Source organism: Eucalyptus grandis, chromosome 6, assembly GCF_016545825.1.
Source record: "Eucalyptus grandis isolate ANBG69807.140 chromosome 6, ASM1654582v1, whole genome shotgun sequence".
Taxonomy (NCBI): Eukaryota; Viridiplantae; Streptophyta; class Magnoliopsida; order Myrtales; family Myrtaceae; genus Eucalyptus; species Eucalyptus grandis.
Genome location: NC_052617.1, coordinates 43,305,142 through 43,528,115, shown reverse-complemented (window position 1 = coordinate 43,528,115; position 222,974 = coordinate 43,305,142). Strand labels below are relative to the sequence as shown.

General features: G+C 40.7%; 29 protein-coding genes and 1 long non-coding RNA gene across 63 annotated transcripts in view; 21 read left to right on the top strand and 9 right to left on the bottom strand.

Annotated features, from left to right (window-relative positions):
• Positions 1–1,591: 1,591 nt before the first annotated feature.
• Positions 1,592–2,400, bottom strand: LOC104450073 (pathogenesis-related protein PRB1-3). Its single transcript, XM_010064489.3, has one exon. The coding sequence runs from the start codon at positions 2,356–2,358 to the stop codon at positions 1,819–1,821; it is 540 nt and encodes a 179-aa protein (XP_010062791.1). The 5' UTR covers positions 2,359–2,400; the 3' UTR covers positions 1,592–1,818.
• A 2,433-nt stretch (positions 2,401–4,833) lies between these two features.
• On the top strand, positions 4,834–7,538 carry LOC104450072 (hypothetical protein). The gene is made up of 5 exons (XM_010064488.3): positions 4,834–5,519; positions 5,886–6,003; positions 6,113–6,360; positions 6,734–6,948; positions 7,238–7,538. The coding sequence occupies exons 1-3, from the start codon at positions 4,879–4,881 to the stop codon at positions 6,335–6,337; spliced, it is 984 nt and encodes a 327-aa protein (XP_010062790.2). The 5' UTR covers positions 4,834–4,878; the 3' UTR covers positions 6,338–6,360; positions 6,734–6,948; positions 7,238–7,538.
• A 400-nt stretch (positions 7,539–7,938) lies between these two features.
• On the top strand, positions 7,939–10,747 carry LOC104450071 (BES1/BZR1 homolog protein 4). Its single transcript, XM_010064487.3, has 3 exons — positions 7,939–8,827; positions 9,617–10,359; positions 10,438–10,747. Exons 1-3 carry the CDS (start codon positions 8,612–8,614, stop codon positions 10,439–10,441), a joined length of 963 nt encoding a protein of 320 aa, XP_010062789.2. The 5' UTR covers positions 7,939–8,611; the 3' UTR covers positions 10,442–10,747.
• A 1,810-nt stretch (positions 10,748–12,557) lies between these two features.
• Positions 12,558–14,872, top strand: LOC104450070 (enoyl-CoA delta isomerase 3-like). 3 transcript variants are annotated; one of them, XM_039315854.1, is made up of 8 exons: positions 12,561–12,914; positions 12,998–13,043; positions 13,332–13,433; positions 13,543–13,608; positions 13,706–13,779; positions 13,922–14,508; positions 14,588–14,640; positions 14,712–14,872. In XM_039315854.1, exons 1-6 carry the CDS (start codon positions 12,784–12,786, stop codon positions 14,055–14,057), a joined length of 555 nt encoding a protein of 184 aa, XP_039171788.1. In that variant the 5' UTR covers positions 12,561–12,783; the 3' UTR covers positions 14,058–14,508; positions 14,588–14,640; positions 14,712–14,872. The 3 variants fall into 3 exon arrangements, 1 of the variants encoding a protein (XP_039171788.1); XR_005552261.1 differs by having other exon boundaries at positions 12,558–12,914; positions 12,998–13,433; positions 13,687–13,779; XR_005552260.1 differs by having other exon boundaries at positions 12,558–12,914; positions 12,998–13,608; positions 13,687–13,779.
• Positions 14,873–16,560: 1,688 nt separating this feature from the next.
• LOC104450069 (protein trichome birefringence-like 41) lies at positions 16,561–19,453 on the top strand. The gene is made up of 6 exons (XM_010064485.3): positions 16,561–16,982; positions 17,491–17,662; positions 17,948–18,123; positions 18,305–18,463; positions 18,579–18,877; positions 19,140–19,453. The coding sequence occupies exons 1-6, from the start codon at positions 16,705–16,707 to the stop codon at positions 19,280–19,282; spliced, it is 1,227 nt and encodes a 408-aa protein (XP_010062787.2). The 5' UTR covers positions 16,561–16,704; the 3' UTR covers positions 19,283–19,453.
• A 555-nt stretch (positions 19,454–20,008) lies between these two features.
• Positions 20,009–23,614, top strand: LOC104450068 (E3 ubiquitin-protein ligase CCNB1IP1 homolog). Of its 5 annotated transcripts, none has more exons than XM_039314759.1 (10): positions 20,009–20,238; positions 20,994–21,080; positions 21,162–21,266; positions 21,395–21,467; positions 21,753–21,798; positions 21,945–21,975; positions 22,108–22,363; positions 22,482–22,645; positions 22,847–23,114; positions 23,210–23,614. In XM_039314759.1, exons 3-10 carry the CDS (start codon positions 21,197–21,199, stop codon positions 23,214–23,216), a joined length of 915 nt encoding a protein of 304 aa, XP_039170693.1. In that variant the 5' UTR covers positions 20,009–20,238; positions 20,994–21,080; positions 21,162–21,196; the 3' UTR covers positions 23,217–23,614. The 5 variants fall into 5 exon arrangements, with proteins under 5 accessions (XP_039170693.1, XP_010062782.2, XP_039170696.1 ...); XM_039314761.1 differs by having other exon boundaries at positions 20,010–20,238; positions 22,877–23,114; XM_010064480.3 differs by lacking the exon at positions 20,994–21,080 and having other exon boundaries at positions 21,138–21,266.
• Positions 23,615–23,772: 158 nt separating this feature from the next.
• Positions 23,773–26,219, bottom strand: LOC104450067 (NADH kinase). Of its 2 annotated transcripts, none has more exons than XM_039314757.1 (5): positions 25,951–26,219; positions 25,473–25,717; positions 25,287–25,367; positions 24,651–24,802; positions 23,773–24,554 (listed from the first exon to the last, which is right to left on the bottom strand). In XM_039314757.1, the coding sequence occupies exons 1-5, from the start codon at positions 26,177–26,179 to the stop codon at positions 24,191–24,193; spliced, it is 1,071 nt and encodes a 356-aa protein (XP_039170691.1). In that variant the 5' UTR covers positions 26,180–26,219; the 3' UTR covers positions 23,773–24,190. The 2 variants fall into 2 exon arrangements, with proteins under 2 accessions (XP_039170691.1, XP_010062778.2); XM_010064476.3 differs by having other exon boundaries at positions 25,473–25,727; positions 25,951–26,137.
• Positions 26,220–44,167: 17,948 nt separating this feature from the next.
• LOC104450066 (alpha,alpha-trehalose-phosphate synthase [UDP-forming] 1) lies at positions 44,168–66,534 on the top strand. 7 transcript variants are annotated; one of them, XR_005552219.1, is made up of 19 exons: positions 53,636–53,985; positions 54,170–54,245; positions 58,311–58,733; positions 58,920–59,017; positions 59,166–59,554; positions 59,988–60,102; positions 60,249–60,350; positions 60,535–60,685; positions 61,110–61,198; positions 61,885–61,933; positions 62,332–62,432; positions 63,045–63,232; positions 63,403–63,520; positions 64,690–64,866; positions 64,944–65,066; positions 65,167–65,232; positions 65,332–65,462; positions 65,555–65,653; positions 65,859–66,534. XR_005552219.1 is itself a non-coding variant. In XM_010064472.3 (19 exons), exons 3-19 carry the CDS (start codon positions 58,367–58,369, stop codon positions 66,249–66,251), a joined length of 2,778 nt encoding a protein of 925 aa, XP_010062774.2. In that variant the 5' UTR covers positions 53,636–53,985; positions 54,170–54,245; positions 58,311–58,366; the 3' UTR covers positions 66,252–66,534. The 7 variants fall into 7 exon arrangements, 6 of the variants coding, with proteins under 6 accessions (XP_010062776.2, XP_010062774.2, XP_039171613.1 ...); XM_010064472.3 differs by having other exon boundaries at positions 65,145–65,232; XM_039315679.1 differs by lacking the exons at positions 53,636–53,985; positions 54,170–54,245 and adding exons at positions 55,320–55,502; positions 55,610–55,676 and having other exon boundaries at positions 65,145–65,232.
• Positions 66,535–67,068: 534 nt separating this feature from the next.
• On the bottom strand, positions 67,069–70,409 carry LOC104450065 (trifunctional UDP-glucose 4,6-dehydratase/UDP-4-keto-6-deoxy-D-glucose 3,5-epimerase/UDP-4-keto-L-rhamnose-reductase RHM1). Of its 3 annotated transcripts, none has more exons than XM_010064469.3 (3): positions 70,229–70,409; positions 67,945–69,529; positions 67,334–67,850 (listed from the first exon to the last, which is right to left on the bottom strand). In XM_010064469.3, the coding sequence occupies exons 2-3, from the start codon at positions 69,514–69,516 to the stop codon at positions 67,407–67,409; spliced, it is 2,016 nt and encodes a 671-aa protein (XP_010062771.1). In that variant the 5' UTR covers positions 69,517–69,529; positions 70,229–70,409; the 3' UTR covers positions 67,334–67,406. The 3 variants fall into 3 exon arrangements, with proteins under 3 accessions (XP_039171614.1, XP_010062771.1, XP_010062770.1); XM_010064468.3 differs by having other exon boundaries at positions 70,233–70,409; XM_039315680.1 differs by lacking the exon at positions 70,229–70,409 and having other exon boundaries at positions 67,069–67,850; positions 67,945–69,516.
• A 13,191-nt stretch (positions 70,410–83,600) lies between these two features.
• Positions 83,601–86,319, top strand: LOC104450064 (bidirectional sugar transporter SWEET2). The gene is made up of 6 exons (XM_010064467.3): positions 83,601–83,846; positions 84,957–84,993; positions 85,074–85,290; positions 85,409–85,567; positions 85,663–85,782; positions 85,878–86,319. The coding sequence occupies exons 1-6, from the start codon at positions 83,780–83,782 to the stop codon at positions 85,998–86,000; spliced, it is 723 nt and encodes a 240-aa protein (XP_010062769.2). The 5' UTR covers positions 83,601–83,779; the 3' UTR covers positions 86,001–86,319.
• Positions 86,320–89,917: 3,598 nt separating this feature from the next.
• On the top strand, positions 89,918–99,024 carry LOC104450063 (protein FLX-like 1). 6 transcript variants are annotated; one of them, XR_005552146.1, is made up of 7 exons: positions 90,558–91,162; positions 91,255–91,418; positions 94,076–94,152; positions 94,288–94,390; positions 94,570–96,058; positions 97,171–97,239; positions 98,493–99,024. XR_005552146.1 is itself a non-coding variant. In XM_039315474.1 (5 exons), the coding sequence occupies exons 2-5, from the start codon at positions 90,558–90,560 to the stop codon at positions 94,369–94,371; spliced, it is 930 nt and encodes a 309-aa protein (XP_039171408.1). In that variant the 5' UTR covers positions 89,918–90,048; positions 90,530–90,557; the 3' UTR covers positions 94,372–94,568. The 6 variants fall into 6 exon arrangements, 4 of the variants coding, with proteins under 4 accessions (XP_039171408.1, XP_010062766.2, XP_010062767.2 ...); XR_001988572.2 differs by lacking the exon at positions 94,570–96,058; XM_039315474.1 differs by lacking the exons at positions 94,570–96,058; positions 97,171–97,239; positions 98,493–99,024 and adding an exon at positions 89,918–90,048 and having other exon boundaries at positions 90,530–91,162; positions 94,288–94,568.
• A 214-nt stretch (positions 99,025–99,238) lies between these two features.
• LOC104450062 (probable sodium/metabolite cotransporter BASS1, chloroplastic) lies at positions 99,239–102,296 on the top strand. The gene is made up of 7 exons (XM_010064463.3): positions 99,239–100,103; positions 100,568–100,661; positions 100,752–100,785; positions 100,879–100,933; positions 101,191–101,274; positions 101,351–101,638; positions 101,874–102,296. Exons 1-7 carry the CDS (start codon positions 99,540–99,542, stop codon positions 102,024–102,026), a joined length of 1,272 nt encoding a protein of 423 aa, XP_010062765.1. The 5' UTR covers positions 99,239–99,539; the 3' UTR covers positions 102,027–102,296.
• Positions 102,297–105,005: 2,709 nt separating this feature from the next.
• LOC104450058 (protein Jade-1) lies at positions 105,006–106,457 on the top strand (the record flags this gene model as incomplete). Its single annotated transcript, XM_010064462.3, has 2 exons — positions 105,006–105,902; positions 106,031–106,457. Coding segments are annotated over 2 exons (948 nt in total), but the record flags the coding sequence as incomplete, so codon positions are not given.
• Positions 106,458–108,825: 2,368 nt separating this feature from the next.
• LOC104450056 (ribokinase) lies at positions 108,826–111,880 on the bottom strand. Its single transcript, XM_010064461.3, has 4 exons — positions 111,062–111,880; positions 109,862–110,047; positions 109,345–109,540; positions 108,826–109,258 (listed from the first exon to the last, which is right to left on the bottom strand). Exons 1-4 carry the CDS (start codon positions 111,737–111,739, stop codon positions 109,167–109,169), a joined length of 1,152 nt encoding a protein of 383 aa, XP_010062763.1. The 5' UTR covers positions 111,740–111,880; the 3' UTR covers positions 108,826–109,166.
• An 803-nt stretch (positions 111,881–112,683) lies between these two features.
• On the bottom strand, positions 112,684–114,116 carry LOC104450055. The gene is made up of 2 exons (XR_005552056.1): positions 113,184–114,116; positions 112,684–113,013 (listed from the first exon to the last, which is right to left on the bottom strand). It is a non-coding gene; the product is annotated as a hypothetical protein (long non-coding RNA).
• Positions 114,117–117,458: 3,342 nt separating this feature from the next.
• LOC120294486 (cytochrome P450 CYP72A219-like) lies at positions 117,459–120,003 on the top strand. Its single transcript, XM_039314588.1, has 4 exons — positions 117,459–117,655; positions 118,422–118,692; positions 119,470–119,558; positions 119,661–120,003. Exons 1-4 carry the CDS (start codon positions 117,459–117,461, stop codon positions 120,001–120,003), a joined length of 900 nt encoding a protein of 299 aa, XP_039170522.1.
• A 1,451-nt stretch (positions 120,004–121,454) lies between these two features.
• LOC104450054 (SH2 domain-containing protein A) lies at positions 121,455–130,583 on the top strand. 3 transcript variants are annotated; one of them, XM_039315719.1, is made up of 13 exons: positions 121,455–121,816; positions 122,427–122,618; positions 123,237–123,437; positions 123,514–123,603; positions 124,212–124,289; positions 124,445–124,609; positions 125,443–125,613; positions 126,661–126,944; positions 128,498–128,660; positions 129,483–129,832; positions 129,993–130,052; positions 130,155–130,238; positions 130,330–130,583. In XM_039315719.1, the coding sequence occupies exons 1-12, from the start codon at positions 121,622–121,624 to the stop codon at positions 130,180–130,182; spliced, it is 1,977 nt and encodes a 658-aa protein (XP_039171653.1). In that variant the 5' UTR covers positions 121,455–121,621; the 3' UTR covers positions 130,183–130,238; positions 130,330–130,583. The 3 variants fall into 3 exon arrangements, with proteins under 3 accessions (XP_039171653.1, XP_039171652.1, XP_039171651.1); XM_039315718.1 differs by having other exon boundaries at positions 125,443–125,781; positions 129,999–130,052; XM_039315717.1 differs by having other exon boundaries at positions 121,458–121,816; positions 125,443–125,781.
• A 229-nt stretch (positions 130,584–130,812) lies between these two features.
• Positions 130,813–132,577, top strand: LOC104450053 (glucan endo-1,3-beta-glucosidase). The gene is made up of 4 exons (XM_010064452.3): positions 130,813–131,435; positions 131,914–131,942; positions 132,049–132,283; positions 132,364–132,577. Exons 1-4 carry the CDS (start codon positions 131,381–131,383, stop codon positions 132,387–132,389), a joined length of 345 nt encoding a protein of 114 aa, XP_010062754.1. The 5' UTR covers positions 130,813–131,380; the 3' UTR covers positions 132,390–132,577.
• A 521-nt stretch (positions 132,578–133,098) lies between these two features.
• LOC104450052 (solanesyl diphosphate synthase 1, chloroplastic) lies at positions 133,099–136,772 on the top strand. Its single transcript, XM_010064451.3, has 6 exons — positions 133,099–133,759; positions 133,944–134,074; positions 134,891–135,018; positions 135,104–135,207; positions 135,621–135,748; positions 135,916–136,772. Exons 1-6 carry the CDS (start codon positions 133,543–133,545, stop codon positions 136,462–136,464), a joined length of 1,257 nt encoding a protein of 418 aa, XP_010062753.1. The 5' UTR covers positions 133,099–133,542; the 3' UTR covers positions 136,465–136,772.
• Positions 136,773–137,107: 335 nt separating this feature from the next.
• On the top strand, positions 137,108–138,679 carry LOC104431590 (mitochondrial inner membrane protease subunit 1). 2 transcript variants are annotated; one of them, XM_010044197.3, is made up of 4 exons: positions 137,108–137,379; positions 137,468–137,692; positions 138,181–138,291; positions 138,463–138,679. In XM_010044197.3, exons 1-4 carry the CDS (start codon positions 137,251–137,253, stop codon positions 138,499–138,501), a joined length of 504 nt encoding a protein of 167 aa, XP_010042499.1. In that variant the 5' UTR covers positions 137,108–137,250; the 3' UTR covers positions 138,502–138,679. The 2 variants fall into 2 exon arrangements, with proteins under 2 accessions (XP_010042499.1, XP_010042500.1); XM_010044198.2 differs by having other exon boundaries at positions 137,243–137,383.
• A 95-nt stretch (positions 138,680–138,774) lies between these two features.
• Positions 138,775–140,604, bottom strand: LOC104450049 (60S ribosomal protein L18a-like protein). The gene is made up of 4 exons (XM_010064448.3): positions 140,176–140,604; positions 139,834–139,909; positions 139,443–139,563; positions 138,775–139,204 (listed from the first exon to the last, which is right to left on the bottom strand). The coding sequence occupies exons 1-4, from the start codon at positions 140,390–140,392 to the stop codon at positions 139,145–139,147; spliced, it is 474 nt and encodes a 157-aa protein (XP_010062750.2). The 5' UTR covers positions 140,393–140,604; the 3' UTR covers positions 138,775–139,144.
• Positions 140,605–150,745: 10,141 nt separating this feature from the next.
• LOC104450048 (C2 domain-containing protein At1g53590) lies at positions 150,746–156,952 on the top strand. Of its 5 annotated transcripts, none has more exons than XM_039315272.1 (13): positions 150,746–150,878; positions 151,611–151,891; positions 152,084–152,158; positions 152,253–152,396; positions 152,882–152,977; positions 153,054–153,182; positions 153,860–154,012; positions 154,115–154,156; positions 154,323–154,374; positions 154,509–154,601; positions 154,701–154,884; positions 155,160–155,283; positions 155,623–156,952. In XM_039315272.1, the coding sequence occupies exons 2-13, from the start codon at positions 151,763–151,765 to the stop codon at positions 156,733–156,735; spliced, it is 2,334 nt and encodes a 777-aa protein (XP_039171206.1). In that variant the 5' UTR covers positions 150,746–150,878; positions 151,611–151,762; the 3' UTR covers positions 156,736–156,952. The 5 variants fall into 5 exon arrangements, with proteins under 5 accessions (XP_039171206.1, XP_039171204.1, XP_039171207.1 ...); XM_039315270.1 differs by lacking the exon at positions 150,746–150,878 and adding an exon at positions 150,953–151,098; XM_039315273.1 differs by lacking the exon at positions 150,746–150,878 and adding an exon at positions 150,956–151,098 and having other exon boundaries at positions 151,615–151,891.
• A 129-nt stretch (positions 156,953–157,081) lies between these two features.
• Positions 157,082–159,294, bottom strand: LOC104452049 (pentatricopeptide repeat-containing protein At3g14580, mitochondrial). The gene has a single exon (XM_010066582.3). The coding sequence runs from the start codon at positions 159,163–159,165 to the stop codon at positions 157,972–157,974; it is 1,194 nt and encodes a 397-aa protein (XP_010064884.1). The 5' UTR covers positions 159,166–159,294; the 3' UTR covers positions 157,082–157,971.
• Positions 159,295–163,911: 4,617 nt separating this feature from the next.
• On the bottom strand, positions 163,912–169,357 carry LOC104450047 (pentatricopeptide repeat-containing protein At2g33680-like). Of its 3 annotated transcripts, XM_039315864.1 has the most exons (4): positions 166,384–169,357; positions 166,048–166,207; positions 165,836–165,897; positions 163,912–164,487 (listed from the first exon to the last, which is right to left on the bottom strand). In XM_039315864.1, the coding sequence occupies exon 1, from the start codon at positions 169,288–169,290 to the stop codon at positions 166,582–166,584; it is 2,709 nt and encodes a 902-aa protein (XP_039171798.1). In that variant the 5' UTR covers positions 169,291–169,357; the 3' UTR covers positions 163,912–164,487; positions 165,836–165,897; positions 166,048–166,207; positions 166,384–166,581. The 3 variants fall into 3 exon arrangements, with proteins under 3 accessions (XP_039171798.1, XP_039171797.1, XP_039171799.1); XM_039315863.1 differs by having other exon boundaries at positions 163,912–165,897; XM_039315865.1 differs by lacking the exon at positions 165,836–165,897.
• A 996-nt stretch (positions 169,358–170,353) lies between these two features.
• Positions 170,354–178,340, bottom strand: LOC104450046 (ubiquitin carboxyl-terminal hydrolase 15). 5 transcript variants are annotated; one of them, XM_010064446.3, is made up of 14 exons: positions 177,858–178,340; positions 176,485–176,901; positions 175,479–175,773; positions 174,880–175,312; positions 174,650–174,789; positions 174,464–174,552; positions 174,099–174,184; positions 173,822–173,984; positions 173,515–173,638; positions 173,254–173,411; positions 173,085–173,169; positions 172,322–172,534; positions 171,453–171,514; positions 170,354–171,234 (listed from the first exon to the last, which is right to left on the bottom strand). In XM_010064446.3, exons 2-14 carry the CDS (start codon positions 176,769–176,771, stop codon positions 170,526–170,528), a joined length of 2,844 nt encoding a protein of 947 aa, XP_010062748.2. In that variant the 5' UTR covers positions 176,772–176,901; positions 177,858–178,340; the 3' UTR covers positions 170,354–170,525. The 5 variants fall into 5 exon arrangements, with proteins under 5 accessions (XP_010062748.2, XP_010062743.2, XP_010062745.2 ...); XM_010064441.3 differs by having other exon boundaries at positions 175,404–175,773; positions 177,858–178,336; XM_010064443.3 differs by having other exon boundaries at positions 174,650–174,783; positions 175,404–175,773; positions 177,858–178,335.
• Positions 178,341–185,702: 7,362 nt separating this feature from the next.
• LOC104450045 (cationic amino acid transporter 8, vacuolar) lies at positions 185,703–190,049 on the top strand. Its single transcript, XM_018875298.2, has 2 exons — positions 185,703–188,628; positions 188,797–190,049. Exon 1 carries the CDS (start codon positions 186,232–186,234, stop codon positions 187,984–187,986), a length of 1,755 nt encoding a protein of 584 aa, XP_018730843.1. The 5' UTR covers positions 185,703–186,231; the 3' UTR covers positions 187,987–188,628; positions 188,797–190,049.
• Positions 190,050–192,833: 2,784 nt separating this feature from the next.
• LOC104450042 (cationic amino acid transporter 8, vacuolar) lies at positions 192,834–195,509 on the top strand. Its single transcript, XM_010064437.3, has one exon. It carries the CDS (start codon positions 193,102–193,104, stop codon positions 194,863–194,865), a length of 1,764 nt encoding a protein of 587 aa, XP_010062739.2. The 5' UTR covers positions 192,834–193,101; the 3' UTR covers positions 194,866–195,509.
• Positions 195,510–208,159: 12,650 nt separating this feature from the next.
• On the top strand, positions 208,160–210,166 carry LOC104450041 (gibberellin 2-beta-dioxygenase 1). The gene is made up of 3 exons (XM_010064436.3): positions 208,160–208,692; positions 208,806–209,154; positions 209,648–210,166. Exons 1-3 carry the CDS (start codon positions 208,295–208,297, stop codon positions 209,894–209,896), a joined length of 996 nt encoding a protein of 331 aa, XP_010062738.1. The 5' UTR covers positions 208,160–208,294; the 3' UTR covers positions 209,897–210,166.
• Positions 210,167–216,213: 6,047 nt separating this feature from the next.
• On the top strand, positions 216,214–217,353 carry LOC104452047. Its single transcript, XM_039315016.1, has 2 exons — positions 216,214–216,658; positions 217,019–217,353. Exons 1-2 carry the CDS (start codon positions 216,544–216,546, stop codon positions 217,234–217,236), a joined length of 333 nt encoding a protein of 110 aa, XP_039170950.1. The 5' UTR covers positions 216,214–216,543; the 3' UTR covers positions 217,237–217,353.
• Positions 217,354–220,549: 3,196 nt separating this feature from the next.
• The window catches only part of LOC104450040 (splicing factor YJU2), a 3,535-nt gene continuing 1,110 nt past the window's right edge, over positions 220,550–222,974 (top strand). Inside the window, exons 1-6 of the mRNA XM_010064435.3 lie at positions 220,550–220,905; positions 221,050–221,199; positions 221,299–221,433; positions 221,608–221,673; positions 221,964–222,017; positions 222,146–222,253. Coding sequence (XP_010062737.2) covers positions 220,708–220,905; positions 221,050–221,199; positions 221,299–221,433; positions 221,608–221,673; positions 221,964–222,017; positions 222,146–222,253 — 711 coding nt within the window. The 5' untranslated portion in view covers positions 220,550–220,707. The remainder of the gene's footprint in view (positions 220,906–221,049; positions 221,200–221,298; positions 221,434–221,607; positions 221,674–221,963; positions 222,018–222,145; positions 222,254–222,974) is intronic.

Sequence of the window (222,974 nt, the reverse complement as noted above, 5' to 3'; positions counted from 1 at the left end):
TGGTTTGATAAATTCAGCAAGTTTTTAATCGAAAATGGTTTCTTACGCAGCACAAACATCCATCGTTATTTGTTCTACATACAAATTCACATACGGTTCTCTTGCTCCTATATGTTGATGATATCATCTTGACCGGGAGTTCACCACATCTCTTAACCGATCTTATTCGAAACTTAGTCTTCGTTTCATATGAAAGATCTTGGGTATCTTCACTATTTTTTGGGTATTGAGGCCAAACGAACTTCACGAGACTCTCTTTACCGTGTCAAACTAAATATGCTATTGACTTGTTGAAACGAGCTTATATGGCCGACGCAAACCCGGTCTCAACACCTCTGCCTCTTCGATCAATCTCCATGGCCGACACTTTGCAAATCTACTTACGGATCCTATGGAATACGAAGCTTGGTTGGTGCTCTTCAATACTTAACCATTACTCGACCAGATCGGCATTTGCTACTAATCTTCTCTGTCAAAAGATGCAACAGCCTACGTTGGAGATTTCCATCGATTAAAAAGAGTACTTAGATATGTCAAAGGTACTATACATCTTGGAATCTATCTCCATTCTCAAAGTTCAGTACATCTCTATGGTTTCTCTGATGCGGATTGGGCTGGTTGTCCAACAACACGACGTTCCACAACAGGTTTTTGCACGTTTCTTGGATCCAATCTACTATCCTGGTCGGCCAAGAAGCAACCTACTGTTCTAGATCTTCAACGAAGCGAGTATCGTGCACTTGCTTCGACCACGGCTGAACTCACTGGATCACATTTGTGCTACGAGATATAGGGATTTCTCTTCAGCCACCTACTACTATATATTGTGACAACAAATCAGCAATTTCTCTCACCGCCAATCCAATATTACATGCTCGAACCAAGCACATTGAAGTTGACTTTCACTTTGTCCGTGAGAAAGTCTCTTAAAAAGGATCTATTCGTATTCGGTATATTTCTACTCATCTACAATTAGCTGATATATTTACCAAGTCTCTATCCCGCTTATCTCATCTTACTCTCCGAACCAAATTGGGAATCGAATCTTTTACTCTTCCCAATTTGAGGGGGAATGTTAGAGAATCAAGATCGAAGCCAAGTCGCAATATTGAGAAGTCAATCACGGGAGGTGAAGTCCTCGACAATTATAGATGTGGATCACCGAAAGGCGGTCAAGAAGCAAAAAGAGCTGAAGAAATTGATAACTCATGGATAATGAGTTTCATCAACGGTGGAGATCATACGAGATGTCAAAGACACGGATTACCAAAGTCTCAAGATTGCTGCGGATTACCAAAGTCTCAAGATTGCTATTCTGTTTTGCTTAGCTGTAAAGTTTGTTAGCGAAAGTTAGTTAGTTCGTTTTCTAGTTGTTAGTCCTCTGTTTTCCGCATATATACAGAGAGGTATTGTAATCGGTTGACGACTATGGAGAACATCTTCTTTTGTTCAGAAAGTTTTGGCTGTATTCTTCAATCTTCTTTTGTTCAATTGAATGGAAATACAGAATCGAAAACTTCTTCACAGATCATCTACTGTCATTCTTCATCTTCATCTTCTGTATTCTTGATTCTATAAGTTCTCAGGAATAAGAATTTAGTTCGGAGATGTTACTCTTCTCAAATCTAAAGTCATCCCCCTCTCTGTACTTGTCAAATATTCCTCTCCTCCTCCCCCCCGAAAAAAAGAAAAAAAGAAGACGAGCAGATAGAGTGCTAATTCTAGTAGAAAAACATTTAGCGATTCACCCAATGCATCTGCCTCGCATGAGATCCATTTATTACGAAAGTTAAAGGTGAAACACGCATAGTCTTTTCCTTAGTAGGGCCTCTCTCCGATCACATTGCCGTGAGGCGAATACTCGCAAGTAATGAAAGTGTCGCCAGAATTGCACACGATCTGAGCGCACCCGACCTTCTGCGTCGTCCTCCACACGAGCTGCGTGTAGTGCGTGCAATCTTTGCCCGCCATGCACGTGTTGGAGTTGTAATCGAAGTAAGCTTCTTCAGCAGCCCACGCGGCAACAGCGTCCTTCGGCATCCAATGCTTGCCCTGTCCCCAGAATATGTTCTCGCCGTAGTTGCTGGTCGAGTGGATGAGCGCGCAGTCCCCTCTCCGCTGGCTCGCATACCACCTTGCGTAGTTCGTTAGGGACGTGCTCCAACTGAGAGGAGGGAGGTTGTGCTTTGCCCTAACTGCATTGTGAGAGCTCATATACTGGGCGATTGCGAGAGCCGAGCTCACTCGCATGGCGCGTCTTGGGGCTGTTTTCAAGGTCGTGTTGGCTCCATTAATGGCCAGAACGGAGGAGAAGGTGAGGAAGAATATGAGGCTCGAGAGGAGGCGGATGCTCGCCATTGATGACCGCAACGATGGGTGATGGTCAAGAAAAGATGAAGACGCCGTTGGTTTCTTATGCTTTTCTGCTTATGCTTGAATGGTGTTTATATAGCATCAGCTGGAATGCAAGTTGGTCCGTTATGATTACAGCTACCACTATTATGTTAGATATAACTATATTATCTTAGAAACACTAGGCAAATGATATAACATGATATGACAAAATCAACGGAACAAATCATTAGGGTTTGGTAAACGTTGACTGCTCTCCACTAATACAACATTTATATGGTGATATGTTCTCATGTTGATCAGATGTAGAAAAATCAAACGGCAAACAGCAACAGAAAGCATACCTGACCGAGCCTTTGCCCATCCTATACTATGATCCCGATATAAGTTAAATTAAATCAAGTATTCGGTGGATTAAAAGTCCCTATTGTTGCCGGATATGGGTATAACACGCAAACGTACTTGACACAATCTCGTATCAAAGTTTGTCTGGATTGATTTTTATATTTTACTTTCTGCTGAGCCTAAACTTTTGCAGTACACACACTTCAATTTTTCTTGACCCAAAACATTGAAAAATTTCACAATATATGCGCATCAACACATAGATCCACATATAATTTGGAAGTTATAACACATATATTTCAATATACCTTTTTCTAGTGTGATTGATCATATCCAACACATTATGTCTTAAATTAATCTGTGAAATCTCTTCCGTGGCTTATATCGATTGGAACACACGGGAGAAAGTCCGTGACTAATTGCGATAAGGCAGCCTAGGGTAGTCCAGAATCGAACAACCCCATGATTCACGGAGAGAATATTGGGTGGTGCAACGTTTACAACGGTCGTCTTGTACGTGCAGCCCCCTGGATCAATGCACTCCGCAACATGCTCTCCGTAACGTGCCAATGATTTCGCTGATAATTCCTTCTTGGGCTTTGATTGATGCCTTTTGTCCTGAGCTCTCTCCATGGAATTATGATATTGAGGTCGTGAGGAGTGATGGAGGAATGTTCTCACGAACCGAAGTTGCAAATATCGTTTCTCGTGCTTCGAAACGATGGAACTTGTTGACCCTGAAAACTAATCGAGGAGGAGAAGAAGAAGAAGAGGCGAGAACGATCCTGCCATGTGCTCCTCCAGCTCATGCCAACTATCGCGGAACTTCTCCTGCTGCTTCGTCAACCTCAGATTGGTGGAAAAATCAGTCATCGTTGGTCACTCGCTTGAACGTCTTGTAATTGAATATTGCATTGATACTAAGATGACGGGAAGTTCGCTGTCTAAGATTAAACGGCAAGCACAAAAAAAACCTAGGTAATCATGCGTACGCGACCCCGCTTTCCTCGAGAACGATAGAATCATAGCAAATGTATCTCGAGTGGTAACTAGAACCATGGGTGCACGCGGCTCGTGTTTGCGGTCTAAATGATATGGAGCTTAGGGTATTCCAAAAACGCGAGATCACAAGGTCGAAATCGCTTGCTAGGAGGAGTAGTGTGCATATCCGACTTTTTACATATGAGTTTAAGGCCTCTAAGACTTTAGTGAGGATAGGCTCAACAATCTTGGATTTTTAGGCCACGAGTACTACTAAATAGCCATGCCTCAAAGCAAACCATATTGATGTGTTTGATTCAGCTTTCTCAAAGGGTTTAATCTCTTGAGACAAAAATAAGATGCTTGGTTCAACATTTGGCCAAATGCTAGCCTTGACAATGCCGAAAACCAAGGTAGATCCCCACTTGCTTTGACTTTTAACATATGCGGAAGGCCATTCTAAGGTTAAATGATTTTTTATCTTACAAAACTATCCTCACTAATTTTTTTTGTTTATTATTTTTCATTTTTGCCCTCAGTGTGACTATTTATCTTCTCTACACAAGGGTGGACAGTATGTGTCAGATGAGACACTAGCAAGGGGCCGGCAATGGTGCACGATATAAGCGACGATTGCGTAGGTCCCCACTACTTAGGTGGCGGTTGCCTAGGTCTCATGAAGACTATCCTTGTCAGGGTCGTGCAACTTCCGAAGCCACCAAAGGTCAAGCAACCTCAAACAACGGCCACTGATACTAGATCTAGCTCACCAGCTCCAATGAAGTGTTTGAGTTCTTTTAATAAAAAATAAAATATATATAAATGTAGCAAAATTTCTTTGCTAAATTGTTTTTGCCATCAAACACTACTTAATCCAAAGTTGATTTGCCAAAAAAAAATTATCAAACGCAATTTCCGTTTACTCAAAGAGCCTTAGACTTTCGTCATTTGCATACTCCCAAAGTCAATCATCCAAGCCGAACCAATTTTGGGCTAATCAGGCCCATTTAACTTTCCGACATGGCGGTTCTGATACAACTTTCCGACAGCCTTTTTGGGCTTCGGGTCCTTGAGGAATTTTGGGCTGATCAGGCCCAGAGACGAGCCTTCTTCTCCGAGTCCCTCTCTATCTCCAAGTTCAGCAATCATCGCCGCGAGCGACCAGTCGCTTCTCCAGTTCCGGGTGCAGGGGAGACGATCATGCGTCTTCTCAAAACCCTGTCCTTCCTCAGGCGCCAAAACCCTAGACCTCATCTCCTCCATTCGACCCTCGGGAAGCCTCTCTCAGCTCGCCCTCAATGCGGCTTCGCCACCACCCCGCCGGCCTCTAAGAGCCCGACTCGATCCCACGCCGGGAGAAACCTCAGCGACGGGAAGAAGCCGCTGGACGTGTTCTTCAAAGAGGCCGTGGGGCTGTCCCCGGAAACAGACGAGCGCGGCGTCGAAAGCGAATCCGAGGGCGCGAGGAGCGAGTTGAGCGCGAGGCTGAAGCGGTTGGAGGAGGAGGTGCGGGTCCTCGAGAGCAGGGGCGACGGAGCGAAGAGCGATGTGGCCGTTCCCGAGCGAGAGCAACGTGTGCCCGCGAGCTTGTACGATCTCTACGTGGATGGAAAGCGGGAGAAGGCGAAGAGGCCTCCCGCGGATGCTCTTGTTATAAAGGAGCTGTCTCCGGATGCGGAGGCTTTCTTGGCTCATTTGCTCGAGGAAGGCTACTTTAGAGAGGCTAATTTCTTGAATAAGGACGGGAAATGGGACGCCAGCCGTTTCGAAGACAGTTACAGCAGAGACTTCGTGAAATACGCGGCCGAGAAGTTCGGCAAGGACCACCAAGAGATTGCCAAGTAAGCCATTTTGCCAAGTCTATCGGATTGTTCGTTTTCGATGATATGAAGTGTCATATGCAATGGGGATGAGGTTATATTGGCTAAGAAAAATGAAGATTTTTTTAAACACGGCTTGTCGTGTTTGTTGTGAGGAGGGTATGAGTTTGGACTGATAGATTTTCAGAATATTAGATGTTATGACATCACATATGACACCCAGGAAGCAGTGTTTGATCTAATTATTCGAGTAAATTGAGGGGAAATTGTTATTTTTTTATCCTTTTGTTGAGTTGTATTTTCATTTGTTTGTTACTCATGCATCATCATTGATGTTGGTTTTCTTCCGTCCACCTAGTATGCTGAACTTGTGTGTTTTGTGTCCAGATGGTTGTCAGGTAGTGACTTGAAAAAGATAGCTCTGTTTGGCTGCCCTTCCACTGCGAAAAAGAGTGTCTTTGCTGCTAAAAGATTGCGGAGTTTCTTCAGTATTCAAGAGGACAATGTGAGCCAGTTTGAGTGGTTTCCTCTCTGTTCAATGAATTTGAAGGTCCCCATAACGTGAAAAATGATGATCTATTTCCTGTTATTTTTCCTTTTGATTTTTCTTTTAGGTGTGCAGAGAATGCGTCTTGAGAGAATCGTGCAAGTTTGTTAACCAGAATGTATGGAACAGCGAAACAAATAACTTGAGGTTGGATACTGTGATGAAGGTCATCACACTATATGCACTGGAATTGGTGCCTTCCCAGTTGAAGATTACGGAAGAGCTGAAGGTCTCTGTGAGTAGAGTGTTGAGAGACATTCTAAAATTGAGCCAAACCACTTCGCAGATCTAGAGAAGGATTTAAACTACTCTCAGGTACTTCTGGATTTGGACAACACCTCTTTACATCATATCTACTTCTGTAGTCTGTTAATAGGGAAACTTCATTTTTTGACTCAGCACTAGTTTTGGCTAGCGTATAGTTCATTCATCATGATAGACATGTGAAATTAAGGAGATGAAATCTTGAGGTGGCTAATATCTGCCACCTGTTCTACCAAAGTTGCCATCCACACTTGGTTATTCCTGTTGTTTTTTCACATTATAAGAAGTACAGGATCTTCAGGTGCATCTTATGCTTTTATTTGCGATGAAGATGATTTATGGGTGGATCAGTGATTTTTAATCTGTTCCCATTATAAGATAGGCTGTACATTGTACATGCTTCTGACTGCTCTTCCATATGCAGAAGCAAAACCACTATCCTGGATCAGTAAATCTTGTTGATATAACTTTCACTTGCTGGAATATGGGGTGTTCACGGACCCAATGTTCTCTCCCCGAGGAAGGATTTGAATTTAGAAAGACACAAGGAGATGAATAAGTAGAACATGCTGTGTGATTTTGCCTGGATGACTTTACACGATTAAAGATGACCTCGCTGAGCATCACCAGACTGAAGGCGTAAGTGTTTGATGTTTTTGACTCCTGATGGTTTGTCCCGTTGTTTTTTCGAGAAAAGACCAGTGAAATGAAGTTTTCAATTAGATAAAACTACTTATTGCAAGTCATGCTTCCTTCTGGGAACATGGCTCGAGAAGGATGACTATATTTGAAATTTTGACCTTATATTGTTTGCTTCCTTTTCCGGTCAAGTTAATTTCTTTCACCAAAAAACTGAAGTATGTGACAGAGCTGCAAATTTCCCAAGTAAATTCCTACATAGCTGATGTAATTGCCTCTCCATTTGCAGATCTAGGAGGACCCCACAAAGCATCAAGGACGAAAATTTACAGCTATCGCAACCATTCATCGCTAGAGTTCGGTTTTTCCTGAGGAGATAAAATTTGCGATCATCTTTTGTAACTCGCGCACATTATGTGGCAGCTCCTTGTAATTTCGAGATCGGAATTAGCGTTCTCTCTCCTTATGTGAATAACCAAGCCCAAACCAACAAGCAGACCGTCTGTGGTTCTGGATTTGAGGGGCAAAACATAAGCAGTTTTATTTTGACTATAATTATGCTTTTGGAAATGCACGGTTGCAGAAGGACATCAATCCACTTCGTATTGGAGAGGGAAAGAAAGGAATAGACTGTAGTCCTATGCGCGAAATTTGATCTGACATGATTTCAATGTAAAAGCATAGTTTGTGAGACCAAAATTTATCCAGAAAACGGGAACGACAGGCCGTCGAACGCCCGCGGACGTGCAGATCATATTTCCAAGAAGATGATACGTTTGGCAGAATCGTGGTTAAAGTCGAACCAAGTCCTTGCTTGGCGATGCAATTTCGTGGCCTCAGATGCTGGCCAAACGAGAGGACTGGGCCCTAGTTCTGGTCCATACGTCGCTGGGCTTCGGCCCGGTTTCATCCGCAAGTCCGCAGCCCACGGGGGAGGGGGTGATGATTAAAGCGTCGGCGTCCAGCTTCACTGTCACTGTCAGTAGTCGAGAATCGCTTTGACCCGGTTCCTGTTCCGCTCCGTCTCGCCGATTCTCTCATTCCTCGTTCACACCGCGCCTCGCTCGCTGCTTCCCGGGCTCGAGCGAAATCCCCGCGCCTCGCTCGTGCGCGCACGCACGCACGCTCCTGGTCTTTTCCTTCAAAGTCCGAGTGAGGTTCTAGATCCGATCTCCATCGCCTCCGCGAATAGTAGTCAAAGCTCATCTTCTCCGACCGCGTCAAGCGCCGTCGCTGTCAGCCGAAATCTCGAACCTCGCCATCGCGAGGAGGTAACATCGCTACATTTTCCCCTCCTCCTCCTCGTCCTCCTCGTCGATCGAAGTCGTCTCCCTCGATTTTACCGAAGAATCCGCGTCGTTTGACGCTCTAGTCTTGGTCAGCTCGGGAGCTCGCTGCGTAGTCGAATTGGTCGCGGGAGCCCTCTCTTGTCCGCTTCTTCTCCCGCTTATATAATCGGTTTCGTTTGACCTAGCTTTGGAGATTCATCGGTCTGGAATGATCTGATTTTGCGCGTCCGAAGGAGAGTTCTGGTCCGAGTCTCTGTCGATTCGGTTTTTGTGGAGATGCTTTGGATTTGATTCGGGCGGAAAGGTCGGGAGATCTCGAAATCGTTTTAGAGACAGCAAGAGAGAGAGAGAGAGAGTCTGTGAGCTCGGTGAACATGACGTCGGGCTCGCGGATGCCGACATGGAGGGAGAGAGAGAACAATAAGAGGAGGGAGAGGAGGAGGAGAGCCGTAGCTGCGAAAATATTCTCAGGGCTTCGGATGTACGGGAACTACAAGCTCCCGAAGCACTGCGACAACAATGAAGTCCTCAAGGCTCTCTGTGACGAGGCTGGTTGGATTGTGGAAGCCGACGGCACCACATATCGGAAGGTAAAGTGTCTCCAAAATTTTAGGCTGAATAAATGGTTGATAGTAAAGAGTTGCTGATTTCGCCTTCGCCTAGGAGCTACTTTTAGGTTTTAAGTCACTAGAATAGGTGTGAATGTCGTGGTTTAGGGTTAGCATTCTGAAGGATCGGTAACCCTGCTTGGTGTCAAGTACTACAATTCTGTGAACCGATTTTATTGCTGTGTGAATAAATCGTGACCTGTTCTAGGCTGGTTAGCTACACATAGATTCACATGCGACGCATCCAAGACCACAAGCCTAGTTTGTATTTTGCGGATGTTCCTCATCAACCGGCTGTTGTCCATACCTTCTCCTCATCATGGATTTTCCTTGCCAACGTTTGGGCAGACTTGCATATATGTTGCCATGACCAGAAGTTGAATAGTATAGCTCATATCTTTTGCTAGATAGACGGTCAGTATCAGTAGAGAAGTACAAACCTACAAATGGCTGTGTCTTGAGAGAAGAGTTCTGCATGTTCAAATGAGTGAGAGAACTGGCTTTTATCAGGTAGGACTGCCCGTTCAAATAGTAAGCTCTGATGTATTGAAATTGTTGGGGGTAGGAACTTGTGTTGGATCAAAGAATTGCATTATGTATATGACTCAGTTTCAGTTAACTAATCACTCCTTTCATGGTTGATTACATCGGCTAACTTCAGCTCTCTTTATGCCTATCTCCAAAAGTGCCAACACACTCAAAACATAATTGCCTAAGCGCCTTTTGTTATATTCTCTAAACTTTGCTACTTTATTGTTGCAATTTAATCAGGGTTGCAAACCTGTAGAGCATGTGGATATGGTGGCTAGATCTGAAACAGTGAGTCCGTCTTCTTCTTACTACCCAACCCACAACCCAAGCCCAGGCTCATCATCTTTTCCAAGTCCTGCCTCGTCCTTCTACGCAGCCAATGCTAATGCAGATGGTAGTTTCCTAATTCCATGGCTCAAGAACTTTTCCTCTGCTTCATCATCAGCCTCCTCTTCGAAGCTCCCTCATCTCTATATCCCTGGAAGCTCAATCAGTGCTCCTGTCACACCTCATTTGAGCTCTCCAACCGCTAGAAGCCCCAGAATTAAGACTGGCTTGGATGACCAATCCACCCGCTTTGGCTGGGGTGAGCGCTACTCCTTCATGCCATCTTCCACCCCACCGAGCCCTGGCCATCAGATCCTTCCTGACCCAGAATGGATTTCTAGAATCCAAATTCCCCAAGGAGGCCCAGTGTCTCCCACTTTTACGCTCGTCTCATCCAATCCTTTTGGCTCAAAGCAAGAGGTGTTGGCTGGGGGTGGATCTCGTACATGGACACCTGGGCAAAGTGGAACATGCTCTCCTGCCATTGCTGCTGCCGCTGATCACACTGGAGACATCCCTATGTCGGAAGTGATGTCAAATGAGTTTGCATTCGGTGTCAGTGGGAAGGGCCTTGTGAAGCCTTGGGAAGGAGAGAGAATTCATGATGAGCCTGGATCAGATGATTTAGAGCTCACGCTCGGTGGCTCAAAGTGCAGGTGCGTTGACACTAATATGCAGGTCGAGTCTTTCTTCTGGATTTTTATGTTCTCTAATTTGAGGCGTATGCGTTGCAGGTAAGAAGTTGTACAACCCGGAGATGCTCTTCAGGCTGGTGTGACGAAGGGTCGAGGAAAGCATCAATTATGCTTTCTATTTTTTATTCTCATTTTCATTTTTTCTTTGTATTTCAAATATTTCATTGTATGTTTTTTTAAGCTGTAGGATTAGTTTCGAAGTTATTTTGCTGCTGTACTGTTTATTGTTTATGTTACCAGATATGAATGATGATATTGCATGTGTACACATTGGCTGCCTTCATTTTTGTGGCACGCCACTGGAAGGAATTTTCTGAATTCAGTTGTATGCCCCTGATTCTTTCAAGAACTTCTTATGGGCCGAAAGTTTTCCTCTCCATCCCTTGAATATCATATTATCTTGTCTAGATCTAAGCTTGTCCTATTTCCGCATCATGACTTGGGAAAAATTTTCATGGATGGTGATTACCTTCTTTAGTAGCAAATTTTATGCAACAATCTCTAAGGAGATTTAAGTCATGTGGCTGCCCAGACCAATCAGGTCATACTTGCTGAACAAAGATATCAGCTTGTTAATAAGGGTTCGCTTAAGGGAATTGGTGGGATGGGGATGTTTAGTTTCAGGTATGAGGATTGACTCCCATGCTCTGCAAAAGATTTGAGTAGAAGTCTGGGAGAAAAGGGAGAGTTAAAGTGGATCAGGGAAAAAAAAAATAGGGGTTTACTTCTCTGATTGCCTGGGATTAACATCTTTTAAGATTTGGCTTGTGTCTGATAATTGGTACGATGTCCTCGATCAAAGACTAAATGCAGAAACTGAGGACTTTAACAAGGTGCATGTGACTCGTGCGAACGGTGGCCTGCAAGTGTAGCTTAATCTGATCAAACGGTTATGGTTGTCCGGTTCCCTCTAGCTCGTCTCTGTGTTTGTACTCAACCCTTTTTTGTATTCCCATGGGATCAATTGCGACGTCTGGCCAGTCACTGCTTAAATTAGATGCCAATTTGTTTTATGTCCATGCAAAGGGAATGGCTATTGTCTTGGCCTCGCACCAGACTTTCCATGACTATCAGCCGAGGCACGTAGTCCAAACAAACTCATTGCAGACAAACGGAAGTGCTTCTTTTTTAGAGAGAAACTTCGAAACTACGATACTACCATGATAAGCGGAGACCGAGCATTCACCGCATCATTGTTTAGGTGAACTCAGGAGTATCTCACCATTCCTAGAGCTCATCATCACATTATTGAATGTCTCGATGAAAGTGGCTTTCAGTTTCAGATGATTCCTGACTACTTGGTTAGATGAGAATTGCTTAGTTTCTTGCCGCCTGGCCAATGAACGTCTTGTGATCCCCTTCATTCTGCAGTTTTAATATCCACATTTTGGGTGAACTGTGGAATACAGATGCCAGAATCGCAGAGGCAGATCGCACCTAGCCGTCGCCAAAAGGCTAAGATTTAATGGTCATATGTCTTATGATGTTTCTACGCAATCTGATAAGAACTCATTTGGATTAGTAATTAAAGGAGCCTTCCATTTTTGTAAAAACGGGGAAGCCATTAGGAGTTTGTCACCAACGCAATACACAAGAAGGGATAATCTTTAAAGCATTCTTTCTCTAATGCCTGGTTACTTTGTGGAAGCCATCTTCTTGTTACGTTTGTTGCTATTCTTGTTTTAAACCTCTAAAGGTAGATTTAGAGTTCTCGAACTGAAAAGCAGTCCAACAAGAATTAGCAAGATGATATTATCCAATCTTTGAGAAGTGCAACAACGAGATCAATCTCCACATATTTAGCTCCCTCTCATTCCTTCTCAGAAAGCTTGTGAGTTTGCAATCTTTATGAGAACTTATGACAAGAACTGGGTATCTTGTTTTTCAGCTGTCTCGTCAGCCTCAGTCACTCTTTTAGGGACATAAGATATCAAAATTACGCTGGCATGAGCAGGCGACTTATGTTAGAATCCAATTGTTGATTAAATTAAGAGTCATTTGATTCTGTAGATCTAGGCATTATGGCCATAGTACTAGTTTTACCAAATCACATTTTGCAACCGATATGACAAAGACTTGTTCAACATCATGACATACAACAAAATTGCCCCCTTGTTTGTTTTTTTCAATATAGGGTCACATTGCTTTATTGTTCTGAGTCGAATTTTTCAATAACGTTACCAGGCCAGCTTCTGTCGTAAGATTCAAGAGAGAGCTTGCTTGACTGATTCAAGTCATGACTTAAGGACTGTAGGCAACAGAATCTAACATTATAGTGCAGAGTTTGTTCGAGTTTGTTGACACGGACAACACACGACAAATTCTGAACTCTGAACATTTCTTTGAGGACTTGCTATCTCCAACCTACAGCTTTGGTATTATCCGATGGAACTACAAGATCGTACCTGGAATCCATTGGCATCCACAGAGATAAACAAAGAAGACCGGTTCTGTGAGTTAGGCATGGGTGGAGGCGGTGTCTTTGTCCTGAGTTTTGTTGGAGAATCCCATCACAGGTATAGTGTAGTTTACTCTTCACCCCTTATTACTTTGCCGCTCAAAATGATCACTTGTTTATAAACAGTAACAATTTCCACAGGTTCTCTCCAGCAGCAATATGTTTGATCAATGAGCTCCTTGACTCGGTATGTCTTCTACTTAAATATGTGGTACGAGTCCATCACAAAAGAAATATGAAGTAGAGATGCGATATCAATCTGTTTCTTTTTCTCCCTTTCTAGCAGCATCTTTGCCAAAGTATGCTGAAAGTGACTGCTGAAGTTGTAATTACACAATATGCCCACTCTGAAGTAATTGCAGAGATGAACTAGGACTATCTCAATTGTCATGATATCTCAGACAGAATCATAGTGCATATATTCCATAAATTTCTCCCTCACGACCCCCCTCCTCCTGTGTCTATCATGGAATAGTTATCAGGGTGCAATATGCCCGATCAAACAACTCACCGTAACTCCTGTTTGACTCCAGTCTCAAGGGACGAAAAGGCACGTTTGTTGATCACTACAAATCAGGTAATGCACTCTGGTGCACATAGCGGTTATTAGCATATATTCATGGAAGATAATTATCAGAGAGAACACAAAAGTTACTTGCGTCATCCTTGATTTTGTGCGAATGAAGGGTAAGTTCTTCTCAGATGGGATGGATGTAAACTACTTAGGATGCACAGACAGAGAAAGGCCCGTTGTAAGTATGCTTCCAAATATTTAAGATGCCAAACACACAAGTTATGTTTTGTAGTTTGCTCATGGAAGTTAAAACCAGGAGCCTGTTTTTTGAGCAGGAGTATCTGATGTCATTTCAGAAGCTTGTGAGCAAGTTGTTGACATTCCATCTTCCAACTATTGCTGTTATAAGGTGAAGTTCCTTGCCAAATACACTGAAAGGGCTCAAATAGTCAAAATCAATTTGTTCAGAAAACGGGTTGCTAATTATTTTAGTGGCCCAACTATCTTTTTTCTTTTCTGTTGATTTTAACAAATCGCTCCGTATATGGCAGAGGTCATGCAGTTGGAGTGGGCTGTATCTTTGCACTGGCTCATGATTACAGGCTTATGAGCTCTGATCATGGTTACGTATTCATGAATGAGGTAAATCTGGTCCCTGTAGGAGAGTCTTGGATTTTCAACTGTTAATGAAGTGCACTGGAGAAGATCTTCAGAAATGCCAGTCTTGAACTTTCTACTAGTGAGCTTTCCATTTTTAGTTTAGTGCATAGGCTATTATGTCGAATCAAAACTAAAAAAGTTCTGTCACACAACTTATGTGTTCAATACTTCATAACAGATTAATTTAGGAATGTCATTGACACCCGGAATTATGTCCGTTCTTCGCACAAAGTTGCCCATATCAACTTTCCAGGAAGTAGTACTTACAGTACCTGTAACTTCCATTCATGCTTTAGTGTGATTCTTTCGACAAAACTCATGGTGAAGGCCAATTTGTGGAAGATGGATTAAATGGTATAGCTACAAATCCAATCTTTTCACAGGAAACGCTATGACGGGAAAGGCGCCGCAGCAGCTGTTATAGTTCAAGCAACATGTCCTAGAGGAACAACTCTTTGGCAAGAAGTCATAAATAAAGGTGATTTGTCATGAATTTCTTCACGTGATTGGCTCTATCCCTGGATACTAACCTTTTCTATGTTTGATGCATATAATAGCCTCGGAGTACAGAGCTAGAAGATGGAACAGAGAGATCTATCACGCGCTGAAGGTGTGCAGTTTTTCTCACTCCAGTAGCTTGAGAGGGAAGATTATCTTCTGATAGGCGTTGAAACTTTGCAGATGGAGATGTTCAAGATCACTACGCAACAGCTTGAAAATGGAGGGATTGGATACGCAAAATGTGAATCACTCCTCTCTGTCACTTTTTGGGAAAGGGGTGAAAGAAATCGCGAGGTCTATTTTGTATCCATCATTGAGTAATGACTACACCTTTTCATCTATCGATCGCTCTTTGTGGTCCGGCATGTTTAGATGGTAATCATGGGGATAAGTATTCCAAAAATGGATTTAGAAAGCTTCATTTTTGGCCTACGTTGGTTGAATTTATTTTGAAGGACTTCCATTAGTCGATTTTTATTTTCTACTTTCGATTGAGACAAATTTTGGAGGGCGAGTATAAAAGAATCCACTCTTCGTTTGATGTTTATTTTTCCTTCGACATACTTTCAAGAATTTCTAGATGAAAATTACATTGCTACATAAGGCAATCCACATTTGTCCAAGGCTTAATTATTTTTTAAGATAGCTGTCCAAAAGGTTCTAAACCTATTGTATGGCACCTAATAGTTTGAAAACCTTTTACATTTTGCCAATATGGTCCTTTCGATCAATTTTGACTAGAAATTGTTAACGTAGACGCTAGTGGCTGACGAACAATTAGTCACATAGGACAGCTGGTATTAATATAGACAATTTTTAAGGAGACATTGGAAATAATTAGAGATTTCTTTATGATAATATCCTTTACTAGAGATAATTTGATTATTTTGTTGATAAAATGTATCTCCCATAATTACGTGTATATATCTCTTTAATTGTATATATGTTGATCAATATATGTTATCTTAAATAGTTATATGATAAAGTTCCTCAAATATATATCCCACATTATTTTATTACTATTAACTACTAGACAAAGGAAATCATGGTTTCACAAGAAAATTAGGCCACATTTCACGGTCAAAATAAAATTTAAATATGATAAACTTTATTCTATCTTATATTTGGTATCTGCTTAAAATATGATAAAATTATATATAAGAGGAATACAACCAAAATAAAATTATTTTAGGGAGAGGTGAGATAAAAGTGGATAAAATTTCTAATATCCATTATACAAAAATTATTTTTATTGAATAGCAAACTTCTTAAATTAATAAAATTAAAATAGTATTTGAATTCTAATATATAAAATTCAAAATAAAAAATAAAAAAAAAAAATCCATTTTTACATATGCAAATTTTTGTTTATATATTTGAAGTTATTTCTATCGTCTAATATAAATTCAATTTATGCAGATATATTTATTTTTATATTTATTACATATTTTAGGTATATTAGTATAATTTACTATTTAATGATATTTTATTAGAGAATAATGGAAGGGGAAACAAGAAAAAAAAATATCTAAAAAAGAAAGGAAAAAATAATAAAAAATAAGCAAATAAAAATGAAATTGGCAAGAGTATCATTAGAAATCTTACTGCCTCCTTTTTAAGTTATCATATCAAAAAATTAATATGATAGGATGTAAATATATCCACATTTATTGTCGTAATTCACCAAATAATATATAACAAAACTTTTAGATTTTATATCATATTCTATCCGTTATTCTGGTTAAAAATCAAATCGATCAAATGTAGCCTTACTGTTCACAAAAGCATCGGTCGGTCCCATCACAGGGTATGGTGCAGATAATGGAGCAAGGCTTTCCTTTGAAGCATCAGGTAGTAATTGTTTAGCCGGGCAAATAAAGCAGCTAAGCTCAACCCAGATGATGATGACGAACTGTCCTTTTACGTCAAAACTGTACAAAGGGGTCCATGCAAAACTAACAGACGCAACCCCCCACTAGGTAAAGAAGAAGAGATGGTGGGAGAATCTGTTGCTTAACCTGCCTTTGTCTTGAAGCCAATCCAACCGCACACAACACCCGCACACACATGCAGCAACGGCCTTTTAGAACCATCTCAATCACCCCCAAGTCATCATCAATCTTCATCTTCATCTCTCTCTCTCTCTCTCTCTCTCTCTCTCTCTGAAAAGACAATGGGGCTTGGCTCTTGTAGCTTTGTATCATCATTGCCTCTTGCTCTTGTCCTCGTTTCCTGCCTTAACGGAGCGATCGATGCCAAAGCCGCACCACCAGAAGTGAGCGGCTGCAACGTCTTCCAAGGAAGTTGGGTTTACAACGATAGCTATCGCCCTCCCTACGACAGCGCAACGTGTCCGTTCCTCGAGACAGAGTTCGACTGCCAGAAGAACGGACGTCCAGATCATCTCTACCTTGGATACACATGGAAGCCAAGTGCCTGCGAATTGCTGAGGTAGAACAGACGTGCATGGATTGAACTTCTCATCTAGCAATAGTTGTGCTCTCACACTGCACATCATTTTGATCTCAGCCACCCTTGGTTTTCCTCCTTTCAGTAACATTTTAGAGCACATAGTTATTGTCGGCAGAAATTTTGAAGAAAGACGAAGAAAGAATCAAGACAAAACAAGGGCAGGGTTAAAACCCATTATTTCACTTGTCGTTATACATGTACTTGCGCTTAGAGCAGTTTCTCCAGGACATGGGGTAGCTTTTCACAGAAATAAAAAATCCCTTCTGTGTGAAGTGTCTCAGAGGCATTGATAAGTCAGAAAAGTTTTCAAATATCGCCCAAAAACTATTTTTCACAATTCACATTAGAATACTAACTGGGTAAGAGGCGATTGGCTAGTCAGTTGAGGAAAAAAGTGGGATCGTCGACATTAAGATACTCGCTTTCGCACCACTTAGCCATAACGAGGTGAAACGCTCGGTGTTCATTGAATGAAATGGTGGTGCAGATTCGATGGAGAAGATTTCGCGAGAAGAATGAAAGGAAAGAAGATACTATTCGTGGGTGACTCTCTAAGCCTCAATCAGTGGCAATCCCTCACTTGCATGCTGCATGTTTCGTTTCCCAGCTCCAACTACACTCTCAATCGAGCAGGAGATGTGTCCACCTTTGACATACATGTACGTCCTTGTTCCTATATGTTCATAATAACTCGTAGCAATATTTACAGAGGGAAAATGTTTCGTTAGGTTTTATATGTCTATTGAATCTTATGCAATGTTCTGTGTTATGAGGGACGAATCCTCATGATGTCGATGGAGGATTGGACAATCAATCAAATATTTGTTAACATGCTCTAAAGATATCTAATGATCAGCCAGTATAAGGCATTACATCGAGAGATTAAACATACTTGAAAGTCTATCGGCTGTCCTTGTCTACTTCAAGTTTCAAGTGTTTTGCAGGACTATGGTATTTCTGTGGTGCTATCTCGAAATGCGTTTCTGGTCGACGTAGTAAAAGAGAAGATAGGAAGAGTTTTAAAGCTTGATTCGATCGTCAATGGCAATGCGTGGAAAGGATACGACATGCTCATCTTCAACACTTGGCACTGGTGGCTGCACACGGGCAGAAAACAACCGTATGTACTTATATTACAGACCCTAACGCGTGATTATAATCCACCAAACAAATTTTATTCCTCTGTATTAGAATTCCAACTAGTCGACAAGATTGGAAAAAATGAGGGAAAATGATATATGAGGTACGGTATACAGATTTGTAGCATAACAGTAACAATGGCATGTTAGATTTGATTGCAGGTGGGACTACATTCAGCAAGGAGAGACAATACGCAAAGACATGGACCGTTTGGTTGCTTTCAAGGAGGGACTCACTACATGGTCGAAGTGGGTGGATTCTAACATCGATCCTGCCACGACCACAGTGATCTTCCAAGGCATATCTCCCACTCATTACAAGTAAGTCATTTTTCACTCGGCTAAGCCTCTTGTTCATGAGACCATTCACAAATGATCAGCCACCAAACTCGTCCTCCCTGCTAACTATTTGAAATCGTCCTTGGGAATAATCAAGCGGCAAGGAGTGGAACGAGTCCAGCACGACTACCTGCGACGGGCAAACCCAGCCCATTTCAGGGTCCGAGTACCCGGCGGGTCCCCCGCCACCGGTAACAGTCGTGAATGAGGTGCTCGGCAAGATGGCGACGGAGGTGACTCTTCTCGACATAACGAAGCTATCACAGCTCAGGAAAGATGGACACCCATCAGCCTTCGGGTCCGAAGGCCATCAAGGGAACGACTGCAGCCACTGGTGCCTCGCCGGTGTGCCCGATACTTGGAATCAATTGCTCTACACCATCCTCGTCAATAGAGGTAGAAGATAATAAACATGACACGGTGAAGCTTGTGTCTCACTTGGTATCTCAAACTGTTAAAAACGAATGACTGTATGTTATCTTCGGGATGTTACGACGTCGTTCTGGATTTTATCTAATAATTATTTTCTTTCATTATTTATCGTAAGTTTTCCTGTTCATTTTCTCATGCCTTAGTATTTGCACGAGTAGACAAGAGCACAAAATCCTATCCCGGTCGTACCTCCTTGCTTACACGTGCGAGTTTGGCTTCATGACAGTCGATCCAACTTCGTCGGGAGCGACCAAACGGTACCCAACGGCCAGAAGCCAAATGCTTTTCGTCTTTCCATTGTGCGTCTTCGCAACTTTTGAGAACTTCTCAATCTATCTTCGTCCACAAAAGCCGAAAGAACATTTGTAGATTCATTGAGCATAAAGTGACCGGACAAGGGAAATATGTTTTACTTCACTTGCCATACTGTTCGTAATATTAGGAATTAAAATTCCTGTAGAGAATACCCGCATCCTTTTCTAGAGAGAATGTACGAGTTATTTTCGGATCCAATATTGATCGAGTCTACTTCAATGGGTATCTCATTATCACCTCCACTCTTATAAATTGATAAATTGAAAATTTTCATAAACTCTTAACAATGAATAATGTGAAATTACCTAAATTGTTGTATTTTATCTATGAAAATTAAGGGCGAAACTTCCTTTATCTCTAGTGCAATCCTCCTAGAACTGCTTCATCTATCTTATCCTTGTGATATTGTAATCAAATGTCTCAATTTTCTCTTTTTAAATTTTACTCCGATTGAAATTATTCGTTTCAAAAAGGATTTAGTTATGGTATACATTTTGTGTAACTTATTTGTTATTCAGTCCGCATTCATTATATATCCATAGGCAGTGCATTTGCAATTAATTAAAGAAAAAATACCACCATTTTTTCTAACGGAACAAATTGAGTGAAAAGGAGCTCGTCTTGTCCAAAAAAGGAAAAAGAAAGAAAAGGAACTTGTACAGATACGACGAAGAAGGGGCAATTTTCTTAGTTGTGTAAAAAAGCAGGGGCCGAATTGCAAAATGTGACTCTCTCTCTCTCTCTCTCTCTCTCTCTGTTGGGGAATCCGATTTTTGCCGCCATATTTCGCAAGATAGGCACAACGCAGCATTCGCAGAGAAGACATACAGGCAGCAGCGCTTCTCCTCGAACTCGGATTCCTTCGCGACTCCCGATCGTCATTCCCCCGCTCTTGAATCATCCGCCCTGGTTCGCTCTCGCATCCGCCGACCAGCTCGATCGGCGCGGCGTCTCCAGTTGAGGCCGTTCGTAACTGGTTCAGTTCGCCTCGCCGGAGCTTCCGAGCTTCGGTTCTGTCTCTCTCTCTCTCTCTCTCTCTCTCTCTCTCTCTCTCTCTCTAGCCATCCGTTGTTTTGGAATTTGCAGCGGTAGATTTGATTATGGTTCCGGAGTGCCATTGTAGGGATCGCTAGTTTCTGAGTGAAATGGCGAAGATCGACTATCGAGGAAACGTAGGGTTTTGGCCTGAATTTTCCGGGTAGATTTCGACCTTTTTTGTGAGGCCTGAGCATGACATAAGTAGGAATTGATGTTGTTCTGGATCTACTGTTTTGCTTTTGATGATTCGGTGAAATCAGGCGTCGGTTGTCTTCCCTTTTGCTTTCACTCTTTGACTTGTTCTGAGATCTTGATTTTGGTGCTTTCTGGAGTTAGAATGTCGTTGAAGCTCAGCTCGAATCTGAGCTTTAATCCATGTCTGAAAATGAGTGCAGATTGTGGACTTCGAAAATAAACTGATCCAATTTGTTAAATGAACAGATTCACCCCTCTCCCAATAGCCGGAACTCTTTTTACCTATGCTTGCTTTTCGTCAGAGGATGCCCTATGACCTTCATAGGAAAGAGGATGTGTGGTTGTGCATCTTTTCGAAGTTCTGAAATTTGAATTACCTTGACGTAGTAAATATGTGGTAACTTTTACTGTATCGCGATTATGTTTAGCTTCTCTGATTAACTAATTGTTCTTGTCTCCTTCAATACATGTTCACTGCATCAGTCAAAGAATTCAAAGCTGAATTCATAGACATGCCTCGTTGTCCTTGCAGAGTTGAAATCCTGAATCTGAAATAAACTGTTTCCCGTGCATACGTATGATTACCGCAGCCATGGCCACTACGATGTATAATGTCGAGGTTTGTGCAGAGGAATTCTCAGTTCAGGATATTAACTTGCATAAATCCTTTTCTCAGTGTTTGGTTACAAATCCCACACAGAAACATGTAGCTGAAGGTATCTTCTGATTGCTGAAATGAGATGCAACGCGTGCTGGCGAGAATTGGAAGGACGAGCTGTTTCCACCACCTGTGGTCACCTATTGTGTATCCTGATTGTACGATTGCTGTTTTGCCATTGGAGACTACTTGTTGCAAGTAGCATTTTGCTCTCTTGTTGTATAACTTTCTGTGAATTACTGCATCAGAATAAAGTTTCCTTAATCTTGTCAAAGGCAATGAAGACGCTGCCAAGATTCTAAATAGTGATGCAGCATGTCCCATTTGCGACCAGGTGCTCTCTAAGAGGTAAACTCGCTCCTGAAAGAAACCTTTGAACCTTTTCTGGCTCTTTAAAATGAAGGCAACTGTATTCTCCTTTTGTATCAGCTATGAAGAGGCATCCAATCATACATTTTAATAGCTTTTATGTTTTTCTCAGTGGAAATACAATGCCATGTTGCTCGACTATGTGTGTGTCATCATCTTTTTAGGATAGTACATTCACAGTAGATGGGTGCTCCAGATGATAAATCAATGCTTTTAGTTCATGCTATCATTCTTTAAAGCTTTCTTCTGTTTTCTTGTTTTCAGTCACATGAAACCTGTGGATATAAATCCGAATGATGAATGGATCAATGTGAGTAAACACCTCCAAGTGTTAGTGAGAGTATCTCTATTTGTAACTATTTACACAACATAGTTTTTGGCTGCTCCTCATGTTACTTTGTAATGATCGTAATGTTGAGATTGGTGCCACGTAATAATGAACTCTCACTGTTGCAGATGGCTATGGCTGGAATATCTCCACAGATACGTATCCTTTCTGTTCTTTCTTCAACTGCTGCTCTTTTTAGAATTGAATAAATATAGGGAGTGAACCGTTTTACCATATATTTTACCTCTTTATTTATTTATATTTACATGAAACTTCCTTAAAAATAGGTAGTCATGAAGAGCGCATACCGTAGTGTGATGTTCTTTGTCGGACAAAAGGAACTGGAGATGCAGTTTAAAATGAACAGAATAGTGGCTCAGTGCCGGCAGAAATGTGAAGTCATGCAAGAGAAATTCACAGAGAAACTGGAGCAAGTACATGCTGCATATCAAAAAATGGCCAAGCGGTGTCAGATGATGGAACAAGAGATTGAGAGCCTCTCCAAAGATAAGCAAGAGCTTCAAGAGAAGTTCTCTGAGAAATCAAGGTTATGACATTCCTGGGGCCAAATGTTTCGATAATCTTTGATGGACCTAGTTTATTCAAATGGGAAGCTGAATTTGTGACAAGGTTTCCATACTAACAGAATTCGCTTTTCATGATAGGCAAAAGAGAAAGCTAGATGAGATGTATGATCAACTAAGGAGTGACTATGAGTCGATGAAACGATCTGCAATCCAACCAGCGAGTGATTTTTATCCAAGAAGCGAACATGACTTGTTTTCAGCCCCAGTTAACATGATGAATAATCCTGACAACATGCGTAAAGGTAATTCCTTGTACTTTAGTATGATACAAGACATCACATTGCTTCATAATTACAAACATGGAAAAGGATGTGAGATCAAATGCAGGATTATAGTTCTTTAGACTGAAATGACCTCAAGAATTGTGGCCATTTGCTGTTTTAATGCTCAACTCATTCTTACTGCTTAAATACTTCCAAAACCAGTTGACTTATATGTTGCAGATTGGTCCATCTTTCCTCCTCCAACTCCAGGGCAAAGAGAGGATGTGTGGCCAGCAAGGCAGAATAGTTCAATCTCTGGTCCTTTTGATATCTCTGGGGGCTCACCAGCAAAACACCCAACCATTCCAGTTGACGCCAACAGCAGAAGGGTCAGTGGCGACCCAGTTTTTGGAGCCGGTACTGCCAACCCCTCAATGACATTAAGGAACCTCATACTCTCCCCCATAAAGAGGCCTCAGCTCTCCCGGAATCGGACTCAAATGTTTACGTAAGCCACAAACTCTTAAAGATGGAAAAAGATAGGATCTAGAAAGAGAGAGAATCACTACCTCTCCCTTATGCATTTAATTCATATTTATGCAGGTTATAGTCTATCAAAGCAAGCACTTCATCTATTAGCATTTTTGGAGTAGCTGGGCAGCGCTGTGAAGTTGGGATTTTGACTGTTCATTGGCAGTTGTGCCCAGTGAAATGCTAAAAACAGAAGGGTGTCGGAAACAGTGGCTTGCGTGTATCTGGAATAGCTGAAAAGAATTTTTGATTGTTTGGGGTATCTGAAGTTTAGTCCCATTTCTATTAGCCGTGGCGGCGTGTGAAGCTTAGGTTTATCTGTGGTTTAAGGTGTCCAATCAGTTTCTTCAACCAGAGCAACATAGAATGGAGTAACTTTTTGTACTTATAGGTTTTGTAAGGACGAATTGATAGTCTTGTAAGGTTCCATGGTGCTTTTTCATTAAATATTCATTGTGTGCCGCTTTGATAGTCAAACCAGAGGGTCAACATGTCCCGTAGCTGTCCCTTGAGCAAGTTATAGTTGTTTGCATCCCAGTTACCATCTAGAGTGACACTTGACAGTAATTCTCTGGACAAAATTATCGACATTCCTAGAGGACATTGAATGTTGGCCGCAGACTTCATACCCCAAGTATATGACCAAATGTTTTGCCCTTTTCATATAATAACTTGCTACAGATGTTAATACCGGAATGGCACCGGGTCCTAGAGTCTGTATCAACAAAGGCAATACAGAGTATAGCTAGTTTTCTTTTTTGGTCGGTGAAGTATGGCTAGTTCACCCCGTAAAAAATTGTCCTGTACGAACTTTTAGAATAGAATGGCATACAATACCCATATACACACTTCTAGCAGCTAAATCAGAACATTTCTTGATCTCACTTATGCTTAAAGCCTGAAAGGCTTTCTCCGATGATGTCACAAGACCGGCCCAAGCTCTTGGTTTCCCCTGGCCCTTCATACATAGCTTTACCAGATCCAACAGCAATAGTTCCTAGCAGGCAACCTCGCAACCTCTCTAGAGAAATTTCCCAAGACCAGAGAGTTTCTCTATGACAATACATGAGAAGACAGATACACTCTCAGAGCCGGAGCCTTGGAAGATATCACAATGTTATCTCCATGTTCAATGGAATAGCGCACGTGAGAACCGTCGATATATATCATCCCCTCTTTGCAAAACCATGCCGCATCCATAACCTGATCAGACTTCACCACCCCATGCATTAGGCTTGAGGCTGCACCAGGTGATATGGGCTCCCTTACCATGTATTGGAGATCCTGAGATGAGATGGGCATTCGGAATCCTCCTGCTGAGAGCATAGCAGCCGTTGATCCAGCAGCTGTTGAAACCCGGAGGCCACTCGATCGGCAATTTACTAACGGGGAGCAGGGCTGGTCATCTTTCTTAATTCTGCCAACAGAAAGAACTATTCAGGAGTTGAGAGCAACAGACAAGAAAAAAGGCAACTGAAAACTAGCGTTTACCTGTTACCCCTAAGCCTCTCACCTGAATGAGAAACGAGAAACTGCTGCTGGACATGGATGCGAAACCAAAATATCATTAAGAGCATATTTTGGCATCAAGCGTGAGTTCACACAGATTGCTATCCTCATCAATTTTGAAGGAACTGATCTATCCTCCAGAATGTCATCAAGCATCTGAAAGAAACTTGAGATAATCATGCCCATATATTTCTAGGCTAAATTTTCAGCAACATGCTAGAGAGGGAGTGCTGTGGAGCGCTATGCAAAGTAACAAATACTACAGACCTATGCCATACCGAGAAGGAATCTACATGATAGGAAAGATAAGCATTGAGCTAAGCAATGTTTGGAATAACTTTTCTGATGCTAATGCTACGAGAGCTTATGAAGCATGTAAAATCATTCAGTATCAAGCAATTTGATGCCATGAGTAGTTGCACTGGTTAAATAACCATGTTTATGCCAACCAATTCTACATCAACAAATCAGGCTTCATGAATGGTTGCATTGCTCATACCACGGCAATTATGCCGACCAATATGATCCAATATGAAAGTATTCACCTTTATGCACAGCATGCACTAATCATAAACATGGAATGCACCAGAAAAGCTTGTGATTCCAGCAACATAAACTAACTAATTGCGCGCATGCTCACTTGTTCAAAATTATTGACATTAGCTGCACAAAGATAGCCTGTGCTCCGTGTGGCATCAAATGCATCATTGAGGTCTTCCACCTACACAGTGAAAACAATGCACCGCTGAAAACACAAAGTTTCCAGAGACTGGGCCGAGACAAATCATCAAATTGCCAAGCATCAACAAAACAACTGAAAACTGACTTCCTTGGCCTGTGTAGGGTCGGAATTCACCCCAAGAACGGGAATTGAGTCGTCCATAAAATGACTGGCCTGCAAGAGAGTGCCATCGCCACCGATCGTCACAACAAGATCCACATTCTGTATCGGCCGCGACAGATCATGTCGTAACACGGGTTCCCAATCTATAGGCTTTCGCTGCAGTATACTCTGACAGAACCTTATGGCATCCTTGTGCACTTTCCGCCGGCTATCCAGATAATCTAGAACTTCCGATGTCTCCAAGGGAACAACAAACGTCAGTAAGAAACCATCAAAGCAGCAACAGCATTCGGTACAGCTACATGCTACTACAAAGCCATCCAAGAAACGCTAGCGAAATAACTCACTACGACATTGTATCAAACACCATGAACGCAAGGATCAAAGCAACCACCTTCACCCCACCCCTCAACAAACACAGAGAGAGAGAGAAGAGAGACAGGAGGGTCTTGTATTATACCTGAGGATTGATGGTCCGAGAAGGGTCGGAGCGACGGACCGGGAAAACATCGAAAGGTTTCAACAGCAACAGAAGCTTCCGCCTTGCCATCCACGTCGCTCTCGGAGCACGTAACAGCCGTTCGTCCTCCTTCAGCTTCTTCCCTGTGCAGTTCAATGGGCAAAGCCCGTGAACCTACTGAATTGACGATGGCCCTCCATTGAATTAGCACAGTTACCAGGCCCAGCATTCAATTCCACTGGGCCCAATGCTCGCCATTGCAATGCTTCTTGCTTGACAATCGATTTAGCTACCCGTCTAGCACGTTCTTGCCCCTCTTTTGCGATCCATGTACTAGTTTAGTTTGAATAATTCTCGTATATCATGATTCAAACTGAATCTTTCATTAATTGGTGGGAAATTGATACAAATGGTATCTGAATTTTGAGCCAATGTGCAGTATGATCCAATGTGGTCCATAAATTTTATATATATTCAATTTAATCGTTGTATTATATGAAATTTTTAATGTAGTCTTTGAACTTTATGAAAATGTTTAGTGTAGTCACTAAATTTGAATTAATGAATAACAACAATGATATTTTTATATAATTTAGAGACTAAATTGAACATATATAAAAAATTTAAAAATTACATTGCGCATTGAGTTAAAGTTTAGGAATCACACTGAACAAATTAAAAATTTAAAATCACACTCCATATTATGATCAAATTCATGAACTATTTGTATTATTATCCTAAATTGTTTTGAACCCTCGTTACTTTAGGCTCGAGAGGGATAGATGGCTACTTATTTTGCAATTCGTGAGAATAAGCAAGGCCAATAAATGGGCCGAAAAGTTGGACTGGTCCATTCACCATCGCCAGGCCTATTTCATAAAAGTTCTCTCGTTTTCATTCGAGTCCCACGAAAGAGAAGACTAAGGAGAAAGCAAAGGCGCAACAAAATCCACCAGAAAACCAAAAGTTCATGAATTCATATAGGAAGGATGGAGATTCTTTAAGAGTGGTGTTTAGCCAATTATAATTATACAATACCAATTTTATTTTGTCTCCTCATACGTGACGATAATACCAGAGTAGAATCGAATGGGCTTTATCCCCTCCAAGATAAGGTTCTTCGATCCTGATATTTCGTCACTCTTCATTGTCCTCGATGGTGGCTGAAGTGACAGGCCATTCGATATCGTGACACGTAATTTGGGAGCAAGACCCGACAATTCTCTTGGAAACCCATTGGCGCGGAAAGGTTCTCTCTCTCTAGGGCATATTCTTTCATGAAATACTTGGTACTTTTCTTTTTTTTTCTTTTCTGAATTTCACGATCATCCCCGCTTCTCTTTTTAGTGGCTTACTGTTTGTGATCGTCCACTAAGGAATCTGATTCCTAATGCTATCACGGTATATAAACAAATAAAAAGAAAAAAGAGACAGATTATTTTTGGATTTGGCAATTTTGGGTGTTTTCTAATTACACAGCCCGACATGATCTACAATAAAAAAAGAGGAAAAAAAAAAACTCGTAGATAGACACAGCACCATTTTGATAAGTCACGTTTATAATGCATTTGGTAACATTTCTATTTTGAAAAATAATTTTTTTTCAGAAATATTTCTTTTTTATATATTTACTCCCTAAATCAATTTCTGAGTAACACAACGTATTTGATAATTATACGAAAGTTTCATTCCCAAAGTATAGAAAAATAATAAAAATGCGTTTAATACGACCTACAAATTTTTAAATTTTTTTAGATTTTTCTTTTTTTCTTTCTTTTTTTTCTCTTTCTTTCTCCTCCTCTCGCTAGCGACGGTGGTGGCAATGACCGAAGTGGGCGATGGGCAGCAACTAGTGGCAAGGACTAGCGACGGGCGGCAACAACGAGGGCAAGTCTTCAACAATCAATTAGAAAAGGAAGGAAAAAAAAAAAGAAAATGATTTATTTCTAGAAATTGTTCCCAAAGACAAGAAATTACTTTTTTTCAACTTCTTATTTTTATTCGAATCTATTCCTGCATACATTTTATTTTTTAACATTAAAAAATTAATTAACATTATCAAACGGATTTATGTTTTTTTTTTTATTTTAGGGAAAAAACAAAGAAAAAGAAACATTACCATGTAAGCTTTTAATTTCCATCCCTAATGGAAGGAGATCAATTACATGCAAAACTCGACAGGCATACATAACATGGAAAGCTTTGAAAAAGGGCTCGACCCATTTTTTTCAATTTTATAACGAAGTCAATAATGAAGCGAAAAAGCATATCTCGACTCTTCGCGCAAATTCCCGAGTACTTAAATTTTTTTTTCCCTTTGGTTAGGAAGAGGGAGGAAGAGAAAATGGGAAAAGTGGGGGTTGGCGTGAGCGAGGAACAAAAGGATAAAAGGATCTTGAAATGTCAAAGGGGGCCATGCATGAGTGACTCAAAAATCTCCACTGCGACAGAAGGAATCAAGAAATAAAGCCGTGGCAGCCGCTTGGTGCACGAAAGAAAATGCGATTCACTCGAATTGGAAACACTCGCCACTGTCTCCTCTTCTCTTGGGGGGCCACCACGCTTCCCATTCTCCTCCCCCTTCATCCCCCATCAACATCATCGCCATCATCACCTCCTTCCTCGCTTCTCAATTCCTTTCGGATATATGTCCATTCATCTGATCAATTCGATAACCTCTGACAGACCACCGACGCAGAGATATGACTTGATCAGAATGGCGAGACGAAGAACATTCGCAAAACCGAGGAGCGTGGAAGAAAATTTCGCGATAAAAGAAGATGCTTTTAGGAAAACCATTTTTTGGGATTATGTTTTTCTCTTTTCGATTTAGGAAATTCATTTTCATGAAATCTTTTCCGTTGATTAATGCATGAAATTCGCGGGAAAGCTTTTTAGGCAAGTAAACACCCCCTAAGTCAAAGGATTAGATGTGGAATGACCGAGTTGTGATGATATGTAATTTTTAAGGATTAGATCGAGCACCGAGCGGTTAGAATTGTGGGGGAGGCGGCGACCTTTGCCAGCTCCTCGAGAACATCATTGCAACACATCATATGCATATCTATATTATTTTTTTCTCCTTTTTTACTGGTATAAAGTGAAAACGTGATACCGCTTTTTAGCCAAAATTGACAAAAATAATGTTAGTTTATTCTAAAGTGAGGAAAAAGATAGATAACGTTTGATCATTTGGATTTGGATTTGATGGGATAAGATAAGTTATGATTGGGAATTCTCGGACTTTTTGGTTATGTTTAACTACCACTCCCCATATGGCCTCAAGTCCGCCATCTCATCCATGGCCCTCTTGATTGGCCTCCTCGTGGTCGCCAATGTCTATGCAATCCTTGCACAAGGGTCGCAACTCCTTGTCACTACGTCACAAAAACAAAGAGGTAGAGATTGCCTTTTAATTAGAAACCTAGTCTTCAACTTGGGTCGTTGTTGAATTGCTCACTCAAAGACTTGCAAAACAGCATCTTTCACGCCTGATGCGGAATTGACGCCAAAATAGAAGTGTGGAAAAAAATACAAAAAACAAGCAAAACTGTGTATCTTTTTGTTTGTGTGAAATAATTGCAGATATAAAAATTGATTTATCCTCGCAAGCCCATCTCAAAACTATAAGCACAATTACAAGAGAAATCAATTTTATAACAAAACCACGAAGGAATTGACTCGACGGTATCATGGAGAGTGCTCGGACAATTAAGGTTTAATCCTCAACAACTGAGGAGCGAAAGGCACCGGAAACTCTAACCCACATATTAATATGTCATCATAGCATTGAGATACTACATTGAGAGAAGCGACATAGAGGGAAATTCGTTGAGTTATTTCTTAACTTTTTTGTCAATGCAATCCAGATTTCAACACCAATATCCTAGATTTTTAATTTGACATTTTATTTAGATAATACCTGGATTCACCTGATCCAAGAAGCCTCTCCAAATTTATCAGATATGATTATTTGTTATTTAATCCGGACTATCCAACGCGGCCATAAGGCATTCTATTAACCAAGGAGAATCGTCAACCGATGAAAATCTTCTCGTTTGAAAGACAATTATTTCGCGTTCAAAGGCAACACATGGGTTTATGTACGGTTGAGTACTGGGGAGTGGCTGCATGGACAAAACAGGGACAAAGATAGCGACCACAATGCAGCGATTAGCCAATCGCAAAAGCAGAGAGAGAGAGGACCCTTTTGCTAGGATTGGCTAAATCGCATAGGCAGCCTGCTGGCCTCCATTACCTAAAAGGCGGAAAATCAAAGGCCAAGTGCACGGTCGAACAGCATCGGTATTGAATCTTTTCCTTCCCTTCTGGCTCACATGAGAAAGGAATCTTCAAAGTTGGTAAAGTTGTCACCGCACAGTAGTGGCCGCCGAAGCGACATGCATTGACATGCCTCCTCCTTTTTCGTTACCCAAAAGCCGTCGAATGAAAGAAAAAAAATAGATACGGACCGGTCTCTCCGCGCACTCCTTTAAAAGCCCAACCACAAAAAAAGGTTTAAATTTGTGCGTGAATATAAGTATCACTTTACCACCCCTCTCTCTTCATGTGTAGACCACACTAAAGACACAAATAATAATCATTCTAACCAAAAATTGATTTATGAATAAAAATTAATTTCTAAAATAGAAATAAATTATTCTATTTATATTCCTGGATAAATTTTGAGCAAAAATACACATTTGATAATAATACAAAATTTTTGTTTTGGAATAGAAGTCAAGATTACAAAGGATTATGATTGATAAATTATATCAATTGTAATCTTTTGTAATCATAATTTATCAATCATAATCCTTTTTTCCTCCCGAGTGTCGATGGACGACGGCAGCAGGCGGTGGCGGGAGGAGGCGGGTGGACAGTGGGTGAATGGTAGGCAGGCAACAAGTGAGTAGGCAGCAAGCAAGCGAATAGCAAGCGGGCGAATGATGGGCAAATAGTGGGCATGTTGGAGATATGCAAGGATCGGACCGAAAATTGTGATTAATCAATCCAAGATTACAAAGGATTATGATTGATAAATTATATCAAATGTAGATTTGATGTATATTCCTTATTATTTTCCTTAGTTAAACACTTATTATGTTGTAAATAGAAGCTTATACAATGAAAAGAATCATATCGAATATACAAAACTACGAATCCTTCTCTCAATCGTGGCCTAGTCTTCAAACTTCTAAAGGGTCAGGCGGGCATGCGGCATGCGCATGGCAATGGGTGGTGGGCGAGCATCGAGTGGCATGCGGGTGAAACCTTACAATCCTAGATCTTAAGTTATAGATAGAGGGAGATTACGTGATTACAAGTACCATTGAAACCCCCACAAGGTGATAGAATAGATATCTAAACATTCTCCAAAGTAGGTTAAATAAAAGCCAATGATTTGCATACAATTAATTTTTCTCACTGGCATACTGAAGTTGATTTAGAAAATTCATTTAAAGGAAAATGATATGTATGGTTCATGTACTTTGGTCTAATGAGTAATGTACTTCCAAGGCTTTTAATTTATATAATATGATCTATGAACTTTTGGTATAATTTTAATTTAGTCCCTAAATTATATGATGGTTTAGGGATTGCCAGAACCAAGTCTACTGATGGACTGAATTCTCCAAGGGAGAAACGATCTTCATTGAAGCTTCAAACCAGTAAAAGCGAACCAAAAGCGTTTGCGGTGAAGACACAACGACCTCTACCAAACCTTGAGAAAAGAACAACCATGCCAGTGGCAGTGGGAGGATGTCATCTCCGGATAAAATATCTTGGAACGTGCTCGATCTCAAGGGGGAAAACTATTTCTCATGCGCTGTCGGGCGGACGTGTACAAATGCTCGCCACTTGCTTTCATCCTCTGTCGACATAGTCTTCTTTCTTAAGGAACTGGCAAATGCATCATTTTCTGGCCCTCCACAGGAATAAGACGACAGAACCAGCTGATTTCTAGGAAAATTTGTTGGCACTGCAAGCTGAGGTTCTGCCTTCCCATTACGAATATGAGTCCCTCTATATTTGTAATTCTCCCTGTACCTCTCTTGTTCGTGGGCTGTCTCATACCTAGGTTGAGTGCCAGATCCTCGATATGATTGTGTGAGTCGGCAATTTTCGACTACAAGGTCATGAACTAGGAATTTTCTGTGACCTGCAATTGAGAAAATCAATCCATCAAAAATGGTAACAAATACGGCCTTTCACTCTTTGGAAAATGCAAATGCTACTAGATTGAGTGTCTAGGCAATTGTTAACAATTAAATCCTAAATTTATCGACTGGGCCACTACCAACTCACTGAGGTGCTCATCCCCAGGTGGAAGGCCCTTGCTCTTGTGGACGCTAGACTCATATCAAATATACAAAACTACAAATCATTCTCTCATTCTTGGCCTATTCTTCAAACTCCTGATAGAGCAAGCAGGCGAGCGGAGGGCGACAGACAAGGGGGAAGCGAGCGGTCATGCAGGCAAAACCTTATTGTCCTAAATGTTAAATTATAGATGAAGAGAGATTACATGGATATAAGTACCATTGAAACCCCGCAAACAGGTAATAAAATAGTTATAAGAACATTCTCCAAAGTAGATTAGATGAAAACCGATGGTTTGCATACAAATGATTTTTCGCATGGGCATACTGAAATTGATTTACAAAATTTTTTTAAAGGAAAATGACATGTATGATTCATGATCTTTGGTTCAATGAGTAATATACTCTCATGACTTTTAATTTGTTTAATATGATTCATAAATTTTTTGTGCATGTTTAATTTAGTCCATAAACTATATGATAGTTTGGGATTGCCGAAATCAAGGCTATTGATGGACTGAAGTCTCCTGGGGAGAACGATATTCAGTGAAGCTTCAAGCTAGTAAAAGCAAGTCAAAAAGCGTCCGCGGTGAAGACACGATGACCTTTACCAAACCCTGAGAAAAGAACTGACAACCATGCCAGTGGTGGTGGGTGGAGGTCATATCCGGATACAATATCTTGGAACGTGCTCGATCTCAAGGGGGAAAACTGTTTCTCATGCGCCGTCGGACGGACTTGCACAAATGCTCGCCACCTGCTTACCTCCTCTGACGACGCAGTCTCGTTTCTCAAGGAACTGGCAAATGCATCATTTTTTGGCCCTCCATAAGAGTGAGACGTCAAAACCAGCTGATGTCTAGGGGGAAATGTTGACACTGCAAGCTGAGGCTCTGCCTTCCCATTATGAATATCAATCTCTCTACATTTCTAATTTCTCCACCTACCTCCCTTGTTCGTGGGCTGTCTCACACCTAAGATGAGTGCCAAATCCTTGATATGGCTTTGGGCCGGCAGTTTTCGACCACAAGGTCATAAATTATGAATTTTCTTTGATCTACAATTGAGAAAATCAGTCCGTAAAAAATGATGATAAATACGGCCTTTCACTCCTCGGAAAATGCAAGTACTGCTAGATTGAGTGCCTAGGCAACTGTTAACATCTATCATTTAGTTCTGTTAAATCCTAAATTTATTAAGTGGGCCACTACCAACTCACTGAGGTGCTCATCCCCAAGTGGGAAGCACTGGTAAAGTTCATATGTCTTGTTCACGTGGACACTGAATGAGACTCATATCGAATATACAAAACTACAAATCGTTCTTTAATTCTTGGCCTATTCTTCAAACTTCTGACAGGGCAGGTGGGTGGGCAACGTGTGCACAACAAGCAGGAGATGGGTGGGCGGCATGCGGGCGAAACCTTATGGTCCTAAATCTTAAGTTATAGATGGTGGATATTGCGTGAATATAAGTACCATTGAAACCCTGCAAACAAGTTATAGAACAAATATCTAAACATTCCCCAAAGTAGATTAAATGAAAACCAATGGTTTGCATACAATTGACTTTTCGCATGGGCATATTGAAGTTGATTTCCAAAATTGATTTAAAGTAAAATGACATGTATGGTTCATGAACTTTGGTCCAATGAATAATATGCTCTCGGAACTTTTAATTTATTCAATGTGCTCTCTAAATTTTTAGCATGTTAATTTATTTATTTTTGGTAAAAAGTACATGTTAAATTTAGTCCCCAAACTATACAAAAATATTATATGTTATCTTTCTATTAATTCCAGTTCAATGACATTATATAGTGTAGATACTAAATTGAACAATTTACCGAATACATTAAAACAATTTAAAAATTCGATGACAACATTGCATATTAAGCTAAAATTTAGAGACCATATTGAACAAATTAAATATTCATGAACTACATTACATATTTGAGCTAAGTTCATTGACCAGCTATGTCATTTTTTCTTAGATGTAATAAGCGATGTGTTGGATTTTGAATGATAGGTGGGTAACCAACAACATTGTCTAAGCATATCTCGAAAAGACACTACTAATGAGCCGTGCCGCCCATGGTGACCCGGCATGCATGGACGAGAGAGATCATGGACGGTAGAAAGTCACGTTGTCATCAATCACTTCCCCGGGGGCGGGGGGGTCGGTCGGGGGAGTGAAGAGTTGTAAACAAAAATGATTAAATCGAGCTCTCTTTAGTTCATGTACCGGCACGCAAAGACATGCCACTACGACATCATGATCCCCACGAATCAATCTGCTTTGCATGGTCGGGGAGACATTTTATAACATGAGGGGAACTTTGCCGGGTGATGATGATGATTCTCGTCCCACTAATTTACCATTATTCTATCTGCTTTGCGCTCGGCTTTCCCATGCGTCGGATTCTGAAAGCGTGCGGTGGCAAGAGAATGGCCGCCAGACAAAGCGCCTCCTTTCCGCAAAATAAAATACGGCGTGTAAAGATTTCTTCGCTGCCAAGATGCAAAAAGGCTTCAGATGAAGACTGAGGCGCATCGTGTCTTAACTTTAAGACCTTCGAATGCCATGCTTTCAGAGCGATGGAAAGACTTCAATCCAATTGGTGGATCCGTTCGCGAGTGGAGTTACGTCGATATGATCAGTATCGGATAGCTTGTCGCGTCGATGTCGAGTAAAGGGCATTAGAGACTCAACTATAAGAGATGCAAAAGTGAAGGGTGGCGCCTTTGCCCCGATCGGCTTCCCTCGCTCTAAATGGGTTCATGGCTCCATGTTCATGATGTTAGTGTCGGTTGTCCTACGTAGTATTACTAGTGTCTATGTCAGTGTCAACCATCCTACGTAACATTACCAGCATTCATGTCGGCGATTCTTCGGTTAAATTAACTAGATAGACTCAATTGACAAAACATAATTGAAAGATTTATAACTAAATTGGTTAAAGTTCAATAAATTAAGACTTTTTGGACAATTTTCTTGTATTTTATGCGACTACTACGATGTATAATCGACCAATTGAAAGGGAGATATGTACACCTAACAACCAAGTAACATGTCATTCATAACACATAAGAAGCGGCAATTGATCAATTGCATCACATCATTACCGCCAAGGGGAAAATTATCTAAAATATCCTAAACCTATTACATTTTTATCAATTCAATACGAAAACTTTCAATTTTGTCAATTAAAGCCTAAACTTTTTCATATTTTGTCAATTGAATCAATCGGGTCAATTTTGGTTAGTAATCACTGATATAGACACCGGCCATCCTCCATAACAAACCAATGCTAACATAAACAATTTTAATAATATTTTAATATTTTTCAAACTATTATATAATATTATATTGTTTATTTTATTTTATTTCCTTTTTCTTTTTTATTTTCCTAAACCTAGTCTAGCAAGGGCTAGCGACCCTTGCTTGGCCTAGGATAGGGCCTTCACACTCTCGCTAGCCACAAGTGAGGGTCCTCACCTACGGCCGATGAGGGTCAGTCGGCGACCTTGCCAGCCTAGGGTTAAAAAAAAAAGGAAAAGGAAAAAGAAAGAGTAAATAAAAATTAATAAAAATTTTGAAAAAAATATTAAAAATATTTTAAAATTTTAAAAATTACCCACGTCAAAGTCGATTGTGCCACGTAAGACGACTCGAGCCCACGTCAATGATTTCTTGCTGAAATTAATTGAATAGACTCAATTGACATAACGTAAAAATGTTAGAACTCATTTGGCACTTTTGAAAGGTTTAAGACCGAATTGATAAAAATACAATAAATTTATGATTTTTTGGATAACTTTTCCCACTACCTTGTGATGCATCTGTCCAATAAAACACTTTTATCCACCATTATCATCCCTACCACGAGTTATAGCTTCACACCGTTCATCTTTCTATATACATGGCACAAGTCATTATATGGAAATTATTAAGCACGTGTCAGTAAAACGCGCGGATACAAATGATCCTCTATACAGTATTGGATGAAAAGAACAAAAAATCATGAAATTACATCTACATACCTGCGCACATATGTGCACATTTGCATTATAGATGTAGATTATTTTTGAAACTTAGCCCTCCAAAGTCGGGGCAATTGATCATAAGGTTTGGGGATTTTTTATATAAGAACTTAAGATCACGCTTTCAAATCTCACTAATTACATGAAAACCGTCACTAAAAATCGAGATTTAGTGAACTTTACGAGCTTTTTCATAGCTGGATCTCCAAATAAAAGGGTGATGGTTTTATGTGATGGGCCTAAGTTGGCCCGTTCGCCCATGATGGGCCTAAAAGCCCGGCCCACAGGATTAGGGCCCATGGATGGAGGGATACGATGAAGGGGTACGTTTCTATATTTTAGGGAACGTATATAAGGGAGGAAAGAAAAAGACGAAGACACCTTTTGGCATTTTTAACGTACGCTCGTCTTTCCCCTCTCCCTCCAAAAAGAAAACCAAAAGCTTAAGGCGACGCCGTCTTCCCTTCAAGGCCAATCGACGTCATCGGATCAAACGAGATCAGTTTCTCTTCCTCTTATCGGCGTTGGTGTTTAATCTGTGGCTAACAAGGTACACTCGATTCCGTGGTGTGCTTTAGGATCGGTGATACATGTGAATTTCTCGGGCTTGTCTTCTGCATTCATTTTAGGGGTTCAATTTAATGTCGAATCCGGTTTGGGAATCCGAAATTCTCAACATTGGTATCAGAGCCCTAGTTCATGTTTTCCCGACCCCTTTCATGTTTTTTGATTGAATTTTCGCGAAAATAATCGGCCGACTCCGATCAGGGCGAAAAATTCCGACACCCGAGCACTGTTCATCCACTTTTTCGAGTTTATGTAAGTCAAAATCGATTTCTGAAAATCAAGGGTGAAAGAGCTCGTCAAGATGAGTCCGTTGATATGTTGTGCGCCGCCGGGCGACGCCGGACGTGCCCACACGCGCGGCCAGAAGCCGCTGCGCGTGGGCGCCACGCACCGGTGGCGAATCGGCACGTGCGCGTCGCCGATCGGCGAACCGACGCGTGCTGACGTCACTGTGACGTCACCCAACGATCAGTAACTGCTAGGATGACGTCATCGCCAACGACCGTTGGCCGGCCGGTGACCCGACCCGACCCAACATGCATGGAAGCCTAGCGCGTGCCGCGCACGCGCCGGTTGACGTCTGCGTGACGTCAGCCCGAGCACGCACACAGCAAGTGCCGGTCGGTTCATTCGACCCGCCGCACGTCGACTCGTTGACCACCGTTGACCGTTGACCAACGACCGTTAACCGTTGACCAAAAAAAAAAAAATTTGTTTCTTTTTCAATTATGTATGTGTGGGTTAGAGGTAATCCATTTTTTATTCTGCATTTGTTGCATGAATCATGGAAAACTATGTATTTTCCATTATGTTTATTATGGATTATAAGTGATCCATTTTTAGTTCTGCATTTGTTGCAGGAACTATAATGCGTTATGCACGGATACCTGCATTCTCGAGAACGGACGAAGGAAGAGCAAGACTTAAAAGGCTGATGACAGAGTTAGCTGATTATCGGTGGCATGACGGTGATTTAGTATCACACGTGGTCAGGGTCAATCAGATGATACAGGAAATCATCTGGAATGATTATCTTATGCCCGATTTTGAGAATGTGCCGGCTTTGATGAACACTCTTTCACCTTAATGGCAAGCAGTGTTAGATCGGCTATAGGAGATCAACGTGGTCCTGGGTTATAGGAGGCTAGTGATAGCTTTTGTAAGAAAGTACTATATGATTGAGTTAACCAAAACTTCAACCCTTAGATTGAGCGCCACATAGCGCAGAGTCAATGCGCCTTGGAGGTGACATGAAAGCTCTCCAAAAGTTTTTCCATGGTTAGCAAATGTGCCTTCAAATTTCTCAAATATTTTGACTAATAGATTAGAAGGGACATTCCCTATTTATTTCTTAAATTAGTTTGAGATGTTTTTTTGTGTAAATATCTCTTTCTATGTTAATATTTTCCTCTGTGTATATTACTTAGTGTAATGGATAATTGTATTATGTGAAAGCATTATTATTCTATTGGATGTCAAATATTATTTGATTTAGTTATTATTGACTGATGTGGGTAGTTCATAAAAGTTTTTGTAACTTCATAGAATTTTAAGACAATTATATTAATAATAATTTTAAGTTAGGATTTTGGAGGATGATTGGAAACATAGTGACCTTTTAATTCTGAAACCTTACTTGAAATTGTTCATTGATATGATAGGTCTGTGCAAAGTGGATGCATAAATTATAGGCATTAATTATTCGTGTATATATGTCTGATGTGTTCAGATTGATGGTTTCAGCAACTAAGAACGTAATTGCTGATATAAACGGCAACAATTGTGAAATATTGAATATGAAGATTCAATATATGCTGGAAAAGCAAGAAGCACTAGAAGCTCTTGACCATATTATGGAAGATCTTGAGGATGCCATGCGCCGCCTTGAGCTAGTAGAGGACCGCATAACGGCATTTGAGCTGAAAATAGATATTTGCAATGCTGGTTCTAGCTCAAAAAGGGCTTTGAGCTCTAAGTGCAAGCGTATTGATTCGTTCAATATGTGGGAATACAAAGGATCAAGTCATTATTACAAGAAATCAAGAGTTAACCAACACAAGAGAGGAAAACGTCCTCAAGTGAAGAAAATGTCAAAGGTGAGGTGTTACAATTGTGACAAGAAATGTCACTATGCTCGTAACTGTTGTGAGCCGAAAAAGGTAAACACCTCTTGTACATTTGAGAACTTTGCTTATATGTCAAGTTCTGCATTATTGGCTGAATCTAATCATTTGTGGACTGTAGATTCAAGAGCGACAGACTATGTAGCGAAGGATAGAGAATCCTTCGTGGAATTCTAACGAGTACCAACTGGAACTAAGTGGATTTATGTGGGATATAACTCCAGAGATGAAGTTAAAGGGATTGGCATCTGCCAATTGAACATGCGTGGTGGACGCACCTTGTTCCTACATGATGTTCTATATGCTCCGGAGATTCGTCGAAATTTAGTGTCTGTTTTGGTGTTAGTTAAGCTTGATTTTAATATGAACTTCCATAATAGAGGTGTAGATTTGTATTCGGATACAAACTACTATGGTTGTGGTCATTTTCTGGATGGTTTCATTGTATTAGATATTGACTATGTTGATGTCAATGTTTGTTATTCCCTTTTTATGTCTTCTACTTCATATGATAATGATGTAAATGTGTGGGATGCTAGAGTTGGTCATATTGGCCAACAACATATGAATAGACTAGCCAAAGAGGGCTTGTTGGGCAACATTGAAAAAATCGATTTGCCCAGATGTGAGCATTGCCTAGTAGGGAAAACGACAAGAAAACCATTTGGAAAAGGTAAAAGAGCTGAATTTTCTCTACATTTACTCCATTTTGACGTCTGTAGTGCAATGAATGTGAAAGGAAGGCATAGGGCTGTTTATTTCATCACTTTTATAGATGATTATACTCGATACGGATATGTTTATTTGATTTCTCATAAATCTGAAACATTAAGTTGTTTCAAAAGGTTTATGAACCTTGGTAGAAAATCAATTAGACAAGAAAATAAAAGCATTGAGATTCAATCGAGGTTGAGAATATTTATCTGATGAGTTCAGAAAATTATGTGGTGAAAAAGGAATAGAAAGACAGTTGTCTATTCCATATACTCCTCAACAAAATGATGTTGCAGAAAGAAGAAACAGAACCCTACTGGAAATGGTTAAGTCCATGATGGCGCATGCTAACTTACATATCACTTTTTGGAGTGATGCGTTGTTAACTAATGCCTATATACTTAACCGGGTGCCTTCCAAATCAGTTAGTTCCACTCCATATGAGTTATGGACAGGTAGAAAACTAAACTTAAGTTTTCTTAAGCCATGGGGTTATGCTACCTATACTCATGAGTCCTCTCACAAGTTTGGGAAATTGGGTCCCAGAGTAAATAAGAGTATTTTAATGAGATACTCCGAACACTCGAAAGGGTATATGTTCATAGGTGAGCAGGAAAGTGGGAGTATAACTGAATTTGAATCATAGGATGTCACATTCTTAGAGGATGGATTTCCTAAGAATGGCGAAATAGGTGAGGATTACTACCTATTTGAAACCTTGGATTAAGATAATGATATTAGTGTAGTTCGTCCAAGTGGGAGTAATATGAGAAATGATGAATTGAATTCCACTCATTCTCAATTGCAACCACATGATGAGACAACATTATCATTATCTAATCCTAGTAGGAGCATAATGGGGAATGATGTGCAAAGTGTACAATCTCCCATACGACGAACAAGTCGCCGAAGTATTCCCCGTCAACGTTTTGACATTGAAAGGGAAACTTTTATGATTGCTCCACAAGATGAGGATGAGCCAAGAAATATTAATGAGGCTCTAAATTGCCCTAGTAAGTAAAAATGGATTTATGCAATAAAAGAGGAGATGAAGTCAATGAAGTCAAACCAAGTTTGGAATTGGTTGATCTTCCAAAAGGACGCAAAGCTATTGGGAACAAGTGGGTTCTCAAAATAAAGCGAAAATCTAATGGCTCGATAGAAAGGCATAAGGCTCGCCTTATGAGATTTACCTCGATTCGCATAATTCTAACAATAGTGGCTAGTATGGATCTTGAGTTATATCAAATGGATGTAAAGACTGCTTTCCTCAATGGAGAATTAGAGAAAGAAATATATATGGAACAACAAGCTGGTTTCATAGTGAAAGGCCAAAAAGAAAAGGTATGTCGACTTTTGAAATCGATATATGGCCTTAAGCAATCATCGAGACAATGATATATACATTTTCATAATGCCATAATGGCATAAGATTTTACAATGATAGATGAGGATCATTGTGTATATATCAAAAGATCCAAAGATCAATTTGTGATCATATCATTATATGTTGATGGTATAGTAATTGCCGGGAGCAATATGGAGTTTGCTAATACTGTCAAGAGTTGGTTGTCTTCCAACTTTGAGATGAATGATATGGGTAAGGCTGCATACATTCTTGGAGTTAAGATTTTAAGAGATCGTTCGAAAAGATCGTTATCTATTTCGCAAGAAACATATACAATAAGGTTCTTGAACGATTTCGTATGTAAGACTGTAAACCCATAGACACTCCTATTACAAAAGGTGAAGGATTGAGCCATAGACTGTGTCCAAGGACTCCACAAGAGAAGGAACAAATGAAACATGTTCCTTATGCTAGTGCTGTTGGGAGCTTAATGTACGCTATGATGTGTACAAGACCTGACATATGTTTTGCAGTTGGAATGGTGAGTAGATACCAATCCAATCCAGGTCCAGCACGTTGGAAAGCCGTTAAGAGAATACTAAGGTATCTAAAGGGGACTGCTGATTATACGCTGAATTATTAAGGAAAAGATCTGCAACTCAAAGGCTATTATGATGCTGATTGGAGAGGAGATTTAGATGAAAGAAAATCTATCTCTGGATTTGTTTTCTTATCGAATAATAGCACCATATGTTGGAGCAGTAAGAAACAAAAGTGTATAACCTTGTCCACGATGGAAACTAAGTTCGTGGCATTATCAGCAACAATATAAGAAGATGTTTGGCTTAAGAGATTATTAAATCATTTAGGTGTTATTGGAAGTGCTGCACATTCATTATTGGTTAACTGTGATAGCCAAGCAGCAAAAGCTTACACCAAAGATCCAAAATATCATGGCAAGACCAAACATATAGATACCAAGTATAACTTTGTCAAAGATATGATTGCACGAAAAGATGTGAACTTACAGTACATATTACGCATAGAATGGTAGCAGATCCTATGACAAAGCCAATACCTAGAGATGTGTTTTGTGGCCATATGAAATCTCTAGGATTGCGTAGAGTCTAATGTACTGGATTGTAATTTCCCTAAGTGTTCACATTTGATGAATTTGTGTTTTTCATCATTAATGCCTATGAATCTTTGTTTCATCTTTATGCATCTTAATGCTTAGTGCATTACTTTAAGTTGAGAAAGTATGTCGGACAGATATAAGATTAGCCCACTCACACGGGTAATCACCTCTATTGTGTGATAAATAGAGATGAGACTGTTTTTAAGCTTATTATGTAGGTGATAATCGAGAGCTCATGCTTAAAATACGTATGTCGCCTTAACTGAGTGTTAAGATGAGGACATAATACTTACAATGTCCGAAAGTAAAATAACCCACATATTTTACTTTGTCTGTCTATGATGCTAGATGTGAGTTCTGATGAATTTTGTGAATGAGTAGATATGTGAACTCAAGTTAGACATTGGGTATGTCCGAACTATCATCCGTACGGTATTGAAAGGTGTAGACATACGCTCCATGGGAAATGAGTTAATACCGTAATACGTATTTCATACTACGTATGCATGAGACGACCAATAAGAGTGGCAAAAGTTTGATCTCAACTTTTGTGTCGTGTGAGACTCTTGAGGAAAAGAGTTTCTCAATTTTTAGTCCCCTCATGACTCTTACTTATTCTCAAGATTTCTATTTAGTGTTTGTTATCTTAGGATGTTGCTAATGGTCATGAGTTGATTCGATCTAATGGGACATTTCTAGAAAAGCAAGCTAAACTGAAATTGAGAGTTTGAAAGAAAGAGGAAGATCGAATTTGGAGAATTACATTGTAGTTTTGTATTCACTAGTTAACCAATTATGACTGTCTTTGGGATAATCATAATTGTGAATACAATATATATATATATCATTGTTTAAAAGAGATCAAGAGAGATATAAGTGTGATCGATCGATCTAGGGTACTGCATACTAAATCTACTCAGAGTGTGATGTCCATTATGAGCTACTATATATTCCTAACAGATGTATGGCAACGAGCTCTCAAAGTATGCTGGTCGCACGGATTATTCACCGGTATGAATGTTGAAGAGAGGTAAAGAGAATCTTGTTCGGCCCACCATGTGCGAGTGGGAGATGATGGTTTTATGTGATGGGCCTAAGTTGGCCCGTCCGCCCATGATGGGCCTAAAAGCCCGGCCCACAAGATTAGGGCCCATGGATGGAGGGATACGATGAAGGGATACGTTTCTATTTTTGAGGGAACGTATATAAGGGAGGAAAGAAAAAGACGAAGACACCTTTTGGCATTTTTAACGTACGCTCGTCTTTCCTCTCTCCCTCCAAAAAGAAAACCAAAAGCTTAAGGCGACGCCGTCTTCCCTTCAAGGCCAATCGACGTCATCGGATCGAACGGGATCGGTTTCTCTTCCTCTTATCGGCGTTGGTGTTTAATCTGTGGCTAACAAGGTACACTCGATTCCGTGGTGTGCTTTAGGATCGGTGATACATGTGAATTTCCCGGGTTTGTCTTCCGCATTCGTTTTAGGGGTTCGATTTAGTGTCGAATCCGGTTTTTGGGAATCCGAAATTCCCAACAAAAGGATTCGAAATTTCAAAAAGGAGGGGAGGAACAAATTCCTCTCTCTCGTGACTGCAGACCTCTCACCGTCCCTCTCTCGCCCCCGCTGACTGCCGGAGAAGCAGCATTCCGACACCTTGCCTAATCACGAGCCCTGTCCGTCGAGATTCAAGTCCCTCCGAGCTAGCGTGGTCGATGATGTTATCAAGTGAGCTCTTCTATCTCCGCTTCGGCGATTCCTAGTGGATCGGTCGTTCCTCGCAATTCCAATTTAGTGAAAAGAGCTGCGGGCTAGCGAGTCCTAATGGAATAGCAAATTCGCCGACGCTCCTCCTCTCCTGGCATTGTATTCGGAAACGCGGCCTCAGTTTTTCTCTGTTGTCCTCTTGCAGTGCAAGCGGGGAGCTACTCCGAAAGGTTAAGGTACAGCTGAATCCACGAGCCTGCGACTCGACTCGAACTTCGGAGGTGTTCTACCTTTTCCCGTTCTTCTGTGCGATCGTGTTTTTGTTGCGATCGGGGAGCTCCTCCTGACCTCGATGGCTTGATTACTCTAATCGTTCTCACTAGCTTGTAGATTCAGTAAAGTTCGATGTACTGGTTTAGTTTGAATAGAAAATATTTAGCATAATCCCTACACTTGAATTAAATGAAGGACGACAATTTGAATATGTACCAAAAGTTCATGAATCATATCAAACAAATTAAAAATCCATGTATTACATTGCACATTTAGCTAAAATTCATGGATTATATTGAACAAATTAAAAATTTAGAAACCATATTACATATTGAGATAAAAGTTCGGGGATTATTGGTGTCATTATCCTTTTAACTGTTATGAGACTCTTAATTGCTCAAGGTTCAAGAGGGATAGATGGCTGCTTGTTTTGTAATTCGTGAGAAGAAGCAAGGCCAATAAATGGGCCAAAAAGTTGGATCTGTCCGTTCGTCATCGCCAGGCCTATTTGATAAAAGTTCTCTCTCTTTCATTTAAGTTCCACGAAAAAGCAAAAGAAGAAGAAGAAAGCAAAGGCCCAAACAAATCCACCAGAAAACCAGAAATTCACGAATTCGTATGTTAAGGATGGAGATTCCTTAAGAGTGGTATTTAGCAAATTATAATTGTCCAATTCCAATTTTCTTTTGTCCCGTTATACGTGAAGATAATACGAGAGTAGAATCGAACGGGCTTTATCCCCTCCAAGATAACGGTTTTGGATCTTCGATGTTTAGTCTCTCTTTATTGTCCTCAATGGTGGGTGAAGTGACAAGCCATTCGATTTCGCGACATGCAATCTGGGAGCGGAGGCTGATGTCGTGTCGGGACCCGGCAATTCTCTTGGAAAACCGATGGGCTCAGAAAGGTTTCTCTCTCTCTAGGGCATATTCTTTCATGCCATACTTGGTACTTTTCTTTTTTCCTTTTCTCAATTTCACGATCATTCCCACTTTCTCTTTTTAGAGGTTTCCCGTTAGTGATCGTCCACCGAGGAATCTGATACCTAATGCTACTGCAGTATATCTTTAAAAAAGAAAAGAGACATTGTTTTTGGATTCGGCAATTTTGGGTATTTTGTAATTACAAAGCCTGACACGATCTACGGAAAAAAAGAAGAGAAAAAAAAATCCTAGCTATGTAAAGATGACATAGCGTGGCTTTAATAAATCTTGTTTTTTTTTTCCATCCCCTAATTGAAGGAAATTAGCTACATGAAAACTTGAAAGGCACTCCCAAAAAAATGGCGTAACCCAATTTTTTTCAATTAAGTTGATAGTGATGTGAAAAATGCATGTCTCGACTCCTCGTGGAAATTCGTGAATTTTAGATTTGCTCGTTTTTTTCTCCCTTTGGGTAGGAAGGGGGGAGGAACAAGAAAATGGGAAAAGTGGGGTTGGCGTGAGCGAGGAGCAAAAGGATAAAAGGATTTTGAAATGTCAAAGGGGGCGTGCATGAGTGACTCAAAAATCTCCAATACGACAGAAGGAATCGAAAATAAAGCCGTGGCGATCGCTTGGTGCACGAAAGAAATGCGATTCACTCGAATCGGAAACACTCGCCACTGTCTCCTCGCTTGGGGGCCACCTCAGTTCCCATTTTCCCTCCCTCTTCAACCCCCCATCAACATCATCGCCATCATCACCACCTTCACCTCCCTCTCTCTCTCTCTCTCTCTCTCCCTCAAATTCCTTTTGGATATATCCATTCGTACTAATCAACTAATCAATTCAACGACCTTCAGAACGGCAACGCAAGGAACAGTTACAATACCTAAGCACGCGATTGTTAAAAGAAATTTTTGCAATAAAAAAATATTGTTAGGAAAATTAACTTTCGAGAATGTGTTTTCCTCTTTCCAAACTAGGGAATTTGTTTTCATAATTTTTAGCGTGCATTTTCTTTGACCGCATATGATTTTTGTTAATTGGCCATGAGTCGAAGGATTAGATGTGGAAGTTTTATACAATAACCAACTGAGTTGTAATTATACATACTTTTTAAGGATTACACTGAGCACCAAGCAGTTAGAATACCGAGGAAGGTGGCAACTTTTGCTAGCTCCCTGAGAACATTGCAACAAATCATTTGCATATCTAAATTATTATTTCTTCTTTGTTATTGGTATATAATGAAAACATGATACTGCTTTTTAGCCATAACTGACCAAAAAAAAAAATGTCACTTCATTATGGAGGGAGAAGAAGATAAGCAGCATTTGGTCATCTGGATTTTGACTGAATGAGATAGGAAAAGTTATGATTGAGAGTTCTCCAGTTTTTTCATTGTGTCTAACTACTTCAGCCTCCATCTGCCACTTTTGACACTCTCCCATAGTGCCTCGAGTCTGTAGTCTCATCCGTGGCCCTCTTGATTGGCATCCTCATGGTCGTCTGATGTTTATGCAATCCTTGCGCAAGGGTCATGAATCCTTGTCCCAACGTCACATAGACAAAGAGGTAGAGCTTGAAGGGGATCCAGGTTGCCTTTTGGTTGAAAACCTGGTCTTCCACATGGGTCGTCGTTAAACTGCTCACTTGAGGACTTGCAAAAGAGCATCTTTGACTCGCCCGATGCAGAATTGATGCCAAAACAAAAGTGCATAAAGAAATACAAAAAGTAAGCGAAAATATGTACCTTCTTTGTTTGTGCAAATTAGGGATAGGAATAAATATGGATTTATCATCACAAGCCCATCTCGAAACCAGAAGCAAAATCACAAGAGAAATTGATTTTATGACAAAACCATAAAGAAATTGATTTAATATTATCTTGGAAAGTGCTTGGACAAATCCTCAACAACTGAGAAGAGAAAGGCATCGGAAACTGTCGCCCACACAACACTCATAGGAAGAAGAAGAAGAAGAAGAAGAAGGGGATTGAGATACAAAACACCAAATGACGACACCAAGAGAAGTGATAGAGGGAAATTTGTCAAGTTATTTAAAAAAAAAAAAAAAAATTCACCCTATCCAGATTCATCCACTGCTGTCCTAGATTTCTCATAAAACATTTTATTTAGATATATCTCAATTCATTCTTAGATTACCGGATAATTATATAATGGGGACTGCCGAAAGCAGTCATAAGGTATTCTATTATTTAACGAGGATAGTCAACTAACGAAAATCTCCTCGTTTAAAAGACAATCATTTCATGTTCAAAGGTAACACATGGGTTCATGTACGATCGTGTTTTGGAGTGGCTGCATGCACAAAACGGGAACAAAGATAGCGACCCCAATGCAGCGATTGGCCAATAGCAAAAGCTGAGAGAGAGAGAGAGAGAGAAAGAGAGAGAAGACCCTTTTCGCGACGACTGTATAAATGCATAGGCAAGGCCGCTGGCTTCCATTACCGAAAAGGTGGAAAATCAAAGGCAAAGTGCACGGTCGATCCGCATCGGCATTGAATCTTTTTCTTGCCTTCTGGCTCACATGAGAAAGGAATCTCCAAAGTTGGTAAAGTTGTCACCGCACAGTAGTGGGTGCCGAAGCGACATGGATTGACGTGCCTCCTCCTCCTTTTTCGTTGCCCAAAAGCTGTCGAATCGCCAAAAAAAAATAGATACGGATCGATCTCTCCGTGCACTCCTTTAAAAGCCCAACCAAAAAATTAAAAAAAAAAACATGCATTTTTTACCTGAATACAGGTATAACTTTACCATCCTCTCTCATCGCGTGTAGACCACACTGAGAATGGCACTTAGAAAAGATGGACGGAAATGTCTCGCGCACAAAAGAAATCTCAGACGAAACCTTATATAGGGTGATACCTTGTTAAAAGTCCAACGAATCTTAAGTTATAGATCAAGGGAGGTTATGTTAATATGAGAAAGAGTAGATGACGATGATGTTCGATTCCAAAACTCAAATAGTGAGTTTGCCATCTCAAATTATTTGAAGGAAACCCGTTAACTTATTTAACTGGTTTCCTTCAAAAAATTAAAATTGGAAAATCTTTTTTTATGAAATTTCCTCAAATCCCATGAGATTCCTTCATTTGAGAATTTTTTTTTAAAAATACAAGAAAAAAGCTAATTTTAGAATAAACCAAATACCAAAATATAGATAATCGTAAGTAAAATAATATAATCACCACCAAAAGTAAATAGTTAATGTCTTAAGAAAGATAAATTCAAGTTGAAGCATGAATTTGAGACTAATAGTGAAATCATTATGCTTTTGAATGGCTCCTCGTACTTTTTGCTTATATCAAGTTGCTCCAGGAGGATTTTCTAGTATCTAGAATTAAGATTATTAATATCAGTAACACGTGATCAAGTGACACCTAACCATGGTTTTTTGTGGATTATAAGTTAATTTTGTAGTAAAGTAATTATCTTCAAAACAAAACAGTAATAAGTACAATAATGATTTCTTCCCCAATTACAAATTATATTTTGAGAATACCTATGCCGACCCATCTAATCTAATTTCCAAGTGAGTGAAAATAATTGAAATTTTCGTGACTGCATTCGGCAATCAAGTGGTTAGAGGTTGCTTTCTTCCACATTTGTTCTATTTTATATTTTTCAAAAAGGTGATGTAAGACTTCACGTCAGCACCACATCACCATTTAACGGTGTCTAGTCAACCACCTTAATATTTTTCAAAAAAAAAATATTAGGGTTTTATAGTCCTTTTCTTTCTTCAACATCCACTGTAAAAGTTACAAAAGGCGTGTATTTTATAAAATTTATATTTAAATTTCCTGATAGGTCCAATCGGTTTCCATATATGAGGACCATTATCATGATGGTTGTCCTTGATAGGCATCCATCGCGATGACCACCACCAATGGGGGTCATTGATAACCAAAAGCCATTGTGACGGTGATCATTAATGTAGGTCGAGATCAAGATTGAGATCTCGTTATTGATATGGTTTTCCATGTATATGTTATAGTTGTTGATGTAATTTCACATCAATGAAATGCGCGGTTATAATGTCTCGTATTTACATGTAGTTTCTCGTTGCTAAGCGTAAGCTTTTGTGCTAAATATAATGACATAATATCAAAGCATAGGGGAATAGTTTAGATTTTAGCACTTTAATTGCCTCACAACAAATAAGAATCGTGTGTGTTTCACAATAGTCAAACCAAGTGAACATGTGTAGGAGGGGCTTAAACGCAAGAGAATATTAGTACAATCTCATATCACTTGAAGACATTATAATAATGTACCTTATATACGTGTGTATTGTGTATATAAACGATGTGAGATCTTACTAACAGTTCGATTTAAAGTGATCATCTCAATAAATGCAATTACGACCACCACAATGGTTGTCACGAACAAGCTATTACGACCATCAAGCCAACCACCACAGTGGCAGTAGCTCGTTATGGTTGGCCCCCACAATTCCTCTCTCAATTTTTATTTTTTAGTTTACTTTTATGCTATTAAGCAATATTTTGATTTTTTTTGTTATTTTGTATAACTATGTTTGATAATAATATCCAATGGTTGCCCAAAAAAATATCATAACAATTCCTCACATTTTTGCTAACTAATTTTATCATGTCTTAAATCATAATTTTGGGATTAGATATAGTGAAAAATCTTGTTGGTTCACCTTTTTTCCTAAATAGTTCTTTTTTTTTTGGGGGGGATTCGTTGTTCTCTTAAATAGAATATTTGCTAAATCTACTTCTCAATGGTCAACTCTACACCTTCATGAGCTTGCTGGTTGCAACTTACTCATCAAAGAGAGTTTATGGTCTAGAATCTACCATTATCTCTAAGAATGACGGTATCGTTACTTTAGCCGGGCCCATAAGTACCATTGAAACCTCGTGAAAATGCAACAAGATAGATGCCTAAACATTCTCCAAAGTATAAAAAGAAAAAAAAAACTACGGTTTGCATATAATTGATTTTCATACTAAAGTTGATTTACAAAATTGATTTAAGGAAAACAACATATATTATCAGTAAATTTTGGTCCAATGTGTTGCTTGAATATTTTAACTTGTTCAATGCGGTCCATCGACTTTTGGTATATGTTCAATTTAGTCTCTGAACTATATAAAAATGTTTTATGTTATCTTTCAAGTGATTCAAGTTTATAAACAATATTGAAAATTTTTCATATAATCCAAAGATTAAATGGAAAATGTACCAAAAATTCATGAAGTTCAAAAATAATATTGCATATTTAAAAGATTACGTTGAACAAAGTAAAGGTTTAAGAATTTTATTACACATTAGGGTAAAGTTCATAAACCATTTATATTGTTTTCCTTTGATGTAACAAGCGATGTGTCAAGTTTCAAAAGATGGATGGGTAATGAATGACAGCTCTAAGCACATCTCGAAAAGACGCTACTCATGAGCCGTGCCGCCCATGACGACCCGGCATGCATGGACGAGAGAGATCGTGAACGGTAGAAAGTCACGTTGTCATCATTTGCGGGAAAAGACAAGGAGAGTAAAGGAGCTGTAATCGAATTGATTAAATCGAGCTCTCTTAACTTTATGGACCAGAACGCAAAGACATGCCACTAACTGCATAATGGTTCGCACGAATCAATCTGCTTTGCATGGTCGGGGAGACATTTAATAACATGAGGGGGAACTTTTTCCGGGTGACAGCGATTCTCGTCCCACTGATTTACCATTATTCTATCTGCTTTACGCTCGGCTTTTCCATGCGTCGGATTCTGAAAGTTTGTGGTGGCTAAAGAACGTCCACGACAAAAAGCGCCTCCTTTCCATAATAATAAATTACCAACGCATAAAGATTTCTTCGCCGCTAAGACGTAAAAAGATTCGGATAAAGACCGAGAGGCATCGTGTTTTAAACTTTAAGACCCTCGAATGGTATGCTTTCAGAGCGATGAAAAGACTTCAATCTGATGGGTGGGTTCGTTCGCGAGTGGGGATTACATCGATAGGAATGATATCGCATGGCTTGTCGCGTCGATGATGAATGAGGGGCGTAAGAGACTTAACTGTAAGAGATGCGGAAGCGAAGGGTGGCGCCTTTGCCCCCGCCGGCAATAGGCGCGGGATGAGAATGGGGTTTGCATCCCCGTTCACGCATTTATCTTTTTGGTCTTTTAATGTTTTTCGAATTTTCGCCGTTATGCTCGACCTCAATCGATATTTTGTTTCGTCAATGTCTCGTGAGATGAAAATTAGTCTTTGAGGGTATTATTGGATGGGAAAACATTTTAAAGCTTAGAAAGGCGTAATGATATCGAATGATTTATCATCTTTTCAGCATTAGTTTCTTCATGTGGCGAGACAAGTGGAGCACAAGCAAATGACTGAGGAAATTTCTCTGAGCTCGTACGAGATGGGGGAAGGAGTTTTAAATGCGAAACTAGGATTGCTTATGCCATCCCTTTCCAATGTGAGAATGTATTTTATGTGACTACCGTGATGCATAATCGAGAAAGGGAGATACATACGCATCTAACACCCAAGTAAGATGTCATTCATAGAACATAGGAAGCAATGATTGATCAAGTGCATCACATCATCGTTGTTGTGAGGAAAATTGTTCAAAAGATTTTGAGTTTATTGTACTTTTGTTAATTCAGCATCAAATGTTTTAATTTTATCAATTTAGTTAATTTGGCCAATTTGACCAAAAATTGCCCATATAAATACTAGTTATTCTAAGCGTAAATGCCAGTGCTAACATTGACAATTTTTAATAATATTATTATATTTATGCAAAATATTGTTTAATTTCATTTTTCTTTTCTTTTTCTTTTTTTCCTAACCCTAGGTCGGCGACTTTGCAAACCTAGGGTTATAAAAAAAAAAGGGGGAAAAGGAAAAGGAAATGAAAAAAAAAAAAAAAGGGAAAATATTAAAATGTTATAAAAAATTGTTTACTTCAACACTAAGAGTGAGCATTAGTCCAAGGTTAACTTGGATTGACCCTAAATCACCTTAACCTTGCTGAATCCGGTCTAGTTCTTAGGTGGATTGGGTCAATCCTTGGTCTTGGAATCCTTGGACCAACACTGTGTGAGTTGATCATCAGTCTTAGAAATTTAGGGTCGGTCCAATCCGGACTAACCCTAATTGTATATATTATATAAAATATATCTAAAATATATTATATTTAATATGTTAATTATATATATTTATATCCTAAAGAAAAAAACCCTAAGTCAAACGGGGCGTAAATATCATTAAACATCTCTTCACAGCGTCCTCTTTTAGTACTTGTTTTCTTCTGTCTTCTTTGTCCTCTTAGTATTCAATCTGCCAAAATCGAAAGAAACAACTTCCCCGCTCACCGCTCAACTTCCCATCTCGTGCCATATTTTTATAAGCAATCTTAATCGTTTTTATGGTTTCTTACTTTTAGCAAGTGTGAAATTTTTATTGTCATCTTATCTTAAATCTGTTGAATATACTAATATTTATAGTTTGATTACACAACATCGTATTATCGATGGATATGTAATTTGAAACGGTAGGTTTATTTTTTCAAGGAGTATAAATTTTTTTATCAATTAGTCCTGGATTGACCCTAGAATCGAACCAAAACCATTTGGTGAGTTTAGTTCTCGTCCTAGACTCAACAGGGTCGGTCCTCGATCTCAAAAATTGAGGATCAACACTGTACGAATTTGTCCTAGAGTTAGGGGGTGGATCGGCCCAATTCGGACCATGCTTACTCCTAGTCAACATTAGTTGTGTCACATTAAACCATTGGCATCAATGTCGGTGATTTCCGATCGAAATTAACAAGATTGACTTAAATTGACAAAATATGAAAAGTGTTTAGAATTAATTTGGTAAATTTTAAAAATGTATGATTGAATTGGTAAAAATGCAATAAGTTAAAAAAATTTTGATAAATTTCTGCATTGCCACATGATGCATCTATCAAATAAAACACTTTTATCCACCATTGTCATCCCTAGCACGAGTTGAAGTTTCACACCACGCATCGGTCTATACACATGCCACAAGTCATCGAATAGTTGTACACGTCAATAAAAGGGGCCTGTGCAAATGATACTTTGTGCAGTATTGGATGAAAAGAAAAAGAAAATCACGAAATTATATCTATATACTCACAATCGATCGTAGATTGATTTTGAAATTTAACCCTTTAAAGTCGGCTCAATTGATCGTGGGATTCGGAGATTTTTTCGACACGGGAATCTAAGAAGATCACGCTTTCAAATCATGCTAATTACATACAGACTGTCGCTAAAAAAATTACAGATTTAGCGAACTTCACGAGCTTTTGCATAGTCGGGCCGTAAGAGGATTCGGGAATTTTAAAAAAGGAGGAACAAATTCCCTCCAAATGATAAGAGGAGGGGGAGGAGGTGGGGGAAGGCACCAGCGAAGCACGAGGCGGCGGCAGCAGCAGCAGCAGCGAACCACCACTCACTCACTCCCTCCCTCCCTCCCTCTTTCTTTCTCTCTCTTTCCCCGCCAAAGCAAAGAAAAGCGGAAAAAGGCCCTGGACCGAACGACACCGCGTCTCCCCCTGCTCCCCCTGCTCCCCCTTCACCATATCTGTCCCCGTCTCTCTCTATCTCTCGTTAGCTCCAGAGCTTTCGCCGTCCCCCTCTCGCTCCCGCCGCCCGCCGGAGAAGCAGCATTCCGCCGCCTCCCGCTCCCGTCGGCGGCGATTCTCCTCTCTCTCTCTCTCTCTCTCTCTCTCTCTCCTCCCCTCCCAATGCGGACCCTGCCCCGCGCCGGCGCCTGATCACGAGCCCCCGGCCGGTCGGTCGAGATTCGAGTCCCTCCCGAGCGAACGCGGTCGACGACGCTACCAGGTGAGCTCTTCCGTCTCCCCTCGGCGATCGCCGGTGGATCGGCCGTCCCTCGCGATTCCGATACAGTGAGAAGAGCCCCGGGCCGGCGGTTCCTAACGGAATAGCGAATTCGCCGACGCTCCTCCTCTCCCGGCGTCGTATTCGGAAACGCGGCCTCAGTTTTTTCTCTGTTGTTCTCTTGCAGCGCGAGCGGGGAGCTGTTCCGAAAGGTTAGGATACAGCCGAATCCGCAAGCCCGCGACTCGACTCGAACTTCGGAGGTACTCTGCCTTTTCCCGTTCTTCTGTGCTGTTGTGCTTTCGGTTTGCAATCGGGGAGCTCTTCCTGAGCTCGATGGCTTGATTACTCTAGTCATTCTCATTAGCTTGTAGATTCAGTTAAGTTTCATGAATACGCTAGTCTCGCGTAAAGCGCGCTCTCTCCCTCTCTAACTACTGGAAACCTCAATACGAGTACACGCGAGGTGCTTCTGCAGTCTGGCGGTCTGGCCTTTAGGATTATTGTAATCGAAACCCGGATTAAATCGCCTCCTGCTATAAGCCGAGGACGTGGAGCGAGTGACGGGTAGTGCTAGATGGCGGACATTCCACTCACGCCACCGAACGTGACACCTCAAATCAAGCGCGAGAAATGGGGAACTGACCATTGCTCTGTTTGCGCACATGGGCATCGATGGGACTTTCTCCCGTTCCTCATGGGATACTCGGGAAGCCATTTCCGACCGCGTATCCCGAGCACGGAGAAGATCACGTGATAAGGAAAGAACTCTCTCGTCCGTCGTTGGGTCACTGCAAATCCTCTTTCGCAGGATTGCGTCTCGAACACTGCCCAGATGCTAAAAGATTTCACAGCCTACCCCTCTGAGGCGCGGTAGGTCCGTGACACTATTCGCTACCCTCTGGGGTCGGATGTCAAAATTGTCAATGATGATCAATATCGGAGGGGATGGATATGTTAGGGTCGGTGGTGAGGATGCCTTCCCGTGCGTTTTGGCATCTAACGAGGTCCTCCGACTTTTCTGGGCATAGGCCAGCCTTCAGTGACTGTACCAGTCCAATCCAACTACGGAGTCGCGTATTTATGGACGAAGCAATGATGCTTTTTACCTCCAACTTGCCTTGTTCCAGCAGGGGAAATAGACGGGCTGCAAGCCAGTCGCTTCTGTCGATTTCTTCTGGGTATGGTCGCGTCTCTTTTGGCTTTGTCCGTCCCCCATTTGGTCACATGTGTCAGTGGTCTTCTTTTGAGCTCTACCTATTTCGTTTCGCTAATCATGACCACATAGGCCCCGCATCTCTCTCTCTCTCTCTCTCTCTTTCTCTCTCACTCAAACAAGATATTTAAAGATATTTCGAGCGACTCTAAGTCGGCGAGGGAATGACTTGGATGAGAGAACCCTTTCCAGAAAGTAAAGAAGACCCGAGCCCAAAGGGAAGCTGAAAGAAGAGAGTGAAAGATCGCGCTTAAATTTTAGTTTGGTTTTTGTATATTCTTGTGCCTAAAGCCATTGAATGATGGTATCCATTCTCACGACTCATCTTGCTTCTTTTTCTTCCTTTCTTTCTTTCTTTCTGGAGCACTTTATATCAGTCAAACATTCTTGAACAGAAATTTGTTTACTCAGCAAAGCAAAGGCATCTGAATTCTTGTCAACGACGGGTTGGAGCCGGACATAGGGAAACATTTCACAAGTAAGATGTGGGCAACATTTTATTTGCCATTAGGATTGGCGTAGTTCACTGCAAGAGCATATTAAAGGGGTAGAGTCAATGGTTGGTTTTCACTTCTTCACCTTGAAGAGTGTATTAATTTTGTTAGCATACTAATTGCGTCCACTGACAAAAAGTGCACTAGTGGCTTTCATAAACCATCTGTCTAATTTATATCTGTAGATCTGTCACTGCATTGCACTGGAAAAATAAGGCACGTATATTACTTCAGCATTTCACCTGAAGTTGGGGAAGGTCATGAATAGTCTTGGTTTTCTCTAAAGGAATTTTGGGGCCCTGATATGATCTTCCCGAGTTTAAATGGTTGCGTTAGCTCACTTCCTAAAAGACAAAAAATATGTTGGTTCTTTGTTCTCATCTGCGACCGATGTTTTCCTCTTTTGAGGGTGTACTGCAGGAAGTAACCATCAGTCTAAATTCCTGCAGTGACTATAGATAGACAGGACACTCAAACTGAGGAATTTCGGATTTCATATTGATTGTTTACTCTTTATGTAGAGCTCTTATCGTTTGCAATTACATTGGCCACTAAGATGGATGCTAAAAGTGGCCTGTCTAATTTCTGTCATTTTCCGTATGATGTTAGCAGAAGCATTCGATATCACTGTCTATTTTGTTAAAGTGCTGATTTAACAGAAGAAAATAATTGCGTGGTACTGTCGGTCCATTCAAAAGTGCCACTAATATTACTGTAACACTGTTCACTTACATGATGAAAAGTACATCTTAGATTAAAGGAAGACCTTGCGGGGTATCCATGGATAATTGTCCTTGGGTATAGGACGCCAGGACCGCGTCTAAGCACAGAGATGAAGTTTGAAGATTGACAGGGCTTCATCAGTTTGTGCACTCTGAAAACTTCGGAGAAAAGATCCGAGGAATGAGGTCATCGTACAATTGACCGACCAAAGTCTTTGTTTGCTCATTTTTTCAATTTTATAATCTCGACCCCATTTAAATTCCAGAATTGACCCTTTTTGCTAAGTTTGGAGGTCTTTATAACAATCATGTGGATCAGTCAGATCATTACTGTGAATGATTTCGACATCGGACCTAAGTACATATGGACAACCATTTGATGCCTTCGGAATATATTATGCAACAATCGAGGTCGATCTGCCCGTTTGGCACTGCTTGTAAGTTTTCCGAATTGGTTTCAGATTCTTTACCTCGTATGCCTGGCCACGTAAGTAAGTAGATCCGTAAGCATTTAATTCTGGGTCGGATTGAGCCGGCTTTCCAGAACCTGACCACTGTGACGGGAGACTAACTTGATGCGAAATAGGAGTACAGCTGTCACGACAACAAGTTAGGGAGAAAAATTGCAGTCTTCCATGTACTGCTGAGTAGCCGCAGAAGATGAAGCTCATGGAAAGATATATAAGCGACCAGTCTTGCCAGTTGGTTGCGACTTGCGAGCTAACCAGACGATGACGCCTGCGGTGTACGCCTAGGATGATGATTTGCTTAAAAATCTTATGAAAATTTGTCACTTCAACATGTGAAAATTAGTTGCTAATGGCACGGGGAGTTCATACGTGTTGCCGATATATGGCCAGCAGCTTTCGTCTGCAGACTAAATTTTCGTTGCCCTCCATTTCTTTTTCTTCGTTTTTTTTTTTCTTTATGATTATTTTTTTCATTCCCCTGGGGGTTGAGCGAAAATAATTACCACTTTACTTAACATGAAAAGCCATAATCCCATCGGCGGTACCTGCATGGCGGAAAGCTTGGTGCACCCTATAAAAGCTTTACATCGAGGATTGATGTTGCTCTTCTCTCCTGTTGCTCTCATCATGACAATCCTCTCGCCATCCGAAATTTCCTCTCTCGCCCCCTCTCTCCCTAACCCATTGGCTTTCGTTCTTCTAGTCGAAAGCCATCGCACAAGGCATCGGATGGCATAGAGCTCAACCAAAATATTATTAAAAAAAAAGGGGGGGAAAAAAGGATCTTTTTCTTCAGGAGGTGTGGTGGTGTTGGCCGATTTTGGAGGTGGGTTTTGATGCTCATCTTTTTCTGATGATTGACGGTACCGACTGAGTTTCTGGGTATCAATGAACTTTCGCCGAGGTTGATGATTGTTCGGGCTTACGGTTCGGCCAACTCGCGCCGGGGGCGTCTTCGTTCATGCAATGTGTTTGTATTTCCATTTTTCCAGTAACGTGCCTGTTAGTTTTTGAGAAGGAAGAGCAGAGTTTCTTGTGCATCTCATTTCATGTGCGCTCTCTTGATGGACTTGCCCGGGAGCTGATGTTCCTTCTGTCTTCTGGACGTGAATGCTACTTTTCGTGCTTAATTAACAGGAATCTGGTAGACCCCATATTGTGCCTAAATGCAATTCTGTGGATCCCATTCTCTCTATTATCTCTTTTCCTTGCCCACTTTCTTTTTCGCATATTCATTATACATATGTATTTATAATTTTATTTTGTTTTCTAGAAGTGCTTATCGTTTTCAACTGTTGGAGTAGATACGTTATGCTTGACATACTACTGGCTATAATTCGACTCCCTGTGGTTCCTACATAGGAAAAGTACCTGAAATTCTTGTGTGCTTCCAGGCTATTATTGATCCTTCTTTGTAAAAATGTAGGATACTCAAGTTTTCTGAGCAAAGCTGTTAACGAAGGTTGAATAAATTGTGAGCGTATGCCTGGAAACAAGTACAACGGTAACACTGTCCATTTTCCTGGTCGTGTAGAACGGCTCCTAAGAGAAAGAGAGCTCAGAAAAAGCAGCAGGGCTACCCATTCAAATGAGACAACTGAGGCTGAGCTAGAACATGGGCTGCGCTTTAGAGATGGAGAAAACTCGGGGATATCTTATGTTGAACAGTTTTTGGAAGGGGCTGCCGCCGCCAGGGCATTTACTGAGGGCTTTGAAAGGCCAGATGGGAGGTCTTCCAGACAAAGACTCTTGGTGGTGGCTAATAGACTGCCTGTCTCTGCAGTCAGAAGAGGGGAAGACTCATGGTCTCTCGAGATGAGTTCTGGGGGGCTAGTTACTGCTCTTCTGGGTAAGTATCATCTGGTCACTCCTTTCCCTGAAAATCCCATTTTTCTGTTGCAGCCATTACATGATTAGTAGGGCTCACTCCCTTGGTTCTCTAGTTTATTATATTTCTATTCGCTGCTTTTTTTCCCAAAAATTCTGAAAACCTCTTCTAAGGAGGTGGATCTTGATGCATTTGACTTTGTTGAAGGTGTGAAGGGGTTCGAGGCAAGATGGATAGGATGGGCTGGCGTAAATGTGCCCGATGAGATTGGACAGAGGGCTCTTACTGATGCTTTGGCTCAAAAAGTAACGTTATCGCATCAGATTCACCATTTTTTCTGTGCTATATCATGCTTTGCATTCTTTTAATGTATTTAACCAAGATCAATTGGCCGGTGTTTCTATTTGTGATATAGATGCCAGCTTTACAATCTGCTCCTTTTCTTGTTCACAGAAGTGTATCCCAGTGTTCCTTGATGAGGAGATTGTTCATCAATACTACAATGGCTATTGCAACAATATATTATGGCCTCTTTTTCATTATCTTGGACTTCCACAAGAAGATCGCCTAGCAACTACAAGAAGTTTTCAGTCTCAGTTTTTTGCATATCAGAAAGCAAATCAAATGTTTGCTGATGTTGTAAATAAGCACTATGAAGAAGGTGATGTAGTCTGGTGCCATGATTACCATCTTATGTTTCTGCCGAAATGCCTGAAGGAATATAACAGCCAAATGAAAGTTGGATGGTTCCTCCATACACCATTTCCTTCCTCTGAAATTCACAGGACTCTGCCATCACGGTCCGAGCTTCTGCGTGCTGTTCTTGCTGCTGATTTAGTTGGGTAAGACTACCCTTTATTTGGATGCTGCATTAGGTTTGTCTTTCCAGCTTTGCAACTGCAGATGCATTCTCTTGCATGTACTTGCATTGATAATTTTGTTTAACTTTTCGATAGTTTGGAACTGCGAATATGAAAAAACGTGTATTCTATTGTCTCATAAATATATTGGAATTGGAGGTCAATCTGAATCAAAAATAGTATGGAGAGTATGCGTTTGTTTCCTGTCCATGATCCAACATGTCTCCTGGATTAGAAAACCTTATGTGGGGTACTTATTCATGTTCGTCTGTGAGCTCGACGCCTTGGACATATAAAACCTCAGAAGCTTTTTTGCCTTTAAGTTTTCCTTCCTACATGCTACTCATTGTTATTACATTTCTTGTATTTTTGCAACATTGGACCATCATGACATCAGCTTTTCATGATATTCCAGTTTCCATACCTATGACTATGCAAGGCACTTTGTGAGTGCTTGTACTCGTATTCTTGGGCTTGAGGGTACACCGGAAGGAGTTGAAGATCAAGGGAGGCTGACGAGGGTAGCTGCGGTATGTATAAGTTTAGTCTGTTGATCACAACTGCTTCATTTTCATTGCTTTGATTTGAAATTTTGATTGATTATATCATTACTCTTAGCCCACAATACATGGAATGTTAACTTACATTTTGCTCTTATTGTGCTCGATGTCTTCAGTTTCCTATTGGGATAGATGCTGATCGTTTCATCCGAGCACTTGACACCCAACCAGTTCAGGACCACATAAAAGAACTCAAAGAGAGATTTGCTGGTCGTAAGGTATATTCTTTTCATAGTCAATGGGGAGAACGTTTTTATCACGCATCTTTTATTGTCTGTCATTCCTTGACTATTCGGAAGACAAATTGTATGCCTGTCTTTTCTCAAAATTATATGAAGAGGCTTCTGAATGGTCAAACTGCATCTTTGGATCTGACTTATTGTTTATGATTTAATTTTACAGGTGATGTTAGGTGTCGATCGATTGGATATGATCAAGGGGATTCCCCAAAAGATACTGGCATTTGAGAAATTTCTTGAAGAAAACTCAAATTGGCATGACAAAGTTGTTTTGCTGCAAATTGCTGTACCAACAAGAACAGATGTTCCTGAATGTAGGTTTCTTTCAGTCTGTATGAGTTCTAACTGATTATGTTCTCTTGCCTGTCATAAATCTTGCTTGCTTTTACGTTTGAAAATCTGTCATTGGTAATTTGGAGGGTTGATCTCCGACATACGGTTCTCAGTTTGGGTTCCAATGTTCTCTGCTTAAAAGCTATTTTCCCTTGCAGTTTTTATTTATATCTCTAGGATAGAATACAAGCTGTTCTTTAAGTTGCTACTGCACTCGAACTGAGGTGTGCTTATACTTAACTGAAGCAATACTGAATTCCATTCTATAGATAAGTTGGATATCACCGAATTCTGAGAGTTTCTGAAAACAGTTTCTGTCTCATTCTTTCAGCAAATTTGTCAATACCATGCAGTTCATTGCTGATGATTCTGACCACTACTTTTTTGTCCTGTTTGTTGGGGCAGATCAAAAACTTACAAGCCAAGTCCATGAAATTGTTGGACGCATCAATGGAAGATTTGGGACATTGACGGCTGTTCCTATACATCACCTGGTCTGTTTTGTCTTCTAACTTACAATGGCTCTATGATAATTAACTTTGGTTGTAGGATGATTTATTTTTGACTTGACTTAGTTGCAAGGCTGCTACTAAAAGTGGATTGTCTGTTGGCTGGATCACATTATATTCTTAGTGAAATAGTAGTTTTATTCATCAATCCAATGCACAAAGCACTTGATAGTACTTTCTTTTGACGCATAAGACTGTCATTCTTTACACTGCTGGCAAAAACATTTATGAAATATCTTATAAGTTTTTCTGATTGATATGCATAGTTGGATAATACTACCTGTGGAATTTGATATTTCAAAGTAGTTGCTCCTTATAAGAATCTTCCTGTTCCTATTCTATTGCATTTAAGATGGTTGGAATGCGAGAACAAATTATTCTTATGGTTTGTGCTTCACATTTGGAGAATTTTCTTTCCATGAAAGAAGATAATGATAAAGTTGTAACGATTAATTACCAGTTCAATAGCAAAACTCAATTCAACGGAAAAACACATTCTTCTCATTTGTATCGACTCTTTAACCCTACTATAATAAAGAATATGGGTCAGAATCAAATTCCAGTTAATTTTGGTTTTCATTATCCATTATGTTAATGTTCACAATGCTTAATGCTTGTGTTCATGTAGGCATATGCAACTTTCCTGTGACGTTCTCTTCTGTCTGTCGCAGGATCGTTCTCTTGACTTCCATAAGCTATGTGCCCTTTACGCAGTTACTGGTAATAATTCCATCTTATGAATTCCCTACACTCTTCTAGTCCTGGATGTCTGGCTTCTTCATAACTTTACCATACCTGGCCTTATGTTCCAAAGGGTTCTCTCTCTCACATTGGTTCCTTCATGGGTTTGCTGCTGTAGTCCGTTAGAGTAGCATGGTCATGCTATGCTGATGCAGTGAAAAGGCTTCTTAGTAGCAGGTTCATGGGTATTCTGTTTGCTAGGATGTTTTGAATTAGTGATTGGATCTCAGTGGAAGAACAAAACTTTGATGGTGAAATAATAAAGTATTGTTTCTGCATAATTATAAAAGTCATAGATATCTGAAAGCTATCTTTTAATAACTAAGTGATTGCTTTATTAGAGGATTGTTGGACTGAACCTGATTTTGCCTTTTCAGATGTTGCACTTGTCACTTCATTGAGGGATGGCATGAATCTTGTTAGTTATGAGTTTGTTGCATGTCAAGATTCAAAGAAAGGGGTTCTAATTCTCAGTGAGGTAAATTCCTATTTCCCTGAAACTTCTTAGTGCAGAGAATGTGCTATTGTGTAGATTGGAACATGGATAATGAGACCCCTTGTATTACTGAATTTATGCTGATAACGCCTATCTAAGAGATCTATCTTTACTCCCTAAAATTCTGGAAGTTATGCGCTAATTATATTTCTTGGCTATTTATTAAACCAAATAATTTCACACCTGATAGATAACAATAAAGATATAGTTAAGAAGTCATTCTAACAGAGTTAATTATGGTTTAAATGCAAGAAACACATTGCAATTTTGCCTCAGAAGAATTTAATCTGCCCTGTTTACTTCATTTTGAGTAGCCATGGAGTATGAACTTCAAGTGAAAGCTTTTTGAACAAGAAGAGAACTTCAAGTGAAGCTTTTTAAGCTAATAATTTGTTTCAGCTTCCAGATATGGAACTAAATTAGCTAATAAGTTTGCAAAGCTCTTGTAAAGATTAGTGCTCTCTGCTTGATTTGTGGATTTTTCTGACAGGGTACCCCATGTCTCATTTCGGACATCTCACAACCTGAATAACTATCCTCTTTCTGCATTGATACTTAGATTATACTTTACCTATTTCTTTGTTTATTTTATAGTTTGCTGGTGCGGCTCAGTCTCTAGGCGCTGGTGCAATTCTAGTGAACCCTTGGAACATAACAGAGGTTGCTGTTTCTATAGCCCAAGCTTTAAATATGCCTGCCGAAGAGAGGGAAAAGCGTCATCGACATAATTATGCACATGTGACAACCCATACTGCACAAGAATGGGCCGAAATGTTCGTAAGGTGTGCAACTCTCGCCTCTATGTTTGACTGACCAATAAATTTGAGGCTTTGTATGCAAATTGTTTTCACATTTAGAGCTGTTAATGGAATTCTTTAAATATGTTCATTGTGCATCCTTGCATAGCTGCATTTAATAAATTGCAAGTGGGTACTGTGTATATACTTTGCAGTGAACTAAATGATACTGTTGTTGAGGCCCAGCTAAGGACAAGACAAGTACCTCCTCTTCTTCCAGTACAAGATGCCATTGGACGATATCTATTATCCAACAATCGCTTACTCATTCTGGTATGCTCCTGAATTCGAGATGAATGTTATAACTAGATTCTTTTACAATGGTACATCAAATATTTTCTTTCACTCCCTTCATGGGTACTCTACTTTCATGTTTGGATTGATCCATACTCTGAAGAGCATTAGTGTCATCTGCTGCTGATGTTGGCTGAGGGTTGGCATATATTACCACCTCCCTTCTTACATATTGACTTTCAAGTCAAACTGGTTCTTGGTACCCAGCCTTTTGCCCTTCACTTTAGCTGTGAGAACTTCTTACTTCATATTTAGGCATTACTATGCTCGTGCTCCCCATTGTGGGAAAGGCTGTTTAGATGAATTGGTGATCTTGAGGTAGTACTAATACAGCAACCTTTTTATAGCAACGAGAATTTATTCTACTACAACCATTTTTAACATCAAAAGTCTATTTGCTTGAGTAAATGAACTTTTTGTGAATTAGTTTTCTGAATTTTCATGTGTTTGGTTTGCTAAAAATGACCAGTCAATGGAAAATCATTTACGGTCAAACATAATATGTATGCTTAAAGTTAGGAAAATGAATTCCCTAACTGGAAAATGAGAAAACATTTTCGGTGAATTTTTTTTTCCAGGAAAGCATTTTCCTTTATCATGAAATTTTCCCTAAAACAAACACTATTAAGTTCTCTAGTGTTCCTATAGTTCCCTTTGAGGGAGGGACAGAGAGAGCTGATTACCAGGAGAAAGTGATGCTTGATAGGAAGTTAAGGAACTCATGTGAATCTTGTCATGCAAATTTGATGGATACCTTTTACCCTGCAATTTGAAGGCTGTGGCTTTATATCCTCATCCAAAATAATTATGAGCACCTTGTTTTAAAACTTTAGCTTCTCTTACAGAATGAGTTGTTCCATGTATATATTTGCAGTGATCTGGATCTTGATTTTGGTATGACTGATTCACATACCCCATAGCACAGGCGAAGCATTGTGGCCAATGACTATTGCATCTATACAGTTAGATATGTACATAGCTCGTTTACTTGGATTGCGATAGCTTAGCTTTAAAATTTGGAATTTCTTGATAAGAACTTGCTCTAGTTGCATTGATTGTTCATGAACTTCAGAGTTTTCATTTTCGGCCGTATGTTCTTGCTATTGATGCACTTATTCCCCTTCATTTTTCTGTGGTTGAAAATTTAGGGGTTCAACGCAACATTGACTGAGCCAGTGGACACTCCAGGGAGAAGGGGTGACCAGATTAAAGAAATGGATCTCAAATTGCACCCCGAATTGAAAGAGCCCTTGACAGCACTTTGCAGTGACTCGAGGACGACAGTGGTTGTCCTCAGTGGGAGTGACAGAATTGTCTTAGATGATGTACTAAAGTTTAGATTCATGACAGTCCATTTTGACAACATGTTTAGCAATTTTTAACCAGCTGAATACTTTCACAGAACTTTGCAGAGTACAACATGTGGTTGGCAGCTGAGAACGGGATGTTTTTACGTCTTACAAAGGGAGATTGGATGACAACGATGCCAGAGCATTTAAACATGGAATGGGTTGACAGTGTAAAGGTGCCTACTTTTGAGCCAATTTGCTTTCCATTTCTATATTCTAGACTCTAAATTTAAGATCCTGATGGCATCTTTCAGCATGTCTTTGAGTATTTCACAGAAAGGACTCCTCGTTCACATTTTGAACACCGAGAAACCTCGCTTGTATGGAACTACAAATATGCAGGTGGTCAAATGGTCACTGAGCTCTTTACAACTATTAGCTGACTTTCCAGATCTCCTTTTCGACATCTGACATATCTTCATTCCCTTCCTATGCTGGTAGATGTTGAATTTGGAAGACTCCAAGCACGAGATATGTTGCAACATCTTTGGACAGGTCCTATATCTAATGCATCTGTTGATGTTGTCCAAGGTAGCCGTTCAGTTGAGGTGCGAGCAGTTGGTGTAACAAAAGTGAGTGCACACCCATTATTCTATGCAAGTAACTCCTGTTGCTAATGGTAGTGACTGACGCTTCCCTCATGAAAACTCGGTGTCTTTTTCAGGGAGCAGCAATTGACCGTATATTGGGTGAGATTGTTCACAGTAAATCCATGACAACACCGATTGACTATGTTCTCTGTATAGGTCATTTCCTAGGAAAGGTAATGCCAATATTTGTCTTGAAATCATTTGTACCTTGTATATCCCCTGTTTTACTTGCCTCTCTTCTATAGTGAATCTCTAACTGATGTCTTGTTCATGATGCAAAAGCTAAAGGAAAATATCATAAGAGGAATTTATGTAAGCAGATGAAGTGCAGTTGTAAGTAAACTTTAGGACACTAAATAAGATTAGTTTCTTCTGTAGGATGAAGATGTCTACACATTTTTCGAGCCAGAACTTCCTTCTGATGCTCTAGGGATTCCCAGAACCAAGGCTACTGATGGACTGAAGTCTCCAGGGGAGAAACGATCTTCATTGAAGCTTCAAGCTAGTAAAAGCGGGTCAAAAGCGTCTGCGGTGAAGACACAACGACCTTTACCAAACCCTGAGAAAAGAACTAACAACCATGCCAGTGGTAGTGGGAGGAGGTCATCTCCGGATAAAATATCTTGGAATGTGCTCGATCTCAAGGGGGAAAACTATTTCTCATGCGCTGTTGGGCGGACCCGTACAAATGCTCGCTACATGCTTACATCCTCTGACGACGTAGTCTCGTTTCTCAAGGAACTGGCAAGTGCCTCACTTTTTGAGGAGTAAGACAACAAAAGCTGATTTCTGGAGGATATGTTGGCACTGCAAGCCGAGGTTCTGCCTTCCCATTACGAATATCAATCTCTCTATATTTCTAATTTCTCCGTGTACCTCCCGTGTTTGTGGGCTGTCTCATACCTAAGTCGAGTGCCCCATCCTCGATATGGCTTTGAGCTGGCAGTTTTCGACTACAACAAGGTCATGAACTGGGAATTTACTTTGATCTACAATTGAGAAAATCAATCTGTCGAAAATAGTAATAAATACAGCCTTTTGCTCTCTGGAAAAATGCAACTACTGCTAGACTGAGTGCCTAGGCAGTTGTTAACGTCTATCATTCAGTTCAGTTAAATCCTAAATTTATCAACCGGGCAACTACCACCTTGCTAAGGTGCTCATCCCCAAGTGGAAGGCACTGACAAAGTTCATATGCCTCGCTCTTGTGGATGCTGAATGAGACTCATCGTCTTTGTTGGATAGAAATTTATCTGGTAAGGGCTTTAAACAATGGGGACCCTTTCGCTTGAAGAATAAGGTTTGCCTAGAAATGCTAAATCTTGCCGGAAGATATAGCTGAGCGCTCCCGAGGAGCTAAGCAGTGCCCGTACGGAATAATTCAATTTTTGAGGTATTGATATTTTAGCGAGAGCTATGAAATTTTCTTAACTAATTGCCTGCTGAGTACCTTCAGGACACTCGTTGACAGGTTCATTAACATGATTGCTAATTAACTCGGCACATTAAAAAGATCCATTGTTTTAAATCTCAAACTCGTGATGCCAAAGAAAGATTCAGAATTAATTTGCCGCAAACCGAGCAGGTATACGGACAGAGGCTATCTTATAAAATTATAACATGTCAAAAATAATTATTAGTTCTCATAGAGTAGAAAAATAAATATCATGTCATCCAAGAATAAGATGACATAGGGACTAAAAGAATCAAATAGCCAGCCCAAAAGAAAGGACTGGAGAAAACGTACTAGCCAGCTTGTAAAAATTACAAATTGAATCACTAGCAGAACTATCCTCGTTCCTCGGGGACAACCGTAGAAACAATCGGATGAATATGGAAGGAATGGCGTTTGTAATCCAACTACAAAACCTCAAGCAATGGGCACATACTGAACGAGACGACCACTGCCGAAAACCAGTCATCTGCTTAGTTCTTCCTGTTCGGTTCAAACACGTACTTGATCAGTGACTCCTTGATTGGTAGCAAATCTGGAAACTCTTTCTTCAACTTAGTAGCATCCATCTCGTTATTGCTTCGGGGGGCAACAATCACTTTCGCTTGCTCTTCCAATGTAAAGTTCATCCACTTGAATTGGGGATCAATATACTGCTTGTACATCTCCAAAATCTCATTATGGCTCACGACTCCAGGATTTGTGAAGTTCCATATTCCCCTCAAGTTCCGCTTTGCCATCTCAATTGAGATGGGAAGCAGCTCATCCAAAATGGTCATACTATTCGGAATGTTAACCACCTTGCTATAGCGCGAAATCTTGGTAATGAAATTGCGGGGGTTGTTGAGGTCAGAGGATATTGGCATACGGACTCTGAGTGTGCAAACGTTGTCGTATTCCTTCAAAAGCTCTTCAACCTGTTTTCACAATCAGATACGATCAGTGCATCCATAAAGAGAACAATTCATGGAGGCAATATGGGCAAATTATAGAAATCGCAAGTCAACTTACCATGGCCTTTGTCTTGGAATAGAAGGAGCCAGTAAAATTGGGTTTGTCTTCCTCCTTATAGCCAATGCCCGAGCCCTCTGGGTGTGCAGCATCATACTCAAATATACAGCCTGTGGCATAATTCATCATCAAAAGCCCATGCTCCCTACAGACATCTGCCAGAGTCAAGGTTCCAGCAACATTGGTGCGGATGGTTTCGGTCTTATGGGATTCGCACCAATCAACATTCGGCCTACCAGTTACACCAGCAGCATTGAAAACATGGGTGGGTTTAACATTCTGTATGTCTGCCACAAGCTGTGACCGCTCCTCAAGGCGCCCTTTTCCATACTCAAATGGGATTCCTTCATTCTCGCATAGCCTCCCAAGTAGACCTCCAATCCAACCGGTCTTACCATATATCAGGAACTTCAAGGAAGGTTTCTTGGCTGAAGTCGCATTTTTTGAAGGTGGAACAACCATCTTGGACTGATTAGAAGCTGTGGGGACGTTTGATGGAGATTCGCCTCCTTCGGAATCATCAAAATGCCTTTCAATACCACCCGGCATCATCAGCATCCTTGGATGAGGGAGAAGCGCTCCAGAAACATCACCCCACCAATCAGGATTATTAATGTACCAGTCCATAGTCTTCTTCAGCCCCTCTTCCCACGTAGTCCGCTCTGACCAGCCTATGTTCTTCAGCTTCTGATCATCCAAAAAGTACCTCTGATCATTAAATGGCCTATTCTCTACGAACTTAATGCTGGTTTCTGAGTCCATGGAGAAAAGTTTGCATACGTCCCTAGCCACATCAATTACTCTTCTTTCCTTCTTCGTGCCGATGTTGTAGACATGACCAACCTCACCCTTGTGAAGAACTACCTCAAAAGCCTCAGCAACATCCTCACAGTAGAGGTAACTACGGACGTTGGATCCATCTCCATGAATGGGAAGAGGCTTCCCTCTCATAGCCAAAAGGATAAACTTTGGGATCAACTTTTCAGGAAATTGATTTGGCCCATAAACATTGTTCCCACGGGTCGTTATGACAGGTAACCCATATGACCTGCCATATGCCATGACAAGCATCTCCGCTCCAGCCTTTGTTGCTGAGTAAGGATTTGTGGGGAGGAGTTGAGATGCCTCATGATTTCCTACCGCCGCATCCTCATCCGTTTCTCCATAAACTTCATCAGTGCTCACGTGGATGAATCTCCTGATCTGCCCTGTCACCTTACAGGCTTCTAAGAGGACATGAGTACCATAAATATTATTCTTGGTAAACTCAAAGCTGTTGCCAAAGGAATTGTCGACGTGGGTCTGAGCAGCAAAATGCATTATGGTGTCAATAGACTCCGTGATGAGAAGGTAGTTCACAAGGTCAGCACTTCCGATGTCTCCCTTCACAAACTTGAAGTTGGGGGATGATTGTGAAGGACTCAGGTTTTTCAGGTTGGAGCAATAGTCGAGTTTGTCGAGCACAACTATCTTGTATTCAGGGTAATTACGAATGAGGCGGTTAGCGACATGGGATGCAATGAACCCAGCCGCCCCAGTAATGAGGATATTCTTCGGGGTATAATTAGCCATCACCTAGCAACCTCTGCAAATCAACCATGGTAAGAGTAATTCAGATCCTCAGGTCAACTGAAAATAAAATGCAATCACATATTCCAAGACGCAATCTATACATCCTCCATCCTCGATCCTCCATCAATGTGCAGAGGATTAAAAAGACCCAGATCAGAAGGAAAGATCACATGCCTCTCAATCAAAACGAGGACAAGAAAATGACTGCACCAGATGCGACTAAATCCACGATCTCATAGACGAAAGCCCCCAAAAATTTGCTCTTGCGAGCGTAACTCGACCGACTGGACTCAATGAAAACAAGGCAAAATGACATGGCCACATCAAGTTTTCACTTTCCACTCTCCGGCAAATCAAGCAGATCAAATCACAACCAGATCGCCTCGGAAACCAAAACCTTCACTCTCTCCACCGCTTCCTCCCCAGCCACAAACCGTATCCGCCAAAAAGCAACACGAACGACGAATTCAACAAGCAGATACACCCGACCATTCATCAAACACGGGATATCGAGGAAATGAAAGCAGCAGAAGCCCAAAAACAAAGGAGAAGAACCCGTACTACACGAGATCCACACCAAAAAAAAAAAAAAAAAAGCAGCCAACCATTGCATCGGACGACAAACAAGCTCCTCCGAGCGCATCAACAAAGGAAGACAAATACATTATCCAGAAAACAGATCGCATTGCAATCAAACGTCGACGATGCGTACTCACAGTCGCAGATCGGAGTCGAGATCCAGGTCCGATCGGCCTCGGCTTCGGGCGCTCGCGAATCCGACCGGATCGTATCGGATCGTATCGGAATTCGGACAGACAACGAACGGAGGACGCGAAGACGGAGCGAGTTTCGGTTTCGGAGACGACGACGACGAAGCGAGCAGAGATCTCTGGCTGCTACTTATAGTCGGACGACGTCGCTTCGGGAGATCGCCGAAGCGTGGTCGCTGGGTCAAAGCGAAATCACGATTTCGCCCTCCTCGTCGAGCGATTTGCGGGGGCGATCGACGACGCCGAGCGGCCACTTTTTATTGACGCGTTTTCTGGCTGTCGATTGACGGGGGCATATTCGGCAACCACAGAATGTGTCGGTGCAAGCGTGTAGGTGGAAATATAAAAGGTAAGGGAAGAAAATTCAAACGTTTTTTGGGAAACAGAATATTAGAATTTTCGGTCATCGTTACGTTCAATAATAACGTGCCACGTGGCTAGCGAGCAATGATTGACCACGGAAAAGAACTCCCCAAATTGTCGGTTGACATCTGTCTTGGATTTGGGGTTGATTTAATTGGTAAAAAAATGATACCATCCTCCCCCAGTCCTCCTCCTACTCGACCACACTCGAAACGATGTCATCCGAAAGTGGAAGCGGCCCCACTGTACACCCATTGACTTGGGCATACAAAACGATGAACCCCACAAGTACAGGGCCCGTAGGGAGATCGGCATCCACTGTCAGGATAACCGTAATCTGGATAACTAGAAGGGTGTAACACGGTATACTCCGAATTGAACCCTGGAGTCTTGGAGTCCTCGTGATGCCAGATGAGATGCGAGATGCCTGAAGGTGTAACGAGACATGCTCCGGATGCCCGAGAACTGAAATATGAAACTACAAAGCTCCTGTAGCAAAGAAACAAAAAATGGTCAATCCCTATGAAAAGAAAATGACACAAGAGCATGTGTTGGATGAAACTCTACTGTTGGATACCCTGGTCCAGTCCTAGGAAGGGGTAAGCACAAGGGCTTTGGTGGCTGGCCCCAAAAAGCCACCTCAGCAAAGATGAAACTTCTTAGCTGGAATGTCAAGGGCTGAGCAACCCTTTGACAGTCCAGCACTTTAGAGCCCTTGTGGCTCAAGAACGGCCCAACCTGGTGTTCATCATGGAAAAAAAAAATCAGAATCATGTCGTGGAGCGAGTAAGGAAAAATACTCTTTTAAAGCATTCCTATATTATTGAACCAGTTGGCATAGCTGGAGGTTTAGCACTGATGTGGGACGAAGAGATCCAAGTGGAAGTGGAAGGGAGTTACAAGGATCTCATTAATACTAAATGTAAAGATGTTCAAAGTGGCAGCCTAATGCGTATTTCCTTTTTGCATGCACCCACAAATTTTCAAGAGTGACTTAGATTTTGGCGCCTAGTGAAAGACAGCAACTCCTCCAACTCGTTACCATGGCTATGTATTGGGGATTTTAATGAAATACTTTACCATTGGGAAAATGTTGGATGCAGGGAGGTGGACCGATATCGCACTGCGGCTTTCCGGGACTTCTTAGATGACTGCTCTCTGATGGATGTTGAAAGCAAGGGTTATGCCTTCACCTGGTCAAATAAAAGAGAAGGGACTACATTAGTTAAAAAGAGGTTAGATAGGGTACTATGTACTATGGACCAGAGAGTGCAACATCCCAATGCACAGGCCTTTACTCTACCAGCCATCGACTCGGATCATAGCCCGATTATCCTATCCCGCTATCAAGCAGGCAGGAAATTCCAGCAATAGTTTAGGTTTCAGCCATTTTGGCTTGAAGACCTTGATTTTGAGCAAGTCATGCAACGGGTATGGAATGTACATAACCCTACTACTACCAGTTTTCTTTAAAAACTACAACGGCTGAAAGTAGATTTACACAAATGGAGCAGGGGAAAATTCCAGAATGCCCAAAAACAAATTAACTCCCTCAAATTTCGTCTTATGGAACTAACAAACAGCACCACTGGAGAACACTACAGAGAAGAAACCAGCAGCATAACTCGGAAGATTGAAGTACTATGAAGGCAAGAAGAGATATATTGGTGTATGAAATCAAGAATTGAGTGGCTAAAATGGGGCGATCAAAATACTAAGTATTTTCATGCAACACCATTCAACGACGACATTGAAACAAAATCTCTATGCTTCGGCTAGATGATCATACCTAGTGCAGGGATCTTGAAACCATCACTCATCACATTACCAGCTTTTATCAATCTTTATTCACTTCTGTTGGCGACCGGAATTATCAACCTGTATTGAATCAGTGTCAAGTTGTGATAACTGAGGAGATAAATGAAGATTTAATCAAGCCAGCTACTCAAGAAGAAATTAGAGCTGCAGTTTTTCAGCTAGGGGTCTCTAAGGCACCGGGCTCGGATGGTTTAACTGGCTTATTCTATCAAAGTCAGTGACCCATCATCAATGGCGATCTCTTCAACATGGTAAACTCTTTCCTCAGCCTAGGTATATTTGAACCAGCAATAAACAGAAACCTATATTACTCTCGTCCCTAAAGTCTCTAACCCAGAAAACATCACCCAATTCAGACCCATAGCCTCTGCAATTTCAATTACAAAATCATTGCCAAAGTGCTAGCTAACTAGGCTTAAACCATGGCTGCCAATGCTCATTTCAGAAGAACAAATAGCTTTTATGAGCAACAAGCTGATCCAAAACAATATCTTTATTGTTCAAGAGGTGATCCATCAATTAAGGGTGAGAAAAAGGACCCACAAACATCAAGCTATTCTCAATATAGATATGCAAAAAGTATATGACAAGTGGAATGGGATTTTTTTTTGTGATTACATGCTGAAGTTGGGCTTTCATACGAGATGGGTTCAACGGATTAAAATATGCATCTCTTTAGTATCTTTTAATATCTTGATTAATGGTGAGCCATCAGCTGAGTTTAAACCTACTAGAGGTATCAAACAAGGGGATCCCCTCTCACCCTATCTCTTTATTATCATGACAAATATCCTCTCTACCCTAATGCGCAAAGCTGTTCAAGATGAAACTATTAAGGGTATTCGGTTAAATCCTACTTGTCTAACTCTATCTCATCTCCTATTTGCAGATGATGCCATTTTATTCCTAGATGACATAATCTGAGAAGCTCAGAATGTTTCTAATGTACTGAATTAGTATTGTTACGTGACAGGCCAAGCGATAAACCTCAACAAATCTGGGCTTTTTGTTGAGAAGAGCTGCCCTCCTCATCTCAAACAGAATCTAGCTTCAGACTTGAGAGTTACTATCACTGAACATTTACGAAAGTATCTCGGTATTCCAGCTGATTGGGGGAAAACAAAAAAAGCAAATGTTTGCTTGGATGTTGACAATGGTAGAAAGGAAATTGGAAGGGTGGAAAGAGAAACTAATTTCAAAAGCTGGCAATGAAATCCTTATTAAAACAATCATTCAGGCCATTCCTCAGTATGTGATGTCTATATTTAAAATTCCAACTTCTATATGTCAAACCATAGAGAAAAGAATAGCTTCCTTTTGGTGGAAACAACATGCTGAAAAAAGAGGTGCCCATTGGAAAAAGTGGGAAGAATTGAAAATTAGGAAGGATAATGGTGGTTTGGGTTTCAAAGATTTGCAGAATTTTAACTTAGCCATGCTAGGAAAATAGGCATGGAGGATTATCAATCAACCAAATGCCTTATGGTGCAAAGTGCTGAAAAGCATCTACTTTCCTAGAAGTGATTTTTGAGCAGCAAAAAAAGGCAATTGACCATCGTGGGGTTGGCAGAGTATTTTACAGGGGAGAGAAGTAATTGAACCAGCTACCAAGTGGGAGATTGGGGATGGGAAAACGATTAAAATACGTGAAGATTTATGGTTGCCTACTAAAAGACTCATTGGTCCAGCTAATAAGGAAGAACCACGATTAATGGCTGATCTAATAGAAAGCGGTAGCAAAAAGTGGAATGTGAACAGAGTTACAGCCCTATTTCAGGAAGATATAGCTGACGAGATACTAGCTCAACCCCTCTGCCTTCATTCTAGACCAGACAAACTTGTATGGACTGCAAACAAGTCAGGCATCTACACTGTCAAAAGCGGATACAATCGCATACACAGCTCAGCCACGCATCTAAACAACCAACAACCCTCCCATTATACCAAACACCAAAGTCGCTCTAGCCTACAATATGGAAACTTCCTACATCCCCAAAATCCGATTCCTAATTTGGAATATATGCAACAATTCACTCCTAACCAAAGAAAATCTTCATCGAAGAAAAATGATACCTGATCTGTTGTGCCAGATTTGCGGCCAAGCCCCAGAAACCATGGAGCACCTCTTCATCCTCTGTGGTTGGACAAAAACCATATGGTTAGACCCTCAAAATCAAGCCAACACAAACCCAGAACACATAACCAGAATAGATAAGTGGATTTTTGAGAATCTTACCACCAAAATTGATGACAGATCAAAAGCCCTCTTTGCAGCTCTTCTGTGGAACATCTGGCTGACCCACAATGCTGCAATCTTCAGGGGAATCAAGCCGGCTCCCTCTCGCACCCAAGAAAACGCCTGGATTACAGCAGATCTGCACCTGAAATGGGGAAAACAGGGGAAGAAACCATCAAATAGCACAGCACCACACAAACCAGCTGCGAAACCTGGAAACCCCTTGACCTATTTTCGTTGAAGCTCAACATTGATGCTGCTTGGAGTAGCTCGAACCAGACAGGATCGGTGGCAGGGGTATGCCAAACTACTGTTGGTCGCCTCATCGAGGGCTTCGCCGAGCCGATTTCTGCTCCATCAGCCATGATTGCAGAAACCCTAGCTATGCGCAGGGCTTTACAGTGGGTAAAAGATATGAGAAGCAACCAAACCGCATGAACTGAAGCCCCTCAAGTCTTCAACACTCTTGATCTGCCACTCCACGTATCAACCAACAACTTATCACTTGTTGATAGCATCATGGGCCGCGAAGACCCCCCTGGCAAGCCCAACATTTCATTATGGATTGCAAGCTTCTTGCAGCCTAAATCGGTGATATCTCTATTCAATACGAGCCTAGGAAGACCAATATGGCAGCGGATTGGGTCGCACGTGCACATCGATCAAACACCCTTCTTACTAATTGGGTTAAGTATCCTTCTATGCCTTTGCTTTCAATATTATGTCTAGATGTACCAGCTTATGGTGCCCATTTTACGGGCTAGTGATGAATATCAACCATCTTCTGACAAAAAAAAAAAAAATTGGCAGACCGGCTCATCACCATTCCACATCCAAATGAGGTGCATTGTCAGCCCTCATTCGCTTTCCTCTTAATAATTTCAAGCACTCTTTGACTTTATTTTCAAAGTCTATTTCATCTTTTTTCTCACGGTACTTGCTTGCTATGGTTCTCTCATGTTTAGCTTTGTACAAAATTTAGTGCTTGATTAGGGCTACATTCTCAAACAACCCAACTTAGGACCTCATAGTGCGACAAGGTCCGTATACGACAGGACTCCCACTCTTTTCAGTACCCCATTGTACAAATAATATTTTTAAGAAAATATTTTTCGAATTATTTATTTTTCACGAAACGAATACATTCTTAATTATAAAAGTGTAAGGTATGTGATTGCAAATTTAAAAAAAAGGATGAGAAAGGAGGCATGCGATATGCGCGACAGGGTTCCGAGTGAGTTGGAGCTAAAATGCTTAGGTTAATAGACACGTTAGTGTTTTCAGTATTAAGTGAGATTTGGTGCAGATCTTCCGCGAATATTCCTCTCGTTCTTTCTTATTGGTTATACAATTCAACGACTGGCATTTCCGTGGTCCCGATCATGAACACGATCGCCCTATAAGGCCCTCTCGTCGAATAAAAAATTGCATCGAGTGCACGACCTGAATCGATCGCATTTAATTCCACAACCAACTCTCTGAGGTACCAAAGAGATTGATGACCGGATAAGGGTTCGCCTTTCGATTCGTGGAACGGAAGGTGCAAAGATGATTTTAAAGGTAGGTGTACCCTTCCTACAAGAAGTTGACTCCTCGAGCGCGTCGAAACCACTCGACACGATTGGATTGAAAGGTGTCTGCCGCGATGGGAAAAGGAGGAGAAATTTTGGCATAGCCCATCCGAAAAGAAACGAGAGGAAGGGAGAAAGCAGTAGGTTTGCCTCGATTTCATGCATATGTTCACCTTTTGAATTGGAGCCACTAGCCTTACGCAATCAACCGTGAATTAGACCGGAGCGGAGGATTTGCCGTGTCCGTCTTCCAATTCAAGAAACGCGAAATCGAAAGGACGATGGCGTGCAGTTGTCTAATGCCTGCTGTGACGGATGAAGGATTCACGTCCATCGCATGACGTCCGACTTAGCAATTTTCTAGCCTCAAACATCGACCCCGAGCATCGGCTATCGAGAGGGTTGATTTCATGCCCGGTTGAAGCTAAAGTCTTGATTTAGGTTTCGATTTCCCTTCCATGCCGAGATTGATCCAATTAAAATGACCATTTCATGCTTTTGACTCGAGAAACAATATTTATGAATTCTGTCATGTCTTGAGAACTCGGATGTTGTTGTGCTAGTTCCTCTTTAGATAGCTAGCTAATTGTGGTAGTGTCTTTTGGTTATATTAAAAAAAACATAATTAGAAGGAATCCCCCAGATGATGATGGGCACGGACCAAACAAAGCATTCCAAATTTTGTTGACATTCTCCAACAAAGGCAACCCAGTATCCTCTTATAATATTAGATCTCAGGAAGATCTCAACTTTCCTCTCTTAACCGGGGAACATTCCCTTTATGGGGCTGCTAGCTCATTCATTGCCACAAGCTCACAATAAAAGAATAAAGAATAAAGTGTACCAAAATTTTTAAAATTTATTATAAAAGTGTAATTGAGTTTTTAAATTTTCAAATGAGGCAATCAAATATTAAAACCAATCAAATTAATGCAAAATAATTATCCATTAACTTCATCCATTCTAAGCAAAGAAAGACACGGATGTAATGATTGGCTTTTTTTTTTTTTCATTTTTACTAAGGGAGGCACTAGTGTGATTGTCATGTAGCCATTTTGAAAAGAAAAGTGGAAAATCTTTTTTAAAAGGAAGAAAAGCTAAAAGATATAGAAACTAAAAAGAAGAAAGATAAACGAAACCTCCATTCAAGCACCAAACAAGTGTGCTTGGGTTATTTTGCATGACAAGGTCGGCGGCTCTCGCTCGAGCCCTTCATGCACGCAATTAAGGGATCTCATGATTTTTTACTAGCTCTATTGATCTTGCGAGTCTCCAGAGAATCAACTTTTTAGGATTGTCGAATGGCGCAAATTTAGATAGATAGAGTCAATTCAAGAGTGAACCTACATGAATTCACGAGGTTAGATAGTGCAAATCAATTTCGAATGCACTCGCGATGAATTTAGGAGAAAACGTTGGAGGGCGGTTGGAGAAAATGACCAAAATTGTTGGCATTCACAGGAATCCTCACATAAAGGAAGGTTTTGCAAAATGAATGGATTGAAATTTTTGTTAGATGGATGAGCATTAGCAAGAACCCTCACATGAAGCAAGATTTTACTCGGAGGGTCCATGAGCTCGGGATCTCGGATCGCCTGCTAGGTCCAATCAATCCAAGGAGTCTTGCCGATTTGGAGGCGAGGGGTGCTGCCGCCGCCGTGCGAGGTGGAGAGGGCCAACGGCCCTCTTGGTTGCCAAACAATGTTCGGCCACTATCCCTCGCCAACCCTCCCGGAGGCCGACAGCTCTCGTTAGCAAAACGGTCCTCTTGGTTTTTTTTTTTTTTAACAAAAAAAAAGCCTATTTTTCTTTTCCTATCCTTTTTTCTTTTTCTTCAAGCTTTTTTTTTTTACCTTGATTGGAGCCACATAAAAGCCATCCATCTTGATCTTGTCTAAAACGATTGATGTTGTGCTTCTATTAGTGCCTCTCTCTTTTGAAAACAATAAAAAGAATGTCACATTGGCATTTTTAATTACTCAAATTGGAGGGAGTTAATAGAGGTACACGATACATAAACTTGATTAATTTTAGAATTTGAATGTATTTTTTTTTTTTAAATATTAGAATTCAATTTTTATTTGACGATAAAGCTAATGGCCAGTACTTACTCAAAAAATAAATTGAAAAAGCTCACAAATCTCCATCGCCACACCACTTACAAATATTGTTAACCTAGAAAATCTCAGTTGGCAGGCCTTTCTTTGATAGGGAATGCCAATAATCAGACCAAAACACAAAACATCATCATCCTCAGCGTATGAAGGTCTCATGAATTAATATAAAGGAAGGAAGAAAAATTCACGTTTGGTCTGTTTGAATTTCCCAAAATTAATGGCGATTACTAGATTGTATGGACATAAAGGTAAATATCAATGGCAAGAACCAAGAAGAATATTTTATCCGATAATTAGTTAGCACCCGACAACTCTCATTGGCAAAGGTCGGGGTGGCGATGTTGCCATCTTCAACACTCAGACCCTGCTTTCTCTTTCCCGGATTTTGTTTTCTTATTTTCGATCTTTGGGTATTTTCTTTTAAATTTTCACTTTCAGTTTTCTCTTTTAGAAAAAAAAATTGGCTATTTTCCTTTTCCTATTCTTTTTTAGCCTTTCTTTTAAAAAAGAAATTAACTTTTTTTCTGTCGGAGTCACATACAAGCCATCCGACTTAATCTTAGATAAAACGATTGACGATGCATTTTTATTAGCACCTCTCTCTTCAAAAAACAACAAAAAAAAGTCACATTAGCATTTTCTATTATTCAAATTGAAGGGAATTAACCAAGGTATTCAATGCATAAACTTGATTAGTTTTAGAATTTGATTATACTATTTTTAAAATTTTAGAACTTGATTATAATTTCAAAATAAATTTGATGGTCTGTATTTATCCAAAAAATAAAGTGACAAATCCCACGTCTCCATTGCTACACCACTTACAAAGATCGTTAACCTAGAGAACCTCAGGTGGCGGGCCTTTGTTTGATAGGGAACGCCAATAATCAGACCAAAGTACAAAACATCATCCATCCTTCCGTTTGTTTGGGTTTGAAATGAGCTGGGGCTCGTGCATGGAGACTCAATTATGTGGCCATTAACGAAGCATTCTATAAGTCTCATGAATTGATATTAAGGAAGGGGGAAAATGCACGTTTGGTCTGTTTAAGTTTCCCAAAATTAATGTCGATTACTGGATTATATGCAAAAAAAATTCTTTTTTTATCCAATAAGTCAATGTCCATCATACCAACGAGTTACCACCCGCGCCTATCAAATTGTTTTCTTTTGTTGAATATCTCGGGTGTAGGGTACCCTTCTCGCTTATGGTATGCCCGTACCACGTCCATTTTGCAACACGATCCGACAGCCACGCGACTCCCCCCACAAGGGCTCCTCCACTATTCACCTTGTCCACCTCGCCAACTCTTGCCACCTCTAATGGCATTATCGCCAACCACAACACAAAGACACTGCTTGACAACCCTTACCACCGCCCGCTCGTTTGGGCAATGAATAATGTGTAAGTCGCAAAAACGGTGCCCAAAATCCTCATAATTATAATTTAGAACACATTAATGGAGAAAAGAGATTCTTATACTTATGATGATTCAAAACTTCTTCACTATTACCCTCTATATATTGGCTTAATGAAACTGCCATTCACTCATTCAATAAACACTTTTTGTATTAGGATATCTATGTATGATGGTTAAGTAAGAGATTTAATCACTATTTATAGAAGTTTAAGCCACAGATCCTCTCATTAGAGATCGAGCTTTGTTGGATTCACACGAGCCTATATTAGACTAATCAAGAATCTTTATACTTCACCTTATTAAAAAAAAATACCGTAAAACGGTAAATTATAATATCAATTAACGAAACTCATACTAAAAAAGTTCTTACACGCTGTCACTACTCGTCCTCCTCTCCCTTTGCTTGTTCACATGCGTCGGTGAGCCCAGACCCAAGGACGAGGCACAAAACGAACACGAATCGGACCTCCACCTCCAAGCGACGGAGATGAAGACGAAGAGAGAGACCAATTAGGAAGGCATGCGTAGCGAGCAGCGCAGGTGGTGATTTCGTTTCACGAATGCCAATTTCTCAAAAGGGATTAATGGCCCAGACGTCCATAATTTTGATCATCGCGTCGCAACAGGAGGGGCCGGTCCATCAATGAGTCCAGCTGGAAAGAAACAATTTCCCTTCCCAGGATGCACGGAGCGGGGCCTCTTTCTGGAAGCAGCAGCACTACCTCGTCAACGAACGACCAGCCCCTCCCTCTTCAATGGATCTGCAGAGTCCCGAGAGGGTCCCCCCGCCACCTACATTATCGCCGCTCGGCCTAGACCGTCACATCACCACCTGCCTTTCTCCCTTCCCGGTAGGCTCTTTTGTTTCCGAATTTTTACTGGATTTTATTACGAAAGGGACGCAAGTGCTGTGGACATGGATTTGCTTTTTCACGTTATTCTTGAATCATAATTTTGCATGAGACGACATTATAAATAATTGCAAAATTTAAATGTCAATAGTCAAAAGGGGAGCTTTTTGATGGTTTGGCTTTTGTATCATGAGCAGTGTTTTAGGTGCCCTGAGGTGTTTTTACGAGAAAAGATCGTGGAAAATCCTCAACCTGAGTATGAAACATGATCTAATCATAAAATTTTTCATTCCTTGCTATGGAGGGTTAAATTTTTTAAAAGGGTGCAATGAATGGCTATTAACTTTGTAAATTACCTAAATGACTGTCTAAAAGATTTGAAATGTTACAAATGTACGAGAGAAAAAGAAGAAAAAGAAGGAAAAGACTTGATTGCAGCATTACAGAAAAACTTCAATAGTTGGGTGCATCATTTGGAAGGGAAATTTACTCGGTACCTTACCATCTGTAACATTTTGGGACTTGTAGTATACTTTTTCTCTTTATTCTTTTCTTAAGAAATTTGAATGTAAAATTTTTATAATGTTAATTTTTATGTCATTTGGTCTCTTCATATTCAAGTTTGTAGTTTCGAAGATTTAGAATGATCAAAATCTATAGTAGAGATCAGATTTGTAACGCACGTGAAAACTTATGGGTTTGTAAGATCTAAAAAAGAAAAATTGAAAATTGTGGTCATTTGACCTCGCTTAAAATCCTGGAGGTAGGCTCCGTCCCCTATCAGATGGACGATGCTTCGAACTGACTTTCGCGCGTTCAAATTCTACTCGCTCGTGACTTTGTGAACGAGGAAGTCGTTCGAGGCCTTTGTCAGCCATTCCAACCATGCCTCGTCAACGCCACTCTTGGATTGTCTGCCTTATCCACCATTCAATCTAAAGAATCTCGAATTTGGGATAAATCATTTTATCGGTTATTGAATTTATTGTGTCGATATCAATTCAGTTATAAACTTTTCAATTTTGTCGATTCACTAATCTTTTGATCGAAATTTCAATATTATCATTCCGGTCAATTTTCCAGTGGAAATAAGAGATGATTGGTTCTTGGTCCGATCCGATCCCATCTAAGAATTGGAAACCGAACTGGATGGGACTGGATCAAATCTGGAGAACCGGTTCCTAATTTTTGGGATCGGGGACTAGACTAGACAGTCCTAAAATTGGGAATCGAACCGGACCAATTGGTCGGAGGCGATCTCAAAATTAAAAAAAAAACTAAATTGTCACTATTTTAGAGTTTATTGCTATTATTAAGAAGTTAAAAATTATATTTTTAAAAAGAGTCGATTCGGTATGGTCTAATTCCTCCCGAAAATAGGAATTGGATCGAAAATCACTTGGATTGGGAATGGTACCAAATTGGCTAGTCCAATCCAATTCGGGTGGTTTTCTATTTGAGTGGTTCGGCTCATACATAGTGGAACTTATTGTTGGCGATCGTCACGTTAGTAATTTTTAGTGAATTTCAGCTAGAAGGATTGTAGTGGAATTTCGAGTAGAAGTTTAAGAAAAATTAAAAAAATTATGAAATTAGCACTGAACTCACATCCATACGATGAATTCGAGATTAATTGGATGAATTGAGGGTCGCAAAGTTGCATTGGTTTTGCTCGCGTACCGGAGATTCAGCGCACACGCAATGTCGCCTTCACGCCAGCCCTTTTTCCCGGGTCTTGAGCTGTCATTTGCTCTCGTGGACTACGTGCGAGCGACCGTCCGGTCAAAAGCCTGCAGTTTTTTGTACCTTCCGCCTCAAACTTTGGCGTGCAAAAGTGATTCTTTGCGCGACAGTTTATTGGCTTAGAAACTTCGAACATTTGACCGTCATTAATTTCCTCTAATGGCACGTGAATTGCAGACCAATCCACTTAATTCACTCCCGAGCAACCATAAATTTAGCTTCTTTTCAAAGGAACAAGAGTTGACTACACTCTTTGCTTTGCAACGGGTCGCGAATTCACGACCATTCTAAATTATAGGAACGCTCGAGCGAAACCCCATCAAGACTTCTTCCGTTAGGAATTAAGTCTAAGCAAATGTCGCTGGCTCAACAATGCAAGAGAAAATACAAGCAATGATCAGATGACAAGCATTATAGAGAAGAAAATATATGTCATATACTTAATCGATTTGATATACATATGACCCTACTAAATTATAAAGAAAATTTTTCGAATTCAATGATGTTACGCTTTGTCTTATCACTTTTTTGAATCAACATTCTCGATAAGATGGAAGTTCGAGTACGACATAGTTTCTTCCTCGGAACATCCACAAACCCATCGTGAGTACATCTTCACCCTTAATTAGATTCGCCGCGACCTAAAGCACGTACCCCACTCTCCCTCGTTGGTTCTTGTTTTCTTCTCCGAGCATATATGGCACGGGAAGGACAAGCCTCTTCTCTTTGTCCCCCCTCATTTGGGATTAAGACAGCCCTTGTACTCCCACCCATGGCTTTGTACGTACGTTGCCATCTCAATCACTGGAGAGACACTCCGAGATGGCACCCACCCCCCCGGTTCGAGTGCCGAGTCCGACCAGGTGAATCGAAGGGCGGGCGAGATTGGAAAAAACGAGGGACCATGGAACGTGATATCTGTCGAGAAAGACTCGTGGCCAGGAAAGGAAAAGATCTCGGCCGGCTCTGGCCGGCGCCCACCCCTTGTCCTACCCCTTGTCTTGACGACCCTTAATTTACAGGGAGATATTTTTAGCATCTCTTATGGTGGTCGCGATATGCGGTTGGTGCCTAACGGTCCAACAGTGCTGTTCAGGGTGAGACGGTGTACCTAAATTATATTAATGCACCGGTTATGCCTGCCTTGTCGATTTAAAGCGTCTTGGAAATGCCAAGTGGCCACTGAATATCCTTTCTGCCGACGCATTTATGTTGCCTTCTCACGCTTTTAAAACGTGGAAAACAATCCTGACAGCTACAGGAGGATTTAAGTGAGAGAGGAAGAGGGGGGCATGCGCGAGCTGAGGAAGAAAACAGGAGGAGACTGGCCTGCTTTGGTGGTGAACGAGAGCGAGAGTTGAATTGAGGGCTTGATGATTGGTTTGTATTCTCTTTCAGTTTCAGTCATCACCATTTGCAAAGATGCAGCCGGAGCAGCAGGTTCTCTCTCTCTCTCTCTCTCTCTCTCTCTCACAAATATCGTCTTCTCGATGCTTTACAAGTAAACCACCCAGAAAATCTCGTTGCCTTGGGTTCTTGTTTTCTATTTCTGGGCAATGACCTCATAAGCTCAATTGATAGATTTCCACTGAACAAGTCCTGTTTTCTTCCCACCCCATGATTTCTGAGAGCGATTGTATCTTCTTGGTGTGTGAACTTTGCCGTACAAAGAACGTTTCGAGTTCATCAGAAGAAGGGTCTTACAGTGCTGGTTTTCGGCCTTGGAAATTGGTCTTTAGATCAAGCACGATGTTGAACTAAGGGTTTGGGTCTTCTAGTACAGGGACACTCCGGAATTATACTTCCAGTTTGATCGCATTTCATTTGCAAACTGTGTAATGCCACTCAGAAGAAGATACTCATTGCTTTCCCTGTAAAAGGATGGGAAAGGATTCCCCTGAGGTATGTGGAATCTGTAAAGTGCTGCTCTGTGAATTGGGCCAGAGCTGAATGTGTGCTGGTTCACTGAAGACACTTGAGTTTTAGCTTATCCGAAAAAGAAAGGAAAGAGAAAATTGCAGTTGAATTCAAAAGAACGAGAATGTCAACCAAACCCAGAAGTTGCTTCGTTCGAATCCAGAAGCAAACATTAATTTCACTGTAGAGAAATTCGTCAAGAGACGATGTTAGTTACTTGCCACACGTGAATATGAAACGTGAGATCATGCCGTAGTAATATCTTTTGATGTCATGTGCCGTGTTAAGGCTCAGAGTCTTGCGAGTCTCTGGGACTGAGAGATACAGAGGACCTAAATTCAAGGCAAAATTCATCGTAAGTTTGTGAAGTTTAGTACTATCACGCTAGCAGAGTTTTGGGAATTATTGCAGTAGCTCTGTGGAAATGTATCAAGACCTGGTTTGATGGCCTATTTGCAATCTAGACCTTGTGAGATATAGGGAAGTGCAGAATCAGGCTTGCCATTGCTGTCAGTGTAGTCAAATTTGCAAAGGTCTTTGTCCTTCGTCATTGGGATCTCTTTTGTAAAAATGAACTGTGTCGGGGCTGAAAGACTTGATTTTGACGATTGACCCTCATATCGTCTGTTGCAGGTAACATCTTCGCTATTGGCCTATTTGTATCACCTATGTAAGTTGCAAATTCCGCATTCTCCATTTCAATCTTACATTATATCAAGATTTTTTGACTAAATTTCATGAAATTACCAGACCAACATTTAGAAGAATCATCAGAAACCAGTCGACGGAGCAGTTCTCTGGGCTGCCTTATATATATGCTCTCTTGAACTGCTTGCTTTGCACATGGTATGGCACGCCGCTAATATCGAGTAACAACATGCTGGTCATGACGGTGAACTTCACGGGTGCACTTTTTCAGTTGGCATACATAGTTCTCTATGTGGCATATGCAGATAAACAGAAAAAGGTTGCTGCCCCCTTCACATCTGATTTTTTCTGATGCAGATACTTTGGCAGCAGATTTAACAGTCATAACTTTTGATTTATTTTGCCATTCGTGTTATGTTTGAATGCTTTTTAAGCAGATGATGATGTTGGGATTGCTCTCAGCTGTTCTTGCCATTTTTGCAATTATAGTAGTTACGAGCTTACATATACCAGATGCTGACCTGCGGAGGGACATTGTCGGGATTATAAGTGGTGTCTCCCTTATTTCAATGCTTGCTTCCCCATTGCTTATAATTGTAAGAAACGGTGACAAGTTCACCTTCCTCCTTATCATCAAAAACCTGAGGCAGGAAGTGTTGAGATGACGGGTATCTAAATTTTCTATATTCAGAATTTGGTGATCCGGACGAAGAGCGTTGAATTCATGCCGTTTTATCTCTCTCTTTCCATGTTCCTCATGAGCGCATCGTTTACCCTATATGGGAGTTTCAACGATGACATCTTCATTTATGTAAGTCTTTTTCTTGCACTCTTGAAACTAAACTGCTATTTATTCTGCACTTGTTTAATGCATCTGGCATCTTATCTTTTTCTCCCTCATTTCAGGTCCCAAATGGTATCGGAACGATTTTGGGAATCACCCAGTTGGTGTTGTATTGTCACTATAAACGCACTGGTAGTGAAAGCTCAAAAGAACCATTGATAGAATCATATGAAGAGACAACATAGTGGCAAGTGAACGTGAATAATAAATTGGAATTCTTTCTAATGTTCATTTATGTCAATGACCTTTGGCAAGTAAGAACTGTTTTTGATTGGATTCAACATTGTCTACTGTGTAGCCAGATTCTGTGTTTATCAAATTCTTCTGTAAATCACAGCAGTTTAGAGGAACAACCAGCATTTGCAGTTTTTGGTGAGTGAGAGCCCATATCCCCCCAAAAGCAAACTTTTACTAGTTTATTCTCGGGCGCGATGCCTTGAGCCCGATAGAACTCTTGTTGAAAATGGGAACTCTACGAAAGAAAGTCATTACGAAATTCTTCAAGTGCTGACAGAGTGCCAACCATTCTCTTTGGTTGTATCTTCTGTGTAGTTCTTTCTAATCTTGTCTGACGCAGGTGAGAAATAAATCTTGAGTTGATCAGCTGCATATGTTGTTACAGAAGCTCTCTATGAGGAGAACCATCTCTAGCATGTTGCTGAGTTTAATCTGATCTGGAAGGCAGGGGACTAATCTATGTGACCCTTGTTTAGGAGTTCTCTTATAGTTGCGATGCTTCGCTTCTATTATCTAAATTTAGCCGACCACGCTTAGGACTTAGTGGGATAAGGGTTCTTGTTGGCTTCGTTGTTATTGTTTATCTTTCGAAGAAGCCACTAGACTCGATAAACATACGAAGTAAAGGGGAAATGGGTTTCATTTGCTGACAGTGAGTAACATGCTTGTTGGCTGGAGATAATTCACACTTCAGAGCAGTATCTCTGACCTGCTCGTAATGATGCTTCATTTGACAGGTTCAAAAGGTAGGTCTAGGCTAAGATTAGAGTCTGCCATTTCCAAGAAATTACATTCCCTATCGGTAATGTACAAGGCGCGGAAACCAGATCCCTGTCTTTTGCATCCGCACGGTTCACCAGTCTGTTCCAGCAACTCCTGTACTCCTAGCAGCATCAGCAGCAACCCAAGTGAAAATGTCTGAACCGGATGGACACTGAACTGTACTTCCCTGCAGATGTCTCTCTTGCGTATGGACCGGCAATACGATTTGCTTATTCAGATTCGGAAGAAGGAACGCAAGAAGCATGTGAAAATGATAACTCCTTTCTGGGATTCGTGACAACGATGGCCTTGAAGCAATACTGCAAGAGCAATCGAACCATATTGGCTGCACGTCCTCTTCTCTTTTTCTTCCCAGCAAATAGCAATGTGTTTTGCATCCGATACGGTGCCAAAAAGAGAGAACAAGGAGAACTTATCAAGCGATGGGCCCCCTGCTCGGATTATTATGATGGCCTTATCCTCAGACTAGGCCGACCCGAAATGGCAGGCCTAGTCTAAAAAATATAAATTTTATACTTGTTTATTCAATCTCAACGACACTACTATTGAAATCACTCGTCGTTAATCCGTTCAAAACAAATTCTTCACCATAAGCAAAAATTATTTCCATTAAACATATCCGTAGGGATCAACTTTCACGTATGGGTGACATTTTTTCACGGTGCATGGACGATGCTAAAATTATTTATCATATATCTGTTAGTTGGTACAATCTATTTGTTTCAAAACTTGTATACTTAATATATTTTCATTGAACTAAGCTTATTTATAATCGAATTTTGCATAATTTGTAACAACATAAATTTAAGAGACTGTTTACAATCCAATTAAGTGCTGAAAATTCAAAAGTTGAGCACTGTATAAGATTAGGCTTGTTAAATAATTACAATAAACATTGGCTGAGAAGATCTAATTAAATTTTAAAAAAATCACTTAATGAAGATAAGGAATTGTTTACTTAATTCAACAAGTTGAAAAGTAATTGGTGACATTTAAAAAATTGGACAATCATCTTGCTAAAACTACCAATAATGACTAGAATCTAACGTAGGGGATTGAATGTATTTAGCAGTCAATATTCGGTTATTATCAAATGAATTTTATTTTTATTATCAATGCCAAAATTGTTAACATTCGCTTTATTTTTCTGCACTTTTTTTCACAATTTTATCAAAAAGAGCCTCGGTATACAACTTGATTTCGGTTAATGAGATTTAACCAAATTTAAGTAATTAAATAAAATAGATGCAAAACATGCCAAAAACGATAAAATCATTAAGTGCATGAGATGGGGTACGTTGAAAGAAAGTTCTTTTTCTTTTACAAAAAAAAAAAAAGAGTGGAAAGGGGGGCGATCGGTGTCAACAATCCATCCCAATCTCGAGTGTTTTCGCAAGACTCGTGCACACGTGATGGAATACTAACGAAGTTAAAAGCAAAAGAAAGAAATTAAAAAATAAAAAATAAAAAAGAAATGTTCTGGCGGTAATTTTTTTTTTTTTTTTAAAACTCAATTAGCGCTGTTTGATAACCATCCAAACATAGCCAAATTTTGATTCTTTGTTCTCGGAATCATTTTGGGAACAATCGCATTTGGTAAAATTTTTGTTCCTGAATAGATTGAAAGTATAATAATAATAAAAAATATGATTCTTGTTCAAGAATCGGAAAAAAAAAATCAAATTTAACTATTCTTTTCTTTTCTTTTTCTTCTTCAATCGCACGCCACCATTCGCCCACATCCACCACCATCCCTCCACCGCCGTCGTTGCCGTTGTCTGCCGCCGCCGCCGCCGGCAACTAGTCCGGCGAGCTCTCCGGTGGCCGGGTGGGCCTTGCCCGGCCTCACGACGAGGCTCGCATGGTCACTAGTGAGGCTCGCATGGCCATCGGCGAGGCCGGCCTCGCCGGGCTAGGCTTGCCTCCCGATGCCCAGCCCCACTGGTGGCCAAGTGGGCCTCGCCCAGCCCCGATGAGGCTCGCCTAGCCCTAGCGAGGCCGGCCTGGCCACCGGCGAGGCTTGGCAAGGCTGGGCGAGCCTCGCCTAGGCCGGCAAGGCTCGGCCGATAAGGGCCGCCTCGCCAGGGCCCCGGCGACGCTCCGGTGGTCGGCGGCCCTCATCCCAACCGATCGCCGGACCGGCGACCGGGGCAAGAAGAAGAATAATAGAAGAAAAAAAAAAAAAAAAATTATAAAAATTATTTAAAAATTAAAAGAAATTAATTTTGAATGAATCAATGAGTACGATATTAAAAGCAATTCTATTCCGAGTAAAAAAATTTGGACAGTTACCAAGGGTGCATGACAAACCGAAATTTATATTCTATAAACAATTTTTCTATTCTAGACTGTTTCTAGAATAGAAATGCATTTGATAAACTTATTCCGTTTATTTATTTATTTCTGGAATAGATTTCTATTCTAGAAATATGTTTGAAATAGAAATTAGAAGCTAAAATTTTCTACTTCTTTATTTCCGGAACAGAAATGAGAAATAAATTTTTTTCTCATCGTTTGTCAACCGATTTTTCATCCGTTACCGCCAACCACCGTCCATCGGTCGCTCGCCACCCGCCGACCCTCACCGTTGCCGTTGTTGGCCGCCGTCGCTTGTCGCCGCCGGCGCGCGCCGCCGCCACCGTCGTCCGAAAGGAAGAAATTTTGTGTCGTTATCAAACGAATTTATATTTTTAGAGTAAAAATTTTATGTCATTATCAAATGGTTATTTTTGCTTAGAAACTCTTTTAGAAATAGAAATAAAAAATCTATTTCTATTCCAGAAATTATTTTTGGAACAGAATGGTTGTCATGCGCTCCCAAACGAACTTAAAATACATAGAATCAGTTCTCGGGAACATAATAAAAAAAAAATATTTCTGATCAGAATTTACTATCGAGAACATAATCGTTACCAAATGTGTCCTTAGAAATAAAAAAAAAAAGATTTTTTTGGTCGGCAAACAAAAAAGTTTACTTACTAGCGGGAAAAAGTTTTTATTTTATTTTTATTTTGCGGGATTTTTTTCCCGTGAGGAGAAAAAGGTAAAGACTTTAAAAGAAAAACACCCGACAAATGCTGGGTTTTACAAAACTCCCTTCACAAGCGAAGCTGCAGTTCCTCTCTCTCTGTCTCTCGCTCACAAAGAATCAATTCAAAGCAGACGGCCAGTCGCTCATCCGGACTCTCCCGATCGCTGCCGCAGCTCTCGAAAAAGGTGCTTTGATCTCCGCTCGCTTATGATCTCTACAGTCTCTTTAGGTATAATCATCGCTGCATTCAATCGCGGTCGGTCCTCGTTGAATCGAATTTCCGGTCGCGTTTCGGTCCGGTCGGTGAAAAGCAGTAGATAATTGCGCCTGCTTTTGATCCCCAAGTTAACCGCCCTCCGTCAGTACTCAATCTTTCCCGTGCCTGCCTTTCGTCGCGATTTTTTTTTTTCTTTTTTGCCAGTGGAGTACACGTTTGTCGCTTAGGCGAGTTTCGTTGATGAACCGGATTACACCCATTATCTCAAGTTTTGATCTTGATGTTCGGGATGAGTGGGTGGCAATGGTTTCTTGCATGCTCGATGTTGATATTGACGTCCGCTCTCGCTTTCTCTGTTCTCCGATTGAAGTTGCTGGCGAATTTGGGTTGGTCCGATTAGAAGGGCCGTGTTCATCTCTTCTTGGGTGTTGTTGCTTTTGTTGTGCAGTCAGAAAGCTTTGAGAGAGACGGAGAATGTCGGGAAGAAATCGTGGTCCGCCTCTTCCGCTGAAAGGTGTGCCCCCTCATGCAGGGCGTCCTCCTTCCATCCGTGAGCCTCCGTTTGGTAGAGGCCTGGGAGCAATGCCACATCCAGCTTTGCTGGAGGAATTGCGCGAATCCCAACTGGGCATGGGCCCGGGGAGGCGCCCTCCTCACCCTGCCATTATCGAGGAGCGTCTCGCTGCTCAACATGAAGACATTCAAGGGCTTTTGGTTGATAATCAGAGGTTAGCCGCAACACATGTTGCTCTTAAGCAGGAACTGGAAGCTGCCCAGTACGAGTTGCAAAAGATGCTGCAGATCTCGGATTCCTTACGAGCGGAGAAGGATGTTCGGATGAGGGAATTGTATGACAAATCAGTGAGGCTGGAAGTGGATCTGCGTGCGGTGGATGCTATGAGGGGTGAGCTTGGTCAGGTCAATGCAGATATTAAGGAGCTTACGGGTGTAAGACAAGAGCTTACTGGGCAGGTGCAGGCAATGACTCAAGATTTGGGTAGGATGACGGCTGACCTACAGCAGGTGCCAGCATTGCGGGCAGAGATTGAGACCATGAAGCAGGAAGTACAGCGCGCTAGGTATGGATATATGGTCATGCATCTATTACCCTCTTGAAGGGCTGCATTCCAGTGTGGAAGTTTGATTTTGCTCATGTTCTTTTGGTGTCCAGAGCTGCTATCGAGTATGAAAAGAAAGGAAGTGCCGATAATTATGAGCATGGTCAGGTGATGGAGCAGAACTTGATTTCCATGGCCCGTGAGTTGGAGAAGCTTCGAGCAGAGATTGCTAATGCAGAGAAGAGAGCTCGTGCTGCTGCTGCTGTTGGCAATCCAGGTACTTTTCTTTGTTATTTTTTTCATATTCTGTATTGGTTCTAGTCAGTTTCAGATTTCAATAATTAGCATGTTATGTCGAATTGAACTTGGTTGACTGGCTTCAAGTAGGCATTCCAGTGTTGAAATCATGGATGTGAAGAAATAAGCTTTCATCCTCTTCAACTGATTAAGTTACTGCCAAGATTTGTTATTGAATGGATGAACCAGTAAACAAATAGGTTCTTTTTTGTGCCAGTATATTTGAATATCTTGTGAACCCATGGATGCTGGAGAAGTAATTGAATTTATAGCATCTTTCGTTCATTTTCTTTTCCCAAAAGAATAACTGATTGGATTTTTTATGAGACAAAAATGTTCGTGTTGAAGGGCTTGCCTAGTGTGCTTCCCCTTAGTTGCATGGAATTATTTTGCATTAATTTTTCTGAGTATATATATATTTGAAAAAGCGGAGTTTCAATTTTCATCTATTAGTATAGGAAAGATTTTGGAAGGGAGGAATAAGTACTTTTGCTGAAATCTACCTTTCTGCTTCTTATCAAGATCCATCTTGCACATCTATATACAAATTACTTAAGTATAAGTATTTTTTTATTTATTAGTTTTGAGTCTTAAATAAATTCCTAAATGTTACCCTAATTAGAGATTATGATAACTTTGAACCTTAAAGCAATGTCGCTGATCAAGCAGTCAATAATTGCATAAGAGGAGAGGAATTTTATAGTAGCTGAGTAATTTCTTAGAAAATAAAGCTGCTAGAGGAAGAGATCTCCATGTTGCCTAATTATGGGCATGAGAATTATCATACGATCAAATGAGTGCAACTTTGGTGACATATAGGGTATGTCGTTCCCACACAAAAATTTGATATAGATGTGCCTCTTGCAAATGTATTTTCCTGCCTACTTTAATTTTTTAGTTGACAAAAGGAAATTTTAGTAATGTAATGGTGCCACATGATCTATACGATGGGAAAAGTGAAAAAAACTGTCAACTCCGTTGCACTTGGAAAAAACAAAGGAACGGTTTTGTTAAGAATATTCCATATGACCCCACATTCATGTCAAGTTTTAATCTGATGACCAAACAATAAAAGGAAAAAGAAGTTAAATCCATTTATTAGACAAAGGAGGAAACTGAGAGTAATGGGAAGTGGCTGCGATGACTCTTTGAATTCGTTTTTAGTTAATGATCAAAATCTACAGTTTATAGTAATGCCTATGAAGCATTGTTGACAGCTGGATTTAAATAAAAAGAAAGGAAAAAGGTTACGGGCAAAGATGTTTCAAGAAGGCTTCTTGTCAAGGAATTTATATCGGTTATTGATTGAAGGGCATATATGCAAGGCATATGCCAGGTCAACAATGAGATTTATTGAAACAGAGAAGAATTAGTGCTTATTGAAACTTTATTGGGTTGGACTTATGCAAACATATCAAATGGAGGGCAAGGGCAAACCCATCCAAGAATTTTCTCCTTATGTTCCAAACCCGTCGCAAGCCTTATAGGACTTTGGAAATAAAGTCCCCAACCCTTTCCACTTAAATCATCGGGTGTCAATCAGATTCCCAAAGGGTTCTTGATACCCCTATGTGTTTTGGTGGTAAAAATTATCTAACACTAGCAAATAATACACCATCTTGATTAAACATCCAGAATCATGAAGATATAGATTATACAATCAACCCATTGAAGATGTTTTATAAATTTTTAACAATTATGAAAAGTGAAAAAAATTGTGGATATTGTAGAAAAATGTAGATGCATATGAATTAATACTATTTTTGGGTATATAAAATAACATAAGTGACCCTATGTTTTTCAGAATAGTGAAAATATTCTAGTGAAATGGCTCTTGGGGATGGATTTGGAAGTACCCCCGCAAGGCAAATCACAAACCTGTCCCAAACCCTATAGGGTTATGCAAGTGTAATTCCAATCTTTTCCCACAACTCTAAACCGCAACTTGATTAAGCCCTTTTAGGGTTTGGGAGGGCCAGGTACTCTACTTTATCTGCCCATCGCCATCCCTACATATCAAGTACTACAGAATCCATAAATTGCGGAGTGTATATTCTTAATTGTTTGCCAAACCTGAAGTCAACTCCCCTTTAATGACCATTCATGCTCATTTGCCTTACAGAAGCATCTTTCCTATATTCATATTGATATTTCTTCTAAATAGTTTATGAGAAGAAAATGCAAGAAATGCTTTTTTATTAAACCATCTATTACAGGTTCTTGTTTCTTTTCTTGCGATCTGCAAGGATGATCATTTTCTTGATAGTAATACGAATCAGGATTATGCTTTTGGACTCCACATAGCTTGCTTTTGGCCAGCTAATGCTAGATATAAACAATAAATCCTCTTTATTGTATTACTAGTGCTATATTCAAATACAAGTTGCTTTTGGCCAGCTCAATTGATACTCACATAAATTAGATGAAGAAACTATGGATATATATTGCCTAATCTGATCAGGTTACCTAGTTCTACGAACATTATTGTCTACTAAGTTAATGTCAAGTGTTATTATGCGGCATCTTCATTACGTGAAAATGAAGCTATTACTGGCTTTTACATTTAATTGTTCCGCCAGAAATGGTCCCTATTTATATGTCGTTCAACCTTTTGATTTTTTGTCTCTGTATGTGCAGGCTACAATACAGCTTACAGCAATCCTGAAGTTAGTTATGCTGGGAATCCTTATCCAGCTGGATATGGCATGAATCCCGTATGTGTGTTAGTTAGAAATATTCCTATTGTCTTATGGTTAACATTTGTTTTGGTCATGTCTGCATCTGATAAGGTATGTTGATATTTGGGTTAAGTATTTTCACGTGTAAAATGCTTTATCTTCGAATTGCAGGTTCCTGCTGGTCTGGAAGGCTACCCCCAATATGGACACATGCCTGCTGCTTGGGGTGCATATGCTCCTCCTGGACACAGATAGACTAGATTTGCATACCGATGTAAGCTGAGTTATAACCGTTACCTTGGGCTGCAACTCACTAGATAGATTATTAGGTCCGGCTTTCCAGTTGTCATTGTACTTTTAAGGGTTTGTCTCCATTATATGCTGCCTGAAGTTGTACTGGACGTTTTGCCATTTAATGATGGTCTTCTATATAATTTTGTTGCTTTGATGCAGAGGTCTGGCTCTTCTCTTAAATTCTTTAATGATCTTGGTTGAAAGTTCATCTCCAACAATTGCTTAACTGATAACTGTGTTGTTGGAGCTTCCATTCATTAATATGACTTGCTACCCTTTGGCCAAGTTCCTTAGATTGGTACATCACAACCCTGGTGGTAAGTTTTTAGAGGAAGATGTCATGGATAAGTCCAACTTCAATAATTCTAACATCATAAGGACTCTATGAAGTGAGTACTCCTTGAGAATGTCACTGTCTATGTGTGATCTGATACATCATTTTGAGTGCAGCCTTTGGATCAGCATATTATATTAGACTTTCAAGGTTTGTAGTATTACTTAGATTAATTGGAATAGATGAGAGATCTTAGTCATCAACCTTGCCAAAAACACATCTTAGTCATCGACCCTGCAAAAACCACTATGTAAGACAGGTGGTAGAATATAGATTGAGAATGACATGCGAAGCCTGTCTAAGAAGTGTCTGGATTCCAGATTCCGGATTCCATCTTCAGCTTTTCCATGACATTTAAATGGTGTAAAGTGGTTTAGCTCACTATGTAGTCCAACATGAATTTTGTGACCCATTCCCATGATTTTTGTGGGAACTTATATCACAGTTAACTCTTCTTTGTAATCCAACCAAAAAAAAGGAAACTCCTCTTTGTGCTTGGAGTCTCGGTTGATTTCCCTTATCCATTCCCATAACTTTTGTGGGATCTTTTCATCATAGTCAGCTCTTATCCATGCTTGGAGTAGTCTGATTTCTTCATGTTTCTTTCTCATCTCTGGTGAGGTCTTTAGTGATGCTATTTCATGTGGTTTGCTTTTGTTTGTGGCCTATTTTGGGCTGTAGAATATTCATCTGTTGCGAGGCTCCAGAAGCTGGCCACTACTAATTTTGGCTTTCAGCCGAGGGAGATTACTTCCTCCAATTTGGGTTTTTGGTCTTGGCAAGGCTGACTTATGGCAGAAATTTTATCTGTGGGAAATGCTTTGGATTATATGGACAACCTCCTTTAGTATGATACCAGACTTGTGACATCTAGAGATAGCAGCTATCTTTCTCTGCCTCTCACAAAAGATAAGAAAAGTTTCTCATGCTTCTAGTATGGAGTTGTTGCATTTAGGAGTATGACTGTCCCCATCAATTTGGGCAGTTGAATAGATTTAATGAACAGTTTTAGCTGGTGAAGTTTGTGCCCTTGGTTTCTCCTTTCAAGGAAATTTTTTGATTTAAGATCTTTATTCATCTCATTCCGTTGCCGAAAAGCAGCAGCCAGGTATTCATTGCTTGTGCCTTCTAACTGAAAGATATTCAACTATGATGCTGCAGGATCATTTCATGGTCGAGTAAGTGCTGTGTGTCTTAAGATATTGTCCTCTATTGTGTTCTTTCTGCATTTGTTTTCCTTGGTTGTGGTTACTCTCACACAGGGATACTTGGAGGATATAATTGAAGCTGTTGTTAACCCAAACAAGAATACTGGTAGAGTTTTTTTTTTTTTTTTTGGTAAAGAGAATACTGGTAGAGTTTGTTGTTGTTTTTAGGTGAAAAGTTGTAGCATTGTTTCATTTCCAGATTACTTGGTTCTCGGTTTTAGTTGGAGAAAAAGGGCTAGCTTCTAGTCGGGGAAAAAGGGCTAGCTGCTAGCAAACTAACTTTTGCTCGCCCCGTCAAGTTGCCCATACGTTGGACCCAAAGATTTCCTTTTTTTTCTTTACACTGTATCAGAAGCCATTTTGCTTCTTGATCGTTTTACACAGCAATTTTGAGGGACTAAATGTCTGGTTGATATGATTGATGACAACTCTGGGAAGATAAATGTGATATTTGGATCAGAGAGGAACCAGCGGGACTTCAAGTCTATTGCTTTGGTTGTTTTGGTAGGAGGAGATAAACAGGAGCACAAATCACATTTGGCAAGAAGTCTTATGCAAACTGAGGAGAAAAATGGGGTGATGTGTCTTGAGGAAGATTCTTCTAATATTTTAGTTTAAAAGTGGAAGTGTGTGTGGACTTTGATGGGAGATTTTGTACGGTAGTAATGTTTTCATTGGGAAAGAGGACATATTAGTGGTGGTGGAAACCTCCCTCATCCTCGTGGTGTTAGTTTTGTCATTCTTAAATGAAATAAATTACAATTGGAAGTAGTTTGAATAGGTATTTGTATTGTTTGAGAGGCTGTTGCTCTGAATTTTAATTCTGTTGTTAAAAAATGTATATGCACTCCATTAACATTTTAATTGAATAACCAGGTGGACATGGTGTTGTCCATGCTAAACTACCTTCATTATGGAAGGAATGTCGATTTCTGTCAGTATATTGTTGCACTGCCTTTGTCTTTTGTTGGTTATATATTAGTAAGACTTTGCTTTGCGTGTCTCATGGCTGAAGTGGTGATTCGTATTTTCTGATTTTGTTATCCTGTGACTTGTGAACGCCTGTGTTGTAGCTTATTTGTTATTCTTTTGTTGAGGATGATATATTCTTGCGTAAAATAATACTCACCTTTTCCATATTTTTCAGAGTTCTTCACTGTTTGTTTATGTTCTGTCCTTCACTGTTCTGAATTATGTACTCAAATGTTCTGATTCCAGGTTACTGCTTCTGTGCTCCAGCGCCCTGTATATGGGCTATGTTTCAGTTACTGATCATTATCGAATGAGGTGTGTTCACTTTGTTAGCAGCCCTGTTTTACCCAAATTTCTTATTTCATGATACTGCTCTTGTTGCTTGTTAGGAAGTAAACTCGCTTGATCCTTTTTTCTTTCTGTGCTTGTTATTTCCTACCAGTCAGTCGAGCTAATTTCTGTCAAGTTTTTAATAGAACATGGGAACTGTAAAGGTGCGTTTGGTAACCATTTTGTTCTCGAGAATAATTTCCACTCACAAATGATTATTTTTTTATTTTGTTCTAGGAACAATTTTTTAGCATTTGACGGCGTTTAGTAATTGCCCAAATTTTTTATTTCTGAAATAGAAATGTGTTTGGTAGAACTCTTAAAATTTTTTTGTTCCTTTTATTTTTTTAGTACTTTTATATATTTTTTTTTAATATTCTATTTTTTCTTTTTCTTTTCTCTTCTTCTTTCTTGGTTGTTGGCCACAGCAGTGGTCGGCGACTGTCTGCGCAAGGTCCTGTGAGCTCAGTGGGCCTCGCCTAGCGGCGCAAGGTTAGCCTCGCGCTAGCTTGGTGATGCCCAACCTTGCGCTAGATTTAGTGAGGCAAGCCTCACCTGGCCATCGGTGAGGCTCGGCCTTGTCAACCAATGTGAGGTCGGGCCTTGCCAAGCTAGGGCGAGATCAATCTCGTGTCGCTGGGCAAGGTCGAGCCTTGGCGTGGCTAGGCAAAGCTCAACGTCGCCTAGATCTGCGAGGCCAAGGCTTGCAGTGGCCAAGGGAACCTCTAGCGAGCTTGCTGGACCTCATCCAACTAGTCTTTGGTGAATGCTGGCAGCGGCGGCTGGTGACTGGCTGGGAGAAAGAAGAGAGAAGGAGAAAAAAAGAAAAGAAAAGAGAAATAAAAAAATAGGTCGGGCGTGATTATGAAATTATTCCTGGGAACAAAGAATCAACTTTTTCTTTACTTTTTGGTTATGTTCCAAATCTATTTCTAGAAAAAAAAAAAATCAAATGGAATTATGTTCTTTTTTTTTTCCCGGAAACAAAATAATAAAATCAGTTACCATTGGGCAAAGTTAACAAATAGACTCTTAAGTCTCTATATTACCGATGGCATTGATACTCTTGGTTCACAGTTATATTTGCAGTTGTCAATGTGATGCATGTGCAGATTATGGTGTGTGAACTGTGTAAAGAAATATGAGGCCCTAGGGGGGACGCACAGTTGATCATCTATTTGCTGTGGGCATGCTTTCTTCTATTTACTTACCTTCTGTTGGATATGTTTGTGTAACAGAACGACGATGGACATGTCAATGCCGTGCAGTGGGAGAGAGTGCTGCATAGTTTATAGTATGGGAAGCAATGGAGTTGCCGGGGATTGTGAGTGTGATTGAAAGGACAGGACCCTCACCTGACGACTGTCAGAAGAGCATGCTGAGTGCACCTTCTGCCGCTGATGCAAATTACAGGTTGAGGAACTTGGGGACCGCACTCTTGTCATGAAAAATCGTTGCTGAGCTGTGAAACATATGACCTTTGTTATCTTGGTCCGTTCAAGTTTCGGACAGAATTCAATGCCTTTCCCATCTTTTTGGTTAGCTTTGGCAAGATACGGCAAGGTCGCCATGGCTCCACTTTGCCAATTATTATCGTGAATAGTAATACCGTGAGTAGCCTTTTACAGACAAATATGGAGCGTCAAAGAGCAAAATCGAGCATCATTGAACTTGTTTGCACCCTGTATTTGTTTTTGTGAGTGTTGCTTCTGACTTGGCTCTGTAGAGATGTTCACAAAGGATAAATTTCCATCTACCCATTTGCGAGTATGGCCAGTCTTGACTCTTAACGGCTTAGCGCCCCAGATTATCGTATTATTAATATAGGAACGATATCAGTAACAGGCTGTCAAGGTTTTGTTAATGCAGAAATTTTTTAACCTGGACTGAGTGATCTCTGTGCAACTTACACTAGTAAAAAGGCGTTTTTTTCAGGAAGATGATCTTGCAGACGTCCCTTTGTCTGTTTTCTCTCCTCCATTGCTCACATCTCCTCGTAAGAAAATCGATTTACAATATCGCGCATTACAGAATTATGAATTCACTTGTGGCCAACTCGCGTTTTGAAAAAGAAGTATTTTAAGTTTTGGAAATGGCTCGCATTATTAAAAACGTATCCTCGCTCCACGTTCGTGTATTCCTGTCGTGTTGCTTTTCTCCTCGTTGGTCGGGCGGTGCTCCGTTCGGACGATCCCCACGCGCGTGAACAGCGCTCGGTGCTTTGCTCGGACGACTCGCCGCACTGAATCGCAGCAACTTCGCCATCTTCACCGGGGGAATCCAAGATGCAGTCCACCGCGGTGCGCTCATCCTGTAATGGGAGCAGCGTCTTCAATCGCCACCCCCAGTCCACCCTCGGAACTCGCGATCTTTCACGAGCTAATCTGACGCCCAATCCCGGCTTCAAATTTCGCACCTTCCCGTCATCGAAATCGCCCTCGCCGTCGACTTCTCGTCATTCAATCGCAATATCTCGATGCCTACTGCCCTCGGAAGCACCGGAACGCCCTCCTTTTGTTAAATCTACTTCGAAAGTGGGTGCTAAGTTCTGGCCGCTTCACTGCGGAATTTCGACGAACACCTTCGATCCGAGCGAGGGTAGAAGCTTCCGAGACTGGATTGAGCTGGTGGGTGAAGTGATATCGACGGCATTTCCCATATGGGTGGCGCTGGGGTGCTTGTTGGGGCTCGTGAAGCCGAGTTGCTACGACTGGGTCAAGCCCAAGTGGAGCGTTCTTGGGATCGCGGTGACCATGCTCGGCATGGGCATGACCCTCAGTTTCGATGATCTTCGTGGCGCTTTGGCCATGCCCAAGGAGCTGATCTCCGGGTTTTTGCTCCAGTACTCGGTTTGTTCCGCTCTTTATTCCTAGTTGCTCAGAACTTTGATTTGATTGGTTATATCGGTCTACCTGACGATTCGAATGAATGTGCATAATGAGACTCGAAATACAGCAAGGAAAACTGCAACATGGTGAATTCGTGCTATTATTCTAGCTCTTGACTTTGAAGACTGACCAGTCACCTTGTGTTCTTACTCTGAAGTGATAGGCACGTGGTTTGATCATGATGCGACGTTGTACCTGTGCTTACAGGAGCACGATAGGATGACATGTTTATACCTTGTTTTTGACGAACCCTCGCTGTATTTGTACTTCAGTTACCTACCTAGATTACCCGAGTTGTCTTTCCCCCTACTGAACTCTTCTTGTCTGTAGCAGCCGATTAGAGACTCCTCAGTGGGATCATGTGCTCATTTTCTATCTGTTTACTCAGACATGTTTGGCCCAGAATGATGCGTTACTTGTGGCAGGTGATGCCGATCTCTGCATTTCTTGTCAGCAAGCTGCTGAATCTGCCATCGCATTATGCGGCCGGATTAATATTGGTTGGCTGTTGCCCTGGCGGTATGTGCATTTTATCTTATTCTCACATCGCTTTACTACTCAATCCTCGTCTCTCTCTATCTCAGCTCAATCTGAATTTATTAATTGCAGGGACGGCTAGTAACATAGTCACTTATCTTGCACGGTGAGTGAATTCCTGAAGACTGTATCTTGAGAAGTAATTGAGCTACTGTTTTGTTTGATTCTATCAAAGTATGATGGGTGTTTTGTGATCTAGGGGAAATGTCGCTCTTTCAGTGTTGATGACAGCTGCAAGCACTATATCAGCTGTGGTTAGTAAACAGAAATCGATTTCTCCTCCTTGACTGTAGGATCATTCAACTCATTATTTATAAAATACATTTAGTTTAACATAAAATATCATAGATTGGAATCTCTTTATCAAGGAATCTCATACGCGACAAATTAATTCAACGTTATGACGGGAATGAAGTGCATGTCCTGTTATCTCCACCAGAGGCACTCTGGCTCCATGTGCTTCGAGTAGAGTGTAATTACCCATCATTATCCTTTTCCTCTGATGTTGCAGATAATGACTCCATTTCTGACCGCAAAACTTGCTGGACAGTATGTCGCGGTTGATGCAGCTGGACTCCTGCTTTCGACCCTTCAGGTTACTTCTCTTGCCTTTGTATTTGCATGGTTATTGATACCGCTGTCTAGCACTCACATAAAAATGGGAAATCTAGGTAGTCCTTCTTCCCGTCCTGGCCGGTGCATTTCTTAACCAGTATTTCCAGAGTTTGGTTAAGTTAGTTTCCCCCTTGATGCCACCGATTGCTGTGGCAACTGTGGCTGTATTATGTGGAAATGCAATTGCACAGAGCTCTTCAGCAATACTCTCGTCGGGTCGACAAGTTCTGCTTGCCGCGTCTCTTCTTCACGCATCTGGATTTTTCTTTGGCTATATACTCTCTAGAATACTTAAGCTGGATGAGGCATCAGCAAGGACTGTCTCAATCGAGGTGGGCATGCAGGTATACCATCTCCTTCTTAAAGCTTAATAAAAGCAAGAGCACTCCACTTGCATTGCCTTCCATTCTAGTATGCCCGAGTCATGCCTGTATCTTAGTCCTTCCAGTATTTGATTTTTTGTATGCCTCTGGCTTTCCGATTCTAAAGGATCAGTTTCTCCTACAGTTCTTGCTTGAATATGACTACAAATATTTAATCGAACTGTTTTGTTTTGTTTTTCTCCTTTTCTTTTTTCAGAACTCGGTGCTGGGAGTAGTTCTGGCCACTCAACATTTTGGGAACCCGCTGACGGCAGTGCCATGTGCAGTCTCGAGTGTTTGTCATTCGATTTTTGGTAGCGTCTTGGCAGGATTCTGGAGACGCTCTTTGCCCTCTGAAAAGCTCAAGTAGCAGTCTTTTGCTTTAGCTTCTGAAGATGTTTATTCTAGACTTTCAGCTTCTCTTCTCCAGTGCTGGCATTGAGATCGAATGTTTGGGAATTGGGATGCGATCAGATTTAGCCCTTGTGGCATAACGGTCAAAAAATTCTGCATTGAAGCATGCTCGTTAGTCAACTAGAACGCAGAAAGAAAATGTATGGCAAGTGCAAATGTCACAAGTTGTTACCCTTTCTGAAGATTTGCATTGCATCAAGTCAAACACATCACAAATTGCCAACTACATTTTGCAATGTTTAAGTGATAGAGGAAGATAATGACACGTTCGCAAACTTCAAAGGCTACATTTGATAGTGCGGATTTCTACTCAGATGGGATCTAATAAGATAGGATATGAAATCTAAAAATTTTGTTATATCCTATCTACTGTTCGGTGATTGCAGTAATGAAATCGGATATATTTACATCATATAAAAAACATACTAATATAAATGAATGAAAATTTTTATAAATAAAAATGGTAAAATCTTTTTGTGACACTCTTGTTTGTTTTATTTTTATTTTATTTTCCTATCTTTTTTAATTTATTTATTTTTTTTCTCCTTCCATCATTCTTTAATACTAATATACCTAATATACCTAGAATATGTAATAATAAATTTGATTAATATCCTAAAAAATCTCAAATTGATACATATGTGACAAATATACTCCAAATTAATTTTTTGATCACCAAAAATCTTAAAATGGTACACCTTTGATAAATTTACTATAAACTAGTGTAATTGTAATAAAGTTATCATTTATTAGTTTCCGTTAAATTTTATTGTTAAATTACTAAATTGGATGACACGCGATACACTTGTAATAAAATTATCATTTGTTAGTTTCCGTTAAATTTTATTGTTAAATTACTAAATTTGATGATATGTAACAGTTGATTGGTGTATCAGTTTGAAATTTTATTTTTTGTTTGTCATAACTATATAATTTTTGTAATTTTTTTGCGATATTAATTCAATTTAACGGAGGATATGTTTGTTACAAATGTACTAATTTGAGATTTTTGACGGTCGATCAATTAATTTGAGATAAATTTATTGCGAGTGTATCGGTTTGGAGTTTTTTTGTTATTTGGGATAAATTTGATACAAGTATACTTTTGGTTTGAGGTTTTTCATGATAAAAATATTAGTTTTGAGTAAATTTGTCACACATGTACTAGTTTGAGATTTTTAGGATTTAACTATAATAAATTTATATTTATATATTGAAATTATATTATAAAATAAATATTAAACTAAAATAACTAAATTGTTATTTTTGAATTTTGAATTGCTTGTATTAGAATTCAAATATTACTTATTTTGAAACATAATCTTAATTTCGTTAATTTAAGAATTTGTTATTCGATAAAAATATCTTTTTTTATTATAGATATTAGAAATTCTATTTATTTTTATCTCACCTCTTCCATAATAAAATTTTATCTTAGCCAGTATCCCTTTTATATTTGATTATATCCCGTCTTGAGTGAATATTAAAGGTAAAATAAGATAAATTTTTATCTTACTTTAAATTTTATTCTAACTATTAAACGTGACTTAAAGGACAAAGTAGATACAAGGAGCAAAATTGAAGACGCTTTTAAGTGATTTAATCAATGAGGGGAATAGTCTTTTTTGACTTGATTGATCTCGATGTTTCTTTCTTTACATTGAAAGCAGCCAACGACACGCTTGTCGTTGCTTTTCGTGCGAAGATGCCCGATTTCAATTCCAGGTCGCTTTCAGTTTCTGCACGGGATCGGATTCGGATGATGCCTGGCCATGGGGTAGCTAATCTTCTAATGCGGCTTAGCTGGAACTGACTTTCAATCAAGCTGTGGATTCAATAGCAACGAAAGCATGAAGTCTTGCCTCCCTCTTTATCAAACAACCAATGATAAGTTAAAAATTGAATGCATAGATGGAGAAATTGGAGCTAAACTTTATTGAAAAATCCAAATATTCGTGAAGAAAATTGAAGATTGCAATAGTTTTCTTTTCTCCCAATTTTACTCCAAGTTATCGTACAATTCCAACCATAGCTTAGAGGTTCGTGAAGCAGAGTCTTCGAGTTTTGCAGGGGGATGAACAATTAACAAGCAACGAACGATTAATTACTAGGAATCATGCTCGATCATCTTACAAGTTTTGATTTTTCTTTTTAAAAGATAATTATACTTCCCTTGCTGTCAAAGTACAAAATAATGCTAGAGGTTAATTAAATTTGTATAAAAAAAACTGACACTATAAAAACGTGGCTATTATTTATCATCTATATATTACACGAATCAAAATCGTCCAGATTATTAATTATTGAGTATTCACGAGATCAACGATTTACATGAACTCAATTAGCAAGATAATTCTATTAACCCAACTCAATAATGGACGAGTAAATGACCCGCGCAATATACCAAAGTGCGTTTGGCTAATTTGGGATTTGGCAAATCAGCTTTCGAAATTCCACCGCCCGCGCGTTGGCTGGCCTGGCCGCAACGCGAAAATTTTCCGCACATTTTCAGCTCCTCCCGCCAAATTCAAAACCGAAATACAAAAACTGAAAAAACGAAAGAGAAGGAGGAGGGAAGCTTTGGTCGTTCTCTCTCTTTTCCCTCTCCCTCTCTGTTCTTCCCGCCGCCTCCATTTTCGCTCCCCCTCCAAAACTCAAAATAACCCCACAAAGCTCAAGTCCCTTTCCAACCCCTCTCTCTTTCTCTCTCTAGCTCTCTCTCTCTCTGTGTCTGTGTCTGTCTGTCAGGGAGGAGGAAGGAACGGCTGAAGCTGCTGCTTCCGTTCGCGAGCGAGAGCCATGAACTACCAGCGCTTGCCCCCTCTGAAGCGATTCACGCTCTTGCGGCAGAGGCAGGATCAAGAGAATGCGGGCCCGGCGTCGAGCTCCCTCCCGCTCCCCGCGAAGAAGCGCCAGGAGTCGCGCCGCTTGACCCCGCTCCCTCCGGATCCCGCGCCCCGCCCCGCCGCCGCCGCCGCCTACTGCTTGCCCACGAAGAAGAGGGTGTGGGCGCCGGACCCGGATCTCACGCCCCTTTTGCCTCTCGACCTCAACGCCGAGTACAAGCCTCGTGTTCTCGAAGTTGGGTTCGAGGCAGAGGAGGAGAGGGCTTCCCACACCAAGAAAAATTAAAGAAGAAGGTGAGGGAAAGGAGGAGCCTTTGGTTTTGGAGCCTAGCGCTCAAGCAGGGGTGACGATCAGCAGTCGAGAAGATCGAGTGGAAACGAAGGCGGAGGAAGAGGAAGGAAGAGGAGAAGAGAGAAATGGTGATGGGAACGAGGAGGAGGAGGACGGGATCGTCTGTGCTATCTGTCAAAGTACGGATGGAGATCCGGATGACCCGATCGTGTTCTGCGACGGTTGCGATCTGATGGCGCACACCACTTGCTATGGGAATCCTCTCGCGAAGGGTGTTCCGGAAGGCGACTGGTTCTGCAATCAGTGCCTGATTTCTAACGCTTCCGAAAGCAAAGTCGAGTCCTTTTCCTGTTGTTTGTGTCCGAACAACGGAGGCGCTTTGAAGTCCACCATCGAGGGCTCGTGGGCTCATGTCGTTTGCGCGCTGCTTGTCCCCGAGGTCTTCTTCGAGGACCCAGCAGGGAGAGATGCGATCAATTGTTCCAAGGTTCCGAAGAAGAGGTGGGGGAAGAAGTGCTATGTTTGCCGAGACACAAACGGGTGCGCCATCGATTGCTCCGAGCCGAAGTGCCCTTTGGCTTTTCACGTCACTTGTGGGTTGCGTCAGGATCTCTGCATTGAGTACCGCGAAGGGAAGAGGAATGCTGCCGTCGTTGCTGCTTTTTGCAAGAACCACACCGAATTGTGGAAAAAGGTACGATTTCTCTTTTTGTTTCCCCTAAAGTTTCGAGGAGCCTGCCTAATCCCTCGAATTGTTTGTATTGGATGTTTAATTTATTGTGGATGAGTTCCCAAGTCATCTTGCTTTATGGTTTTCTGCAGCAAGAACGGACAGGAAAGTTCAAGATTGTAGCTAGGGAAGAGCAGCAGTAGCCGGACCAGGAGCGAAAAAGTTATATGTTGTGGCATTATTGAAAGTCTTGCTTTGCGAAATGGCTAAATGAGATTTTCAGTCCTGGGAAAGTTATTAGTTTGTAGTTTTGTAGGTTCTTTCATGCTTTTGACTGTAATGCTTTTTTTTTTTTTTTTTGGGGTCTAAAGTAGTCTAATGCTTGAATGACTGGTAAGAGTCGTAATCCTTTGCTCAGCATTTCTTGTTGTCAAGCTAATTTCAATGAAATTTCTTTCTTCAGCAAATCAGCTTCCACTTTAGATGCAATTGGCTGGTGTCCCGTGTCCTACTAAAGTAAAGGTCTATTTCAGCTGTCAACCATATATCCCAGGACAATACATCTATTCTTTTTCTGTATCTGCCCTTTTCCTTTATCAGCAACCCATGGTTTTAATTACAAGGTAGTCATTCTATATGTTGACAGCGAGTCTGAACTCATTTTATATGCCGACATGGTGACACCTAACTGGAAAACTGAATCATGTTGCATTCTTGGACGAGTGCTATCATCTAAGAGAAATCTTGAGTCAAGTTGTTCTACTAGAATAAGCAGGATATAAAACCCAACCAGTTATTGATTAGAAGCAGGGAATAAGCCCCTCTGGTGACAAATGTGGTCTCCGATGAATGAGGATTCTTTTATCGATGCACCATTTATGAGCTGCTCACAATGCGATTTCCTTTTATGATCAAGTTCAGTGTTCCACATGACATCATTTGATAAGAAGGAAATTAACAGCTACTGTTTGTGCTTGGGGCTTTGGCACGGATGCTCAGCATGAAGAGTTTCCAGAATAAGAGGATCCCCTATTTACTAGAATCAAATTGAAATTACTTGATAATCTTTTGAATCTTCAGTAGGGCTTATTGACATTTTGTTCTTGGCTGTAAATTGAAGACTGTACCATCGAGTTGATTCAATCATATGAAAAGAAAGGAAAGAAAAAAACGCTAGAGGGTATGACAATTTGCAGAAGCCAAAAGCCAACTAAAGCTACTAGTCTTCTGTCTCTCCCTCATTGGCCTTATGTCAATGTCAATCTCATCACTCGGGTCACTTTAAAGCTTTCTGTAAAGTAGGCAAAACAGTTGACACCTTGAATGATTTGCAGTCCTTTTTCACAAGGATTGTGCAATGATGCTATCCGTAGGTTTTCTTTTTCTCTTGCTTCGCTACTTTTGAAAGATCAGACCAAGAAAATCCTCGACCGTTTGTGTTTGTGAACACGCCCCCTTATTCAGATATGGTCATATCTTCGCGTAAATGTCGAAGATGCTCAGTACGGAAAAAAAAGTTAAAGTCATGTTTTCACTTTCTGTCTTGTCCATCACTTACGAGTCATTATGCCATAATTGGTCAACAAAAATAGTGCATTCTGTCTTCTCTTTTTGAATGCTTTCGGTTGAACTCACCACACAGCACCCTAAGACCTGCTCGCTGTTCAATCAGTGTCCAGCGTTTCACTCGAAGAGGTTCATGAGATAAACGTAAAGCTTAGACCACAGTGTAAGTTCATTTGTGTAGTAATGAGTTGGGCAGAATTCAACATCACGGAATGGTAAAGCCATAGTTTAGAATGATGAAGAATACGAAAGGAACATAGAGCCAGAAAAGAGATTTGCTCTGCCAGTAAGAGATTCCCGCCAATTCAGATTTGGTTGAATTTGCTAGCAGACGTTTCTCAGGGAAACTATGAGCATTCTTTTATTTACGTTGTCCTTGTATTGAATGAGGAAAGCAAGACGTTTACAGACTTCATCGTGGCCGAGGCCTTTTCATCTTCTGTCTCGGGAAGGAATTGCCGATAGGATTTGGCCCTGAATGCACTTCATGCAACACTTTCCTCTGAACTCGATGATCATCAGCATCATTGTTGCTCTTGGTGTCATCTCCTACCGATGTCTGCATTGATTGACGAATCAACTTGCGATGATAGAAACCATCTTGGAATTGATTTGATAGAGGTCTACTTGCTTCAACCCGATACTCCATCAATAAGCCTTCAGCAGTCTCTGCATCTGATCGGTAGAAATGCTCATCTCACAGATAACTACTGTCTCCAATGGGCATGCACACGCACACGACTGCACACAAATACATGCAGAGAGAGAGAGAGAGAGAGAGAGAGTATACCTCTAAAGGTTGCTTCAGCAAGGCCGGAGTGGAGGATGAAAGGGGAGATACAAAATATTATAAGAAGAGAAGAAAGTTTCATGACTCGAGTCTCACAAGGAAGAGAAAGTGCAAGTTCTGATAGAGATTATGTTTAAGGAAGGGTGAGCTTTGTGCGAAAAGAGAGTGATTATTGGAGGATACAAGTGACGCGTGATATTGTTTTGCGAGGGATGGCAACAAAAATTGAGTTGTCTTCTTGTGGTGGTAGAGTTGGAAAAGGTGGGCTAATGAGACTTTTCAAATTTTCTTTTTTTTGGTCAGAAAGACTTTTCAAATTACAAGTCCTCGACTTTACATACTTTTCTTCCTCGCACCCGTCATCCACGGACCCTTCACCCCTGCCGGGCCGCTTGGTAAGTTGTGCGTGGGGGAGAGAGAGAGGGAGAGACAGAGAGAGAGGGAGAAGTGACTGGATTTTCAATTCAAACGGGTTCTATGGTATTTAGTCTTTAGAAACGATGATGACACTCAAAGTGACTGAATTTTCAATTCAAACGGGTCCTATGGCATTTTAGCCTTTAGAAACGTTGATGACACTCATCACTGAAATAAACGCTCAGAATACACGCACCGACACATTAGAATTCAGCAACATATAGCTTTCAGATGCAAAGTCAACAATATAAATATCCTTCATTTTAGCAAGCGGTGAACCATTTGAATTTGTGTACAGTAACAGTGCTTAGATTCCCCTGTACTTCCAGGCTTCCGGCACAGTCAAAGGTGGGCATGCGATCTTTCTTTTATCTCCAGAAAATCTTGAGAAATAAAACCGTGCCATTATTCAGGGAAAAAATAGTGTTGGCTTGCTCCTCGTCAGCTCCTTCGAAAATAGAAAAAGAAAACACTGACACTGTTCATTATATTACATCGTGTAGCCTTCGAAATCTTCAGAGAGACTGCAGAAGATCCGAAACTGATTCTCTAACCGGCATGCTTGGAATGGCGCCCTTCACTTGGACACAGAGAGAAGCTGCCGCAGCTGCAACAATTGGAGGAACTATTATGTCGACTTAAATGTTTCTATGAGAAGGATCTCAACTAAACCAAAAGCATTGCGCTGCGTACCGGCAAATCTGAGGCACTCTGCTTTGGATCTGCCCTCGACATGAGCCACGGAAAAAGCAGCGGTAAATGTGTCACCAGCTCCAGTCGTGTCGAGGACCTTCTTTGCTTTTATGATGGGTTGCTTGATTGGTTCTTCCCCTTCTATGAACAAAGCAGAGCCTTTGTCCCCAAGTTTTAGTAATACTTGCTTAATTCCCTGAAAGTAGATGAGCACAATTTGTCGTGCGTGAGGCCTTTGCCGAAATGTGCTGTAATTTTATTACGATAAGAGATATGATCACAGGCCAATATAGGGTGCAGCTGCAGTAGCAAGCATGTATAAACTCTACATCATCCAGTCACACAAGGAGAACGTAGAGAATACTATTTTGAGCTTAAACCCTACAGTCAATTAACATTCCGCATGATCACCTTGGGCAATGAAACTCCACATTTCCTTCAGTGAATTGGGAGTGCATGCAATGACAGCCCCGAGTTCTAGATCATAAAAATTGTTTTGAATGTGCTAGAATCTCACCATTTTGTGAAACTTCGCTACAGCTTGGCAGATTTGTTCAAAATTTTCTGTGGGCATTCCACTTAGGCGAGCGAGCTCGGTTTCATTTGGGCTAAATATGTCAACAGAACTCAAAAGTTCATGTGGAATTGGTGTATCCATTCCCCCAGCATCCAAAATGACTGGAACACCTGCACTCCTTGCAGCCTTAAGAAACACGACATTCATTATAAGGTCGTGCACAAAAAAATTAATTAGCAAACCAGGTCAAGGATGGGCACAAGCAAACAGAGTGGGAGAAAAAATGGTAACAAATAATCTTTCACCTTTTCACAGGAAAACTTGACAGCATAGATACACAACAGCAACTTGCAAAAACGCCAAATGCCAGGGAACAAAGACAATCTCCTCAAATAAAGGCGTAGAACGCCCAAAAGGTACCATGCTCGTGGAGGTTAGCACTTGGAAGGCATTAGCAATAACACCATTAAGATGCAAATTTATTTTCCACATTCTCTAGGAGTAACTCATGATGAGATGTAAAAGGGTGTAGTAGAGTAACTTATTTGGATATTACTTTCTCAACGGAGAAGGTGGCATAACGCTTAGCCACTGCCTAAACTACAAAAGAGAGCACCTTTATCTACTAATGTCATTCATATTTGTGAAACATACCGAATCTTCTATTAATCATGGATATCATAGCCTCAACAACATATGTATATCTGATAAAGCACCTCTGCTTGTACCACTGCCTAAAAAGTATAGCACTTGAGATGAAAACTGTAATGCTGCCAACAACTTGATTGATAGTCCCAACATTGTAATCAAGCTCAATAGCAGATGCACATCACAAATGTATCCCCAAAAAGCAACCCACTGGACGGTATTGTTAAGGATTTCATACGCACACGCCTTGTCATTGACAAAAATGCAGAGAACTCACAATCCAAGCAGGCTTAAATCATCCATCAGACACTACTGGTTGATGTAGTTCCTTTTCTTTCAAAACTGCAACGACCCCCAATAAAGCTTCCTCGTTACTCTCCCTATTTAGCACAACTCACAGAATCACGCTAATCCCACTCTCAAATCAGGAAAACAAAGATACAGTTACTTCACCCTACCTCCACAAAACAGAGAGCACCATCTTGCCACAAACATTTGAAATTCAGAAAAAAAAAACCAAAAGAAGCATTTCCACAACGAAAAACAACTAACCTTGGCAACTTGATGGTTGACAAAATCAGGAATTTCCCTCTGCAGCAAAACAATCCCAGCATTCTTCACGAGCTCCAAGTCCTCATCAGGCAAGACCTCAGGCCACGAGCACATGTTGGTCCCACCGACGATAATGATCGAGTTCTGCCCATCAGATTGCAGCATCACCACCGCATGCCCAGTGGGAATCCCACTCACGATGTTAAGATAATCAAGTTTGACCCCACTATCCTCAAGTGCCTGAGAAACCAACTTCCCGTGAGCATCTTCGCCAACCTGGCCCAAGAAATAAGTGGGATAACGCAATTTGCCGCCGCAAGCGGCTTGGTTCGCACCCTTGCCGCCGGCCAGAGTCTGGCCGGAGGCGGCCGAGATCGTCTCCCCCTCTTTCGGCAGCCGCTCGATCTCCACATATATGTCGGCATTCGCGGATCCGACGACCACCAACGGGGGCGGGTCAAAGCTGGGATTTTGGGAGATGGGTGTTGGTGGGTTTCTCGAGGGGTTAATGGAGAAGGAAGGAAACGGTGGACGAGCTTGACGGGGATTCAACGGGTTCTGGGGGTCGAAAAGAAAGGGGTTGACGTTGGTTTTAGGACGAGGACGTTGTGTGGTGATTTGGGAGTTTCGGAAGGAGGGGTTCCAATGGTTTGATGGTGAAAATGCCGTCGTTCTCATCTCTGCTGAACCGGGAAGAACTCTGCCCGATGATGCAAGGGACTTCCTGATTGAAATTCAGGTTGGGAATTTGCATAATTTGGTGGGACGACGAGGATAATCAGTTCGCTGCTACAGAGTGGGTGATTTGAGAGCTGGCGATGATTGATCAGTGCCGGCGGAGCTGCAGCAGGCCCAAGAGGAACCGGGCCTTTCCATGGAAGAAACTACCTCTAGCCCCAAAAAAAGGCCTGAAGAATCTTGGTTATTCGGTTCCTCCTTTTGCATTAGAGTCTATCAGAGTTCAGACATTAATTATTTCTCAGGAAGGAACGATTTTGGTAGGAAATTTTCAATGTATCACATCTTGAGAAAATGAGTAATGGCCTGTATATATATCTCAAGTATTTATAAGTTCAAAGATTTTTCATTGCATGTATAATGTATCTTCTAACAAATTATTAGGGGTGAGTAGGAATGAACTGCTCGAACCAGCCAGTTTTGGACTATTCCCAGGATCACTGGTTTGATTCCCGGTTCAAGGGACGAAATTGCTCACCTTAATTGGAGCGATTATTATTATTTTTAATTTATTTTTATTTCTTAATGAATGCGGTGGTGATGATGGAAATAGTGATCATCACGTTACTCAGAGAAGACACCGAACTATTTGGGAACCGATCACCCCAACAAATTATAATATTTTGACGTCAAATATGAATCAAACTCGGAATACTTCTGATAATTCCTTTTTTGTTTCCAATGATTATCAATAGCTTAATTTTGATTCATGCTTCAGTATTATCTTCATTATTAACTGCCTCATTTACCTTTTGTTCTAAATAGCTAAGTATTTATGCTCGGGAACACTGGTGCCCTGTCGATAGAAGAGATAGCTAGTCTAGCTTTTAAATTGTCCTTGTCAAGATTTAACCCTTCTTGTCCAATCTATATTGACATCGTTATGCATGCAATTGTTATCTGTTATAGAAGATACTGCCAGTGTACATAACTGCTTTGGACAGGACAGACAAGATTTTCATAGTTCTTACATTTATCCTTATACCATTGGCAATTGATACAGTACACTATGCGAGTTTAGCTCGTCTCTATCAATCCTGCAGAGTTGGATGTTAGTGTCATATCTAAATAGGTCCCTCCTTCTACCCTCAACCTTTGGCTTCGGAGATTTTTTCTCACGTTCCTGCTTTCAAATCTATCAATGCCGATTGCAAATTCTTCCGCCTTCTGCTATGGACAGGTATGCTGCTGTATTAAGTGCTGATTTTAGTCTCCTGAGATTGCAGAAATGAAGGATTTTCAAATTCGATTACCAGGACAAGACATCCAACTAGGAGCTTACAGCTGAAACGATCCTCATACAAAATACGGTGCAAGAACCATAGTCGCGGGCTATTACAGTACAGACGAAGTCATTTTACTAGACATTCAGGACCAAATTTACCAGGAGGAAAGGGCCATCTGATCCGGTCATCAAATATCATCTCTCTGCTTTTTCCCTCGGTTGATGATACGCTCTTATTTCGCATCTTATTCACATTCTCCTACTTTGCTAACTCGATACGAATCCTCTCAGGACACCAGCTATTATAGCCGTTGGATCGCCCAGGATGGCTGAGACGACAAGCTGGACAGCTCCACCGGCCATTTGAAGATACTTCTTCATAGCGTCACCTTTCGCCCGGGGATTACTCCTCGACACGCCACTGAGGCTCGGGATCTTGGTGTGCAGCTCTCGAACCTTATTCTTGTCCACATTGAAGTAGGACGCTAACCAGCTTTCGACGAGCAACTTCTTGACACACGACACATGCAGATTATACGATTTTGACTGATACTTGTAAGCCCAGCCTGGCCCGGAGCCCTTGCCTCCACAATGAAGGCACGGGCCCGAGATATTTTTAGACAGGTAGAGGACATTGTTCCCATCATCCAGGACCTGGGGAAGATTCACGCAACAAGGGTGGAGATCTAAATCACGGTACTGGCAGTGGTACACAAATCCTAGGATGTCCGTCCCACACGCGTCGCACACTCTCAAGTTGTGGTCTGGGGGTTGGTAGTAGAAATTAAATGTGTATTTCTTGTAGAAGGGGTGCGTTAGGTCGGCGGTGCAGCGCCACACGCCTTGTGGAGCTCATACCTGCACAACTGGCACTTGTACCTGAGCCCGATCCCGGCTTCTTTGCAGCCGTGGCAGTCAAACGGGACCTCCGAGTATTCCAGCTTGAGCCTGTGGTGTGGTAGCGAGTGGGCAGGGTGAGATATCTCTCTGTCAATCTGCATTGGTCTTCATTCAACCTTGTTCCGCGTTCCCTTGCTTTGGAGAATTTGTTCAGTTGTTTTGATGAAGAGGAAGGATGCATGGATGGTTCCTATATATTGAGAGATTCCGAGATGGATGAGACTCAGAAAGAAGGTTCCATCTGTCCTTGAAATGGCCAAAAAAGAAAAAAACACTAACTTTTAAAGCATCTGATTTGATCTGATCCATGTGAGAGCTTTTGCTTTTGGAATGGTCTCGAATGGAAAGCCAAGTTGCTACTGTTCACGCAATTATTGATAAAGTCCAAGAGGTTGAGTGAGGAATCCTGCACAAAAGGAGGCGGTTCCTGGACTCTGTTGCCTGAGGAAAAGCATGTGAAAGTGAAGAATAAGATAGATTGATCTAGGATTTTATGTGGGCTCTCCGTAGAATTTTCCCAGCCATGGGACACGTGGATGTGCGAGGAGGGACAATGTGTTTCGAGATTTGAGATGCTAAGAGGTGGGTTCCTGGTGTTCATGGAAGAATTATTACTAAAATAAAAGACTCTGACACTTTAGAGGGAATGATCATGATCTGCTTTCAAATCTAGTCATTGAATGTTTATAGGTTGCCCTTATCTCACATTAATTATCCATTTTACAATAGACTAGCCACACTTTTTTCTCTGATTCAATCAAATACCTCAACTTTTTAAATCTCAATCAATTTGAGACTCCTACTAAAATTGCAGACAACAAATGTCAATTTGGATACTAATGCTGATAAATGGCCTTAACTGTCCACGTTAGTGTCCGATATGATCACTCGAATGATGCCATGTCAATAGTAACATATTAGATGACCAAGATCGTCCAAAATCAGCACTTTCTCTGCCCACATCACCCAACACCTAAATAGAGATGACATAATTTATACTTCATAAGCAAGGTATGTCAACTTTTGCTGAGTAAAGTGAGCCACATCAACTAAATCACATGACACCGCAATTTATTTAATGAAGACCTTAATTTGAGACAAATTTTAAAAGTTGAAGTACTTGGTCAACAAAAAAATTTAAATACTTGATTGTAAAATGAACAAAATTAAGATAATTTACTGTGTCATTATCCTTTCCAAGTCTTACTCATGACTTACGTGTCCCAATTGGAAATCAATGGGAAGAAGCAAGTCAACTATTGAACAGCCCGTCTGCGATCAGTCAGGATTGTCCTGTTTGATCCGTAGAGGTGAAGAAAAGAATAATGAGTCACCTTTGATTGAAATGGAGAGCTTCCAAAACGTCAAATAAAATCTCTTTTTGATGGCCGCCTACGAATAAAATGTGTGTGTGGTGCATAGAAGAGACACCTAGACAATTCATATGGCTTTGAGAGGAGATTCTTCCTGCTCAAAAAACCTTAACAAGTTCCCCACCTACACTTCCAAAAGCTGCTGCGGATTTTTCATGCGAATATCGAAAAATGTCAACTTTGGTCAACATTGAAGAATAAGAACGAATTCATCGAGAATTTGTCTAGTGACTTTGCTAAATGAAGTAATGGATAGATGAATATGAATATAAACAACAGATTCGTACTTACCCAGGAGTTCTCGGAGATAGTTTAACCATGAAATTTGAACTGAATTATGAAACTTTTATCTCGTCTGTGATATCAATCAATGTAATAGGAGGTTTTGACTTTTTAGAACTCTCTTGCTCGACATAATGATGGTGTTTGATTTCTCTGATGCGTACATTGGAGCAGGGGTAACATTGCTCCGTACAGTGTGTCTATAGGCTATATCAAGTCGAAATTTAGTGGTCATCTAGTTATAAGAAGGGCTGTCAAAATAACATAATTAAGTTAGACAAATTCTTTTGGTTTAAATGAATTTTGATTGATATTGAAATAGAATAGGATAGAAGGGTGGTCAAAATATTGGGCTGGCCTCGGCAATTGAGATGCCGTTGCCTTCGAGAACTGATTTTAATCACTCAACTAATTTTTCTGCTGCCTAAGGGGCTAAGTGTACTCATTTCATGGCAGGCTTTGTATTTGTTTCCTCACAGCAATGGGAAAAAAGTACTGTGCGACATGAAAAACATGTCTCCAACTTATGCCGATATTGTTCTCTCCATTGTTGTAATCATCTTCCTTAAACGTGCATGGAAAGTAGCATGTATGGTGTGGTTGAAGCCGATTAAGCCAGGGAGATGTCTGAGAAGGCAAGGTGTCCATGGAACTCCTCGCGGGCTTTAGTTTCAAGACCTGAGAGAGAGCACGGGAATGAGCAAGCAATATCAGTCTCGACCCATGACTCTTTCTCAATTATATCGTCCCTCCCATACTACCCTTTCATCATCACAACATCAACACTTGATGCTCTGTACTGTGTTCTTGAGGTGGAACGAAGAATAATTGTCAGAATGAGATCATTTGACATATCCTCTTGGTAAAAGAACACAGAAAAGATATGTCTCATTTCTTTACTGGGAGCATAAGATTGTACTTTAAGCAGACCTTGATGGTTGTGCAGCCCACTAACACGGCTCATTTTTCTTGTGTGGCCCAATCTCATGGAGAGCGGTGGCTCGGAAAAGTGGCCACTAGCTCATTGTCACGGCTTCTAACATCTTACATCGTTATCAATTCGAAAAACTACAGGAATTCTTCTGGTCAAAGGAATTTACCCGCTCCCATTGGCTGTCGTCAGCCTTTCACCGAACTGATAGCAAAGAGCTAGTGACAATCCAGCAACGTCAGAAGAAACCATTTGAGTCGCATCTTTACGATTGGTCCGATAATCCAAATGCATAATTTGCACTAATTATATCCGACAGTTTTCATGTGATGCCTCTAAAAATTGTTTTGCAGGTAAGCTTTGCTTCACCTGGATAGGGCCTATGTCTGTTTTGAACATCATGGACTCAGAAATGTTGAAGGAAATGCTTTCGAAGATCAATGACTTTGAAAAGCCACATCCCTAGGCCATTGGGAATTTGTTAGCATCAGGACTAGGGACTCACGAGGACCAGAAATGGGCCAAGCATAGAAAGATCATCAACCCAGCTTCCCATTTTGAAAGGCTAATGGAACTTTGAAACTTCCAGTTCTACTCCTTTCCACCGTCAGTGAAGTTCCTAATTTAATTGTTGACGTTAAATTATGGGTATTCCCAAAGAAATTCCATGTCTTTTATGCTGAGTTGTGATATAACTTTTCTTTAGAAATGGAGAATTTCCTCACAAATAGTTATCCTCACTTTTAGTGCTGAACCTGCCAGGTGGTAAGTTTCCTGAACTCTGACCACGTCTAATGGCATTCTAGAGATAACCGTGTCGTAAGTCATGGTAATGTGAACCTGAAGTTCGCAGTCCATGGAAATCTGTAATTAAACACTTACATTCAATTCGTCTCTCTCTTATTAATGCATGTTGTGACTGCTGCATGTTCTACTTGTGAGGAGACGATGGGGAAAAGGGCGGAGCAAAGTGTAGCTGGTGAAGTGGACGTGCGGCCTCACCTGGAGGACCTGAGCAGTGATGTGATCTCCAGAGCCGCTTTTGGTTGTAGCTATGAACAGAGCAAGCGCATCTTCCTCGTTCAAAAAGAACAAATTGGCCTCTTTTTTAGGATTATGCAGTTCACCTTCATCCCTGGATGGAGGTAAGTCAATGATCAATTCCATAACAAGTTATCCAGCGATCTTTAACGGTTTTGGAAAATAGGAAATGAGCAGTCAGATTAGGAATTATTGCAATTTTAGGATGATTTTCTTGGAAATTGTTGTAAGACTGCTCTTTTTTCAAATTTTCAAGTGTATAAATGCAAAAGATTAATCGTATTCAGCGTATGAAACACACATTACGACATCAGAAATCATATAAGAGTGGCTTAAAGCCAAATTGTCTCCCAAAAATGCAGCCTCTTGTCAACAAAAATAAAAGGAAGGAGGAGGTGACGAAGATGATTATCTGTTGGGACTGTTGCTGAATCAAATATGAAAGATATTTGGGAATCCGGGCCTCTGTGAAGCGACTGTGATTGAAGAGTGCAACGTCTTCTACTTAGCCGGCCAAGATACTGATTCAATTTTGCTCACTTGGACCTTGATTTTGTTCAGTAAGAATCAGAATTGGCAAAGCCAGAGCAAGAACAGAGGTTATGCATGTCTTCGGCGACAGGAAACCTGATTCCAGGGGCCTAACCGGCTTAAAACTGTAAAGATACTCTTCACAATAGGATTTGCTGTTTTTCTTTTTCCTTTCAAACACATTCCCAAAATATTTTCCATGAAAAATATGGATGAAAACCGTAAATACCTAATCTGAAATCAAGCTTTTCTAGCGAAAAAAAGAAAGGAAAAAAGAGCATTGAACCGTGCGTTTGATGGAAATGGCTTATTATGAGGTGCTCGGGCTCTATCCGCCAGGAATTTTGACGGCAAGAACAGTTCACAACAAATATCAAGTTGGGAAACATACGCATTCCTCCCGGAACTATGCAAGTTGCTGATGCTTCTGATCCACCGAGGCCAAGAAATGTGGGGTGACGATGCCAAAGAGTTCGAACTGGAGAGATTGTCTGAGGGAGTGTCAAAAGTGACCAAGAACGTGCTCTGCTTTTCGTCCTTCAGTTGGGATCCTAGGACTTGCATTGGCCTAAACTTTGTACTCCTTGAAGCCAAAGTTTTCCTGGCCTTGGTTTGCAGAAGCAATGTAGTTTCATGCAATAAGTAGATACCCTCTGTGGATACCCCAATAAGTGGCTTACAAGTGACGTTACTTTACTTGGTTAATAGAAGCAATGCCGTTCCATGCAACTCGTGATTATTCTCGGTTCAGTTGGAAATAATCGTTATTTTCATAATGTGTGGGGGACGATTTCCTTTTGCTTATGGAGGCCACATCTGCTCAGATGGCACTTGCCTTGCCATCTCAATGTCCGGTTGCCACCTTTGTCGGCAAGTACACATAGTTTGACGGAATTTCCAAGGATGATCAAAATTGTCCATTTGATAAAGTTGGTGTCTTTTTATATGACACTTCAAAGTTGGGGCCAAATAGATTGAGTAGATGACAGACGACCTATCGAGACTTTTGCCACAGTCAAATATGAAGAATTTTCAAGAATCCGCTCATAAAAAGGGCAGGAGTACAGAGGATGCGACCCAAGAGTCAAACTCTTCTAGGCAGCTGGTCACCCCTTCTCTTTTGCTAACTAGGACTCTGACTCTGTTGACCAAGTGTCAAGACTGGCAAGACAGCAAGAGAGGAAGTTTTGCAAGTTTTCGGCGACAAGAAACCTGATTTTGATGTGTTGAGCAGACTCAAAATCATAAGGATTCTCTTCATATTGAACTCTGCCGTCTATCTTGGTCCCTCAACAAGCACATGAGTGGCTCCAACAATTTATCCAATGCTCACATTCTCAATGTCTTTTTTGGGACAAAAACAGGCTGACGTTTGATGGATTCGCAGGTAAGCATGATACTGTTTCAGGTGCTCAGGTTACATACACCTGGATATATGACAACGAGAAACAGTTCACAAGACAACCCAGTTGGGAGGTATACAAATTCCACCTGGAGTTCGGATTCTTGCGCCTGTGCTCATAATCCACCGTGACCGAGAAATGTGGGGCGATGATGTGAATGAGTTCAACCCAATAGGTTCTTCGAGGGAGTCTCGAAGGCTGGCAAGAACAAGCTCTGTGGTTTCCCTTTATGTGGGGGTACTAGGACTTTGCACTGGCCAAACTATGCACTCCGTGAAGCCAAAGTTCTCCCGGCCTTAGTTCTGCAGAAGTTCTCAATACAGCCATCTCCATCTCACAAGGATGCCCCTAGTCGTTTGCTCGCTTCTCTAATGTTTGTTTTGATTGGTTGCACTAGTTTGTTTCTTATATTTGGACAAAGTTCCTTCGGAGATATATTCGTTCCTGTGACTAGTTTCCGTTTTACGGAATTGAATACGTTAGATAAACAGATAGACAGCAAAGGATACCAGACATGATTGTTTAGTCATCTTCATCAAGTAACTGCTGAAATTCTTAAGCATTAAGCTTAACTGATGACTAAAAGCAAGGCATTTAAATTGCAAAATGAAATTAAAGATTTAGGTAATGAACCCATAAAGGAACTCGACTATAAGACAACATAACAAGCCAAGAATAACTTCTCAATCATGTTGAGCAATTAGAGAGAGAGATATTGTGTTGTCCCGGAGAATAGAAACAAATTGTCCCACCACCTTAGGTAAATGATATTACACATTGCGTATGAACAAAAGAGACATTGTGTCGTGATTGAGGAAAAGAGTATTCTCATAATGGTTACGTATTATTGCCAGGTACGTTATAAGGATATGTGACGACGTCCGAAAAAATGTAGACGGATAGAGATGTTGCCAACTATATTTCTTGTCTATTTTGACCACTTCACTTTAAATGATATCACGTAATATTGGATGAGATATCTTAATTGGAGCTACTGCATGCTATAAACCTCACGTACAATGCATGGGTATGCAACGACGTTCCAAAAAGATACGAAAGGAAAGAGATATAGCTGAGTTATATTTCAATTCTATTTTGACAAAACCATTGTTCTTGTTGCTTTAAGACTTCAAGTAATAAGCCATGAATAACCTCTCCACCATGGTGACCGATTAGAGAAATATCGTGTTTGTCTCGTGAAAAGAAACAAATTGTTCCAATTATCTAGGGTAAGTGAGATCACATAACACATATGGAAAAAAGACATGATGTTGTAATTAAGGTAAAGAATATTTTCATAACGGTTACATATAAATACTATGTACGTTGCATGGCCATGTGACGGCGTCCAGAAAAGATGCGAAAGAATAGAGATTATTGCTGAGTTATATTTCATTTCTATTTTGACCAAAAAAACCATTGTTCTTGTTGCTTGAAGGGACAGAGAGACAATAACATCAAAATTACAACAAAAACAATGTCAACCTTTTTTCAATTGGAGCGACATTTCACAGAGTCTTGAAACTGCATTCCATCTTCCGAAACAAATGGGCCGGAATCGGGTTGTCCTAGAGATCCTTTCTCAAGCCCGAGACAACAGTCTGCGCAATTCGCATAGCCCCGCCTCTTCAAAAATTTCAGCATAAGCTGCGGGCGAGACCATCGTAGGACCGTGACAGAACGCCTTCCGCGCGCGCCACGTACCGAAGCGTCGACGCCCCGGGGGCTCGCGGTCGCTCATCCGACGATCCATGTCGGCCCTCCTCGAGCCGGCGTCCGTGGGGCGCGAAGTTTCGGAGTTTAACCTCGGAGAAACAAACAGGTCCAGCCGTTGGTTAACAGAAGTCCTTCCCGAAAAGAAAAAAAGAGAGGAGAAAACAAATAAAAAATAAAAATAAAAAGACTTGCCTTTGGCTTTGGGAAGACTCGAACTGACCCGAAAATTAGTTTGTGTTCGATTCATTCGTTGGTTGGGATATATAGAGGTACAGAGGCAGGAGAGAGAGAGAGATAGAGAGAGAGAGAGAGAGAGAGAGGGGAGGGGAGAAGGGAGAGGGTGGTCTCTTGGGTTTCTGAAGGACTTTTTTCAGTTGGGGAGTGTGAAAGGAGACGTCTTTGAGCGGGGGTTGATCGGAGATGGCGGACGGGGAGAGCACGATCGACCTGAGTCGTTACTCTTCGCTCGGTGATTTCAGGCTCGACGTCGAAGCAGAGAAGGAGGAAGAACACGAACGAGATGAAGGAGAAGAAGGAGAAGATGGGTCCTTGCTTTTCTGCTTCTGGGTTTTTCTCTTGAAGTCCGCCACTTTCCCTTGTACCATTTTTCGTCAGGTAAGAGGAAAGCCGCCGTTTTTCCATCTCTTTTTTCGTCCCTTTTTTGGTTCGTTGGTTTTTGATGGGAGGGACGGTGTTCGTTTCTCAATTCTGTGAATTTTTTATGTTTGGAGAGGTTGGGTGTTATGAGTTTCTTGTTTGGCGGTTGTTTTAGCGATTGATCATGTTGGATTTTGTGATTTGGAGGGATGCTTTGCGTTGGTTTGGATCGATCACCGTTGCTTGGCTCTCGGGTTGTGTCTGTCGGTCTGATTACGTTGAGTTTGAATCACCGTGGAATTTTCCCAAGACTGTCTTTTAACGTTCACTGAAGTCTATTGCTGTGTTGTTCTTGTTAGACGGTACACTGAGTGTCAATGCCTGTTGGTGGAACTAAAGCTTATTGATTTTTGTGGATTTGTCTGGAATCAATCCTTTGTAATGCGTCAAGTCTTGTTTTTTTTTCTGTCCCCTATCACGATCTTCCTTGGTTTGTGACACAAGGGACTAGTCGAAAATGGTGATTAAGGGATGATGGATACCATAATCACAAATAGTGTTGCCTGTCACTCCTCTTTTCAGCTCAAAGTTCTATGGTTATTGGGGTTAAAAATATTCTTTTACACAGGTGAACTCAGATGTCAAGGATGGTTTTCCAATTCTCGTTTTGAATGGAGATAAGAGACTCACGCTTCTGCCACCGCTTCCTCCACAAAAAGAATCTCCTGATTCTGAGGTTTCTCCTTTTTCAAGTGAAAAATCGTACGCTTCTTCAGATAGCGAGTTTCCATTTGGAAAATGGGTGCATGTTGGCTGTCAGGTATGTATATCAAGTGTCTGAATTACTCTTTCTACACATGGTTTTTAAACTGCTCGTTCCTTTTGAGTTGATAACTGCTGAAATTTTTATGGCTATTGCTGAGCACATTAATGTCTGTCATGTTTACCACTTATTGGTTCGAACTGTTGAGCCGAAGCAAGTTGTTACTGAACATTTTATCTGTTTGTTTTACCTTTAACCAATCATTTTCAGATGTAATTAGAATTGTATAAATGGTGCATGATCTTCAAATATATAAAAGTAAGGTGTATTGGATGGATATTCAAATAGCACGTAGATGTGACTGAAAAGAACAAGCTTTTATAGAGTAATACATGGAGTATGATTCTATTCATATTCATTGGAGTGGCTGTGACTAACTAATTGCGTGCATTATCGGGAGGATCTTGGACAAGAATTGTTATCCGCAAAATTTCATGTAAGTCTATGTCTTATTGTTGGTCTGACAAAAGAGATAAAGTAGAATTTTAGATTGCATAAATGGTGCTCGACCGAAAGTCTCTTGTCAATCTTATGATGTCATTGTCTTTCCTAGGTTTCTTACTCTCGGGGCTTTTTTCCCTTTGTAAATTGCTCAAAGTTCTATCTTCATGGCAGGTCTCAAGTGAACTTTTACGGCTTCACATTGATGGGGAAGTGGTGGATGAGAAAACCCTAAGTGCCTCAAAAGATGGAGAATCTAACCGTTTAAGGAAAATAAGTTTAGTTAGTACCAGTAGAACTGATGATGGTATAGAAGGTTATTTGTACAGTCCAAAGGTCTTGCACCCTTCTTCATCCATTGAGGATCATTATAAGGTACCTTCTGTCGAGTTTTTTTGACCTTATTCATGTGGATATGATTTTTTTAATGAATATTTTCTTGTAATGCCAGGACTCACCTGTACACTTAGCTATTGACAAGTCATCTGCTTCTGACATAGAAGAAGGTAGTGATGGTATCTGGAGTATCGTAGGTGGAAAGGTAAGTCGTTGTATCTTCCTTTTAATCATATCACCACTACATTTTAATTTTTTTTGACAAAATCTAATTGAGTGTCACCTCCAGTATTAAGCATTTGTCATTGAACTGCCTTGACGAAGTTGAATCTTTTTTCTGTGATGTCAGGAAGCAATATTTCTATGTTAATAGCTTCCGACTTTTTTTGTTGTTTTTCTTTCAATGGAAAAAGGTTGGCTCTAAAGCTTGCCTCTTTGGAAAAAGTATCAATTTCTGATATGGCTTAAGTATTTGCAATTTCAGCTTTTCGAATGGTTTCTCGTTGTGCTTCCAAAGCAAGATTGCGAAGTGAAGATTCCTTGTAATTGTCTATCCAAAATGAATTTATATTAATGATTGGCTGACTGGGTCATAGCTTTCCTTGCAAGTGTGTCTGGGAAATGAGATGGGCGGAGAAGGCTTACTCAATGGTGTTTTACATTCAGCGTGGTTGTATGAGTCTGTTCTTCCTTCTTTGAAACCCAATAGGCTCCTTATATGTAATGTTCAATTTTCTCCTTAAAAGTCAGGTGCCATGCTCTAGCTACGGCCTTCTTCCAATATGCAGTGACAATTGGTTTACTGAATTGCAGGCATCGTGTCGGAGGAACTTTGCCTTGGATGTTGTCTTGCTAGATGCCTTTGGCCAGATTGTGGATAAGGAAATGGAGGTTTGCTTCTTCTTGCTTCTTACTGTGCCTCTCTCTCTCTCTCTCACCAACCCCACCTAAAAACAACTATTATAAGAGAAAAAAAGGAAAAAGAAAAAAATCATAGATAAGGTGCTGTTAATAATTGACTTTTTTTGTGTTTTTTTTTTTGGTAGGTTGTTGCTTCACTTTTGTATGCTAACAGTGGGTCGCTGGTGGAGAAAACCAGTGATGATGAAGCCCCGCTGTTGACAAGCTATGATGGAATTGAATTCGATTCCTATGAGAAACCTAGCAAATTATTGCATGGCCGTGCTTCTTTTAAGCTCAAGATATCTCAGGTAGATGTTGGTTGGGTGATTTGTATTATGCTATTGATAGCTTGTCATCTGAATTAATGATTGCATTAGTGGCCCACAGTTTGTTTCCAAATATTAGAGTAGGATTGTATACACTAAAAGTAAATGGCATGGGGTAATTGATAGTGGCATCGCATTAATATGTTAAGCAGTACTAGCATGCTCTGGAGATTGCCTAATCCAAAAAAATATAAAAAAATAAAAATTATCACTAGCTGGGCAGAGTAATCATGTGCATAGGTTGTAGATTAAATTTTTCTTTGGTTGAATATTTTCTTAAACATTGTTAGCTACAATGGTTAGATCACCTCTTCGAGAAAAACTTACAGTAGGACTGCAAGAACTTGGACCAATTTTTCCTCTTTCATATAAATACGTTTGAGCATACATAAGGTGTTCATACTTAATACGGTTGATCAACTTGAATCAATTCCAAAACATGTTTTGAATTCAATTCCTAAGTACTCGTAAAAAAGAAAATAATAATACTTGCCTAAGAGTAGCTGTAATGACCCATTATTGATTCAAACTTTTATATGTGACATTTCTGCTTGTATGTGTGTTCTCCTCTGCATTAGCATGAACTACATTTACTAAATTATCAGTGTGGCAAGTTTAGTGCCTTCTTGTTTTTCTAGTTTGCCCCATCAGGATAATAGTCTTTGATTTGCCATCGCCTCATATTATGATGTTATATATATATTGAAGACAATTGCCTCATTTAATGATGTTTTTTATTGAAGACAATCATACAGCTTACATGGAAAGAAAACTTTCTCATCCTTGAAACTTAGGCTCTTTTTTTCCTTTTTCAGCTTTCATCCAAGTGTGATAACAGGTTGTTCCACATGAGGTTCAACATACCGCGGGCTGGAAATTATCCTTTTTTAGAGGCTTTTTCGAATCCCATCCGCTGTGTTTCTCGCAACCGCAATGCCAGAACATCTCTGATAATTTGGAAAAGGCCAGCATCTGGCATTTTACCAGTTAAGTGTACTCTATCTTCCAAATATGAATCGCCAGAACTCGAGCATAATACTGTACGTGAAGCAAAACCTAGTCCATCATCAAAAAGGGTTAGATTGGGAAAGGCTGATTATTCCTTTCAGCAGCTGGATGACGAATGCAACTCTAACATCCGTAGTGATTTTAAGGTATGACTAATCATCATTTTACACTGGTTTCCATCCTGAGATTGTGAGCAGGGTATTGCTAATATGATAGGGGAAGCATGTTTGGATGTGCTGGTGAGCCACTAGCCCTTTTTAGAAGTAGTTGCCCAGTCACATGAAAATATGCATTCTTGTAAATGCATACTTTATTATTGGTAAGCCTAAGAAACGTCTTCAACTAACAATTCCCCATCTCCACTAGAAGAATGGAAACTATAGTATAATTTTTAAAGGTTAGGCAAGTTTTTACCAATTAGTCTTAGCGGATTTCATGGTTCTTAATTTATTTACTAACACTAATGATAAAGGGAAGGACTTATTGGTGGGCCTGCAAGATGTGGTCATGAACCGTTAATGGTTGCTATCAACTACCCTGGTTACTGCTTTATGCCACTCTAGATTGTCCCTGCTCATCCTCCTTTGCGAGTTCTCATGGTCCTACCGATTAAAAAAATATCTTTACATGCCATATTTGAAGGAAGTGGAATATTTAATGTTTCTTTGTTGCTTATAGAAAGTTAGAAGTAACTCTTTTGCCTTTCGTCAAATTCTAAATATTACTTAAATTTTAGAACATTATGAATACATGTATCAACATTTAAATATTGTGAAAGTTCTATGAATTTAGATTTAAGAAAAAAAGAGTCAAAAGTAAAAGTCACTGCAAACAAACTTTTACTTGAGGAAAATACTTCAATTTGGCGAATGCCAAATTTGTTTTTGCGACGTGGCACTGGAAAAGTGCTACCCATCTTTATATGTTGTCAACCTCTGTATAATTTTTCAGCTTGTGGATTTGATTTCTGAAATTTTGTCTTGTGAAGTTCTCTCTTGATCTGACACAATCTAAATGTTGATCAGGCTAAGGATAGTTTCGGGACTCACCCAGACGTGATATTGAAGAATTTTGAAACTGCAGAGAAGCTTTTTTCAGATTCTGAATGTACTAAAATGCGAAATTCAAATTCCAAGAGTATGCCAAGTGTTGGAAAAGCAGTTCCAGATTCTTTCACATTTAGTTACTGCTTGGCAGGCCCACATGAGAGGGCTCTTCTGCTGAAGAAGTTTGCAGCATCTGCTTCAGATGAAGAAGTTTTGGAACTCGCGAATCAGGTCTCCTTGTACACTGGATGCTCCCATCATTGGTAAGTTCCTATCTCTTTAGTCATTTCTATTGGGATGCTGTAGAGACTATGCTTACCATTTTCCCTTATGTGCACGATAGTCTATTTGTCTGAAATGATCGTGCTTATAAGTGGTGGGAGAACACTTGTCTTCCCAAAGCCATCCACAAGTTGGCTAAGGGTGCATTTGATTCAGCATTTCTAAAGGGCTTTCAGCCTCTAAAGCCCTCTTGAGGAAATACTGAACTGTTTGGTAACCATTTTGAAGTAGCTTTCAAGTGAAAATCAGTATTGGGAAAGTTGAAAGCTCAATATTAGTAGGGATTAATTTTGAACTTTCAATGTTTGGCCAAATGTTAAAACTTATTTTTTTCTTCCAAAACTATTCTTACTCATTTTTCAAATTTCTGATTTTGTCCTCATTATTTTTTTAAATGCCAAAATAATGCCAAAAAAATCAAATATATATAAATGTTAAAAAAATTATTTATATATTTGATTTTTTTAGCATTATTGTCAAAATTTATATTTAAAAAGTTGCATACATTATTTTTATTTTATTTTAAACAAATAAAAATTAAAAAATTCCGACGAAGAGTTTGGTCCTTTTAAAAAAATTATATATATATATATATATATATATATATATATGTATTTGATTTCTTAGCATTATTTTCAAATTTATATTTTAAAAAGTCGCATACATTATTTTTTCAAATTTAAAAAAAATAAAAAATAAAAAAATTTCAATGAGGGATTTGGTCTTTTTTAAAATAAAATATATATATATATGTATTTAATTTTTTTAATATTATTGTCAAAATTTATATTTAAAATATTGCATGCATTATTTTTTTTAATTTTAAACAAATAAAATTAAAATATTTAGACGAAGGATTTGGTCTTATATATATATATATATATGTATTAGATTTTTTTAGAATTATTGTGAAAATTTATATTTAAAAGTTGCATACGTCATTTTTTTTTTTTCAATTTTAAGCAAATAAAAATTAAAAAATTCGAATAAAGGGTTTGGTCTTTTTAAAAAGAAAAAAATTATATATGTATTCTTTTTTTAGTATTATTGTTAAAATTTATATTTAAAAAGTTGCATACATTATTTTTTCAATTTAAAAAAATAATATTAGCTACTCGAAGAGTTTTTCAAATGTGTTTTCTACCAAATGACATTTTTGTCAAAATTGCTTCTCAAAACATAATTTACCAAACGGCCTTTGCATTTATCTAAAGTTCTTTAGGCTAAACTGCTTTGCATTTTTCCAATGGACTTTCAAAATGCTGAACCAAATGTACCCTAAGTACTAGTCTTTCAACATGTAGTTTCTTGTTGCCAATTGACCAACTATGTTCAAACCTGAAACCGATAGTTCTTATTAATGCATGGTACAGACCACCTTCTCTGAGCACTTAATGGTAATGATATTGCTTATTGGCGGCTAAGTAGTTTTCCCACCTGCCATAGTTTACTGGCCTCCCCTTGTGTCACTGCCACACTTTCAATAGAAGTGTATGTGAACCTTGTGCGTCCATAACACTTCTTTTATTTTTAGGAACCAAATTGCAGTTGCAAAGAAATTGATAGAGGAAGGAACAAAATTATGGAGCTTGCTTTCACAAAACAACAACCATGTTCCCTGGGAGAGCGCCATCTATGAGATTGAAGAGTACTTTATGAAGATTGCTTCCTGCAATACTAGAACTCTTTCCCAACAGGTTCTCTCTCTCTCTCTCTCTCATGCGCACGCCTCACTTGTGCGTACACACATATGAGAATTGTATGTTTAATGGAAGAGAAAGATGGTGACATCTATATATTTTTGAAAGATTGCTTTTGATGCATGCAGTCTATATTTAATGACGATTGAGGCTATAGCTTTCTTTCTTTAATCCATGATGAAGGGGTACTTATGTCGAACAAAAGTAAAAAGTGGAAAGTGGCTATGTTTGTACTGATTAAGGAGTAGATACTTGGAATTAAGCAGTAAAAAAAAATGGAGTAGATTCTCAGTTTTTGTGAGATGCTTTGCCTTTCAAGAGAACTGATATTTCTCCTCAGTCTAAGTGGCAGAAATGCCACATCAACATTTAGCTATTAAGTTACTATTACACAGTGAGATAGTGGAAAGGAAGCATGTAGAATTTGTGAAGGGGACAGAATGATATATAAAGCCATGTTGTATGAGAAAATAAAACAATTTGAAAGCCATGCTAGTTCACAAATATAGCTATCTGACATCAAAGGTAATATTTTGCTTCTGTACATTCATGTGGTCAAGCATGTGTGTCCAATTACGAAGCACCTTGTGAGTCCACTGTCCTAAATTATGAGACACAGAAGAGTTGGACAATGGGGCACATATGAATTCATTTACTGGTTCAACTTTCCTTTTCCTTTGGAACGATGAGGTGCTTCTTTCAGATATCCGCAAGATGCTGGGTTCTTGAGTTTCCAGTTAAATTTGAATGGTTAGGGAAGCTCTTCAATAGAGAATTGTTCATGGATTTGATGATATTTTTCTCTCTCTCATGGCATAGGACTTCGAGCTCCTGAGGAGAATCTCTGGTTGCCAAGATTATTTGATGCAAGAGAATTTTGAGAGGATATGGTGTTGGTTATACCCTGTTGTCCTCTCACTATTGAGAGATTCGGTGAGGGCATTGTGGACTTCTGTATCCCCTAGATGGATAGAAGGTTTCATAACTAAGGAGGAAGCAGAAACTTCACTTCGAAGTCCAAATGGCCATCAAGAACCTGGAACTTTTGTTCTTCGGTTTCCCACATCAAGGAGCTGGCCCCACCCCGATGCAGGTTGCTTGGTTGTGACTTACATGGGCGATGATTATAATCCTCACCACAAGCTTCTTTCCTTGGACTATATCTGCAGGTTTGTCCCTTTATCTATACCTTGTTCATTTTCCGGATGAGTAACATGAACTTATGGTTCTCTTTAACACATTCGCCTATATTTCTGAAATGATGCCTAGCACAACCTCTTGCTCAACTTTCGACCTGTGTTTGTTGTTGTTTTCCTTTGATGGCCAAAGGAGCAGTAGGCCACTAGGGGAGCTGCTGCTGATGGAGCCTGGGCTATCTCGATTGGGAAGGCAAGATTTACTCCACATTAGTCAAGCCTTTCTATACAATAGAAGTAGTATTATAAGTGCTGCTGCTAATAACACATAAATATTTCCGCCGAATAAATGCAGGGCATTCCGAAGTCCGTTATCTTCTTGAACATTTCTGCAGGGGACTTCTGCTCTCTAGGTTATGACGATACATACAGCAACAATGTACGCATGACTTTTGCTGCATTTAATTCCTTTATTACTTTGTAGGTTCAATGTCGTGTTAGTAAATCTCTCCCTCTTTCATATTGCTTAGGTTAATCATTTGCAGCAGATAGCGGCATTCTAGGAAACTAACGTTGTTGAGTTTCTTCAGCAAAGAGCAATTGAGGGTAACAATTCCAGAAGCCGGTGCTTTGGGGTTATCATTTTATTCCCCTATCATTCTCTTTTCTTTGTCACATCCTCAGTCAGCTGCATTTCGAAAACTAGATGTAAGATACAGTTGAGTCAAATTTGATTTTGCTTGCTCAGTTAATTGGCTCGAGTAAAAGAGAAATCTTTTTTCAACTTTTCTGCCCGCATATTTAGGAGGAGAAGGCGTAAAGTGCAAATTATGAAACTTGCACATAAAAAGAGGGCGCGAGATCCAGATCGTTAAAGTGCCACACCATCTTTCATGTAGGGAAACTCGATATTCTCCTTGAGAACAGTGAAAGTTCACTATAGTGGAAAATTTTGTGTAAAATGAAACATTGGCGAAAGGGTAAACCATTCGAGATTCAATCCATCGAATGTTTGATGGACGTTGGATCACAACTCGTTCGGTCCCCATGCCAGGAGGCCAACGTTGTAGGACGGTGAGAGCTTTGAGTGCGTACGCAAGTCACAAGAGCATGGAAAGAGATGCTGTAGCGATGCCTAAAAGCTTTCTAAATACCATATTTTTCCGCGTCACGAGTACATCGAAACAGGAGGGACTCACGTGCGCCCCGAACCCACCATGCCATTAAACCAGAAAGTGAAATGGAATAAGTTGCGCGAGGCCTTTGGAAAGGGAAAGGAAACGGAAAGGACTGTTTTTGGGGGGAGTGCGTTGAGGGTGTGACCGACTGAGAGAGCGAAAAAATGCAAAGCTGTAGTGACGATCACGTGCGAGTCCGTCTTCTCAGTTTCCTTTAGACAGATTCCTTGGGTGACGGTTCTCCTTCTCTCCACGAAAATTAATGGAGCCTTTTGATCTTCTCCGAAACGGTCACCTTTGCTCACGCCTTTTTAATCAGTGTCATAAACCACATCGCTTGCTGATTTGCTTCGCCGTTTCTGTAGCAAGTGGAGGACCAGGTTCGCCGTAACACTCAGTAGTCATGGCTAAAGCACTGCTCCCCCTTTCTCTCCTCATTTTCCTTTGCTTCAAATCAGGTAAGGGGAAGCTTTCACCCTTATGTTTTAGTGACCTGGAAAGAGCCGTAGCTATGTATGGAGGTGAAAAGAAACCCGTTTGACCGTTCTTGTTCTTTGTGTGTGTGTGTCTATATGATTTCAAGATTTTCGAGTTCCGAGATTCTTTTGAATCTTGGTTGGTTGTATCTGCACGAATCAGTTTTCACGACCCGCATGGAAGTAAGAAAACCACGATGTGACCCGGATCATGTCCCACTAGATCTAGCATAACCAGTTTTCTGACGCTTCATATGATGGTCTCATCTCATGGCATTTTCTTTTTGTGCTAGGCTTAAACTGTACCTCTGCATCTGCATTGATGATTGTTATCAATGAAATAGTTTTATAATTGCCTGCCCAAATGTGAATCTGGTAGTCCAGACAAAATTAGATTACTACCCTGTAGTTCTTGTGATGTTTTCTGATTTTGACAAACTCTGATTTGAGGTGCCTTCAGGAGAGCTTGTCAAGATAGTAAATGCCCAGGTATTTCAGTCTTCTTGACACTCTCCAAGAAAACTACTGATAAATGAAATGTGATAAAGAGGAAAACAAATGCTGATCGTTAGGGGTCGATCTAATCGCATTGCAGAAAACTTGGTGCCTAGCCAAGCCTTCGTCAGACCAGGCAGCTCTGTTGGCAAACATCAACTTCGCATGCTCTCAGGTGGATTGCCAGATTCTTCAAAAGGGCTGCCCTTGCTTCTATCCCAATAACCTGATAAACCATGCGTCCATAGCCATGAATCTCTACTATCAAGCCAACGGGCGGAATTGGTGGAACTGCGATTTCAGGAAGTCGGGCCTCATCGTCATGACTGATCCAAGTAAGTAAACCCCTTTGGCTAGTGCCAAGTGCATCAGTCATGATGCAGTTGTTCTAACATGATGTCATGCCAATTGGCAGGCTATGGCAACTGCATCTATGAATAGCAGCCAGGAATCGAAGGAGAAGCTGCACTCGCTCGTGGTCATAATAAGCTGCAATCCTCTCGTTTGTTGGAGGACAATCTATCTAGTCTTCTTTGCATCTTACATTAGTTTTGCCCAAGTTTTAGTTGCTGTAAAAATTGTGGGAAAAAACAGGTTTTCATTATTTCTGTTAGGCTAATATTAGCTCTTAATCGTGATCGTTCTTCTCTAGCGACGTGCATACTCATATATCAACTAAACCAGGTTAATCGCATTTTAATAAGCAATTCACGTTACGTTCACGGAACATTAATCATGAGGCCTTCCAGAGTTTTACACGGGAAAAGAACGGCGTTGCCTTTCTAAATTTCAGACATCAAGAAGACGTTTTTTTCCGCACCAAACCGATATTGGTTGGGCCTAATCTATTTCCTGGTCTTCGTAGATGATGAACGTCCACAAACAACGTTTGGCCGCCTGATATTTCATTTTTTGACAGATCGAGGAGACTAATCTTAATGAATTCAAAAGGCCGTCATTAACTGCCGACTTTAATACAAAATCCATTTCTCTCCCCAGCAGCGATCGCGCAAGTGGCGGCCATTCCTGATATACCAAGGGACAATCCGTGGTTAAGAAAGGCGATTACATGGCCGCAACTGGACCACCAGCTGCTATTTGCGGCAAAAAGATTTGACCCGTCGGTTGTTTTTCCTGTTCATCACGCGTGACGTCGCGTCTATGTTCTCGCTCTTCCCTTCGCTCTTCAGCTTGATGAACGAAACTTGGGCACGAGAAAGACCGGACGCTACTGGCCTCACTTCGAGTTGAAAGCTAGATAAGAAGTACAACGTCCTATGTGGGCTTCCAGTATCCACCCAATATTCCGCTCTTTTCTTTTCGTTTCTGTGTTTTTTGTTAATAGAGCGGCAAAAAAAGCCAAAAAAAACAGGGCACCACCGTAGGTCAACCCAAGTTTGAAAAAATTTTCTTTTTTCGGATTCATTGAACTCCCTTAGCGAGTTCAATCATTCTTGCGATGATTGTCTGCTTCCGGACCCTCTCTTTCCCGAAATTTTGAGAATTTTTTTTTCTTTTTTTCCCCATTCGTTCCTTGGGAGGATAACCGTTGGTGATAGATTGCGGAGATTTGATTTATCTCGGTTCGCCGAGGATGATGTCAATGACATGCCATAACCTCTTGGACTTGGTGGCTTGTGGGTGTTCTTCCAATGCTTCCTTCGAAAGGTCTTCAGTGAGAAAGTATGGTAACGCCAATACGAGGAGCAGGAATTGCAGAGACTTCGCTGCTCGGAGGTTGTTTTGCTTCCGTCGAGATATTGCCTCGTGTCGGGTTTCTTCAACCAAGACCCCCAATACCCTTCTTGACGGTAATGGTTTCTTTGTCTGCAATTGTTCTCGCCTGGGCTCTTTTTGATGTCTTTGGATTAGTCGTACTTAATTTCATGGGTGATCGTAATTTGTCTGTCTTGCAACACAAAGTTTGTTTCTTGTTCATCATTTGTGCTCAATTAAATCCAAAGCATCTTACATTGGTTTTACTGGTTGTAATAGATTCAGGTATTGGTCAAAGTCCTTCGCAATTGTTGAATTTGAAGGAAGAGCCAAGAGGCCCCATATCACTGGCAAATTTGTTTGAAGTTGTTGCTGATGACTTGCAGACACTGAATCAAAATCTTCGAACAGTAAGATTCGTTTGATTGAGATGGTTTTACCTGTTTTGCAACATTCTGGTTAAAAACCCTGGCAATGTTATGTGTCATGCTCTTTTCACTGGAGATGATATGATCTTGTCACCAAACGCATGCATTCACAGCTGGGTGTTTTTGGTTGAAGGGCGTTTTCAAAGACTCAATTGTAATAGTTGGTCATGGCATTTGTGGAAAATTGCTTGCTTTCAAAGTTTAGCTAAGTTGTTGTGTAAAGCTTAGCATTTCTTTGTGCTAATAATGATGGTTTTAGCGGCCTCTGCTGTTGGTTGCTAATGTCTGACTATAGGCATTTTGGCAAAAAGGGCATGTCTTGAAACCACCCATGTAATAGAATATCTGTTGTATATGGTTTTTCCATCTTCAGATGAATAATCTAGAATCTAGACCAAGCGGTCTATACATCAGAGGACAAAAAAGAGTTAAGGGTTCAGAAGCTAAGACTCCTCACATTGTCCTGAACACATTGATCGGAAAATTACGAAAGCATGTTTGGGAAACAGATACTGGTTCCTACTCTCTGTCTACTCTTCACGGTGTCCTCTCTTTTCTGTTCTATGGCTTGTGTTATGTCTTGCCTCAGGGAACGTGAAGTGATGTCATCTGTTGCCATATCATTGAATCCTGCACATGCATATGAAAGGCCAAAATGTATGTGTCACAGTCATCCTGCATTGCCTTGTATATAGTAAACTTAAAGTTTCTTACAGTGGTTTGCCAGCTTAAATAAAAACTTTCAAGGTTTCTTCTTGGCACTTAGTTCAACCTATTCTGATTATATTTCTCTGGTAGATCGTAGGTGCAGATAATCCAGTTTTGATGTCTGCTGCTGATCAAATATTTGGGGCTGGTGGGAAGAGGATGAGACCTGCTTTAGTCTTCCTTGTCTCTAGAGCCACAGCAGAAATAATGAGCCTAAAGTAAGCATTTCTCATTTTTCTTTACAATCATTAATTTTTCTTTCATTGAAGTCTTGGTGTAATTGTACCCTTCTTACCTTATCAGAGAACTTACGAGAGAGCACAGGCGTCTAGCAGAGATAATAGAAATGATCCATACTGCGAGCTTGATACACGATGATGTGTTAGATGACAGTGATATGCGAAGAGGTCAGTCTTTTTATCTTGTATAGCATCTCCTGCTTTGGTTGTCAGTGCATCAGATGTAGCAACGTGACTGTAGTAGAGCAGCTGCAGCTGCAGCCTCTTTGGTTCAATAACCAGAATATGTAAAACTCCCTTTGACCTGCTGTATGGGCATTAGGTCAAACAACTTTGTGAAGATTACAATTGGTAACAGGAAGTAAAATTGTTTTACCAATGTGATGCTGCAATCTTGTACTTCAACTGTCAAATTAACAAGCATATTGTCCACGTCTGCAGTGAGAGGAAGTTCCTTTTTTCTGGTTATCAGGATAGTCTAGCATGGAAGATAACATTCCTTAACTCTACATCTTCACCTTCTTCTCCATTTTGCTCCCTTCTTGAAAAGCATGACTTGATATGAACTCCATATTTTTCAGGAAAGGAAACAGTTCACCAGATTTTCGGAACAAGGATAGCGGTACTGGCTGGGGACTTCATGTTTGCACAGTCATCATGGTATCTTGCAAATCTTGAAAATCTCGAAGTCATCAAACTCATTAGCCAGGTAAGTCCCTTTGTTACATTTTAACACGCTAGTAACTTCGTCTCCACCTTTGGTAACGATTATGTGGATGACTGCTGATTGCCTTATTAATTGGCAAAACTCAAACCTGGAGTATCAACATAGTAACATAAGCAATTATATCGAGTACATTGTACATGTTTTGGCAGGTTATTAAGGATTTTGCAAGTGGTGAAATAAAGCAGGCATCGAGCTTGTTCGACTGCGACACGGAACTTGAAGAGTATCTTATCAAAAGCTACTATAAGACAGCTTCTTTAATTGCCGCCAGTACCAAGGGAGCTGCCATTTTCAGTGGGGTAGATAGCAACATCACAGGGCAAATGTACGAGTACGGGAGGAACCTGGGCCTTTCGTTCCAAGTGGTCGATGACATATTGGATTTTACACAATCAGCCGAGCAATTGGGCAAACCGGCCGGAAGTGATCTCGTGAAAGGAAACTTGACAGCGCCAGTTATTTTTGCTCTAGAAAAGGAGCCAAAACTTAGAGAAATCATTGAATCGGAGTTCTGCGAAACAGGTTCTCTTGATGAAGCGATTCGGTTGGTCAAGAGCTGTGGTGGCATCGAAAGAGCTCAACAGCTAGCGAAAGAAAAGGCTGATCTTGCAATCCAGAATCTAAGATGCCTTCCTCAAAGCGCCTTCAGGTTAGCCCTTGAGGACATGGTGATGTATAATCTTGAAAGGATAGATTAGCTGCCTATGCCAATAGGACAAGAGCGAGCGATTCTTTAGCTTATATGAAGTTTGAAAGATCGAAGCCTGCCAGTGAAACCGGCATTTCAGGTGGCATCAACAAGTGGAACCAAATAAGGGAAAGATGCTGGTGGCTGTGTTGTATTTGTACATGTATTATAGGCATTGAGCTATGACTTTTAGCTCTTAATATCGTTCATTCGATTACAATTTTCTCCTCGAAGGGAGGATTAACATTCGAATACTGTTGTATGGCAGAGTTTCCGACGGGATCAATAATGTAATGCTGCATTATTCTTTTCCATGAACTCATCATGCAAAGCAGGCTATTCACCATTTTCTTTTAATGGTTAATTGAGATTAGAGAGAGAATTTGGAGAGGTCTTAACATTGTCACGGATCTTTTTTTTAGCCCTTCCTCCACCGGCACAGGATGACAGTGTGGCTTGGATTGATGCTTTTGAAAGGAAGGACTTTAACATGCGTTGTAATCTGCTGCAAAAGACATTATCTAGCAGTAGCACCACCTAAAATTTTTACAGCGTTTTCAGTTAAGATTAAGTTGGGGCCAATAAGAATTTTCAGGATGACTCGTTGACTTTGACTGGGCTGGCAGGAGATGATATAGGCGCTTCAAAGCCTAAAGGGCCAAGCCCAGGTTTAGCCCTTCATTCCACTCCTCTCTGCTTGCGCCCTTTTCCTCCTCCCCGGGCAAATTCTCTGCTTGGGCATTACGTCGAACAGCTTGCGAACAAGGCTGAAACTCGTCACCCGCAGATCGGAGGCATGAATCTGTTCGGTAACGCGGTTCCATGGAGAAGCATCGCCAGAGAAGCGCTCGACCGCACCGCGATCGTGGCGAAGTTCCTGTGCTTGCTCCACGTCACCAACACCTACGTCTGCACTCCTACTCTCGTCCGTAAAGAAATCCTAGCCTCTCTTCTTCTCCTTCTTCTTCGTGCGTACCGAGCAGTAGAGGCTGATGGTGCTGTGGCGCTTGCAGGTCTACGGCCCGAGCATGCTCCCGACTCTGAACCTGACCGGCGACGTGTTGCTGGCCGAGCGCGTGTCGCACCGGCTGGGGAAGGTGGGGCCCGGGGACGTGGTGCTGGTGAGATCGCCGGTGGATCCCAGAAAGTCCCTCACCAAGCGCGTCGTGGCCATGGGAGGCGACGAGGTCACCTTCGTCGTCGATCCTCGCAACAGCGAACGGGTTCGCACGATCGTGGTGCGTTACGCAACTCCTTTTTCTACGCATCAAGCATTGGTTGTTCAACATTAGGATTTCATTTATCTGTTAGATTCATTCTGGTGAGTAGAAGAATTGCTCTAGAGTTGAGCGCGCTATCTGTCGATGCACACTTGAATGAAATCGGAGATTTCAGGATGTGCGATTTGCAAGTAGCTTGGACTAAACCGAACGGTGCTACGGAGCGTACTGAGTGGACTAAGAATGCGATTTCTGATACGGCATCACGGTTTCTGTCATTTTCTTGTCGGGAAGCACGTTTCGACCGGCTTTTTTGATAAGCTTTCTTGGGTTAGAAGCAGCTTCTGAATCACTTGGAAGATGGTTGATCGAAATCAAAGCTTGAATTTGGATCCTTTTCAGATGAGATTGGAAAATCAACATGTCTCTGGTGCCTTTTGGCCTTTAGATGTTTGTATTACTGATGGAAGCAACCTCTGCTTTGTTATCGATCTTTGAATGGACAGGTGCCAAGGGGACACGTATGGATTCAGGGCGACAATATCTACGCATCGAGTGATTCGAGGCAATTTGGCCCTGTTCCTTATGGTCTCATCGAAGGCAAAATGTTATGCAGGGTAAGCAGAGCTGCGCCCATAATTTGTTTTGAAGTGGCTTTTTGCGAGTTTACATTCTAGATTCCACACGTTTGCGTGGTTTCTCTTTGCATTTGTTGCTTTTAGTGCATTCGCACTTCTAAAGGAACTTCCATCACCTGCATAATACAAAAACCATCCTCTCCTCTACAGGTATGGCCACTTGATGGATTTGGATCGCTGAATCACTGACTCTAGCGCGTCGTGGAAAACCCATCTTCATTGTGGGAGCAACTGGCTGAAGGCGAGTTATTGCAGAGGAACAAAGTGTGTAAACTGAAGTTTGAAACAGACATATTGCAAAATTTGTGGTGAATCTGAGGAAACTTTTTGGTGAATGAGTTATGCCTTCTTTTACAGTGAAGATTCAGCGTGATGCATTTGAATTAGGCTAGGTCTGTGGAGAGGGAATCAATCTGATCTACCATGTGTTCAAGGAGCAGTGACAAATATTGTGACTACGTGTTGGTTAAACATCTGTCAATGGTTTCCAACAAATTGCCGTCGCATTTGAGAATACAATCTCAGATGAGATAGATTTTGGTTCCCTCCATTATTACAGGTGAGGAGAGTATGCAACTCCTCATAAAGATATCGAGTAATACCTCAAATAAACACCAATGTAGATGATGAGCAAATTCAATCCCTCATGCTATAAAGAAAAACATATTCACTCTTCAGCCGGTGTAGATATCGCCATTCAACAGGATACAATGAATGTGCTATTCACCAAGAGCACCAATCCTAGTCGCAGAAATCAGAGAGAGAGGGAGAGATACTCGAACTAGGGCACATGAGTTCATCCATTCAGCGGCTGGCTCAGCCTCAAATGCAGTTATCGATCACTAACTCCTTTTGTCACCCCGAAAATTAGAGCGATTGTTTCAAGAACAGCCTGCACGAAGAGCAAGTAATTTCTAATTTCATCTGAATCAGAGGGATACGAGAATAAAAGATTTTAACTCCCTCTCTGACGACAAACAACGCAAACCCAATCAACAAGCCATGGCAACGGGACCAGTACCATGACGAGTGTCATGTGGAGGGTGCCAAAGTGAGGAAGGCACATATGCTCTTGTTGCCAATTTCAGAGAAGCGTGAAAACAAGAATGCGAGGAGATTAATATACTCACGGCGATTGTACAAGTAATGTAGCCGGGCTTCTCTCGGTAGTCCATTCTATGTCTGCAGAAGACCATATAACACAACCCGACGTACCAGGGGATGCCGCCCAGAAAGAAACCGATGATGAACCTTCAATGCCACATTCGTACAAATTATCTCAGCAAAGAATTGCAGAAATGAGATAGAGGTTGCAAGGAGCAAAAATGAATCTTTTTCACCATCCATTGCAATCACACGAAACAATCTTTCCAGGAAAAGAAAGAACAGAGGACACGAGCGATCGGCCTCTGTGAAACCCTTTATCGATATCATCGTAAGATCGTGCTTGTGGGGATGAGAAACTTTACTCCGGGGGGACAAAGAAAGGAAGGGAAAAGAGAGGAGAAAAGAGAGACGTACAAGCACCAGCCCAAACCGAGGCCACAACAAGGCAGACGCCGTTCTCTCACAGGCCTTCCTTCCGCAACTGGATAACCTACAACATTTGCGAACCCGAGAGAGGAAAACAAGAATTAATCACAAGCAACTGGGTACTCCATGACCTAACCGGTGAATCAAGCACAGCTTTGTCAGGCTCGATCAATGCAGGATCGGACGAAAACTGAAAGCAACCTAAACACTCGGAGGGGTCGAGTCTGGGAACTCGAGCCATTGATATGAAGAGAGAGGAAAAAACATCAAAAGTAAAAAACCTCCGGATGATTCGAAACCGGGCGCCGATGATTCGACGAACTAAGCTACCTGGAACGGCCTGGTAGCCCTGGTACGGAGGAGGAGCGGAGGGATCGTGGGTGGCGCCGGGAGGAGGGGCCGGCTGGGGGAACCCGAACGCCGCCTGGTGCGGCGGCGGGGGCTGAGGAGGAGGGGGGTAGTTGGCGACGCCCTGGAACGTGCCGTACTGAGGCTGGTGATCGGCGGCGGCGGAGACGCCCCTGCTCTGCCCCTCGTCCTTGCTCATCCTGTGATACTCGGTACGTAACGATCGCGGGAGCTTGCAGCGACACAATGAGCGATCTCGATGGGGTGGAGCACGGTGATTCGGATCTAAAAACTCGATCGAGCGATCCACAGAGAGAGAGAAATCGAGAGAGAGGGGTGTTCGGGGAGCACGTGTACGGGGGGATAAGAAGAACCGGGCGACTCCAAGTCAACCCTTTCGTCTCTCCGTGTTGTTCAAACGATCTCTTTCATTTTAAAACGACAATTACTGCATCGATTTTTTCAGATTTTCTCTGTATTATGTTCCATACCATGAGTTCACCCTATTCCTTTCTACTTTCATTTCCAAAAAAATTTCCTCATCAGTGATAATACCATCTTGCATTTTAAATAGTGGCACCTGATGATAAAAGATTTCTAGTTACTTAGCCCCGCCGCTTTGGCCCGACATGCGCCATGTCTGTATGCATATTTTTTTACGTTGGTGTAATATTAATAAGAGATGTGATATGACTAAAAAGAATGATATCAATATAATAGAAATATTTTATAATTTTGCAGGAATATATATATATATTGTAATATCTATTGCTTATTATTATAATGCAGTAGAAAAATGCTATAATTTTAAGTTTTCCGAGCCAATAAAATATAATTAAGAATGATTTTTAGTGTGCAATAGCGAAATCTATATTTGAAATAAGCTTGCTCAAAAAGTATAAAATATAAATAATCTAAATTGTAATTTAATCTTTTCCTTACATATTTCATTGCAAGTATGAGATAAATGTCAATGTATTTGTAATATTAAAGTAAAGGAACTTGTTTATTATGTTTAATATCCCTATAATCAAAGGGGAAAATTTATTGAATCATATTATAAATGAGCTATGATTTATTAATTTTTTTATATTTCTTAAACTAAGTGAATTTAATTGTTGCAATGTAACTTTTATACCGTACTAAATCATATCATTCTAACATATATATTTAGAGTGGGATTTTAATGACTAATTTTTTTTTTGACATTTTCAAGAACTAATTCGATCATCATGCATTCAATATTTTAAATCCTACATTCATTATCTGTAAATGACTGACTTTTACCTTTTCTCTAAGTGAGACTTAATAAAATTGCATAATTTACACTTTCAAATCTAAAGTACTAAATTTTAAGTGTTGGATAATTTGAAATGTAACAAGTAAAAATAAAAGGTTAACTTCAACAAACTTTTTAATGCCGTTTGATCAGAATTCAGCTACCCATGATTTACGGACCGAATTTTTAATGACTCGGAGACAAAATTGATGGCGGATTGAAGAAGATACAGATATATGTATCTTTCAGGCAAATGTTATTCTAATAATATCAACCTTTTCCCCTTGGATATTCTTGCATATACAGGGGCCTCTTTTGCGCTGCTGAAAGAGCTTAGTAAGGCTTATGTATTCACTTCTACAATCTCTCTTTCTTGCGAAAACTAACATTTGTGTCGGTCAGTTGGTCCGACTGAAGTATGGACAGTAATCTTTCTCGACGTGCGACTTGATCTTCACTCGAGTCCGGTTCTTGGATCCCTTCGCACGACACTAGCAGTGAGGAGAGGCATGGGGAGAGCCTCCCCGATAAATCTACGGACGCCCGAGTCGAATCAAGTCGAGAGAAGAGAGAAAGGGAGTGTAACGAGTAACAGGAGCGTACCTTCAGATGGGGGCGGCCTCTCTCTCCCGTAGGCATCTTCAGATGCTGTCGCGACCTTCACTGAACGTTGGCGGGCTGGATTCAAGTCCTGATCTGGGCGGTCATAGGGCCACTCTCTCGGACAACCTAGGCAAAGGCTTACGCATTGCGAGGCCTACTGTTGTAATCCTATGTCAATTCCAGTTGTGCTGGCACGAGTTAATTACGCCTATATCGTTATTAAATGGGATAGGCAGTTGAGTATTACAAAGACGCAACGCAGAACCTTTATACCATGTCGAGTTTCATAAAAACTTCGGTTAATAGGCAAAGGGCAACTTATTAACACACCGGAACAACCTACAGAAAGGTTTCTATGTTGGACAAGGTAAGAACCCCAAAGAAAGAGCTTGTAACGTTAGATCGACATTTAACAGGAAAAGGTTTTCTGTCTGAGAAATCCTAAGATGTCCCTCGACTGCACTATAATTCTCAAGCACCACGTCTTGATCTTGATTCTAATTAAATCCAAGAATCGCAGCGCATGAAAATCGTGGATGGAACGAGAGAGAGATCTTGCTCAAGGCCAACGCAAGCTATATGCATGATCAGCAACGCATCAAGGTCAAAGGACTGTCATCATGTAGCTCTTCTTCCAGCTCCTCCCAATGGATATGTGTAGTTGTACACCTGATCAAAGTATTAGCACACGCCAAAACTCGACAGGACAGACCCGAGACCCTGATGGGGTGCACCATGAACAAAGTGCGCGGTCTTGAGCAAGATCAATGTCTCTTCGATCTGTACCTTTCCATATTAAACATCCAATCCTGCACATGATCCATGACCAGCCATCGTCTGGAACATTCTTGAACCTGCACATGAATTGGGAATATAGCGAGCGAGAGAGAGAGAGAGAGAGAGCATCATATGGAGTGGAAAGACACAAAAGTGCGCAAAGCTATAACGGAATCAAGGAAGAGAGAGTAATTTCGACCCTGTTTTCGGTCCATTTACCGTCGCATGGGACTGAATTCTCCCCAGAAGGACTAGTTGCTTATGTATTTATACAGGAGAGTGTGAGACGGTGAACCAGTTGGCCGACCCAAGAGTCGATAGCTCTCAAATCGAGGCTAATTCATGTTCGCAACGTTTACTGAAATCTTCACGTGATAGTTAGAGCACTTTTTTGTTTGGATTCATAGATGCCTGGATTTCGGTCGGAGGGAACTTGTGTCGTGATCATAGAGAGTTTGTGATATCGCTGCTTGCACCCACGGCAGGTTCGACCCTTCAGACAAAAGAAAAAAGGGTACCTGATGGCAATTATCAGAAGTGGGGATGTGGAGGCCCCGCCAGGAGCGTCCCTTGTCGGTCAATTATTGGATTCCATCGTAACACGATTTCGCTTAAAAGTTAGTTCTCCACCGTGCGTTCCCAAACCAGTTACGTGAATGATTACCGCAAATGAACTCCCACTTAAAACTTCTGGGTCTGCGCATGGCGATTTCGGATGCATCGAGAAGAGTGAAAAAGAAGAGAAACCAATGTTACGGTTCTCAACAACCCATTAGCGGGGTAAGCGATTTCAGATCTCATCTGGATTTCATCTAGAACTAAGGAATCTACTCATCGAAATAGTTCCTTAATTTTTAAAACTTATAACCTACCAAATTAAATTTGTACTCTTAATTGAAAGATTGCAATAAATTATCACCTAATGACCATTATTCGCTATAATTCATTTATCACAACTCATATTTAGACACAAAAATTATAAAAAAGTTAACAAATTAAAAGTTTTAATTATAAATATTGCTAAAAATGAAAATGAAAATTCAAACTAATAGTTTCATATCACACACTTATTATTAGGCACGGATGTCAAGAATTACGCAAAGACATAAAATAAAATAAAAAACACAAAAACATATTCTATGTTCTAAATTCCAAGTTTCAAAGTTTCATCTGAAACTTGGAATCTATCCGGCATCTCTTAAAACCCGAAACTAGAGTTCCTACCAATCTAATTTTATCCTAAAATCATGCTCAACCCAACCGCAGAAAAAGCAGATTTTTTTCAAGATCGTTTCATGAAAAGGTTTCTATGATGGGCCTGGCTGAAATTGGTGACCAGAGGAAAACGGTGATGGAGCTGTGGCAGAGAAAGCATTCCCGAGATGGGCGCGTACTTGGGGCTCTGACTCGGGTTGACTTGTTTCCCTTAAGGGGACGACTCCTTGGCATTTTGCTCGGGGGGCGTCGGTTGCTCCGTCAAATCGGTGTTCAGAGTGATTCACGTTTATGGCCGTGCATGCTCCGCAGCGAGACCTATAGCATTCTGCCTCTTTATATGCAAAGCCGTCCTTGCCCTATTTCGATCCCACAAATATCTCCTCGATTCGTACGATTCCTTTGATATTTGATATCTGGGTACTCCGTGATTTTTACCTCGATCGGGTTCAGAAATCAAAGTGCGTCACTTGTAAAGGGTACAAGCATCATAATCAGCATGCGATGCGATGGGTGAATTTTCATATATGATTTCCTTGATAGAAACTTAGGTAAATTTCACAGATTTTTTGAGACCTATTCCCAGGTTATCACACGTAAACCGAAAAATATGATCTTTTTACATGTAAACCAGGCAATAAACTCAATGGTCATTTCACCTTTTGAATATAGTATTGTACCACTTATTTCTCTGTATTAAGCATCTGTAATGTGATCATGACCTTCCAATTATCACGTCTTGGACATTATAAAGTTTTTTAAGAAATCATATTTTCATCAAATTAAAGTAACTAGCTAAACATCATGAATAAATATCAGTTGATGATTAATGCGGTACAACTTATATAGGATACAGCTCTATAATAGTATATAAAGATCCAACACTTTTTGTTGAGTAATTAGCTATAAAAACATTCAGTTGGTCATTAAGACGCATCCTATCACTTCCTTATTACGTCCACATGTTGGTTAAATAACTTTTAATCAAAATAAATGTGACATTACAACTCCATTCATTTAGCGAAAAAATGAATGATTTCAAAAATATCTTTTTAAAAATGATGACTTGTATCTCTTACAAAAATAGACATGAATTATTATCAATAATGAAAACATTTCTCATTAATAATTTAATGCAAGTAAAATGAGCAATTATATTTATGGATATATTTTTTAGCATATTTATTTTCGCGAAGGAACGCACGTAAAAGCCCTTCACTCTCCTTGAGCTATGATTGGGACTGTATCGGGAGGAAAAGCCTTCCCATCCCGATCCACTGAAGGGTCCAAGAAACCCCCCATCACGGGCTCAATTTGGATGCACATCAAGTCGAGACCCGATTCGAATTTCGAAATTAAGCGCACCGCGCTCTATCGATCCCCCCCTCCCCTTGAAATGCAGAGGCATTACATTACATGGGCCTGTCTCGTGCCCGGATTGTGTCCAATTTGCATGCATCGATCGATCGATGGACGATGATACATCTTCCCATAGCAAGAATCTTATTCGTGTTGAACCCAATTAACCAGGAGCTCGACGGCCTATGTTCTTCCTGTTGCAAACTCTTATTCTATTATTGTTTTCGAATTAATCTGATGATGTGTTGGTAGCATCATAAACGGTTCTTCTCCAGAACTCTGTTTCCCGACCATATTAGTTTATACGGCTTAAAATACTAATCATTGCTACTATTCCTTCAAATACTGGTGCTCAAAATTGAAAAGGAAAAACCATAACTTAAACGCTAAAAGTAAAATAAATAATTTATCTCAAACGTGTTTATATGTCTTTGTAATCTAAACACTTCTCACCTCTGTGCCATGAAAATAGATATATTATATAAACACGTTGCAATTTAATATACTAAATCTACCAAAATGGATCATAACCCCATTTCTTAACCCACGTACCCACATTTGATGGACTAAATCATTATGTGGGTTAGCTATGTTTAGTAAATGAGTTATAAATGGATTTAGAATAATAAGGTCCAAATATATGGGCATTAAATAGATTTACAAATTACTCAATCTTAACCTATTTTTGTGATTCTCTCTTCATCATCTATGAAAAAGTAATAGGCTCGTCCAATAGTTCCAAGTTGAAAGAACCCTTGGTGGGCCTAGGCCCAACTTCATCCCTACGAAAAATATCCAGATGGCTCCTTCTTTTCCCCTATTATTCTTTATTTTTATTAACCTTATATGTTTCATCCGCTAGTCATTGGAGTATATCTTTCATTGGTTATATTGGGCATGTCTAATATTAGTTTTTATCATTGCAATCCATGACCAACATAAGCCATCTTCTTCAAAACTCGTGTTCCATTTAATTAAAATTTCACTTTGCTCATGTTATTTGTTGTTGTAATTTTATAAATTCATTATTGAATATTATCTTTCTCTTATTCTTAATTGTGAATCAACACATAAGAAATTGAAAATTCTACCCACCGTTAAAAGCCAATTCTTTGGCATCTTATAGTCCAAATAACGATTTTACCAATAACATATATACATGAAAAACTTAAAATGGGCTAGCTAAGTAGACATGGATTTTTATAGATTGGGTTAAATACAAAAAAAAAAAAAAATTAATGGATAAGTTGGGCCATGTATCAATCATTAAATTTATATTGTATATGAATGGGTCAATGCAAGTGGGATCAAAAGTCCTATCCGATCAATTTGTCCGACGGCCCTACCATTCATCACTTCCCACCGGACACACGGAAAAGAAGGTGGTTGGAACATAATATTTATTGCCTTTTCACATAGCATCGGCTAAGGAGCGGGCCATGGCTACGGGGCCAGAGTTCAAAGATAAAAGCAGAGCCATCAAAAGCCTAACAATAAAAAAGGAGAGAGTGTCGGCAAGGCCACAAGGGACAAAGACCAAGCCATTATCACGTGCGTTCATTCTCGTACTCGCGTTCCGGTTCCAATGTGAACGGCCCTCCAAGTTGTTGCCAAATCAAAGCGTGTCATAATACTCACACACGAAAACTTACATTATTTTTCAGAGTCGTGTTTGAAGAAACGTATCTCTGCGGACCTTCCTTCCCATCCGGTCGTATTCAGATCATTTCGGACCAGCTGGAATCAGCTCATTCGATCTAACCTTGACGAAAGCGTGCGGGACGGACCCATATGCCTTTGGTGCATTAGGCGATGCGAACTAATTTATACGGGGGAGGGTTACGCAGATGAGCACGCGATGCGATGTGGGCACTTTTGGATCCCAGAGTTCGCATCGTTCTTCGCTCCCGACGTCTTTAAGCTTAGCTAGTTCCGTTTCGAATTCGTTCATTCATTTATTTTTTCTATGATAAAGTGGGCTCAGTCCGATGCGCAAATAAAATATTTTGATGTAAAAGAGGCATCTGACTTCAGCTGAAGAAAGAAAGGCAAAGGAAAAAAAAAATCGAGGTCCTTGACATGAGTATGCCGGACCTAATCTGGATGTAAAACAAAAAGAGGATTTACCAGATATGGAGCAAGACAATGTACTGTACCAATTGGGGATACAAAATGTGCGGACAACAAGAAGTTCAAAATGATAAACGCTTTCGTGAAATCCGTTGTATTTGGCTTAAATGTGCCAAACCAGCTAACTTCATTATATCACATACTTGAGATGTTGCGAAGGGCTGAGCTTGAGATAAATTATGGTCCCATATTAATTAAATTAATTACCAAAAAAATTTAAAATTTATTGAATGTATCGCCCGGTTCTAAACTTTTAATTTAATTAATTTAATTCTAAATATTTTAATAATTTATCAAATTTGGTCAGAAATAACCGACATGGATGCCGGCTGCGTAGGTCATCTTGCGTTAACGTGGACTTTTTTTAATTTTTGAAAAGATTTCTGAATTCGTTTTCATTTTTTTTTTTTTTAAATAAATGGAATGCCACTTGAGAATCTCAACGATTTTTCTTTTTGCACTTATTTTTCAATACATGTGCAAGCGATTCCTTCGTACGTGACGGCGTCATTTACGGGTTGGTCGTCTTGCGCGTCGTGGCCCATTTGAAGCCACGCGTCATTTACTCACCTTCCTTGACCGAGAATTCTTATTACTGGTATAAGTGGTAATCAAACGTTTAGTACAGTAGCGCATATAATTCTTGCGGTCGAATTTCTGTATCATTAACAGTAGCTCCTTAATTATAAATTTAATGAATGAGAAAATAATAGATATGTAGTGAATTTATATTATTTTATTTTTGTAAAAAAAAAATAGTCAGTATTTTCGACAATTTCTCATTAAATTTTTTGTCGTGTCTATTAGCGAGATGAGTGGATAAACACTAAGCGTAACTTTTTCCTTTAGTCTTTTTGACAGAATTTCTCAAATAGACAAAAGAGTTTGAAAGACCACTTATTTATACTAAATTACTAATAATTTGCAAATTGAAGATAAATTGATTAGACCACTTATTTATACTAAATTACTAATAATTTGCAAATTGAAGGTAAATTGATTATAATCTAAATTTCATTTAAAAAAATAATTGTTGCCTTCTTACCCGATAAGCCAAAAAATACATAGTTGACTTGGAAGAGGCAACATTAACACAGGATCATCACTTACGAGTGTGAAATCAATTCATTTAATACGAAACTTACTTTGTTAATTTTATGTGAGAAACAAACAAAATGTGCGCGTGGAACAAACATTAAATTGAGGGGAAAAGTAAAAAAAAAAAAAATCATAAACATATTGCATTAGTACCAATTCGATCTTAAATTTTTCAATTTGACTAATTCAGTCTTAAACCTTTTAATATTTGTACCAATTCAGTCTATCTAACCAATTTTGGCCGGCTGACACTGACGTGGATGCCGACCGGTGGCCGAACGCTGATGTGACAATTTTTTTTTTTTTTTGAATTTCTTGAATTTTTTTTCCTTTTCTTTTCTCCCTTCTTTCTCCTCAGACTATTTCAGCATTGGCCGATGAGGGTCGCCGCCCTTCGCCCGACCTCTCCCAAGGCCATCAACAAGGAGGCTTCGCCCAGATCTGGGCAAGGCTAGCCTTGCTACGAGCGAAGGCGGCCTCTCCGCGGCTAATGAGGCCATGGCAGCCATTGTCAGGGTGGAGGTGAGGGCTTCCAGGCCGGAGGCTCACCAGTCACTGGGTGAAGGCCACTAAGCCCTCGCCAACCGCCAGTGAGCATCGCGGCCCTCACCCAAGGCCACGAGCGAGGCGGCTTCACCCCAATTTGGGTGAGGCTAGCCTCACCCTGGCCTTGCCGCGAGCGAAGGCGGCCATCACTAGACCAGCGTGTTGGCAATGGTCACCTTCACTCGCGGCCCTAGGCAAGGTTTGGTGAGGGCCACGACCCTCGTCGACAATTGGCGAGGGCTTAGTGGCCCTCACCCAGTGGCCAGCGAGCCTCCACCTTGGCGATGGCCACCATGGCCTCGCTAGTCGCGGCGAGGCCACCTTCGCCTGTAGCAAGGCTAGGGCGAGGTTGGCCTCGCCCATATCCGGGCAAAGTCTCCTCGCCAGTGGCAAGGAGGGCTTCACGGCCCTCGCCGGCCAACACCAGAATAGTCCAAGAAAGAAGAAGGGAGAAAAGAAAATGAAATAATTCAAAAAAATGTTTAAAAATTGCCACATTAGCGTTCGACCACCGGTTGGCATCCACGTCAACGTCGGCCGGCCAAAATTGACTAAATTGATTAAATTGGTATCAATATTAAAAGGTTTAGATTGAATTGATCCAATTGAAAAATTTAAGACTGAATTAGTACAAATATAATAGGTTTATAACTTTTTTTGGTACTTTCCCCTTAAATTGAGTGTACCGTGACATGACTCCGAATATGCCCAATCTATATTAAGATCAACATTGTCAGCGTACATAAATAAATACATCTATTGAAAGTATAAAAAAAAAAAAAAAAAAAGTAGTGAAAAAGTGGGAATTAGGCGGGCAAGAGTGGTGTCGCGAACGACTCTCCTTTATGTAATTAAATATATTAGCCAACCCAATCCACTTTTGTGTATTTAGCCGGCGTGACATGACAAATTTACTATTTTCTCGCACCCCCTTTGGGAAGAACGTAAGGACCGACCTTCCTTAGACATATTTCTAAGCAATCTGGGGTCATAATCATGGACGTGACTGCTGAGATCGACCGACTTTCAGTTCATGAACCGGAAATCTCGTGTGCCCATCTCCAATGTCCAATGTCAACTTCCGTCGGCCCCTTCCCCAAAAGTCTTTTCGGTATCGAAAGTCCAACGGAGGGACAGATTAGAAAATACTGTGTTTTTCTACCCCGTTCTTTACTTGTTCTCTCTTTCCATCTTCCTCCTCTTTCACTTTCTTTTGGGACTGAACACGTCATCCTATCCACTCCACTCTCACCCTTTTTTTTCTCTCTCTTTCCGGTCCCACTCGTGGGCCCGCACGGGGAGCCGCTGAGATCCTCCATCGGACGGACGACAGGGGGGCCTCGAGCGGCCCCCGCGAACAGATCCGACGGCCTGCGATGGCTCGATGAAATCGAATTTCTCCCGACACCAACTGCTCTTTCGATCGTTTCCCAGGTATAAAAAATTCTTGTTCACGCGCATAATCAACGGAGACCACGTATCCGACACGTCGTCGCCACGTGGCGTCCGGCGGCCAGTCAAACTCGCCGAGTCCCAGAACGTAGACTCTCTCTCTCTCTCCCCGCTTTGCTCTGTTTCGTTTCGTCCTCGAGGTGCTTCGTTGGCTGTCGCCTTCCTCTTGACATTTTCGCTTCGCGATCCCCATTCGTCTCGTCGCCCTGGCCCGCTTACTTCGTCTGTAAGTTGACAAGATGATATTTTCTTTTCCCCATTAGTTATCTGGGTAATATATTTGTAATAGGTATTTATGGTTGTGCGGAGTTTATTTCGGTAACTCCAGTTGATATTTCCACAAATGCCCACTGCCCATGTCTGCAATTCGCTCTCCGGTTCGATGGGCAGAATAAAGGCGAGTCCTTGATTTCGTTTCGCACCCGCTGTTTGACTCGATGATGATGGTATGCATGTGGTTTTGTTGCTTGATTCGTGGATCCTCTGTTTTTGTTCTGCTTTACGGATCGTTAATCTCGAATTGTGTGGCTTTATCTCGATCCCGTGGTGTTTAATTATGAAAAATAGAGAGAGTGCGTGCGGAGTTGTTGTGTGAGGATAAGTGCCCAAAAGAGTGGAAAGTTCTTCCAGGAAAGTGGTTTCGATCTGCTGGAAATAAATAAATAAATAAATAGTGGAAAATGTCAATATAAAAGCATCGACCCTTTTCGTCTTCTGTGATAATAAGACTCGCAGTTGCAGAATCCATTTGGCAGCGAGGAAGTCAGTTTTGAGTTCTTTATACAGGAAATCTGCCTGTCCACCCCCAAGCTTTCTCGACGAACGATTCTTCTGTATATATTTGGTTTTATCGCTTATTCGTTGACCCTTTGTTGTTGTTGTTGTTCTGTTTTGCCGGTCGTAAATCTCAAATTATGTGGCTTTAGTTTCGATCCCTGATCTTGTCTTTTAAATGCAGATAGAGAGAGCCCGTGCATAGTTGTTGTCCGAGGGTGTATTCTTAAGGAAAGTTCCATAAGGGTCCATCTCTGTGGACAGAATCAAGTGGTGTTTGGTATTGAGGATTTGGATTTGGATTTGGTGTGGTGAGATTGAAGAAGAAGAAGAAGAATGGTGGATGTAACACAGGCTTCAATGATGCACCATGTGTGCATTGTGCTGTTTGCTCTTTGGTTGCTTTCCAAATTCGATTGGTGCACGCCACTCGCCTACTTTGTCTCCTTCATCTATCTCTACCTGGTAAGGTTTCCAATTCCTTTATTTGTTTTGGTTTGAATTCGTGTTAGGCCTACCAAGGGCCAACTGTGAATCTTATCTGATTTCTGGTGCTTGAAATATCGAACAAGAAGAAGTGGCTAGTTATGGAATTGAAGAATTATTGTCTATGCATGTCCACGGGCTTACACCTGTGACGAATTTCTTCTTTGTAAGGTGCACGAGCATTTCATCATTAGGTTGCAAAAGAAAATGCAATTTGAGGAAAAGAGACAATCGAGCCAGAGAAGGGTATGCTTGCGAGTTGAATATTTCTTTTCTCTTTGTTTGGTGCATGGTCAGGTTCTTAGATTTATATGGCTTCGCTAACTTTTCTTCTGTCCAGGTTCTTACTGATTCTGAGACAGTTAGGTGGTTGAACTATGCTGTGGAGAAGATGTGGCCTGTCTGCATGGAGCAAATTACATCACAGAAGATTCTCCTTCCTATCATACCTTGGTTCTTGGAGAAGTACAAACCGTGGACTGCTGTATGAACGATCTCATACTTCATATTTTTTCCTTGTCAAAGTGATGCCGCTGTTGCTTTTGTTCGTATATCTGACATCGTGATGATTGTGAGTATGCCTTACAGAAATTTGTAGGCTAGAGGGTTGTTCACTATTCTTTGGGCTATTTGACAATGTTTGATTAACCACAGCATTGGATATGAAATGCTGCATGTACTATATACTGTCTTGTCTTACGTACTTTTTTACTCTGCATCTATTATTTTTTGAAGTTTTGAAGAGAGACCCATATCCAGGATAGATTTGCGTTGCATCAGGTAGGTCGAGTATGTCGCTATGATAGTATTGGAAGTAGAGAGTGGTGAGAAATAATTTAAGCTGTTGGTGATGGATTATTTTTGTTGGTTGCTCTATGTGCTGGAGTTTGCTATTCCAAAATTACCTATTCCCTCCATCTCCGTGTGTATGTTCTTCTTTGTCATGGCGAATGCTGGTTGTTTCTGCAGAAGAAAGCCTCAGTCCAGCATTTGTACATGGGAAGGAACCCACCTATATTTACAGACATGCGGGTTCTTCGTGAAAGCTCGGAAGCTGATCACTTGGTGAATATTTTAATTGTGGCATTTTTTTGAAAAATATTTTGCAGTATGGTCTGAGCAGAGTCTGAAATTTTCGCAGGTTTTAGAATTGGGAATGAATTTTCTCACTGCAGATGATATGAATGCGATACTTGATGTTCAACTGCGGAAAAGGTTGGGTGGAGTGAAGGCAAAGTTGCATCTGACCAGCATGCATGTGGAAGGAAAGGTACATAACGCGTGCATGAGTGTGAGATTCCTATTGTAGAGGTGTAAGATGATGAGATGAGTATCATCTTTTCTGTAGTCGACTTTGGACTATGTTCCAGTCCACTTGGTGCTCAGTTGTCTCGGGTAGACTTTTGGAGGATGAGATCAAGAAAAAAACACTTCTCCGATTTAGTTTGTGTTCCATTGTCTCTGGTAGAATAGCTAGGTTGGTTGGCTGTTAATTTAAGAAGGCAGGGTGGTGCTGATAATTTGTATCTGGAACTTATTAATGTGGTGGTATTGCTGTCTTTCTTTCACAGAAGTATACACATAGCTCAGTCTCAGGACAGCATATGCTTTAGCAAAGGGAGGTGGATTGGCTTCTTTGTCTTTTGAATCATAAGATTTTTGTTTTAAGAAACCTAGATTAAAGAAGCAGCTTTCAACTCTATATATTGTTCTTGTGAGCTCCTGCAACAGCAGTTTTTTTTAGGATTTTATTAACAAGTGCTCTGGGACACTTGTTCAACACCCAAATAACAACAAATTATTATTTTTAATGCACACACTGCCTCATGTTATGTGTAATCAATGCATCAGAGATCAACTTATTTCTTTATTAAGTACGATTAACTAGTGCCTCGGAGCAATTGTTAACAAAACCCTTATTTTAATTGTGCTGCTTCTCTCTCACAGGTCTTGATTGGAATAAAATTTATCCCTAGATGGCCTTTTCTTGGTCGTCTAAGGGTGTGCTTTGCTGAGCCACCATATTTCCAAATGACAGTGAAGCCTCTATTTACCCATGGGATTGATGTGACGGAACTTCCTGGTATAGATGGATGGCTAGTAAGTTAATCACATCTTATGGACGATGAGTTTCTCTCTTCTCCCTCTCCTGTATGCTCAAGTTGCTGTCTCTGATACTGAAAAATTTATATCTTCTTGTAGGATAATCTTCTATGTGTTGCATTTGAGGAGACCCTTGTTGAGGTAAAGTTCTTTATTGAGCTCCCTGTATCGTCATTGTCTTCTTCTTGGGGTGGGGCTGACACAAATTTAATGTGCAAAACCACCTCACTTTCCGATATATCTATTAGTCTCAGTTTAGAACAATTCAGTTATTAGGATTAAAACTTCAACATTTCTATCTTTGCAGCCCAATATGCTAGTTGTTGATGTAGAGAAATTTGCTGGTCCTCCTTCACAAGGTAATACATTTTAATTCCCCCCCACAAATAAAAAAAAAAAAAAAAGAAACATGCATATGTGCATCCGGTTGTTACTTCTCAGTATGCTTCCATTGTGCATTTGTGAAACTAAAAACCATGTAAATGAATGACAGAGAGTTGGTTCTCCATAGACGTGAAGGAACCCGTTGCTCATGCCAAAGTAGAAGTCATTGAAGGATCTGAAATGAAACCGTCGGATATGAATGGTTTGTCTTCAAAACTCTTTTGAGCCTCTGCTTTCTGCTCAATTTCTCATCACTAATATTTCATATCTTGCCATTTGCATTGCTTTGAATTATCCGCAGGTTTGGCTGATCCATATGTGAAAGGGCAGATGGGACCTTACAGATTCAAGACTAAGATACGGAGAAAGACATTGGCTCCGAAATGGCTAGAGGATTTCAGGATTCCTATCATAACGTGGGAGTCACCTAATATTTTGAATTTTGAAGTTCGTGACAAAGACCCTATTTTTGATGATGCCCTCGGGTTTGTTTTCAGACTCTAGAAGCTGCACTAGCTTTCTTTTATTCCTGCATGTTTGATTTTCTCTTTCCAAAGAATTTTTATAGTGTCTGTCTCTCTACCTGTTTCTTTTGTTGATTGTTCTTTCCCCATCGTTATCAAGCTATTAAATTTAACAATTTTAAAGCATTTCAACCTCTTTCGACAAACATGATACATAATGATGAACCACCTGGAAATATGGCACAGTGAGTATTTGCATGTCGGCTTTTTATTGACTTACATTATTTTATCTGCAGAATTTGTTCTATAAATATTAATGATCTCAGAGATGGACAGAGACACGATACATGGCTGCCTCTAGAGAATATTAAAATGGGAAGGCTGCATGTGGCAATAACTATTCTCGAAGGCAATGGAAAGGTAAGGTTCTTTAATTGTTCGTTGCTGAAAAAGGAGAATAGGAAGTAAGTTCCCAAGGGGTTGGTTCAGTGGTCAACATGCTTAATCTCATCGCTGAATGCTTGGGTCCAAGTCATGGCCATAGTATGTTGGTGATGGTAGCATATCTACGTCCAACAAGTAATCCCATCCGCTGAGGAAACCTAAGCTTCCCTCCACAACCCACCCCCCCCTTTCTCCCTTCAAACACACCCCCAAAAAGAAAAATGAACAATAGATAAATGGCAATAACTATGTTTTCTGGACAGCCATTTTCTTTTTGTGGTCTATTCGGCTGAACCACGATGTTGTCTGACACAGGAGGATGGGCATCAACCCAACGGTGAACAATCAACTAAGGAGACAAAAAGAGACTCTTTTGCAACTGATGCAACAAACAAAGATTCCTTCTCATCTGTGTCATCAGAGAAATCTTCAAAAGTGGTTGACAAATTTGAACCTATAGACGTTGATGGGCAGAAAGATACTGCACTGTGGATTCAACAACCAGGAAGTGAAGTTCTACAAACGTGGGAACCCAGAAAAGGGAAAAGTAGGCGTGTCGACACTGAGATTCAAAGGGAGCCAAATGATGCCTCCGGCTGCATCAGTCCAAACACAGATATATCGGTTTCAAATGGTGATGGGATCATTAATGAAAATGTGGATGATAAGCAATCATCCAACCCAATCCAGCGGGGTCTACGCAAGATTGGTTCACTGTTTCATAGAAATTCAAAAGTGGAACATCAGAATAGCATGTCTCGAGAAATTCTTCCATCTCCACATGCTAATCTTAGGTCGATCAACTCGAAGAAGAAAGCGGTAAAAGTTATTGTTGAACAAGACGCCATCGCTAGGCCTGCTTCTGCTAGGGCTACACAGGAAGGGGTCACAAATTCTGATGGGAGCGGCTGTGAAAGTCCGAGCAGAGGACATCATAAGAGAAACAAAGCCAAGGAAATTTGGAAGCAAGCAGAAAAATCGGCTCACACTGTCAAGCATGCACTTTCAAAGAAGGGTTCAAATAAATTTAAAGGCGATTCACCACCAGCTGTGGCGGCAGGAAGTGGATCTTCACAATCTGATTCTTCCGAAGATGACTCACTCTCGTCATCACTTAACCCTTCAATGGATGGAACAATTCGAATTGAGTCCCAACCAATATGTCTTGGTGATAGCTCAAATGAGAACAGAATTTCGGCAGATACAAGTGAGAACAGAATTTTGGCAGATACAAGTGATCAAACAGTGGATGTGAGGAATCTTTCAGAGGATACAAATGTCCAAGGTTCGGGGAGAACAGAAGGTGAGGAGACCACGAGCTTAAACGGGTCTATTGAGGGTAAATTGGTCGAGGTTGAGCCCGAAGCAGTCATTTCAGTTCCACTTCCAGAAGATAAAGTTTTGAGCTTGGATGAACATAAAGGATAAGCTGTTGGAACTTGCCTGCTCCAGTTTAGAACACTCTTTTTTGTTTCCTTTTCTTCCCTTTTATTCTGTACAGGCACAAAAGTAGTGACTAGGTTGTGGATGGCAAAAATCAGCGGCACCGTATGAGGCCAATGTCCTTTTACTAGGTGGTCTATATAGCATGTGAATTTGTAAAGGATTTTGGTTAAAGAATTCATTTGGATATTTAGCGCTTCAAGTGAATATGCTTTCATTCAACCCGAAAAAGCATATGTTTACATGGTCTCAGGTCCGCCTGATGTGAAGAGCTCCATTTTTAATTTCACTGGATGAATGATTAGACCTTGACGATTTTGTGTGCGGATGATAAAGCAAGAGGTTGGGATCTGGCAATTAAAAACCGAAAGTACAGCGGCAGTTCACGACATTAGCTATATCAATGTCTAAGATCTTTCTTTTGGAGTCTAAAAATTATGACCAGTTGCTTTAACGAAGTCACTGAAAGACTGCCTTCTTCCAAGTAATGGCTCTAGGAGATCAGCCAGTGAAGTTGGATCTTCTCGCGACCGGACAAAGAAATTGCGTAGCATTGTACCCCTCGCGGAGAAGAGGGAGAAGAGCCTCGGCTTTTTTGGACGTTTTCCAGCATCCGCAAGGCTTTCAGTTTTCCGACTTCCTTGAAGTTCCACCCAAGTACACTCCTAGATCCTTCCAACTGCTATGCTCAATCTCACAAGTTGATCACCATTCACAGTTGCAGGTTCTCATTTTGCCAACAAGTCTACGTCCACACGACTTTTCTTGAATTTCAACATCCTGCAAGGATGCTTGACATGGCACAGGCATTAGATGATACATCGGCTGAGGTCCTGGAGATTCAACAATTTTAACTCCTCTTCCAACAAGACCTGCAGCTTTCACCTGAGTCAAGATGCTTTTTGCCTTCTTGCTTCTTGCAGTTAGATAGCAAATAAACCATCAGACAATCACACTTGTTCATTGGAGCTTCCAAGATACATGTTTTTATATCCTGGCTAGCATCTGCAACCAGAAGTTGACATCTCATCATCCAGAGAAAGATGTTTGTCAATTGAACATTCTCAAGATAACTGTGTCAATGATACATTGCCAATTACAATCTTCCATATGCCAGTTAGCTTTCTCCTCTCGGAACTGCCTCCCTTAATTTTTATGTAGTCATTAGCACACTGATTAATCTTGGGGCTCATCTTTTCATCTGTCAATATACCATAGTTCCTAAGGAAAAAGTTTATCGTTTCCATTTTTTTCCTCTCCAAGTGAAGCGCTCTCTAGAAGCTTTTCAGGAAAAATGTCGTCAAGTGCATGTCGGGAGAACATGCTCTGAAGGATCTGTCTCCACATCCCCATCTTCGGGACAAAACCTTGCTCGATCATCCGTTTCAGAACCCAATCTACATCCCCTACTAACTTTTCCTTGCATAGACCTCCTATCACCGATTTATAAGAGACAAAACTGGGATTGATGCCAGTGGATATCATTTCAGCCATAAATTCCTTGGCCTCCACGAACCTGCCCTCATCAAGCAAACCATAAAGAACCTCCTGATAAGACCCTGCATTCGGTTGACACCCTTTGAGTTTCATCCTCTCTAGAAGCTCCATCGCCTCTTCAACTCTCTCTTGCTTCCGAAGCCCCGAGATCAAGATGTTGAAAGTGATTGTATCCGGGAAAATGCCTTCGTTTTCCATCCTATCAAGCAAAGCTTTTGCATCATCGACCTTTCCTCGCTCGCACAATCCGTGCATCAGCGTCGAAAACGTCTTCACATTCGGCCGACAGCGTTGCTTAGGAAATTCGTCGAGCATCTGGAACGCAGCTTCCAAACTCCCGTTCTTGCACAACCCTTTGATGAGAATATTCAAGCAACAAGCATCGACCTCGATGCCCAACCGTGGCCCACGCATATACACCTCATGCACCACATCAAACAGCTTCCACGACACGAGCAGATTCAACACGTAGTTAAAACACTTCACCGAAGGCCAGACGTCGTACTTAGGCATGTCGTAAAGGGTCTCTATCGCTCTGTTGATGCGGCCGGCCATGTTGCCATAAATCTTGATGACATTGTAGAAGAACTCGTCGGACAGCCTGCAAGGCCGCTCCTTTACGATCCGCCGCACGATGTCTTCAATGGGGTCGAACATCTCGGCTCGAGCGAGCCGGTTTATGGCCATGGTGAAGAGGGCTTCGTTGGGTTTGTAGTCCTTTCGCTTCTCGTACCGGTTCAGGGCCCGGATTATGGAGTTGGGGTCCCTTAGGATCTTGATGATCTTGATGATCTCGTTCGGCGCCAGCCAGTCTTTGTGGTCGAGCCTTTTGAGGTGATCGAGATCGACGGCAGAAGGGAGTGCAGAGAGCGGCTGGCGAAATCTTCTGCCGGAAGCGACGAGAGAGCGCGGATTCATCGTCGAGAGTGAAGTGATTGATCGGCGACAGGAACTAACGAACGAGAATCGGTGCCATCAAAGCTTTGTCCCTGCTCAAGCTTTTGAAGAAGGGAGAAATTCTGCGCGCGGACTCACGAAATAGAACTAAAATGTTTTAGCATAGATACAGCGCCGTTTTGATTTTTTTTTAGTTGTAAAAATAATACACATAAAATTAAAATTTATGAAATTCGAAGGTCACTAATTGGTATAAAAAAATAAAAGTTGACAAACGTGGTATGAAATATTATGATGCACATTAGCAATAGAAGTTTTTGTCTACTAAGTAATGTGTAAAAAAAAAAAAAATTGACATAATGTTTTTGTGCTCAAATGAAAAATATTTCCTCAATATAAATGAGTTACGATTAAATAGTAAAATAACGAAAAGAGAGAAGGAGGAGGAGGAGGAGGAGGAGGGTCAATAAAGCGCATGACAAAATTTCTGAAATAGAAATCAATTTCTGTCCAAAAATTGATTTCTCAATTTCTATTCCATGGACAAATTTCTCAACAAAGAAACGTGTTTAATAACGATTTAGAACTTATAATTCTAGAGTAAAAATTAGTTTGATAAGAGAATAAAATTTTTATTTCTAGGAGTGGCGACGGCTGACATTCGGTGGCCGGAGTCTAACGTCCGGCAATCGACTTATGGCGTTCGACGATCAACGGCATGTGGTCGGAGTTTGGCAACCAACGGCCAATGTTCAGAGTCTGGCGTCCGGCATCTAACGTCCGGAGGCCGGTGACCGGTGGCTAGCAGAGGGTGGCCAATGGTCGGAGTCCGGTGGCCGGCGACGGGTGGCCAATGGCCAAAGTCCGGCGACGGGTGGCCATGATCGACAATGATCGACAATTGGCAGCGGGTGGCCAACGGTCGAAGTCCGACAATCGACATTCGACAGTCGGTGGTGACCGACAAGCGGTTGGCGGTGGGCCTCCAGTGTCTAGTGGTTGGCGATGAGTGGCTAAAGAGCGACATGCATCCAACATCTAGCAGTCGATGATGAGTGGCTAGAGTCTGGTGGCTAATGGCTAGCATTTGGTGGCCGGCGATCGGTGGCGAGCGACTGATGGCCGAGGCTAGTGGCGGGCTGCCAGCAACCAACGGTGGGCATTCAACATCCCACGAGTAACGAGTGGGCAACAAGCGATGACGACAGTGAACGATAAAGAAAGTTTTGATTTCTCATTTTATTCCAGAAATAGAAAATCTAAAAAAATTAACTTCTGATTTCAACTTCAAATTTATTTCTAAAATAGAAATTTGTTCCAGAAATAGAAAAATGAAATTGCGTTACCAAACGGATTTCTATTTCAAACATGTTCCAAAAAATAGAAAAATAGAGAAATAGAGAAATAGAAATGTTATTATGCGCGCCTTAAATTAGTGCCCATATGTTTTACTATTTCTGTGAAAAAAAGTACCAAAACTTTTTTTTGCAATAAATGGAGTCCGCTTTTTGTAATATAAATTGTTAGGCGAAACAATTAGAAACAACACATGGGCTGCGATTGCTTTGTAGAGAAAGGTTTATCAAGAAAATATTTTCCTAAAAAAATTCACTTGTATCAATTGCACTAACTAATTAATCAAAAATATTTTATTATCAACAATAATTTTTAAAATATTTTTGTTAACGATAAATATATTTTTCATTCATTTATTTTAGTAATTATATAAACGATCATTTATACAAAAAAAAAACGATTTTCAAATAATTTATTTTTCACTGAACAAATACACGAATAAAGAAGACTTCGTTACAATATATTGATAAAGATACTCGGGTCAACATCCACTAAATTAAGTCGATGGCAGTTAAAAAATCATGTGATTCCTACAATTAATAATGAATTTTATTAACAAATAAAGAAAGTTATTACAATTCATTTGAAAAATCTTATTTTATGATAGTGAAAGACTGGTAGTCGAATCATAAATACTAAATTACTAATCAGTTCGTTCAAATCAATATGTTGACACTTGCAGAGTATAATATCAGTTAAGTATATATATTTTTTATTTTTGGCCAGAACTAGTTGAGTACATTTGAGCACTCATTTACATGTAGAGCAAATTAGAGATATTTCAAAATACGTAAAAGCAATTCGAAAGGCTTGATGAAGAATTATATTTTGCATTTAATTGAAATGTACACCCGAGTGCAAAAACAAAATCTACAATTAACAGGTCAGATGGACCTCTGAGCCGAGAAGAAAACCAAGAAAGAAAAAAAAGGGTCAAAAAGACCTTAATTACATCATCATTTCATCATAAGTATCTTGCCACAAAGAACCATAACCTTGCTCTTCAAGAGGAATTCCACAGTAAATCTGAGAATAGTCACTTATCACTCCAAATTCAACCATGTTATTCATTATCTCATCATCTTCATACCGGTCCATGTACCAATTCATGTCATCACTTGGCGAGGAAGGCACCATCTCCATATCAATCCAATCGAAATCCAAAGGCTCCATGGAATTACCCACGGTGTATCGTCCGCCATGTTCTTCGAAAGAATCACCGGTAGACTCGAGTTCTCCAACCAAATCACTACCGCTGACCATGTCCAGGTTAATCTCGGCTTCCAGAGAACGGATGACGTCATTCAATTGCTCGTCGTCGCGCTCTTCACCCTGTGGCGATTCCTCGAGCAAGGAGAGGAGTATATCTTTGCTAACGGACCCTGCAAGTTCATCATCAATCTTGGAAGTGGATGCCCAACTTTCACGTGCAACTGAAGAAGCCATTGGTGATCAAAGGATGTTATGACAATGAAGAAAATAGTAAGGATCAAGCTTAGACCAGAAGAAGAACTGCAAATGCAAATGCAGAGACTTGAAGAGTTATTGCAATGACCCTTTTGAGGGTAGGCAGGAGCTTATATAGGGAAGCCCTAAGGCAAATAAAGAAGACATCTCCACTTTGCTAGACAAGACCCACCCAAATCATGTGCACATGTGCAACTAGGAACATGTCATGGCTATACCTAATAAGCGTAATTATGGGGCAAGTTCGTAGGTTGTAAATTTAAGATTATGTATTATAATGAAACGGGTGACTTAATCTCCAATTATCTTAGCAAGGATGGGGTTTCCAAGCAGGCAAAGTCCACCATTAATGCAGATCTGACTCATAAAGGGCCCGACAAGAAAGCCGAAAACAACTATAAAAAAAAATGCAGATGGCTTGTATAGTAGAATGATCAGAAGACAAATAGAGAATGACTGGAGACACAAAGTGGATACGCCATCAACTCTGTAGTCTCGATATGGATGCAAATAATTATTCTCCATGCATAGTATGATTTCATCAACGCAGGGTTAAGAGAGAGATTGATTTGATTAAGGGTAATCTTGAAGGAACGAATATCTCTCAATAATTTGTTCGTGTTATTGATAGATTTCCCAGGATGGCATATGAATATATGATGATACTAAAGAGGTCGAGAATCTTGTATGATAACCTCCTTTTCTAAGACATTAAAGAAAATCTTGTCCTTAATTCTATCACAAATCTACTAATTCGGAATGAATACTTATACCCCTGACCCATTAAATCAATTCAAGAGGGTAAAATGGGACTTTCTTGTGGATGACTTCTCCTGCTTTGTCGAACGCACACGAGTTTGCCAATTAATCGCTGCAAAGTCGACATCGTCTCCTATTAAAAGGGACAAGTTGCTGTACTAAGGCTCAACCCTGTGTAAGATATGCGATATGTTGAATACCGTATACTCTACATAGAGATAACAAAGAATATGTCCACTGAGTTAATATTGTATGATGCATGCCCATATCGTATTGACAGATTTTGATGTATCTGCCTGTCAATTCATGGGAATGTGGAAAGTGGGGCCTTGAATATATGCTGCAAGCATGGAGAGCACCTTCTCGTGAGGTGCTAAACAAAAGATGCTTCCCATTAAAGACTAGAACAGAGCACCCAAGTGGCTCTTGATTGAAGAAAAGATTGTAGGCCACGATTCCCAAAATCTTTGACCGCCAGACCACCGGTATTGGTGCACATGGTGCCACCACGGATCTCATTAGCACCTTTCATTTTTTAATGACAAAGAAATCAATCAATTCATCGGTTAGTGTCCGGTCCACCACCGATGTAAAGAGCCTTGCATAGAACATGTCGGGTTTCTATTATATCGGATATGCTTCAAGACATTATAAGAGATTTCGATTGGTGGTGCTTCGTAGAGGATCAGATGTTGAATGAACCGACACCCATGTGACTCTGTTCTCGATGGACCAACCCGCAATACAACCCTGCTGGCCAAAAGACCTTGATGTATCTGGAGTCCATTGCTTATGCAAATGCATATCTTGTTGTCCTTGTCTCGAGGACTTTTACATTTATTCTCTATTTTTCACTTTCTTTTTCGAATATTTTCAGTGCGCGCTCTTTGATTCTTTCTTCTCCTTCTTCCTTTTTTAGTTTTAATAACTTAAAACTCTCAGTTGACACGTATATTCGCATCAAATACTTTCATATGTTTCAAAGTTCGAATAATGTTTCGACAGGAAAGTTAAAAAAAAATCTCTTTTGGACTTGCTAGGAATCAATGAGCGAACAGATTCCTGGAATTATGCCTCACCGCCTTGCAAATGAAAGAAATAGAGAGCTGACCATGGGGAGCCCTAGAGGAAGGAGTCAAGAAACCTACAGTGACCGCATAAAAGTCTCCAAATGATGAGATCTCATCAACCCTAAAGAACTCAATGGATATAAATCTTGTCTTGCCATAGAATATATGCGAATTGATAACACTCAGGAGAAGGATTGAGATAAATTACATATATTATTCGTTCCTAATCCATGTCATTATGTTATCCTAGACCCGCACCACACCCACCGGCTCCACCACCACCACCACTCCCAACGTCAATGCTGCGTTCCTCACCCACTTCAGTATCCTTGTTCGCACCACTTCCTTGACCATCAACGGCGGTTACAGAGGCTGTAGCCACCAAATCTGCAGCCACTCCAGCCAAAATCACCATTCCGCCATCTCTAGCATCACTGCTACTGCTATTCCCAACACCTTCTTTGGCATCAAAGTAGGTTGGCCAACGTTATAAAGTAGAGTCTCATTTCTCTTCACCTTGACAGCTTCAAGGGTCGGTTTGCTGGCATCTTTCCTTTTGGAGCTTCCACAGCAGAGACAAACCAGACTCCTTAGATTCACCATTGCAAAAAATGCTTGCTCAGTCAGATCACTTCAGCAGCATTCCATTCCCATCTCTCTCAGAGATTCCAAGTCAAGTCAAGATAGCAGTCTGGTCCATTCCATGAATGGTCAGCCACCATATTATTCACAAATTGTAAGATATGAATTGCAATATCGTAATGAACTAAGCCAAGGATGATGGAAATTCAATTTTTTACTCATTTACCTGCCCCTAGAAATTGAATAAAAAAAATCCAGAAACAGTTTCGTGAGGCTGAGTCTCATAAATTCCAACAGAGTAGTCATGAGTAACAAAGAGATGGCAATCCATCTAAGGCAGAATAGTGGTAATTGTTCACACTGTCCTATGGGCACAATGTTTGCCAAGTCCGATGTGAACAATCTCGAAAAGGTATCTAGACTGGTTATAGCAACGTTCTACACAAGTATGCACCAAACTTCAGTACTCAATTGAAGCCACAATTTTTCTTTTCAGATTTGGATAATTTTTCTTCTATTTTTACCATGTTTTCTGCTTCTTCTATTTTCATTTAACAGCTGAAAGGGAAACTCTGTGCACAATTATACTTTCGGATATGCCATTAAACATGCAAAATTCAGGTCTAGAAACGAAAGACAGATTTATTCATTTTCAACATTTTCCATACCCCAGACAGCATAAGGGAAAAGCCATATTAGAAATGTGAATCACAAAAATAACTTTTTCCCCATTTTTGCTAGGTGAACCAAAAAAGAAGTTAGCCAGGCAGAAATAACATTACGTCCTTCACTCTCCTGAAGGCCAACTCTGTAATTTCCAATTTAACCAACTCTAGAATAAAAAAAGTAGAAGTATCCGCAGCAAAAGCATATCGTGAGAAAAGTCAGTTCTGTAAATTTAATGCTGAAAAAAAGTATCAGAATGAAATGAGTGTGGATTGGGGAGCAAGGGAAAAAGATCTGCACAGTCCAAAATCTCAATTCCAGTGAAAAAGCTTAACCAGGACTTAAGAATTATATCAGAACCCCGTAAGATTTAACCCTCAGATCAAGCTCCATTGCAACCACATGGGCCACTGCATATAATGCAAACACACATCATATATGATTATGCCTTTTGGTGCGTAAGAAGCACAATACCATGAAAAGAAGAAAAACAACTAGCACATGCATTCCTTCTGTTCCGAGGCCATAGTGTCCCTTCAAATCAATAGGACAAACATATTTTGGAAAATGTTCAGCAGGACAGAATCAGATGTCCAGTTGATGAAAAGTCATGCATACATGTCCTGGAAGCTCAGCACAGCAATAGTTTGCTGCACCAGGAGACATCCAGAGACAGTAAGCCATCATAAGTACCTGTAATCATCATCATCTTCTACTCTGCTCATCCAAAGTAATTGTTCCAATTTCTCATTAAAAACTTCTCAATTTAAATCATAAAACAGGCAACCTACCTATTACAGAATGAAGAGTCTCAGATGAGTAAGGCTAACATCAAATATAGCCACATGACCACCTGCAGCACAAGCTGGGCAGTCTTAGGCACAAGATCAGCCAGAAATCATCATCATGGCCCTCCATTTGACCAAACAGCTGATATAAATAAATAAGCCTAATGGATTCTAAATCTTTTAATGAAGCATAGTGAAACGAATTTATGGCTTACCTCATTTCTTCATGATATCAAATTTCTAGAAGCTCTCATATCATCCTTCTCAGTACCCCACTGACGGTACCATTTTGTTACAAATGCAACTGGAACAACTCTGAGTTGAGCACCATCAAGTGGCTAACTTTGGCTAATACCCCTGGGACTGACCGATAACCTACAGTTACAAGTCAACACCATCAGTGATAACACAGCTTTCAGATACAGAAAAACAATGGAATGGGAATTGACAGATAAAAAAGGAAATGCATAAATGGTTCAGTCTCTTAACTGCTGTCCAGAAATACAAGTAAATATCAGGTACAAAAAAATCATATCTGAGAAACTCCTTACCAGAACACCTCATGGTTAATAGCTGCCACTTGTACTGTAGCTTTCAAGTGCAGTCAGGAGTGCATCATCCCTCAACAGCATTTTTTGCCATAGTTTCCATTACATTGAATTAGCAAATGCATCTCTCAAGTGCAATCATCTGCATAACATCACAAAGTTGTTCTCAGAGAGAACTGAGGATCAACAGATTAATAGAGATCACTGTGCCACTTGGACCCAACTGCTTCCAGGTTGCCTTCGAGGATGAACTTCTTTCAGTCTTCCTCTAAATTCTGCAACATCCTCCCAAAGTGAAGCTGACGCATAGATGTTAGACAACAGGAGATAATTTAAAGGTCTGTTAGGCTCTAACTTGCTTAGCCTCAGGGCAATTTTATTTGCTGTTTCAACATTCCCATGTTTACTGCACGTGTTCAATAATGTCTTCCACAGAAGAGGTCTCCAATTTGATGGAACTTCATTTATGAGATTCTCTGCCTCATCCAAAAGTTCAGCTCGACCCAGGAGATCAATCATGCAGGCATAGTGACTTACTGTTTTCTCTGAATTATATTGATTTCTGAGAGACTCAAAAACAAGCCAACCTTCTTTCACAAGCCCAGCATGACTACATGCATTCAAGACCCCAACAAAGGTGATTGCATCTGGTTGTAACCCTGCTCTCTTCATCTTATTAAACAGCGCAAAGGCCTCTCTACCTTGGCCATGTCGCGCATATCCAGACACCATAGTTGTGTAAGAAACCAAATTATGGCATTCCATCTCGTCAAAAACCTTACATGCATTTTCCAGACTTCCACACTTGCTATACATATCAATAGTTGAGGATGCAACATGCACATGAGACATAAAACCAGTTCTGATAATGCAGGCATGAAAGAGTATACCCAACTCTAGTGCAGACAAGCCAGCACAAGCAGAGAGACAACTGGATAATATAGAATCATCCACCAAGTACTCGGGTGAGATTAGAAATTCAGAGAAAAGTTTTAGAGCTTGATCATAGTGCCCATTTTGAGTGCATGCGGTAATCATGGTACTCCAGGAGACCAAATCTCGCTTTATCATAGATGAGAACACAATAAAAGCATCCTGAATTCCGAATTTAAAGGCTGAATACATATTGATCAACGCACTTCTAATAAAGAGATGAGACTCAAATCCAACTTTTATAATGTAACCGTGGATTTGTTTTCCTGTAACCAGTGCTTCTGTCTGTGTGCAAGCCTGAAGGACATTCACAAGAGTAAACTGGCTAGGTTTTACAGAAGTTGAAGTACAAACCAAGTCACAAAACATTCTCAAAGTTTCTTGATACCAGCCTACTTCATTGCAACCTGACATTAAGACTGTCCATGAAAACTCATTGTGCATTTGCATTTCTCCAAACACCAGTTTTGCATAATCAATGGCTCCACATTTAGCATACATGTCGATAAGGGCATTTTCTAAGTACATTCTATAGTCGTCATCACCAACATTTTTGACAACATGACAATGTATCGATCTTCCTTCTTTAAACAACTGGAGATCTCCACAAAGTCGAAGTATGGCACTAATCATAGAATGACTTGGTGCAAGACCTCGACTCTTAACCTCATAGAACAAATCCAGAGCCATCTGACAGTAATGATTGTGAACTAAATTGCTAATCATCACACTAAAGCATATCTCATTTCTACTGTTGACATCAAGGAAGCATTTGTAAGCTTCAGAAACCATTCCCATGCCTCCATACATCTCTATAATAGCACTACCCAGAAATGAATCTAATTTGAAGCCATATTTAACCAGAGAGCAATGTAGCTGCTTACCGAGAGCTGCACTATTCACATTTGAGCACAAACTAAAAACACTGGCTAGTGTATATATGTCAGGTTTATTACCTTCGGCAAGAAACGAGATATAGCAGTTAAGGCCTTTTTCAGCATCTCCACTCTGATGAAACCCAGCCAGTAGAGTACAGCAAACCACATTATCTTTCTCTTCTAGATTTTGGAATATTCCCAGAGCATCGTCCAGGAATCCCAGTTTTGAGTAAGAATCAACCACAGCTCCACCTACAATAACATCATTTTCTAAACCAACTTTAACAATTTGGCCATGAAACAATCTTGCCAAGCCAACATCCAATGTGTCGGTCGCTAGCTTTGCAAGGATCGCGTAAGTCAAATGATTGGGCTGTACATCACACTGCATCATCTGATAAAATAACTGAATAGCCTCCTCTATATAGTTGTTCTGTACATAATTATCAAGCAGAGTATTCCATAAGGCTTCAGATCTTTTGCCTAAAGGAATGCTGTCAAACATCATACGACTGGTCCTCAAGTCTCCCCTTTCAATATAGAGGCCAAGAACAGAAGTACTGCAGAACCCATCAGACTCAAACCCACATTTGAGTAACTGTGCATGGATGAGCATTCCCATCGTGAAATCACGAGCAAGTCTACACGCCTTAAGCGCCACGGGGAAACCAAATTCATTCGGCCTCACACCCGTCCGGCACATAAGAGCGTACAACCGCAAAGCAAGCTCGTACTGGCCGTTGCTCACGTACGAAGAAATCATGCCGGTCCAAGACACCAAACTGCGTTCACGCATTTCGTCAAACAGGAAGCGGGCACTCGCGAGATCGCCGCAGAGGGAGTAAAACCTCATCACATTGTTCTGCACGAACACTTCCCGATCCAACCCAGCTTTCACGACGACCGAGTGAAGCGACCTGCCGGGGTTCAGCGCCCTGGTGTCGCCAAGATGTTGCAAGAGGGACACGCATTCCGGAACGTCGAGCTTCCCACTCTCGGGCGTCGCGGAGAAATTCCTGAGCCGCCTTCGAAGCAGCAGAGACAGAGGCGTTGTCGTCGTGCGAAGCGTCACTGAGGAGTGACGGCGTAAAAATGTCATCTTGGCGACTATTCATCTGCTAATGGCGGCTTTTGAACGGCCGTGTTTGCAATGGCAAGAGGAAAGAAAGAGCCGCCCCACACATACCCACCCACAAGTTCCCTTTCTAGGCGCCTCCAGGGTTTAGGCAAGGCCAATTTCGTAATAATTAGGAAATTTCAACCTTTGTTACCCACCTAAAAAAAAAAAAAATTGTTCAATCGGTCAAACGAGTAGCTTCGGGTTTAATTATAAATGATCTGGCCTAAGTTAAGTTGATCCATTAACCTATTTATGACTCATTTATTAGTAAAGAACATTTCTTGACTCATGTTCAACTTGAATCATATCATTAAACACACTTCCACATTTAATTAAATTTTGGACAATTTGTTTCTTATTATTTTGAAAAAAGTTATATTACTAAAATACTTTCGTACAATGCAAATTTAATTGATTTTTTTTTTTATTTCTTTCTTTCTTTCTATCCTTTTCTAGCCATTAGGTAAGGGCCATGGCTCTCACCTGTGACTGTGACTGCCAAGGGCTTTACAACCCTCGTCGGCAAGATTTGACCGGCCACCCTTGTCGAACTTCACAAAAATAAAGGGAAAAGAAAGAAAGAAAGAAAATAAAAAATTATCAAAATTGGCCTGACATATTTTCATATGTGAGACTTAACCTGAAAAGATAGAAGCCTATTAAATGGTTTAAGTTTTAAATTCGGTTGTGAAAGGCTTTATAATCAATGATATTTATATTTGTGCCCCATTAATCAAACCTTGATTTTATGAATGTAACCTTTAAGCTTATATCTCTGAAAGCAACTCGGAGAATTGACGTGTTAGTACTTTAAATTTGAATCCAATCGTGCAGTCATTACCCAACCACTGTGAACTTCCAGATAAATACTCATTTGGAGAAAACAAACATTGAAATTGGCTTTTGGCTGGCCAAGATGAATTGCTAGCCCCTATGCCTTCACTTTGGAAGGAACTGAAGAAGCACGAGTGGCAACGAGGTAACGAAAATGGCTCCATTGTGCTGCTGGCCTGATCAGATAAAAAGATAAAAAGAACCCATGGAGGACAGGTCAAAACATTCCCATTTCAAACAATAATGCAAAGAAACAAGAATATCGCGTCCTCCAAGTGCTTAAGTACGACACCTGACACCCCATTAGCTAAGCATTTGATCAAAAAAAAATGGGGCACTGCACCTATCTAGCTAAGCTATCTAACTATCTGGAAAAATTCCTAAGAACTAGATATACAATGACTGGAAGTCCGTGCAACAGCCCGCTTAGGGTAACGACTATTGTTTACATGCGCATTACAGTTCCTATCACTGGATGATCCGCTCGGTGGGTTCACTCTCTGTTTCGACCTCTCTCCTTTCTGCACTCTACCGGGTTCTTGGGTTGACAAGTAGGAATCCAGCACAATGCCCTTTTCCTCCGAGACGAACCTCGTCTGTGCTCCACTGTTCAAGAATAATCTACAGGAGACAGGATTTGATGGGGAGTACTCTGAACCATACAAGTTGCTGAAGATCGAGGAGATTGAATCCACGTTGCACATATCGGCATAGTCTCCAGTGCTGAACGAGTCTCTTGTACTCTCTGTAGTAAAAGAAGCTGCCTCGTCTGAACTCGTAAACAGAGACCAATCGCTTGATGTAGCATCAGAAAATTCCGTTCCAAACATGTCGTTATAATTCTCAATCAACGGTTGCACATTTTCACTGAACCGAGTAACGCCAACAGACGCACACTTTGCTGTGCCTGCGGCGATATATGGTGGTCTTGGATCCAGTGAAGTTTCATGGCCATCAAATTTGCTGCCTTGTTTGGTCTCTGCTTGTCTTGTAGGCTTTTGACTTCTTAATATGCAATTTCTTTCAGACGCGAAACCTTGTTCTCTGACAGCTTTTCCAGATAAACTTTTGTGCGGACGTGGACAGGTCCTGAAAGGAAGCGAACAATTTGAATTCCAGTAATTCTTAGAGATGATTCACTGGATAGTCTTAAATGTCCCTTCATAATCTTTCCAGAGCCAGGAACAAAGGTTCAGTGTTTCTCATGCTCAGATATTTGTATGAGACAAGCAAACTCCCGGTAGGTCAAATTAACAGAAAGATAGGCCAAGCCCATAAATGATCTCAACATTGAAAGGGTTAATTACCTCATGTAAAATAGGATATATGCTCCTTCTGACATTACATGGCTCATTGGTACAGGTTGAACCTGTTTTTGGCACAAAGATTACACCTCAAAAATAAATTAAAAAAGGAAAAAGAGACCTTACAAGTTATAACTGATATTTAGGTTTAGCTAAGATTGGATGAACACGTCAATCTCATTTTAATCTTTCTTCTTTTGAATAACTGTACGATAATGCACTACAAGTTAAATGGTACAAATAAGTAGCGATAAATGATTGGCAAACCAAATCACGCAAAAAAGAAAGTTATTTACATGCCCAGTAAGATACAAGATGCTTCAACCCAAATTAGAGTGCCCATGAGGTGGATGCAAGAGAGAGTTATGGCATTGCTTAAGTCAGGGATCTTTCTGTCGGCTTAGATCAGATATTAAGGCAACTCCCTTGCGGCTCCTCATGTGAGCCAGCATCAATAATGTCAAGACCAGCTTTTACCATTCACTATTGAAAACAAAGAAGATATATGAACATAACTAACTTTACATTCTTGGATGAACGTCAGTCACAACCTATTGTGGAAATTTGCCAATTTAAACATTTCCATGATCGCAATGGGCCATGTCCTAGTTGAAAGTCAGGAATCATTTGTGTTTATCTCACTAGCCCTGCCTTAGCTACACGGCTTTTTTAATGCAACAGACTCCTCTCTTTTCTTGAAAGTTGGTTTCCAGGGTGAAAGGGACCGCAGGTTTTGGCACTGAGTTTTTTATTTTTTATTTTTTTCCCTACATTGTGGGGCCGAGAGGAAAGAATTTACACAAGCAGTATCTTTATCAAATGAATCTAATCTCAAAAACCTCCAATAAAATACAGGTGTTCAGAGATGTTACCTCAGTGTCATCTATCCTGAACCAATTGCCTCGCAAATTTCTCACATAAGACACATAATGTCCGGAAAAAGATGCATTCTGTGTATCCAAATGGACAACCACAGCATAAAGCATGTAAAGTGGAGGCATGTCGCCTTTTCCTGTCATGTACGGGATCATATCCAGCATTTCAGGAAAAGTAATGCACTTAGTTATTTTCCCATATCTTCCCTCCTGGAGAAGAGAGGCATAATATAGAGGATCAGTTCACTTGCCTCTAAGAGAGAAGGCAATTAATGTTACTTAACCAATAGGAAGATCCAGGCAACTGGTTAGCAATAACTATATGATTAGCATATATCATGTGAAACCTATCTGAGTTCATTTCCACTGCTTGAAGCCAAATCAATCATATTTACATTGACTAGACACTCTACTTGGTACCGCTCTCACAGCCTGCACTGAAACTCTGGTTTACCCCTAGATGTCCTGTCAACTGCAAATTCCCATCTTACCTCCTCTACGTTCTCGACTGCCCATCTATAAAAAGCATCTAAAGAATTACAAGTCCAATACATTCTGTTTAGCAGAGAGACAGATATTCCTTGCTCACTCAAACATAGGGCATATCCCATTTTTATAGGAACTTCAAGTTAGCACTTGCAAACAGCTTGATACACTATCTAAGCAACATAACTGTCTAAGCTGTAATCTTGACCCAAGCATCTTAACATTGAGAGTTAAACAACTGTCAAAGCACCCAATTCACAATACAAAATGCTACCTGGAACCTCTTCAATACAATAGTCAGGATATTGGGTGCCTCATGTATACTCAACTGCTTTCTGGCTCGCACATATGCAGCACATCTTGTCACAAAATGTTTAGATAATGGTAAGTATGGGCAAACAAAATATATGTACATTACAAGTTGATAAAGAATGGCATCTAACCTTCCACATCTGTACATGTTTTCTCCATCCAGATCTTCTGGAGTTGTAAATTGTGTCAGTGCATCTTGCAATGATTCAACAGGACCATATATCTCCAACGTGAGATCCATTATGTTTTCATAGCGCTCTGACTCATGATGACATCTCAAACACTTGACCTGGAAAAGAGGAGATTCACTTTTCGTGATTTCAGGGAATAAGATGCAAAAGCAGAAAAATGAAGCTGCTGCGGCGTTTGCAAGGAAAAAGACAGGCAATCACCTTTGATCTGAGGCGCCCACCAAATGTATATTGAATGAATGTCGTCTCTTGCAATCTCGGTTCAACCTTCTTCTCCCCACCCGATCCCTCCAAGCAAATGGACTGCATTGATGCGACAAGAAGCCTAGAGAATGACAGAAAAGGATAGTGTTTTAATCTGGTGTAGGCCCCATTCAATATCCTCTCTTTCATTTATTTGAAAATTCAAGTTCTAAATATTCTTTCCAAAGATTCATCACCACAAGAAAACAAGCACAAAATCTTTACAAATGTTCATTTGCATACTCAAAAAGTTCCCTTTAAATACCTCAGAAATTCATGAGCATCTTCCTGACTTCCTTCACCAATATGGCGATTAAGACTCCGCATGTGCACTAGTATTCTGCCAGGAGACAGTGGTGCACCGCTTTCTCTCAGCATTGTCACATGTTGCTCAAGTTCACACAAAAGACACCAATCTTTTCCCAAACCTGGAAAGCATATAAAAGATGCCAAGATGGATAATGACAACCACAAGGAAATTATGCAAATTGGCAGAAGGCAATGATCAGTTAACTACAAAGAGTATGAATGGATGGAATTACAGGCTCTTGAATGTTGTTTGTGGAGCAAATAGATAGTGAGAGGCTTTGTACATGTCAAACACTGCAACACAGCATTGGCATAGCAACTGCAAAGCAAATATGAAACCAACATAAGAAATTCATGCTGATGCCAATAACCAAAAAGAAAAACCTTGATTAGCTTCAAGGCTAGAACCACTACAATAATTGCACGAACATCATCTCATAAGTACTTCTCTATTAGTATTTTCGTTTTTAATTCATTGCATCAGAACAATCTGTATAAGGAATCACACTTCACAAGAAATTGCAGGCTTTTGTAGTCTCAGACGCTAACCAGTTGATGATTTAAGCTGAACCAAATCAAAAGAAGATGATAGAATCACCTGTTGCCGCAATTGATAAGTCCCCTAGGTGATAAGTCGAAAACTTCATACTGAAAGAACCTTACAAATTCTTCATAGGGAAATAGCATCTGTAGTAGAAAAGAAAAAAGACTTAAAGAGACACTCTTTTCATCATCAAGGGAAAATGTTTAAATTGCAAGAAAAATGCATTCAATGGTCACTGACTTCAGATTTTTTTTGCCTCTCGCCATTATGTTCCGAAGCGTCACACCGGGTAAGTTTTGTTGACTTCCTTACCCCCATCGTCTTCGTGATTCCAGTATTAGCGAAAGTACTGGTCCCTTCTGCTGCAATTACCCCTAGCACTAGTGAAGTTACTTCAAGAAACTGGGATAAACAATAAAAAGCTTAAGATTGCAAATGGCATGGCAATCATCTAAACAAACTCAAATTACCTGTAACTTGTTCCCTTCTCTCACTTCCTAAGCATTGCTCAGTAGATGCTTCCGTCATTGAATTCGGTGGTTTAGGTACACCACTCTCAAAAGAAAGCGAAGCCCTTTCCGCTTTAACACTACCCCTTGTAGTAGCTTTAGACTGACAATCTGACTCCATGGTTTGAGCACTAGAAGTTTCAAAGACATCACTACCACCTGGAACAGTACATGGGGACCTCTCACTTGAACAGACCCCATGTTCTGATGAAGAAAAGAAGTTGCCATGATTCTCCCTTGTATTAGATAAGTTCTCTTGTTGGCTTGCCCACTTGCTATTCTCCTCAATTTTATGAGTCAAAACTGCATGTCCATTGGCATACCCATTCATGCAATTGAAGCTGTTCCTTCCAGTAGTTTCTCCTTCAGACCCTAATGATCCATTGGTATTTGCCTGCACATAATGAAGAATAACATATGGTAAAGAAATCCAGCCATCATGAGAATACCACAAATGGAAAAGGTGTTGTCGCCAAAGATGACACCTTATGTCTTACAAAAGCCTCCTTTCGGGGGCAAGAGTTAAAAGAGGATGAACAATCAGTCACGTTTCCACTAACTTCATCAAGGAAATCATATTTGAATCCGTCATCTTTTCTTGATATTCCCCTGCTTAATTTACGTGAAACTCGCTTCTCTTTACTCTTCCTCTCTGGTGCTGAGACTTGAGATGCATCAGTTGACGAACAAGAAACAGAAGCTGAGGAACCGGTGCTCACGGAATTGTAAATTACATCATCTCGATTATCTTCCATTAAGCCAGGCTGAGGAGATGGATAGTGCCAGGTGATGTGCAGTGGTTGACATTCTTGTCTATGTACTTGCCTCCAGTGAATTATCTGACACTTACCGGAACTGCATGGGAGAATTTTAAGGTAAAACTTAGTTCTGCAAATACTCCTACCATTAGTTATTGCAGATGCACTGTTTCTGGAATTAAACTTTCTGTTCATAATATAAGTTTCTCCTGTCCAACTGAATGACCACAGTTTTGCTCAAAAGAAAATATCTTAATTAAGAGATTTCCATGATTATGGACGGCAATGCTAAATGCTTTTCTATCTTCAAGAGCCTGCATCCATAAATTAGCAACATAGAAGAAAAGAATCCATTGGTACACCTAAAACTGGAGTAACTGAGTAAAATACACTGGAAAATCGTACAGAGATATGTCTAAAGTGATTATCATCCAAAGAAACAGAATTTAGTGGATCAAACTATACACTCAAAACTTCAATGCAATCAGGGTAGTATTGACAGCCATTTCATCAACTTTTTTGACAGCAGCAATTCATGTTCACATGTAATAATCGTGACAAGTCATGTAATTGGATAACACTATATTATTGCTAGTTATGCTATAAAACCTATGCATGTCAAATTCGTGCCAACCATTTCAGGTTTGCCTTATAATCGTGTTAATTCACGTCAAAAATTGTCAGCTCTTGAAGGCTTGAATGGTGGTCCTTTGGGGGATTGTGTGTTCCTGCTTTGCAAATTTTAATTATCTTTTTCCAATCATTACCACTTTTTCTGCTGAAAAGGATGAGCTGCAGAGACACTGACCAATATCTAACAGACTTGCATCTGGAGCAGCGAGTTGTCGCTCGACTAGAGCATCGTACACATTGATGCGTTCCGTTTTTTGAGGAAGCCACAAGAGGTACAACATCTGCCACGGCCATAGCTTCAGCTTTGAAAGCTTCCTCGGCAGCGAGCTGAGCAAGCAAACTTATCCTCTCTTTCTTCTTTGCAGAATCACTCCACTTCCCAAGTAAAATGTAAGCAACCAAAGGAAGCACGACCAAGACAAGAAACAAGATTGGAATATCAGCCTCCCTTGGTTCAAGCATGGTCCCAGTAGCACACTCATGTCCAGAATTAATGCGAACCAGCTCTCTGGGGCTAATCTTTGCAACTACTCCAAGGAAACATTCTTAACATGGAGGTTCGCTAAGGAAAACTCTTCTCTGCGCAGCAAACCTGTTGAGTTCCATGAATCGTGATTATCGGGACACATGAGGGCAGCATCGTCCAATAGTCAATAATAACATAGTGATAAAACGATACATGCATGACTGTTATCATTCAAAGCAAGCCAGCCGAACAAGAAGTTACGAAAGAAAAAAGGGAAAAAAAGACAGACGCTTTTAAATGCTAGTGCACAATTGCTCCTAAAGTGCAAAGGACGTACCACAAATGACTCTACAAGTATACACCAGAAAATTGATGCTGGCTGTCATCGAAAAACTCAAGGTTATTCCATGGTTTTCTTTTAAAATGCAACAAGCATTTCTTACCAGCCTTTGAAACAGTAAGTACAATGGAGTTTGCCTTGATTATTTTATTGCGGTAGGTAGGAAGGAGAATGCTATTAGATTGGTGCAATGAGTGCGGAGTGCTCTATCCTCAAATCTAGGGGGCCAAAGACACGGGCTAAGCTGAGAGTCCCTAGAGATAATAGAACAAAAAATCCAGCGAGACATTTCAACAACGCTGTCCAATCCACGACTTTGATAGAGGTTTCCACTTCCATTTTGGGGTGCACCTCGATAGCATCTCAGAGCCAACACATCCAAAGCTCCTAACTTGACCCAGTTTATGCACCCAACCAGTGCAGTGGCCTAAGAAAGCATCACGAATCCAGCACTAAACAAGACCAGAAAGTTTCAAGATTGCACATTTCCGCCGAAAACGAGAAGCTAAACGCCGCCAGCACAACCCCACAAAAACCCAGCATTCTCAAGCGGAGCCAGGTCTACCATTTCCTCGAGGGGGGCAAAAAAGACCCACAAAAAGAACAAGCTTTTACTCCACACCCAAGAGGCCAACATTGAGCGAACCAAGAAGACCCACGAATTTGGCAAACATCAGTAGCCCGAGATGCAGGTACGGAAGCACGCCAAATGGGTGAAGAGATTGAAATCAATGAGCCGTACCTCATGAGCTGAAGAGAAATCCAAGCACGACCCAATACTTGGGCTCTAACTCCTCGAGCCCCTTCAATCTTTGTTCCCAAAAAGAAGCAGCAGCGGCGGCAGCAGCAGTAGCGGAAGTAGAAGAAGAAGAAGAAGAAGAGGAAAAAAGATTCTTTGATTCCACGGATGGTTAAGGTAAAGACACGAACTTCCCCGCACGAAAAAAACACGCGACTCTCTTCACGCACGCAGACACAGAAAGAGAGAGAGAGAGAGAGAGAGCAGCCGGCACAAGTAACTTCCAGCTTCGCCTCGCGCACACTCTCCCTCCTCTCTCTCTCTCTCCTCCGCAGGCCGAAGCTTACTTTTCAAGATTTTGGGCTCTTTCGCGTCCGGTGACCCGGAACCGGCGAGGCCATGTGGAGGGTCCTGATTCGCTGTTAACTGTCAGGAGGGGCGGGCCCCGCTCGAGTGGCGACGTTCCCGACTCGTTCCGCACCGTCGGATCCTCGGAAAAAATCCCTTTTTTTCTCCCCCCCCCGTACTTTCGGTCGTCGGGGATGAAATCCTGGGCTCGATTGGGGGAGAGGAGAGGGGGGAGTCAAAAGGAAGTTAAAAAAACAATCAGCGGAAGTCAGTTGTTCAAAATGGGTGTGGGCCCCGTCGGATGTTCTTCCCAATAATTCATAGCCCAGGGCCACGTGTACGGGTGGGATCGCCAGCGGGGGTGAGGGGGATGGGATGTTGTCTTCGGCCTGTCCTGTTTGTCTCGAATTTTTAAAAGGGGGAAAAGGAAATTCCTGCAAAATTTCAGATTTTGTTCTGGCAGTGCTTCGCTCCACACATTTTTTTTTTTTTTAACATCGGATCCCCAAAAAAAAAAAAAAAAATAGGTGAATTGCATATTCCTCCCGAGCTTTTGGGGTTGTCGCGAGTTACCCCCGAAGTGTGGAAATTTTCTAAATTTGCCCCGTGAACATTAGAAGTCGGTTGCAATGTGCCATCGAGAGGTTTTTTCTTTTTTTGGTCGAAGCCCTCGAGAGTTGATTCCAGCTAAATCTTGCTTGGAGCTCCGATCACATTATACCACCTGACTAACTACGGAGGGTACAAAATTTTGAAATATAATTCGGAATTATATTATATGTGAGAGCATATAACTAAAGATCCAACGAAAATTAATCATAATCAATATTACGTGCGTATTAATATAAAATTTGGAAATATTTTTTTAGTGGTACTTTGCATTTTTTTTTCTCACATGTCAAGATGATATAAAATTAATTTGCCTTTCAAGACCAATCACATGATTAGCTCTATGCAAACGAAAAATGGCTAGAGTCGATATCATAGGAATTGCCACCAATTTCAAAAAGTTAGGGGGCAAATTGCAAGAATTTAAATATCATGGGACAACTTGGCCCGATCCCAAAAACATGGGGAATATATAATTCTCTCTAAAATAGAAAAGCACAATTATTTTTTTTCGAAATATATTGAACGCTTGAATTTGTTACGTTTTAATCTCACGACAAAAGATTATGGGGCCACGGTGTTTATGGGACTATAGCTTGGCATGTGTTTCACGCTTGAATTGACTTCTTTTTTTTTTTTTTTGCTTCAATAGAGTGGGGCAGCTCCTTAAATATTATTCCCTTCACCAAATTTATTACGAGTGATGAAATACTTTCTGGTGCACTCTCTGCTTGCCAAAAAGAATAGGAAAAAGACAATTTCCTATTGCAAAATGATTGCTTTTGTGTTTTATATTTTTCTATTTTTATTTTCCTTTTTTTTGGCTTAAGGAAAAATAGTTTCGCCTTTAATGCAATGTAAAGGGAAATATCCATTGTACAACGGGGGCTTTCTTTTCCTCTTTCACCTTTTTCTTTTCTGTTTTTATATCTTTATGCAATTATGTCTCCTATCATGCGATATTGAATGGATTCGAGTGGAAAAATGATAAATGAAGCATTATTATCGAATATGTTCCTTTTTTTTTATTAGTCCTACCCAACTCTTTTTAATTTCTCTCAAGCTTTTACTTTATATCTTTACAGAACTAAAATTCGAACCATACATTTGAGATTTTGTGGAATCGCCCCAAATTGTTCTAAAACGGCTTAAACTATTAGACAAACACATTGTTTAGCATTTAAATATTATAACATCCCATCTCACGCTAGGTCCGATCTTCTCTTTACAGAGCACAAAATTCGAACCCTACATGAGAGATTTTGTGGGACCGCATCCAACTATTATAAAATAGCTTAAGTGGCAAAACAAAATCGTTATGTAATATTTTATTATTCTAACACTTCATCTCACGCTTAGTCCGGTCTTCTTTTTACATAGCATGAAATTTGAATCCAACATATGAGATTTCGTGGAACCACCTCCTATTATTCTAAAATAGCTTAAAATTATTAGATGAATGCATTATTCTAACACTCTATCTCATACGTAGTGTGGTTTTCTTCTTACAAATCATGAAATTCAGACCCCACACATGAGATTTGTAGCCCCGCCTCCTGCTATTCTAAAACAACTTAAGTTGTTAAACGAATGTGTTATCTAATATTTAATCATTGTAACATTATCTCTCGTGCCTAATTCGATCTTTTTATGCCCAATATGAAGCATGAACGTGTTTAATTGGGAAAGCAAATGGGATATAGAAAAATTTGAACTCAAAAGCTCCAGCTTTGATACCATGCAAAAATTTGTGTGACCGCTATTAAAGCCGTTAGATGAAAATGTGATTTGATATTTAATTATTCTAACACCACGACGAAAATTAAACGTCCTCGCTACACCTAATTTTAGTTCTCTTGATAAGTTAATACGATTTAACTCTTCTTGACCTCAATATTTACAATTGGCAAAAAAAAGAAAAAGTAAAGAATAATAAAGCCTCATACCGGAATTTCTTAATCATAGAAACCTAATTTTTGAAAGAGATAAGGTATTCTTATATATGTAAAGAGAGATTAAAATAAAATAGACTGTGAATTTTTTATGTCGACGTTAGTGAGTTAGTATCTAATGCCATAACCTACATGGCACCAATACTGATGTGCGACACAACACGCCAACACGTCGTTTCTAAAAAAACAGAGAATTCAAACACGTTGGGACGCATTGGATATTAAATATATATTTTATATATACATAATAAATTATCATTTTTATGTTTATTTCAATTAAATTAATTTGATTCAAATTCATGAATAAATAAATAAGCCTATAAGGAATTTACGCTAAAAACACTAATCCATAATTTATTAATATAATTCATTGTTTCAATTTGACAAATTCAATTCTATTCATAATTCATAAAACTTGAAGAAAAGACAAACAATCCACATTCTAGACTTGCATATTAGATATGTTGGAAGAGGAGAAAAAATACTTAGGAAATAAATTGTATATCACAAGAAGTGAGAGTCAAAATAGAAGAGAAGACTAGATTTTTCTTATTTTTTCATTTATTATTTTTATTATTGTGTTTTATTTTTTCACATATATGCATTTTTTACCTCTCATTTATTATTATTTTTTAAAATGGACCTCAATATCAAAATTACATGTCAAAAACTCATGTGTCGAAATTCTAATTCAAGTGTCGGAAAGTGTCGAGAAAGTTAATGAGATGTCACATGTTGACTAAATATAAAAAGTGTCAAAGAAAGAGTGTTGAGCACGTGTTGAATCGTCCGACACGACACGTAGGCTTTTGGAATGTGTCGGTGTTTCATAAGCTATAATAGAGAACTGTATCAAAAAAATAAAAACCCATTATGAAGTGACTTAAGTTGATGTGTTTCTTATCGGTGAGTAACTCTGGCTTTCTTCCTTTTAATAAATATTTAATCTATTAAAAGAGATGAACATAATTCTGTATGTTTTTACAAAAAAAAGAAAACATAATTCTGTATGAGTTTGGATTTCGATCATCCCTAATTTTCTTAATTCGCCCCATAGATTTTGGAAATTGATTGCAATGTGTCTCCTAAAGTTGATTCCAGCTAAATTTCGTTTGGAGCTCTAATCACATAACTTATTGTAAAGGGTAAAATTGTTATGTAACTCTACATAATTAATGAAAGAATAATTTATAAATATATTACATATAAGAGTGTTAGATTGAAGCTCTAGCGGCATTTACCCTGAGTCAGCACCTTACACTTATTGATTTACAATTCCAAAATTTATATTTTAATAGTTTTAATATGTATTTTGTCCTCACGTATGGAGATGACACGTGATTAATTTGCCTTTCGTAGCTAGTCACATAGGCGGATATACAATAAAAACTTATCTAAAGTCAATATTCGGAAGGACATTCCTACAAATTTTAAAAATAAATAATCATGACTATTGATATGATTTTTTATGGGACAGTCAAGGTGAAATTTTTTAAGCGATTGAAATTTGTTTCATTTCAATTTCACGACGCAAGATTGCAAGGCCACGGTGCATATGGGATAATAGCCCGAAACGTGTTCCACACTTAAATTGATTGATTTGTTTTTACTTTTTACAACAAAACGGGCCACCCCGTAAATTATTCCCTTCGCCTTGCCACGAGCAGTGAAATAACTTTTATTGTACTCCCTATTTGCCAAAAAGAAAAGGAAAAGATAAATTCTTATTGTACAATGATTGCTCTTATGTGTTTTTATATGAGTTTTCCCTTTCATGCAATGTAAAAGGAAATTCCTAGTGTACAACGGTTGCTTTCTCTTCCCGATTTTTTTCTTTTTTCTTTTTTGTATTTATGCAGTAGTTCTTATCGCACGATTGGGTATGAGTGGAAAAAATGGACAAATGAAGCATTATTGTCAAATTTGTTCGTTGGATGAGTTAATATTATATCATTTTTATTGATCCCAATAAACACAGCGGGTGAAAAAGAAATGGATATAGAATAATTAAGTGTTGAGCCACAATTTCTCAATTGTCAAAACCTAACTCTTCCAGGAGAGAATATATTTTTACCTATACTAAATATTCATATATATATATATATATGAATACAAATGTATACACATGTAGAGAGAGAGAGGGAGAGGCTAGGAGCTGGACGAGCTGTGAATTTCTTGATGTTGAAGTGAGTGACGTGTTAATGAGTCAGTAAGAGATAGTATTTGACCCTATGACAAAGACCTACATAAAAAAAAAAAAAAAAAAAAAAAAACAGAGTAGTACCAAGAAGTGACATAAGGTGAGATGACTATGACATTCTTCTTTTAAATAAATATTAATTAAATCTTTGGACGGGACAAACAAAATTCTTTATGAGTGCGGATCTCAATCATCCTGGTCATCCTAATTTGCCCCCACGAATTTTAGAAATTAATAGCAATGTGTCCCGTAGAGTTGATTTCGACCAAATGTCGCTTGGATCTCCGACCACTTAACTGACAGTGGAGTCGCTATATAAGTATATACATACAAATTGTAAAAGGATATTCCATAAATATATTAAACGAGAAAGTACGTGACTAAAGTTTCAATCAATATATAATCGAGTCAACATCACATGAGTTATGAAATATGTATTTGTAGCAGTCTTTATATTTTTCATCATGTATAGAGATGATATGAGATCAAATTGCCTTTCAAAACTAGTAACAAGGTTGGATTTTGAGAAGTAATTTGTCTAGAGTCAATGTTAGGGAGGAAATGGCAACAAGCAAATTACTAAAATTGAAACATCACGGGGTAACTTGCCATGATGTCGGAAGTTGGGGGAAAATCATAATTCTCTAAAAAAATCACAATTATCAAGCTAAAATTTGTTAAACCGTTGAGATTTATTACATTTTGATCTCGCGATAAAAGATTGTGAGGCCGTGGTGCCTATAGGATTATAGCTTAGCATGTGTTCCACTCTTGAACCGATTGCTTTGTTTTTACAACCAGGCAACCCATGAAATATTCCTTTTCCCTTGTTTTTACATTGTACTCTTTGCTTGCCAAAAAGAAAAGGAAACAAAGATAAATTCCTATTGTACAAAGATTGCTGTTCTCCTTTAATGTAATGATAAAAGGAAATCCCTCCTGTACAACGGGCGCTTTTTTGGCAACGCTAGCCTTCACCTTTTATATTATTGGATCCACTCAAATTTCATCAAAGGGGGATAAAATTGCCCTCAATCATTCAATTGCAATTTAAAGTGGTGGCCCAGACTTATTTTCTTTCCTTCTTTTTTTAAGTTTTTTATTTTTGACTTTTATATAAGATATTGTTATCATAATTAAGATTTCACACGTTTCATTTTTTTTGTTGATTGTGGGTATCCCATGTTATTAAAGGCATCATATTTTCAATTAATTGCTAGATTTTACTTATGTAGAAATTAGTATTATCAAAAAGAAAAGTTTCTAATAAACCTAATTCTTTTTAACGTCATCTAAAAAAAATGTAGATTAATTGACAAGTAGAATTTATAATTTTTTTTTACATAGACACTTTTTAACGCAATTACTTGTTTATAAAATTTAACATTTGTTGTGCATATCATCATTAAATTCTTTCTTATCAATTCTCTTTTATACTCATGTACAGATAATGGGATGATTGATGAAACAAGAAAAGGAAAAGAAATCTTTGTAAAGAATTTCCAAAATAAAATCATAGTTACATTCTCCAAGTAAGAAAATTTAAAAGATGAGATGTAATTAAATCATAACATTTAAGAAACGTCTATTTAAAAATGGCAGTGAAGTCTCATCATTTTAGTTTGACAAAATTACACTTGCAAAGTGTTCCCGAAAAATATCAAGATAAGAAATGGTTTGATGGTGATATGCACAACATATATAAAAATTTATGAAAATGATATTGTTTTGAAAAATTGTCTATGTTAATCTCTAAATTTGAGTGGACAATTAATCCATAATTTTGTTCGATGACATAAAAATATATTAGGTTTCTTAGAAATTTTTCTTTTTGACATGACTTATTTTTATGGAAGTAAAATCTAAAATTAAAAAGAAATAATGCTTTGATATAACGAGATGATCACATTAAATAAACATAAAACATATGAAATTATTAATTATGATGACTAGATTAAAAATTAAATAAAAAATAATAAAAAAGAAGGAATGTGAATAAAAATGAATGATCGAGGGTAACTTTGATTTTTAGTGAAAAATGAGGTGAATTTAATCATATACGAGATGAAAATAGCATAGCCCTTTTTTTTTTCGAGTCTATATGCAATAATTCCATCTATTATGCAATGCCAATCGAGTGCGAAAAAAAAATGATAAAGGAAGCATTATCGCCACATTTTAATTTCTTAATTGAAAAGAGAAGATGCTATACCATGCTATACATGGATATAGGTGAATTTTCCCCTATTAGGAATTAAACAAATAATGAATTAATAATGCCCTATTATTTAAAAGATGCGAACAAAATCTGGAGAGAGTTTGGATGCCACTAATTCCCAAAAGATTTGACTATCCGAGGCATTCTATGCCGAGTAAAAATCACGTTTTAATTATTTAAAGTACGTAAAAATAATTCAAAAAAATTAGTACACACAAGTTTTTGATTTGGGACACATCCGGAAAAAAAAGATTAAGAACTGGTCAAACTTAGATATAGAGGGAAAACCTATTTATGTTGGACGGGATAAAAAAGAAAGAAAGAAGGCAATTGATTCAATGTCGTTCCTGTATTTCTGGGACAGTTGTCACAGTGTCCACGTCAAATTCCGAATGCAGCATAGGCGTAGTCAATCACCATCATCGTCTACCAAGCTGGAGTACGTTAATAAGGGCAGAGGGAATTTCCTGTGGAGCGGTCGGAATGCAATAGGCAATCGAGGCTACATACAGGCAAAGCAAAGAGTTGACGGATGATGATGGATGATGCTATTGCTAGCTTGCTGCCCCTTCGGACGGATGGACATCTAGGAAAAATCTGGGAATCATTTGCCCGTCGTTGGGCTTTCCATGCGTGCAGTCTCCGCTGTCTTACAAAACAAAAGTCAATCTCGTTGACTTTCCTTTCGGATCCGAATCTCCATCTCATGTCGCGTTGGCGGCGTGGGTTGGCTATGAAATCTGGTCGAACGCTGTCCTAGAGAAAGGCACTGTCAAGATTCACTCCTTTCTTCGACCAAATTCCTGGGAAAGGGCCGAAGCCAGCACGAAGTACTGGAACCTGCTGGAATTCCGCATCGAAAACACACGGTCGCCACACCCCTGATTTTGTGGGATGCCCCGGAATCTATACTCCCAAGAATGAAGAATCAATGAAGGATTTAAATGCATTCCAGTTCGATTCGCATCATCCTGGCCACAAAGCAAATGCACGTCGTCCCCGGTTCCTGAATCCTCTCCAATCCCCCCCAACCATCCGGGGATCGCCGCCATGGATGCGCAGAACCTAGAACGGAGGAGCTACTGGAGATGGAGCAAGCGGGACTTTTACCCCGAGGAATCCTTCGTCAACTTCGCCTCCTACGGGAAGGCCCTCTCTCAGACATGGCCGCGCCTCAGGGACCGCATCCTCACCCGGTCGACTCAGTCCAAAGAGCTCGTCGAGCTCAAGAAGGAGAGCGAGAATGAGATGAAACGCTGCCTCAACTGGTGGGACCTCATTTGGCTCTGCTTCGGCTCCGTTGTCGGGTCTGGCATCTTCGTCCTCACCGGCCAGGAGGCCCACGACCACGCCGGCCCCGCCATCGTGCTCTCCTATGCCATCTCCGGTCTCTCTGCATTGCTCTCCGCCTTCTGCTACACGGAGTTTGCGGTCGAAATCCCCGTCGCAGGTGGGTCTTTCTCGTACTTGCGTATTGAACTAGGCGATTTCATTGCTTTCATTGCGGCCGGTAATATACTCTTGGAGGCCATTGTGGGCGCGGCCGGCTTGGGTCGTTCTTGGACCTCGTATTTCACAAGCATGATCAAGAACGACCCCGATTTCTTTAGATTCCACGTGAAAGGTTTGCCCGAGGGGTTTAATCTTCTGGACCCGATGGCTGTTGCGGTGCTTGTGGTGGCTAATAGCATTGCGATGGCTGGGACAAAGCAGGCTTCTTGCTTGAATTGGATCGGTTCTGTGATTAGTGCGGGGGTCATAGTGCTTATTCTGGCGATTGGGTTCTCTCATGGGCATGTGTCGAATTTAAGCCCCTTTCTCCCCTATGGAGCGAGTGGTGTTTTCACAGCCGCAGCGGTCGTATACTGGTCTTACACAGGGTTTGATATGGTCGCGACCATGGCCGAAGAGACCAAGAAGCCGTCCAGGGACATCCCAATCGGTTTGGCTGGTTCGATGATTGTGATCACCGTGGTTTACTGTTTGATGGCTCTGGCACTGACCACGATGCAGAAGTACACCGAAATTGACCGCAATGCGGCTTACTCTGTCGCTTTCTCAAGGATCGGCATGAAGTGGGCTAAGTATGTCGTCAGCATTTGTGCCCTAAAGGGAATGACCACGAGTTTGCTGGTCGGGGCTCTTGGACAAGCTCGGTATATGACTCAGATCGCCAGATCTCATATGATCCCCCCCTGGTTTTCTCTTGTCCATCCGAAAACAGGCACTCCCATCAATGCCACTCTGTTGATCACCGTGCTTAGTGCTGTTGCGGCATTCTTCTCTAGCTTGGATGTCCTGTCTAGCGTGCTCTCCCTCAGTACGCTGTTCATTTTTATGCTGATGTCTATTGCATTGCTGGTGAGACGGTATTATGTCAAGGGCGAGACTCCAAAGAGCGACCTTGGCAAGTTCTTGGTCTGTCTGTTCGTTATAGTTGCTTCTTGCATTGGAGGGACAGCAGTTTGGGCCTCAAACTCTGGAGGATGGATTGGCTACGTGGTTGCTGTTGTTTTTTGGTTTTTGGGCACTATAGGAATGCAACTGCTGCCGCAGTGGCGTGCTCCACAGTTCTGGGGGATTCCCCTGGTTCCATATTTGCCGTCCTTGTCGATTGCGATGAACATATTTTTGATTGGCTCGCTGGGCGCTGAAGCATTCTGGAGGTTCTTCATATGCACCGTGGTGATGATAGTCTACTATCTCTTGGTCGGGCTTCACGCAACTTACGACGTGGCTCACCATATAGCACAGGAATCAAAAATCGAAGATGGAAAGGAGAATGTGGATCATGGCTTGTCATAGGGATGTCTTTGGCATCGCCTCGGACACTGGACAGTAGCATTCCCCTTCCATTTTCGAAATTGTTGCTTTGGGTTGGATACTTTTGCAGGATCTGCAGATCGTGACTTTGCTTGACATCAAATCTTCCTTTCGATTGACTCACTTGTTTCAGCCATAGCACATCATCTTACTTTGCTTCTGCTGGGTCTATACATACCGACTGTATAAATTACTGTTCAGAATTATGTAAAATAAATTATGTTTGCGGGTGAGCATCTAAACCGACTTTGAATTGGCCCAACCCTCCCATTTTGCCTTTTCTGATAATTTCAAAGAAGGAAGGCCTCTCTCTCTTCCCTTCCGTTGCTGCAAAGGCTTCTCTCTATTTGTTGGATGAACCACGCAGCCGCCTCCGCCATCACCTTCCGGAACCCGATGGATAGCTCCAACGAGCTCGAGTCGAACCTTCCGCGCTCACTTCATTCCTCTCTCTCACTAGGGTCTTGGGAAATGAGAAGTGAATGGCGAAGAAGAAGAAGAAGCTTCTCCATTTTTCTCTGCTTTTTCTTGGCAACTTTCCTTCTTGTTTTCGCCCATCATCCAAAAGAAACCAACTCGTATCCCTGTATCAACACGGCCATTGGAAAAGCTCCTCAGCCGGTGGTGAGCTTAAAATGCTCTTGTTCTGTTATTACCACATTCTCTGTTTAAGTTCGTTTCTTTCGCAACTACACAAGTACTCTCTTTTCTTTTTCCTTTTCTTCGCCCGACTTTGATTTGGAGCTTAAAAACCCTTTATTTTCTAACGTCTTTGTCCCTTTATTTAAACAGCCACATTGTGCGCTTAGCAAAGACGCTTTTCTTTCTTCCTTTCTTCTGGATGGGTATGCTTTACTTGTCGCAGGATGCTTACAATCCCCTGCCGCTCACTATGTGCATTTTCTCTGCCTCGTATACCAAGACTACCACAGGTGAGCTTTATATGCAGTTGGGTTTGACCCGATAAGTGTTTGCATTTGTCGAGTTGTTACAGATTGCATTCGATGCTCGCCAGACTACATTTTTGTTATGGCTCGAGAATCTGCCTGAATTATTGTTCAATTAGATTGTTACTGTGAATTGCATTACTTGGCCATCTTGATAGTTAAATGGTTGTTCCATGTCCCCAATGATCGATATCGCATGCTTTTGTTTTCTTCTGGATAACGAGGGAAGACTTGTTGAATGACTTGTGCATTCTTCTCTCTTTATTTAATGTACTAGGAATAAGATTGTATAGACAAGTGGCGTTTTATAGAGCACGATGTTCGCATTTCAAAATGCTTGAGCTCAAGACAATTTTCGAAGTAGGGCAGTGTGCTTCAATTCTTGAAACATTGATGCAGTCTTCCTCTCTCAATCATTATCGTGGGTAGAGAAATTATATGGCAGATGAGAAAGGGAGTTGGCCCTTCATTTCCCAATGACTTGTGCATTCTGATCATGTGGCATCTGTGCATCTAGGATCGCATCTCTTTGATTCGTTGCAGGAATTCCGATTGCTCATGTGGCATCTGCTGCACGAGTTGGGCCCTTAGATGCTTAATCGTTGAGTCAGTACATGGATTTTTTTGTAAATGGTGAAGAAAGACACATGGGAAGCGGAGGAGAGATATCGCAAGCGGCTGCGGCCAAACCAGAGAATCCGTATCAAACACCCAAGTACGTAAGCTTTCTCTGGAGCTCTGGAGGCGAAGAGACATGTTACATTCTTGACTATACCTCAGGCAATGACTAGATCAATGGAAGCCGATGATGCATCATAAGAAAATCAATCCCCAACTTCGGCTGCGAAAATTCAGGCCATGGCTCATGTTTTTTAATTTTTTGATGGGATCTTTTGGCCGCAAGATTTTGAGCAGCAGGTTGGATGCACCTTTCGGGTCATGGTTAAGATATACAAATTAAGTGATTGGAGTGGAAATGGCAGACTCAATAGAATCAGGCCATTTCTTCTTCGCGTAATGTCAGCCAGTAACAAGAAATCTTTTTACGTGCTCAGATTCTTTCTTTTTAGTTTTCCCTCTGGTTCCATTCTGCTTCTACTCATGCTCACATAAGTAATGTTTAGATAGAACAGAATGGTAACATATTTCATCTGATATTCAGTGAAGAAAAGCTTTGTAGATTATCAAAAGTACGCAGTTTCAACGTATTTCATGTGCATTGCAGCCAAGGTGATCCATCATCTCCCTAATTTGTAAATCAGAAATGCAGAATAACAAATACTGAGCTCCTTGGATATATCATGGTAAATGCACATGAGAAGCAGCAGGTATCTTGACATGGATTATCAAAATTGTCATGTTGAGCTACATGGCTAGTTACGATAATCATTTAAACTGCTGTATTGCTCTGTGAACCAATTTTATGACAACTAGCATTGTTCTATGCATCGCGTCTGGAAGAGAGACTGCTTCGCTTGCAAGCTGCCAGATAACATGATAGACACCTCCAGAAGAACATAAGCAAAGTGGTAGACTAACATATACACTTGTTCGGGTGCAGGAGTGTCATTACACAAAATAAAACACCTTCAAATTATGGAGAAACACCGATATTCTCTTTCGACAAAATGCGTGTATGACTTGATATATAACCAGTCAGTGCAACGGAATGGAAATCCAAAACACATGAACTGCAATTCTAATATTAATGCTGGAGTGTCATTTCATATATAAAAAGCCATCTTAGGCATCATCTTTTCCTAATGTGATTCCTTACAACAACTCATGTAAAGAGTGCGTAGCTTCTAGACAAAAAAGAAAATCCATGCAAGTTTTGTTGAATTCCAAAGATCATACACCTAGAAAACGAATGATTGATTCAGAACACCGTGACTAAATAAGCAAATATGTGGAAAAACTGATTGTTGCTGTAGGAGAAGATGTAGCATCACCGGAACCAGATATTCCTGCTGCCAACAGCCTTGTAGTTGATTCCAAAGACATTTGCCTGAATTTAGCCACAAACCTATTGACACAATGAATTCTATTTTTGCTGTGACCTCCCATACTAACAAATTCCTGGGGAACCAATCTCAAGTATCTATCCTGCAGGAAGTAATGGCAAAACAAACAAAGGAATTCTAAGTGGGACAGGGCATGGGTCACGCCAGCCATTTTAAGCCTTGAAAGAACTGCTGAAGAGATTTCTAACGTGACAAATGCTAAAATATCCCGTCAGGACATATTGATACGAAATACCAGCAAATTCCAAAGTTGCGAAACTGAGTATTCTAATGGCATTTAAAAGACATCAAACACTTGATCCACCTTAGAGCTCAAACTGAGCGAAGTTTGCTTAATAGTAAGACCGGTAACCCTTTCTCCTCCACCAACTAGGTAGGTTACAAGGATCTTTTTGAGTTGATTGCGATATGTGATAAATATCATCTATCTCATCTACATTCCCAAATTCACCTGTGTCATTAACTCCTTATTTGATGCATCCCGTCCCATCCTGCAGTTTCAACCAATCACAAAGAATTAAAACTATTCGGCACGCCATCTATGTCCATCTCCTCTGCAATAATCTAATGTCGCATAGAAGTCAGAAACAGGGGAACAAAAGATAAATGGGAAGTCTCACGATGTTTAGCTGCTTCATCACAAGCACATGATGAGGGGAAAAGGAGAAATGAACTCCGCTCAGGGGAGTCAAGTGGTTTACCTGAAGTTTGATTTGTACGCTCTTCTTTTTCCCACGAAGTAACATATAAGGTGTCATTTCTTAACCATTGCCTCTGCTGAACTCCTTTAAACAACCAAGTTGTCTTACATAGGAATGCAAAGAGAAAGAGTAAATTCATGTAAATCAGAACAAACATCCACGGAGCTCACAAGGAAGACAGAGCATGCGAAAGGAGCGAACTTCAACAAAGAATGTGATAATAAAAGAACAAGAGAACATTTAGAAAGCCGCCAGCAGAGGAGCTTTTTCAATGGCGGAGTTAAAACAGGGACACGAGCTGGTTTCTTTAGGACGATGGGCGAAAACAAGAAAGAGCAGAGGAAAATGGAGAAGCTTCTCCTTGGTGGCTCTTCATTTCTCATTTCCCAAAACCGCAGTGAGTGAGAGAGGAGAAGAATTACGGGTTTGGTCCAGTCGCCATCCTTCCAATTTGGAAAGGGGAGGTGAGATTTAAATTTTCACATTCTTAGGCAGTTAAGGTGGGGGGAGGCTATAATTTCTGGAGTGAATTTCGACTCCCACCTTAAAAGGCAACGGTGGGGGCATGGTTCATCCGACAAATAGAGAGAAGCCTCCGTGGTAAACGGGAGGGAGGGAAGAGAGAGAGGCCTCTCTTCTTTGAAATTTTTGAGAAGAGGTCAAAAAAGGAGGGCGAAGTTTTCCCGGGAGAAAGGGAGAGAGAGAGAGAAAACATTAGGTGCATCTGACTTTCCACCTAATATTTTCTACTGAAACGAGGTTGGTTTCCATCGAACACAACAGTCGAGACGGATGAATAAATCATAAATAAAACATATTTTCGACTCCCAAGCCACCTCCTCAACCGGGCAAAAGAATAGGGTGATGAACTATCCGATCCTCCTGAGGTGGAGAAGGCGAAAGGAGAAAAAGATCTTCATAGAGAGAGTAATGAAATTGGTGCATTTTTCGGAGCACAAAAATTGCTTGAGTGGTTTTGATCCAATCAAAAGATAGGATGATTTTATAGAAAGATGGAATAAGTACGTGGACTTTGAAAATATTTGATGTACTTCTCAAGAGTATAAAAATTTGCCTTTTGATCCGATGAAGATCAAGATATGGGATGAGTATATCGAAAGACAGGACAAGACCGTCAATTTTGGAAAATCTCGATGCACTTGTCGAGGGTACAATAATTGCTTGAGCAGTCTCGACACGATCAAGAGCATTTTTTTGACAAAGAGCTGCCTTTAGGTACCATTTGCCGTCCAGATTCACTCCAATGAATCACCTACCTCCCCACACGCTTGCCGATCCAAACTTCCCCCGAAGAAGAACGAAAAATAAATTGCATTCCAATTCGGAGTCGTACCCATCGCGGCCAAAGGCAACATGCACGTCCTCCCCTGTTCCTGAATCCTGTCCGAACCTCCCCGGCCTGCCATGGATGCCCAGAAGCAAGAGAATAGGAGCAGCAGCAGCTACTGGAGATGGAGCAAGCAGGACTTCTTCCCCGAGGAGTCCTTCGCCAACTTCGCCTCCTACAGGAAGGCCCTGTCTCAGACCTTCCCTCGCCTCAGGGACCGCATCCTCGACCGGTCGACTCAGTCCAGAGAGCTCGTCGAGCTCAGGAAGGAGAGCGTGAATGACATGAAGCGCTGCCTCAGCTGGTGGGACCTCATCTGGCTCTGCTTCGGCTCCGTCGTCGGGTCGGGCATCTTCGTCATCACCGGCCAGGAGGCCCACGACCGCGCCGGCCCCGCCATCGTGCTCTCCTACGCCCTCTCCGGCCTATCTGCATTGCTCTCCGCCTTCTGCTACACGGAGTTCGCGGTCGAAATCCCCGTCGCAGGTGGGTCTTTCTCGTACTTGCGTATCGAGCTGGGCGATTTCATTGCTTTCCTTGCGGCTGGCAATATTCTCTTGGAGGCCATTGTGGGCGCGGCCGGCTTGGGTCGTTCTTGGACCTCGTATTTCGCGAGCATGATCAAGGACGACCCTGATTTCCTTAGATTCCATGTCAAGGGTTTGGCCGAGGGGTTTAATCTCCTGGACCCGATGGCTGTTGCGGTGCTTGTGGTGGCTAATAGCATTGCGATGGCTGGGACAAAGCAGGCTTCTTGCTTGAATTGGATCGGTTCTGTGATTAGTGCGGGGGTCATAGTGCTTATTCTGACGATTGGGTTCTCTCATGGGCATGTGTCGAATTTAAACCCCTTTGTCCCCTATAGAGCGAGTGGTGTTTTCACAGCCGCAGCGGTTGTGTACTGGTCTTACACAGGGTTTGATATGGTCGCAACCATGGCCGAAGAGACCAAGAAGCCATCCAGGGACATACCGATCGGTTTGGCCGGTTCGATGACTGTGATCACCGTGATTTACTGTCTGATGGCTCTAGCACTGACCATGATGCAGAAGTACACCGAAATTGACTGCAATGCTGCTTACTCTGTTGCTTTCTCGAGGATTGGGATGAAGTGGGCCAAGTATGTCGTCAGCATTTGTGCCCTCAAGGGAATGGCCGCGAGTTTGCTGGTCGGGGCTCTTGGACAAGCTCGGTATATGACTCAGATTGCCCGATCTCATATGATCCCACCCTGGTTCGCTCTTGTTCACCCGAAAACCGGCACTCCTATTTATGCCACTCTGTTGATCACTCTGCTTAGTTCTGTTGTGGCATTCTTCTCTAGCTTGGATGTCTTGTCTAGCGTGTTCTCCTTCAGTACACTGTCAATTTTTATGCTCGTGGGTATTGCATTGCTGGTAAGACGGTATTATGTTAAAGGCGAGACTCCAAAGAGTGACCTTGGCAAGTTCTTGGTTTGTCTGTTTGTTATAGTCGCTTCTTGCGTTGGAGGGACAGCAGTTTGGCACTCAAACACTGGAGGATGGATTGGTTACGTGGTTGCTGTTATTTTTTGGTTTTTGGGCACTTTGGGTATGCAATTGCTACCACAGCGACGTGCTCCACAGCTCTGGGGGGTTCCCCTGGTTCCATATTTGCCGTCATTGTCAATTGGGATGAATATTTTTTTGATTGGTTCGCTGGGGTCTGAAGCATTCTGGAGGTTCCTCATATGCACTGCGGTGATGATACTCTACTATCTCTTGGTTGGGCTTCATGCAACCTATGATGTGGCTCACCGTATAGGACAGGAATCAAAAGTTGAAGATGGAAAGGAGAACGTGGATCATGGTTTGTCATAGGGGATGGTTTTGGTATAGCCTTGGACACTGGACAATAGTATTCCCCTACCAGTTTCAAAATTGCTGTTGGGTTGGATACTGTTGCAGGATCTGCAGATCGTGGGACTTTGCTTGATATCAAACTTTCCTTTCACTTAACGCACATGTCATCTGAAAGAATCTATAATCTTCAGCCACAACACACCATCTTACTTTGCTCCTGCTGGGTATACACATTCTGAATGTGGAAATTATTGTTCATAATTCATTGAAATAGATTATATTTGCCTTTTCTGCTCCTCAACATTCTGTTATTTGAAGGATTATCTGGAAGAGGTCTCTCCATCACCATTGGTTAAAACATGTCATCTGAAAGAATTTATTAACTTCAGCCACAACACATCATCTTACTATGCTACTGCTGGATATTTAGATGCTGAATGTAGAAATTATTGTTCATCATTCTGTGAAATAGATTATATTTGCCTTTTCTTCTCTTTAACATTCTGTTATTTTAAAGGATTATCTGGAAGAGGTCTGTCTGTCACCATTGGTTGCAGAATTCCATCATTGGCCAATGCCTGTTGTGGCTTTTGAAAACTCTGGTCAGCTGGGTGCTCCCTGCTGAGGAGTTTTAAGACAAAAGTTAAATGATTTTGATTTAATCTGCTTTTCTTTTTGGTCTCAAAAACTGGGGCTGTACCGTGGGGGATGCTGAAGAAAGTTCTGAGGACTTTTGTTAAGCCGTGTTTAATAGAGGAATGCTATTAGAATGACCAACATGTCATAGTGCCTTTTTGGGTCATTTTTTATCTTTTGCCTCGGTAACATCGTTTGGTCTGGGTTCCAGCCTACACCTCTCTTGCCTGTACTGTTGAGCCGCACGTCCAGTGGCATCAATTTACTGGGTATCTGAATGTTCTGGTCCACAAACTTTTATTTTCATGTTTGCTGTGATCATGAGGCCACCAAACATGATCCTTATAGCATCACGAGGAGTGTAGTCTTGACATTGTTCTAAATCTGGATGACCGCATCACCAGGGGAAGCAATGTTAGAAATGCCTTATTTCGGTTGGCATGGAAGCTGCTCTTCATTTTTAGCGTCATCTGCAAAGCAGAATGTGTTCATTTCAGATTTTCAGAAGATTTTTCTATATATATATATATATATATATATATATATGTATGTCTTATGATAATAGTCTGCAACTGCTTCCTCGCACAAATCTGAAATCATGGTTTCTTTGATATCCAACGAAATTAACACGAGAAGTTACATATGGGCATGGAAGAGTCGGAACTCTATCATATGAAAGCAGTCATGCAGTGGCAAGAGTCATCACTATTCTTACTTTGTTAGATCCATTTCTTGACGCATGAACAGAGTTCAACTGAAGCATATCTATTGAAGCTTCCTTTGGTCATAGGCTCCTAATGGTCGAGATTCACGAGTGAAGAAAAACTATCGATAAACTGGATGAAAGTATCGGTACAAAGCTACTCAGATGATGGTGGGAACATATAAATATCGTCTCAACAGAGAGGGTAAAATGCTTGTTGCTTGTTTCCAATATTATGTACATGTTTACAGGGCCTTTTCTTTTCTAACTGTAGAACTAGCCCCCTTATCACAAGGGAATTGAAGCATGTGGAAACGTTGGTCACCGCATCGAGGAGACAACGTGGGATGTCCATGGGCCTTTTTCTTGCAAACAATCTCCTGGCACTCTTCTAGTGTTTCTGCCAGCCGCCAAGTACATGTCACGCAAGCGCCAGTAACTCTCACTTGCATGGCAATATAATCTGAGGGGTACATCTCTAGGCAATTCAGCTAAATGTTATCTTGAATAGAACGAGTGGATACAGGAACGTGTGCACGATCACGCAGACACATCGTGCATGCATATAATTTTCACAGTTTGGCATTGGTGAAATTTCCCCTGAACCAAGGCCGAGGCCATTCGTGCACTAGCGCAAGGCCCTTTGTCCCCATAAAAAAAAATGAGATAATGGGCTCCTTGAACCACGTCTGTGCTTGCTTACAACTACTGTTGGATGTTGAACATGAACTGGTCAAGCACCACACAGAGGAAGTCCAAGAACACCAGTCAAATTCGAAGGCGATTTCTGGAGTACCCTATTATCTTCCAGATTCCATGCAGAGATTGATCTGGGCATTCCGGCACGCATTTCACAACGTCACTTCCTCTACATTATTGGTCCATTGAAGAGATAAAAGCTGCCGATGCAGTGATTGCGGTCGGATAAGGCCATTCTATGAAGTTTTACCCCATTTGACTGTGTGCTTAATCATAACGCTTTTTACCTTATCCTTTTCCGGGTAGCAAATCATCTCTCTCTCTCTCTCTCCCCATGCATGTTGATCTTGACCCAAGGAAGAAGTTTTGGCCAAAAGATCATTCTCAAGAGGGTGAAGAGTCCCAGTCGAAGTGTCGTCTCTTCAAGTTCAAACAGTGGACTATAAACATTCGTTAACGTCTTGGGGATGACAAGGTTCGGTACAAAGCGGTCGTATTCATACACTCGCAAAGTTATATCAATGAGCGTCGGCAAATGAACGATGGGGATCTCTCTCCACACGATCCGGCCTAGGACAACCTTGAGGACCCATAACGTACTCCTACTCAACACTTAACAATAATTGACTCGGTGAAGACGATGGGCGACTTCTTTGACCAGAGAAGGACATGAGCGGACGTTCTTCGCTCCTGCTGCATGTTACTTTTCGTGCATTTCGGATCGATTCGAAAGGCATAAAGTCGACAAAGCACCGGCTTGTCATATAGTTTATTCTGCGAGAATGGGGGGGGGGGGGTGGGAATCGTGGCATTATGAGATGAGACGGCTAGGGGTGAGCAGCGGTTTAGGGTCCGACCCTGGACCAACCCTGACCGCCCAACCTGCCGGCCTCTGGTCCGGCCCCTGAGACCTGGCCTGGTCCCTGGCCCCGAATTCCGACCAACACTGCAGTACGGGTTGGCCTCTGGCCCTAGAAGTTTTGGCCTGGCCCAACCCCGACCAACCCCGTATATTATATTATATTGTATTATATTATATTATTTATAATTTTTTTATATATTCAAACCTAAGTAAAATGTCTATTATATTATATTATATTGAGATGTTCTATTAATAACACTAATAGTAATTTCAATTTAAAACTTTTGTTGAGTATTAATTATATGTAGTTTGTTTTGTTTTCAGGTGTTTAGAAGATCAAGTGAATTAACAAGATGTGAAGTTATATATTCATGGTTTATATTAAGTATTTTGACTTTTTATGGTTTAATTGTACTAATGAATTGCACTTTGCTTTTCAATTTGTGTCAAATGATAGAAGTTTTTGAAGAGTAGAGTAGTACTTGCAGTGAATACAACATTTGCTAGTCAAGTGGTGTGAAGCTCATTTTTGGTTGAGTGAACCCTACGTGATCGAATGCGGGAAAACGCTTTTGCATATGGTGTTATGAATATTAAAGATAGATTATTACAAGAACTTTCCATCTTGTCCCATATCTTGATGAGCGGTTAGTAGATACGAAATTTTTATTATTGTGTCATCTTAGATTTGCTAAATATGTATTGGTATTTATAGTTTAATTGCACAATGTCGTATTGTCGATGGATGTGTAATTTGAATTTGTAGGTTTGTTTTTTTAGGAAGTATAAAAAATAAGACGAAAAAAATTATCGATCGGTCCCTCGGTTGACCCCGAACCGGACCGAACCCATTAGGTTGGTCCGGTCCTTGGTCCCGACTCAATAGGGTCGGTCCTCGGTCCTAAAATTGAGGACCGACACTGACACGGGTTGGTCCTAGGGTTAGGGGGTGGCCCGGACCAACCCGGACCATGCTCACCCCTAGAGACGGCAAAGTGAATACGATATTGGCCGAAAAGCTGCAACATGTTGGGCCAGACAATCTTAAGGAATATTAGGACGGCAGCCTAAAATATTCACTTAAACTAATTTGTCATTTGACTTCAAGAACGGAGAGAGAGAGAGAGAAGGTGGGGGGGTGGGTTGTCTTGAACGTTATAGGACCAATAATTGAAATAGTTGGCCAACCTATCTTCGGTACTTTATTCTTGGACTAAAAAGAAATAAAGCATCGCGGGTTACCACTTGCTTAATGATTCAATGGTTGGCGAAATTCAATTTTCGCAAATTTTCCGGAATGTCACCGACACGGACATCCGACACCATCTAACGTACACAACTGATGTTTTCCGAGTCGAAATGGACGGATGGCATGTTCTCTCATACCTCGTAAAGTCGCGAAAGCTCCCTATTACAAATGCGGAATGCTGTGGGATAAAAAGGGGAGGGAGGGGTTCAAAGGACATGGGGACATCATTCTAAATGTGTCGTCGGATAAGGTTGGAGGAAAGGAGAAAGCGAGTTTATCCTGAGGAGATGAATATGAAAAGATGGTTGGGCAGAGGGCTTGTCGTGAAAAGGGCGGACCCGCCGGAGCGTGCTCACGCGGCCATTTTGACAATCGCCGTTCTTTTCTTAATCTCCTCCTGCTTTCCTTTGACCCGAAAGAGAAAAGGGGAGGGGGAAAGAAGGGAGGGAAAGGGAAAACGGGTCTGTCGTTATCGTTTATCTGCGTTGGCTTTGACTGACCGACGCAGCGACAAGACAACTCGGATGTCCGATTCTTGTGTTCACATATCTCTCCACCTCACGTTCCCCCATTGGAATATTCACGCTCCATCCTCCAATTAGTCATGACGTGGCCTGGAATTGTCCTCGGACAATGGACTTAATTGTTGGCATTACTTTGGATTGACACGTCATTAGTGCCGAAATCCAAATCCGACCTAACAAAGATAACATCGTCCGACCAACCCGTCGCAGCACTCTTCATGGCCGGTGTCCATGAACTGGATCAAGAGCTACTGAGGCTTCACAAATTGCGAGGAATTCGTTTCTACAGATGGGGTCTCGGTTTGGCACGTCCGTAGTTTGAAAACCAAACATCGGAGAACTTCGAGAAAATGAAAGATTCCCGTAGGTTTTAGCCCTAGCTCGACCTCGCGTTAGGTTTCTCTTCTAATAATCAACTCGCGTTCGGTTCCATGTGGTCTTTGGATGTGGATGGTGCAGGACTTACTGAATAATAATATTATTTAGGGCAACATTAGCCACCTATGTAAACGCAGCCTACGTGCACTATCACCACAATCCCTTTCCCTTGGGTAGGTTTTGAAGTGTCGGAACTTGCCCACCTACAAAGCACGGGGGAAAACTCATGCCTAGTGCCGAGGACCTAGACATGTGATCAAAAAGAGGAGACGAATTTTCTTATCCACCAGACACCCTTTTCCATATTTTATCTTTTGGTGACGAACATCAGATATTATATCGCGAAACCCTCTTTTCCTCTCGTCAACCACGTCATACTGGCTGCTGCAACACTTCTTGGCCTCAATAATGAGTTCCCGTGCAAGTACAACTACGTGGCACGAGATGTGACTCGTTTGATCTTGCGAAGGAGAGCCCAGTCTCTTATTGGAGCGGGGCCTCGGCGACGGCGACGTCGGCTGGGGACCCCCCCAGTTCAAGCTGGATCACGTAATTGCTGCAGCAGGGAATCTTTCTTTCGTTCCTTGGTAGCAGAACTCCGGTAGGAGAGGGTACCTCGTCGCGGTGCAGTCTTTCGTGCGATATTTTTTTTTTTAAGTGGTGGGTGGGGAAGGGGGCGCTGCTGCGATGCCTCCATTATTGGGGGTGGGTTCTTTGATTTTTCGTTGACGAGACGGTTAGCGGATCATTTCTCGACCCTACCTAAGTAGTTGCACCGATCTCCTCCAATCCTCCTCGCGTAGAGTGCAATGTGGGGATCGTGTCGTGGGAGTTCGGCACGTATCCACGGCCTTTGTTTGCTCCTTCTGTTGGCAAGCGGAGGTAGAAAAGTACGATGCGGTAGAACTCGTGCTTGGCCTAGCTCCATGGTCACCCATCCACTTGAACAGGGGAGGTTGGAAGTTAGACCCCTACATTAACAAAGTACGGGCAGAGAATCTTACGCGCGAGCAAGTTGAGGGTACGTTTTAGCATCTTGAAAGGACCGTAAAGCTTCCCGCTCTCGACTCTCGCATCCCGTCAAACGTGTTGCCCGCACAGAAAAATGTAGCAGGTGAGGGTTCTCCGGCTTGGTCGGCCATTTGATTCGTCTTGTTTTCTCGATGGGGGTAAAGCTTTCTTTTGGAAATTGTATTTTCTTACTTCCCTAATCAAAGGAAACTTCCTCCAATCATGTCTCTAATTGGTAGGTTGCAAACCATGAATTCCGCTCACATGCAACATAAGTAAGTTTAGATGGGGTCCGTTTCTAGAACCCATCAATTAAAATATTGATTGGAGGAAGCTTCCCTGTTTTAAGATTTAGAGATAGTAGGAAACAGGGGCAACTACCAAAAGAGTCTTAATTATTGTGTTTGTGCTAATTTAATCATAATTTTTTAAAATTGTGACGATTTAATTATAAACATTTTTATATTTTATCAATTGAATTCATCCAACCGATTTTGACTGAAAATTATTGATTGGGACACCGAGTATCCTATGTGACACAACCGGTGTTGATATGGACACTTTTTTAATAATGTTTTGAATTTTTTTTTTTTACAGTCAGGGGTCGGCAAGGGTCACTGGCTGCTAGGGCTAGGTAAGGATGTTGCGGCCCTAATTGACCATACGGGGGCTTTATAGCCCTCATTTAGCGCTAATGACCTTTGTCGGCTCCCAGTTCTCAAACTCAGAAACAAAGTAAAGAGAAGGAGAAAAAGAGAAAAAATTAAAAAAAAATTGAAAATTTATTTAAAATGTCAACATCATTGTTGATTTTGCCACGAAGGATAATAAGAGTTTACGTCATTGATTTCCGATTAAAATTGGTCAAATAAATATATTGAGAAAACAAAAAGGAAGGTCTATAATTGAGTTGACATAGATACGATATATTTAATGTTTTTTTCAGTAATTTCCTCAAAGGAGTACGAGCTCACGGCCATATACTGCTGGAAGTCTCCCCGTAATAGTCGAACCTGTCAATCAAACGCGCGGATCAATGAACTATACAATGGGCAATCATTTCTCGCATGCAGAGAAAGATATGAAGCTAAGAGATATCCGAGGATCGAGCATGCAAAAGTCTTGTAGACACGAAAATCTCCGGTCATCATGCGCCAACTTTGGTGGTGTGCGTGCGTGCGCAAGGGCTGGCGTGTGAACTTCGACGTCCCTTTCTAGTCCTGTTGCTCTTCCCACGACCCCTGAAAAACATGGTTCAATTGCAAAGTTATATGGCGATGGCGCCATGCACCGAGAAATGTGGCTTTTGGGTTTACGTACTATTGCTAGGTCTCCAACCCAAGAAAAAAAAGATGGATCGAGCAATAATTTTCTCGGCTGTTTTCCTGTTTCTCTGGCGGAAATTCTGCAGCTTGATGATTGTTGCTGAGAAACTGAGGTGCCTCTTCAGAAAAATATCTTGGCTCGAGCATGTGTGGTAACGCGGACTCCTTGACCTAATTGCTCTGCGCAAAGGATGTCTACATACATAAAATCTAGAAGATTACAAGTGATTCCTTTGGGAAATTTGGCGTTCTGTTCAATTAGGAAGATCTAGCAAGGAGTTCATGATCCTCTCCGAAACGAGTCCCATCAACTTTTTAAAGCCAAAACATGGATATTTCTATGCCAATCTCGGACGTCCTCGATAACAAGACAACCACAGATCAAGAGACAAATTGAACTTAAATCTATGCTCGACCAAACGCTCACCCCTCACACGTGCTCACAGTAACTTTTTATGGACGTTTGTGTTTACGGCTCGGGGATTAGTCGGAAGTGATTTTTATTTTTATTTATAAAACATTGGTGGTTATGATAGTTTCGCTGTACTTTTGGGGGCGCTGTGAAAGTTCATAAACTTTAACATATAAATATGGAAAAAAAACCATGGAGGTTCGATCAGAAGATTTTCTATTTACTTAAATTATATGGCTGCCATATCAACAGAATTTACGTTATGTCATCCATGAAAGCAGATTTTTAACAGTACCCATTGACGGAATATCGAGTAGGGTAATAATATCACACGGGTCTAAATTTGAGATTGCTGATCTCATATAAATAAGTTATATGTAAGTGTGTCACAATGAGTACAATTTGAGATCTGTATAGTATTTTTCCTTATAAATATTAAATAGTGTTCCATATCTTTACAAAAATGTTATTGTACCTTGGCACCATAGAACGCATAAAAGGTATGTGTTGTTTCAAGAAGACTCCATGGCAAAGGAAAATACTTTTCGAGCCCTTTTCAGGTAAGGGAAATCGTTTTTCTTAACTCTAAGCATGCATATTTTATTTGATGTGAGTGATTTTCCGTTGATTGATCATTTTAAGCAAACCTTATGCACGAAACTTCAAAAAATTAATTTGTGAAAAACTCTTTCATTTGAACAAACATACTTTAAGGGTACGTTTATATCACTGAAAACATCATGCCACAAGAAAATATTCTACATAAATTATTCTCAAGAAAGATGATTCATTTTCATTTGTTTGACAGCTTAGGGAGAGTGATTTTCTTTTTGTCAAAACGAGAAGTCGTTTTCCCCGATCTAAACTCATCGTTTTCAGTTCATGAAAAACATACTTCTTAAAATGATTAACTTTTCAGATACCGAAAAATCAGAAAAATAATCTGTAGAGGGGAGTCTAGAGTGCTAACATGGGCCTCTGTGGAGGCCATCTGAGAATCCAGCCATGCCCAAATAATAATGCATGGAGGAGGAACAAAGCCACAATCAATGCCGGGAAGACATTCGGGCACAGCCAAGACTTTGCGTGAAAGGATGTGTGCGCACTCCTACGACCCCTAAAAAAAGGGGCCTCCTCATCTCAATCTCCTTCACGCGCAATCTAAAAATCGACTTCTAGATCGACATCGATCTTTTTAGGCTTTGAAAAGTGCAGAGTAACCCCATCCCAATCGCATCAGTCAAAACCCCCACCCCCACCTTTCCCCCTCCCGATTCCCGCTCGTTCCTATAAATAAATAAATGCCTCTCTCTTCATGCATTATTTCCATCTCGAAATTATAAAATAAAAGACGTGGCCCCCCTCCTCCGTCTCTCTCCTCATTTAAAATCGTAATTTGCTTGACTTTCGTGGGGGAAAAAAAAGGAATGCCTCGGTCGAACCAGATCCGAGGATTGCTACGTGTGCAGGCTTGGAATTGCACGCTATTGCGCCACTACGGAGATTGATTTTTTTTCTTTTCCCGGTTGGAATGAAAAGGACGTCACATAGCATTCTCTGTTGGCTACGTGCGTAGCAAATTCTCTAGTGTTCGTGTATCTCGACGCCGGAAAAAATATTGGGTATTTTATCAACCCAGTCGCCCAAGTCGGTTCGTCGCCACTCATCAGCTCCTTATGATATTCATTTATGGTCAGAATTTGAAAATAAAACGACTTCACACGGCATCATCTAATCATATAGATTGAAGTGTAAAATTGTTAGGAAAAGTATTACAAAAATCTTAATCTTATTGCATTGAGTACCAATTCAATCCCACTCCTTTTGATTTGGCCAATTTGATCCTAAAAACTTTTCACATTAGTAGCAATTCGGTCAATTTAGCAAATTTTAGGTCAAGAATCGCCGATGTGGACATTTTTTAAAAATTTTTAATCTTTTTTTTAATGGGATTTTTTCCTGTTTATTCTGTCATTTTTTTTTCATTTTTCTTTTCTTTTTGTTCATGGCGAGCAAGGGTTGGTGATATAAATAATCTTTAAACTTTGACCTAATGTGTAATGTAATCCATCGATTTTCAATTTGTTCAATGTGATCCATCGATTTTCAATGGAAGGGGGAGGTTGTGGGATGGGGATGCGTGATCACTTAACTTTTGATATATGTAGGATTGACAAAAAAAAAAAATGTGATCCTTGAACTTTTGATATATGTTCAATTTAGTTCCTGAACTATATTAAAATATTCAATGCCGAATGTTAAGCTAACAACTTGAAAATTATGGATTGTATTGCACATCAAGTTAAAATTTATGGATCATTTATGTTATTTTTCATTTATTTTGTTGTTGTAAAGCGTTGTACCTTACCACCATATGATCTTCTAATGAAAGGGCAATTTCTTTTCCTCTATGACTCCACGCCATTTTTGTACCCAAATTTAGGAACGCCGTAAAAAAGAAAAAGGTTGCGCATCTTGCTCTTATACCACAAGATTGCGCAACTGGTCCACTTGATGGGATCATCATTTCTGTAAGATCGATGTAGTAAGTGGTGACCACAAGGACGAATAATGGTAAAATCATTTTCCAACCATTTAGGAGATGGGATGTCTGGAAGAGAAAAGGGACGCGACACGAGGCTCATTCGGATCCGTTGGCTTCCTCCCCCAGAAAAAAAAAAAAAAAAAAAAAATAAAAACGATGGAAAGAGGGCAGATGGAGATTTGACATAAGAGGGGGAGTGCAAAAGCTGTAGTGGCTCCGTCGCCTGGCCCCTACCCTTTGCCCATCTGAATGCACGGCCTCGCCCCATCCCCTCACCCCCTCTCCCCGTTCAACCCCTAACATATTTCTCATTTGACATTCCTGCTCTTGTATATTTCTATCGGTCTATTCTCGTGCGACCATTGCATTAGAAATAGTCTCGACATGAGGTTTTAATCATAACTTCAAAGCATGTTCGGAATTCTCGATTGCTGTAGCGGTCTCTGGAAAAATTACTGGCCACGAGTTTTAACTTGAAAGTACTCCACTCACATGATTACACGCTCGACATTATTGAAAGAGTCGAATCGCCCTAAGGAGAAGTTGTTCTGACAATACTTCTTGAATGACCTTTGATTAAGTTGATCTTGTGTTGGTAATTGCGTGTTTGACTAATTTCATAGGGCATTAGTTGGTTGTGTTTGTGATACTTTCCTAAGATCCTTCATACAGTTGTTTGCCCAAATCTAGGTGAGGACCATGACCCTCGCTTGTGGCCAGGTTGTACGATCATTACATGTCTGTGCATCCTAACAACAAATCTAGTATTGGAATCTCTCGTGCTAGTCAAATAACTTCACAATATTTTCCCTCCTCTAATCCCCAAAAATAAAAATAAAAATACGACAAGCGAGAGTAAGACATTCTCATAGAAAAGCGGTCCAAGCAAGGGTGTGTGTATTCAGTACCGTGATGGCGAAATTGCTTTAAAAGAGTGCCAGTTGTGAAGCTAGCGATATAATGCATTCGGAGCATTAAATGATGTAGACATTACTCGATCTCATTATATTTAATGTTTTGAATTGAATAAGCTCGGATATATCAAATCAATCAAAATCGAGTGATTTCATATCTATCAAGTGAATAGAAGATTTTGCGACGGGTCTTAGAGCACTCGTCAAGTATGCCGCACGAGGGATGTCTTGATTCTAGAGGATCATGATTACACAAGCAAAGCACCATATCGGGAATTCGCATAACCTTTTTCATTTGATTATTCAAAGAGTGCTCGCGGAATATTAGGTAATAAGATTCTTTTTTTTTTTTATTCGCGACCGGCGTGCGGGGAGAGAGAGAGAGAGAGAGAGAGAGAGGAAGCCACGTCAAGGGAAAACAGAGGGGGGCCCCCCAAGAGAAGATGATGTGGAGCGGGAGGTGACAGCACGTGCGGGAGGAGCCCCAGCATCAGCAGAAAAGCCTCTCGAACAATGAACCTGAACGAGGGGGATGGAGGGGGTGGCGTGGTGGCGTGGTGGCGGTGGTCGGGCTGGACGACGCCCACCACCATCGTCTGCACCTTTCACTGCTAACGCCAATCCGCCACCGTCACTTACTGTTCTGTTCTGTTCTGCTCCGCTCTGCATCCCTCTATCCGCTCATTCGCTTCTCTCTCCTCTCGCCAGCCGTCACGCATGGGGAGAAAAAAGAAGAAGAAAGCCAATTGAATAGTGACAAAAAGCTAAAAGGCAATCGAATAGGATCCAATCGGAACCGTGCAATCCCGTCCGTCCACGTTCCGAAACGCCGTCGATCGATGTCGGAACGGGGGAGGGGGAATGTCTGCCGCATGCCGAACTAGAGTTTTGCTGTCCTCAGCTCTAACGTCACGTGTTCCCTTCGCGAGTCGCACAGTAGCCGGGGGCAAGTACTTCGTGGGCGCACGGCAATTTGCACTAGGAACCCTTACGGTTGCTTCCTCGCTCTCTTCCGCCGCTCGGTGTGGGGGGGGAATTTCAAGGATGTGACGCCTCGCCTTTTTGACGAAACGAGCAGACAGTAGCCCGTCGTCCGTTTTCATCTTAACAAGGGGCGGGGAGGCGGAGGGAGAGAATAAAAATCCCCTAATAATTATGACCCGAAGAGAAAGTCCTTCCCTCCCCCCTCGCCCTCCTCAAGGTCCGCGTTGCTTTCGCTTTGGCAGCGTAGAGGTCAAAACCAATCATCTCCCCTTTTGCCTCACAAGCAAAATTCTCCTTTTATTTCACTTCCTCTTCCCTTTTTCACACGTGCGTGCTAGAAAATTTTCAGGTGACTCAATATACTATGTTCTCAATATACATGTGTTTTATTTCGATGTTATTTCAAAAGGGAAAATCTAGAATTTATTACGACTGAGATGATTGTGCGGATCATAATTGATTTTTGAATACGATCCATTTGGTTGAAGAGTCGCTCACCACCGGCCCAATGGGTCTAATTTCGTTAAACCGATTTTGATAGGCTCTGGCATTATATACGTTCGAGAACGAGTGGCTAACTGTCAATGCGCCGAATAAACACGTAACTTGAATAACCGCCGCTTTGACTTTCTGGCCCCCTTCCTCTTTTTTCCTCTCTTTACTTATAGTGTTGAAATTTGACTTTGAATATCTGAGCAAATGCTTAAGATATATATACGGAGAGGACCAAATCCAAATAGATTTTCAAAGTTTCGCTTTTAGAATCTTTAGACCTGAACAAGGAATCGTTGCGTGCACCGGTTGTCCTAATACATGGCATCCAGTAATATCTATTATGGCACGAGATTTATAGAGGCTTCTCTAGTGATTTATTCTCTCCCTTTTCCGTTTTCCCCCGAAAATATCGATTAAATTTATTCTTCCAAGTTAGCACTTACGTGGAGCAGAGCAAACACTCTTTTTCAGCAGAGAGAGAACCGACCGACCGCACAACGCTCAAGAAGAAAATTTCGAAACGATCTCTCGCCCTCCGTTCCGCTATAAATAGCACCCGAGCACCAATACTCTTTCCATCATCTTCAAAACAACTGTCTCTGTCTCTCTCTCTGTCTGTCTGTCTCTCTCTCTCTCTCTCGATTCTCTCCCTAGTCCATTAGTTCTCGTTGCCGCTTCGTAAACAAGGAAGCACGGCGCACGGCCGTCCGATGGTTGTCCCGTCCAAACTAGCAATTGAACAGTTCTCCTACGTTATGAACAGCAACGCATTATCATCCCACCAAATCCCTGTCGTGGACCTCTCGAAGCCCGACTCCAAGAGCCTCATCATCAAGGCCTGCGAAGAGTGCGGCTTCTTTAAGGTCGTGAACCACGGCGTCCCGTTGGATTTTATCTCCAGGCTGGAGGAGGAAGCCGTCAAGTTCTTCTCTCTGCCTCTCCCCGAGAAGGAGAGGGCAGGCCCTCCTGACCCGTTCGGCTATGGCAACAAGATGATTGGCCGGAACGGAGATGTGGGTTGGATCGAATACCTCCTCCTGACGACCGATCCCAACTTCAACTACCGCAAGCTCCCATCGGCTTTTAACGAAAACCCAGAAAGATTTCGGTATGAATTCCCGACACATGCGTCTGGAGCTTGTATGCGCTCGTTCCTAAAGAATCGAAATTTTATGGTGACGAGGACTAAATTTTTTTTTAAAAAATCTGCTCATTTTGCAGCTCTGCTTTGAGTGATTACACATCGGCGGTGAGGTACATGGCGTGTGAGATTCTCGAGTTGATGGCCGACGGATTAAGGATTCAACAGAGGAATATATTTAGCAAACTTTTGATGGATGAACAGAGCGACTCTGTTTTCAGGCTCAACCACTACCCTCCATGCCCGGAGCTTCAATCCTATGTCGATAGGAACATGATTGGATTCGGTGAACACACTGACCCACAAATCATATCTGTTCTCAGATCGAACAACACGTCTGGGCTCCAAATATCCATGAAAGATGGGACTTGGGTTTCTGTTCCACCGGACCAGAACTCATTCTTCATCAATGTTGGTGACTCCTTAGAGGTACACCTCTTGAGCAATCATTTTTCTAATGAGTTGAAAGGACAATTCATTGAAAAAGAATAGAAAGCTAAACAGAAAAGAACAGGAAGAGGGTAAAGATTCCGTAACAATATGTTAACTCACTGTTCCCTTGAAAACATGTGTATGAGAGGATTGGGTCATCCATTAATGTCATCTCTAGTGTCAAAATTTCTGTTATATCTCCCGACAGTCCTCGATGAAGAAAGCAACGCTAGCCCGAACAATGTTAGCCAATTATTTGCGGTCGCTTTTGCATGAAATACCATCTGTACTTTGAGCCTAGTAAGATCTTCACAAATCAGAGAGACCTTTTGACAGTTTTTACGACGAGGGCGAGAAAAAAGAGACTGAAAACAGCTTTTCCATGTCGGCTCGTTCGGCTCCATCCCACCATTTCCTCTGTTCATGAAGGGACTTTTGACCTGTCAATGTACACTGACTGACGCGAACGTGTGGGCCTTTTTGATTGCAGGTGATGACTAACGGGCGATTCAGAAGCGTGAGGCACAGAGTCCTGGCGAACACCTCGAAGTCCAGGGTCTCGATGATATACTTCGGAGGACCACCTTTGAGTGAGAAGATAGCGCCATTGCCGTGCCTCATGAAGGGCAAAGAGAGCCTGTACAAGGAGTTTACATGGTTCGAATACAAGAAGTCCGCCTACAACACGAGGTTGGCTGATAACAGGCTAGAGCATTTTCAGAGAGTAGCCGCTTCTTGATGTCGCTCAGAGCGCCAGATGTCAGCAGCAAGAATGGGTTCTTAGGACAGCAACTTTCATCTTCATTTTGTTCCTTCCTTGTCTCTCTGTATTTTCCATCGGTACTTTCTTGTTCAAACGATGTAAATTACTCTCTTCTTGTCAAATATCACAGAGCGTCCATGGTCTGCCACTATCTCTATTTGACAATTTGTAATATGTAATTTTCAATGAAGTCACAGTCACAAGTCACCTTTCAGACAGACGAGGAAATTGAAAAGGTTCATTTTCTTTGGGGGCCAGAATGAAAAAATTTCATTCATTCATTTATTCTGCCTTAAAAAATAAATTTCATTATCAAGTGGGTCTTTTTTTTATTTTTATCTCTCGTCAAATTAATTACCAGTCAATATCGATTCTGGATATCATGCACATTCGAAAAAGAAATAAATTTTAGTCAAAAGGGAATATGTCGCAAGATGCTTGAAAACTATACATTTATACTTAGGAAAGAATTAAAAAATTTCTCTCCGTCCCACCGCCGGCTCAACCACCATCACCACCGGCTGTCCATCATCTCCACTAAACTAAACTCCTAGATTATCATAACCATTGCTCTTAGATAAACAAATCTCCTTTGTCCCCAGTTAGTCAATTCTCAGTTGTCAAATTCTTAAATACTACACATGTGCATGTCAGAATAATGAAAAAGTATATCCTCCCCACACCCTTTCCCCGAATTTTCTAATCGCAGGAGGCCTCCTCGCTCGAGACATAAGCACGACATCGCGACTCGAAACGGGGAAAAATTATTTCAGACGATATGGGGGTGCCGGTGCGCAGCTGCGATTTTCAAAGGCGTGCTCGTATAAATAATTATTTGATTTGATGATTCATGATTTGCTTCCAAGGACAGACAGAGGGATCGCAGATTCACATGTCCTGAAGTACCTTCCTCTACCTTTCTTTTAGTCGAGTGTATAATAGCATCATCATTATCCAGGAAAAGAGTGTCTCGGTCGCTGTTCCAGTCAAAACCTAGGACCTCAAAAAATCACATTTAAAAATGGAAACCCTACGTTTCAGGGATGAAGGAAGGTCTGGGAAGGGCACATAGTTAGAGCGATAAAACCATTATTAATATCTTGTGGGCTCTTCCCTTGTCTGAAGGGACCACTCTCTCCATCTCTCTCTCTCGAAGAAATGGTCAGCGTCAAGCCCCATAAGGATCCTTGTCAAAGAGAGAGTGACTCCACGTTCTTTGACTCCTTTTTCCAGTTTGCCCATCTTCAACTTCAGGAAACTTCCTTGCTCTAGGTAGTGTCGCGGTCCTCGACGGCTCTCTCATCTCCTCCTCCTCTCCTTCTTCACATTAGATGCGAACCTCGAAATTTGGTCAAATTGGAAAAGGACTGAGGATGGTACATAACTCCCCCTTTGATTACAACGGTTGAATTGCTGTCCATCGTCGCTTTTCAAACGATGCCAAACACGTGATTTGAGTGGATTAGGAGGAACCAATGGCGCGAGGTTTTATCTGCAACTTCTTGGATTCCATTGATGCTTTAGTATCTGACCATCTCAGATTAAGACCTCATTCACCTTTCTAATGTCCATTCAGCATGCGATAATATGATTAAGTCATCTTTTTTGTAGACAAGCGTAATCAACACGTACGGAAAAACTTCACGTGGCTTAAAAAGTAAAAGTCGGATCGATCGAGCAGCGCATGTACCGCCATTTAAAGATATAGCTTTTTGTGGAACGTGCATTGGAGGCATTCTTCTCGCCATCAAAATGCGGAAGGAGGTTCTCCCTGTATAGATGCATGAAACTCGCCCATATCAAAAGCCTGAAGGGAGAGCAGATTCGACATTAAAAGCTAGTCTAAATCATGTAGGTCAATCTTATAGCTACTGCTAGTCCAAATGAATGCCGAACCATCGGTTAAAGGTGATGCATATTATCCTCGTGAGGGTATCATCTCCCGAGGTCCAAACGATTCTAGGAACGACAGGTGTGCCTATGTGGGGGTTCTTCTTCTTCTGGTCACATGTTTTGGGGGTGGGGGGCGGATTTCGGGCCAGAAACCCCACGAGCTTCAGGGAGGACTGTCTGACCAAAATGCAGAGGGACGTTCTGCATCGAGGACGGATCCCGGGTCACATGTTCATCGGACCAGCCTCGCTGGACATCCTGGAGTGGGATAGGCTATCCTTTTTGATTCCCTCCAAGATTTGCTTTTACACGGAAAATCTTACTCCTTTTTCTTCTTTTTTCTCTTTCAGACTCAAAAGTTCATCTGCTCTGGCAACGACTGCTTCTTCTGTGCAGATTAAGAGTACGAAACAGAAAGAACTGATTAGCAGTTAAAAGAGAGAGAGAGAGAGAGAGAAGAGAAAAGGAAGAATTCGATATTATATCGAGAAAGAACTAGACCCAGTGAATTTCCAGTACAATCATACTTTTCCATGCCATGCATGTTAGGGTCAACTCTATCCCCCACGATGCCATCACATAATCTTTCTAGGTTACATGGTAGCGATATGAAAGAGTTAACCGAGTTTACTTCGTGGAGAACTAATTATTATCTAATCTCTAGTTTGTAGCCTTCTATGCACACGAACACACACACATACACAAAATGCTATAAGACAACGATGATATAGCAATCGATTGCCATTGCCCATGTTGGCTTGCACGGCAAATCTTATCCTACTTGGCGTCATGTGTGCACGCATCTCATTTTTGATTGGTCAGTAATATCTTATGTGTTCGCCATTTAAATTTTGTTAATACATAAATTTTGGTTTTTCTTGTCTTGTCACTTGTCGTTGTCACTTGAAAAGGGATTGAACTTGACCCGTGACCAATGATATCGACATCGCAATAATTTTGCATTCGCATTGCATTGAGGCATCATGAATATTTTTATTAAGTAATGAAGTGTCCGGCGTCGAGTAAATCCCATTTGAATTGGTCCGGCCGTGAAATACATTGGAACCGGCCCAATATGCTAAGCGGACTTCAATTCAAGAAACCAGGCTCACGTGAGATAGGCCCTTATGAGATCCGATCAGCTTGCTAAGGCCGAATCCCACGTGTGATGTGCACGTGCTTTTCTAAATTAGGAAAGTGGCCTTTGTCCAGAATAGGAAAGAAAAGGTAAGGGATTCAAGGGATCTAAAAAGAGAAAATGGCGCAAATAATTTCAATATAATGTACTCTCTAAACTTTTACTTGGTTCATTATGATTCTTGAACTTTGTACAACATGGTTCATGAATTTTAAGATTGTTTAATGTGATCATTGAATTTCTAGTACATGTTCAATTTAATCCTCAGAATAATTGACAATGTTTAATGTTATTTCTAAATTTGAATTAATAGAAGGAAGACATTAAACATTTTCTCATAGTTCAAGAACTAAATTGAACACGTGCAAAAAATTCGAAGAGTACGGTGAACAAATTAAAAGTTCAGGGATAATATTATTTATTAGAATAAAGTTTAGAGACTACATTGAATGAATCAAAAGTTCATAGACTACATTACATATTGAGTCAAAAGTCGTATATTATTTATGTCATTATCCCATTTTAAAAAATTGATAACCGAAGACATACATGTATAAACCAAGAGGATAGGTGGAAGCAAGTCTGAAGCTAGAAGAAATATAAAGTGAACATTCGCACTTCTCAAAGGAGGAACGGCTCTCTCACCGTCTTCCAGCATCCACCGTCGCGCTCTCTCTGATGTCCCTGCTCGATTTTTGGTGCAATTTGATTAAGTAGTGTTGTCGTGATTGCCATGTGATCAAAGATTTTATGTTTCTTGTCAAGATAGTAACTTTACGTTCTGGACTCGATTATTCACGCATGTTCTTGTCGTGATCATATTAGATTAGAAGCACAGTTGCATAAAGATTGCATCTTTAAGCTGGTTGTTCATGCATGCGTCTGGAAATTATTTAGGGAAATTCTTAATCTCGTTGGATAAATTTTCCTGGATTTGAACGACTTTGATTTATTATTTTTAATTTCTGCAATCATTAGGATTTTTTAAGCTAATTTTCGCCATTTTTAGGGTTTTAAACTAATTTTTAGATAAATTCCGTCTCTATTAATTAAAGTTAAAAAAAATCCTCGAAATATTTAGAAGCGTGATTTTGGAATTTATACTAGATTAGATCCTGATATCTTTAGATAATATTTACATTCGATCTCGATATTAGTATAGATTTTTTTTTTTTTTTGGTCGGAGATATTAGTATAGATCAAACGTCGACATCTTGAGGATTCTTTTATTTAGGTTAGAACAGATATCGTCGGTATCTTTAGATAATTTGATATGAAAATAACAAAGAAAACAGTCCTATTTAAATTAGAGCTCCAAGAGAAGCTAGGTGAATTGATTAACTGGTTAAATTGGTCAATTTTTTTTCGTTTTTTTGTGTCCTGCTCCAATTCATTCTCAAACTCCATGGAACCCGACAGCGAAAGGTGTTGATCAAGTATAGAAGCTGGATAGGTATCCCCAGCACAAGAATCGGCAGATCAAGGTCCGAACGGTGCCAACACCCGGGGAAACTACATCTCCAAGGGGACCAAGTTCAACTCCAGGAAGGAGGAAGTCGTCGGCGATGTCGGTGGCACTTCCATTCCGTTTTTCCATTTCCGAAGTCAGCGCAATTTCGGAGGTTTTTTTTTTTTTTTTGGGGTTGTATCTGTCGAGTTGACTTTGTTTCTCTTGTTTTGGCAGACGTATATGGGGATCGAGATATTCAGGTTTTACCTCAAATGCACCAAGTGCTCCGCTGAGCTCACGATCAAGACCGATCCGCGAAATTCGGATTACGTCGTGGAGTGGGGGTGACCGGGAATTTTGAGCCCTGGCGTGAGCTAGATGAGGTAGGAGATTGCGCCTTGTAATGTTTTACTGGTTTACTGAAAATCATTATTTAACCGAAATTCATTTATGGCAAAATAAAAATAAAAATTATGCATGTCTAAATTTAAGGAAATGATTTTTTTTTTTTTTTTTTAAATCTGAAACGGGAGGAAATAAAAGATTTTTCGAAAAATAGTTTTGTTTATTGTGAATTTTTTTTTCTCAGAACAAACTCGCTCCCTTTGATTGACTTGTACTTTTTTATTTGAGATTGGGCAGGTGGTGAAAAATGCCAAAAGGAGGAGGGCGGCTGAAGAGACGGGCAACGCAATGAAATCCTTGGAGAACAAGACATTGGATTCCAAGAAAGAGATGAATATACTGGCTGCCCTGGATGAAATGAAATCCATGAAGGTACGTCCTTGGAAATTTTCTGCATTATTTTCTTTCTTGTTTGTGGATTTTACAGTCCCTGAACGTGATATTATTACTTATAATTACCTGTCATAACATATTTTATCGCCAATGTTAGCCAACAACATTATTTCCATTCCTTTCTTCTGCTGCATAAGAAATTTAATATTTTTATGATACTAACTGGCGAGTGACTGTTTTTTTAGTCTAGACACGCAACAGTGAGTATAGATTCTATGCTGGAGGCCTTACAAAGTGCGTACGCTGCAAAGGTATGGATCGTTTCCCATCTAGGTCGTTTTATTATGAAAACTTAAGTGTGATTTTTGTTTGGCATTTAAATGTCACTCCGTTTCAATTTTAGCAGTCAAAGTGTTTGGCACTCCTTTGTTCGTAGAATTGAAGATTCAGATTCCGAAGATTCTAAGGATGAGGAAGATCTATGCTACGAATGACAAATCATTAAACAATAATTTTAAGGTTAGTATTATTATAGTTGTCAGCATGTCCGCTTCCTTGTCGGTTACCTTTCAGTGTGAGAATCTGTTGAGAACACTAGAATATTGAATTGGTGGCTCGTGCATGATTTCCGGCTGACCCGTTATTTGCTTAATGAAATGCTCATGCATCAGTTTATAAGATGTACATGTTACTTCAATATACGTATGTACATAAATCCATGTATAGAGCAACAAGTTCGAGCTCTAAAGTAGATCCTTCATCGCAAATGCTCTGATTTTTTGTGATCCGTCAATTCTGTACAGATTGAGTTTACGATGGTCTCGCTTTGCTCGCATTACGTGTACATGAATTAGGAATGCGATCTGCACAGCATGATTTCCTTTGCTTAATCCACGTCGCCTTATGTGCTTTATCCTTGTCACGTGTATCGTAAGACATCTGCATGTTCTCGAAGAATCAGCAACTTCGAAGAATGAGTCATGAAAAATAACTCGAGAACTTTCAGGACCTAATGATGGATACCCCAGAGATGCTACTAAAGTTCTTATATCGCAGTCTGGGAATCACGAGTCATCAAGCAAAAAACGAGTCTGTTACGTATATTTCCAGCTCTTGATGGTCATCTGCCAAACTTCTCAAAAAGGGCATGATTTACTGGTTTGCTTATTGTGTATGCACCGTTGATAAAAGCTTATAGCACCTGATTCGATAATTAGAAAAGGCGGATGTGCTTTGATGGTTTAGATTGTCTTCCATATGCTTTCATGAAACTACTCAAAGAATTATCAGTCTTCTTTAAACCTTCTCTGTACCTAAGAATACACAGTACCAATTCATTCGATGATTTTTTTTAGTTTTTTTAGTTTTTTTTTTTTTTTTGAGACAAGCATAAGTTGTTGATTGATGGAAGCGTCATTTGTCCTTGAAATGCAGAAGATAAAATTTTCTGAGGAATTTCCGGACAAGCCAGCAGATGCCTTGGCAGAAACTACTTCCAGGGACATTTGGAACGACAGAGGTATGTGACGTTTTCCGAACATATTTCCTTTGGTTAAGTTAGCTCTCCTTGGTTGGGATTTATGGCATTATTTGTCCGTCTGAATGATGGATGTTCTGGAGTAGATAGGCTCGGCACTTCCCTCTTCCATCAAGTGCTTTGGGTTTTATTAAATTGCAGACTCCTTTCATGGAAGTAGACTTGATTCTGAGAAAGTATACGAGTTTTTTGGTTACTTTTGAAATAAATATTACTTGATTGTTACATGAAAATCTATAGTGTATACTGTATACAGAGCATGTAAGTATGGATTATAGTACGATGGAGAAACGAGTGTCTTTGTTGATGTCCATTGGCTCATCTGTTTCTTATGTTTAACAGGAAAATCTGCTGGTTCACAGGATCGGAGTGAGAGTAAATTGCTGTTGAATTCATCCTTGGTACGAATTGCTGTCGTAAAGAAAGCTGCTCCTATCTCCAGCCTTAGTGCTTCAGTCGAAGGGACTAAACAAGATGAAGCGGATAAGAAAGGTGGTGGTTCGAGCTTTAGACTGCAGTCAAAATGTCAAAACTATGGAATTAGCATTGATGATGATTGAACTGTCAGATCAGTTGCAAATGATATGTTGTGTTAGCAGAAAACATTTTGATTCTTTGATTGAAGGGAAAAGCAAAATTTTCTAATGGGAATCCACGCACGACGACAATTTACCTTTCGAATTTTCTTCCGGGTGCATACTTCCCTTGCAGTTCTGCAATTTACATTGAATTGTTTTTTTCTTTTTTTTCTTTTTTTGTTAATACCAGCACCGGACCAATTAAAGAATCAGATACGTGTTAGACAGTCGAACGGGACCGGCAATAAATTGTCTCACACTTCGTTTTTCGCTGCGAATTTTTTTTTTCCCCCTGAAGGAGCTGGTTTGGCTTACAGTGCTGACAGCTGACTGCACTGCCACTCAACTACAATAATTAGGAGGCGTACTTGCCTCAATAATTGTTCACCGTTTCTCGGAGCGACGCTCGCTCGGTCCCCAACCAATTCAACTTATCTGTAAGTTCGATTTACCGCCATTGTCAGAAAGAGAATCGCAATCATTCATGACGAGAGATTGCGACTGGTTGGGACCAACCGGACTCTGGCAAACACGGGCTGGTACAACTCGAGATCCTAACAGATATCGGAACTACTCTCAAACAAAATAGAGACGTGCTACGGAGGCCTGAGATTTAGTGTTGATGCTAGACTAGAGATTCTACATGGCATGAAGTTTGAAGGACTCTATCCTAGCAGACGAGAAGAGAAGGGCCCTGGGCATTCTGGAAACCCGTAAGGCTAACAGGCACCAAGGGAAGGCTAATGGAGCAAAAAAGTTGCTGCATCCATGGCCCCTCTTCTTCCACAGATCTCCCAACATCCTGATGCTGGAGTTCTTTCGTTTTCCGCCTCCAAACCCTTTGTCCAAATCACCTCCAAACCGCTAGAAAACCAGCGTAATTTGCATGTAAGTCCCTTTTTTTTCTTTTTCTTTTTTATGGTAGACAAATGTAACGCGGTTATCAACGAATATGAAAGGCTTCACGTGGCGTAAAAGATCAAAGTCGAATCGAAAGATAACGTTGAGGTCAAGAAGAGGCGTGTCAGTGTTTGCATACATGAAACTCACCAGTACGGTGCTAACCCCACGATCTTATTATGAACTATTATGAATCTATGAATGATGTGTAAGGTGCAAAACCCCACGAGCTTCAGGGAGGACCGTCTGACGGAAATGCAGAGAGGGACGTTCTGTATCGAAGGCTGATCCCAGTCACATGCTCATCGGACCAATCTCGCTGTACTTTCAGGAGTGGTCACCCTCGCGAGCCTCCTTTTTATTGATTCCTTTTACAGCGAAAGCCTTTTTCTAGTTTTGTACTCAACAAGTTCATCTGTTTAGCCAAACACCAACTTCTGTGCAGATTAAGAAATATAGACATACGCGCGTTTCGTAACAATTATATTTCCAAAAGTAAATTTTGATAAAAAATGATTTTCTTTTATCCCGCCTCCTGCAGGAGCAGTTACGAAAGATTTTAAGTCGTTTAATAACTGTTCAAAAAATTTATTCTCGAATAAAAATTATGTTTGATACCATGCCCATTAACATCCTGAGTCTCGCCGGCGGCTGACGGTGGCGATAGACAACAGTAGATGGGGTGATCAATGAAGAAGAAGAAAAGAGAAGAAGAAGAAGAGAAAATGGAAGAAGAAGAGTTGTTTTGATTCTTAGATTGTTCTCGGAACAAGAATCGGTTTTTTTTTTTTTTTTTTTGTATTCTTGATTTTGTTCCAAATCTACTTGTGGAAACAAAAAAAATAAAAATTTATTCCCAAGAACAAAAATTTTATCAAACACGATTATATTCCCAAACTACTCCCGAAAACAAAGAATTAGAATGTGACCCCGTTTGAATGGTTACCAAACAGGGCCATAGTAAATGGAGCAGGGAGCACTAACCAGCGGGATAATGACACGAAATGATCCTTGAACTTCAACTTCATATGCAATGTCATTCCTGACCTTCTAATTTGTTTAATGTAGTCCTTAAACTTTTATTACATGTTCAACTTAGTTCCTGAATTACATGAAAGTGTTCAATAGAAGGACAACACATAATATTTCCATATAGTCTGATGACCAATTTGAACATCTACCAAAAATATAAGAACTACATTGAACAAATTGAAAAGATTAGAGATGACATTGCTAAGTAGGTTAAAGTTCAAGGACCATATTGAATAAATTAAAAATTTAGAAACCATATTACATATCGAATCAAAGTTTAAAGACCATTCGTGTCACTTTTTCTTAATAAGTAGTTAAAGAAAAAAAATCGATATCATGAGAAAGAACTATATCACAATTTCCATGGAAATATTACTTTTCCATGCATTGCGTACTATAAGGTCAATCCTATCCACCACAAGACTATCACTATTCTCATTCTAATTTACATGGAATTGATATGACTAGATTAATCAAATTCCTTCTACACAAACCGTGACCACAAAAAGAAAACAGACTACAGGTAATAAATTTTGAAGAAGAATGACGCAAACCCCTTGGTAAAAACACATCACGCTTATGTGAGCTTAGATAGGTCCGGTTTTCAGCTCGGAGAAAGTATACGACCGTGATGACATGACACCTAACTAATTAATCGTCATTGTCCATATTAACTAGTGCCACGAATCTCATCCTACCTAATTGTCATGTGTGCAGGCATTTCCCATTGGATTGGTGAATGATGCGTCATTATATGACCGTCGCATAAAATACCTCCTCCGCTAATAGAGTCCCGCTCGTCCAATTTTACCTTACTCAATCATAGAACTTCTGGGCCCAAATTGACAACCGGAATATATAGCTCAAGTCTCCCAGATGCTTGGCAGGGGCCTCGTGGATTTTTGGATCGCAAGGCCCATGATAAAAAGTGGCTAATGATAATTTCCTCTTTTTTCTCTTTTCTGGTCAGAAAATTCCCTCATAGAAATCAAGGATGCACTGAAAAACTTGGACTCTTTTTGTCTCAACTTCTTATAGATAAGAATCAAATCCAAAATAGGAAATCTCTTTCTAGGAAACCTTCTCCAATTAGAAAAACCATTCAATTAAGAAATCTATTCAAAATAGGAAACTTATCTTTTCGGGCTCAAACTTTAGACATATCTAAAAATTGTTATTATTATCTTGTCATAGGAAAATTTCCTCTTATTGAAATGGTGGTTTTAAAGCATAAAATCCCTGAAAACACGTTTATCTTCGTTGAAGAGGGCCCAAACCACACGCGAAGCCCATATCCATTCTTTCCGGGTCGGTTAAGCTCCACTCCGTACTGATCAGAAGACAACTCGGATCCTTCCTCTTTGATCAAATTTCGCCCCGCTTTCCTCTGTCGGAACCTCAGCAGACATCATCGATCGATTTCGAGAGAAACCAGGAGGGCAGAAATCTTCGTCCCGATCCGTCTCGCGCTCGCTCGTCGTCTTGGTTCGGAGGAGTTGAGAGAGGAAGAAGAAGAAGAAGATGGGAGAACGGAAGGTGCTGAACAAGTATTACCCGCCGGATTTCGACCCTTCGAAGCTGCCTAGGGCTCGGCGGCCCAAGAACCAGCAGATCAAGGTCCGGATGATGCTTCCGATGAGCATCCGGTGCACCACCTGCGGCAATTACATCTCCAAGGGGACCAAGTTCAATTCCAGAAAGGAGGACGTGATGGGCGAGGTCGGTGGCGCTCCTTCGATTCTGTTGTTCGTTTTGTTTTTCCCCAAGTCGGGAACTTTCGGGGTTTTTTTTGTTGTATCTGTGGAGTTTTGACTTTGGTTCTTTTCTGGGTCTGATGGGTGTTGTTTTGTTTTTCGGCGGCAGACGTATTTGGGGATCCAGATATTCAGGTTTTACTTCAAATGCACCAAGTGCTCTGCCGAGCTCACCATGAAGACCGATCCCCAGAATTCGGATTACGTTGTGGAGTCGGGGGCGTCGAGAAATTTCGAGCCCTGGCGTGAGCGGGACGAGGTAGAAGATTGTGCCTTTTGGGTCTTCTTTAGAGTTTGTTGGGCTTCGGGAAAGAAGTGAACTTGACTTGTGCTTTTTCCTTATTCGGGTTTTGGGCAGGTGGTGGAGAATGAGAAAAGGAAGAGGGAGGCTGAAGAGATGGGCGACGCCATGAAGTCGCTGGAGAATCGGACGTTGGATTCCAAGAGAGAGATGGATATTCTTGCGGCGCTCGATGAGATGAAATCCATGAGAGTAAGTCCTTTCGACTTTTTGCTTGATTATGGATTTGTACAATCCATGAATATCTATCTGTGCCAATTGATTTATCGCCAAATTAGTGGATGACATATTTTCATGAAGATGAATTGATTTCCTGTCTTCTGTTTTGTCGTTGTGATACTAACTGGAGAGGGAATGTTTTTTCAGTCTCGACATGCAACTGTGAGCGTAGATGCAATGCTAGAGGCCTTACAACACACATCTGCTGTAAAGGTATGCGTTGTTTCCCATCTGCTTTAATTGAGCCTTTTCTTGTCGAATATGATGACGAAGTGTCAAAGGTCCTCTTATGAGCTCGTGCATTGAGGATATAGGGGCATTGTTATTGCTAGAATTCATATCATCATTCTTGATCTCTTTGTACTTTTTTCATCTACTTGTGGGTTGTATTCATTGTTGTGTCTATGAGTTCATTGTCAAAACTTGTACTCCATGAGCTTGAACTTGGAGAATTTTCTCCACTTTGTGATCGAATTCCTATCCTCACTTTGTTGGTTTGACAGGAAAAGAAACTGGAGGAAGAGGATGAAGCGCTGATTAAATCAATAGTATTCCATGTTAGTATTGCACCGTCTTTCTGGATTCGATTTCTGAGGATTTTACCTTTATTTTCATCTCTTTACATCTCATTGGACTAGTTTTCATTGATTTTTTTACTTGTTGCTTCCCCGAAACTTTCTTGTAGACATCCAAAGATTTTGTCCATAGGATTGAAGATGAGGATTCTGAGGATGAGGAAAATTTGTCTCCACTTTCTGCTGGTAATCACGAATCGGCGAACGGTACTCTCAAGGTCAGTAATGCTCAAAGTGTTAGTATATTTGCTTCCTTGTTGGTTGCAAGGGAATATGTTGAGAACACTCTTGGATATTGAATCAGTGTGTTATCCATAAGTTCTGGCTGAACTATTATTTGCTTAATCATGTGTTCACGTGTTGGTTTATAAGATGTATGCATTACTTCAATATACGAATAGTCCCTGGATGGATAAAAAAGTTGAGCTTATCTGTAGATACTCTATTGTAGATGCTCTGTTTCTTGTGATCATCAATCCTTGATTCAGTATGGATTGAGTTTTGATTGTCTTGCTTTACTTGCACTTGATGTATATGCATCAGGAAGTGATCTGCATAGCATGATTTTCTCTGCTTAATCCATGTCATCTTAAATGCTTAATCTGTGTAACATGTAATAGTATCGTCACGCATTTGAATGTGCTTGAAGAATCAGCAACTTCTAAGAATAAGGAGTAATGGAAAGTTACTTGAGAAATTTCAGGACTTAACAACGGATACACCAAGAGATTTTATTGAAGTTCTTATATCATAGTCCATGAATAACCAGTCATTAAGCAAAAAAAACGAGTCTCTTAATTGCCATATGTGCATATATTTCCAGTTCTTGATGAAGGGCATGATTTACTGGTTTGCTGATTGTGTATGCTCTGTTGATAAAACTGAGAGTACCTCTATTCAGAAATAGTGGACATGCTTTATGGTTTGGGTTGTCTTCCA

Excerpts from the sequence above, each read along its gene's own strand:
- LOC104450073 (XM_010064489.3), bottom strand. The coding sequence starts at position 2,358 with ATGGCGAGCATCCGCCTCCTCTCGAGCCTCATATTCTTCCTCACCTTC.
- LOC104450072 (XM_010064488.3), top strand. The coding sequence starts at position 4,879 with ATGCGTCTTCTCAAAACCCTGTCCTTCCTCAGGCGCCAAAACCCTAGA. Across the intron at positions 5,520-5,885 it reads GACCACCAAGAGATTGCCAA|ATGGTTGTCAGGTAGTGACT; the intron begins GTAAGCCATTTT and ends TTTTGTGTCCAG. Across the intron at positions 6,004-6,112 it reads TCAGTATTCAAGAGGACAAT|GTGTGCAGAGAATGCGTCTT; the intron begins GTGAGCCAGTTT and ends TTTTTCTTTTAG.
- LOC104450071 (XM_010064487.3), top strand. The coding sequence starts at position 8,612 with ATGACGTCGGGCTCGCGGATGCCGACATGGAGGGAGAGAGAGAACAAT. Across the intron at positions 8,828-9,616 it reads ACGGCACCACATATCGGAAG|GGTTGCAAACCTGTAGAGCA; the intron begins GTAAAGTGTCTC and ends CAATTTAATCAG.
- LOC104450070 (XM_039315854.1), top strand. The coding sequence starts at position 12,784 with ATGGAACTACAAGATCGTACCTGGAATCCATTGGCATCCACAGAGATA. Across the intron at positions 13,434-13,542 it reads TGTTGATCACTACAAATCAG|GGTAAGTTCTTCTCAGATGG; the intron begins GTAATGCACTCT and ends GTGCGAATGAAG. Across the intron at positions 13,780-13,921 it reads CCAACTATTGCTGTTATAAG|AGGTCATGCAGTTGGAGTGG; the intron begins GTGAAGTTCCTT and ends CGTATATGGCAG.
- LOC104450069 (XM_010064485.3), top strand. The coding sequence starts at position 16,705 with ATGGGGCTTGGCTCTTGTAGCTTTGTATCATCATTGCCTCTTGCTCTT. Across the intron at positions 16,983-17,490 it reads AGTGCCTGCGAATTGCTGAG|ATTCGATGGAGAAGATTTCG; the intron begins GTAGAACAGACG and ends ATGGTGGTGCAG. Across the intron at positions 18,464-18,578 it reads ATATCTCCCACTCATTACAA|CGGCAAGGAGTGGAACGAGT; the intron begins GTAAGTCATTTT and ends GGAATAATCAAG.
- LOC104450068 (XM_010064480.3), top strand. The coding sequence starts at position 21,197 with ATGAGATGCAACGCGTGCTGGCGAGAATTGGAAGGACGAGCTGTTTCC. Across the intron at positions 22,364-22,481 it reads AAGTTCTCTGAGAAATCAAG|GCAAAAGAGAAAGCTAGATG; the intron begins GTTATGACATTC and ends TTTTCATGATAG. Across the intron at positions 22,646-22,846 it reads TCCTGACAACATGCGTAAAG|ATTGGTCCATCTTTCCTCCT; the intron begins GTAATTCCTTGT and ends TATATGTTGCAG.
- LOC104450067 (XM_039314757.1), bottom strand. The coding sequence starts at position 26,179 with ATGCTGGGCCTGGTAACTGTGCTAATTCAATGGAGGGCCATCGTCAAT. Across the intron at positions 25,718-25,950 it reads CTCGGACCATCAATCCTCAG|TTCTAGATTATCTGGATAGC; the intron begins GTATAATACAAG and ends AGACATCGGAAG. Across the intron at positions 24,803-25,286 it reads ATGTCAATAATTTTGAACAA|ATGCTTGATGACATTCTGGA; the intron begins GTGAGCATGCGC and ends AGTTTCTTTCAG.
- LOC104450066 (XM_010064474.3), top strand. The coding sequence starts at position 58,367 with ATGCCTGGAAACAAGTACAACGGTAACACTGTCCATTTTCCTGGTCGT. Across the intron at positions 58,734-58,919 it reads GCTAGTTACTGCTCTTCTGG|GTGTGAAGGGGTTCGAGGCA; the intron begins GTAAGTATCATC and ends ACTTTGTTGAAG. Across the intron at positions 60,351-60,534 it reads AGAGATTTGCTGGTCGTAAG|GTGATGTTAGGTGTCGATCG; the intron begins GTATATTCTTTT and ends TTAATTTTACAG.
- LOC104450065 (XM_010064469.3), bottom strand. The coding sequence starts at position 69,516 with ATGGCTAATTATACCCCGAAGAATATCCTCATTACTGGGGCGGCTGGG. Across the intron at positions 67,851-67,944 it reads ATTCCAAGACAAAGGCCATG|GTTGAAGAGCTTTTGAAGGA; the intron begins GTAAGTTGACTT and ends TTGTGAAAACAG.
- LOC104450064 (XM_010064467.3), top strand. The coding sequence starts at position 83,780 with ATGATTGGTTTGTATTCTCTTTCAGTTTCAGTCATCACCATTTGCAAA. Across the intron at positions 83,847-84,956 it reads AGATGCAGCCGGAGCAGCAG|GTAACATCTTCGCTATTGGC; the intron begins GTTCTCTCTCTC and ends CGTCTGTTGCAG. Across the intron at positions 85,783-85,877 it reads ACGATGACATCTTCATTTAT|GTCCCAAATGGTATCGGAAC; the intron begins GTAAGTCTTTTT and ends CCCTCATTTCAG.
- LOC104450063 (XM_039315474.1), top strand. The coding sequence starts at position 90,558 with ATGTCGGGAAGAAATCGTGGTCCGCCTCTTCCGCTGAAAGGTGTGCCC. Across the intron at positions 91,419-94,075 it reads TGCTGCTGTTGGCAATCCAG|GCTACAATACAGCTTACAGC; the intron begins GTACTTTTCTTT and ends CTGTATGTGCAG. Across the intron at positions 94,153-94,287 it reads CTGGATATGGCATGAATCCC|GTTCCTGCTGGTCTGGAAGG; the intron begins GTATGTGTGTTA and ends TTCGAATTGCAG.
- LOC104450062 (XM_010064463.3), top strand. The coding sequence starts at position 99,540 with ATGCAGTCCACCGCGGTGCGCTCATCCTGTAATGGGAGCAGCGTCTTC. Across the intron at positions 100,786-100,878 it reads ATAGTCACTTATCTTGCACG|GGGAAATGTCGCTCTTTCAG; the intron begins GTGAGTGAATTC and ends TTTGTGATCTAG. Across the intron at positions 100,934-101,190 it reads CAAGCACTATATCAGCTGTG|ATAATGACTCCATTTCTGAC; the intron begins GTTAGTAAACAG and ends CTGATGTTGCAG.
- LOC104450056 (XM_010064461.3), bottom strand. The coding sequence starts at position 111,739 with ATGAGAACGACGGCATTTTCACCATCAAACCATTGGAACCCCTCCTTC. Across the intron at positions 109,541-109,861 it reads TAGCGAAGTTTCACAAAATG|GGAATTAAGCAAGTATTACT; the intron begins GTGAGATTCTAG and ends ATCTACTTTCAG. Across the intron at positions 109,259-109,344 it reads AGAGTGCCTCAGATTTGCCG|CTGCGGCAGCTTCTCTCTGT; the intron begins GTACGCAGCGCA and ends CAATTGTTGCAG.
- LOC120294486 (XM_039314588.1), top strand. The coding sequence starts at position 117,459 with ATGGGGAAAAGGGCGGAGCAAAGTGTAGCTGGTGAAGTGGACGTGCGG. Across the intron at positions 117,656-118,421 it reads ACCTTCATCCCTGGATGGAG|GAATTTTGACGGCAAGAACA; the intron begins GTAAGTCAATGA and ends TCTATCCGCCAG. Across the intron at positions 119,559-119,660 it reads CAAGACAACCCAGTTGGGAG|GTTCTTCGAGGGAGTCTCGA; the intron begins GTATACAAATTC and ends TCAACCCAATAG.
- LOC104450054 (XM_039315717.1), top strand. The coding sequence starts at position 121,622 with ATGGCGGACGGGGAGAGCACGATCGACCTGAGTCGTTACTCTTCGCTC. Across the intron at positions 123,438-123,513 it reads CCATTGAGGATCATTATAAG|GACTCACCTGTACACTTAGC; the intron begins GTACCTTCTGTC and ends TTGTAATGCCAG. Across the intron at positions 126,945-128,497 it reads ACTGGATGCTCCCATCATTG|GAACCAAATTGCAGTTGCAA; the intron begins GTAAGTTCCTAT and ends TTTTATTTTTAG.
- LOC104450053 (XM_010064452.3), top strand. The coding sequence starts at position 131,381 with ATGGCTAAAGCACTGCTCCCCCTTTCTCTCCTCATTTTCCTTTGCTTC. Across the intron at positions 131,436-131,913 it reads TTTCCTTTGCTTCAAATCAG|GAGAGCTTGTCAAGATAGTA; the intron begins GTAAGGGGAAGC and ends AGGTGCCTTCAG. Across the intron at positions 131,943-132,048 it reads TCAAGATAGTAAATGCCCAG|AAAACTTGGTGCCTAGCCAA; the intron begins GTATTTCAGTCT and ends ATCGCATTGCAG.
- LOC104450052 (XM_010064451.3), top strand. The coding sequence starts at position 133,543 with ATGATGTCAATGACATGCCATAACCTCTTGGACTTGGTGGCTTGTGGG. Across the intron at positions 135,019-135,103 it reads GCAGAAATAATGAGCCTAAA|AGAACTTACGAGAGAGCACA; the intron begins GTAAGCATTTCT and ends TTACCTTATCAG. Across the intron at positions 135,208-135,620 it reads TGACAGTGATATGCGAAGAG|GAAAGGAAACAGTTCACCAG; the intron begins GTCAGTCTTTTT and ends CATATTTTTCAG.
- LOC104431590 (XM_010044197.3), top strand. The coding sequence starts at position 137,251 with ATGAATCTGTTCGGTAACGCGGTTCCATGGAGAAGCATCGCCAGAGAA. Across the intron at positions 137,380-137,467 it reads ACGTCTGCACTCCTACTCTC|GTCTACGGCCCGAGCATGCT; the intron begins GTCCGTAAAGAA and ends TGGCGCTTGCAG. Across the intron at positions 137,693-138,180 it reads AACGGGTTCGCACGATCGTG|GTGCCAAGGGGACACGTATG; the intron begins GTGCGTTACGCA and ends TTGAATGGACAG.
- LOC104450049 (XM_010064448.3), bottom strand. The coding sequence starts at position 140,392 with ATGAGCAAGGACGAGGGGCAGAGCAGGGGCGTCTCCGCCGCCGCCGAT. Across the intron at positions 139,910-140,175 it reads GGGCTACCAGGCCGTTCCAG|GTTATCCAGTTGCGGAAGGA; the intron begins GTAGCTTAGTTC and ends CAAATGTTGTAG. Across the intron at positions 139,564-139,833 it reads CTCGGTTTGGGCTGGTGCTT|GTTCATCATCGGTTTCTTTC; the intron begins GTACGTCTCTCT and ends GTGGCATTGAAG.
- LOC104450048 (XM_039315272.1), top strand. The coding sequence starts at position 151,763 with ATGGTGGATGTAACACAGGCTTCAATGATGCACCATGTGTGCATTGTG. Across the intron at positions 152,397-152,881 it reads AGTACAAACCGTGGACTGCT|AAGAAAGCCTCAGTCCAGCA; the intron begins GTATGAACGATC and ends TTGTTTCTGCAG. Across the intron at positions 155,284-155,622 it reads TTCTCGAAGGCAATGGAAAG|GAGGATGGGCATCAACCCAA; the intron begins GTAAGGTTCTTT and ends TGTCTGACACAG.
- LOC104452049 (XM_010066582.3), bottom strand. The coding sequence starts at position 159,165 with ATGAATCCGCGCTCTCTCGTCGCTTCCGGCAGAAGATTTCGCCAGCCG.
- LOC104450047 (XM_039315863.1), bottom strand. The coding sequence starts at position 169,290 with ATGACATTTTTACGCCGTCACTCCTCAGTGACGCTTCGCACGACGACA.
- LOC104450046 (XM_010064441.3), bottom strand. The coding sequence starts at position 176,771 with ATGCTTGAACCAAGGGAGGCTGATATTCCAATCTTGTTTCTTGTCTTG. Across the intron at positions 174,185-174,463 it reads CTTATCAATTGCGGCAACAG|TTGCTATGCCAATGCTGTGT; the intron begins GTGATTCTATCA and ends TTTGCTTTGCAG. Across the intron at positions 173,639-173,821 it reads GATGCTCATGAATTTCTGAG|GCTTCTTGTCGCATCAATGC; the intron begins GTATTTAAAGGG and ends GTCATTCTCTAG.
- LOC104450045 (XM_018875298.2), top strand. The coding sequence starts at position 186,232 with ATGGATGCGCAGAACCTAGAACGGAGGAGCTACTGGAGATGGAGCAAG.
- LOC104450042 (XM_010064437.3), top strand. The coding sequence starts at position 193,102 with ATGGATGCCCAGAAGCAAGAGAATAGGAGCAGCAGCAGCTACTGGAGA.
- LOC104450041 (XM_010064436.3), top strand. The coding sequence starts at position 208,295 with ATGGTTGTCCCGTCCAAACTAGCAATTGAACAGTTCTCCTACGTTATG. Across the intron at positions 208,693-208,805 it reads GAAAACCCAGAAAGATTTCG|CTCTGCTTTGAGTGATTACA; the intron begins GTATGAATTCCC and ends CTCATTTTGCAG. Across the intron at positions 209,155-209,647 it reads ATGTTGGTGACTCCTTAGAG|GTGATGACTAACGGGCGATT; the intron begins GTACACCTCTTG and ends TTTTGATTGCAG.
- LOC104452047 (XM_039315016.1), top strand. The coding sequence starts at position 216,544 with ATGGAAGCGTCATTTGTCCTTGAAATGCAGAAGATAAAATTTTCTGAG. Across the intron at positions 216,659-217,018 it reads GGACATTTGGAACGACAGAG|GAAAATCTGCTGGTTCACAG; the intron begins GTATGTGACGTT and ends TATGTTTAACAG.